The sequence below is a fragment of the Hyperolius riggenbachi genome, chromosome 4, assembly GCF_040937935.1.
Source record: "Hyperolius riggenbachi isolate aHypRig1 chromosome 4, aHypRig1.pri, whole genome shotgun sequence".
Lineage (NCBI taxonomy): Eukaryota > Metazoa > Chordata > Amphibia > Anura > Hyperoliidae > Hyperolius > Hyperolius riggenbachi.
The window spans coordinates 441,547,506-441,835,863 of record NC_090649.1 but is presented as its reverse complement, the minus strand read 5'-3'; the positions used below and the strand labels follow the sequence as shown (position 1 = coordinate 441,835,863).

Genomic DNA, 288,358 nt, shown 5'->3' with positions numbered 1-288,358 from the left:
CATCTCATTGACTTTCCCTAGTCACTATTGTGACTGACATCCAGCTGAGCTATTTTGCAAACTGACATACGTATATCATATTAATATGTATTTTTGTACATTACAAAAGAATAAAAAATAAATGTACAGCTGTAATTGGTTGAAAATAAACAAGGCATTTGAGTGTTAAAGTGAACCCGAGGTGAGAGTGATATGGAGGCTGCCTTATTTATTTCCCTAGTTTAAACAATATTAGTTGCCTGGCAGCCTTGCTGATCTATTTGGCTGCAGCAGTGTCTGAATTAAACCAGAAACAAGCATAACCTTGTCAGATCTGAAAATATTGTCAGAAACACCTGATCTGCTTGATTGTTCAGGGTCTATGGCTAAAAGTATAACTATTATAATTCTGTGAAAGAGGGTGGTGCGAGTCTGTGCCAACGAGTGTATAGAGCAGCCTTTCTCAACCTTTTTACCCTGGAGGGACCCTGCAAATAATTTTGGATCTCAAGAAACCCCTGCAAACATTGTTTTGGTCTGGAAGAACCCCTGCATTTATTTTTCAGGATGCATGGTCTTTAAGGCTGCTTACACACAGGGACGCCGTGCGCCTGTAACGCTCCCCCAACGCACAGCAATGTAACACAAGTGGGCTGTTCACACAGTCCACGTTGCGTTACATGTAACGCTGCATGTTCTCCCGAAAGTGCAGCATGCTACGGCCTTAGAGTGGCTATAGCCGCGTTAGACTGTTTGCACATGCTCAGTGGGGGGCAGAGAGGAGGCGGGGAGAGCCAGCTACAGTAGCCGCGCACATGGCTACTTAATATTCACTGCACTGGCGGCAGCTGATTGGCCGGCGGGACCACGTGATGTGGAGTGTCTCGCTCCGCATCACGTGGTCCCGCCGGCCAATCAGCGCCACTCTGGGAGACCTTATAGGGATAGAGCCGCCTAACGCGGCTCACTCTACCGTCCTATCTTGCAGCACCATACGTTGTGTTAGGTGCACGTTATGCGACCTTAACGTGGCACCTAACGCAACGTCTTGGTGTGCAAGTAGCCTGAAAGTAGATGGGGCTGTTAATTTCACTACCTCCTGTTACACTGCCACTCATTAAACTGTGCTCATTATTCTGACCCCCAATTTAGTGCTTCTTTTTACAGTACCCCCTATTATAATGTGCTCTATTATACTTCCCCCATGATGGGGGAAAATGCCAAGGAACCCCTGCAGAGTACTCAATGAACCCTGGTTGATAGAGCCTGGTATAGAGGCTGTCACAATTTTTTTTTTTTTTTTAATTTGGTCATTTTGTCATCTACTATTGTCTTTAGGTTATCATAGGACATGGCATGGCGTAGGTATATGCAGACATGGTCGAAGCTGAGAATTGGTGATTTCCATGATTTAGCTATAATTTAAAAAAAAGTCCAAGGCAACAGACATAGAAGCTGCAATATTTATTTTCTTTTAAACAATACTAGTTGCTTGGCAGTCCTGTTCATTTTTCTGGCATCAGAAGTGTCTGAATCACTCACCTGAGACAAGCATGCAGCTAATCTAGTCCAGATTTTTGCTGGAAACATCTGATCTGCATATGTTTATTCCGGGTCAATGGCTAAAAGTATTAGACGCAGAGCATCAGCAGGATAGCCAGGCAACTGGTATTGCTTAAAAGGAAATAAACATGGCAGCCTCCACATCACTCTCACCTCGGGTTCCCTTTAAAGGACAACTATCAAAGCAGATGTTGCAGCCAGAATAGCAGTAGTAGAATGGAGCAGCATAGGCAAGCTAAATAGTTGCAGTTCTCTCCCCAATGTACCGAGCACAGATGTGGAATTGGTGTAGAGGAGCAGGAGAATACATCTGTTTGAGGGGACGCTGTTATTTCAATTTCAGCATGGGATGTTGTAAAATGTGCTCCCCACTGTGTGTAAGCTGTTCAGCAGATGGCATCAGGATTGTATGAGAGGTGCGAGAGACAACCACTCTAGCTTCCTCTCTGCTGCACACGCGCATCAGGTGTGTGCACTTGGGATACAGAGCGTCCTCTGTCGCAGCCGGATCAACTCCTGCAGGCTGCCTCTGTGGATTGAGTTTTCCCACATAGATTCTCCTGCTCTTCAATGCCGTCTCCTCATCTATGGGACCTGTACATTATGGGACAGAAAGGGGCATGCATGTAATTTGGGCGCAGGGCAAAGCCAAAAAATGGCTCACCCTGCTCTTGCAAAAGTTCTGGCGGTGTTAATTACTATTTACCCTTTAGGCTGCTGTGGACTGAGGGGTGAGACAAAGCACGCAGTTTTTATAGTAATTTGCGCTGCGTCTTTTGATGGCGCCCAAATTAATGTCATGGCAATAGCCATAATTCAGATTACGGGGGAAGTAGTGATTGGGGAGTAGTGCAGGGCACTGGGTTTTAGAAGTAGTGATAGGTGCTGGTATTGGGGAAATAGTGATAGGCACTGGTATTAGGGAGGTAGTGATAGGTGCTGACATTGCGGTATAGGTGATGGTGTCGAGAAGTGGTCTGGGGTGCTGGTATTGGTGAAAAATGCAATTTTTTTAACTTGTTCATATAGGTTAAAAGTTTTTTTTCTCTTCCCTCAGATTTCCACCATGTTGGTGGGAGAGCGCAGAAATGGCAACCTCTTGGTCCAGCTGGATCCTAAGCTGCAGGCTCAGCCTGTGGAGCTGTTACGGCAGCGATGGAGCCCGGATGGGCACACTGAGTATCTGATTCGTTGGGCGGTGCACAATATGGAGGAGATGGCAGGGGGTAGTGGAAACGCCACACAGGCTGATGCAAAGTCCCCCAATATCCTGATGTGGATGTCTGCTGAAGAGGTGTACACCAATTGTCCAACGCTGCTGGGTAAGCGTAAACCCGAGGGTCCCGGTATTATTGAAGAAAAGGCATCTGGCTCTCCGGATGAAGCGGCGCTGCAGGAGATGACGGAAGATGTTCGGATGTTGGTTCAGAGAGCGGCCAGACAGATGTCCCAGAGCTCAGGTCCTGATTCCTCCATCCTCAACACCATCCATGTTCTCAGCGCCTATGCCAGCATTGGATCATTGGCCGGAGTCTTCAAAGAGACTGGGGCCCTGGATCTCCTGATGAAGATGCTCTGTAACCCCGAGAAGCAAATTCGTAAGAATGCTGGCAAGATGCTGCGTGCGCTGGCATCACATGATGCAGGTGGGACATGTTCCTCAGGTTCTGTCTATTGGGCTGAATGTGAATTTGAGGCTGTAGGTAACACTGCTATGTTTTGCAGGGAGTCGGGCACACGTCTTGTTGTCCCTCAGTCAGCAGGACGGAATTGAACAACATATGGATTTTGAATCTCGTTACACCTTGTTGCAGCTTTTTGCTGAGACTACCAGCTCTGAGGAGCATTGCATCTCTTTTGATGGAATTCACCTCCCTCAGGTGAGTAGTTAGATGGTGTTTAGTGGGCAAGGTCAGGATCGGGAGGTACAGAAGGATCTTTGATATGTTTTCTGTTTTGGGACAGATCCCGGGAAAGCAGCTCTTCTCATTGGTGAAGCGTTACTTATGCGTTACATCCTTGCTGGACCAGCTGAGCAGTGACCGGCCGGATCGCAGTGACACCTCCCGTCTACAGCGCCAGTTTGGTTTCAGCATGGCCATGGGTAGCCTCATCTGTGAGCTGGTGCGGGTGATGGGCTGGGTGAGTGAAGATGCTCCAGAGACTGGATATTATGTGGACACTGAACAATCTTCTCGAATCATCCGTTCCATCTTTCAGCCCAAAGTATCCCCCTGCACCAGCTTCCAGGTGGCTTCTACCACCCCTATACAAGGCACCGCCCCTAAGAAGAAGCCAGCGAAGAGGTTCCAAGAGCCAACCGACTTTGTCGCACGGAACAATTATGTGGATTATATCCAGGAAGCCCTGAAACCAGGAATGACTGTCCGAATGTTGGAGGACTATGATGAGATCAGTGCTGGTGACGAGGGAGTATTCCGCCAGTCTAACAATGGAATGCCACCGGTCCAGGTAAGAATCACAAGAATGTTCATGCTCTTGAATGCTTTTGCTTTGCACTTCTGTAACCTACTCTGTAATCTCCCTGAGCTTCTGCAGAGCTATTGTGCAAACCTGCAACTGTATTGTATGTATGTAGAGTGGGATGGTGTATCATTTTTATTTGATGACACTTGGGTACCAGCAATTCTCAGGAACAGCCATGGACATGTCTGTGGCATGTACTTGTGCCAATCTCTTCCCAGCCGATTGGGAAGAGAAGTACTTACACGATTCACCTCATCCCATCAAATCTCTTCCAGGTACGTGTACAAAGCCTGTACATCTGAGGTCTTTGAGCAGGTCACACTGTTCATGAATGGTAATACTATGGACATGCAATTTAGTGCCTCCATTGATCCTGAAGAGTGTTTTTTCTAGGCCTTAGTTTGTAATCCAGGAAGTAATGCTAGGAACACACCATACAGTTTTGCGTTACATAGATAGTTCGATAGATAAGTTCTGTCATGTCTAATATTATTTCCGATCGTTTTTCTGGTTGATTTCTCATAGAAGTGAATGGAAATTGATAAGAAAAGATGAGAATCGTGCGGAAAAAATGCATCGTGTGTACCCAGCATTAGAAAGCCCACAACTTCACTGCCAAAGTTGCCACCCGAAACATGTGACAACATCTCTGCCTTATGGGCAAATGCAGAGACTTGGCCGTAACAATGGCCTCAATTCACTGATCAGTTTAGACTAGTCTACTGATGGTTTTTAGTCTACTGATGGTTTGGTCATTTGCATCAAATGGGAATTCACTATTACCAAATATTTTAGACCTATTTTTACACCTGGTCTAAACCATTTGGTAATTAGGTGGGTAAAGCAGGGGAAATGATCAAAAGATGCAATTCCCAAACAAGTAGCTATGACTGACGTCCTTCTCCTTTGATGAGCTTTCCTCAGAATCAGAATCGTTTATTTCGCCAAGCATAACCGGGTTATGCCCGGAATTGGATTTGGCACAATACATAGCTCAGGAAGAAGACATACATAATAGGATCACAAGCATGCAAAGGAGATCAAGCAGGGGAACAATAACCGTTAACATTGTTCATACATAGCAGATCATTCTGTGGTTTCCAGGGCTGTGGAGTCGGAGTCGTGGAGTCGGAGTCGTGGAGTCGGGCAATTTTGGGTGCCTGGAGTCGGAGTCGGGAAAAAATGCACCGACTCCGACTCCTAATGAATTTGTAACTGTAATTAAAATAGAAAATATGATAAAATGTTCTATTTCTCAGATAATAGTCATTAAAAATAATGTATATATACAGTAATAGCTGTGCTTTGTCCACAAAAATGCAAATAACCAATCAAAATTAGTTACTTGTGCTGCTTCAATAAAGCAGTCCCGTATTTTTAAGGTCAGATATACATATCTGATTGTGACTGTATATATGATGTGTACACAGGAATCTCTTATATATACTAAATAACATCTATGCTGTAAGAATAAAGCCTGATGTGTAGCTGTGTCACTAATAGAGATGGTCAACGAGATGGAAATAATTCTGCATTGATGCTGATTTATGCAAATGTATGCACTCCCTTTGCTGATGAAATCAAATAATTTGATATGTTATTAAAATTTGGTTTGGTGACTACAAATTAAAGGGTAACTGAGACGGATGAAAAGTAAAGTTTTATACATACCTGGGGCTTCCTCCAGCCCCCTTCAGGCTAATCAGTGCCTCGCTGTCCTCCACCACCCGGATCTTCTGCTATGAGTCCTGGTAATTCAGCCAGTTAGCGCTGTCCGGCCGCATGCCGCTCCCACAGCCAGGAACATTCTGCACCTGCGCAATAGTGCTGCACAGGTGTAGTATGCTCCTGGCGGCGGAGTGTGTGCATGCGCACTACGCCCGACTGGCTCAAGTACCTGGACTCATAGCAGAAGATCCAGGTGGTGGAGGAGGACAACGAGGGACTGATTATCCTGAAGGCGGCTGGAGGAAGCCCCAGGTATGTATAAAACTTTAATTTCATCTGTCTCAGGTTTACTTTGTTACACAGTAGTACTATACTCTACATATGCACTCCCCCCAGAGCTGCAGGGAATCCACTGAGAATGCTGTGCACATTGAACACAGAGGTGTTGTCTGTCACCCATAAACCTTGTTCAGATTGTGCATGAAGAATGTGTAATAGAGGAAGAATCTCCTTATTCCCCTGCAGAGTACCTGCACATCATTCTTACATGTACCCACACTTACATTGCCTAGGGCCTGATATATGTTCTTTGTTCCGGTTTGTACCTTTTTACAAGTACTCTTACCAAGGACTAGTTTTAGTCTAAAGGGAATAAATATAGTAGTCTACATATCCTTCTCACTTCAATTGTCTTGTAAAATTCCTAAGCGTTGGCAGTTAAGAGACGAATTTCATGTTACATACTTTTAATCAACAAAATTGTAATATGCAAATTAGAGGAGTCGTGGAGTCGGAGTCGGTGGAATCCTAAACTTCGGAGTCGGTGGATTTTTGGACCGACTCCACAGCCCTGGTGGTTTCTGTCCCCACACAGATCCAGTCCTACATAGAGTTAGTCAGACTTGTGGGCTGGTCAATTGATCCGCAGTGTCACTGCTCAGACTGGGGACCTTGATGGAGGTGGGAGTGCTGATGGGAGTATTTGGAGGGAGTTAAGAAGGCTGACAGCCGAGGGGAAGAATGAGTTCATGTGTCTAGCAGTCCTTGTTGAGATGGCTCGAAGCCTCCGGTCCAGTGGAAGCAGATTAAAATAGTGGTTGCCTGGGTGGGAAAGGTCGTTTGCGATTCTCAGTGCCCTAGATCGCAGCCTTGTGTTGTGTAGGTGGGCAAGTGGAGGGAGGGGTCTCCCAATGATCCTCTCCGCCATCCTGATGACCCTCTGTAGTTTGTACTTGGCATTGTCGTTTGCACCATTATGCCAGACCAAGATGGAAGAGCACAGAATCGATTCAATGGTGGCGCATACAATTAAACTCCTGCACAATTAATTCAAAAGATTCCATCCTCACATCTAAATTACCTCACAGAAGTACTTTACGGACAAGAAATCAGCTGGTCTAATCTCTGTCAGAAAATGTGGGCGTGGTTACTCCTTGTTTGCCTTTGTGAATTGTGTAATTACTGAATGTTAGACCAGGTCTAAAAACAGGACTAAAACATTACACCAAATTATCAGTAGACTAAAAAACATCTGTAGACTAGTCTAAACTGCTTAGTGAATTGAGGCCAATGTGAGGGGCTCACATTGGATTTTCTTTTCCAAACTATTGTACTCAAAGAGTGGCTCTCAACTAGAGCGTACAATGAGGCCCTGAGTGACAATGCAGTGAAACGAGCAAGGATCACATTAGTTGAAAGGAAAAGGCCTAGAGGCTGGTTCCTGATTGGTGAACTTCTTCCCCTTCACTATTGCCCTCCATGTCAAATTTGATAAAAATTAGCATTATTAACCTGCCTGGCGTTCTATTAAGATCGCCAGGCTGGTGACCGGACGTTTTTTTTTTTTAATTAAAAAAAAACAATTTCATGCAGCCAACTGAAAGTTGGCTGCATGAAAGCCCACTAGAGGGCGCTCCTAATCCGCACTTCTGATCGCCTCCGGCGATCAGAAGTAACAAGAAGGGCCGCGATTAGCGGCCCTTCTTGTTTTGCTTTCCTTGTCGCCATGGCGACAAGCGGAGTGACGTCATGGACGTCAGCCACCTCCGATCCAGCCCTTAGCGCTGGCCGGAACTGTTTGGTCTGGCTGCGCTGGGCTCGGGCGGCTGGGGGGACCCTCTTTCGCCGCCGCACCCGGCGCATCGCCGCGCTGCGGCGGTGATCAGGTAGCACACGCGGCTGGCAAAGTGCCGGGCTGCGTGTGCTCCTTTTTTATTTCGTTTAAATCGGCCCAGCAGGGCCTGAGCGGCACCCTCCGGCGTTTCTGGACGAGCTCAGCTCGTCCAGAACTCTCAGCAGGTTAAACATTGGCCACTTTTATTCTCTGATCCCAGTTTAAAACAAAATATTGGCAAGACACTTTTAGCCTTCAGAACTTATCATCGGTGATTGCCTGGTGCGTTGTGATTTTTATTACCCCCGCAATACTGGTCAGTTTGAAAATTATTTTCCCTAGTTAAATGCAAATGTAAATAATGTAATGCAGTATTGCACCACAGCTTGTCTTCTTTTACTGACACCATCTGCACTATAACTCCATTGCTTGTCTGCCTTTACTGACACATATCTGCACTATAGCATCGCAGCTTGTCTGCCTTTACTGACACCATCTGCACTATAGCATAGCAGCTTGTCTGCCTTTACTGACACCATCTGAACTATAGATTAGCAGCTTGTCTGCCTTAACTGACACCTTCTGCACTATAGCATAGCAGCTTGTCTGCCTTTACTGACACCATCTGCACTATAGCATAGCAGCTTGTCTGCCTTAACTGACACCATCTGCACTATAGCATAGCAGCTTGTCTGCCTTTACTGACACCATCTGCCAGGGCTGTGGAGTCGGGCAATTTTGGGTGCCTGGAGTCGGGGGAAAAATGCTCCGACTCCTAATGAATTTGTAACTGTAATTAAAATAGAAAATATGATAAAATGTTCTATTTCTCAGATAATAGTCATTAAAAATAATGTATATATACAGTAATGGCTGTGCTTAGTCCACAAAAATGAAATAAACCAATCAAAATTAGTTACTTGTGCTGCTTCAATAAAGCAGTCCCTGTATTTTTTAGGTCAGATATACATATCTGATTGTGACTGTATATATGATGTGTACACAGGAATCTCTTATATATACTAAATAACATCTATGCTGTAAGAATAAAGCCTGATGTGTAGCTGTGTCACTAATAGAGATGGTCAATGAGATGGAAATAATTCTGCACTGATGCTGATTTATGCAAATGTATGCACTCCCTTTGCTGATGAAATCAAATCATTTGATATGTTGTTAAAATTTGGTTTGGTGACTACAAATTAAAGGGTACCTGAGACGGATGAAAAGTAAAGTTTTTTTTATACATACCTGGGGCTTCCTCCAGCCCCCTTCAGGCTAATCAGTCCCTCGCTGTCCTCCACCACCCGGATCTTCTGCTATGAGTCCTGGTAATTCAGCCAGTCAGCGCTGTCCGGACGCATGCCGCTCCCACAGCCAGGAACATTCTGCACCTGCGCAATAGTGCTGCACAGGTGTAGTATGCTCCTGGCGGCGGAGTGTGTGCATGCGCACTACGCTCGACTGGCTCAAGTACCTGGACTCATAGCAGAAGATCCAGGTGGTGAAGGAGGACAACGAGGGACTGATTATCCTGAAGGCGGCTGGAGGAAGCCCCAGGTATGTATAAAACTTTAATTTCATCTGTCTCAGGTTTACTTTGTTACACAGTAGTACTATACTCTACATATGCACTCCCCCCAGAGCTGCAGGGAATCCACTAAGAATGCTGTGCACATTGAACACAGAGGTGTTGTCTGTTTACAATCTCCTCATTCCCCTGCAGAGTACCTGCACATCATTCTTACATGTACCCACACTTACATTGCCTAGGGCCTGATAGATGTTCTTTGTTCCGGTTTGTACCTTTTACAAGTACTCTTACCAAGGACTAGTTTTAGTCTAAAGGGAATAAATATAGTAGTCTACATATCCTTCTCACTTCAGTTGTCTTGTAAAATTCCTAAGCGTTGGCAGTTAAGAGACGAATTTCATGTTACATACTTTTAATAAACAAAATTGTAATATGCAAATTAGAGGAGTCTGAGTCGAGGAGTCTGAGTCGGAGTCGGTGGAATCCTAAACTGAGGAGTCGGAGTCGGTGGCTTTTTGGACCGACTCCACAGCCCTGCCATCTGCACTATAGCATTGCAGCTTGTCTGCCTTTACTGACACCATCTGCTCTGTAGCTTTGCAGCTTGTGTGCCTTTACTGACATCATCTGCTCTATAGAACTGCTGCTTGACTCCCCTTAACCATATGGACTATTTTGCATTAAATTGGGCTGTTGGATTTAGTTCCCGGTTTTGTTTGTTTTCTTCTGATTGGCATGTGTAACATGGAGGCAAGCATAGTAACTTCTGGGTTAATACCCACAGGTGCTCTGGAGGTCCACCGGCCGCACCTACTGGGTACACTGGCACATGGTACAAATCATCGGAGAGCCGGCTGAGGAGGAGAATGCAGAGAAAGCTTCATCTGCCACAGAAAATATGAAGGTTTCACCAGGTAAGTGCAGCGGTTGAACTGTTCCTTGTACACTCTGACTACACCTCTCCCTATAAAGAAAATGATTCCATAATTACATCCCAGAGCCTTAGAGGAACTGAACTGAAGCGAGAGGGATATAGAGGCTGCCATATTTATTTCCTTTTAAACAATACCGGTTACCTAGCTGTCTTACTTATCCTCTGCCTCTAATACTTTTAGCCGTAGACCCTAAACAAGCATGCATCAGATCAGGTGTTTTTGGCATTTGTCAGATCTGGCAAGATTAGCTGCATGCTTGTTTCTGTTGTGATTAAGACACTATGGCAGCCAAAGAAATCAGCAGGACGGCCAAGCAACATGTATTGTTTAAAAGGAAATAAATATGACAGCCTCCATATCACACCCACTTCAGATGTCATTTAGTAGAACATTTTCTCTAATTAGCGTTTGGGACCAGTGAAGTATCAGTGGCCAGCTGATTTGTGGAAACACTAATTAAAGAAAGATTAAAAGCTCCCGCCCTTCCCTACATCCTCAGTTCATCAGTGTTTCCGCTGGGGAAATACACTTAGAAGGAGCTCACGCGGAGCTGAAGGGATCCCTCGTTACTTCTTAAGATAGTTTTGCGGCTACCGGCAGGTTTAAACAGCTGGCATACATCCTATTCCGCTTCCGCACGCCGCAAACACTGACAGAGGTGGAGCTTGTGCTTTCCAAGTGTTGGTTCTGGGCTGAAGTACTTCCGGTGTCGGAGTGTGGCTAGAAAGCGGAAGGAGCGGAGAACCGGGAATATAGAGCAGGTGATCCTGGCGTTCTCTGGCGTCTCACTATGGAGGCTTAGTCAGCAGCAGTGGCGGCAACAACTGCAGTAGCAGTGGCCAAGTCTTCGTCCTCCTTGCAGTCGCAAGCATCAGGTTCAGGGGAGGTAAGTCCTCCGGTAGAGGAAAAACATACTGACTTGCATTTTTCTCTTCGGGGTTATTCTGAGGCATGTTTTTTTTGTCTGTTTTCAGGCTAAATCTGACTCTAAATCCATGCACCTACCTATAAGAGGTGCAGATTTTGTAATATCAAAATACCTTTTGATGCTCCCAAGAATGCCTGTCAGCCCTGTACAGATGCGGTCATTGCCACTGAGCCATTGAATATTTTAAAGGGGGTAATGGACACTGAATAAAAAAATGCAGAATACTTTAGATAACAGTTAAGAATCCTTTGTTCCCTCTGAAGTACAAATACCGTTTCTGGGGCCTTCGCATGTTATCCTTTCCCAGTCCTCCACCACCTCAGAGGTCTTAGGGGTTTAGGATGAGGAGGAAGAGGGGGGGAAGAGGGTGAAGACAGATCTGAGGTTCACGCCCCCTTGAGAAAGCCAGAAGCCGGCGAAACATCGGGGGAGCTACACGTCACTGCATGGGACGCAACGCCGTCCCAACTTCTACTCCGGCATCTACTACAGGTCTGTGAAAGGGCTCACAACACCACCACGCATGCTGTCTGGCCACATTGACCGTGACCGCCGCTGCTTGGACCTGTAGTCCGCATCCTCCTCTTCCGGCCATCCTATACTCCCACCGCTGGCAATGGACATCTAGGTGTTACGAGCTGATCTCTGCACCGGATCGTTGCATGTGACGAGAGGCATCATCGCTCTCTACACCTCCCAGAATTGTGGATATGGTGAGACAAGCCTAACATACTGCATCTGCATGAGATGCGCTGCTCTGCGCTTGTATGTTACTTATTGCCTCTAGCTTTCATGCTTGTTCTGGCTATATTATTCGCGTTGCTGCTGTGCTGCAATAGACTGTTGCACTGTTGATGGTGCTTTCTGACTCACTACATTGGTGAACTCTGCTATATGCTACAGCACAAGGGCAGCTTGTGGATTCAGGAACGAGTCTCTTTCTATTTATTGATAGTTGTTTGCAGAGACTTCATTCATTAATATCATGCAATTTTTTTGGGACTCTCTACCTGAAACATGCTAATTGATTTTCACAATTGATGTAGACCAGCGATTTTCCATCTGTACAGTTAGATGCCGGCGGATGTTTGTGTATGTGAGGTTGGGTTGGGTTGGTTGAGTTGTGACGGGGTGGCCATCCCATGTGCTTTTTAACTTTTATCTATAGTAACTATTTCTTAATAAAGTTCATCATTACTTTTTGTAACTAATATGAGGCTATTGAGTATTGTCTGTGATTAATGCGAGTGGGTATCGCATGTCTTGCAGTTGAAATTTTTCCACTGCCAGTTTGTTGATTATTACAGATCTGAGCAAGGCCAGCGTTAGGTTTCACTGCACCCTGAGCGAAACCGAATTTTGGTGCCCCCCCCCCCATCCTCTTTGTGTGCGTACACACATACGCACGCACACACACACGCCTATATATAGCACCAACAATTTGCAAGGCACGTCATAGCTGTGGTGTGTCCCTCCCCAAAAAATGCCCTCAGACTCAGTATAGGTAGGTAGGTAGGTAGCCAGGTATAGGTGCCCTCAGTATAGGATCTCATGTGTAGGTGCCCTCAGTGTAGGTAGCCAAGCATAGGTAGTATAGTAGCCACGGTAAAGGTAACTAGTATAGTAGCCCTCAGTATAGGTAGTATAGTTGCCACAGTAAAGGTAGCTAGTATAGTAGCCCTCAGTATAGGTCGTATAGGTGCCCCAGTAAAGGGTAGCTAGTATTGTTGCCCCCAGTATAGGTAGCATAGTTGCCCCCAGTGTAGGTAGTATAGTTGCCCCATATAGGTAGCATAGCTGCCCCCAGTGTAGGTAGTATAGTTGCCCCAGTGTAGTACAAACAAACAGAACATTTATATCGCGCTTTTCTCCTGGCGGACTCAAAGCGCCAGAGCTGCAGCCACTAGGACGCGCTCTATAGGCAGTAGCAGTGTTAGGGCCCCCCTGTGTAGTAGCATAGCTGCCTCCAGTGTAGGTAGTATGCCCCCAGTGTAGGTAGTATGCCCCCAGTGTAATAGCATAGCTGTCCCCAGGGTAGGTAGTATGCCCCAGTGTAGGTAGTATGCCCCCAGTCAACCCCCCCCCCCCTCTTCTGCGGCAGCGGGCCGGGCAGAGACTGACTCACCTGACTTCTACGCTCCATCGCTGACGTCACTCTTCTCTCCGCTCCATCTGTAGTTAGACCGTAGTTAGATCTGTAGTTAAATGGCCGCCGATTGTCCGCATTTGTGGACATCGCCAACCATGTTCTTGTAGTCCTCCTCTAATTACAGACAGAGGACGCAGGGAGAGACAGCGGGGCGGCAAGGGGCGACGGCGCATGCGCCCTTGAGAGCTGGCGCCCTGAGCGACCACTCCGGTCGCTCATATCAAAAGCCGGCCCTGGATCTGAGGTTATTTCTTTGGAAGAGGGAGAGCAGCCTCAGCCAGAGGAATCGGAGAAAGTTAGGACACCCAGATTTTTGTTTAGTTGAATCTTCTGAGTTACTCAAGGCTGTTTATTCTACAGAGCAAATTAAAGAGACAGACAGTGCCAGAGCCGGATCATTTTTATTCAGGTTTAGCTCATCAACCTGGCAGAGTTTTTTTTTCAATAAATCAATCTTTAAAGGATATTATGTCTCAGTGGCCGGTTCCAGACAAAAACGATTGTTCATATCTAAATCTGCTAAACGAAAGTACCCTTTTGCTCACACTGAAATGGTTAAAATGATTGTGTCCTAAACTGGACACTTCTTTATCCAAATAGTCAAAAGATTGTTATTTGTCTTTTGAGGGTGCTGGGGCCCTTAAAGAAGCTATGGATAAAAGAGTTGATGCTTTACTTAAGAAAGCCGGGAGTAAGTAGCCTTTGGTTTCCTGCCAGGATTTTCAGCCACTTGTATTTCACGTAATCTGATGATTTGGATGGACAATCTAATCAGTCATATTAGTTCAGGTGAGCCTCTTGACTCCTAAGGCTTCTCTGCCGGTGGTTTTGAAGGCTTTTGCATTTTTATCGAACGCAGTTACAGAACTCATCAGAGTTTCTGCTCGTACCGCGGCTCTTATTAATTCGGCTAGACGAGCTGTGTGGCTGAAAACCTGGGAAGGAGACTTTACATCTAAGAATGTTATGTTCAATTCCTTTTGAAGGAAATCTACTGTTTGGTTCTGAATTAGAAAATGTTTTGTCCCTTTCAGCAGAAATTTTTTTCCTAATAAGTGAAAGACTTTCAAGGGCAAAAGGCCTTTTGTTGTGAAGAAACAAGCTAATGAACAATCTAAAGGCCGGGATGTGCAGAGATAGTGGTCCTTTCCGAAAGCGAACCGATCTCCCAAAATGACTCTCCAGGTGGGGGGAGATACAACGGGAAGAATTGAATCCCGATCCTTTTGTATTGCAGATTGTAAGGCAAGGCTACCGCCTTCAATTTTCACTCCTCAACCCCCCCCCCCCCCCCCCCCCTCCCCCCACACACACACACACCAGAAAAAAATTATAAACGAAACTCCAAGAGGCCCAGAAAAAGCCAGAGGCCCGGAGCTGAAAATTGTGAAATTATTGGACAAAACAGTAATTATTCCTGTTCCTCTGAAGCAATAGTTTCAAGGTTATTATTCTCACGTTTTTCTAGTAAAGAAGTCCAGTGGAGACTTCCGGTTCATTCTGAACTTGAAGTCCCTCAAGCCTTTTTTTGGTGTACAAGAAAGGCAGGATGGAAAGCATTTACACGGTAAGAGCTCTAATGAAGGGAAACAAGTTTGTTTTTTGTTTCTTTTAATCTCAATAGATCTCCATTTGGGATAGCCTCAGCTCTTAGCATTTTCACAGAGGTTCTGGCAGAGGTAATGAGTGTTGAGACTTCAGGGAATCTCGATCGTGCCTTATCTGGACAATCTTTTGAGCTTTTCAGAATCAGAGTATCCTCTCAAGATCCACAGGGATCTAGTGTTGAAGACTTTAATTCTGGTCTGTTGGATTATAAATTATCCAAAGTCTGCACTAGTTCCTGTTCAGGAAATAAACTTTTTAGGTTACAAAATAAATTCTCAGGAAGAAAAGATTTTTCTTCCAGAGGAGAAAAGATCAAAGACACAGTCAGAGGTAGGTTGTCTCCGAGGTCTTCAGGAGTGCTCACTACGACAGATTATGAGAGTCCTGGGACTCTTCATTGCATCCATCTCAGCAGTTCCCTGGGCTTAGGCTCAGAGCAGAATGCTACAGGCTCTTCTCCTGTCCAGATGGGACAGATCACAGGAGAGCCTAGATTGTCTTATTCCACTTCCAGAAGCGGTAAAATCCAGTCTTCTCTGGTGGTTACAAATTCAGAATCTCGACAGGGGTCGCTGGTGGAGACAAAACGACCCCATAAAGATTTATACGGATGCAAGCTCATGGGGTTTGGGAGCAACAACTCTGGGAAATCATGAGCAGGGTCATTGGTCTCAGGTTATAAGGGGAAAATCTTCCAATTTCAGGGAACTCCTGGCAGTTCAGAAGGCTCTCCTGGCCTTTCAGCATCTGGTTGTGGAGAAACATGTTGTAGTATTTTCAGACGGTAGCTTACCTGTTAAAACAGGGAGGGACAAGATCGGGGGATTTAATGTCCCTTTGTGTGGAGATATTGGACTGGGAGGAACCTCGGGTTCTATACTTGTCAGCAGTTCACATAAAGGGAGTTCTGAATCTGGAAGTGGATTTTCTAAGCCGCCAAGAGGTAATTCAGTTGGAATGGGAACTTCATCAGGAGGTTTTCAGCTTGGTAACCAAGAAATTCGGAATATCAGACATAGACCTTTTCGCCTCCCCGACGAATGCGAAGGTGGATCAATTATTTTCTCTCCACCGATGCTCAAGGTTACTGGGGCTGGATGCACTAAGTCATCCTTGAAATTTTAACCTTTATGTGTTTCCTCCACTCACCCTGCTGTCCCAGGTACTAATCAAGGCCCAAAGAGAACATGTAGATTTTATTCTAATTGCTCCCCTCTGGCCAAAAAGACCACGGTTTGCAGCTCTACAAAAGGTGGCCAGGGAACCTCCGTTCATGCTTCCAATGCGTCCGGATCTTCTGATCCAGGGACTATTGTATCATCCCAAGCCCCAATTATTCCTGAAAGGGTAATTTTAAGAGACAAGGGTCTGTCTGAGAAAGCCATTGAAACCTTAATGAAATGCAGAAAACCAGTAACTCCGAAAATATATTGTAAAGTTTGGAAGGTGTATTTAACTTGGTGCAGCACTCATGTCAGAGATCATTCTTTAACGGCATCCATCCTAGAATTTTTTTTTCAGGAGGGTTTCGAGATGAAACTGGCTCCTAGTACATTCAAGGTTCAGTGCTCAGCCTTATCTATTTTATTAGATAGGAATTGGACAGAAATTTCTTTAAAGCCATTTAAAGATCCACTCCGGTGAAACCTAAGATCTTTCCTCAATGGGATTTGTCTTTGATTTTAAACAGCCTTATCAAAGGTCCTCTTTTGAACCAATTGAAGAAATTGACATTAAATTTCTTTCCTTTAAGGTTGCATTCTTAGTTGCAATTACGTCAGCTAGACGTTTGAGCGATTTTAAAAGCTTCATCAATTAAGGGTCCATTCTTTGTCCAGGCAGTGTGAGATTTCGACTGGATCCAAATTATCTTCCAAAGGTTTCTTCAGAATTTCACAGGCCACAGGAGATTGTTTTGCCTTCTTTCTGTACCAATCCCTCTTGTGCCACAGAGGCCGATTTCCATTGTTTAGACGTAAGAAGTTCCCTGCTAGTCTATCTCACAAGGTTTAGAGAGTTTCGAAGGTCTAGCCATTTTTTAGTTATTTTCTCTGGAAAGAATAAGGGCCAGCAAGCATCCAAGCAAACTATTTCTAGATGGATCAGGCAGACTATAATTCTTGCATATGAGGGTAGTCAGTGTCCATTGCCGCCCAACATTAAAGCCCACTCTCCAAGATCACTGTCTACTTCCTGGGCTGAGAGGGCTGGCGCTTCTATTCAACAGATCTGTCAAGCGGCAACTTGGTCGAGCACATTTACTGTTATCAAGCATTATAGAGTGGATGTGTTGTCACAACAGGACCAGTCATTTGGCAGAAAAGTGCTCCAGGCTGTAATCCCTCACTACGGGAGTCTTGCACGGACTTCTTGTTTCTCTCTTCACAGGTCCCAGACGCCAATTAGAGGAAACCTCCAGTTAGACTTACTGGTAACGGAGTTTCAAATTGGCGGCTGGGACCACGACCCTTACCCTCTTTAAGCACTATTTTCTGTTCTTCGGCTGGTTGGGACTTTATTAAGGGTCACTTTTTCGTTTTTCCCTACATTTGGCGTTTCTTTAGCGGAATACTTTCTGACACACTGAGGCTGTAGGGAAGGTTTTTTTTTTTTTTATCTTTCTTTAGTTAGTGTTTCCAGAGGCTATCCGGTATAACAATGATTATAATCATGGAAAGAGGGCGGTGGGAGTCTGTATTAACATTTGTATAGAGGCTGCCACAATTTTTTTTTTTTTTTTTAATTTTGTCAACTACTATCACCTTTAGGTTATCATAGAGCTTGGCGTATCTATATACGGACATGTCAAAGCTGAGGATTAGAGATTTTCATGATTTAGCTATAATCATTCTTAAAGAAGTCAGAGGCAACAGACCTATAGATGCCGCAATATTTATTTCCTTTTAAACAATACCAGTTGCCTGGCAGTTCCTGTTCATTTTTCTGGCATCAGAAGTATCTGAATCACACACCTGAAACAAGCATGCAGCTAATCTAGTCAGATTTTTCCCAGAAACATCTGCTCTGCATATGCTTGTTCAGGGTCTAGGGTTCAAAGTAATAGAGGCTGTGCATCGGGAGGACAGCCAGGGAATGTGCATTGTTTAAAAGGAAATAAATATAACCGCCTTCATTTGTTTGTCTCCTTGGGTTCCCTTTAACAGGTTCGAAGATGTGCATAATAAGTTTATAATGGGTTGAAGAGACCTCGTCTGGAATATAATAGAGCTGTCATCGGGGACTTTGGTGCCTACCAGCGATGGTCAATGAGATGCAAATAAGTTTGCCTAAAATTCAAATTTCCTGTAAATTATACATTTAGGTTCATAAATATTTGGACAGACACTTTTTTCGAATTTTGGTTCTGTACATTACCACATGAATTTTAAATGGATCATCTCAGATGGGTGAATGATTGCATAAAAATAAGGCAACTAAAGCATTTTTTTTAACCACTTGCCGACCGCACACTCATACCGTGCGGCGGCAAAGTGGTAGCTGGAGGACCAGCGACGCAGATCTGCTTCGCCAGGGGCCTCCCTAATTAATCAGGAAAGGCCGCTCGCGCGAGCGGCCGTTTCCTGTTAGATCATGGAGCGGGTCTCCGTGAATAGCCTGTGAGCCGCTGATTGCGGCTCGCAGACTAAATGTAAACTTAGGAGACATTTGTCTCCTTTGTTTACATTGTACGGCTCTGCTGCGCAGCAGCGCCATAACACAGATCGGCGATCCCCGGCCAATCAGCGGCCGGGGATCGCCGCCATGTGACAGGGGACAGCCTGTCACTGGCTGCACAGGACGGATAGCGTCCTGTGCAGCCCGGATCACCAGGGGTGAGAGGGAGGGGGGAATTTCGCCACGGAGGGGGGCTTTGAGGTGCCCCCCCCCCGCAACATGCCAGCCAGGAGGAGCGAGCAGACCCCCCCCCTGCACATCATCCCCATAGGGGGGCAATCTGATCGCTCTGCGTGCCAGCTGATCTGTGCTGGGGGCTGCAGAGCCCACCCAGCACAGATCACAAAAAATAGCGCTGGTCCTTAAAGAGGAACTCCAGTGAAAATAATTTAATATAAAAAGGTGCTTAATTTTTACAATAATTATGTATACATGATTTAGTCAGAGTTTGCTCATTGTAAAATATTTCCTCTCCCAGATTCACATTCTGACATGTATTACATGGTGACATTGTTACTGTGGGCAGATTATGTAGCTGTTCTGGCTTTAACAGACAGCTATAAACAGCCATTTCCTGTGTGTGTCATTGTTACATTGTGGCAGTTTGCCCAGAGTACCTTACGGTACCAGAGCCTCTTGTGGGAGGGGTTTCAGCACAAAATCAGTCATACAGCGCCCCCTGATGGTCTGTTTGTGAAAATCATTATATTTTTCATGTAAAAGTGGGTATCAGCTACTGATTGGGATAAAGTTCAATTCTTGGTCGGAGTTTCTCTTTAAGGGGGGGTAAAGGCTGGGTCATCAAGCGGTTAACACAATCCCTTTATTTCAGGGGCTAAAAAAATATGTTGACAATTGACTTAGAGGAACTCTCCATGCAGGTGAAAGAAGCCTTTCATGCTGCAATAAACAAAACAAAAAAACCCATATGAGAAATTGCTACAATATTACGAGCTGCAAAATCTGCAATTTGTTTCATTCTGAGAAAGAAAGCAAGCACTGGTGTACTCTGCAACATAAAAAAAAAAGCCAGTATAGTTCTAGAAAAACATTATTTGGACAGATGAAGCCAAAATCAACCTTTACCAGAATGATGGCAAGAAAAAGTTTGGAGAAGGTGTGGAACAGCTCATTATCCAAAGCATAGCACATCATCTGTAAAACACGGTGGAGGCGCTGTGATGGCTTTGGTATGGAACGCTAGTGTTTATTGCTGTGACACAAGACAGAAGCAGCCGAATGAATTTTGAGGTGTTCAGAGACATAATGTCTGCTCAAATCCAGGTAAATGTAGTGAAATTGATTGGTCGGAGTTTAGTGATACAGATAGACAATGATCCAAAACATACAGCCAAAGCAACCCAGGAGTTTATTAAAGCAATGAAGATGAAAATTCTTGAATGGCCTAGTCAGTCACCTGATCTTAACCCCATTGAGTGTGCATTTCACTTGTTGAAGACTAAACTTTGGACAGAAAGGTTCCCAAACAAACAGTTACTGAAAGCATCTGCAGTAAAGGCCTGGCAGAGCATTAAAAAGGAGGAAACCCAGCATCTGGGGATGTCCATGAAAACCTGTAACATCAAAAAGTTCCCCTGGGGGGTACTCACCTCGGGAGGGGGAAGCCTCAGGGTCCCAATGAGGCTTCCCACGCCGTCCTCCGTCCGGGGGTCTCGCTGCACCAGGGGAACTTTTTGATGTTAAAGTGTCTCTTTAAAGACTTCAGGCTGTCATTGCCAGTAAAGGGTTCTCAATCAAGTATTAGAAATGGACATTTTATTTCCAGTTATTTAAAGGGACTCCGCGCACCTCTCATGGGCATGCCTTTAAGCCAGATGACTTCCAACAAGGTCGTGCTATGACCTCTATGGAAGAGCCTCTTGCAATGGCCATGCGTGTCACTTCCTCTTCCTGCTTTATTCAGTGATGCACTTCTCTAACAGAGAAGACAGGGGTTACCCGGAAGTTATCACATAGCCAAGATGGCAGCCGCTATTTTTAAATTGAAGTCGAACGAAAACCATTTGGGGTAGAACCGCGTTTTAGGCATCAAATGAAAGAGGAGAGCACAAGCTACAGAAAGGTATGCATCTCTAAGTACTTTGCAGTACTGGTCGGGGTCTTAAAGGCATGCCCATGAGAGGTGCTCGGAGTCCCTTTTTATTTTGTCCAATTACTTTTGAGCCCTTGAAAGAAAGGGGTTGTGTTAAAAAACACATTTTTTTGCAATTGTTTTGTTCCCCCCGTTGAATTAACCTCCCTGGCGGTAAGCCCGAGCTGAGCTCGGGCTATGCCGCCGGGAGGCACCGCTCAGGCCCCGCTGGGCCGATTTGCATAATTTTTTTTTTTGTTACACGCAGCTAGCACTTTGCTAGCTGCGTGTAACCTCCGATCGCCGCCGATCCGCCGCTATACCCGTCGCCGCAGCCGCCCCCCCCAGACCCCGTGCGCTGCCTGGCCAATCAGTGCCAGGCAGCGCCGTGGGGTGGATCGGATTCCCCTTTGACGTCACGACGTCGGTGACGTCATCCCGCCCCGTCGCCATGGCGACGGGGGAAGCCCTCCAAGAGATCCCGTTCTTTGAACGGGATCTCTTGATCTCCGTTCGCCGGCGGCGATCGGAGGGGCTGGGGGGATGCCGCTCAGCAGCGGCTATCATGTAGCGAGACATTGTCTCGCTACATGAAAAAAAAAAATAATAATTAAAAAAAAGGTATTTGCTGCCCCCTGGCAGATTTTAACAAACCGCCAGGGAGGTTAAAGCTGAATGTCTGCACTTCAACTGCATCTGAGTTGTTTCATTTACAATGAATTGTGGTAATGGACAGAACCAAAATTAGAAAAAGTATTCTATTTGCAGTTTGAACTTGGACCAATAGAAATTAGCAGGAAGTTTTTCTGATTGGTCCAATTTGAAGCTGCTTATAATTTACATGAAGTTTGATTTTTAGGCAAACGTATTTGTATCTCATTTACCATATCTAGTGTATACTACTGAATATATTATTGCATAGTGCAAAAACGCACATTTAGTGGACGTGTACCAAGGTGCATAAGCTTAGACATAAGCTTATTGCATAGTGCATAAGCTTATGTCTAAGCTTATGCACCTTGGTACACGTCCACTAAATGTGCGTTTTTGCGAGCGTCCTCTAAAGCAGCAGTTTGGATCAAACCTGGCCACTCTTGTCAGGTGTAAGTTACCTGCGAAAATGGACCTTGTAATGCATCTCCACTACATAAGACCATGTTTCTAGGCTGTGGTTGTCAAACCCCTGGAATGATCCTCCAAGTCCACCGCTAGATCTAGATCTGCTCCCCACCTGTGTGTGTATTCTGGGTAAATGTGGGCAGCTGATGAAATAAGGTTTTTGAAGATGATGGAAATCTGACATGGAGAACTGGGATAAGTATGACATCTCTGTTCAAAAAAGGATGTGGGGAATCTGACTTTTAGGTTAGGATTGCTTTCTGTAAGTTTGTAAAACATTAGTGTCCTTAACAAAGTCATATACAAATCATTTGGTACTAAGACCACTTTTGGAACTCGCCAGGGTTTTTGTATCCTGGCAGGATCAATGCGTCTTATAAAGGTTCTTAATAGCCTGTGACTGGATATTACACGGGCTCAGGTTTTGCATGTATCCCACATGACAAGAGGATGCTGCATAATTGGGTTATTGGAAAAAGCTCTGTCCTTCGGATTCAGCCATAATAGATTGGATAAGGCAGTACAGGCTCAGAACCCGACTCACTCTTCTTTCTTCCACAGTCACTCCATCTCTGCAGAATCGGCCATACGGCAGTGTTTATGCCCTCCCATATCTAGGCACTGCACCCATTGAGGAGAAAGGGATCCTGAGGCAGGACGAGTGGTGGGAGGTCCTCTTCTTCATTCGGAGGATGGAACCCCAAGAGCAGCAGGAGGTGCAGGAAATGATAAAACATAGATTAGAGGAAGAGGTGAGTGAAAAGGTTCATGTAGAGCTGGCTCCGCCATGATGGATCTGCCACAGACGAGGTTCGAAAACGGGAATCTGATCATTCTCGGGGAGCACAGTACATAGACTGGAAGAGTAGTATCCTGGCCGTGGGAGGTAGACTGGTTCGTGCGTGGCTGCACTGCGTGTGCCCCGACTGGTTAAAGTTACTGGGAGCCTTTACAAAAGAACCAGGAGGCGGAGGACGGTGCAGAGGGAGCAATCTAGCCGAGGGGGGCTGGAGGAAGCCCCAAGTATGTGTGAATTTTTATTTCATGTCAGGTACACTTTAAAGGGGCCAGATCCATCCAGTCCCGAAAGGGTTAAAAGGCATATTGACAAGTTGAAAAATATCACTGAGGAAAAAATTCTGGAGAAAAAGTTAATTGTATATGAGCCAATATGGCCAAACACTGGTTTGATCCTACAACACCCAGGCTACGTACTGTGCTCCCCAAGAACGATCCGATTTCTGTACTGTACACTGCTATTTTATGTAGATTGAGGTTTTGAAGAGGTGATGATGATGATTGCTTGCTGGATATGAGATGTTTTCAGTATCCATAATTTAAGCACTGACTCCTTCGCTTGTTTCTCTTGTCTCTCTATTTGCAGCTGTGTGGTCCGGATGAGCAGAGCTTCATACTGGCCTCTATCCCAGTTAATCTAGCACAGAGGATTCTGGGATTTCTTGGTGAACATTGTCACGGTTCGGTTTTGAGTGACCTTCAAAGCTCGCGTATTTATGCCAAGTATGTCCTGCGTCCCAGCACAGCAGAGAAACAGATCCCCAGTTCCAGTTCCTCCCTTCAGGGTCCCCCTGCTTCCACAGGCCTCCTCTCTAAGAAGCCAAAGAGTGAAGAGTCGGGAAGAAGTGATAAGGGTGGCAATGCTGGGAATGCAGAGCCAACAGACCTTCAGGTTCTCCGCAATCTTCTCTCTCAGGAAGGAATGAAGGTGTCTGCACCAGCTGAGGAGAAGGGGAAATGTAAGTCTTGGTGTTAGCACAGTGGGGCACAATGTTAGGGATTTGTCTAGGACTTGCACACAATTCGCCTACCAGTCCTGCTGCACATCTACAAGGTGAGGTGAGGCCGTGAGGGAACCATAGCAAAACTTCATGTGTTCTTGTTTGACATTCTCTCAGTGTGTTTTGTTGTCTCTCTTCATAAAGCCCTTGTCAGAGGAGGAAATAATTTCCGTAGTGACTGGTTGCCAGACGTGGGCAGCAGAGGGCAAGAGAAGATTGTGGTGGATAAGCCACTTTGCAGTTTTTTTAATTGAGACACCATTCCCAAGTTGCAGAGCACTCAAATCAAGTCCTTCCAGCCCTCTTACACATGTTCCCTCCCCTCCTCCCTTAAAGTGGACCTAAACTCCTTCACAGGACAGAAGGAAAATGTAGATAAAATATAGTTTAGCATGTCTAATTCCCCCTCATCGGTGTCTAATCACAAGTTATAATTTGATACCTTACCGTGTCAGCTGACTTCCATAGCAGAGAGCTAATTGGTAAACACAGGATGTTAAGGGGACACTTAAGGCTGCAAAAAAAAGAGTTTTACTCACCTGGGGCTTCCACCAGCCCCCTGCAGCTGTCCGGTGCCCACGCTGTCTCCCTCCGATCCTCCTGTCCCCGCCGGCAGCTACTTCTGGTTTCGCCGACAGGCTGGGAACGCGAGTGATTCTTCGCGTTCCTGGCCGCAATAGCAGTAAAGAGGGCGCTATTGCGGCCAGGAACGCGAGGGATCACTCGCGTTCCCAGCCTGTCGGCACCTGTCACCGAAACTGGAAGTGGCTGCCGGCGGGGACAGGAGGATCGGAGGGAGACAACGTGGGCAACGGGCAGCTGCAGGGGGCTGGTGGAAGCCCCAGGTGAGTAAAACATTTTTTTATGCAGCCTTAAGTAACCCTTTAACAAGATGTCTGCTTCCATGAAGGCAGGAAGTAGATATACTGCAAACCTATTGCAGGATTTCTATGAGCTGTAACAAATAAATATTTCTCTTTAAAGCTTATTATGCTGTTGCGTATCTTTTAAAGCAGAGAGGAAGTTCCGAGTTCAGTCCCGCTTTAAGGAACATCTAAACGTATTATTATTTAGTATTTATATAGCGCCGACATCTTCTGCAGCGCTGTACAGAGTATATATAGTCTTGTCACTAACTGTTCCTCAAAGGAGCTCACAATCTAGTCCCTACTATAGTCTTATGTCTATGTATGTATTGTGTAGTGCATGTATATTTTAGTCTAGGACCAATTTTAGGGGGAAGCCAATTAACTTATCTGTATGTATTTGGGATGTGGGAGGAAACCGGAGTACCCGGAGGAAACCCACGCAGACACGGGGAGAACATACAAACGCCTTGCAGATGTCGACCTGGTTGGGATTCGAACCGAGGACCCAGCAATGCAAGGCGAGAGCACTAACCACTACGCCACCATGCTGCCCACATGCCACCGTGCTGCCCACAGTATTAGGCCGAGTACACACAGCCAATTTTCTTTGGCCAATTTTACCACCTCCGTGCAGTCAGTATGAGAGCTTACACACAAAATCTAAATAAAGTACTCAAAATATGTTCGCCCTCATACTACATGGAAGTGACAAAATGTGATGTCTGTGCGCCCCATTTGTTTTGCTTCTGAGGCAATGCTGGATAACTTTGTTCCAACAAGTAGTAGAGCCAAAGATATCCGGCACTGCTGTCAGTTGCCTTGGAAGAAGCACCACCCACTGTCATCGCCTGGACCCCAAATTACACCACCTTCTGTGTTCTGACGACCTGGAGGGCAATAGTATTTAACGCCATTGGGGAGTTTAGCGGCAGCAGGGAGAGGCGTCATTCGGTTTGCCCTGCGACCAACTCACCGACGGCGTACTGATACTTAAGCCTACAGTACCAGTGCTGCCTTGGTTAGTGCTATGGCTACATATACTTTTTTGATACCTTCGTATATTTTGGTTGCTTGAAGATTATTCACATCCATAGACTAAATAATTTAATGTATGTAATGGCACAAAAAGATGGCAGTCCTTTTCCTCCAATGATGTAATGACATTGGCAAGTTAAGACCAGGGAAGTGTAGCTACATATCTACTGCTCACACCTTGTAGGGGAATAGCAAGATTCTTAGGACAGCAGCCACCACTCATCTGAGGGTGGTTCCCTGGACCCTCTGCAGATTTGTGATCTCGGCACTGCTGCCCTGTAGGTGACGTGTAGAGTGGGAGGCAGATGGATGTCTGAGTCTGTACCTTTTGCTTTTTCAGCTATGGGAAGTTCCCTGTGCCTGGAGCTGCTAGCCGAGATGCTGGACAAGGTGAAGCGGAAGGTTTGTGGAGCGGAAGCTCTTGGCTTTGTGGTGCAGATGATGGAGCAGCAACTCTTGGAAGAGATGCACAGTGTGAAGATGGAGTGTCGGCCGGCATGCAGGTACATATTTCTCAACTCCCTACAGCTGCAGCTTATGTTATCCCAGTCACAATCTCACAGCCAGGCTCTTTACTTTCATTCTTATGATTTTTAGAGATCGAATTGTGAAGCTGCTGGTGGAGCTTCCAACTTCTCAGGTGAAAGACAAGTTACTGGTGATCACTTGTTTACAGCTGACCTACCTGGTGATGTCCAAATATGACTGGCGGGTCCTCTTTGCCACAGAGGGAGGGGTGCGAGCCGTGTTGGGATGTATGCAGGAGCATCAGTCCTCAGCTGCTATCCAGCATATAGGCCTTGCGGTAAGTGGAGCATTGTGCCATAAGCCCATGAGATGTGTCCACTGTGTCCAGCATCCTGTAATGTATGATGCCATTGCCCCACGGCAGGTCCTGAAGGTGCTAACCGGTGTGGGCAGCAGTGATGTGCGCGGAGGTTCCAGACGCCTAAATGCAGGGGATTCCCAGGTGATCAAAGAAATCTTCTCCAGTATTGGCTCTGCAGCCAGCGGAAACTCAACCAGTCTACTGAGAGCTATTCCTGGTGCCATCGCCAAGATGTCTGGTGTGGATGGGTGAGTTATGGGCTGTGGATGTGTGATCAGTAATTGGGGTCCCTGGGGTGGTTGAAATGACCCTCTTCCATCTGTACGGCAGGTGTTTCTCCTTTGTGTATAATGGGCTTGTTAGTATGAAATTTGTGGTTGTGTGTTCAGTGATTGGTGACCATGGGATGGTTGGAATGACACTCTTTCTTCTGTACGGCAGGTGTTCCTCCTCTGTGTATAATGGACTGTTGGTTGTCCTGATGCTGACAGAGAACCACAAGGCTTTGTCAGAGCAGCTGTCCAGTGTGGAGCTTTCCTCCGCCTTGCAGAATTTCCCTGAGGAGTCTGGAAATTCCATGTATGGCAGGCTGAACCTCTTCATGCAGAAACAGCTTAGCGACCTTCTGAAGAACAGCAATGAGAAAAGTGACTCGGATAATAAAGGTGAGGAGCTCCAGACGCTTTAAGCTTACATTAGGCATACAAGCCCTGCAGTATTAGGGTTGGGCTACGTCTCCTAACCTTCAGCATCAGGGTGGAGCTACGTCTCCTGACCTTCAATATGAGGACGGAGCTACTTCTGACATTTAGTCATGGGGCGGATTTATGTCTCCTGCTCAGGTTCAGGTGTTTAAACAACTTTTGGGGTTTCAGCAAAACAAAACTTCAGAAACAGCCCAGCTTAGGTAGAAGAACTACCAGCATATTTATAGTCTCGATAGATTGAAAAATCAGTAGAAGTCCACAAAGTCCAGGCATTTAGTCAAATTAAATATGGAGGCTGGAGCAAAATACAGAGATCACCGAAATAAACAGTTCATCAAAGTCCAGCTGACTCTATCCAACGGGCAGCATCATCCACAGGGCTGGGTTACTGTAGCCTTGTTAGGTCACTTCCAGAACATCCAATCTCACTCAGAGGCCACGAAATGGAAGTTCTCACAACTTGGTTACTCCAGGAAGCTTCTTCATTCCGGAGATTACTGGTCCCAAGAGGTTGGAGAACCAGCCCCATGGCTGGGCTGCATTACAGTATAATCCCGTTATAATAAACTCTGATATAGTAAACATTTGGGTATAGTTAACTACCTCTTCAGGTCCCAGCCAATCTCCATTATGTCTATGGGAGCAACTCCTGGTGTACTAAACTCTGATATATTATAACTTATGTTGTAGTAAACATGTTTTTTGGTCCCTACGTGACGCTGGCTCTGGATATAGTAAACAATGGGCGGTGCATGCGTCATAAGTCAAGGTGGCTGCTCTCTTCAGGCTGGTTGCAAGTGAGTTGATGCCTGATATTTATTATTATTTAGTATTTATATAGCACGATGTACAGTATATATATTGTCTTGTCCCTAACTGTCCCACAAAGGAGCTCACAATCTAATCCCTACCATAGTCGTATGTCTGCATTGTGTAGTGTATGTATTGTAGTCTAGGGCCAATTTAGGGGGGAGCCAATTAACTTATCTGTATGTTTTTGGGGTGTGGGAGGAAACCGGAGTGCCCGGAGGAAACCCACGCAGACACGGGGAGAACATACAAACTCCTTGCAGATAGTGCCCTGGCTGGGATTTGAACCCAGGACCCAGTGCTGCAAGGCGAGTGCGCTAACCACTACGCCACCGTGATATCATTTTTAAGCCAAGAATAGCATCGGTGCTGGATATACAGTACTGTACAAATAAGCAGATTGGATGAAATGAGGAATAATGTGAACGTAAGCAAAGGAGATTTCAGTGTTCTCACTTCCACTTTGCAGTTGCCATTAAAAGTATCACAGTCTTCCCACAGGATTGAACGCACTCCCTGGTATCTCTTCCTTTGTTAGCGATGATGCTCCTGGTAGCATGTGAAGCGCAGTACAGGCTACTTTCACTTGTAGTGTAGATCAGAGCAGGCCTGCTCACTGCAAAACTAAGGAGAGTTGAGTGCCAAGTCCCGCCCGCTGAGGTACCAGAGCCACTCGCATTTTGAAAAGAGGCTTCATGATTGGCTCAAGTTTGAGCTGAAGGTTTTGCAGGACATGTGCTACTAGTCTCGCCCATGGAAGTATCGGAGCCACTCACAAGAAGCGAGTAGCTGCCTCTATCCAGTGACAGCTGCAACTTTGAAGCCCTGGATACTGTACAAGCCTGGCTATGCAGCCCTAAGGTTTAAGGTGGCCATACACTGGTCGATGTGCCATTAGATCGACCAGCTGACAGATCCCTATCTGATCGAATCTGATCAGATAGGGATCGTATGGCTGCCTTTACTGCAAACAGATTGTGAATCGATTTCAGCCTGAAACCGATCACAATCTGTTCAGCTGCTCCTGCCGCCTGTCCCCCCCGTATACATTACCTGAGGCTGGCTCCCGGGCGTCTTCTCCGCACTGCACCGCACCGCTGTTCTTGCTCCATCCCGGCGCTTCCTGTGTTACTCCGTGACCAGGAAGTTCAAATAGAGCGCCCTCTATTTCAACTTCCTGGTCACCGGAGTGACACAGGAAGTATAAGCGTACACTGGGACATGCGGAAATGCGGTGCAGCGAGGAGAAGAGGACCCCGGAGCCAGCTTCAGGTAATGTATACATGCTCGGATCGGGCCCGAATCGTACGCCGCAAGCGACGCGCTCCTACCGCCGGGCGATCGAGGGTAATTTCCCGCACGGCGCGATCGACGGTCCGATCCGATTTCGGGAGGGAATCGGATCGGCGGGTGCGTTTAGCGCAAGCGATTGGCAGCAGATCCGATCCCAGGATCGGATCTGCTGTCGAAACGGCCGTGAATCGAGCCAGTGTATGGCCTGCTTTACTTAACCTTGTAGGCCACTAAATGTGCAAGTGCTAGTATTGTACCTCCAGTATGAGGACAGTGTTGCAGCAGAGAATGTACCAGGGAATGCTGGGCGATTATTTATTTTTTTTTAGGACAATTTCTGATATAGTAAATTTCTGATATAGTACACCACTTTCCTGGTCCCTTGGAGTTTACTATAATGAGATTATAATGTAATGGCAAATCTCATGATATAGTTACCACTGCAGTACACCTGGCAAATATCACACCCAGCAGCACATCTGTCTCTTCCCGAGAAACTTCAGCTATATGTATTCCTGACAGAGTATGCCATGTCTGTCTCTTTCAGGGAAGGTTCTCGGCTCTGGCTGTCTCTTTCAGTGAAGTTTCTCAGCTGTGTCTGTCTCTTTCAGGGAAGGTTCTCGGCTCTGGCTGTCTCTTTCAGTGAAGTTTCTCAGCTGTGTCTGTCTCTTTCAGGGAAGGTTCTCAGCTGTGTCTGTCTCTTTCAGTGAAGTTTCTCAGCTGTGTTTGTCTCTTTCAGGGAAGGTTCTCGGCTCTGGCTGTCTCTTTCAGTGAAGCTTCTTGGCTCTGGCTGTCTCTTTTAGGGAAGGTTCTTAGATGTGTGTGTCTCTTTCAGAGAATGCTCCGGTCCCCGCTGTACAGGAGATGGATCTGGTGTCTTTGCTAAGTGCTTTGAAGGACAGTCAGATGTGTCGGGAGATTCTGCCTTCTCTGGAACGATGCATTTGCGATGACGTCTCCTCCCTGCGTTGTGATGTCCCCCAACTCCTTACTGACCCCAACTTTTTCCTGCAGCTTCTCTCCTGTCTGGAGCAGTTGAGGAGTGACAAGCGTCTGCAGCTGTGTGTCTACAGGTGAGAGGCAAGGATGGGGTGTGTACAGCTGAGGGGTGTGTCTGTGATGGATGGTGTGTGAACACATGAGGTGTTTGTGTAACGGCTATTGTGTCCACAAGCGTAGAAATATGTACAGGTATAGGTGTGTTTGTGTGCTGGTAAAGGACTTGAGAAGATATAGCAGGGACACCACGGCTGCAGGAGATATAGTAAGGACATGGTAGCTGCAGGATATGTAGCAGGGACACCATGGCTGCAAGACTTATGGCATGGACACAATGGTCGCAGGATATATATATATATATATATATATATATATATATATATATATATATATATATATATATATATATATATATATCTATATACCTATATATTATATCTATCTATATATTATATCTATCTATATCAAATCTCATTGGCTTTTTGTGGCTCAGCCCCATTTCTGAATTTGAACCCCAGTGACGCAATGACCAACTGTACCAGATTTGAGGCTTCTGCCATTAAAGGGAACCAGAGACGTTGGGGGAAAGTTTTTATACATTCCTGGGGCTTTCTCCAGCCCCATTCACAGGGATCGCTCCCACGCCGCTGTCCTCAGCTGCCTGGATCCGCCGGTACCGGGTCCCGTCATTACCGCCAGTCGGCCGCGGCCAATTCTCCGCATCACAGGGGCTCCCTGCATATACTTACGCGTGCGGCTGCCTACTGCGCAGCCGCATGCGTAAGGGTATGGAGGGAGCCCCTGTGATGCGGACAGTTGGCTGCGTCCGCCGGAAGTGACGGGACCCGGTGCCGGTGATAGAGGAAGCGGAGGATGGCGGCGTGGGAGCGATCCAGGCTTATGGGGCTGGAGGAAGCCCCAGGTATGTATAAAACAGTTTCCTGTTTTTTAGTAAGCTTCCTCTCTGGTTCCCTTTAACTGCAAGAATGGCAGCAATTTTAACCACTTCCACACCATGAAATTTTATGCTGATCTGTGCAGCGTGGGCTCTCCAGCCCACAGCACAGATCAGCTAGCAGCCAGGGCGATCAGACTTCCCCCCCCTTTTTTCCCCACTAGGGGGATGTCCTGCTGGGGGGTCTGATCGCCGCCGGCTGCTTGCGCTTGCGGGGGGGGCTCTTCAAAGCCCCCCTCCGCATCGCTTCCTGGCCTCCTTCCCCTTCCCTCCCTCTCCCTCCCCCTGTGAGCGGCGCAGGACGGAAATCCGTCCTGCGCCTGATGGGATAGGCTTTAGCCTATCAGATGCCGGTGATCCCCGGCCAATCAGAGGCCGGGGATCGCCGATCTCCTCTACGGCGCTGCTGCGCAGCAGCGCCGTATACATGTAAACACCGGGGAAGATCTTCCCCGTGTGTTTACATTTACCCTGCGAGCCGCCGATCGGCTAGCAGGGTGTTCACGGAGACACCCTCCGTGAACTGACATGGAACGGCCGCTCGTATGCGGCCGTTTCCATGGTATACACTTCAGGATTCAGGGGCGTGTATATACGCTCCGAGAATCCGGAAGTGGTTAATATTCCCCTTGAAAATCAACAGGTGAATTTTGATTGGCTTTTTTAAGCTCCACCCACTCCCTGAATATTAATCCCAGTCACCCAGTAACCAACTGTGCAAAGTTTGAGAACCTTGCCATTAGCAGTAAGAGTGGCTGCAGTTTACATTTTCCCAGCGGAATTTGTTTTTGACTCCATCCACTTTTTGTAAGCTTGACACAGTCACTCAATGACCAAGTTTGTGAGCTTTCAGGTTCCTGGCATCAAAATTGTGTGAATGGAAGCCATTTATCCAGCAAAGAAATATGATGGGCTGTTTGTGGCTCCGCCCATTTAGTGAATTTGAACCCCATCACTTAATGACCGACTGTAGCAGGTTTGAGGCCTCTGCCATTAACAGTGTACACCAGAGCGGTTCTGGAGCGTTTTTCAAAACGCTTGCAGGGGGAAAACCACTTGGCTAATGAAAGTGAATGGGATGGTGCACACCAGAGCGGGTTGTTTTTTTCCACAAACTCAAACTTGGGGGCTGTAGCATTTTTTAGATTTCTGAGGCGTTTCTGTCTCAATGTTAAAGTATAGGAAAGTGGAAACTGCTCTGAAAAACGCTAGATCAGAGCGGTTTTCCAGGCGTTTTTGTTACAGAAGCGTTTTAGTAACAGCTTTTACTGTAACATTTGTAATCTGCTACACAAAAACCCTCTTAAAAAGGCTAGGCATGTTTAGAAAACGTCTCTAAACGTGCCTAGAATCGCTATGAAATCTGCTTCAAAAACCTCTAGCGTTTTGAGGATCTGCTAGAGGTTTTTCATGTGCACTGGGCCTACGAATGGCAGTAGTTTCAATATTCCCCTTGAAAATCAATCGATGAATTTTGATTGGTTGTTGTAGGCTCCACCCACTTTTCTGAATATTAATCCCAGTCACCCAGTGACCAACTGTGTCAAGTTTGAGAACACTGCCATTAACAGTGTAAGAATGGCTGCAGTTTATATTTTCCCATGTAAAAAATGTAGTTGTTGGCGCTGTGCAATTTTTCTAACCTTGACATACAGTCACTCAATTACCAAGATTATAAGCTTTGGGATCCATGGTGTCAATAATTTGTATATTCCCATTTAACTTAAACAAATCTGATTGGCTGTTTGTGCTCTGCCCCCTTTCTGAATTTGAACCCCAGTCACCCAGTGATCAACTGTACCAGGTTTGAGGCATCTGCTATTAACAGTGTAAGAATGGCAGCACTTTAAATATTCCCCTTGAAAATCAACAGGTGAATTTTGATTGACCGTTGTAGGCTCCACCCATTTTCATGAATATTCGTCCCAGTCACCCAGTGACCAACTGGGCAAAGTTTGAGAATCCTGCCATTAACAGTTTATGAATGGCTGCAATTTATATTTTCCCAGTGAAATTTGTTTTGGCTCTGCCCACTTTTTGTAACCTTGACACACAGCCACTCAGTGACCAAGTTTGTGAGCTTTAAGGTGCCTGGCATCAAAAATTTGTGAATGGAAGCAGTTTATCCACAAAGGAAATCTGATTGGCTGTTTTTGGCTCCACCCCTTTAGTGAATTTGAACCCCAGTCACCCAGTGATTGACTGTAGCAAGTTTGAAGCATTTGCCATTTAGAGCTAGTCCACACTAGCTCCGGAAACGTATCTGTGGCTGCGTTTTTCAGCCCTGATGAAAAACTGAGTCCCGGCTACTAATGTTAAAAATAGCAGCCATCCTCACCCAAGAAAAAAACGGATCCGTTTGCGTTTGCAGGGACCCGTTTTGAAAACCTGAACGGGAGGTCTGGAATTGCTGCATTTTTAAGGACCACTGATACACGGATGGGTAGTGAAAAGCAATGAGAAAACGCATCTCCAACTCCACAGGCAAAATAGCTCCAAAAACTGATGAGAAAACGGATAGCCTGAACCTTATTATTGGCCCAAAAAATCCTCCCACTACCTTCCTAATGATAGACGGTTTCCGTCCATTTTATGGGGTAAAAAACTGAACGGAAACTAATGCAAAACTGATTCACTTTTTATGAAAACTGATCCGTTTGCGGTCTGATGGTACTTCCCCTGATCTTCCCCTGATCCCGGACTGCAGCGTCCGTCCTGCAACCGTGCCTAGTGTGGACCTAGCCTTACAGTGTAAGAATGGCAGCAGCTTAAATATTCCCCTTGAAAATCAATAGGTGAATTTTGATTGGCTGTTGTAGGCTCCACCCACTTTCCTGAATCTTAATCTCATTCAACCGGTGACCAAGTGTGCCAAGCTTGAAAACCTTGCAATTAACAGTGTAACCAGGGGCGTAGCAATAGGGGGTGCAGAGGTAGCGACCGCATCGGGGCCCTTGGGCCAGAGGGGCCCCGAAGGGCTCTCCCTCAACTACATTATTAGCTCTCTATTGGTCCTGTGCTCATAATAATGACTTCTGTAGATACTTTGAATAGTGGTAATCACTAACGCACTGTTCCCCATCCCCTTCTTGCACCTCTGACACTGTATTTGCCATTGGCAGGTTTTGGTGCGCCGTATCAATTGTTATGTATAGAGTGCTTGGGGGGGCCCCAATGTAAGACTTGCATCGGGGCCCACAGCTCCTTAGCTATGCCACTGAGTGTAACAATGGCTGCAGTTTACATTTTCCATTGAAAATGAATGGCTGAATTTTGATTAGCTGTTTTATGCTCCGCCCACTTCCCCTGGATTTAAACCTTGGTCACCAAGTGACCAACTGTGCCAAGTGTGGGGTCTCTGGCTTGGTTACTGTGAGAATGGCAGTCTTTTAAAAAAAAATTCCATTGACATGAATGGGTGAAATCTGTTTTGCGGTTTGCAGCTCCGCCCAGGTAAGCATGTGATTGTTGACATGTGCTATCCTTTGTCTGCAGAGATTTTTATCTCCTTTTTTTTAAATCAAAAATAGGACACAGGTTCTGTTCCTGAAATGAGTTTCTGTGTATCTTCCCAGGATTCTGAACAAAGTTCTGGACTCTTACCAGGAAGATGTTCTTCCCTGGCATCGGAGCATTGAACCCTGCCTGACTTCTCTAGGGAGCACCAGTAGTGATCAAGAGGTGAGAAGCCTTTCTGCTGAGTTCTTCCCTGTTCAGGAGTTTAGCATATGCGCACTGGTTCAGCTCTTTCATGTTTCAGATTTCTTCAGACTTGTGAGCTTCTCTATTGCTGTACTCTTTCTTAGCGCCTCTAGGCTGGTCATTTGCTATCTTCTTTCTTAATTCTTGCAGACTTCTGGGGTAGACTGTCTTTTTTGGCCTGACAGTTCATGAAGACTGGACTGAGTTTTGTACAGACACCTTCTTTTCCTATGCAGGGGGAGGGGTGCGGAGGGTTGACTGCACAACGCATGGTGGAATAGTTAATAATAGTTAATAAGATCAGTAGACTTGGCTTGCTTTCAGCTGAGATGTTTTTGGTTTCCTGTCGATGCATTGGGGCTATCTTAAACATGCTACATTCTTAGCAGATGCGGCCCTGACTGGCTGCCCTGGCTGAGACCCCTCTAGTATTTGTACGAAGCTTTAGAGATTGTCTGTCTTTCCCTTATTATTGTCTTCTTATGGAGTTCCTATAGGCAGGGGGACTGGACTATCCTTGTACTGTTTTGGAGTTCCTGTACACTAGGGACTGGGCTTTTTTCTTGTCTTTTTATGGAATCTCGTTTTTACTGTCCATCTTGATTTAGGTTCTACAGGAGGTGGTGAGCTTCCTCCATCGTTTGGCCTCATCCAACAAGGACTGTGCGGTGGTCATGTGTCGCTTGGGTGCTAAAGACACATTGAACAAAGTACTGGAGAGGCACAGCAGTCTTGCTCAAGCTTCTGAGCTGAAGGACCTTCTGGCTGACTGTGAGAAGTATTCCAGCCTTTACCAGAAGATGGCTACAAGCATCCTGGCTGGCTGCATCCAGGTAAGAGCATATCAGCTTCTCTGTTACTAAGATGGCAGCATCCTGCTTGCTGTTAATTCTATAGCAACTCCCTGAGGCCTGTTTCTGAGGATAATTCTGTTTTGTCCATCAGATGGTGCTTACTCAGATTGAAGAGCACAGACGCAGCCAGCAGCAAGTCAACATCCCTTTCTTTGATGTTTTTCTGAGGAATCTTTGTCAAGGTGGGTGTGTTTCTGCTCTTTCTCTTTCCTCACGACGCCTTGCTGACTCCTCCACTGTGATAACGTTAGGGAGCCACCATTAGTGTCCATAGATTCCCAGTGACCCATGGAGTGCAGCATGATCTTTCCCTGAAGTGCCTTACCATCACCCATGCTCACCCCTTGTTGTAGACAGTGATAGGACCAGGCTTTCTTTATGTATGTGAGGCTGCTGGGCTTCTGCTCTTCCAACCACAATACCCTTGCTTATCCAGGCTCCAGCGTGGAGGTCAAAGAAGACAAATGTTGGGAGAAGATCGAAGTTTCCTCTAATTCACACAGGGCCAACAAATTGACAGATGGGAACTCCAAATCCTACTGGGAGTCAAGTGGAAGTACAGGATCTCATTACATCAACATTTACATGCAGCGGGGTGTGGTTATCCGGTAAGTGGGATCATGAGGACCTCCTGTAGCTCTTCTTCAGTATTGCTCTATTGTTCTGAGTCTCCCTGTGCCCCCCTGCAGGCAGCTGGTGATGGTTGTGGCCAGTGAAGATTCCAGTTATATGCCAGCTCGGGTGGTCGTGATGGGAGGGGAAAGCCAGTCTAGCATCAACACAGAACTGAATGCGGTAAGTGACTCATCTTCACAGCCAGCCCATTAACCTCCCTGGCGGTAAGCCCGACCTACGTTCCGGCTAGCCGCCGCAGGGAATCACATCGCACATTTTTAATAAAATCTGTTGCTTATTGTTAAGCTAGCACTAGGCTAGCTAACTGTGCGCCAAGTCCCTCCGATCGCCGCCGTAATACGTACTCCCCCAGGGATCCCGCGATGGCGCAGCCTCCCAATCAGCACCCGGCTTCGCTATGGGGAGGTTTGGAACTGTGCATGACGTCATGTCCTATCGTCGCCATAGCGATGAGTGAAGCTAATTGGTGAAGCTGCGGCTCTCGCGGGATAGCAGACTGGTAAATCTAGCTGGCGGGTATCGGGTGGGGGGCATCACAGAGGTGCCGGGGAACTTGGAGTACATAGTTAGCTAGCCAACAAATAAAAAACACAATCCCTCCCGCAGACGCAGCCACTGAAACTGTGTACCGCCAGGGAGGTTAATGATCCTCGATATATATGTATAAGGCAGGTAGAGGCATATACCTAGATCTATTGGTATTGAGATGCAGAGGATTTTCGTTGCTAGAGAGGAGAAGGGAGTCCATATCCCGAAGGCACATATCCTCCACCATAATGTGGAGTACATCACCAAATAGTTTAATGGTCATGGTTTCCTTGCTCTATCGCTAGTATGATGTACCTAAGGACTGTTTTTTTTTTTGACCCAGTACATAGTGTGACTTAGTGAAGGATTTTAATGGGGAAAAGGGGTGCTGCTCTTTTTTTTTTCTCTTTTTCTAAGGACCTTCATATAGGTGACTTGATATGATAGAGCACAGGTTTTGTAATGAAGGCCATTCATTGTGTTTTTAGGTGAACATCGCCAGCACGGCTGGACGTGTTGTGCTTCTGGAGAATGTCACTCGTTTCTGGCCAATCATTCAGATCAAGATTAAGCGGTGTCAGCAGGTGAGATGTGTGGCATATGTTCCTGCTAATGGACAGTATACAAGTGACGGCTTAATAATTCCCATGTTCCTCTGCTGCAGGGTGGTATTGACACACGTGTGCGTGGCCTGGAGATCCTGGGGCCCAAGCCAACCTTCTGGCCAGTGTTTAAGGAGCAGCTATGTAGAAGAACCTTTTTATTCTACACCAGCAGAGCGCATAGCTGGGGGCAGGAGATCTGCGACAAGAAGGAGAATCTATTGCAGCTCTTCAGCCGGTCAGACACCCTTCCTGTTACTTTTCCATAATATTTACGTGTTGTGACTTTCATGTGGTTGTAGAGATGGCTGCCAAGGTGCAAAGTCACTGCTGTCCCACGGGGAGCTGGGACTGTTGTAGTGTTGTGGTGTGACTGTTGTAATATTGTCCTGATTGTTTTCCCGATGCAGTGTAACTGTTGCATTATTATTGTGTCAGTGTCCATGTTGGATTATTGGTAGTATTAATGTCCATGTTGTAGTGTTGGTGTCCAAGGAGCAATGTTGTAGTATTTTATTTTTTATATCTACTGGTATGTTGTTCTATTGTTGGTGTGCATATTGTGGTGTGACTGTTGTATTACTGTACTCTCTCGGTTTCCATGCTGCTATATTGCTTTTGTATTATTGTAGTGTTTGTGTCTATGTTGTGGTGCAACTGTTGTATTATTGTAGTGTTTTTTTTCCCACTATTATTGTACTATTGGTTTCTATGATACAGTGTGTCTGTTGTATTATTATAGTGACCATTTTGTATTGTTGTAGCATTGGTTTCCATGTTGACATTGGTGTCAATGTCTTGATGTGACTGTTAGGCTTTAACATTTCAATAATACAACATGGACTCTAACAGTACGGTAACACAACAGTCACATCAAGACATGCCCACCAACACTACAGTAGCACAACATGTACATCAACCCTACAGTAACTCAATGTGGACATTCACACTATGGTTATACATATTATTGTAGTTTGGCCATGTCTTGTTATGACTGTTATCGTAGTGTTAATGTCCATGTTGTGTTATTGTACAGTTGATTTCCACATTGTGTTATTGTAGAGTTGTGTCCATGAAGGGTTATTGTAGAGTTGATGGCCATTTTTTTTATTTTTTATTGTAGAGTCGATGTCCATGTTGTGTTACTGTAGTGTTGGCGGGCATGTCTTGGTGTGACTGTTGTATTAACTTAGTGTTAGTGTCCATGTTTTGTTATTGTAGTGTTGGTATTTGTGTTGAGATTGTGTTGCATTATTGTAGTGATTGTTGTCATGATTTCCTCTGTTTCAGGTTGAACCGGGCATTGTCACATGAACAGGAGTTTGCAGAACGTTTTCTACCAGATGATGAGGCGGCTCAGGCTTTGGGTCGGACATGTTGGGAAGCGCTGATTTCCCCCCTAGTGCAGAGTATTAGTTCCTCAGGTATGTAAATTCTAGAGATTCATCCAGGGATTGACCTCTCCAGGTATAACACACCAACTTTCTCTTTCCAGAATCCGGAGGAATTAGTCCACTAGGGTGGCTCCTCACACGTTACTTGGAGAACAGTCAGGGCTCTGGACGTCCAAAGTCCCGACCATCAATCTTCAATTCCCGTGTGCGCAGGCTAACTCATCTATTGGTCCATGTGGACACCAATCAACCAGACTCAGCTGTACTGAAGCCTCCAAGCAAAAGTAGTGAGTGTTGACTATTCAGTACTTTATATGTCCTAAAGGAAGCCATGTTGGTCTCCTCTTTATGACCAGAGGTGGGAAGTACAGTAATGGTTAGTGTATTTCAGCAGTTACAGCCTTGTGGGAAGAGCACATGGGTGCCCAACACAGGTGAACCCCCCACCACCACTTAACCGTCATTTTTTTTTTTTTTTTTTTTTGTAGATGGGAAGAAGCGGGATGCCTCCACCATGCCTGTGAGCACAGCCAGCTCGAATGTCAGCAGTATGGCTGGCATTGCTCAGTGCTGGCAGGAAGTGGTGCAGCGGCAGGTGGGTGTGGCTCTTTCATTCAGTAAGACCAGTCTGGGTACAATGACTTGAGTGTAATACCACTTGTGTCCACTAGGTGCTGCGCTTTCTGGAGATGTCGTGGAACGATGTGGATCTTGTGCCGCGGCTCTGCTCTATGTACCTGGCTCTCAGGCAGGCCATGGAAGAGATGTTTGGTCAGCATACTCGCTTTCTACTCGCCTTGCAGCAGGGATTTTGCAAGGGACTTTTACAGCTTTCATTCCTGACTGCCTTACATGTAAGTTTGTGTGTGCCAGAGGGCTGTATCTGTAGTATAATGCCCCCTACTGTCCATTTATTTGTTAATATCCTATATAATTTACTTATTCATGGTACAGATAATCCGTTTGTGGTACAGCTCTCCCTTATGTGTGTTTGGGGTATAGCTCCCCTACCTGTGTGTCTGGAGTACAGTTCCCCTTGTGTATGCCTGGGCTACAGCTCCCCCGTGTGTGTCTGGGGTAACGATTCCCCCATGTGTGTGTTTGGGGTACAGCTCCCGTGTGTGTGTGTGTGTGTGTGTGTGTGTGTGTTATACAGCTCCCCCTTGTGTGTGCCTAGGGTATAGCTCCCCTGCCTGTGTGTCTGGGGTACAGCTCCCTCTTTTATGTGTCTGGGGTACAGCTCCCGTGCGTGTGTGTGTGTGTGTGTGTGTGTGTGTGTGTGTGTTTGGCATACAGCTCCCCCTTGTGTGTGCCTAAGGTATAGCTCCCCTGCCTGTGTGTCTGGGGTACAGCTCCCCACGTGTGTGCCTGGGGCTCAGCTCCCCCACGCAGTACAGATAATCCGTTTTGGTACAGCTCCCCCACGTGTGTCTGGGGTACAGCTCCCCCACGTGTGTCTGGGGTACAGCTTCCCCACGCATGTCGGGTACAGCTCCCCCATTTGTGTGTCTGGGGTACAGCTCCCCCGTGTGTGTCTGGGGCACAGCTCCCCTATTTTTGTCTTTGGTACAGCTCCCCCATTTGTGTGTCTGGGGCACCGCTTCCCATTATGTGTTTCTGGAACACAGCTTCCCATTATGTGTTTCTGGAGCACAGCTTCCCATTATGTGTTTCTGGAGCACAGCTCCTCCTTGTGTCTGTGTGGGGTACAACTCCCCCTTGTGTGTGTCTGGAGTACAGATCCTGCTTGTCTCAGTGTGGGGTACAACTTCCATTTGTGTCACTCTGGGATGCAGCTCGTGTGTGTGTGTGTGTGTGTGTGTGTGTGTGCGTGCGTGCGCGTGCGTGCGTGCGTGCGTGCGCAGCAGCGTATATTAATTGTGAATGTACATTTCAGGTGACGGAGCAGTTTGCACGGTATATCGACCAGCGGATTGTTGCGATTCGCGCAGACTCTACAGACGTCCAATCACTGGAGCAGCTGCAGCAGTTTCTGGAGTTTGTACTTTTCTTGTCAGATCTGGAACTTGCCAATTCCTTTGAGCATTTCTACAGGTGAGAATATGGGCAGCCGTGGTCTGGTATGGAGGATATGTTCTCCCCTTGATCTCTACCATGTGATGTACGTCCCACATTGTCCTGCATTGTGTACCGACAGGTGTCGTCCTCCATACACCTCTCCTTCCAACACAATTCACTTTCTGGCAGGTGTGAATCCATCTTCCAGTCTTTCCTGTTCTGTAGTCCATCAGCGTAAGATTCTCCTGCACTTCTTCTATCCCTGATCTGTGGCCACAGATCTTCTCACTACTGATGTCACTGAAAATGCTGCTACACTTTCCTAGCACACTATTATCCAACTTTCACAGAATTTGATCTGTGTGTGTCTCTCCCGGGCATTAATTTCCGATTATGCTTTGCATTGCAGACATTACCTGGGCGACCGCCTCCTATCGCTTGGACCCTGCTGGTTGGAGAATTCGGTGGTCGATCATATTGGTATTTGTTTTCCAAATCGGTTTCCTCAGCAGATGCTGAAAAACCTGCAGGAGGCAAAAGGTTTTCAGAGAGATCAACACCTGTACCGTCTACAAGAGCTGGACAGCAGCCTCTTAACAGAAGAGGAGGAGGAGGAGATGGTGAGATGGGAATGGGTGGGGTTTGTGGTGGAGGAGAGGATGGTGAGGGGAGATGAGTGAGGTTGGATTATGGTGAAATTGTGGTAGTGGAGGGGAATAGGTTAGATGTGGGTGTGTTGTGATAGATGAGGGGATGTTAATAGAGGTTTGGGAGAGGGATAAGGAGTTGAGGTGGAGGAGAGGATGTGTTAAGTGCTTATATAAAATAGGTCAGCCAACTGTGGAGAATACTAAGCTCAGTGAAGCGCCAGTTCTCCTTGGGTCAGTAAGATGGGCTTTCAGCCACTGTTATACCAACAATATGTATTTGTAGTTTCCCTGATATATTTGGAGTTTTATACCAGAATTATTTTTTTTTTTTTTTTTTTACATAAAAATGTATTCTTGTATTGTATACAAAAAATACAGTTACTGCATACAACACGGTTATGAGAAATATTCAAAATAACATAAAAATATCTAACAGCTTTGGTCATGTGAAGTACATGAAAAATATGACCAATGCACTAAACAGGTGTGTTTAATTCTTCCCCAAGCCTAAAAAAAAAAAATCAAAAAAATTGCTTTGTTTTATACATTAAGAAGTTGACAATCTACCTTACACCATTTAATTTCCACCACTCCTGATCGACTTATATCGAAATTAATTCGTATTATATCGAAAACAAAACGGGAACTCCTATCAGATTTCCAGCTTTAATTTAAGAAAAAAATATTTTTCTGTATAATCGATCGTTTTTTTTTTTATTAAATTGCCATACAATTGTATCATTTTATTGTCTCGTGTGTGGTCACCTTGTGCCATATACGGTATTGGATGCCTCTATATTAGGGGAAGAATTGTGGTTAAGGAGGAGGTGGGGGTTTGTGGTGGAAATGGGGTTGATGAGAGGGGAATGGGCGAGATGGAGTTGTGGTTGAGGAGGGAATTTTGAGATGGGAATGGGTGAGGTTGGGTTGGAGGGAAGGGGGGGGGGGGGGGAGTTGTGGTTGAGGAGGTGGGGTTGTGTCGGAGAAGGGGATAGTGAGAGGGGAATGGATGAGACACTATGAGGGAAGGATAATAGTGGATTGCATGGAGTAGAAGAACCTCTCTTAGACTTGAAGTGATATCTCTTGTCTGGCTGGTTTTGGCCTTCCCATCTTTACAGTAAGACTGGTTTCCTCAGCAGGAGAAGGAAGAAGAATCTGGAGCCCAGAATTTCAGCGTGGACGAAGTTGCGGTTCAGATCTCTGTGCTGTCTCCTCGTTGCTGGTCTGTATCGTCTGTGTGCCACATGGTGGATCCAGCAAGACATTTCCCCACGTCTCTGAGCAGTCATCTGCAGCACTTCACTGACTTCTATACCAAGAGTAAGAACCCTGGCAGACATGTACAGAACAGATCATTTTATTTGTGTGCAATGTGCGCAGTCCTCCTGGGCTGCAGCTGCTCACTTTTTTCTTGCCGAATCGTTGATATATAACCCCAAACATGGGCTTATCATATGCACTTCCAGATACTGTATGTGATGTGTGATGGCCCAATGCCACGTGGTGTAAATTTGCATGAAAACCGTTATGTCCTCAGAGGAGCTCACAATCTAATCCCTACCATAGACCTAGTCAGATGTCCTGCCATGTTATTACGTATTTATATAGCACTGACATCTTTTGCAGAATTTTCTATAGTTTATAGCCATGTTATTGATTGTCCTCGCATGAGCTCAGAAGGTAATCCCTACAATAGACCTAGTCAAATGTCCTACCATGGTATTATGTAGTTATATAGCACTTACATCTTCTGCAGCACTTTAGAGTACACAGTCACGTCGTTGATCGTCCTCAGAGGGGCTCGCACTCTAATCCTACCATAGTCATAGCTGAAGTTTAATTGGCATGGGGGTTGGACATTAAATGCTGTATAACACCTGCCATTTTCCCTTTTTCACTGATACTGAATACGCTGTATTGTGGGCAGCACGGCACATGATCGGATTCCCGAATCCGACTTGTATGTGTGTAGTATCAGTATTGGCAGATAACCTATGTGCTGCGTGTATACATATGTCTGTGTGCAACCATTAATTCCCTCCCCTCTCATGAATGCTGCAGGTCAGCTAGTCCCAAACACTTTGGATATCGCACAGCTACGGCGGCTGCAGTGGACGTGGCTGGGAAATGCTGAAGTCCAGTATGGGGATCTGATCTTCCGAGTCTCCACCCTGCAGATGTTCATATTGCTGCAGTTCAATCAACAAGAGGTGAGCGGCCCACTGGGCTGATCTCTGCTGTCAGTTTATGCTGGGCTGATCTCTGCTGTCAGTTTATGCTGGGCTGATCTCTGCTGTCAGTTCATGCTGGGCTGATCTCTGCTGTCAGTGTGTGCTAGGATAATCTCTGCTGTCAATTTATGCTGGGCTGATCTCTGCTGTCAGTTTATGCTGGGCTGATCTCTGCTGTCAGTTTATGCTGGGCTGATCTCTGCTGTCAGTTTATGCTGGGCTGATCTCTGCTGTCAGTTTATGCTGGGCTGATCTCTGCTGTCAGTGTGTGCTAGGATAATCTCTGCTGTCAGTTTATGCTGGGCTGATCTCTGCTGTCAGTTTATGCTGGGCTGATCTCTGCTGTCAGTGTGTGCTGGGCTGATCTCTGCTGTCAGTTTATGCTAGGCTGAACTCTGCTGTCAGTGTGTGCTAGGATAATCTCTGCTGTCAGTGTGTGCTAGGATAATCTCTGCTGTCAGTTTATGCTGGGCTGATCTCTGCTGTCAGTTTATGCTGGGCTGATCTCTGCTGTCAGTTTATGCTGGGCTGATCTCTGCTGTCAGTTTATGCTGGGCTGATCTCTGCTGTCAGTGTGTGCTAGGCTGATCTCTGCTGTCAGTTTATGCTGGGCTGATCTCTGCTGTCAGTGTGTGCTGGGCTGATCTCTGCTGTCAGTGTGTGCTGGGCTGATCTCTGCTGTCAGTGTGTGCTGGGCTGATCTCTGCTGTCAGTGTGTGCTGGGCTGATCTCTGCTGTCAGTGTGTGCTGGGCTGATCTCTGCTGTCAGTGTGTGCTGGGCTGATCTCTGCTGTCAGTGTGTGCTGGGCTGATCTCTGCTGTCAGTGTGTGCCGGGCTGATCTCTGCTGTCAGTTTATGCCGTGCTGATCTCTGCTGTCAGTTTATGCTGGGCTGATCCCTGCTGTCAGTTTATGCTGGGCTGATCCCTGCTGTCAGTTTATGCTTGGCTGAACTTTTCTGCTGTCAGTTTATGTTGGGTTACTCTTGGGAGAGAATCTGGTTGGGATGGATAGAATGATTTTGCCATGTTATTCTTTTGGGAAGGGCTGTAAGTCGTATTGAAGGAATATGATAGAATAGCAGCACTTGGTATTTTTTCTGTGTAGGAAGTATCAGAAGAAACCATTGTCCAGTCCACAGGACTGCCAGAGGCCCTGGTTAGCCATGCGCTGGCACCCCTGACCGCCAAGGGCAGCATTTTGGTGCACAAGAAAAAGGGTGAGTAACATGCAGTAACACGCTCAGTCTCTCTTCTCCCTTGCTATCTCCCCACTGCCCTGCTTTGTTCAGACTTCTCTCTTCCTCACCTCTCATCATGCTCCACCTCTTGCCTCTATGTTTAACTGACGTTTCTTTCTTACATACATTCAGGACTTTTGGGCCTCAGTGAGGAGATATCAGCTGAGCAGAATTCCAGAAAGGTCCATCAGCTCCTTCCAAGACAGACATATCTGAATGTAGAGGAAGACGAAGGGCGGACAATGGAGAAGAAGAGGAACATCATCCTGTGCTTAATCATGCAGATCATGAAAGAAGAAAAAGAGCTTCACATTGACAATCTGGTATTCCGGGTGAGTCTGACCATCTAGCAGAGGTCTGCTGTGGTGTAACACTGGCCTCCATCTAGCAGAGGTCTGCTGTGGTGTAATACTGGCCTCCATCTAGCAGAGGTCCGCTGTGGTGTAACACTGGCCTCCTTTCTTACTTTTTTTTTTCCACTCTTCTTGTTTCAGGTCATTGAATCTTGCCAAAAGTTAGAGATTGGGAAGAACTTGAAGTTCCTGAGCTTCAGCTGCAGTCACACTGATGTCCTGTCATGCATTATGTATCTCATTAGTCAGGGCTATGCCCGGCGGGGTGAGGAGAGCCCCCATATTCTCGAGTATCTTTCCAAAGACCCCTCTACGCCACACAAGGGCAAGGCTCACATCACCTTCCAGAGCTCCGGCAAGAAGAGGCTGGAGGAAGCCAGTAAGACTACCAGGTAAAGCAGAGAATGCTATATCCCTCCAGTACTGACAGATGCTCTGAATAAGAACTTGGATGACTACTCCTTAAAAAAAAGTTCACATGATTTATTCTCTGCACACACGCTTGAGCACCGGTGCTTCAAAACTAACGAGGAACGATGGGTCAGCCAAGAATAGTTGAATTAAGTGTCCCAACGATGGTAAAAGATGGCAATTATTGGTGCGGATTGGTTCGGGTCATAATCGCTGTTGGTTGTTCGTATTGAACGATAAATAATCACTTAATTGAAACTACTTTCATATGCCTTGTTACTTCCAGGTCTTCATTTTTACAATTACACTAATGTTCCAATCAGCAGTCCGTCATGCCATTGCTGAATTAAAGTGCGCTCTGCCGTCGTTTGTTCAATAACCGCCGGGGATATCTCACTAACTACCCCAGTCAAGTGTGTACAGAGATTCATAGTGTGTAACTTAGTAATAGGACAGCTGATTGAAATGGCTGCATGTGATTTCACAGCTATTATGTTCTGAGCCTCTTCTCCCTTCTATAACGAGTCGCCTGCTGTTCCTGTCAGCATTTTACAAGCTCAGGTCCTGTAATGTGCTAATACTGCCTATCCTGAGAAACGCTGTTGCAAAAGTCAGGCTCGCCTCCAGATGTCAGGCCGTGGGAAATACACACTTGTAGTGGAAAATGACTCACATTAGAGAGATGCAAAGTACCACCTTAAAGTGGATCCGAGATAAACTTTTACATATTTCAGAATTGTGCTCCGTACATATATTTTATAGGGCATTCCTCAAGCCAAATACTTTTTTTTTTTTTTTTAATGCCCTAATTCCCTATAAACTAAACAAGCCATGACCACAGCTCCTCCAGTGCCTAGGCATTCCGAGTCCAATGTAGCAAGTACTCATGGGAGCTCAGTCTGGGGAGGAGCAGGCTTTTCCCAGAGGAGGAGGCGGCATTACCAGTTGGGACCTGCTGAGATTTCAGAGGCAAGTGGGCGGATAGGGGAAGAGATCGGAGGAGAGGGGAATGGAGTTTTCACTGGCTGAGGGGCGGAGGTACAAGAGCAGCTTGGCTGTGTAATGATGGCAAGCAGAATATATGGCTGCTCTCATTTGATCACAGGAAGAAATAATCATATACTGTTGAAGCTGTTTACAGCTAGATTTGCTGTGTAAACCATCTAAACTTTAGGTATGATATATAGAAAAGTTACTTGCTATAGTTAGTTTTTCATCTCAGATCCGCTTTAAAGTGATGCAGAATAATTATATATAGGCACGGGATTCGGGGACTAATCCATATACATATAAATGACTGAAATACTCCTTAAAGGGGTTCTTTCGCGAAAAAAGTAGGCGGTTAAAAAATGTGACAGATGACAGGTTTTGGGCCAGTCCATCTTTTTAAGGGGGATTCTCAGGGCTTTCTTTGTTTTAAACAGCATTTCCTGAACAACAGTTGCAAAATCTAACTGACATAATAGTGTGCAAGTGATTAGGGAGGCCGGCTGGTGTCTTGATATTTTGGCAGTTAAACTGTTGTTCAGGAAATGCTGTTGAAAACAAAGAAAGCCCTGAGAATCCCCCTTAAAAAGATGGACTGGCCCAAAACCTGTCATCTGTCACATTTTTTAACTGCCTCCTTTTTTCGCGAAAGAACCCCTTTAAAGATGAACTGCAACCCAGGATTGAACATCGTCCCGATCAGTAGCTAATATACCCCCTTTTCCACAAGAAATCTTGACCTTTTCTCAAATAGATCATCAGGGGGCTGTATGGCTGATATTGTGGTGAAACCCCTCCCACCGTGTGATGTCATGACCATGGTCCTAACAGTTTCCTGTCTGTGAGCCTTGTTTCATTGTGGGAAATAAGGGCTGTTTACAACTGCCAAGCAAGCAGTATCTCCCCCTGTACATAGAACTCTAGTAACCAAAAATTCCGCAAAGATCACCTGGAAGGACTAAAGATGTCGCCACCTGTGATAAGTTTCAGATTGTAAATCGGAGAGGAAAGATTTTAGTAGGCAAACACAGACTAAATAATTTACAAATTAATATTGTAAAACATAAGCAATTTTATTACATTCTTTTCAGTACAGTTCCTCTTTTAAGGACAACTATTGCTAAAATTTGAGACAAATGTAAAAGTAATGCACATGAATTTTAGAGTAAAATGCGCTATACAGTTCTGTTTTCCTATGTAGCTGTCACAGTAGCTAGTAAAGAAATCTGACATAATTTGGACTAGCCTTTCTCCTCATGGGGAATTCTTAGTAATTTATTTGCTGTTTTCAAAAGCACTTCCTAGAAAGAATCTTTACAGTAGGCGCTGGGCTTGAAAATTGATACAGCCCTTGTGTATCTCCAACACTGACTGCCTGATGAAGCGGGCGCTTGACCCATGAAACGCGTTGCATGCCTGGAGAATCTATAATAAATTATATTGTTTATATATAACGACTCATTGGCTGGTCCTTATATACCTGAGGGGGGTATCCACCAACCCCCCTCATTTTAAACTGATTTTAGATGGTTTTACTCTAATTTGGCACCTCTGTTATCACAAATTTCAATCTGATCTAGTCCACCCTTGGTGGAGGGGTATATCCCCATTTTTTCCTGTCTACAGAGAGTGACTTCTTAACACCTGAGTGGGGTCAGGTTATAATTCTCCCCACCTGTGCATCCAGTGGTTGCCTTTTGTGGTAACCCAGACTTGTGAGTATATTACTTGTTACTGTAACATTGTACTCCATTTGTCGTGACATACTACACCATATTGGGCTCTCGGTTTCAATTCTTTGTATTTTCCCACCAACAGTACATGTTTTGCAGGAAACCACAAACTTGCACAGGTGGGGTAATTAGTGTTTCAGCAGAGCTGATTAACTACCTGTGTGGCTATCCACAAAACATGCACTGTTGGTGGGCCTTGAGGACAGGGTTGGGGAACACTGCAAATAGGATTTATGTGTTTAGGCTTTTGTGTTATTAGAAAAAATGTTTTCCTAAGAGGAGGTGTGCTTGGTTAGAGAATTGGCCTCATTTTCGGTGTGGTGTGATTTGGTTTTTCCTTTGTTTCAGCTCTGGAGGTTTGGTGGAGCAGGCAGTCCTGGAGTCTGTTCTCTTGCCTATGGGTCGTTCTATGAGTCATGATGAAGTGGGGACACTGATGTCTCAGCTGGTTGGTCAGGTGTCGGAAACCCTGAGTGTGACCCCAGATCGTGCCGAACACCTCCTCATCCACTGCAAGTGGAACATGGACCTGCTGCTGCAGAGATACACAGATGACCCGGAAATCCTTCTGATTGCTTCAGGGCTTCAGGTGGAGGCAGTCCACACCGAGACTCCGCAACCAGTGTGCCCCGTGTGTGTGAGCCCTCTGAGTCCGGTAGATGACCCCCCGTCTCTGTGCTGCGGACATAGCTGCTGTAAGGTGAGTTATGAAACTACATACAGGTCAGATTCCACTAGAACAAAAGAATGTATGAGGAAATCCTCACCATTTCTGTGACCTCTACAGAACTGCTGGAATGAATATCTGACTACACGAATAGAGCAGAACCTGGTTCTGAACTGTACATGTCCCACCACAGACTGCATGGCTCAGCCCACCTCCGAGTTCATCCACAAGATCATTTCTTCCAAAGAGGTCATTCAAAAGGTAACGTAGAATCCAGCAAGACCTCTTCTGTATTGTGTAAACTCTCTTTATCACAATTTTATTTATTTTTTTTACTATTCTTCTTGTACTAATGGATTAATGATAGATTTTAGGGATGAATGCACTAATGGATGGAAGGGCACTATGCATAGATGAGTAAATGAGTGGGTGGATGGAAGGAGACTGAAGGGATGCCTTAACCACTTGAGGACCAAAGGCTTACACTCCCCCTAGTGACCAGGCTATTTTTTTCAAATTGGTGCTCTGCAGCTTTAATGGCTTGTGGCAGAGCCATACAAAGGAGCACACCAATGAATCCCCCCACCCCTTTCTGCCCACCAACAGAGCTCTCTGTTGGTGGGCTCTGATCACTACTGCAGCGTGTTTCTTATATTTGTCATTTTATTTAATAATAAATGTCTTTTTTTATTATTTATTTTTGCATTTTGAGTCCGAACCGCCCCCCCCCCCCCCCCCCCCGGGAACCAATCACGGCTATCAGCTCTCATAGACATCATAGTTGATGAATGGATGCATACCTCGCTGGTGGGCGTGTGAAAATTAAACACGCTGGGTAAATCAGAGTATATAACCAAAGAAACCCTTAAATGCAACGATGTCTGAAGTATTAATGGACAAGTAATGCATCTAGCATATTGTACCAAGCTGGTAAAATGACACAAGGGATTGAATTCAACTGATCCATTGAGCTTCATCCATCCCACCCTGTCCACCTACCATTCCAGCTTCATCCATCCCACCCTGTCCACCTACCATTCCAGCTTCATCAATCCCACCTTGTCCACCTACCCATTCAGCTTCAACCATCCCACCCTGTCCACCTACCCATCCAGCTTCATCCATCCCCCATCCACCTACCTATCCCGCTTCATCCATCCCACCCTGTCCACCTACCTTTCCAGCTTCATCCATCCCACCCTGTCCACCTACCATTCCAGCTTCATCAATCCCACCTTGTCCACCTACCCATTCAGCTTCAACCATCCCACCCTGTCCACCTACCCATTCAGCTTCATCCATCCCCCCATCCACCTACCCATCCAGCTTCATCCATCCCCCCATCCACCTACCTATCCAGCTTCATCCATCCCACCCTGTCCACCTACCTATCCAGCTTCATCCATCCCACCCTGTCCATCTACCTATCCAGCTTCATCCATCCCACCGTGTCCACCAACCCATCCAGCTTCATCCATCCCACCCTGTCCACCTACCCATCCAGCTTTTCATCCATCTCAACCTGTCCATCTACCTATCCAGCTTCATCCGTCCCACCCTGTCCACCTACCCATCCAGCTTCATCCGTCCCACCCTGTCCACCTACCCATCCAGATTCATCCATCCCACCCTGTCCACCTACCCATCCAGCTTCATCCATCCCACCCTGTCCACCTACCCATCCAGCTTCATCCATCCCACCCTGTCCACCTACCCATCCAGCTTCATCCATCCCACCCTGTCCACCTACCCATCCAGATTCATCCATCCCACCCTGTCCACCTACCCATCCAGCTTTTCATCCATCTCAACCTGTCCATCTACCTATCCAGCTTCATCCGTCCCACCCTGTCCACCTACCCATCCAGATTCATCCATCCCACCCTGTCCACCTACCCATCCAGCTTCATCCATCCCACCCTGTCCACCAACCCATCCAGCTTCATCCATCCCACCCTGTCCACCAACCCATCCAGCTTTATCCATCCCACCCTGTCCACCAACCCATCCAGCTTTATCCATCCCACCCTGTCCACCTACCCATCCATCTTCATCCATCCCACCTACCCATCTATCTACATATTCTTCCATTCACCATCAAACAGACTTGTCTCCTGCACTCATCTATCCATCCATCCATCTCATTCATTAAAGAGTCCCCATCCGAGCATCTATCCTCCTTCCTTGCACCTCATCCCTTTCATGCAACTTAACCCGCCTCATCAACTTTCTCTATTTATCTGTCATCCCATCCACCTTGCTCATGCATACTCCTAAATGTCTTCATGTCTCAAAATATTTTGCACAAGTGCATCACTGGATGTTTATCTTCACCTTTCAAGGGATAGAGTAGGCTAGGCCATTTGGGGGAAGGGGGGAGAGCAGAGTGGCTAAAGGCACCACAAACTCCTGGGGAGATTTCTGTTGTATTTAAAGTTAAAATCAAGAGCTTCGAAGGTTCAAAACACATATTGAGGTATTAATTTTATTTTCTACCCTCTCTTATATATTTCCAGCTTTTAACTCTTACTTTACTCATGCTTGTATGTACTGAAATGTGAATTCACTCCTTATTCTATATATTGACATACTGTGATTGAGTGAGGGTGGTATATCTTTCCAACTGGGTATACTATGTGGGTGTAGATCACATTTATGAATGATCTGGGTATGGTGGGGGAAAAAAGTTTTTGCCATCTGTAAAGAAAAAGAATCTTTACAGTAAGAGGTTAAAATGTGCAGTATCTTAGCACAGGAAGTAGTTGTGACAAATTCAATATCTGCATTTAAAAAGGACATTAATGGCTGTAATTATAATAATATAATAATAATGGCAGTTTTTGTATAGCGCCTTTCTCCTGTCGGACTCAAAGCGCTTGCGAGGCAGCCACTAGAGCGCACTCAGTAGGCAGTAGCAGTGTTGAGGAGACTTGCCCAAGAAACTCCTTCCTGAAATAGGTGCTGGCTTACTGAACAGGAAGAGCCAGGATTTGAACCCAGGTCTCCTGTGTCAGAGACAGAGCCCTTAACCATTACACCATCCAGCCACTACCATAATTACTATGGTAGGCAATTCCAGGTCGTGTTGATCCAGGGATTTTATCTGACTGCCACCTGGAGTCGGAAGGATTTTTGTTCCTCATTTTAGGGCTAATTGGTCCAAGCCTTGTAAGGGTTTTTTGCCTTCCTCTGGAGTACCGGAGATATCGAGGGTTCAGGCTAGTGTACATTATTTGAATGACTTATGTCTTATTTTTTTTTTTTTTTTTTCAACCAAGTTATGCAACTATGTTATGATTAAGGACGAATTGTAATCCAAGAAGAGGTAACCGTCTCAATTGTTTTTATAATAAAGTGTTTTTTTTATCTTTGGCAGTGGCATCGCAAAAGGGGGTGCAGAGGTTGCGACTGCATCGGAGGCCCTTGGGCCAAAGGGGCCCCCCCTCAACCACAGTATCAGCTCTCTATTGGTCCTGTGCTTGTAATAATCACTTCTATAGATGCGTTGAATGGTACTAATCATCAACAAACTGTACCCCATCCCCTTCTTGCACCTCTGACACTGTAGTTGTCTTTGGCAGGTTTTGGTGCGCCGTATCAACTGTTATGTATAGAGCGCTTGGGGGGCCCCATTTAAAACTTGCACTGGGACCCATATCTCCTTAGCTATGCCACTGATCTTTGGATGATGTTAGGTTACACACCTGGGTGTATGAGTTTTTAAGGAAACTGTGAATGAGGTGAGTGATGAGTGAATGGATCAGGTGGGCGGATGATGTGAGTGGATGGATTAGGTATGTGGGTGAAGTAAATTGGTGGATGAGGTGAGAGGGATGGACATCTGTTTTATGCCATCATCCTTCATGTCTGTTGTGGTGCATCAGGGACAGATTTCTGCCATCTTTTCCTAATTCTTGTCTCTTCAGTACGAGAAAGCTTTGCTTCGTGGATTTGTGGAAAGCTGCTCTAACCTGACATGGTGCACAAACCCTCAAGGTTGTGACCGCATCCTGTGTAAGGAAGGACTGGGGACAGGAGCTGCCTGTGCAAAGTGCTCCTGGATCTCCTGCTTCAACTGCAGCTTCCCTGAGGTGAGACTCCCCAGACAAGACAACCTTCTATGTTCTACTTTTCTTATGTTACATTGTGTTCTAGTCAAACATATGTCTAGTTGCCCCAGCCCACTTCCTGCCCTCTTCCCCTTATGTCTTATTCTGCTCTGTTATAGGCTCATTACCCGGCCAGTTGCAGTCACATGTCTCAGTGGATGGACGATGGCGGATTCTATGAAGGGATGACGGTGGAGGCTCAAAGCAAACACTTGGCTAAGCTGATATCAAAGCACTGTCCCAGCTGCCAGGCTCCAATAGAGAAGAATGAGGGTTGTCTGCAGTTAGTATTGGTGCACTACATGTTTCAGCTACCCCTTTGACATGTCTGTCAGATCTGTGATTTTTTTTTTTTCCTTGCATTTCCAGCATGACTTGTGCCAAATGTAACCACGGCTTCTGCTGGCGTTGTCTGAAGCCATGGAAACCCACCCATAAGGACTACTACAACTGCACGGCCATGGTAAGACCCCCATCTGTCTGCAGCACAGAATAGACCTGTGTAATCATGTTATTATGGAAACCTTTCAGAACCATGAATAATTAACGAAATAAAATCTCACTGAACTGAAAACTGAACAAGGTTAACAGCAGTCATGTTATGTGTATATAAACAATATACTGAAGTCAATTTACGGTATGTTTCATAGCTAGTTATGTTGTCTAAACTGTGCAATAGCTTTTTGCCTCTGAAGTAGCTGGTTTTGGTGTAACGCTGCGCCGATCATGCCAGCGCTACGTGCCTGGTTGGGCAGCCGAAGTTTCAGCCGGGCACAGCACAAATTAGGAAGAAAAAAAGAGTAATTCGGCCAGTGGCAATAACCAGTGCCCAATTACGTGTTTCCCCAAGTTGCTACAACTTGGAGGGGGGATAGTGATCAGCGCATGCCCAGAGTTTGCGCAGGAGCAGGGTGAGACGTTTTTTCGACCCTCCGCCGAGATGGCCTACACTGAGCATTAATAGACTGTTTCCTTATTTATTTTGTTTCTTTCCCTTTTTTTTTTTTTTTTTTTTACTTCTTTGCTTTTTTCTCCTTCTCTCTGCTGAATTCCCTTCTTTGCTTATTTCCTCCCCTCTTTGCTTATTTGCCCTCCTCTCTGCTTTATTTCTTCTCTCTGCTTATTTCATTTCTTTTCTCTACTTATTCCCTCTCCTCTGTCCTTATTACTTCTCTTCTTGTTTCTATTCTTCTTTCATTGTCCCTTCCTTCTCTCTGCTTCTTTCCCCTTCTCTCTGCTTCTTTCCCCTTCTCTCTGCTTCTTTCCCCTTCTCTCTGCTTCTTTCCCCTTCTCTCTGCTTCTTACCCCTTCTCTCTGCTTCTTACCCCTTCTCTCTGCTTCTTACCCCTTCTCTCTGCTTCTTTCCCCTTCTCTCTGCTTCTTTCCCCTTCTCTCTGCTTCTTTCCCCTTCTCTCTGCTTCTTTCCCCTTCTCTCTGCTTCTTTCCCCTTCTCTCTGCTTCTTTCCCCTTCTCTCTGCTTCTTTCCCCTTCTCTCTGCTTCTTTCCCCTTCTCTCTGCTTCTTACCCCTTCTCTCTGCTTCTTTCCCCTTCTCTCTGCTTCTTTCCCCTTCTCTCTGCTTCTTTCCCCTTCTCTCTGCTTCTTTCCCCTTCTCTCTGCTTCTTTCCCCTTCTCTCTGCTTCTTTCCCCTTCTCTCTGCTTCTTACCCCTTCTCTCTGCTTCTTTCCCCTTCTCTCTGCTTCTTTCCCCTTCTCTCTGCTTCTTACCCCTTCTCTCTGCTTTTGCTTTTTCTCTGCTCATTTTCTCTTCTCTCTGCTTATTTCCTCTTTTCTGTTTATTTCCTCTCCTCTCTGTTTATTTCCCGTCCTCTTGGCTTATGTCCCCTTTTTTCTGCTCATTTCCTCTCCTCTCTGATTATTTACTGTCCTCTCTGGGAGTACTTAGTGGTAGAGCCAATCAGATGTGTGACCATTAGACACACAAAGTAGGAAGGACAATTGTGCTAGGCTGCTTATTTCCCCTCTTCTATGCTTTTTTTCCCCTCCTCTATGCTTATTTCCCCTCCTCTATGCTTATTTCCCCTCCTCTATGCTTATTTCCCCTCCTCTATGCTTATTTCCACCCCTCTCTGCTTATTTCCCTATCCTCTCTATTTTCCCCTGCTTATTTCTCCATCCCATCTACTTTGCTTATTCCCCCCCCCCCTCTCTACTTATCCCCCCCCCCCTCTCTACTTATTCCCCCTACTCTCTGGGAGTACAGAGTGGTAGGGGCAATCAGATGTGACCGTGTGACACACAAACATGGACAATGGTGCTAGGCTACAATTCCCAGTATCCCTGCATTATAGGCATTGCTATACAAATAATGTTTTTGAGGAAGTGGGACTTGTTAGTAGTCCACAGAAGACTGGTTGTGGCAATTATATGACCTCTTTCTACTACAACTACTAAGGCCCTAGAAGTTTGAATCTGTATGACTAGGCATAATACTAAAGGCAAGCATAGCTTACACAGTAGACTTCAAAATCTTGGTTCCAAAGGAAATAATTTATAATTTACACCAATGAACATTGCTGTGCCAGTTTGCCCTGTGTGTGTCCAGAGGGATGTTCTCTTGTAGGAGGTCCTGTGACTCAACATATGTTTCTCCACCACAGGTCAGTAAAGCCGCCCGCCAAGATAAACGCTTCCAGGATTATAATGAGCGATGCACATTTCAGCACCAAGCAAAGGTTAGCATTCGAAGCCTGGAAATAGAAGAGGCCAATAGGAGAGCAGAAGAACAGTCATAGGATGTGGGGGAGTGGCTGCTGAATGTAGTGTGTGGGGTGGGGGGGGGGGCAGATATTTGGGGGAACACCCGCGTGTGTGTGGGGGGGGGGGGGTTGGGGGACTGGTATGTGTAATGAATGGGGGGGGAGGCAGATATTTAGGGAGCAGCCTGGGATGGGGGAGGGGCTGCTGGGTGTAATAGGGGGGCAGATATTTGGGGAGAAGCCATAAGATGGGGGGGAGGGACTGCTAAATGAAATGGGGGCAGATATTTTTGGGAGCAGCCATTGGTTGGAATAATAAAGTGATGTTTGACATTTCTCTTTCTGAAGGAGTTTGCCGTATCCTTGCGGAATCGGCTTTGCGTCCTGGACGAGGAACCTCCTCTCCGTACTCTGACCTTCCTCATCAGTGCCTGTAAGGTGTTGGAGTTGAGCCGGAAGGTAAGACTTTCTCCTGTCATCCTGCCGTCACTTCCATCCATACATTTACAAAGATGTCTGTAATCTGAATGTTCCACCTCTTGTCTTCCTGTCTTCAGCACCGACACCTCACTTGTCTCTTTTTCCCCATACACATACTGAAAATCACACTACTCGCTATGCTGTCACAATCTATGGCTCTGAGATATGCTAGTATAGTCTGAAGCTGTGCATACATGCTAGATTATTGGTACAGGAGACTGCTGTTATGTATTTGTATCTGATGTAACTTATTTTTTTTAACCAAGAAAATGTTTTATCAATTAAAGCAAACCTGTAATGAAGAAAACCTCCCCTGGGGGGGGGGTACTCACCTTGGGTGGGGGAAGCCTCCGGATCCTATTGAGGCTTTCCCCTGTCCTCCTCGGTCCCACATCGGCAGAGATGAAGCTCACTGAACAGCGGGAATGTAAATATTTACCTTCCCGGCTCCAGCACAGGCGCAGTATCGGCTCTCCGCCTTGGAGATAGGCGGAAATAGCCGATCGCTGTCGGGCCACTACTGTGCAGGCGCAAGTCTCCTGCACCTGCGCAGTAGAGCGGACCGACGGAGATCAGATTCCGGGACACTTCGGGGGAGATAGCGCTGGACTGACTGCAGCTACAGGGGTAGGGGGAAGCCTCATTGGGACCCTAAAGCTTCCCCCTCCCGAGGTGAGTACCCCCAGGGGAAATTTTTTTTTTTTGTTACAGGTTCTCTTTAAAGGTCACATGTTTATGCAGTAAGTCATTACAACAGAATTAAACATAGACAAGCAATACTGTAGTAATACAAAAGTGCATATAAAGATGTTTTTGCAGTACAAAAAAGGTGTTCGGTTCAAGGAATAGGTTGTACATGGGCATGGTACAAGGATGCATGCATGTAACAAGTATGTATCCATCCATACCATGGGGCAGTTAACAGCGCACAACAGGCTAAATTAGGGGTTTTCTTTCCACCTATCCCATATTAAATGAAATTGTTGTGGACGTTTCCTATGCAGGTACACAAGCTTTTTGTACGCTAGGCCATTGTCTAGGCACTTCTTCCATCCCGAGAGCAGTGGGCGGTTCACGGAGAGGCATTTAAGGGCAATTTCTTGCCTGGCTGTAAATGAGTTTTCACTCAAAGAATTTTGTATTGGGGTTTATACCTTCATCCTGCATTAGCCCAAGAAGGCAAATGCATAGGTCTAAGGAGACTGGGCACCCAAACTCTGATGTAACTTATGATTTAGCACTGGTTCTTTTGCAAACCCAACCATTCGCCATTTGCATTTACCGTGAATTTTCATGTCCAAAAGTTTTGCGTTTGCTTTTAACATTTAAGTCAACGGCCAGCGACTTATTATATTGTGGTTAATAGCAAAGCCCCCCATACATGCTAGAATCACCAAATTTGCAGGGTAAATGTGAAACGAATTAAAGAGGTGTGACTTTAAAATGTCCTGTAACTTTAAAAACGTCCCCTGGGGGGTACTTGCCTTGGGAGGGGGAAGCCTCTCGATCCTATTGAGGTTTCCACCGTCCTCCTCCGTCCCATGGTGACAGCGCTGGATGTCCCCGAACAGCAGCCCTTTAAGTATTTTTCTTCCCCGACTCCAGTGCAGGCGCAATTCCCCTGCGCAGTAGTTGACCCGATCGGGATCGACTATTACCACCTGACCCCGAGCGGAGAGCCGCTACTGCGTCTGCGCTGGGGAAGGTAAATATTGCAGGCACTACTGCACCACAGCCGACTTTCCTTGTTGGCTGTGGTTTCGGGGGCCCAGCACTTCCATCGTGGGACAGAGGAGGACGGGGGAGGAAGCCTCGATAGGATCCAGAAGAGGCTTTCCCCTCCCGAGGTAAGTACCCTCAAGGGACCTTTTTGAAGTTACAGAGTCTCTTTAAATCTGCCTATTGACAGGGAATGCTCTAGATCCTATAGAGCCTTTCCTGTCCTCTTTAGTTCCCCTTGTTCCAGCGCTGTCACCCTTATTTAAAATTGCCACCTCAGGAGGCTATGGGTGGCTCCATATGGGGCAGGGGTGCTCACGCACGCAGGGTTTAGAGCCACCCGTCTTTGGAACCACTCAGGTCTTCCAAGGGTTTACCAACGTGTATTTGACTAGTTGGTTAAATACATACAATGGGTGACAATGCTAGAACCAGGGGAGCAAGAGAGGATGGAAGGCTCTATAGGATCCAGAGCATTCCCCGACCATAGGTAAGTATCTGCCTTTTTTTGGGGGGGGGGGGGGGGGTACTCACTTTAGATTTACTTTAATCAATTGTTGACAAAATCTGTTTTACAGTTAAGATAGGAAATAAAAAAAAATGCATTTAAATAATAGATAATGTATCAACCTATCGGTAAAGTAAATTTACATATATCAAAAGAAAGAGCAGTTAATTTCATACGGGGTTTCCAGGTGGTCAGTACGCAGTGTGAAATGATCACCTGGGAACCCGGTGTAATGTCAAAACCAAGGATCGCTGTACAAATTTAGTTGTTTGGCCATTAAGAAGTTAAATTAAAAAAAATGGTGAGGGGTTCCCTCACTAGACCCTCTTTAACCCCTTGTCACACACGCATGCTGGATTAGCCAGATTGCAGAGCCCGGACTAGTGATGTTAGCTACAAGTAGCTACGAGTACATATCTACTTGTAATCAAAATTTTAATTACTGCTGTCCCGGGGAGGGTGGGGAATAGAATTAACCAGAGGTTTATACCCCCCCTAGTGACCAGGCCATTTTTTTTACAATTTGACATTTCACAACTTTAATGGTTCTCAGTCATACACTGTAGCACCAAAATACATTTTACCCCCTCTTCTTCTCACAAATAGAGAATTTGGGTGGGATTTGATTGCTGCTGCGATTTTTTTTTTTTTTTTTTTTTTCTTCTTATAAATTGTTATTAAAATAGACATTTTTTTTTTTTTCAAAAACTATTTTTTTTACCCCCCTTCCCCAAATTGTCCCTAGAGTAGATTACATATGCTTATTCGCATTATAGCCCCCTGAGATTGGTGACAATAATTTTTGCTGTCTCGAGGATAAACATTGAGGAGAGGGATTCCCTGTTCAAAATGCCCGCCAGGGGCGTTCCTACAGGGTCTCCAGAGCTGCTGTTGGGCAGCTCTCCTTAGCCACGCCTCCTGCCGCTCCCACCGACTCCCTGCACGCTGGTGAGAGAATGAATCTCTTTCCAGCATCGTGACCTAGAGGTCACAAAAGTGAAACTGGGCCATTGCGGCCTACAGGAGCAGCTGTTTTCAAGGCTACTTGATCTTCTCAGGCCCCCGAATCAAGTAGCCTATTTTTTATTTTTATTTTTTTATATGAGCCCACCTCATGCTCTCTTTAAGTTAGTCAATAAATTACATCATCCTGATTTAAAATTGCTACATGATCAGACTCTTACAAGGTATAGCCTTTTCCTCCTCCTTTGTTTGTGCATCTTTATCCCCATGACCACAATAGGGTTTATCCTGTGTGATGGTTGTTTTTTGTTTGTTTTATTAAGGTTTTAGGCTATGTCTGCGTGTACAGCTACTACAATCAGGACTCTGAGCGTCTGGATGTTCTGGAGTCTCAGACAGAGAATTTGGAGTATCATGTGAATGCTCTGCAGATGCTGCTGGGTAAGCAGTGATGCATCTCCTGTCTTGTAATAGTGAATGAGGGATTTGCGACTGTCTTGTGCACTGATGTTCCTCTCATCTTACAGAGTTCAGCCTCCTTCAGAGTGAGGATCTGGCCTGCTCCGTGCGTCTCCTCAGCTCTGATCGCTACAACACTGGCGTGGAGCTGCTCCGCAGAGTGCAGGAGAGGCTGAACGGTATCTTACAGCACTCCACTCAGGTGAGAAGGGTGAATGGGAGTATAAAGGGGGGGGGGGATTACAGTGGCACCGTAATTCCATATTTTGTTTTTTGCAGGATTTCCGTATTGGATTTCTCTGCCAGCCGGATGACAAACCAACAAACACATCTAATAAGCCAGCAGGGACTGATTTTCTTGGAGATGCCGAGTGAGTGTCCTTCCAACCACTGTCCTTTTAGTCTTCACACCAGTTGTCCTTATGGTCCTGCTGTCCTCCTTCTGTCCCCCATGCCCGCTGTCCTTCTGTCCCCCATGCCCGCTGTCCTTCTGTCCCCCATGCCCGCTGTCCTTCTGTCCCCCATGCCCGCTGTCCTTCTGTCCCCCATGCCCGCTGTCCTTCTGTCCCCCATGCCCGCTGTCCTTCTGTCCCCCATGCCCGCTGTCCTTCTGTCCCCCATGCCCGCTGTCCTTCTGTCCCCCATGCCCGCTGTCCTTCTGTCCCCCATGCCCGCTGTCCTTCTGTCCCCCATGCCCGCTGTCCTTCTGTCCCCCATGCCCGCTGCCCTTCTGTCCCCCATGCCCGCTGCCCTTCTGTCCCCCATGCCCGCTGCCCTTCTGTTCCCCCATGCCCGCCCGCTGCCCTTCTGTCCCCCATGCCCGCTGTCCTTCCATACTACCTTTTCCTATTGTCACTCATCACTCTTTTGCCAGCCTTTTATTTACTTCTCTCTCTCTTCTAACCACTTATCCCTCTCTTCTCTTCCTTCTTGTACTCACTCATTCTTCTTCTCTCAACCTCATTCTATGAAGTCATCTTTTTCTCCTAGGCACTCATTTCTGGTCTCTCTTCTATTCACTCATGCCTCTTCTACCTTCTTCTGTTCACTCATCCCTCTTCACTACCTTCTTTTCCAGTGGTCCTCAAACTACGGCCCGTGGGCCGAATGCGGCCCGCCGAAGGCTTTTTCACTGGCCCCCAAACACAAAATGTATAACTTGTAGATGTGGCCCACTGCACATTTAAATATCAGCGGCCCACATATTGAATAGCCGTGCTGACACCAGCCATCCACATACTGTAGAAGCCAGTGAGCAGTCATTCGCTGGCTTCCATACCGATTCTGCATCAGGTGACACTGCTGTCCAACTGAACGGCAGGTTGTCGTCTGGATATGCTTCACTGTCTGGTGAACAAAGACGTTCTTCAGGCGCTGCATGACTGAATGGCTGCTGCTGGGAGTTCTCCTCCAGGCATGGTTAGGGGAAAACAATACCTAGTTTTAATGTAATGTTTTTCAACATTTTATGTATGTTATGTCCTCCCAGCAGTCTGAAGTATGTTGACCCGGCCTTTGACTGGAAAAGTTTGGGGATCCCTGTTCTATTCACTCATGCCTCTTTTTTTTCCTTCTATTCACTAATTCCTCTTCTCTCTAATATTCATTCATGCCTTTTCTCTCTACCTTGTTCTATTCACTCATCCCTCTTCTCTTCACTCATGCATCTTTCCTCTCCTACTCATTTGTTCAGTCGACTCCAACTCTTTGTGGCCATATGTACTACTTCTTCTCTTCTCTCTACCTGCTTCTGTTCACTCATCCCTCTTTACGACTATCTCTTCACTCATCCCTCCTCTCTCTTCACTCATCCCTCCTCTCTCTTCACTCATGCTTCTTCTATCTTCTCCTTGATTAAATCAACTGCGATTCTTGTGACCATATGTACTTCTGCTTCTCTAAACCTTCTTCTATTCACTCATCCCTCTTCACTAGCTTCTTCTATTCACTCGTTCCTTTTCTCTCCTCTTCTGTTCACTCATCCCTCTTTCTTCTTGTATTCACTGATCCCTGTTCTATTCACTCATCCCTCTTCTACCTTCTTACATTCACTCGATATTCTTCTATTTGCTTATCCCTCTTTTCTCTTTCTTGTATTCACTCATCCCACTTATTTCTTCTATTCACTTACCCCTCCTCTTTTACTTGTTTTTTTTCACTCATCCTTTTTCTTACTATACACTCATCTCTCTTCTGTTCGTTCAACCCTCTGCTCTCTTCCTCCTCATATTCAGTCATCCCGCTTCTTTTCCTTCCTGTATTTAGTCATCCCTCTTCTCTCTACCTTATGTTCACTTATGCTCTCTTCTATTCACTCACACCTCAACCTTGTTCTGTTTACTCATCACTCTCCTCTTCCATCTATTCACTCGTCTCTCTACCTTCTTCCATCTCTCTTCTGTCTGTTCATTTTTCTCTTCTATTTGGCAACTCCCTTCTTCCTGCTTCTATTCACACACTGCTCACCTCATCAATCTTCTCTCTTCCATTCACTCATCTTCTCTTCCTTCCTGACCTCTCTTCCTTCTTTTATGCACCCGTCTCTACAGCCGGGTATTTCTGTAATGGGGATCCCTACGGCTGGAAGGAGACAAAAAAAGAAAAAAAAAAAGCGCACACTAACGTAAGTCACATAAACAAGGCATATGCCCTAATTGAAGTCGTCTCACATATTAAGGTGTGCTGGAAAACCTGTACGGCCAGCCAGCAATCACGCTTGTGTCCCACTGCAGCCGGGGACCAGGCTTGCGGCAGCATCCTGAGCCAAGGAGCCATGGGATGAAGAAACTCAGCTGACGGCATGAAAAAGCATGGAAGAGCCACTGTGTATCGCATGGCTGATAAAAGAATTTGTCTCCAGTTAACACCGCATTGCTGCCTCTCTCTCTTTCCACACGCACTGCCGTAGGATATACTCGTACCAGCCGAGAGCAGAAATTCACACATCACTGTGTGCATCACCAGCTACTGTTGAAGCTTTCAGCAGAGTTTCATCTCAAGGTTCCTTGGCCCGGGATACTGCCACAAGCCCGGTCCCCAGCTGAAGTGGGACACAAGTGTGATAGTTGGCAGCCTGTAGTGGTTTTTCTTCTTAACCACTTCAGGACCACAGGCTTACACCCCCCTAGTGACCAGGCACAATACAACTAAGCATACAAATGAATTTTACCTCCGTTTATTGTCCATAATCGGACACTCTTCTGGAGGACTCTGATTGTTTCTCGATGCTTTGTTGTTTTTTTCATTAAAAATACTTTGGGGGGGAGGGCTATTCCCTCCCTCCCCCCCCATTACCGTGCTAAATCGCCATAGGACGGCAATCGGCTTTCTTCCCTGCCTCTCATAGGCACCAGCCTATGAGAGGCCACGCATTACGAGCCGCTCTGAGGAACAGCCGAGTGTTCCCGTACAGCGCTGCAGCAGATAGCAGCGCTGTACAAAGGTAAACAAAGGGATTTTTTTTCCCCTTTCGGCAGAATACAGTCTGCTAGCTGCAACCCTAGTAAACTGCAGCTCCACGACTTGACGCCAATCGGCGTTAGGCGGTACTGGGGCTGGTGACGCGGTCGTTAGGTAGTTAAAAGGCGAGATCGTTCCAAATAGGGCATTAGCCTTGCTTCATATGACTTCTGTTCTTCTTTGTCTACCTCTCGCAGTACTGTTTTACACAGGAAGCAGCACCAGTCTGTCCTACATTTTCTTAGATCGTTATCTAGAAGGCACTACCTAGAGCCACCCCTACAACTGAGCATTTCTGTAACACTGTAGTGATCCTGAGTAAAATTCCATCCATTGAAAGTGTGATGGTTGTAGTGCATTGTGTATATAAGTGTGCTGTGATTGGTGGGCTGTTTCTCATGTAAGATCATGTGATGTTGGAAAGCTTAAAGGACCATTAACGCGAAAATCTTACAAATTTAAATTACGTGTAAACCTATACCAACAAGAAGTACATTTCTTCCAGAGTAAAATGAGCTATAAATTACTTTTTTCCTAGATTGCTGTCACGTACAGTAGTAGAAATCTGACAGAACCGACAGGTTTTGGACTAGCCCATCTCCTCATGGGGGATTCTCAGCATGGCCTTTATTTATAAAGACACTCCCTGAAAAGGATTTAAACAAATATGCTAGCCAGCCTCCCTGGCTGCATACTTTTTGGGCAGTTGGACGGAGCAACTGGCATTCAGCTAAGTGCTTTTTGAAAATAAATAAAACCCTGAGAATCCCCCATGAGGAGAGGAGCTGGTCCAAAATCTGTTGGTTCTGTCAGATTTCTACTACTTACTATAAGTCACAGCAACATAGGAGAAAAGTAATTTATAGCTTATTTTACTCTGGTAGAAATGTACTTCTTATTTGTATATGCTTGCATGTACTTTAAATGTTATGATTTTCGCAATAGTGGTCCTTTAATGTATTGTGCATGTTGTTCTCAGCGATATGGACGGTGCCTCGGATTCTGGAGACAGAAGTGAGCCGGAAGATGAAGACGAGGACGAAGATGAGGACGAGGAGTATGTTCCTGAATGGCACGAGGATTACGATGACGAATTCTCTTTTGATGAAGATGATGAATCGGATAACCTGGAGCCCGACTCATTCATCTTCGAGGATTACGATGGAGACGCCTACGAGTGATGCGCACCTCTACTTCTGCTATCTCTACAGTCATTAGTTACACTTTGACTACGTCCAGCAGGGGGCATCACTCTATCTCATGCCACCCAGCCCCCTTGATGTGCCTCAACCATTTCCTTGAAAGCGCCACACTTGTTGGCTGTTTAATTACTGATAATATACTGGCCCAGCCTTCACGAACGGACAGCAGTTATATATATGTTGATATTTATAATTAAGAGTTATTTTTTATTATGGTTAACCCTGTTAATTTCCAGTCTCTTTGTGACGCCCCAGTGTGTTATTGGCTGGGCGCGGCGCCTTTGGCGGGTAAAATATGGCACGAGGCAGTGCAGCCGGTAATTTCTGCAGCTTCCTCTGGAACCAACTATAAATCTCCTTTATTAAAATCACAGCTAAGCTGTTACTGATGTTTTGTGTTTGTTGTGTGGGGGGGGGGGGGGGGGGACACTGGTGCTGAAACTACAACAAAAGCTGAGCCAAAGTGCTGTGAGCAGCAACAACATGCTACACTCGTATGAGAAAAAGACCTCCATATCGGATAACTACAATGAACATAGCCCAATGCCGAGATATAATTCAAAATAGTATAAACTTTATTGGGGAAAATGCATAAAAACAGTTAAAAGATCAGCGTGTGGGGGTAATAAGTAACAATATATACTGATGTGAAATAATGACAATAAATCTCACAGCAGAACCACATACAGTTGTATCTGCTCTGATAAGCAACAAGAAACAACCAAGATGTGATTGAAAAAGCAATAGCAAAAACTGGTTAGATCTGCTAATGACTGCTCCTTTGCTAAATATATTAGCCAATATGGATATCTTTTTCTCATATGAATGTGGACTGGCATTGGAAATCACTGGTGTGAGAGATAAATCAGTTTTTTCTGTTTGCTGAAACACCACAGCTGCGAAACAGACCTTGTCCAGGTAGCAATGATCTGCTCGTGGACAGAGGCGAGTGTTCCATCCTGACACTGCTTGTTATTTCAGTGTTTAGGGTTTTTTTTATATAGCTCAGGGGTAGGGAACCTATGGCTCGGGAGACAGATGTGGCTCTTTTGATGGCTACATCTGGCTCGCATACAAATCAGTAGGGGTTTATTCACTAAGCTAAACTGCTCAAACAGTGCAGCTTAGTGTGACAGCGCAAGTAAAATTTTCAAAGTAGTGCAATGCTACTGCTGTAGCATGCACTACTAACTTACTGGCGCTACCCCTAAATGAACAGCTGCTCCAATTGTCCCACTCTGGGACCTGTCAGGTCCAGTGATTTTGTAGGACATACTTAGTTCCTTTTAAACAATGCCAGTTGTCTGGCTGGCCTGCTGAGCCTCTGCATCTGCTTTTAACCACAGACTATGAACAAACAGATTTTTGTCAGAAACATCTGATCTGCATAAGATTAGCTACATGCTTTGTTTCTGTAGTGTAATTCAGACACTACTGCAGCCAAAGAGATCAGCAGCACAGCCAGGCAGCTGGTATTGTTTAAAAGGAAATAAATATGGCAGCCTCCATATCACTTCCATTTCAGATTCCCTTTCAGGGCCCATTCACACAGGGGATCGCAAAACGCTAGCGATTATCACCCTGATTTAAAACATTTCAGGCTGTATAGCTGCATTAACAGGCTGCAAGAATACGTGGCACTGATAGTTTAGTTCTCCAATGGTTCTCAACCTTCTTGGGTGGCAGAATACATAGGGGTAGCCTTGGGGCCTTTCCGATCTAACCCTGTACCACTAAAATATGGTTTGCCCCAGGGTTCAATACTTTCCCCTTGTTGTTCACATACACATGCTACCACTTGGAAAAGTAATCAAAAAACAGGGTCCTACCACTGCTATGCTGTAACACCCTGCTACATTTATCATTTAAACCTGGCGTGACAGACTCTTCTTCAAAAATTAACAAATTTGTAGCTGAGCTTCAGGAGTGATAAAATAAATGCTGACAAAACTGGAGTTCTTGGGATCGGAGGTCAGTGTCCAACAGCAAAGCAGCTACAGTCTCAGTCAGCACTGAGGGTAGGAAACTCGAACCTTATTAGCTCTAACTGCACACTGTGAAACATTACTTTTTCACCTTAGGCTGTGGAGTTGGTACAAAAATCATCCAACTCCTCAGTTTATGAAACCACTGACTCCAACTCCAGGTACCCATAAATTACTCGGACTCCTTAGTCTAATACTTACACGGCTGTGGAGATGTTATAAAAATTATCCAGCTTCTCCGTGAATATGAAAGCACCAACTCCAGGTACCCAAAACTTGCTTTAACTTCTTGACTCTGACTTTCATACCCGTTAGAAACTTTAAAACGAAAGGGAACCTGAAGCGAGATGTATATATGGCAGCTGTCATAGTTATTTCCTTTTAAACAAAAGCAATTTTCTGGCATTCCTGCTCATCTGTTTGGCTGCAGTATTATCTGAATCACACCAAAAACAAGCATGCAGCTAATCTTGTCACATTTGACAAAAATGTCAGAAAACACCTGATCCACTGCATGTTTGTTCAGGGTCTATGGCTAAAAGTATTGGAGACCGAGGATCTGCAGGGTAGCCAGGCAACAGTAATAGTAAACTCTACTATATCCAGAGGTTTGCTATATCAAACTCAGTGCTCAGGTCCCAGCAAATGCATCTGTATAAATATACAATGTATGACCAATTTTGATTTAGTAAAGTACTTTTCCTTGTCCCTTGGAGTTTACTATGAAGGGATTTTATTGTGTTGCTTAAAAGGAAATCAATATGGCAGCTCCCATATATCGCTTGCTTTGTTATGTTTAACCTTCCAGGCGGTAAGCCCGAGCTGAGCTCTGGCTATGCCGCGCAGGAGGATATCTCAGCCCCTGGATGGGCGATTCACCCCATTTAAAGTGCTGTGCGTGCAGCTAGCACTTTGCTAGCCGCGCGCACAGCTTGATCGCGATCGCCCGCACGCAGCGGCGGAAGAGGGACCCCCCACCAGAGCCCTGCGCTGCCCGGACCAATGAGTTCCAGGCAGCGCTATGGGCTGGATCGGAGGCGTCTGACGTCCATGAGGTCATTCCAATCGTCGCCGTGGCGACAGGAGAAGCCAAACGGGAACGCGTTATATACGCGTTCCCCTGTTTGCTATTGATGCCGGCGACGATCGCACTAGAGGGACACATGCGCCCTCTAGTGGTGTTTCATGTAGCTACCACTCTGGTAGCTTTACATGAAACAAAAATTTTAAAACGGATTTCTGCCTATTTGGCAGAAAAAAAATCAGCCGCCAGGAGGGTTAAGCAACTCCTGCCTCCAAATAAAGAAGAGCACAGAATGCTGCTGCAAGGCTGCTATCAAACCAACCCCACCATTGCCACATAACCTTGATCCTTCGCTCACTCCATTGGCTACTCATAAAATAGAGAATACTCTGTAAAATTCACCTACTGACCTTTACATTGCTACACAATTTAGGCCCTAAATACTTGTAGGATTTGTTGCAAATTGCATCACACCTTCCACAACTTCAGATCAATAGGATCTAACAATTTGGCACCCCCGAGTCAATCTCAAAACATTTGAAGCCAGAACCTTCTGCCGTGCTGCTCCTAACCTTTGGAATACCATACCACAACCAATCAAGGCAGCTCCATTCCTAGAGGCATTTAAAACTGCAAAGCCACCTGTTTAGTCTGACATTTATGATCGCATAACTTTCCTCCTGTAATACATTCATGTTGGCATAACTTCTCCATAACTAACACCAGACCACACCTCGAGCTCTAGAGAATTGTTACACACAACACATGGTTGGTACAACACAGGAGAAAATGGTATTGCCACTGAGGCCTGGCATACTTCTCCAACACATGTAGGGGTGCCTTTATCCATCACCCTTTTGGTCATCTTTATTAATTTTTTACATGTTGTCTGAAGCAGAGAGGCGGGGATGGAGGCAGGAAACGGCACAACCAAGTAGCTGGCCTCATGTACAAGAACATCTGCATAGACCATGAGCTGAACCTTTTCATAAAGGTCCATCAACTGTAGTGGCTGAATAGTGTACTGGTTAACCTCCTGAGTGTTACGCCGCTCAGGAGGTTTTGCATTATCAATCTTTCTATCTGATTAGTTTAAATGTGTCAGTTGCATACTAGCTAGCACAAGGCTAGCTAGTATTGTCTGCCGGCAACTCTGGGACTCTCCCCCCCCCCCAATTGCCTGCTGGATACATTACCTAGATCCCGCGATAAGTGCAGCCTCCCCGCTCGGCTCCAGTCTATGGGGAGGATAATCCATGATGTCTTGATGTCATGCGCAGTCCCGATCCTCCCCATAGTGAGGACCGGAGTTAAGCGGGAGGCTGCTAGATCGCTGGATCCCCGCATGGTAATGTATTTAGAGGGCGATGGGGGGGATTGCGGCCAATCGTGGGGTGCCGGCAGACAATACTAGCTAGCATAGTGCAAGCTAGTATCTAATGGACACAATTAATTCCGCATCCGATCAGCAGCAAAACCTCTGCAGCGGCATGCCCGACACAGTGTCTGGCATACCGCTAAGGAGGTTAAGGGCTCCGCCTCTGATGCAGGAGACCAGGGTTCGAATCTCTGCTCCTCCTGTTCAGTAAGCCAGCACCTATTCAGTAGACCTTGGGCAAGACTCCCCTAACACTGCTACTGCCTATAGAGTGCATCTTAGTGGCTGCAGCACTGGCGCTCTGAGTCTGCCAGGAGAAAAGCACAATATAAATGTTCTGTTTGTATCAACTGAAACGTCATGTTGTATTGCAGGTTTTGGTATTATTTGCCTTCTTAAAGCAGAAGGTACTTGTGATAATTCAGCTTTAAGTGAACATCTGTGGTTACCCACAATGCACCGCTACTGAATATGCAAATGATCTCTTTATGCCCTTGAGGCTAGGCTTGTATCCAGAACTGCTGGTGTATAGCACGCTTATAGCTTTAAATTTTACAGAGCCATATCAACCCAAGCAGACAACCTGTTTTGGACTGTTGGTCCTCCTTTGTGTATGACGGGTTCATAAGGCTCTATAGGATAGGGGCTTGGACCAGTACAACAGGGTAACAAAGCAACTCATGATGACACAAACCACTAGGAAAGTAGGGGACTAAACATTTGGTCTTCTTTAGTCCCCTTTACTTTCTTGGTGGTTTGGGTCACCCCAAGGTGCTTGGTTATTCTGTTACTTGGTATGTAATGGAATAAAGCAGTATAGCTGCATTGAAATCCAGGTGGGGTCTTGGTTCTACTTCATTGTACGAGTTGAATCTTCCCAAGTATAGATGGTTGACGAGATAAGGAGAATAACTGAGACAAGATACTAATGGATCATTCTGGGTGTTGGCTCCAACACATCCTAGAAGCAACATCAGAAAGCTCTGTCCAGAAGAGGGTAGTGCTGCTCAAGGCCAGATTTATACTTTCTGTACCCCTCCGCCAACTTTTTTTGTGCTTGGGGCTCCCTGTCTATGTTTAACAGCTGCCCAACCATAACATGTGGAGCCCGCTCTTCCATTTTTAACATACATGTAAAGCAGACTTTTTTTATGTATAGATCAGTTAGGTAACAGCTCCCCTCTTCTGTATGTTGTTTCCCATTTGCAGCAACTCGCACACCTCTGGCAGAGGTTGAAAAGACGGACACACAGTGGCGTTACTACCATTGGGCGCAGGGGGGCATGGCGCACCAGGTGATTGACAGCCAGGGGGGTGTGGCCACGACCCCCGTGGTAGGCAAAGCAGGAGGTAAAGAAGCGCTATAAGGAGGGGCAGGGGTGGGGGGGAAATATCCCCCCCTCCCTCACCTGGGTCCCCTTCTTCAGCGCTCTCTACCTCCAAAATGCAGCAAACAGGCAGGCCGGGCGGGCTAGGAGGAGAATAATTCACCTCACTTCCGCATTCCAGCCATTGGAACGCAGTGTTCCAATGGCTGGAACACGGAAGTGAGGTGAATTATTCTCCTCCTAGCCCGGCCTGCCTGTTTGCCGCATTTTGGAGGTAGAAAGAGGCGCGCTGAAGGAGGAGACCCAGGTGAGGGAGGGGGGATATTTCCCCCCTTCCCGCCGCTGCCACTCCTTATATTGCTGCCCACCCCTCCTGGACCACTGTACTGGGGGCCACTATACTACCTACACTGCGGGCAGCTATGCTGGGGTCTGGGGGGCACTATATTACCTACACTGGGGGTAGCTATACTACTTACACTGAGGGCTGCTATACTGGGGGCAACTTTATTACCTATACAGGGGGCACCTATACCTGCCATTACCTGCCGTGGCGCCAGGGGGGTGCTGAAGCACCACCTAAAATTCTCCAAGCACCCCCCAGCATGAACTGACTTTTGGTGTCTAATAGACGGTGTCAGTTCATCGGCAGCCAGCAGCGGCAGAGCAGGGCTACGATAAATAGGCTTCCAAAGCCCTGCACTGGAGACTGAGTCTGCAGTACAGGGCTTCGGGCGCCATTTTCCTGTAGCCCTGCTCTCAGTGTGGGAGTTTGTTGCTGGCTGCAGCGGATCGTGGGAGCTGTCGCCGGACGGAGGTCGAGACAGGAGGTCTGCTGCAGGTGAGTAAATGTTTTTGTTTTTTTAATTTATATTAGCAGGTGTATTTGCTTGTCAGGTCTGCCACATGATTGCACGTATTTTCTGGTCAAATCTGCCACGATTGCATGTATTTTCTGGTCAAAACTGCCACATGATTGAACGTATCTTCCACATGACTGCATGTATTTTCTGGTCAAATCTGCCGACATGATTGCACATATTTTCTGGTCCAATCTGATAAGACAAGACAAATAACATTTATATTGCGCCTCTCTCCTGGCGGACCCAAAGCGCCAGAGCTGCAGCCACTAGGACGCGCTCTATAGGCAGTAGCAGTGTTAGGGAGACTTGCCTAAGGTCTCCTACTGAATAGGTGCTGGCTTACTGAACAGGCAGAGCAGAGATTCGAACCCTGGTCTCCTGTGTCAGAGCCCTTAACCATTAAACCATCCAGCCACCAATCTGCCGACATGATTGCACATATTTTCTGGTCAAATCTGCCGACATGATTGCACATATTTTCTTGTCAAATCTGCCGACATGATTGCACATATTTTCTTGTCAAATCTGCCGACATGATTGCACATATTTTCTTGTCAAATCTGCCGACATGATTGAACGTGTTTTTTGGTCAAATCTGCCAACATGATTGAACGTGTTTTCTGGGCAAATCTGCTCACATTATGGGTATTTTCTGGGGAAAGGGTCACCAAAACTTGGGCCCACTGTCTTTGCATTGCACTTTTAAAGGGAACCCGAGGTGAGAATAATATTGAGGCTGCCATATTTATCTCCTTTTAAGCAATACCAGTTGCCTGGCTGCCGTGCTGGTCCTCTGCCTCTAATTTCAACCATAGACCCTAAACAAGCAGACAGAACGTCAGCGGTTTCTGACAATATTGTCAGAATTGACAAGATTAGCTGCATGCTTGTTTCTGGTGTAATTCAGTTCACCACTGCAGCCAAAAAGATCAGCAGGGATGCCAGGCAACTAGTATTGTTTAAAAGGAAATAAACATGGCAGCCTCCATATTACTCTCACCTCGGGTTCACTTCAAATTACAGCTCCGCCCTCATCCGGTCATGGCCTTCGGCTTCGCGTGCCGCAGGTTATGGCCACCCCCTTTTTTTTTGGGGGGGGGGTCTTATAATACAGAGCATCGGGTGTCAGATGCCCTAGGTACGCCACTGCAGACACACATTAGAGTAGGTTCACACGTGTTCTAAAAACGTATCCATGGCTCTGGTTTTTAGCCTGGATCAAAACCAGAGCCACGGATACCAATGTTAAAAATAGCAGCCGCCTTCACCTAAAAAAAACAAAAAACAAATCCGTCTGCATTCAGGGGGATCCGTTTTGAAAACCTAAATGAACGGTCCGTATTTGCAACATTTTCACAGACCCCGGATACAGGGAGGGGTAGTGGAAAGTAATAGCAAAAAGGATCCCCCTTTACACAAGCATCTTTTGACACAGAAACGGATGTGTTTTCTGTGTCCCAGGGGAAAGAGGGGCTGCCGTGCTGGAGTGGGTAGCTGGCAGAAAGGGGGGAGGGGAGTGCCCCCCTTCCCCCACCAGCTAGTTTCATTAATAATGCCCCCCCCTTCCCCCACCAGCTAGTTTCATTAATAAGATCATTAAAGTATTCAAATGTAAGCCAAGCGGCGAGTGGGGAACTTACTTCCTTGTGTTCCACCGCTCGCCGTCACTTCCTGCAATGCTACCCGATGAACTACAGATGGCGGCATTGCAGGAAGTGATGGCGAGTGGTGGAACGCAAGGAAGTAAGTTCCCCTATCGCCGCTTGGCTTACATTTGAATACTTTAATGATTTTATCAATGAAACTGGCTGGAGGGGAAGGGGGGGACCCAGGTGAGGAGGAAGGGGGGTACTGCTACCCACCTTCCTGCCTGCTAGTCCCTCCAGCATGGCGGACCCCCACCCACCCACTGCCAGGGCTGAGAACGTTTCCACGGACTGGATCCGATCTGCAGCAGACAAGTGTGGACCTAGCGTTAGTCACTGAGAGGAGGGAGCCACAATTCCTGACTAGGAGTCACCATGCTCCAACCACTACTGGGAGCACTGTGTCCTTCATTTTCCACATCCTTTGTGGTTTTTACTTCAGACCCTGATACATCTCCAGCTTTTCTAACCTTCTGGATGTTCCTCCCTAGTAGGGATGTGCTCACGAGTAATTACGAGTAGCTAGCTACTGGAATTCATGATTCTAATGAGGCTTAATTGAATCAGGAGCAGCTGGGGGAGAGGGGGTTAATTACCCAGCTGCCCACCCCTTCTATGCATATCACAGCCTCGCACGCGCCCAATGGGACGCGTTACACGACTCAGTACCACGCACTTCCTCCTTCGGCCGGAAGGAGGAAGTGCGCAGTACTGAGTTGTGTCCAGTCCAAAATGATTCATACACTTCTTATTAATCAATAGAAAAGCCTTTATTGGCTATTACAGCAATCAAACACTTCCTATAATTGTAGACCAGCTTTTTGCATATTTCAGCATGTACAGGTATTTTTGCCCATTCATCTTTAGCAATGATCTTCCAATCTTTCAGGTTGGAGGGTCTTCTTGCCATAACCCTGATATTTACCTTCCTCCTCAGATTCTAAATTGGATTTAAAGTGACCCTGAACAGTAGCTAGAATGCGCATACGAGGTTTAGAGTTAGAAAGCTGCATGCGCAAACCTGTCACGCTGGCCGCCGTGATGATGACGAGCATGAAGATCCAGGAAGAGTTGCCTGACACCCGGCCCAGGTATCGCTGGTAACGGTAGCCGCTGGAGGGACATGGACAGGAGCAGGAGGCCCAAGGTAAGCAGCGCCAGGTGTTACCCGGACCGAATATTGTTGTGTGCTGCTACATTAAATTGCCTGGTGAAGCAGGTCTACGCCTGTGAAACGTGTTGCAACCACTTTGGAGTATACCAATAAATATTTTTTTTACTTGAATAGACAGTTCTTTGTGTCTGCTTGCAGGGTAATTAGGATGCTTTAGAACAGCTTGGACTATTTAAAAATGGTATAGAACTTTGGATTTTCCCACAGATTGTGAAAGGTATGAATAATTTTGGGCTGGACAATTTTTGCTCAAATGTAAGTAAAAGCGAAGAATTTTTTTCCCTCACAATAATGCCTCTTGTGCATTGTCTTATCTTTTGGGGGACACCTACAGTGATGTGAAAAACTATTTGCCCCCTTCCTGATTTCTTATTCTTTTGCATGTTTGTCACACTTAAATGTTTCTGCTCATTAAAAACCGTTAACTATTAGTCAAAGATAACATAATTGAACAAAAATGCAGTTTTAAATGATGGTTTTTATTATTTAGTGAGGAAAAAAAAAACTCAAAACCTACATGGCCCTGTGTGAAAAATAAATTGCCCCCTGAACCTAACTGGTTGGGCCACCCTTAGCAGCAATAACTGCAATCAAGCATTTGCGATAACTTGCAACGAGTCTTTTACAGCGCTCTGGAGGAATTTTGGCCCACTCATCTTTGCAGAATTGTTGTAATTCAGCCTTATTTGAGGGTTTTCTAGCATGAACCGTCTTTTTAAGGTCATGCCACAACATCTCAATAGGATTCAGGTCAGGACTTTGACTAGGCCTCTCCACAGTCTTCATTTTGTTTTTCTTCCGCAATTCAGAGGTGTATTTGCTGGTGTGTTTTGGGTCATTGTCCTGCTGCAGCATCCAAGATCGCTTCAGCTTGAGTTGACGAACAGATGGCCGGACATTCTCCTTCAGGATTTTTTGGTAGACAGTAGAATTCATGGTTCCATCTATCACAGCAAGCCTTCCAGGTCCTGAAGCAGCAAAACAACCCCAGACCATCACACTACCACCACCATATTTTACTGTTGGTATGATGTTCTTTTGCTGAAATGCTGTGTTACTTCTACGCCAGATGTAACGGGACACGCACCTTCCAAAAAGTTCAACTTTTGTCTCTTCGGTCCACAAGGTATTTTCCCAAAAGTCTTGGCAATCCTTGAGATGTTTTTTAGCAAAATTGAGACGAGCCTTAATGTTCTTTTTGCTTAAAAGTGGTTTGCACCTTGGATATCTGCCATGCAGAACGTTTTTGCCTAGTCTCTTTCTTATGGTGGAGTCGTGAACACTGACCTTAATTGAGACAAGTGAGGCCTGCAATTCTTTAGATGTTGTCCTGGGGTCTTTTGTGGCCTCTCGGATGAGTTTTCTCTGTGCCCTTGGGGTAATTTTGGTCGGCCGGCCACTCCTGGGAGGTTCATCACTGTTCCATGTTTTTACCATTTGTGGATAATGGCTCTCACTGTGGTTCGCTGGAGTCCCAAAGCTTTAGAAATGGCTTTATAACCCTTACCAGACTGATAGATCTCAATTACTTTTGTTCTCATTTGTTCCTAAATTTCTTTGGATCTTGGCATGATGTCTAGCTTTTGAGGTGCTTTTGGTCTACTTCTCTGTGTCAAATAGCTATTTAAAGAGAATCTGTATTGTTAAAATCACACAAAAGTAAACATACCAGTGCGTTAGGGGACATCTCCTATTACCCTCTGTCACAATTTAGCCGCTCCTCGCCGCATTAAAAGTGGTTAAAAACAGTTTTAAAAAGTTTGTTTATAAACAAACAAAATGGCCACCAAAACAGGAAGTAGGTTGATGTACAGTATGTCCACACATAGAAAATACATCCATACACAAGCAGGCTGTATACACCCTTCCTTTTGAATCTCAAGAGATCATTTGTGTGTTTCTTTCCCCCTGCAGCTATCTTCCACTGAAGTTTCAGGCTGCTCTTTTCTTCCTGCAAACAGCTTTGCCCTTGTCTGTAATTCTTCAGTATGTGAAAGCCCAGCCAGCTCAGAGGAGGATTTATCCAGCTTGTAAAAGATAAGAGAGAAGAGAGAAGCTGCTCTAATCTAAATAACACACAGGCAGTGTGCCGAGAGGGGCCTGGAAGGGGGAGTTCATAGCAGAACCACAACACTGAAGAACTTGGCAGCCTTCCAGACACAGGCTGACAAGTCTGACAAGAGAGAGATAAGTTGATTTATTACAGAGACTGTGATCGTAGAACGTGCTGCAGTAAGCTAGAACACATTAGAATAGCTTTTGGAACTTGTAGGATGATAAAAAACAGGATGCAATTTTTGTTACGGAGTCTCTTTAAGTGATTTCTTGATTGAAACAGGCGTGGCAGTAATCAGGCCTGGAGGTGACTACAGAAATTGAACTTAGGTGTGATAAATCACAATTAAAGCGGAATATAACCCTGCATTTCAACTTTGCTCTAAAACATTATTTACAGTATATTATATGCAACCAGCAATTTTTTTTAATAGACCAGCATTGGAAGGGTTACACAGGGCTTTAAAGTTCCTGGAGATTTCTGCAGACGCATCCGAAGCTCAGATAGTTACATTTTGTTTACATAAATGTATCTAAGTGTTGAATGTTACACACTTTGGCTGTCCTCCAGCTCAGAGAGAGTGAGTCACATTCAACACTTAGATACATTTATGTAAACAAAATGTAACTATCTGAGCTTCGGATGCGTCTGCAGAAATCTCCAGGAACTTTAAAGCCCTGTGTAACCCTTCCAATGCTGGTCTAGTAAAAAAAAATGCTGGTTGCATATAATATACTGTAAATAATGTTTTAGAGCAAAGTTGAAATGCAGGGTTATATTCCGCTTTAAGTTATTTTTTAACAAGGGGAGCAATCACTTTTTCACACAGGGCCATGTAGATTTGGAGTTTTCTTTTCTCACTAAAACATAAAAAACCATTATTTAAAACTGCATTTTGTGTTAAATTATGTTATCTTTGACTAATAGTTTTTGATGAGCAGAAACATTTAATTGTGACAAACATGCAAAAGAATAAGAAATCAGGAAGGGGCAAATAGTTTCACATCACTGTATGTCATTTCCGGTCAAAAAAATCTTACTTGCTGGCTGAACAAAGGTAACTTCAAGTCAAAATTTGCCAAGGATATGAATAATTACGGGCAGCACTTTATATCACCAGTGCAGTGTTCTGCTGCCACAAGGTCTTGCTGATTGGCCAGTACCTGCCTGTCTTCATCCGGAAGTCTTGCAAAGTATTAGTTCTGTTATGCACAATGACGGTAATGGAAAACCCTATTTGGGCTGGGCAGATGTGCGTATCCATGGCTGTACAATTTGCTGTGTGCTCTGTCGACATCTGAACACAAGTGAGTTACTGAAACAAACCATACATGGAAGAGACAAAGCTGTGTACAGAGCTAGAGAATAACTTCCTGCGATGAGAATACCCTCATTCTGTACTGCAGGTTCCTATGACACATGGTGGTCCTACACAGATTACTGCTATTGTCCTGTGCAGGTTCAGGTGCAGAGCAGCACAAGTCGAGCAGTTGGAAGCATAAGTGATGGATTTGGGCTACAAAAATGTGAAGAGTGAACCAGGCCTGACAAAAACAACAAAGAGGAACTATGCTTGTATGGCTTTACTATTTCATTTTATTGGGCTTTTATAACAGAGGATGGGGCTGAGGTTTCTTCATAGCACCATATAGTCCATCAGGCCAATAGCTCGGCAGTATGTGGTCACAGGGATGGCAATGTGACTGTGAAGTAATGTGAGAGGATTCCCTCCAACTCTTCAGGTTCATAGTCCTTCACCTGCACCAACTGTCCATCCTGGGCACCACGAATCATTGCAGACAGCACTGAAAGAAAATATCACACTGTTAGTCCAATCTCAGAGGAGGGGTAGGTTCCAAATCTCGCCCTCCTCACAAAATGTTGCCGAGTATTATTTGTAATGCCAGGGCCCAGGATACAGCTTCACCCATTGCCTGGCCCTGCCCTCCTCACTGAATGTGTCGAGTGTCTTCTGTAGTGACCTCACGGTTTATGGAAGTACAGGTACGTTGAGGAGTATCGCTGCTCAGTATAAACTCAGTTTGGTTAAAGAAAGACAAAGAGGGCACTGCTCCATTAAAAGCCCTTTATTGTGATATGGGTAAGGCTCGGTTCACAATTGTTTTAAAAACCTATCCGTGGCTCCGTTTTTGGGCCTGGACCAAAACCGGAGCCACAGATACCAAGGTTTAAAATAGCTGCCGTCTTCACTCACTTCAAAAACTGACCCGTGGGCGATCTGGGTTGAAAAACTGAACGGAGAGTCCGGATTTGCAGGTTTTTCATGGACCCCCGGATACACGGAGGGGTAGTGAAAACCAATGCAAATACGGATCTCCCTTTACACTGACAGCTTTGGGCACAGAAACCAATCTTTTTCCAGAGTCCCAGCCCTGTCTGTAGGCCGGGAGGGGGTAGCAGACAGGAAGGGGGGCAGCAGGCACAGCAGTGGGGGAGAGCCTTCCCCGCTCCCCCTCCAGTTAGCTTCTTTTAAAATCAATTCAGCAGTGAGACTTACTCACTTCTTTGCGTTCCACCGCACCCGGCATCACTTTCTGAAATGCCACCCTCTGTACTTCAGTGGGTGGCATTGCAGGAAGTGACGTGACAAAACAAGGAAGCGAGTTAGTTCCCCACTCGCCATTTGATTGATTTAAAAATTATAACTATCTGGAGGGGGAGCGCGGAAGGGGGCACCCAGGTGGGGGGTCTGACCCCCCTCCCCGCCGCTGTCCCCTTTCCTGGCTGCTACCCACTCCAGCATTGCAGCCACCTTCCCAAACACAGATCTATGGGGCACAGATCTGTTTTGCAAAACGTAAACGGACTGAGTAACGTAAACGTGCTGTAAAATGGCAGCACAGATCCGTTTTCCATCCGTTTACGTTCCGGTTTAGAAAACCGGAGCCCGGACCGAGCCTTATACACGTATGGTGGTGGCAGTGGGCGTAAAAGCCTGTCAACTGTTTCTCAACCTTGTTGCTTCTTCAGAGGCACTGCTTTTACAAGGCAGGAAACTGTATCGGATTCTGACAGGTGTGATCCCTGCCTAACCCCATCAGTGGCAGACACAGCCAACAGTGGCCCCCTGTTCAAAAGACATGAAGGGGCCCCATGCACATAAGTAGCAGGCAGTAAATGGTAGGTACATGATGAAGGGAGGGGACTCTGTCTCCTTCCCTGTAATGCATGTCTACTCCTCTGCACTCTGTGTCCCTGTGCGCCACCCTTAATTTCCCCACTATACCCAAGTACACACATCCAATCTTGATTGGACAAATTTTAGTGATAGTCATGTCTAGGAGAACTCATGGAGAAGCATGTGATTTGTTTGATAGATTTACAAGTTTTTCATAATTTGGAAGTCAACAGGAAGCAGAAATACATCACAAATGAAAAAAATGCATACAAAACAATACATTGCGTTCCCATTGACTTTCATTATGTGCGTTTTTGAATATTATGCAACAAAACCAGCGTTTATAAAAACGCACACATATGCGTTTTTTCATGCGGCCCAGATACTTCCATTAGCGGCAAAAATGCAGCGTTTTCCACAATGCTTGCGTTTCTGCTAAGTGTGTACCTAGCCTCAGGCTAACATTTAGGTCTACCCTTATGGACCCTCCCTTTAACCACTACAGCCTTTGGGGTTGTTGTCACCTTATACATCCAAGCAATTTTTTCTATTTCAGCGCGCCTACCATTAATTTGCCAATAACTTTATCACTACTTATCATGCCTACATTATATCTTGGCGGTTCTTTTCAGGACAAATAATACTTTTTTAGGGGGTTATTTATTTTTGCAATTATTCCCTAAACACCCATTTCTCCATTGCCAAACACTATAGTTTTCAAATTAACAATACTATCATAGATAAAACCCACACATTTTATTATGTCCATTTGTCCTGTTTATGCCAGCATTTAAACTATGTCCCTAGTGCAATGTATAGGGATAGTATATTATTTGGAAATAAATGTGTATTTTTTCTATGTTGTGTTTTTAGTTTTCTCATTTTAAAAATCTGAGTCCCTAAGGCCACAACTGTACTGTATTTATATATTCTATTTTAAATTCTGTCCCTGTGTTTTCTTATTACAAGCTTTTCATTTTTGTACAGCATATATGAAAATAAAAATGTTTATTTTATTCTCTGCGATATCCGCCCCCAGGACTTCACGCCAATTGGCATTGAGCGGTCCTGGGGGAGCTGCCGCGTTCGGCAAGTAGTCAAGGTCCATACTCACAAAGCGATTTTTACAGCGACTTTTTTGTGACGGCTGACTTTTTTCATGACAAACTATTTCTGGGACCTAAGGTACATTTCTGCAAGACATTTGTGTTTAGCGACGCGCAGCGATCACGACAGTCATGTCAGATCACTGAATGAGCAATCATTCAGATTCCCATAGACTACTGCCCAAATTACTGTAATCCTTTACAATCTTGTTCGTGTCTATTGTTTGTTCCCAAAGTATGTAAATGCAGAAGATGGATTAGGGATTGTTCTTTTGTTGCAGTTCCGCTGATCCATCTTCCGGTGAGTACGTAGCTTTATGCTGGGAATACACCATACAATTTTCTGTTAGATTTTTCAGTTAGATTTACTGTAATTAGATTATTTTCTGTAGAGACTGGTCATTATCTTTGGTGCATTGTCTTCTGGTTATCTCCTGCGGAGTAGAACAATGCCTAATTGCTAGGCAGATGGTAAGATAGATAAATTTCCAACATGTTGGACTTTATCTATCTGGCAGGTAAATTTAACAGAAAGCTGTATGGTGTATTCCCAGCATTATGCTTGGCATACACGGCACTAGAAGTCCTTATCAATCGAGCCGCTGATGGCTCGATCGATAATATCCGACAGGTCCGATGACCTGCCGGATAGACTCCCCGCTCGATCCCCGCCGGCGGACAATAACGGGGAATCGAGCGGCTGATAAGGAGCGCTGGCGGGGACAAGCGGCAATCGATCCGCGGGGGCCGATCCGTTGACCGATTAGCCGCCGGATCGACCAGTGTATGCCCAGCATTAGGCACACTGATTGGTTCAGGGACCCCATGATACCTTGCACCAATCATTGCTGCCTTGGGGTAATCAATAACTGTTGTAACAGTTATCATTGAGGGGCTAGGAGAATACTGATTGGTCAAGGGATCACATAATCCTTTGGACCAATCACTGCAGCCACAGCGGGTCCCTTGCACAGATCAGTGCTGCAGTGTGCATGCACCATTCAAAACTGGGACATAGCTCCGATGACCAGGCGGCTTGAGTGGACGGTTTTCTGGACGTAGGAGCTACGTCCGGTTTTTGTTCCTATTTGGCCAGCTCTCATTTCTCCAACAGTACCCCTCTCTCTCTCTAGTTTGTATCACCAATATGGCCAACCCCTTACCCTATCCTCGTAGTGGTTCCCCGTCCCCTGTATTTAGCACCACCGCTGTGTAACATCCCTATTGTGACCCCCTCCCCTGTATTGTGTCTCCATTGTGGCCCCGTCCCCTTTAGTTAGACTCAGTTCCCAATCATTAAAAGAATGTACTCGTTAGTATGTTTTTTAAAGCTCCGCTCAGCGCAAGAAGCGAATCCTAATGTTAAAACATTCACCTGTTAGAAAAAAAAAAAAAAAAGGATCCATTTACCACGTTGCGGTAAATGGAACACAGAACGAGAACTTGCTCCATTTTTCTGGAACGAGCAAAAACAAAACAAAAAAAAAAGAAAAGAAAAAAAAGGTACACAGTGAAAGCCTATTAGAACGGACAGTGTTTCTGCGTCTGCTTCGATTGCCACAGTTACGCAAATACATGGTCCCCACTTTCACTGCTGCTGACTTCTCCACTCGATCTTTGGAAACAGGTCAATGCCAGACAGAAGCATGGCGATCTCTATGGAGTTGACCAAAAAACCAATGGGAATTCTCAGAAACAGGAGGTTCATTCATGGTGGACCAACAAACATTCTCACTGTTGCTAGGTAGAACTGATCTCTTGTTATCCTATGAAGAGTTTCATGTTTCTGCTTACCTCTGGTCTGTTTATCAGCTTTGGAAAGATTGGGAGGCTGAGTCAGCAGCAGCGGGACCTGCAGACACTAGAGTATTGTCGATTGTGATCAAATCAAATGCACAGTGGATGGTTTTACATCTCCTGCAAGTGTTAACCAAGCTGACACCACTCCTGCAACCTTCTGTTTCAGCATACTCAAATCTCCCAGACTACATCTCCCAGAATGCATCATGGACGTGACTCCCGTCGTGAATTTCAAATTCCCACACAAGGTGACGGCCAGGAGAAAAAGGTGATGCATGTCGTGCCAGAGGAGCAGCACTCTGTAGGTAATTAATATAAGTAACGGTGCACGCCAGTGGCACACACCATTATGAATCTCTCGTGTGTTCGTTTTTAAATTTCTAAAACATTGTTCAGATCCCTTTAAAGTTTTGGAAAGCTTTCAATAAACTATGTACAGTTGGAAACTAACGGTACTACCTGAATCAACATCTGCTGGTTTGATGTCAGCATATCTGCAAAGAATTCTGTGTTGATGCAAGATTATACTAATTATATATGCAAATATATGTAGCTTGAAAATGGACCAACCATTCTACCTTGGTATTCTTGGCATGTCACGTCCCTAGCCATAGTGCTCCTGGCTCATATTAGTACTCACCACGACCACTAGATGGTCTGAAGAGGCACAGGATCTTCTTCTTCATAGCAACAGCTTGGCCCAGCTCATAGCCAACCCCCAGTGATGGTTGTGTCACTTCTGCCACCACAACATCCGACTGCTGTAACCAATCCAGATCTCTGTCATGGATGAACTTGTCACCTTTCTCATTAGCATCTTCACCTGTAAACAAATGTTCTGTCATTTCCAAATTCCAACCCGCCTCCTTCCCAGAGGTTGACCAGTCATAGAACTAGGAAGAGCTCTATCTATGTTTGTGTGTGACCTCAGAGCAGCCATGCAAGATATATATCCATCTGTAAGATGAGGTTAACAGAGGGGTGTGGTACCGACATACGACCCAAAGCTAGTCTGGTACCAACATATGACCAAGAGTGGGTGTGGTATTAACATACGACCTGGAGCAGGTGTGGTACCCACATACAACCCAAAAGCAGGTGTGATCCCGAAATATGGCTCGGAGTGGGTCCGTTATAGGCATATGACCTGGAGCGGGTCTGGTATGACATGAGACCCAGAGTGGGTTTGCTATAGATATATGACCCAAAGCAGGTGTAGTACCAACATACGAACTGAGCGGTTGTGGTACCGACATGTTAGCCGAGGCGGGTGTGTTACAGACATGTGACCCGCAGCAGGTATGGTACAGACATACAGTATCTCACACAAGTTTTTTCATATAGTTTCATGGGACAACACTGAAGATATGACACTTTTATACAATGTAAAGTAATCAGTGTCAAGCTTGTAAATGTACAGCAGTGTAAATATGCTGTTGCATAAAAATAACTCAACACAGCCAGTAATGTCTGGCAACAAAAGTGAATATACCCCTAAGAAAAGAATCTCAAAATTCTGCCCAATTAGGCATTTTCCCTCCCCAAGGACCATGTTATTCATTTGGTCTCAGATGTGAATGGGGAGCATGTGGTAAATTTGGTGCCATCGCTCTCACACCCACATACTGGTCACTGCAAGTACAATATGGCACCTCATGGCAGAGGACTCTCTGAGGATCTTAAAAAATAAATAAATAAAAATTGTTGCTCTACATAAAGATGGCCTAGGCCAGTGATGGCTAACCTTGGCACTCCATCTGTGGTGGAACTACAAGTCCCATGAGGCTTTGCATTACTTGAATACATGAATGTCAACATGTACTGTGACACAATGAAGCAGATAATGATCCTCTCCCTTCAGAAACTGGGCCTCAGGGCAGTATTCAAATTTAATGACCCCAAACACACCTCCAAGATGATCACTGCCTTACTAAAGAAACAGAGGGTAAAGGTGCTGGACTGGCCAAGCATGTCTCCAGACCTAAGCACTATTAAGCTGTGGGGCATCCTCAAACAAAAGGTGGAGGAGTGGGAGGTTTCTAACATCTGCCCCGCTTTGTCATGGAGGAGTGGAAGAGGATACCAATGGAAACCTGAACTTCATGCCCAAGAAAGGTTTTTTTTTTTTTTTTAAATAACATTTTATTAAAGGTTTCATAATTCAAATGAACAAATAGAATATGAAATGTACAAGAGAAGAGTGATACACAATAACACAAAGGAAGTATTCAAAGCATATGCTGCATAAGGCCTCTTTTACATTAGACAACGCATGCAGGAGCAGTTTCCTGCACGCATTGAATAGCCTGCGGCCTGTCGTCGGGAATCTGCGGTGAGACGCAATCAGCGGCGGTAGTAATTAACCCGACAGGAAAACGCTGGTTCCCGACAATAAAAAGCTCCCTGTGCGTCGTACCACAACACATCGAAACGCAGAGTCGGGTGTGAAAGGTAAAATGAAAGTCATTTTACCTTGGTTAACGCAACTTATCAACTTTGCTTTGAAACGCAGAAAAGGGGCTCTAGTGTGAAACATTAGGATCATAATATCCAGTGGTGATTAAAGAAAGAGGAGGAAAGAAATGTACATACTTCAAATTAAAATCAGATATTCAAGTTACACAAACAAGTCAACTCGTCACATGAGCAGAGTACCATCAAGAGGATTGCTAAAGTAACTGCATATAAACCATAAATTAGGCAAAAGCCAAATATCCGTAAAGGTCTAAGCTATACTGTGTAATGGGGCCATAGTCCTCTATTGTCTTCCAAATATCCCATGGGCGCCAAATATCGTCAAATCTTGTGGCCAAGAGAGTTAAATCCAACATGTCCGATCAGGATTCGATTCAATTCAATTCGATTTGCCAATGCAAAACAATGGCGAATCGAATTCCAATCGGACATGGCAGATTTCATCAGATCGTAACTAGAATCGTAATCGAATCGTACAAAGAATCGTATCGTGTAGATGGGGCTTTAAGGCAGTGCTGGAAGATAATCTGGGCACACAAAATATTGACACTTTGGGCACAATTCTGACATTCTTCCAGGGCTGTGGAGTCGGTACAAAAATCCTCCGACTCCTTAGTTTGTAAAACCACTGACTCCAACTCCAGGTACCCAAATGGCTCCGACTCCTCGACTCCAACATCTTATACTTACTAAGGCTGTGGATTTGGTACAAAAATCATCCGACTCAGACTCCTCAGTTTATGAAACCATCGGCCGACTCAGACTCAAACTCCGACTCCAGGTACCCAAAATTGCTCCAACTCCGACTCCACAGCCCTGCATTCTTCACAAAGGGATGGGGTGTATTGAGTTTTGTTGTCAGTGGTTTAAACATTAACAGCTGTGTGTTGTTGAGTTATTTTGATGGGACTACAAATTTACACTGTTCTACTAGTTGTACACTGAATATTTTACATTGTATTAAAGTGTCATATCTTCAATATTTTCCCATGAAAAGGTATGATAATATATTCACAGAAATGGGAGCAGTATAGTCATTTGTGTGTGAGATAGTATATGACCCAGAGCGGGTGAGTAGCGATGCTCATTATGAGTAGCTATGTCCTCGTAATCGAAATGAGTTTGGGCTGCCTGCGGCTGAGGGGGATTAACTTACCCAGGCGCCAATGCGCTCCATTTGCGTCCCACATTACGTTCCATGTCACTCCCATGCTACCTTCTTCCGAGTTTAAGTAAGAAGCATAGGAGAGACATGGGATGCGCATGGAGCACATCGGCGCCTTGGTAAGTTAACCTACTCTCAGCCGCGGGTAGCCCGAACTCATTTCAATTTCGTCCTCGTAATGAGCATCGCTATGGATGATGCTTTTCATCCCCATACAGGGGTACGCCCTGCGCCTCCTCCTCATACAGGGATACACCCCACCCCCTCATAAAGAGGTACACACTGCTACCTCCTCATAGAGTGGTAAACCCCACCCCTCCTCAGATACACCCCGCTCCCTCCTACTCATGCAGGGGCATGCTCTGCCCCAGGCAGTGTACACGCCCCTCTCCTCCTCATGCAGGGGTACGCCATGCCCTTTTCATACAGGGGTGTTCCCCGCCACCTCTTCCAAGTGCACCCCCCTGCCACCTCCTCATACAGGAATACCTCCCCACCATCCTCCTTATACATGGTTACATCCAAAACCCCTGCTCCTCATATAGGGGTACACCCCTCCTCCTTGTACAGGAGTATGCTCTGCCAAAAACAGGGGCACACCCTACTCCTCCCCATACTGGGTATACCCCACCCCTCCTCCAGGTGTACACCCCGCCACCTCCTCATACAGGAATACGCCTGCCCTCCTCTTCATACAGGGATACTCTCTGACCCCCTGCTCATACGTACACCTTGCCACCACCTCCTCCTAGAGGGGTACACCCCTTCTCATACAGGAGTACTCCCAGACCCCTCTTCATACAGGCGTACCCCCCCCCACCTTCTAGAGGGGTACATCCCTCCTCATACAGGGGTAAGCTCTGCCCCATATAGGGGAGCACCCCACCTCCTCATACAGGAGTATGCTCTGCCGCATTCAGGGGCACACCTCACTCCTCCCCATACAGAACACCCAGACCCCTCTTCATACAGGGGTACATCCCACCACAAGCTCTTTCTGGAAGGGTACACCCCTTCTCCTCATACAGGAGTATGCTCTGGCACACCCCACTCCTCCTCATCCAGGGGCACGGCACACCCCATTCCTCAGACAGGGGTACACCCTGCCCTGTTCCTCCTCTTCATTCAGGATTACACCCACCCAGGCCAGACCCCCTCCTCATACACGGGTACACTCCTCTCATACACGGTACACTCCTCTCATACACGGGTACACTCCTCTCATACACGGGTACCACCTCCCTCCTCCTCCTCATAGTACTGTACATCCAGTCTAGGATATACTCCGCCCCCTGTAAACCACTCCCCGGGGGCGGAGGTTAGTGCATGCTCACCCTTCTCAGTGATATCCGGTCGAGCGATATGCTCGGTCAGGACGGAACCATAGCGTTGCAACTGCTGGATAATGCTCTCATAGAGTTCTCGATCCGCCCGACCGCCCCGGATACTTCCACAGAAATACAGCGCGCGTGTTGCCATGTTGCCAATACCAGCCAGGAGGGGAGGCGGGTCTAAACCTGCGGCGAGAAAAGGCGGGAGTGTGAAAAGCGTGTAGGGGGCGGGGTCTTGCTTTGAAGCGTATGTAAAAGGGATTGGACTGTAGGGGCGGGTCAGCCTGTAAGGAAAAAGGGGTGGGCAGGTGTGTCTGCTAGGAGCATGTGAGGGCAGGTTTTAAAGTGAGGAGACTGCACTGGGCGGGTCTGTCATTGAGGAGCATGTGGGGGGCGGGGTTTGACTGAGTAGAGTAGACTGGATCAGATCTGTATGGGAGCAGGGGCAAACGCAGGATTTTTAAGGGGGGGGTTCCTGAAAGGTCCAGAAGCACGTATGTCCCGAGTGCTTCCGAATACAGGTGGCTCCCTACTGCCCATGCACAAAAGTGCGCTGGCGTATTACGGAGCTGCCTATCTTTGGAAGTACTCAAGGACACAAGTGTTTCTGAGGGCTTCTGGTAGCAGCAAATGTGAACGGGGGACAGCGCTGGAACAACTCCCCAAGAGAGGAACAGGAGATAGACTTAGTTTGGACAATTCAGTGGAATATGCTACATAGTTTCACATAGCGCAAGCGATACCCATATGATCAGAGCCGGGACAAGGTCCTCCAGCACCCAAGGCTGAGACACCAAAGTGCGCCCCTCCATCCCTGCCACCCGAGTCATCAAACACTGATTGCTTTTAGACTAAGAGGCGCCACAGGGCCCACAACCTCCCCAACACCTTAATATCTAGTTATCTGGCTTGCAGTCACTGCCATGTATCCCCTTTTCTTATTTCTTTCTGCTTCAAACACAATTATCAATGACAGCTGAATGAATTCTGCGCCCCCTCCTACACTGCGCCCTGAGGCTGGAGCCTCTCCAGCCTATGCCTCGGCCCGGCCCTGCATATGATGCAGGGATATATGCATCTGCGGAAGATGTCGGCGCTACATAAATACTAAATAATATTATTTTGCCTCACCAGGATTGCACTTTTATTTAGCTTTCCTGTAAGACAAGAACACACAGTCAGCCAGCCAGCACTAGGGGAAGAGGGAAACAAAGGTGAATGAGGGAGGGCTGGTGCACACCACTGTTGATTTGAAAAACGCTCAGAAGCACTCTTGATTTGAAAAGCGCTTGGCTAATGTTACCCTATGTGGGTGTTCCCACAGCAGCGTTGTGATTTTTTCAAAATCGCAGGTATACTGCATGTAGCATGTTTTTGAGCAATTCATTCAAAAATCGCTCTGAAAATTACTTCACAAAATCACACTCACAAATTGCTAGCGATTGCTATTGTCATTTTGGCGTGCACTAGCCCAGAGAGAGGAGTGGAGAAATTGAGAATAGCCCCGGAGATGGAGCAGAGAACTTATCTGTATTGAAGTCCCACATCACACAGGCTACTTGCCTGTAATCGGACTCCTGTCCCTGTCAGTCTCTCACACAAGTCAGAAAGAAGCCCTCCTGGAGTCTAGGGACTGTCAAAAACTTTTCAGCTTGTTATCCACACCTTATCCACACATGCAGTCATTATAACAATGGGGAGAGACCAGACAGATGTTTGCCCACAGACCCTGAGTCCAGGCAAGCTCTGCATCATGCTGTGCATATTTACCAGCTTGCCTGCACTCTAATTTCATCATGTCTGACACTTCTGTGCTGTGGAGAGTCCAGGACTCCATAATCAACATTCTCTCACTGTAGGCTGCATCTTCTTGTGAGGGTTGTGAGGGAAGCTCGGCTGCCTCTCTCATTCTATTAGCTGGAGGGAAGCACCAGAAGTAAGAAGGGAGGGAGAATGAGGCTGTTTATATTATGCAGGCTTCCCTGGCTGAATACACAGCTCAGTGCAGGGGGGAGGTTCCAGACACCCGGAACAGCCCCCTGAGTTCGCCAGTGGGGAGGATGACAGAGGTTTGATTGTGAGGAGAGTGCAAGGGGCAGATCTATCTGGGAGGAGTCCTTAGGTAGAGTGACCAGATTTTTGTAGGCTCAACCTGGGACTGGGGGGGGGGGGGGGGGTTGAGCGCGCCGCGGCGAAAAACAGGGGGTGCGAAAAATGTGGTGTCTGCAGCGCGCGCGAAAAATGGGCGTGGCCATGACATTCTATGGGCGGAGCTAACGTAATGATGCAACAGCGAGGCATAAGAAAGCAGTGTTTACGCCGTGATGTGGTCAAACGTGGATTCACATCATAGGTGTGCAGAAACTGTGTGATGCTATTTAATAGTATGCCATAACCCCAAAGCAGCAAACACAGCCAACTATGACCATTAAATAATAAATGCAGCAACAGTTACCCCAGACACCACAAAATAAACGCAATGGGCAACATTTCAGCACAAAATAAACGCATTGCGGGCAACATTTCAGCACAAAATAAACGCATTGCGGGCAACATGTCAGCATAAAATAAACGCAATGGGGGCAAACATGTCAGTACAAAATAAACGCAATGGGGGCAAACATGTCAGTACAAGATAAACGCACTGCGGGCAAACATGTCAGTACAAGATAAACGCACTGCGGGCATACATGTCAGTACAAGATAAACGCACTGCGGGCAAACATGTCAGTACAAGATAAACGCACTGCGGGCAAACATGTCAGTACAAGATAAATGCACTGCGGGCAAACATGTCAGTACAAGATAAATGCACTGCGGGCAAACATGTCAGTACAAAATGAACACAATTTGGGCAAACATGTCCGTACAAAATAAACGCACGGCGGGCAACATGTCAATACAAAATGAACGCACGGCGGGCAAGCATGTCAGTACAAGATAAACGCACTGCGGGCAAACATGTCAGTACAAGATAAACGCACTGCGGGCAAACATGGCAGTACAAAATGAACACAATTTGGGCAAACATGTCAGTACAAGATAAACGCACTGCGGGCAAACATGGCAGTACAAGATAAACGCACTGCGGGCAAACATGGCAGTACAAAATGAACACAATTTGGGCAAACATGTCAGTACAAGATAAACGCACTGCGGGCAAACATGTCAGTACAAGATAAACGCACTGCGGGCAAACATGTCAGTACAAGATAAACGCACTGCGTGCAAACATGTCAGTACAAGATAAACGCACTGCGGGCAAACATGTCAGTACAAGATAAACGCACTGCGGGCAAACATGTCAGTACAAGATAAACGCACTGCGGGCAAACATGTCAGTACAAGATAAACGCACTGCGGGCAAACATGTCAGTACAAGATAAACGCACTGCGGGCAAACATGTCAGTACAAGATAAACGCACTGCGGGCAAACATGTCAGTACAAGATAAACGCACTGCGGGCAAACATGTCAGTACAAGATAAACGCACTGCGGGCATACATGTCAGTACAAGATAAACGCACTGCGGGCAAACATGTCAGTACAAGATAAACGCACTGCGGGCAAACATGTCAGTACAAGATAAACGCACTGCGGGCAAACATGTCAGTACAAGATAAATGCACTGCGGGCAAACATGTCAGTACAAAATGAACACAATTTGGGCAAACATGTCCGTACAAAATAAACGCACGGCGGGCAACATGTCAATACAAAATGAACGCACGGCGGGCAAGCATGTCAGTACAAGATAAACGCACTGCGGGCAAACATGTCAGTACAAGATAAACGCACTGCGGGCAAACATGTCAGTACAAGATAAACGCACTGCAGGCAAACATGGCAGTACAAAATGAACACAATTTGGGCAAACATGTCAGTACAAGATAAACGCACTGCGGGCAAACATGTCAGTACAAGATAAACGCACTGCGGGCAAACATGGCAGTACAAAATGAACACAATTTGGGCAAACATGTCAGTACAAGATAAACGCACTGCGGGCAAACATGGCAGTACAAGATAAACGCACTGCAGGCAAACATGGCAGTACAAAATGAACACAATTTGGGCAAACATGTCAGTACAAGATAAACGCACTGCGGGCAAACATGTCAGTACAAGATAAACGCACTGCGGGCAAACATGTCAGTACAAGATAAACGCACTGCGGGCAAACATGTCAGTACAAGATAAACGCACTGCGGGCAAACATGTCAGTACAAGATAAACGCACTGCGGGCAAACATGTCAGTACAAGATAAACGCACTGCGGGCAAACATGGCAGTACAAGATAAACGCACTGCGGGCAAACATGTCAGTACAAGATAAACGCACTGCGGGCAAACATGTCAGTACAAGATAAACGCACTGCGGGCAAACATGTCAGTACAAGATAAACGCACTGCGGGCAAACATGTCAGTACAAGATAAACGCACTGCGGGCAAACATGTCAGTACAAGATAAACGCACTGCGGGCATACATGTCAGTACAAGATAAACGCACTGCGGGCAAACATGTCAGTACAAGATAAACGCACTGCGGGCAAACATGTCAGTACAAGATAAACGCACTGCGGGCATACATGTCAGTACAAGATAAACGCACTGCGGGCAAACATGTCAGTACAAGATAAACGCACTGCGGGCAAACATGTCAGTACAAGATAAATGCACTGCGGGCAAACATGTCAGTACAAGATAAATGCACTGCGGGCAAACATGTCAGTACAAAATGAACACAATTTGGGCAAATATGTCCGTACAAAATAAACGCACGGCGGGCAACATGTCAATACAAAATGAACGCACGGCGGGCAAGCATGTCAGTACAAGATAAACGCACTGCGGGCAAACATGTCAGTACAAGATAAACGCACTGCGGGCAAACATGTCAGTACAAGATAAACGCACTGCGGGCAAACATGGCAGTACAAAATGAACACAATTTGGACAAACATGTCAGTACAAGATAACTGCACTGCAGGCAAACATGGCAGTACAAAATGAACACAATTTGGGCAAACATGTCAGTACAAGATAAACGCACTGCGGGCAAACATGTCAGTACAAGATAAACGCACTGCGGGCAAACATGTCAGTACAAAATGAACACAATTTGGGCAAACATGTCAGTACAAGATAAACGCACTGCGGGCAAACATGGCAGTACAAGATAAACGCACTGCAGGCAAACATGGCAGTACAAAATGAACACAATTTGGGCAAACATGTCAGTACAAGATAAACGCACTGCGGGCAAACATGTCAGTACAAGATAAACGCACTGCGGGCAAACATGTCAGTACAAGATAAACGCACTGCGGGCAAACATGTCAGTACAAGATAAACGCACTGCGGGCAAACATGTCAGTACAAGATAAACGCACTGCGGGCAAACATGTCAGTACAAGATAAACGCACTGCGGGCAAACATGGCAGTACAAGATAAACGCACTGCGGGCAAACATGTCAGTACAAGATAAACGCACTGCGGGCAAACATGTCAGTACAAGATAAACGCACTGCGGGCAAACATGTCAGTACAAGATAAACGCACTGCGGGCAAACATGTCAGTACAAGATAAACGCACTGCGGGCAAACATGTCAGTACAAGATAAACGCACTGCGGGCATACATGTCAGTACAAGATAAACGCACTGCGGGCAAACATGTCAGTACAAGATAAACGCACTGCGGGCAAACATGTCAGTACAAGATAAACGCACTGCGGGCATACATGTCAGTACAAGATAAACGCACTGCGGGCAAACATGTCAGTACAAGATAAACGCACTGCGGGCAAACATGTCAGTACAAGATAAATGCACTGCGGGCAAACATGTCAGTACAAGATAAATGCACTGCGGGCAAACATGTCAGTACAAAATGAACACAATTTGGGCAAACATGTCCGTACAAAATAAACGCACGGCGGGCAACATGTCAATACAAAATGAACGCACGGCGGGCAAGCATGTCAGTACAAGATAAACGCACTGCGGGCAAACATGTCAGTACAAGATAAACGCACTGCGGGCAAACATGTCAGTACAAGATAAACGCACTGCGGGCAAACATGGCAGTACAAAATGAACACAATTTGGGCAAACATGTCAGTACAAGATAAACGCACTGCGGGCAAACATGTCAGTACAAGATAAACGCACTGCGGGCAAACATGGCCGTACAAAATGAACACAATTTGGGCAAACATGTCAGTACAAGATAACCGCACTGCGGGCAAACATGTCAGTACAAGATAAACGCACTGTGGGCGTACATGTCAGTACAAGATAAACGCACTGCGGGCAAACATGTCAGTACAAGATAAACGCACTGCGGGCATACATGTCAGTACAAGATAAACGCACTGCGGGCAAACATGTCAGTACAAGATAAACGCACTGCGGGCAATCATGTCAGTACAAGATAAACGCACTGCGGGCAAACATGTCAGTACAAGATAACCGCACTGCGGGCAAACATGTCAGTACAAGATAACTGCACTGCGGGCAAACATGTCAGTACAAGATAAACGCACTGCGGGCAAACATGTCAGTACAAGATAAACGCACTGCGGGCATACATGTCAGTACAAGATAAACGCAATGCGGGCAAACATGTCAGTACAAAATGAACACAATTTGGGCAAATATGTCAGTACAAAATGTGGGCAAACACTTCACCTGCAAGAAAAAGCATTTACTCACCTGGCAGAAGACGTCCCCTCACGCAGCCGGCCTCTGGTGCCTCTTGTGCAACTCCCCCTGGCCTGGACGATCTTCAATCTCCCGCTCAGCCTCTCACAGGCAGAGCAGGGCTACGGCAAGATGGCGTCCAGAGGCGGAGCCCTGTACTGGAGACAAATATTCTCCAATACAGGGCTCCGCCTCCGGACGCCATCTTGCCGTAGCCCTGCTCTGCCTGTGCCTGCCGGAGGAGAACATTGCAGGCTGGAGCGGCGCTGCGGGGAATGAACTAGCGCAGCGTCTAGTAGACGCTGCGGCTAGTTCACTGTACGGTAGCCAGAGTCCCGAGGCCGGGACATCCCGCTGCTAAAAGCGGGACGTTTCCTGGGACCTCATGCAGCCTGGGACAGCGCCCTCCAAAGGCGGGACGCGTCCCGGGTAAAGCCGGACGTATGGTCACCGTAGCTTAGGAGTGGGATCTGTTTATGAGGAAAAGGCTGGGAGTGGGACTGCAGGAATCAAGATCTGAGAGGAGAAGGAAGGGAGCGGAATCTGTATGTGAGGAGAAGGCAGGGCTGGATTTGTACTCTTTACCGCCCAAGGCTGTTGTCACCAGCCGCCCCCCTCCAGTATAGGTAGCCAGATGACCCCTTCCCTCTAGTATAGGTAACCTGATGACTCCCTTAATCCCTCGTTTTCCCCCTTTGCCAGTATAGGCAGCTATCTCGCCTTCACACTGCAGCAGCCATCAGTGTCTTTCGTTTCTCAGCTTATCTCCAGTGTAGAAGGTTCCCTTTCCCATCTGTCTCCAATGCTGCCCAAGTCCATAGCCACCAGCCACAATGCAAACGTGTACAGAGAGCAAGGTGGCTAGCAGCAGAGTACCGCGGTCAGGTGCTCACCTGATCTCCTTGCATTGCAGCATTTGCAAGTTTGCAAATGCTGCATAAGTTCAGCCTGCTGATTTGGTGCCCTTGCTCCTGTGGTGCCCTAGTCCATGGCCTAGGTGGCCTTATCCTAAATTCGGCCCTGGGCAGGGGACGGGGTCTGTCTGTGTGGAGAAGGCAGGGAGCTGGATCTGTCTGTTAGGAGAGTGCAGGGGTGGGTTTTGAGCAGAAAGTAAGAGAAGCAAGGGGCAGAGTCTCTGTAAAGGTGGCCACACACCATATCTGTTCAATTTAAGAATTGCAATACAGTTTTCTGACTGATTGTAACATTTCAAAAATATGACCAATGTACCACACACCTATGTTCAATTTTTCCCCAATTATGATAAAAATGATTGGAAACTGACAAAATTGCTAGGTTATGTATATTAATAAATTGACAATCCAACACACACCATACAATCTTTAGAAAGATTGAAGAAAAATATCTGGCATTCCGGATCGATTAAAATCGAAGAAAATGGGAAATCCGATCGGATTTTTCAGTCGAATGGAAAAAAGCTTTCGTTTTTTTCGGGAGATCCGATCGTTTTTATCGAATTAAAGTAAAATCGGATCATTTTATTGTATCGTGTGTGGCCACCTTAAGTATAATGCAGGCCAGGTGTGTGTGTGTGTGTGAGGAGAATGCCAGTCAGTCTGAAGAAAATATGGTATGGATCTTTCCGTGAAAGACATGGGAGGCAGGATCTGTCTTCTCATAGAGGGGTACATCCTGTCTCCTCCTCCTACAGAGGTACATACAGTGGCGTAGCAATAGGAGGTACAGAAGTAGCAATCACAACGGGGCCAGAGGGGCTCTCCCTTAACCACAGTATTCACTCTTTATTGGTCCTGTGCTGATAATATTCACTTCTATAGATGCTTTGAATAGTAGTGATCATTAATATACTGTTTCCCATCCCCTTCTTGCACCTCTGACACTGTGGTTGACCTTGATTGGTTTTGGTATGCCGTGTCAATTGCTACGTATATAGTGCTTGAGTGGCCCCAATGTAAAACCCTGCACTGGGGCCCACAGCTTCATAGCTACGCTACTGGGTACATACTTGGCCCCTCCTCATACAGGGCAACCCCCCCTCCTCCTCATGTACCCTGTGGTACACCTCTTCTCATACAGGGGTACACATCCTGCCCTTTCTCCTCATACAGGAGTACACCCCACCCTTTCTCCTCATGCAGGGGTACACCCAAGCCCCCTTCCCTCACACAGTAGTATACCCCACCTCCTCATACAGGGTAACACCCCGCCAGTGGCGTAGCTAGAGATCATGGGGCCCCATAGCTAAACTTTCATGGGGCCCTCAGATGTAGGCACTGTAGCTATGCCACCTGCCCCTACCCTATGGATATGAGCTAATTGGCAATTTACATTCATGCAATCACCACTGCATATATTCCATGGGCACTGAGACAAAGTCAGAGGGTGGAGAAACACAAGAAAGTTAACCACCCTGGCGTTCTGATAAGATCGCCAGGGAGGCTGCGGGAGGGTTTTTTTTTAATAAAAAAAAAACTATTTCATGCAGCCAACTGAAAGTTGGCTGCATGAATGCCCACTAGATGGCGCTCCGGAGGCGTTCTTCCGATCGCCTCCGGCGCCCAGAATAAACAAGGAAGGCCGCAATGAGCGGCCTTCCTTGTTTTGCTTAGATCGTCGCCATAGCGACGAGCGGAGTGACGTCATCGACGTCAGCCGACGTCCTGACGTCTGCCGCCTCCGATCCAGCCCTTAGCGCTGGCCGGAACTATTTGTTCCGGCTGCGCAGGGCTCGGGCGGCTGGGGGGACCCTCTTTCGCCGCTGCTCGCGGCGAATCGCCGCAGAGCGGCGGCGATCGGGCAGCACACGCGGCTGGCAAAGTGCCGGCTGCGTGTGCTGCACTTTATTTCATGCAAATCGGCCCAGCAGGGCCTGAGCGGCAGCCTCCGGCGGTGATGGACGAGCTGAGCTCGTCCATACCGCCAGGCTGGTTAATGGTGAATACATTAACTACCTCCTGGGCCCTCTATGCTCCAGGACCCCATAGCAGCTGCTATGGCTATTGCTACGCCCCTGCACCCCACCCTTTCTCCTCATACAGTTGTACACCCCACGCCTCCTGCTCAAACAGGGGTACACCCCGCCCCTCATCTTCATACAGGGGTATTTTGCTTATTTGTCCGAAGATCAAGAAATGACCAGTCTATAATTGTTATGGTAGGTTTATTATAGCTGTGAAAAACAGAATAACATAATAACCCTTATGACCCCAGTTCCCCAGTCAGAGCTTGATATGCGTTGTAATGAGTGAAATAAGCATTTGGTCCACTATCAACCAGCTCGATTTCAGGCTCCTAGGTGTCTTCATTTTGTGTAGGTAACGAGCTGAGATTAGGAGTACCCTCTGTAAAACCTGGGGGTTACTCTGGATTTTAGAATTGTGGAAGTCATGCGATTCCCAGAGTGATCGAGATTCCATTGTCTTGTATATTGATCACTTTGGGCCAATCGCAAAATTGCATCAAGCAGCGCTTTTGCTATCGCAACGCTGCTGTGGAACCATCTCCATAGGGTTCCATTGTTGCAGTGTTTGCCAATCACCTGCAAACTGATTGTAAAGCTACTGTTGTCCCTGTGCTAGCAGTCACCTGCAATGCTTCCAGGAACCTGGGCTCGGGGCAGCCAGAAGGGTGGGGTCTCAGACTCTTCTGACAGCTCTGAACACGGGTATTCAGCAGTTACAGCGGACCTCCATAGTAAAAATAGGTACTTACATATTATGCCATCCAGGCAGTTAGGCCTCGTTCACATCTATGTAATGCAGATGGCCGTGCGATCAGAATGCAATGCGTACGATCGCACACCATCTGCGCCGCTACCCTCTGCGTTGCTGATCCCATTCATTAGTGAATGGGTCAGCTCTGCGCTTGCAGGCAGAACACATACAGCAGTACGCAAGCGCATCATAGCGCATTGTACTGCTGCGCAGTGCCTTTGATGTGAACGGCAGAAGGGCTATCTATGCTCTTCTACTGTTCTTGCGTGTCGCACATCATACGTGCGACACGCAAGAATTTCTGATTATTGGTGATCTGCAGTATCACCAATAATACAGATGCTATACCTGATTATGTGGTGATCTGCAGAATCACCAATAATACTAGTATAGCTAGACACAGGACACCCAATGTGATATAGTGTTTTGTGCAACAGTAATTGGAGAGATTATCTCCCGAGAAGCTGGAGATACAAACACTTCTGCAGCCTGGGATTCCCTGAGGGGCAGGGAATCAGGCTGTACTGCAACCAGCTGATACCTGAGGAGCAGGGATCACTGTCTGGAGTAATATTGATGATGATTGGTCTGCAGCTAGGGATTCCCTGAGGAGCAGGGAATCAGACTGTACTGCAGCCAAGGATTCTCTGAGAGGCAGGGAATCAGACTGTACTGCAGCCAGTGGACCTTGGATAGGTAGAGACCCACTGACTGTGCTGCACGATGGTCTCCAGTGGAGCTGGTGACCATAGGCCTGATATAGCAGCCAATGACCACCTGAAGAGCAGGCGTCACAGGTATACAGTAAGGCTGATCACCCAGGGGCTAGGTGACAGCCAGAAAGGTCAGACAAGCCAGGTCGGCAACAAACGGACAGACAAAGTACAGAAGCGGAAGACTGATTAGGTATCCAGGTACAGGCAATGTTGGCAACAGGTAATCAGATGGGCGGAAGTACCGAATCAGAGGACAGGAGAGTAGTCAGGAAAGCCAAAGGTCATAACAGGTAACAGAAATCTCTCTCAATCCTAGTCTTAGGTGTGAGGTCCTTGGTCTCAACACCTGGGATCTAGTCTAACAGATGATAGTAACAATATAGCAATCTCCTAGTCTTAGGTGTGAGGTCCTTGGTCTCAACAACTGGGAACTAGTCTAACAGATGATAGTAACAATATAGCAATCTCCTAGTCTTAGGTGTGAGGTCCTTGGTCTCAACACCTGGGAACTAATCTAACAGATAATAGTAACAATATAACAATCTCCTAGTCTTAGGTGTGAGGTTCTTGGTCTCAACACCTGGGAACTAGTCTAACACATAAACAGTAGCAAGCAATAGTACTTTAAAGCTATCGATGGAATCTGACTCATTCCCAGCTCCGGCTGGTTCTAACACACTGGGATCTGACTCAGGTCTGAGCACTCACACGTAGATGTTCGCAACAGCAGACAACTTGCAAGTGACAAGCGAGACCTATATATACTAATAGCGCTCCACAGTGCCGCCACAGTCACTCAGCCAATCCGGAGCATAGCTGGAGTCAGCTGATCGGCATGATCAGCTGACTCCCCTTCCAGCAGCATAAAGGTCCAGTCGCCTGGCGCGCGCGTAGTTCTCCATCTGTGTGCACTAGAAGGACCAGGCCAGGCAGCATCACGCTGCTGCGCAGCAGCAGCCGCCGGCTGGGACGCGGAGATAGCCGCCATGTCGCTCTCCCATGCGGCGGCATCTCCGCTATTCATTACAGTACCTCCGCCCCCTGAGGAGTGGACCCCGGACACTTCCTACCCGGTTTCTCAGGGTGTAAGTCATGAAACTCTTTTTTCAATTCCTCAGCATGCATGCGACAATCCAGCACCCAAGTTCTCTCCTCCAGACCATACCCCTTCCAGTGGACCAGATACTGCACAGAATTTTGCACCAATCGAGAATCCAAAATCTTCTCGATCTCATACTCGGGTTGGTCGTTAACCATCACGGGGGGGGGAGGGGGGGGGGAGGAGGAATTCATGTGCACTGCAGGCTTCAACAGAGACACATGGAATGATCTCACACCTTTCATGCTAGCTGGGAGATCAATCGCATACGTGACGTCATTAATCCTTCTGGGCACCGGGTATGGTCCTACAAATCTGGGTCCCAATTTAGGTGATGGTTGCTTTAAAGCCAAATGCCGAGTGGATACCCACACCATGTCCCCTGGGGAAAACTTCCACTCTACAGACCGTCTCTTATCCGCCTGTTTCTTCTGAGCCTGGAAGGCTTTCCCCAGATTCCTCTTAACCATTCCCCAAATCTCCCTCAATGCCCTTTGCCAATCCTCCAGGGCCGGAAATGGGGTAGATGACAGGTAATGGGGCAAACTTGGGAGATCTTCCTGAGACTAACTGAAACGGGGAGAATCCTGAAGAGGAACTCTTCAGATTGTTATGTGCAAATTCTGCAAACGGCAAAAACTTTACCCAGTCAGACTGCATCTGCCACATAACATCTGAGAAACTGCTCAAGGGACTGGTTTATTCTCTCGGTCTGGCCATTGGTCTGTGGGTGGTAGCCTGATGAAAATGAAAGGTCCATCTCCAGCTGATGGCAAAAGGCCCTCCAAAATTTTGACACGAACTGGACTCCCCGATCTGACACTACATTCTCCGGAATGCCATGCAGCCGGAAAATGTGCTGGATGAAGAGATCAGCCAACTTCTGGGCCGAGGGGAGTCCTTTCAGAGGGACAATATGAGCCATCTTACTGAATCTATCTACTACCACCCAAATGACCGTCTTGCCCTCAGACTTGGGGAGTTCTCCCACAAAGTCCATCGACAGATGGGTCCAGGGTTCACTGGGCACTGGTAGGGGTTGTAGTGTACCACTGGTGCCTGAGGAGAGGGCTTACTCCTGGCACAAACTGAGCACTCTCTTACAACTCCTTACAATCAGTTGCTAGCGTAGGCCACCAAGCGCATCTGGCCAGCAAATCCTGAGTTCTGGCAGCCCCAGGATGCCCCGCATTTTTATGGGAGTGGAACAATTGCAGGAGTTGTAGGCGGAAGGGTAGTGGTACAAACATGACTCCCTCAGGCTTCCCTTCTGGAACATCCTGCTGATAGGGGCCCAGAGTAGCCGACCAATCCTTCCAGGTCTCAGTAGCTGCCAAGACTACTTTCTGAGGTAGGATGGTTTCTGGGGTTGAGGGCTGCACTGTCTCGGGCTCGAAACACCTAGATAGGGCGTCAGCTTTGACGTTCTTACTCCCTGGGGTGTACGTTATGACAAATCTGAATCTTGAAAAGAACAAAGACCAATGGGCCTGTCTAGGACTGAGTCTTTTGGCCCCTTCTATGTACTCCAAGTTTTTATGATCCATATAGACTGTGATAGTATGCTCTGCCCCTTCTAGCCAATGTCGCCATTCTTCGAAGGCTAATTTAATGGCCAAAAGTTCTCGATTTCCAATATCGTAGTTATTCTCAGCAGGAGAGAACCTACGGGAAAAGTAAGCACAGGGATGAAGTTTGCCCTGCAGACCAGAGCGTTGAGACAGTACAGCCCCAACCCCGACCTCTGAGGCATCGACCTCTACAATGAAGGGGAAGGTGACATCCACATGTCTCAAAATGGGAGCAGAACAGAACAGTTTTTTCAATGTGGAGAAGGCAGAATGTGCCTCTGCTGACCAGTGGTATGTGTCAGCCCCTTTCTTGGTAAGACTGGTGAGGGGTGACACTACCGAAGAGAAACCCTTGATGAATCTCCTGTAGTAATTGGCAAAGCCCAAAAATCTTTGGAGTGCCTTCAAACCCACAGGTTGTGGCCACTCCAAAACAGCCGAGACTTTTTCTGGATCCATGGAGAGACCAGATGTGGAGATAATATAACCCAGAAAAGGAACAGAAGTGACCTCGAAGAGGCACTTCTCTAACTTGGCATACAGTGAATTCTGTCTTAATTTCCTCAAAACGTACTTGACATGTTTACGATGTTCTGTCAGATTTGGAGAAAAAATCAGTATGTCGTCTAGATACACTAGCACGAATTTCCCCAGTACCTCCCTGAAAACCTCATTGATCAACTCCTGGAAGACGGCAGGGGGCGTTACACAACCCGAAGGGCATCACCAGATACTCGTAGTGCCCGTCGGGTGTGTTGAACGCCGTCTTCCATTCGTCACCATCCCTAATGCGTACCAGGCTGTATGCACCTCATAAATCCAGTTTGGAAAAAATACTGGCATTGGTCACCTGAGCTAATAAATCGTCAATCAAAGGCAAAGAGTAACGATTTTTTACTGTAATCTTATTTAAACCTCGATAGTCAATGCAGGGTCAGAGGCCTTCCTCCTTTTTCTGTACGAAAAAGAATCCTGCCCTAGCTGGTGAGCGAGAAGGGCGGATGAAGCCTTTAGCCAAATTCTCTTTGATGTAATCCTGCATTGCCACCTTCTCAGGTCCTGATAGATTATAAAGGTGACTCCTAGGAGGCATACAACCAGATCTTAAATCGATGGGACAATCGAAGCTACGGTGAGGAGGGAGTTTGTCTGCAGACTTGGGACAGAACACATCAGCGAATTCCGCATACTGTACTGGCACACCTTTAACCTGAATCTTGGTAGCGCAAACAGCAACTTTCTCTAAACAATGATGATGACAATGGGCTGACCAGCTCTTTAGCTGACCTGAAGCCCAGTCAATCTGAGGAGAGTGAAGTTGTAATCAAGGTATACCAAGTATAATGGTACAGGTTGCCATCTGCAGGACCAAGAACTGTAAAATCTCTTTATGTAACACCCCTACATTACACACCAACAATGGGGTCTGAGAAAGAGGTTGTCTACTCTGTAATGGAGAGTCATCAACTGCAGTAACCAGAATCTGTCGGTCTAATGGAAGTAAAGGAATTCCCAATTTCTTAGCAAAGTCATAATCTATGAAATTAGCTGCAGAGCCGGAGTCTACAAAGGCTTCTGTGGAGACAGTCTGACCCTCCCACGTGATGGAACAGGGAAGGAGTAGACGATTATTGTTTAGAGGTAGAGACTGCTCGCCTAGGGTATTACCTCTGACTACACCTAGGCGGCAGCGTTTCCCGACTTCTTAGGACTATTCTGAACCCTGTGGCCCTCCTCAGCACAGTATAATCAGAGTTTTTCCGATTTACTGCGATTCTTTTTCACCTGTGTCAATCTAGAGTGTCCGATTTGCATCGGCTCTGGCGGGGGTGATGAGGGTGGAGAGGAGGCGTAGGAGACATATCTTACAGCATTTCTACCCCGGGACTGTCTTTGATAGTGTAAGCTGCGATCTACCCGTACAGCTAAAGCGATTGCCTCGTCAATGGATTTAGGCTCAGGATGTCCCAACATCAATTCGGAAACTGCATCAGATAAACCTGACAAAAAACAGTCTTATAGTGCATATGTTCCCCACCTAGCTGATACAACCCACTTCCTGAACTCTGCCGCATAAACCTCTACCGGATCTCGACCCTGACGCAGGGTCTTTAGCTTCCGTCCAGCAGTGGAAGCAATATCCGGATCAGTCTTAGGTGTGAGGTCCTTGGTCTCAACACCTGGGAACTAGTCTAACACATAAACAGTAGCAAGCAATAGTACTTTAAAGCTATCAATGGAATCTGACTCAGTGTGAATTCCCAGCTCCGGCTGGTTCTAACACACTGTGGGATCTGACTCAGGTCTGAGCGCTCACACGTAGATGTTCGCAACAGCAGACAACTTGCAAGTGACAAGCGAGACCTATATATACTAAAAGCGCTCCACAGCGCCGCCCCAGTCACTCAGCCAATCCGGAGCATAGCTGGAGTCAGCTGATCGGCATGATCAGCTGACTCTCCTTCCAGCAGCATAAGGTCCTGTCGCCTGGCGCACGCGTAGTTCTCCATCTGTGTGCACTAGACGTACCAGGCAAGGCAGCATCACGCTGCTGCGCGGCAGCAGCCGCCGGCTGGGACGCGGAGATAGCCGCCATGCCGCTCTCCCATGCGGCGGCATCTCCGCTATTCATTACAGCACGGAAGCACATATGATGTGAACAAGCCCTCGCACACTCAGGAAAAGTGTTCATTCTGCACAGCCACAGCACCTCCATTAAAAGAGATTCCAGGCAGGCTGTAATATGAGATGCTGAAGGGATTGAAACATTGTATAGACTTGCGCTGAAAGGAATGAAACACTGTATGCACTTTTACTGAGTGTGCAACTGCTTGGACAGCATATAATACGTAAGTACCAAAAAATCAAAATCCTGCAGCATCCCTGTAAAATAAATAAGATAAACAGGGCTGCGCTGCCTACTTGTTCAATGCCTATATACAAACTTCGCAGAAAAAGTCTCTTAGATTGAAAACAAACTCCAGGTGTCACTAGGACATCCAGTCCAATGTCAATCAGACCTTACCGCAGTTAGTTTCACAAAGATTAATTGTGGGATCGCTGTTTCAAAGTTCCAGATATACACATGTATCAAGTAGTTGAACTGTGCTCTCCACTTTCCTATAAATCAAACAGACAGGTAGCACATAGCGTAACTCCGTATAGCAAATAATGTAGTCAATCCACTCAAACACCCTTGTGAACAATGTGCTCGTGCTAGACTCGTGAATCCACTCCCATTACAGGTTGCGCTCACCAAATTGTAGCCACCTCAAAGCCAGGTGGATCTAACTCATAAAATCATAAAACATAACGCCCGGGCGCGTGGGAGAGAGGACCTAGGCGGACGGATAGCAGGAGAGATACGGGACGCCGTTACTCCATGCCCGGAGGCCAGGACAGACCCCGCTGCAACCACATATGATGTGCCTGATAACAAGCAGATATACGTGAGTGCGCATATAGTGCGTAGGCTATTACTCATTTTAAGCGGTGTACACTATGATGTGTTTATGTTTTATGATCCCTGTAAAATAAGTTATAATTAACTGAACAGCCTTGTCCCGCGAAGCCGTCCCGAAGAGCCTGCATCACTTGACCTCCGGCGCCTGACACTGCCTCCCCTCTCTCCTCAGAGAAAATTGCCAAGCCATTTACTGCAGTAGTTCACTGAGCAGCTAGCTGAGATTTACAGTTCCACATTTGTACAGGTATTGTAGAATGATCCAAGTCTGGAGTTGATTAGAGGCCAAGCTTCTAAGTCTCGTCAGAGGGGGCAAAGTTCAGAGTGTATTGGGATAGCAGAAGATTATATAGTGAGCCTGTACCAACTGTAGACAGTACGAAAGGTGTGAATAACAGATGGCTCCTGGTACTGAGTGGATTCTGGAGGCATGTGCTCAAGGCTGCACATTACATTCTCCTGACAGAACACCTGGGTATATGAAAAACATTTAATCATATTCAAAAGCATTTCTATTCGCTTAAAATGAGAGTTGATGTGACTATTGCCGATCACAAAGGCGGGGGCTACCCGCAAGATTCCCTTATGTCCATTGTCATGGCAGAACTGTGAGATTGTAACTGTACACCGATTGTCAATTGCAACCCAATCTGAGATTGTATTGTGTAAGGACAGAACACTTTGGGTTTGCGTTAGGCCAGGGAGATTCTATTTCATTCACCCCAAAAGGGCAGATGCTCTTAGAAATGTTTTTGCATGTCACTGGACTGCTGGAAGCAGGGGCGTAGCAATAGGGGTTGCAGAGGTAGCGACCACATCGGAACCCTTGGGCCAGAGGGGCCTCAAAGGGCCCTCCCTCAACCACAGTATTCGCTTTCTATTGGTCCTGTGCTCATAATAATCACTTCTATAGATACTTTGAATAGTGGTAATAATTAACAAACTGTTCCCCATTCCCTTCTTGCACCTCTGACACTGTAGTTGTCTTTGGCAGGTTTTGGTGCGCCGTATCAATTGTTATGTATAGAGTGCTTGGGGGGCCCCATTGTAAAACTTGCATCGGGCCCACAGCTTCTTAGCTACGCCACTGGCTGGAAGCATATGTCCCTATAAGGTACTGAGATAGTTCATACCTGGCCTTAGCATCAAAGTGTCAAACAAAAGCCCAAGCAGAGAAAGGAAGCCTCCAGCTATGGGGGCCATATTTCTGTCTCAAAAGCCATTGGAGGTACTTATGGAAATAAAGTGAAGTCATTTCATATGTTCTCTCTTCCTAGCTAAACCAAAACTCTCATCTCTATAAAAATATATCACTGAATTATGGGCATCTTAGACATCCCGCGTATAATCAGCGCTGCATAATATGTTGGCGCTTTAAAAATACAATAAATAAAATAATAATAAAAGACTAGAACACAAAATTGTTGAAATGATTACATTTATGAATAAACTTAAAACATACTGAAACTGTACAAATAAGGCACAAGACTATACAGTATGTACATATATACGTGTGTGTGTATATATATATATATATATATATATATATATATATATATATATATATATATATATATATACCTCCCGTGTGTGGTGTATTTTGAAACAGTTAATGGCACAGAGGGCGACATCACAATTGGGGCAGTAGAAGTGTCATTCCTTTTGGAATTTTTTTCCCTTTGTTATCAGTTTAAAGCTGGCCACTAACGATCCAGTTTCTAGCGAAAAATCGTTCGAGCGATCAGAAATTCGGATCGGAAGTGTAATATTGTAATGCATTGTTCACTACACCATCAACGAACCAATCTTTGCTTCCTATCTATCACAACCAACAAGAAAATCCAAATTTTGGTTCGACGAAAATTCATTCGGACGACATTTTTTTCACTCGTTCATAATCGATTGTGTCCACCAATGGAGATTATTTACAACCAATCCGATCAGAATTTCTGATCGCTCGAACGATTTTTCGCTATAAATTGGACCATTAGTGGCCATAGGCGGTAGGCAGAGAATAGTCAAACTCCAGGCAGAGGTTACATACTGTAGTTACATAGTTACATAGTTATTTTGGTTGAAAAAAGACATACGTCCATCGAGTTCAACAAGTACAAGTACAACTCCAGCCTGCTCCCTCACTTATCCCTGTTGATCCAGAGGAAGGCGAGAAAACCCTTACAAGGCATGGTCCAATTAGCCCCAAAAGGGAAAAATTCCTTCCCGACTCCAGATGGCAATCAGATAAAATCCCTGGATCAACATCATTAGGCATTACCTAGTAATTGTAGCCATGGATGTCTTTCAACGCAAGGAAAGCATCTAAGCCCCCTTTAAATGCAGGTATAGAGTTTGCCATAACGACTTCCTGTGGCAATGCATTCCACATCTTAATCACTCTTACTGTAAAGAACCCTTTCCTAAATAAATGGCTAAAACGTTTTTCCTCCATGCGCAGATCATGTCCTCTAGTCCTTTGAGAAGGCCTATGGACAAAAAGCTCATCCTCCAAGCTATTATATTGCCCTCTGATGTATTTATACATGTTAATTACATCTCCTCTAAGGCGTCTTTTCTCTAGACTAAATAAACCCAGTTTATCTAACCTTTCTTGGTAAGAGAGACCTTCCATCCCACGTATCAATTTTGTTGCTTGTCTCTGCACCTGCTCTAAAACTGCAATATCTTTTTTGTAATGTGGTGCCCAGAACTGAATTCCATATTCCAGATGTGGCCTTACTAGAGAGTTAAACAGGGGCAAAATTATGCTAGCATCTCGAGTTTTTATTTCCCTTTTAATGCATCCCAAAATTTTGTTAGCTTTAGCTGCAGCAGCTTGGCATTGAGTACGATTATTTAACTTGTTGTCGATGAGTACTCCTAAGTCCTTCTCCAAGTTTGATGTCCCCAACTGTATCCCATTTATTTTGTATGGTGCTAGACCATTGTTACGACCAAAATGCATGACTTTACATTTTTCAACATTGAATTTCATCTGCCATGTATGTGCTCATATAGCCATCCTATCCAGATCCTGTTGCAATATGACACTATTTTCCTGAGAGTTGATGATTCTGCACAATTTTGTATCATCTGCAAAAATAGCAACATTGCTCACTACTGCATCTACTAGGTCATTAATAAATTGAAGAGCACTGGACCCAGTACAGACCCATGTGAGACCCCACTGCTAACAGTCTCCCATTTTGAGTACGATCCATTGACCACAACTCTTTGTTTTCTGTCCATTAGCCAGGTCCCTATGATGCACACAGACTCTTCCCCAGTCCTTGCATCCTCAACTTTTGCACCAGACTTTTGTGGGGAACAGTGGCGAAGGCCTTTGCAAAGTCCAAGTATATCACATCTACAGCATTCCCAATATCCATATTAGCATTCACTACCTCATAAAAGCTGAGCATGTTAGTCAAACAGGACCTGTCTTTAGTAAACCCATGTTGATGCTGAGAAATAAGATTATTTTCTACTATGAAGTCATGTATAGCATCTCTTAGTTACCCCTCAAATAGTTTGCATACAACTGATGTTAAGCTTACGGGTCTATAATTTCCCGGATCTGATTTTTTGCCCTTTTTAAATAATGGGAAAACAAGGGCTGTACGCCAATCCACTGGGACTCTGCCAGTTGCAAGAGAGTCACAAAAGATAAGATAAAGGGGTTTATCTATAACTGAACTTAATTCCCTTAGGACCCAAGGATGCATGCCATCCGGGCCAGGTGCCTTGTCTATTTTTAATTTATTTAGTCTTGCCTTCACTTCTTCCTGCGTTAAGTATTTAATATTACAGTTAGAAGATTGAGACTCTTCTGCCTCTGTAATTTGCAACAGTGCTGTTTCCTTTGTGAAGACAGAAGCAAAGAAAGCATTTAATAACTCTGCCTTACCTTGGTCATCCACCATTGAGTTCCCACCCTCATCCTTTAGGAGTCCTATACAGTCAACCTTTCTTTTTTTTAGAGCTGATGTACTTGTAAAACTTTTTTGGGTTAGATTTGATATCCCTAGCGATTTGATTTTCAGCTTCGATCTTTGCCAGCCTAATTTCTTTTTTACAATTTTTATTGCACTCCTTATAATTGCTTAGTGCAGCCTCGGTCCCCTCCTGTTTTAGGACCTTATAGGCATTCCTTTTCCTCCTTATTTTATCCCTAACCTTTCTATTCATCCATAGAGGCCTTTTTTTATTCCTAGACATTTTGTTTCCATATGGGATATACATACTACAATATTGATTGAGAATAAGTTTAAAAGCTTGCCATTTCCCTTCAGTGTCCTCCCCTTGTAGTACATTATCCCAGTTCACCAAACTTAGTGCCTGCCTAATTTTATTGAACTTTGCTTTTCTAAAATTCATAGTTTTAGTGGTCCCGCTGCCCCGTGGCCTATCAGTCACCAGATCAAACGTTATCATGTTGTGATCACTATTTCCCAAATGTTCTTGAACCTGCACATTTGATACATTATCTGGTCTATTAGAAATGATCAGATCCAGTAACGCATTCCCCCTAGTTGGTTCCGTTACCATTTGAGTCAAGTAATTGTCCTGTAGTGCTGCCAGAAATCTGCTGCTTTTACCAGAATGGGTAGCCTCAATACCCCAGTCAATGTCTGGAAAGTTGAAGTCGCCCATAACTATGACCTCATTTTTACTTGCAGCTTTTTCAATCTGCTGTAGTAATCGCAGTTCTGCAGCTTCATTAATATGAGGTGGTCTGTAGCATACCCCAATAAGCAAATGGCAACTTTTATTTCCACCATGAATATTTACCCAAACGGACTCCACATCTTCGCAATCTTCTTCCATCTCATCGTTGAGGACAGCTGTAAAAGAATTCTTAACAAAGAGACAAATCCCTCCACCTTTTTTCCCTGTTCTATCCTTCCCAAACACATTGTATCCTTTTAAATTAGCTATCCAGTCATGGCTTTCATCCATCCATGTCTCGGTTATTCCCACAATGTCATAGCCTTTGTCATTCAGAATGAATTCTAGTTCGTCTATTTTATTTGCAAGGCTCCGAGCATTGGTTACCATGCACTTTAAATTTTTACCACCACATTTACCAATTTTGTTTACATGAAATGGGCTACTTGAAGTTTTACCAACCTCCTTAATCTTTATACTGTCCCCCCCCCCCTCCATCCCCCCCCCCCCCCCATAATGTTAGGCTCCCACTGTCTTTTTACCTTATCTTGTCTACATATTGAGACTTTATCCTCTCACCTCCCCCCAGATCCTAGTTTAAAATCTCCTCCAACCGTTTAGCCATCTTCTCCCCCAATGCAGCTGCACCCTCCCCATTAAGGTGCAGCCCATCCCTGCTGTAGAACCTGTAGCCGACTGCAAAGTCTGCCCAGTTCTCCAGGAACCCAAACCCTTCCTTCCTACACCAATTTCTCAGCCACTTATTTAACTCCCTAAGCTCCCTCTGTCTCTCAGATGTAGCACGTGGCACTGGCAGTATTTCAGAGAACACCACCTTGGAGGTCCTTGCTTTAAGTTTATCTCCAAGTACCTGAAAATCATTTTTGAGGACCTTCCATCTCCCACTAACTTTGTCATTGGTGCCAATGTGTACCATGACAGCTGGGTCTTCCCCAGCCCCACCCAATAATCTGTCAATTATTTCCGCTACATGACGAACCCGAGCACCCGGGTTGGTGCAGGCGGCAGGCAGAGAGTAGTAAAAATCCAGGGGGAAGCAGAGAGTAGTCAAAACTCAGGCAGAGGTCGGTACAGGCGGCAGGCAGAGAGTAGTCAAAATCCAGTCAAAAATCGGTAAAGGCAGATCAGCAGAGCACTTAGCTCAGAAGCAGTTTGGAACCAAATGGCTGTATTGACATCATGTGCTTTCAAATGAGCTCATCTGCCATCTTTGCCGTGGCAGTCATGACACAGGTAGAGATCAAATTCCAACGTGTGATTAGAGACAAATGAGGAATTAGATAGGCTAAAGTCTCTACATACAGGCAGCATTTCTCTGTTTACCTTCTGAGCTGTGCAAGAGTTCAGGTCCAGATGGGGGATTAGGTAGGCTAAACTCTCTACAAACATACAGGCAGCATTTCTCTCTGTTTACCTTCTGCCCTGTGCCAGAGATCGGGTCCGGATGGGGGGGATTAGGCAGGCTAAACGCTCTACATGAATCCCGACAGGCGGCAGCATTTCTCTGTTTTCCTTCTGTCCCATGCAAAAGTTCAGGTTCACTTGAATTTCATGCGCCAGTCTCCGATACCTCTGTACACGTACCGCTGCTCTGCCGATCTGATTGGCCGGGGAGAGAAGGCTGGAGTCCCGCTGCTCAGCGCTAATCGTGCGTGGGACTCCAAACAGCAAAAAAAATTACAGATATTTACCTACCCCGAGCTGAGCTCGGGATTACCGCTCTAGACTATTTTTTCCTGCCCCAAGCTCAGCTCGGGGTTACCGCCAGGGAGGTTAACATGTCATGCGAGAAAAAGGATGTTTGGTATCAAAATGTTACAGATTTTTCATGAGTCATGAATATGCTGTTATTGTATATGGGCGATGACCAAAATGTGGATGAATGACCAAATTTGGCCCCAGAGTGTAGGGGAGGGTCAGTCCAGAGCAGGAGGGCAGGCCTCCCATTTCCACCTCCTAGGCAGATTCTTCAAAAAGGAAAAGGCAGCCAATCTTTAATTTAATTTCCATTATGCAATTTCTAAAAGGGGCCCGTGGAGATCGCTTGCTAAGATGGGACTTCTACACACATGGACTTTGCATTTTCACAAATTGGACTCAGACTTTTTTCAAAACCTAAGAATTTGTTTCCCCCATTTTCTCCTTTTTCTTTTCCTTTTTTATTCATAATAATGTTTCTTTAGATATCAATTATATGACATTTGTTAAATAAAACAACAAAAAGTAATTTTACGGCTATCTACCTGGTATCAGTACCGCAGAACTAACCTTGCTTGTCTGGAGAAACGATACCGAGGGAAACCATATTGTTTTATAAGATTAGGTTGTGTTAACCCTTTCTTTCTTAGCTCAGATTAGATAGCGGGTTCCTCTTTCCCAAATAAAAGAGGTGGTGGCAGCCTTTTTACCGTAAAACTGTGTGTAGAAAATTGGTGTTTCACGGGTTCTCTCCTGGCCTGTCTGTTTCCAGATACTCCAGCACATCGATTGGATCCACGCCATTGGATGGTTTGTGGGCTGAAGCAGATTGGAAGGCACTAAGCAGTCCGGCTATATTGCCGATCATTGATGAGCCCTTCCAGAGGGTGGCTGTCAACATAATCGGCCCACTGTTTATTGTCAGCAGTCCTAGAAAAAAAATGTGGTGGTAGATTATGCCAAACGGTACACGGAGGCAGTAGAGCTCTGCTCTATTAGGTCAGACAAAGTTGTGGTTGCACTGCATGGATGTGGATGATGTACATGGGTGGGATTCCCTGCAGAGATGCTCTCTGAACAAGGCCTGTAGCTCATGTCTGACTTCACCAATATACATAGTGTAGTGTGTATTTATAGTGCGCATATATATTGTGGTGTAGCGGTAAAAAAAAGAAAGTGGCAAAGTTTGCACAGTACTCAATTTTTTCATATTGCGCATACGCAGGACGCTCCCGATGATGGGAGTGTGATTGAGGACTCAGTGGCCATTGCCTGGCTGAGTCGTCAAAAACAAACTGAAGAGAGAGTCTCTGCTTGGGACCAGAGGATCGGTTTGTCCCGGCACGGCGGCTGAAGGGGGCCGATAGTAGCACTAGGTAAGTTACTTTTTTTTTCCTGGATTGCTTTAAGTTTCCTTTAACATCAAATAAACTAAAGTTCTGTCATCTGGTCCAATTAATCATCTGCAGATTGATTGGGGAAAAGTATAAGTTGTAACAGATTTCATCTTCCTGGGTTAGAAGATCTCTGCTGTTACGACTTCTCTTCAGTCCCTGTTGACCCTCCCACGAAGGAAGAGACGTTACCCAGTAGTGGAGTCTAGGTGACCACGGGTCTTCACCCACACTCCCTTGAGGGGGGTGCAGGACCACACCCCCAGGAGGGGGATGTGGAACTTCGCTGCCTAGTGCCCTACCAGGTCACTACTGGGATAGTCTCAGCGAGTGGTCAGGAGAACAGGTGACACTATTTATGGAGTAGACGGAGTCCGAGGGAAGCAGAAGATCCAAAGGCAGGCGGCAATCAAGCAAGGTCGGGGTCACAATCCAAGGTCGGGGGCAGGCGGCAGACAGCAGTAGTACACAAGACAGATCCGAGGGTCGAGGCAGGCGGCAATCAAGCGGAAGTCGGGGTCACAGGCAGAGGTCACAACAGGAGATCAATCAACAAGGCACAGCAGGAACAATGGTTCACCGGAACGGCTCACTGAGCTGATCAGAACGAGCAGCACTGCCGTCCAGGGCAGTGCTGCTTATATAGTGATTATTGGCGCCAAAATTACCGCCCTGCGCATGCGCGCGCACTTCTCTGCACACGCGCACGGGTGCGGGCGCGCGCATGCGCTGTGTACCAGGCACCGCGCGCGTCACGTTCTGCGCGCGTGCGCATTCAGCCACAAACAAACGTCGAGCAGGGAGAGAACACAGGAAGCCTAGCGAACCCCCGCGCGTGCGCACAGCAGGACGCGCACGGGGACGCCGAGACGGACGACTATGGTGAGTGTGACATTGCCCCCTCCCTATGGGCAACCTCCGGGTGCCCTTAGGTCCTGGTTTTTCGGGATACCTCTGGTGAAAGCGTCTAATCAGTAAGGGCGCATGGACATTACCAGCAGGCTCCCAGGAATTATCTTCAACCCCGAAACCCTTCCACTTAATCAGGTATTGAAGGGAGTTCCTTAATCTTCTGCTGTCAAGAATTCTCTCCACCTCAAATTCTTCAGAGCCTTCTACAATGACTGGTTGAGGGTGATTAGAGGTGCGGCCTGGGAATACATTCTCCACTACCTTCTTTAGACAAGAGATGTGGAAGACAGGGTGCACTTGAAGAGAGGAAGGGAGAGATAATTTGTATGCCAAAGGGTTAATTTGATGCAACACAAGGAAGGGTCCAACAAACCTGGGTGCGAGTTTCTTTGAAGAGCAACGAAGCTTGAGATTGGTTGTGGACAACCAGACAAGGTCTCCTGGGGATAACAACGGAGCCTCTCTCCTGAGTCTGTCTGCAGACCTCTTCCCTCTTTCTTGTGTTTGTTCCAGAACCCGGTGCACGGTATTAAAGTTCTCTTTAATGGCCGAGATCCTTTCCTGCACCCTGGGACATGCTGAGGAGGAATCTAAGTCGGGCAGAAATGCGGGGTGAAGGCCATAATTGATGAAAAAGGGAGATTGACGGGTGGAAGAATGGACGGAATTGTTGAAAGCAAACTCGGCTGTGGCCAACAGAAAATACCAGTCGTCTTGGGCAGCGGCAGTGAAGCACCTGATGTACTGCTCCAGGGTCTGGTTTGTTCTTTCGGTTTGGCCGTTAGACTGCGGGTGATATCCTGATGATAGTGAAAGCTTGATTCCCAACTTCTTACAGAGTTCTTGCCAAAAACGAGAAGTAAACTGTGTTCCACGATCTGAGACTATGTCGGATGGTACCCCATGGAGCCGAACGATCTCTTGGATAAATACTTGGGCGGTCTCCGCAGCAGATGGAACTTGTTTGAGAGGTAAGAAGTGAGCCATCTTAGAGAACCTGTCTACCACAACTAGGATAGTGGTAAACCCTTCAGAGGGAGGTAGATCGACCACAAAGTCCATTGCAATATTGCTCCATGGTTGGGTTGGCACCGGTAGAGGATTTAACAGTCCCCAAGGTTTAGAACGAGTGTTCTTGGACCGTGCACAAACTTCACAGGAAGAGACATAGGAGCAACAGTCTTTGGCTAACTCAGGCCACCAGAATTTCCTCCGGATAAGCTCTTGTGTGCGGGTGACACCAAAGTGTCCTGCCAGTTTGCTGTCATGACAAGCTTGGAGTACTTGTAAACGTGCTTCAGAGGGGACAAAGATCTTGTCCTCAAAGTAGTATAGACCATCCCTCATGGGTGTGAGAATCCGCTCAGCTGCCTGCGCAGGCAGGCAGCCTTTTGACCATTGTTTAGGTTTGCTTGCTGCAGGATCTGGAAAGGAGACCTTCTGTCAGTTGTGCAGCTTGTGTTGCTGAGGGATTTGCATACATTAGTCATGCAAATCCCTTACCTGCCTTCTTTTGATTACTGGCACTATAAAAGCATTCTGCTCCCAGAATGCTTTGCTGGACATTTCCCTTCCATGGTCTGTTCCTGATGGACACTGCTGGAGTGTCAGCCATTGCTATCTAGTATAGTTAATTCCTGGGGGTTGCTTTAGGCTCCCCTTCTAGCCCAGTCAGGTTGTATTATCTGTTTTGCCTGTTCCGTCTGTCTTGTGTTTGGATCGCACAAGCCCTAGCGTTAGCGGCTGTGGATCCTTCTGATTGAGTCTGGAGTGTAGGTTGGAACAGCGGTTGTTTCTGCCTACCTCATCTGTTCTGTCTGCCGTGTGTTTGGATCGCACTCGCCCTAGCGCTAGTGCTGGGGATCCTTCTGTTCTGTCTTCTGGGATCGCGCTAGCCACTTTTCGCTAGCGCTGGGTATCCTTCTGTCGCTTGTCCCTGTTTTCGTGTGTCTGTCTTGTCTGCTGCGCTTGCTGGAGGCTCGGTGAGGTAACCGTTAAGCAAGCGCTCGCGTCCTCTGTTTCATGTTTGTCTGTTAATGGTTAGTTAGGCGTGCTTGTCTCTATTGTGCTTATCACGTGGAGACCGCGCATAACCGTGTGCACTGTTGCGAATGAGTGCGGTGTTCGCGGTTAGCTAGCGTTTGTTATTTTCCGTATTTCCTTATTGTATTATTTGCTGTGCCTTTGCTACTCTCGTGCTCCGCCTTGCTGTACCTTGTGTCACGTCTGGCGATCGCACCTCTCGCGATCGCGTTCCTGCTTCTTATCTGCTGTGGTGTGTGCACAGTCGCGGGTTGGCGACTAATTTTATGCACACACACACACACAATCTGTCTCTGTGCTCACTCTCAATCGCTTCTCTTGCGATTGCGTTTCTTCCCTTCGTACAATTCCTGTCTGGCGTGTGTGGTAGGGCAGAGGAGCTGTTCCTCTGCACTCCACAGCTCCACCTGCCGACAGGAATTTCCCTCTGCAGGTGCATAGCACCTAGCCTGGGTGTCCTCAATTATACGCTTGTGGAGGAAATCCGCCGCGTCAGCGCACGTCTGGTGCGCTGACCACGGAGACGATTCCGCAATCGTTACAGAATGTCCAGCCCAACCAAAATTCCCAGGGCAGAGGGAACCTTCGATTTGTTTCAGATGTCATTGCCTGAGGCAAAGGCATATGTGGATCCTATTATAGGCAGGATCGCACACTACATTAAAGCAGTTAAAAAGTCTGTCCTCGTTCCTGACCCCAACCCATATGGAGATTACCTAGATACTGGGTTGTTTGAACCGCCATTTGCCTCATGGGAGATTGGGGCCTTGTTGGAAGAGTTTGATTTCGATTGGAAAGCCTTTTGCGATTTTTATATCGCAAAGAGCGCAGATGACCTGAATGATTGTCTTGACTCTATGTACCTTTTGATCGATTCTGATGAATGTGATGAGTGTGATGTGGATCTGGTGATTTATGTGTGGCAGACTATTTTGGACGAATTGCACACACACCAACCAATTATTTCCAATAAAGAGACACCATTGTCACATGATTATTCCTGTCTTTCTGGGGTAAAGCAAGTGAGTTTGGACACTGTGCGACCTGAAATGAATGGGTGTGCCTCGACTGTGGACACCTGCGTGAATTCTGATGGAGTTTCTCCCGTTTGTTTAGAGGTTAAATCTGTGCGATCTGATGCCGGTTTCTCAGATGTTCCTGTCGATTGTGATCGGCGTGAGTGTGTCAGTTTTGTCAATGATTTGTGTGATCCCTTGTCATGTAAAAACAGATCTTCTTCTCTCAGTACTACTTTAAGATTCTCCGTCTATGATCTTGCTATGGGGAAAATTCCCAAACTATGCAGTTTCAAGAGTAAAATTAATATGATTCCTCACGTTGTTGTCACAACTTCCCCTAACATGGTTCAGTATGAATGCTCAGACCTAGTCAGGTGTGAATGGGAGCCCCCGTTCCAGAAAAAACAGCTCGAAGCGTTGGCGTATGAATTGGAGAACGATTCAGAGTCGTTTTGTGAGTACTACATTGCCAGAAGTGAATCTGTCTTGAGAGCATGTATAAGTTATGCTTCCGCCTTAAGAGAAAAAAAGGGGTATGAATTTGACTTTGTGAGTCCGCTGATTTGTATGTGGAAAATGATTCTGAATGAACTACGTGTACGTCATTCAGGTGACGTTTGTAAAGGTACATTGTCAGCTGGCGTTTCTGAGATCCAGCAATCCAGCTTGGAGACCTCAGAATCCCTGTCTTTGGAGTGTTCGGTTTCGCAACCTAAAGCGATTGTGGATTCGCAAATTTTGCGTTCTGTCTCCTCGGATTCGACATCGTTGGCCGAGTTTAGGAGTGAGACAGCACTTTGGTTTTGTGAACCTGATACTGAAGCACCTTTGCTCTGTCCAGAGAAGATGTCTCTGAGCCTGCCCTGTATCATGAATAAAGACATTATGTCCACTCGCATTGACATTTGCGAGTCTGATTCTGAAGTAAGTACTGACTCTCCACCCAGTAATCTGGATGAGTCAATATTACCTTGTTTAAAATCTCCTGCAGTGTCCCTAGAGGCTCGTCTAGGTATTGCAACCATTGTTACCTGTTTCTCTGCTATTTTGGAATTGCAGTCTGGTTTGACTGCTATGGAGGAATTTCCCTGCAGTGAAACGAAACTCAGAAAGCCAGAGTTAGTTTCACTAGATATTTCTGTGTATCCCTGTCCTGATGATGAAATGCAGTCTCAGTTTATGGTGGAACCTTCCCTGGGACATCTGCCCGGTTCACAAAATAAAGTTCAAGCCTTGCCCTGTAACATGGATAGTTCAGAATCCTTCTTAGGAAACTTGAAAAAGGATGTTCCTGAGGTCCTGTCTGACCTCCTGGAGATCTCCGAGTTCCTCCCAAAGGGTGCAGAACTTGTAGGAGACGTCTCCTGCCCCCCAAGTCCTTCTGAGGTGTTGCCCACTTCAGTAGGCATTGCTGCCTTGCTGGCTACCTTTTCAGCTCTGATGGAGCTTCACGCCTGTGTAGTCAATGATGATATTATTGTCACAGAAATTTCTGAATTTGTATACGAGTCTTCTTTTGAAAGTCCAGTGCCTGTGACCTTCACTCATGATGATTCTCTGCCCAGTACTAGTTTTGGTCTTGACGTGCCGGACTCTGAGGTTGGCAGTTCCTCGACATGTCCTGAGGTTTCTCCTGTGCTGGTGTACCCCAGTGTGCTCTGTGACCCAGAAAGCCCAAGTGTGCCTCGATTACCAGCGTACTCAGATGCTTCCTCGGTGGAGACATGCTCTGATATGGCCTGCCTGCTTGCATGCCCAGAAGTGGTCCCTGAAAGTCTTGATCTTGATGGGTGTCCTCGTAATTCTGAATCCGGAATTGTCATTGGTTCCATGGGGGTTCTTGGTAATTCTCCATGTGAGCCTGGTGATTGTTCTACCCTCTTGGGATCTCTGTGGAGCTTCAAAAGGTTCTAGGAGATTCCGGGAGAGATTTTGCTTGGTACCCTGGATAAGATCAACGGTGGCTTTTGTGTTGTAAGGGACACTTCGAACAGGTATTGTGGCAGGTTTGGTATTTTTGGACGCTCCTTGGAAGGTGGTGGGTATTGTCTGGAGGGTGTCGATGGCTTCTTCTCTGGCATTCACAGTCCTGATGGGTGTTACGCTGAGACTTGTAGTGCTGACGGGCATGTTTCGATGGCTTCTGTTTCCGATGAGGTCGGTTTCGGGTGGACTGACTCTGGAATTGGACCTTGTCGGGCTGGCCCGACCTTCATGAGTCTTCTGTTAAAGTGGTTTGGAGATATCAGTTTTGAGGGTCGTCTGGAATTCGACCGTAGGAGGGGGGGTACTGTGAGAATCCGCTCAGCTGCCTGCGCAGGCAGGCAGCCTTTTGACCATTGTTTAGGTTTGCTTGCTGCAGGACTCTGGAAAGAAGACCTTCTGTCAGTTGTGCAGCTTGTGTTGCTGAGGGATTTGCATACATTAGTCATGCAAATCCCTTACCTGCCTTCTTTTGATTACTGGCACTATAAAAGCATTCTGCTCCCAGAATGCTTGGCTGGACATTTCCCTTCCATGGTCTGTTCCTGATGGACACTGCTGGAGTGTCAGCCATTGCTATCTAGTATAGTTAATTCCTGGGGGTTGCTTTAGGCTCCCCTTCTAGCCCAGTCAGGTTGTATTATCTGTTTTGCCTGTTCCGTCTGTCTTGTGTTTGGATCGCACAAGCCCTAGCGTTAGCGGCTGTGGATCCTTCTGATTGAGTCTGGAGTGTAGGTTGGAACAGCGGTTGTTTCTGCCTACCTCATCTGTTCTGTCTGCCGTGTGTTTGGATCGCACTCGCCCTAGGGCTAGTGCTGGGGATCCTTCTGTTCTGTCTCCTGGGATCGCGCTAGCCACTTTTCGCTAGCGCTGGGGATCCTTCTGTTCTGTTACTCTGTCTCCTGGGATCACGCTAGCTACTTTTTGCTAGCGCTGGGCATCCTTCTGTTCTGTCTTCTGGGATCGCGCTAGCCACTTTTCGCTAGCGCTGGGGATCCTTCTGTCGCTTGTCCCTGTTTTCGTGTGTCTGTCTTGTCTGCTGCGCTTGCTGGAGGCTCGGTGAGGTAACCGTTAAGCAAGCGCTCGCGTCCTCTGTTTCATGTTTGTCTGTTAATGGTTAGTTAGGCGTGCTGGTACCTCTATTGTGCTTATCACGTGGAGACCGCGCATAACCGCGTGCACTGTTGCGAATGAGTGCGGTGTTCGCGGTTAGCTAGCGTTTGTTATTTTCCGTATTTCCTTATTGTATTATTTGCTGTGCCTTTGCTACTCTCGTGCTCCGCCTTGCTGTACCTTGTGTCACGTCTGGCGATCGCACCTCTCGCGATCGCGTTCCTGCTTCTTATCTGCTGTGGTGTGTGCACAGTCGCGGGTTGGCGACTAATTTTATGCACACACACACAATCTGTCTCTGTGCTCACTCTCAATCGCTTCTCTTGCGATTGCGTTTCTTCCCTTCGTACAATTCCTGTCTGGCGTGTGTGGTAGGGCAGAGGAGCTGTTCCTCTGCACTCCACAGCTCCACCTGCCGACAGGAATTTCCCTCTGCAGGTGCATAGCACCTAGCCTGGGCGTCCTCAATTATACGCTTGTGGAGGAAATCCGCCGCGTCAGCGCACGTCTGGTGCGCTGACCACGGAGACGATTCCGCAATCGTTACAATGGGGAGTTCAGGAGGTCTACTGCTGGGGGAAGAGGAAGTCTGTTTAATGAAGTCCAATAAACTGGATTGCAGGAGTAAGAAATGTTGTGGAGACAGGATGTTCTCAGGTACAGGGTCAGGAGCCGATTCTGGGTGATACATGCGGCATAAGGCATCGGGTTTTACATTCTTAGATCCAGGGCGATAGGTTAGATGGAAATTGAACCTCGAGAAGAAGAGGGACCACCGAGCCTGACGTGGTCTCAGTCTTTTGGCAGTTCGGAGATATTCCAAGTTCTTATGATCTGTAAGAATTAGAATTGGTTGTTCTGCGCCCTCCAGAAGGTAGCGCCATTCCTCAAGAGCGGCCTTGATCGACAACAGTTCGCGGTCAGCCACGTCATAATTTCTTTCCGCAGTACTGAGTTTCCTGGAAAAGAAGGCCACTGGGTCAAGGATGGCTTTTGGCCCGAACCTCTGGAAAAGGATAGCCCCAATAGCAACTTCGGAAGCATCCACCTCCAGGACAAAGACTCTTGCAGGATCCGGGTGTTTCAAGATGGGTGCTGAGGTGAAACAAGACTTGAGTTTCTCAAAGGCAAACTGAGCCTCGGGTGTCCAGTGGAAAGACCTGCTAGTACTGGTAAGGAGAGTAATAGGAGCTACAATCTGCGAGAAGTTTTTGATAAATTTTCTATAGAAGTTGGCGAAGCCAATGAAACGTTGTACAGACTTACGGTCCACTGGGACTGGCCACTCCAGAATAGCTGACACCTTTTGGGGGTCCATTTCCACTCCTCCTGGAGAAATCTTCAGACCCAAGAATTGTATGTTCACCTTGTCAAATTCGCACTTCTCAGGCTTGGCGTATAACCCATGGGTGCGAAGGCGGGCCAGAACTTTTCTTACGTGCATCCGGTGTTCCTCTTGGGAGGAGGAGAAGATAAGGATGTCATCCAAGTATACAACCATGAAGTGATCAATGTAGTCTCTAAAGATGTCATTGACAAAGTGCTGAAAAGTAGCTGGAGCATTGCACAGGCCAAAGGGCATTACAAGGTACTCGAAATGTCCAAAGCGGGAGCGGAAAGCCGTCTTCCACTCGTCTCCTTCTCGGATTCTAACTAAATTGTAGGCTCCTCGCAAATCCAACTTAGAGAAGATACAAGCAGAACCGAGTCGTAGAAAGAGATCAGGCATCAGGGGAAGTGGGTAGCGGTTCTTGACCGTGATTTTATTCAGCTCCCGGTAGTCTATGCAGGGTCGCAGGGAACCATCCTTTTTTTCGACAAAAAATATGCCAGCTCCGGCAGGAGACGTGGACGGGCGAATAAACCCCTTGTTGAGGTTCTCCTCGATATATTCCTTCAGGATCAAAGTCTCAGGCTCAGAGAGAGGGTACGTTCTCCCGAACGGGATAGGAGCTCCAGGTTGCAGATCAATGGGGCAGTCATAAGGACGATGAGGAGGAAGAGTATCTGCCTTAGCCTTGTCAAACACGTCGAGGAAATCGTGATAGGCCACCAGAATAATATCTTTCTGAGGTGAGTCCAGGCAGAACAAGGTTCCTGCTCGAGGGAAGCAGGAACGTAGGCAATAGTCAGACTGGAAAATCACCTCATGAGAGACCCAATTGACTGCAGGATTATGAGTTCTCAGCCAGGATCACGGGAAACAGCGGAGAGGATATCAAGTCGAAGCTCAAGTATTCCTGATGCTCCCCTTGAATGGTGACCAGAAGCGGTAGGGTTTCCGTGGTGATGGGACCCGAACTGATGGCAGATCCATCTGCCAGTTGGATGACCAGGGGTTGGCGTTTTTGATGCATGGGGAGTCGAAGTTGTTGCGCCAACTGAAGATCTAGGAAACATGAGCAAGCTCCCGAGTCCACGATAGCTTTAATTGGGACGGTCCTTCCTTGTGGCCCCTGTAACAAGAGAGTGAGCGGTACGTGAGATGAGGTAAACGGAGGAGAAAGAGTACCACTAGTACACACCACAAACTCAGGCTCACCCGAAGGTCTGACCGGGCAGTTGATACGGAAGTGACCCGGGGCCCCGCAATACAGACACAGGTTAGAAGATCTTCTGCGCAATCTTTCCTCTGGTGAGATGGCCGGTCGAGCCAGGCCTATTTGCATAGGCTCGGATTCATCCTCCACCTGAGGAACAGATGGAACTGGAGCAGGAATGGGTCTGGGATTAGGTACACCCCATGCTGGTCTAACAGAACCGGACCTCTCTGAACGTCTCTCTCTCAGCCGTCTGTCAATTTGAATGGACAGATGGATCAAGTCGTTCAAAGAGTCAGGAACTCCTACCCTGGCCAGCTCATCCTTGAGAGTATCCGAAAGCCCCTGACGGAACTGGAACCTCAAGGCAGAATCATTCCAGGTGACATCTGCCTCCCACCGGCGGAACTCCATCACATAGTCCTCTACCGGTCTTCTTCCTTGCCTGAGAGATTGGAGAGCACTCTCGGCAGACGCCGCCCTCCCTGGGTCGTCATAGATCTCTGATATGGTTTCAAAGAAAGTATTGAGGCTCCCTAAAGCCGGATGTTGTTGCTCCACTAGACGAAGGGCCCAGGCCTGAGGTTCCCCTTGAAGCAAAGAAATAACTGCCCCGACTTTAATCTCCTCACTGGCATACGTCCGGGATAACAAGGAGAAGTGGAGACGGCAGGCACTCTGGAACCAACGGAATTTAGAACGATCCCCCGAGAATCGTTCAGGTAGTGGCAGTCTTGGCTCAGGAGGGAGAGAAGCAGCACCTTCCACGGGAACTACTCTATCCCCCGCCGGGGGAGGAGTCACGGGAGCAGAGACAGCGGCAGGAGCAGAGGGAGGAACGGCCACGGCCTCAGAGACGGGAATAGCCACCCGGAGCTGATCGCGGATTTCTTGATAGCCTCTCTGGACCTCATCCACCGAGACACGGAGTTGAGTCACTAATTCATATAGGATCTCCACCGGGGTACGAGCTCCATTAGCGTCCATCCTGGCTGCTCGTTACTGTTACGACTTCTCTTCAGTCCCTGTTGACCCTCCCACGAAGGAAGAGACGTTACCCAGTAGTGGAGTCTAGGTGACCACGGGTCTTCACCCACACTCCCTTGAGGGGGGTGCAGGACCACACCCCCAGGAGGGGGATGTGGAACTTCGCTGCCTAGTGCCCTACCAGGTCACTACTGGGATAGTCTCAGCGAGTGGTCAGGAGAACAGGTGACACTATTTATGGAGTAGGCGGAGTCCGAGGGAAGCAGAAGATCCGGAGGCAGGCGGCAATCAAGCAAGGTCGGGGTCACAATCCAAGGTCGGGGGCAGGCGGCAGACAGCAGTAGTACACAAGACAGATCCAAGGGTCGAGGCAGGCGGCAATCAAGCGGAAGTCGGGGTCACAGGCAGAGGTCACAACAGGAGATCAATCAACAAGGCACAGCAGGAACAATGGTTCACCGGAACGGCTCACTAAGCTGATAAGAACGAGCAGCACTGCCGTCCAGGGCAGTGCTGCTTATATAGTGATTATTGGCGCCAAAATTACCGCCCTGCGCATGCGCAGGACGTGCGCAATCCTTTTGCGCATGCGCGCGCACTTCTCTGCACACGCGCGCGGGTGCGGCCGTGCGCATGCGCTGTGTAGCAGGCACCGCGCGCGTCACGTTCTGCGCCCGTGCGCATTCAGCCACAAACAAACGTCGAGCAGGGAGAGAACACAGGAAGCCCAGCGAACCCCTGCGCGTGCGCACAGCAGGACGCGCACGGGGACGCCGAGACGGACGACTATGGTGAGTGTGACATCTGCAGATGGCAACCGCAGCTATGAGATATAGCCGGCTGTTGCTTGGGAGGAAAGCTATAGCAAATTTGCAAAAGATACTAAAGGATAGATATGTCACTTTACCAACAAAGATCAGGTTAGTTAAAGCTATGATCTTCCCAGTAGTAACATGTGAAAGTTGGACTATAAATATGGTAATGCGTAGAAAAACTGATGCTTTTCAATTATGGGGATGGAGAAAGTTATTGAGCGTTCCCTGGACTACCAGAAGATCTAACCAATCAGTAGTTAAAAACAACTATCAAATAAACTGTTCTTCTGTAAACCCCACATACCTATAGAGCTTTTAGCCAGCAACACTAGAAAGCTTTTCAGAGGTCTCTCAGCACAACCTGTGTGGGGAAAATGCCTTGTTTACCAGCTGTTTGTACTGCGAAGAGAAGACCGGATACTTTGAAAAAATCTTTGATGCTTGGAAAATTTAAGGGCAAAAGAAGAAGAGGACGGCAGAGGCTAAGATGGACAGACAGCATGGGACCTACGCAATTAGCAAACTCATAAGCGATGGCGAGTTCTTAAATTAGGTGTCGGGAGCATCGCCTAATGCAATTGAATTCAAACACCCCCACCCCCCGGGCAGTAAAACTCGCTTGGGTGATATAATCGCCCAGTGAGTTCTTTGCCCCCTTTCAATTGCCCCCCCCCTTAACGCTTCCCGTCAAACATAGGTGTAAACTTTTCACCTGCTTTGAGCAGGTGAAAAGTCCCATCGCCTATGTACGTGGGCTGCTTTTGGCATCTGGGAACCTCTTTTACTATGGTGACCCCAGATCCCAGAGATTTAAATAGGAGTCAGTTCTGGCTGCTTACCTATTTAAAATAAAAAACATACCTCCATCGGTCTCGTCTCGCCGCAAGTCCTACACCGCTCCCTCGCTCCTTCTTTTGCCGTCTCCATTAATACAGGAGCAGAGTAGCGGCGTGGGATGTGTGGCGAGATGGGACACTTCAATCAAGATGAAAAGAAGAAGAAAGAAGTGACAGAAGGTGGTCCTTATGTGGTTAAAGGACAACTGTAGTGAGAAGAATATGGAGGCTGCCATATTTATTTCCTTTTAAACAATACCAGTTGCCTGGCATCCTGCTGATCTATTTGGCTGCAGTAGTTTTTTAATCGCACCAGAAACAAGCATGCAGTTAATCTTGTCAGATCTGACAATATTGTTAGAAACACCTGATCTGCTGCATGCATGTTCAGGGTCTGTGGCTAAAAATATTGGAGGCAGAGGATCCAGCAGTATTGCCTGGCAACTAGTACTGCTTAAAGGGACCCTGAGCAGTACCCTACAATCAAAAATTTCACTTACCTGGGGCTTCCTCCAGCCCACCATAGGCTGAGAGGTCCCCCGGCATCCTCCTAACTCCTATCCGTGTCCTGCCGGCAGCTCCCGTTACCGGCAACACCCGGGCCGGGTGTCAGGCCAACTCGTCCTGGATCTTGACGCTCAGCGTCATCACGCCGGCCACTACGCGTCATCACGCCGGCCGGCGTGACAGTCCTGCGCAATGCACATGCGTGGTTTTCTAACTGTAAACCGCGCATACTAAATAATAATAATAATCTGTTCCATTGTTAGATAATTTTGACAATATTTTTTAAAATCATTTTTTTGCATAATTGAATTATAAAATAAATGGTTAATTCTGTCTTGTCTTGTTCTGAATTACCCAATCCTGCCTTCTGAAGAGACGTTACCAGATGGTTATATTGTGTGATATTGGTATTTCTTGTTAGGTTGCTTTTCTCTTACAGGAATAGTAAGGTTTAAGGCATTGTTCACATAAAAAATTGCAATCGCAGACGCCAGCGGTTTGCGATTTTGTGTGCATTTTTTTTAGTGCCTCCCGGCACTTACCTATCCGGGTATCTCCTGATTCCGGATTTGAGCAGCTCTAACTATGACTATGGTAGAATTAGATTGTGAGCTCCTATGAGGGACAGTGACATGACTATGTACTCTGTAAAGTGCTGCAGAAGATGTCAATGATATATAAGGGAAACCCAGGCAGCATGGTGGTGTAGTGGTTAGCACTCTTGCCTTGCAGCGCTGGGTCCTGGTTTGAGTCGCAGCCAGAGCACTATCTGCAGGGAGTTTGTATGTTCTCCCTGTGTGGGTTTCCTCTGGGCACTCAGGTTTCCTCCAACATCCCCTAAACATACAGATAAGTTAATTGGCTTCCCCCTAAAATCTGGCCCTAGACTACGATATATATACGGAGTGACGTCATCGAAGTCGTGACGTCACAGGGAGTCCCGATCCACCCCATAGTGCAGCCTGGCGGCGATTGGCCAGGCTGCGCAAGGAGTATGCGGGGGCAGGTATCCGCGGCGGGTAGTGGCGCATCGGCGGCGGCGATCAGACCAAACACGCAGCTAGCAAAGTGCTAGCTGCGTGTTTGAAAAAAAATTATGTAAATCGGCCCAGCAGGGCCTGAGCGGCACCCTCCGGCGGCTTACCCCGTGTCACACACGGGGTTACCGCTAAGGAGGTTAAAGTCTGAAACACCTGATCTGTTGCATGCTTGTTCGGGGGCTATGGCTATGACCGAGTCGCGCTCCTCCGCCGTGCACCTGTCCCTGGGAGCAATCTGCGCCTGCAAAAAAAAGTACTGCTTGCCTTCATGTCTCTGGTACACTTTAAGTGACCAGACAATATACTCTGTACTGCACCATGGAAGATGTCAGCACTATATAAATACTAAATAATATTATAAATTTATAAAAAATATAATGGTAGGACATTATATTAGGACTATGGTAGGATTAGTGTGAGAGCTCCTCTGAGACAGTCAGTGACATGATTATATTATGCACTCTGTACAGCGCTGCAGAAGATGTCAGTGCTATATAAATACATAATAATATATAGTGTACTGAGTATAGTAGATATAGAACAGAAAACTGTGTGTATGTAAAGTGAATATAGACTGTATTGGCTTTATTTATAACAAATAGAATGCATTATTTCTTAATATTTATATAAGGTAATATTAATGAAGTATACAGCAGATAATATAGTATATGTAAGTATGTATGCACGGTGTCTATACAGTATAGTGCGTATATATAATATATTTGATAATGTATAGTGCATGCATACATATACATAAAAATGTATATAATATACATCTATACAGTATATAGCAGATGGATGTGGAGCAGGGGAGGGGCGGTGACATTGGGCAGTAGCAGCGCTGGTGGGTGTGTCCGCCGGAAGTGACGTCAGTGCAGTGGTCGCAGTGCATTGTGGGAGGATCCGGCTCCTCTGCAGCACAGGAGACACCGGGGGGACCCGGGACGTCATCCGGACACCGCCCGGCAGGTGAGAGAGGGGGAGGGGAGCCCGATCACCTTGTGCCCTCTATACCATGTCTGACACCCTGCTGCTGGGAATATCACAGGCTGGTGATGGGGGATGGCACAGACTGGTGATGGGGGATGGTACAGGCTGGTGATGGGAGATGGCAAAGGCTGGTGATAGGAATATCACAGGCTGGAGATGGGAAATGGCACAAGCTGGTGTTGGAAGATGGCACGGGCTGGTGATGGGGGATGGCATAAGCTGGTGATGGGAATATCACAGGCTAATGATGGGGAATGGCACAGGCTGGTGATTGGAGATGGCACAGGCTGGTGATTGGAGATGGCACAGGCTCGTAATGGGAATATCACAGGCTGATGATGGGAATATTACAGGCTGGTGATGGAGGGTGGCACTGTTTGGTAGTTTGTGTGGTGGTGGTACTGTTTGGATAATGGTCTGGGGGTGGTGGCACTTTTTTGTAATTGGTCTGGTGGTGGCGGGATTGTTTGGTGAGTGGTTCAGTGGTGACAGCACTGTTTGGTTATTGGGCTGCTGACAGTTGCACTGTTCGGTGGCAATGGCACTGTTTGTTGAGTTGTCCGGTGGCAGCAGCACTGTTTGGTGAGTGGTCTGGTGGACACGGCACTGCTTGGGTGGTCTGGTGGCGGTGTGGCAGTTGCACTGTTTGGCGAGTGCAGCTAGTGGGGGGTCACTGTTTGATAATTGGTCTGGTGGGGGTGGCACTGTTTGGTATGTGGTCTGGTGGGGGTGGCACTGTTTGGTATGTGGTCTGGTAGAGCAGGCTCTTATTTGGTGAGTGGTCTGGTGGGGGTTGCACGGTTTGGTGAGTGGTCTGGTGGGGGTTGCACGGTTTGGTGAGTGGTCTGGGGGTGGCACGGTTTGGTGAGTGGTCTGGGGGGGGGGGGGGGTGGCACGGTTTGGTGAGTGGGGGGGGGGGGGGGGTGGCACGGTTTGGTGAGTGGGGGGGGGGGGGGGGTGGCACGGTTTGGTGAGTGGGGGGGGGGGGGGGGGTGGCACGGTTTGGTGAGTGGTCTGGGGGGGGGGGGGGGTGGCACGGTTTGGTGAGTGGTCTGGTGGGGGTGGCGGCACGGTTTGGTGAGTGGTCTGGTGGGGGTGGCACGGTTTGGTGAGTGGTCCGGTGGGGGTGGCACGGTTTGGTGAGTGGTCCGGTGGGGGTGGCACGGTTTGGTGAGTGGTCCGGTGGGGGTGGCACGGTTTGGTGAGTGGTCTGGTAGAGCAGGCTCTTGTTTGTTGAGGGGAATGTTAGAGGTCACACTTTTATTTGGTTTGGAAGGAGTGGCACACTATGTTGAGTAGTCCGGTGGGACGACACTGGTAAGTGGTCCGGTGGCGGCGGCACTGTTTAGTAAATTGGTTTGATGGTGTGGCACTGTATGTTGAGTAGTCTAGTGGTAGCGGGACTGTTTGGTAATTGGTCTGGTGGAGCAGCACTGTCTGGTAGGGCGACACTTTTTGGTGAGTGGTCCGGTGCTCCAACACTGTTTGGTGAGTGGTCTGACACTGTTTGGTGAGTATAGTTCATTGGGCTAACACTGTTTGAGTGTTCTGGTGGGGTGACACTGTTTGCTAATTGGTTTGGTTGCAGCTGCACTTTTGGTTTAGTGGTCTGGTGAGGTTGGTACTCTTTGGTAAGTGGTCTGGTTGGGCGGCAGTGTTTGGTAATTAGTCCGGTGAAGTGCAGCACTGTGTGGTGAGTGGTCTGGTGGTGATAGCACTGTTTGGTGATTGGTCTGGTTTTGGTGGCACTGTTTGGAGAATGGTCTGGTGGAGGTGGCATTGTTTATGGGAGAGCTGGCAGGCACTCGGGCAACAAGCTGATATAGCTGGCAAAAACACCCAGTAAGCTATGTGCTCAAGACTTGCAAAGAACAAAGTCCATACGTGACAACAAGGCAAGGAGAAAAGTCTGGCACTATAGTTTAATGTGCAGCAAGGGTGACACAAAAAAGCAAGTAATGATATACATTGCAAGGATGTGATAAACTTGATAAACATCAAAAACATATGTCATACCAAAGGTGTCCTTGGTAATGCCTGGGTGTAGGTGGGAGGCAGCGGGTGTGCGTGCTAATGGGTGCACGACCTAACGACTGTTTCGCATGGCAGACGCCAAGCTTCTTCCGAGGTAATGCACGTTTACCTCCTTGCCTTGTTGTCACGAGGTGGCATTGTTTGATGAGTGGTCTGGTGTTTGGGGCACTGTGCGGTTCTTGGTCTAGTGGTGGTGGCACTGTGTGGTAATTGATTACTTCGGGTGGCACTGTCTGGTGGTGATGATGGTGGTACTGTTTGATAATTGGTCTGGTGGATGACAGTGGCACTGTTTGGTGAGTGTTCTGGTGGTGGCGGGACTGTTGGGTAATTTGTACTGTGACAGCATTGTTGATTGGTCTGGTGGTGGCGGCGGCGGCATTGTTTTGAGTGGTCTGATGGTGACAGCACTGTTTGGCAATTGGCCGTGTGGTGGTGGTGGGCAGGGCTGTGGAGTTGGTACAAAAATCATCTGACTCTTCTGTTTATGAAATCTACGACTCTAGGTTCTCAAAATTGCTCCGACTTCTTGACGCCTACTCCCCTGCCCTTGTAGTGGCACTATATGGTGAGTTGTCCAGTTGGAGCGGTATTGGTGAGTGGTCTGGTGGTGGCTGCACTGTTTGGTGCAGGGGTGTGGAGTTGGAGCAATTTTGGGTACCCAGAGTTGGAGTCGGTGGTTTCATGAAGTAAGGAGTCGGATGATTATTGTACAAAATCCACAGCCCTGGTAAGTATTATACTAAGGAGTCGAGGAGTCAGAGCCATTTTGGGTACCTGGAGTTGGAGTCAGAGTCGGTGGTTTCATAAACTGAGTAGTCACCCTTGGAGCCGGATGATTTTTGTACCGACTCCACAGCCCTGGTTTGGTGAGTAGTCTGGTGGTGGTGGCATCACTGTTTAGTGAGTGGTCTGGTGGTGGCAGCACTGTTTGGTGAGTAGTCTGGTGGTGGGGGGGCAATTTTGGGTAATTGATTCGGTATGGGTGGTGCTGTTTTGTGAGTGGTCACAGTATGTCGAATGATCCGGCGGCTGCACTGTTTGATGAATGGTTTGGTAATGGCGGCACAGTATGTTGCGTGGTCTGGTGGTACAGCTCTGTTTAGTAATTGGTCTGCTGGTGGCAGCATTGTTTGGTGATCAGTCTGGTGGTGGCAGCACTTTTCAGTATGTGGTCAGGTTGTGGCAACACAGGTTGATAATTGATCTAGTGTAGGTGGCCCTGTTTGATTATTGGTCTGGTGCGGGTGGCATTATTTGGTAATGCTCTGATGATGGTGGCAGTCTGGTGGTGGTGGCACTGTTTGGTGAATGGTCTGGTGGTGGCAGCACTGGTGAGTGAACTGGTTGTGGCAGCAGTATTTGGTGAGTGGGGTGGCACAGTATGCTGTCATTCTGGTGGTGGGGGCACTTTTTGGTAAGTGGTTTGGTGGAGCCAGCACTTTTTAGGTGAGTGGTTCCGTGGTTGCAGCACTTTTTTCTTTTTCTCTGTGTGTCTATCATTCGTGATGTGGAATGATAAGAGGAAGGCATTTCAATGGCATAAGATGGGAATTTCAGTGTGAGAAGTGATCACTGCTCATGTAAGTTGTGCAAACATACGCTCCTCAGGAGCGCAGTAGATGAACAGGAAATCTCTTACTACTCTCTGAAGGAAGGTAGATAGCAGTGAGATTGAGGAAGTGGGAAAGCTATCTTGCAGTCTTCTGGTAAAAAGGTCTTTTGTTGAGTTGGAAACCTTTTTAAGATATGGAGCCTAGCCTTCAGCATTGCTCTTCTGGCTTCCAGGAGAAAAATAAGATCATCGATCCGAACCGATTTTTTTTTTTTTTTTTTTTTTTTTTTTTTTTTTAATGTAATTTGGAGTTTGATTTTTAAACTGTTGAAACAATGTGGCATGCAGAACGTTACATTTTATACTGAGGGCACTATAGCTCAATTTTGCAGTTGGATACCCTACTTTTGGCATACCGTTGACTGCATAGCATTGTTTTGTCTACTATAGTGCAGGGAACCTGGAGTTGATGGTTTCATAAACTGAGTTAGGAGTCGGATGATTTTTGTATGGACTCCAAAGCCCTGCTGCAGTGTCTTCTCTTATGATTAGAATATATCCTGGGAGCCTCACTTGGGTACGGAGCAGGGGTATTAAACTCCATCACTGAAGGAGCCGAAATCTAAAACATGGTCTAAGTTGCAGGCCAAATTCTTTAGTAAGATTTTTATTTATTGAACAGTCTCAAACGGACAATGCTTCAATCAGGAGCATGAATTAGAACAGAGTACAAGAACCTGTTTCCACTAGTGCCGCGCGCGGCTGCACTTCATGGTCTATGGGAACGCTGATGAATCCCGCACGGAAATTGAGGACAGTGTCGGCCGAATCGCTAAGGTAAGCGATTCGGCCAGCGACCCCATTGTTTCCTATGGCGGAGTTTCCCCGCGCGATTTGCCTGCAGGAAACTCTGCGGATTTGGGCCCATTTTCCGCGCTAGTGGAAACGGGCCCTTAAGCAAATCTGGAGCGAAAATAAACTTATGAAGGAATGAATTGTATGTGTAGTATGGATAATAAATAGAACATAGGTAGAAAAGAAAAGGGTCCTTAACCCGATTGAGATGCTGTGGCATGACCTCAAGAAAGTGATTTACACCTGACATCTGAAGACTACTGCTGAACTAATGTATAAAAATTAAATGCTTGAGATATTGCACTAATCTGTCACCACAACATGACATGCTTATAGCTCACTGGGCTGGATAGTGTAATGGTCAAGTTCAACTTTTTTTTTTTTTTTTATTTTCAAAGTTTTATTGAAGTTTTAAGGTTTTAAACAATTCGAACAGTGTATAACATATCAGCACAGAGGGAACAAAAGGAATATCTTGAACAGGTATGCTCATCATATAAACATTACATAACGGGGGGATGGGGGTAATGATCAGTAGTACAGCTAGATAGTCATTTGTATCATTAAAATCTAAACACTACCATCAGGAAACTTCAAATAGCCCTCAGAGGACGTAGTCCAGCTATCTGGGGCTTGCTAAAGAGAATCGAAGGGATGGGGAGGGCCCAAACAAGTAGCGGGCCATTCAATTACAATCCTGGGTGCCCGTCGTCCTGCGATCGACAAGCAGGCCAAGAAAGGTTATATCAATTAGCTTCATTTGGGGGTCATCTGGGTAAGAAGGGGGAGAGAGAAAGAGAAGAAGAGGAAAGAGGAAGAGAGAAGGAAGAGAAGACAAGGGGAAAGGTCCACCTCACAGCCTTGTGATGAAAGAAGATTCCAGACTTGAATGTTCTAGACGGATCCAGGGATCCCAAATTCTCTCAAACTTCTTGTGGGTATCTCTGAGGATACTGGTTAGCTTCTCGCTGACCATAATTGAGTTAATTCTAGATTTTACTTCGGTAATGGAGACCGAGGGCTTTTTCCAATTTCGTGCAATTGTCATGGTAGCTGCAGAGAGTACTACTGAGGCTAATTTATTTTGCGCTGAGGTAAGGGATCCTATTTTCCCATGTAATAAAGCTTGCCAGGGGTCTCTAGCTAAAGGCTGACGAAAGAGGGAGGAAAGTAACTTATATACTTGGCACCAGAAACGTGTGAGTCGTGGACAGGTCCACCAAGTGTGTAACATGTCACCGGGTACTCTACAGCGGTCAAGTTCAACTTTTAAGGCAACAACCAATGTTTGTGTGGGATCCAAGCAGCAATAAGATTCCAGCTAATGACAGCATGAGATGTCTCTCAGACTCCACTGTTGTGCCATATAAAAGGGGTCAATCTCACCCAATTTGTTATCGCGCTGATCGCTCAGTCTTTCCACGGGATCCTGTCTCACGTCAGTCCTGTAACAGTTTGTCCGTAGATGCAGACACAGCAGTGAATTACCCGGAGTTGAGGCAATCGATTGAGCAGCACAGCTAATGCAGACGCCGCTGAGCACACGGCTGGCGGAATCTCCGCCCACCTATGCGTTTCGAACCGCCCACTGGTTCTTCGTCAGGGTGTGGCTTGCTACAGCCTAGCCAGTCCTATTTGACCTCCTATTGCGGCTCCAGCTCCACCTCTTACATCATTCAGTCCCGCCCACAGAGAAGAGCACAAAGCACTAATAGGTCACAATGCATACACTGGCCACAAGAGGGAGATTGCTGAACTAAAACAGGTCTGTAAAGAGGAATGGTCAAAAATTACTCCTGACCCTTGTGCACGTCTGATGTGCAACTACAGGAAACGTTTAGTTGAAGTTATTGCTGCCAAAGGAGGTTCAACCGGGTGCATATTGTTTCAGCACCACTCAGTTCGGCGCAGTGAGAGCCGACTGACTGCTCTCACCATTGCCGCTAAACTCTGAGGCAGTGGTAAAAACGATTCCCCCTCCAAGTCGTCGCAACTCAGAGGGAGATGTAATTCGGGGTCTTGCAGCCGCCAGAGCTCTGAATTACTGCTACGCAGCACAGCATTGCTGCTATGGGGTGAGAGCCGCGCGCCGAAATAACCTGATCCGGGTTGAACCAGTTATTAAATTAAAGGGTTCACATACCTTTTCCACCTGCACTGTGAATGTTTACATGGTGTGTTTAATAAAAAAGACACACAAGGCTTTGCAGCACACCAGCTTTTTTTATTCAGAGCAAATGAAAAAGGATTACAAGCAGCAAGCTTTTGGACAGTCCCTGTCCTTTGTCAAGTTTCCATAAAAACATGGACATTTTATGGACATTTAATTATTTGTGTGGTATTACTTTAAGCAGGCTGTGATTGTCTATTGTTGTGACGTAGATGAAGATCCGATCACATTTCATGACCAATTTGTGCACAAATCCATATCATTCCAAAGGGTTCACATACTTTTTATTGCTACTGTATCTTCCAGGAGTGTGTGGGCTGTTGAGAGTGAGTGCAGAAGCGTTGGGACGGCGCAGAGTGTGCACAGGGAGCCCAGCCAGTAGCAGATCCAAGGCTCACGCTGAGAACACACGATGCAATTTTCCGTCTGATCGACGGGTATTCCGAAAGGGAAGTTGTGTAGTGTGTACACATCCAAACAGTTTCCAATCGATAAAGGGATTGATAGTCTGATAACGTTGCAAAATCGATCCCTTTATCTATTTTAAACAGGACAAGTCAGAAATAATCGTCAGATTCTCGTCATTCGGAAGTTGCGTCATGTGTTTCCAGCATAAAACAACCAGAGCTAATGACCCTTTAAATGTTCTTGCAATAAAACCTTTTCTCAAGTAGTCTCACGGTTTCTTTGCTGTTTATTCTCTTCAGAAAACAGGACTGATTTGACCAAGTTAAGGTGCATACACACCTTTGACGGATATCACCTGTCCGGGATCAGGACTGGATTCCGTTGCTGGGCCGCACACGCGTTTCAGCTCTCTAGCTGATGACGCACTGTGTTGCTATGTGGGGGGGGGGGGGTGAAGGAGATGAGGGTCGTCGGCTACTGTACACATGCCTGATTGGCCGATACACGACCACCTCAGCAGACTTAAATCAGACCTGTGTATGAGGCTTTAGTTCAACAGCTCAGATAAGTTCTTTTGCACAGATAACCACTCAAGCTTCTGATTCTTCCAGTAATGTAAAACAATATGGGACTTTTTTCTTTGCTACTATTGTTCTATTTATTAGCCATACTACACATTCATGTCATTATCTCATACTGTAAGTTTATTTACGCTTTGGATTTGCTTTAACAAACTGTATGAAAGAAAAAAAAAAAATCAGTGTACGGTGTGCATTCAATCCCGCATGCATACCATCTGATGAGTTGCTAGTTAGTGATGAAATATCAATCAATCTCAAGATTCACAACAAGCACCTTATCCAGACATTGTTTCAGTTGCGCATAGTCAGTATTCATATAAAGCGTATGTTTTAATTGTATCACGGTAGTGTTGTTCTAACGCAGCCTGGTGTGCATTTTGCAACTTTGATGGTCACTTCTTCAAAGGCTATCATTACATGTATAGAACTCTGTAGAATCACATAAACAAGTCATTTTCCTATGAATTTACAGGATCAGGTACAACAATCACGTGAGACTGTTTCCTAGAGAGACTGTCCCATCAAATCAGCACTGTTTGGGCTGCACCTAGCTTGTAAGGGCGTCTGTTCACTATATCCGCCTTCACCAAGGTGCAGGATGACTGTATGCAGTCAGCGTGGCTTTACGCCATGTAAATAAATAGGAAAAGCACTTGTTTATATGATTGTATTTGTATTCATGGAGAATTAACAGACGCTTACCATGCGCCTATGGGGGAAAGCCTGTTACAAAGTTCCATGCCTGGGAATACCCGTTTTTATGTGAGTGTCATTTTTAATAAAGTTTCATTATTTTACTGAATTACCGGTACGCTGTTTTTTCTATGAGGTATATCTGAAATAGCACACCTAAAGAGGAGGAGGAATCGGGAGCAATATTGAATCTGCCACTGGCCCGTGGTTGCCTAATAAGATCCCACATGTTTGGCTTCACCTGCCTAAAGGTCCGTACACACGCCTGATATTTCTAAACGACTTGTCATTTGAACGATAGTTTGGCGTGTGTATGAACAATCTTTAGACTGATAGCAGCCGTTTTGACTGATCCGCTTGGCGGATCCGGGGACTAACTGTCGTTCAAACAACAGTTATGTCCGTACATGTGTACAAACGACTTGTTGTTAGAAAGTCTATTAGTTTGACACTAATAGACTGTCAAACAAGTTGTTTGAACAGTCATTTGATCTAGTCCATTTTTCTATCAAGTCCATTGACCAGTCAAACGACGTGTAAATTAGATGTAATTACCATTTCAAATGTTTTGATGTCTGTGTGTACAAGGAGTCTGAACGACTTTTTGTTTGAATGACAACGTCCGATTTGAACAACAATCGGACATAAAATCAGACATGTGTATGCACCTTTATGGAGGTCTAACCTAAAGGAGGAGTTTGTTTCCCTTCGAGGTGTTATCTTTGGTGGTGGAGATACAAATCACGCTTAAGGTGGCCACACACCATACAATTTTTTAAATATGTTTAATTTAAGAATTGCAATCAATTTTTCTGACTGATTGTAACATTTCAAAAATATGACCAATGTACCACGCACCTATATTCAATTTTTCCCCAATTATGATAAAAATGATTGGAAACTCTGAGAAATCGCTAGGGTGTGTATATTAATACATTGACAATCTAACACACACCATACAATCTTTAGAGAAATTGCAGAAAAATATCTGGCATTCCGGATAGATAAAAATCGAAAACTGGAAATCCGATCGGATTTTACAGTCAAATGATAAAAAAGCTTTCTCTTTTTTTCGAGAGATCCGATCGTTTTTATCGAATTGCTGTAAAATCAGATCACTTTATTGTATCGTGTGTGGCCACCTTTACAGCGGTGAAGTGTGCAGAGGATCTGAATGAACAAGAATGCTGAGCTGATCCAAGCTCACAGGTACACAGAAAGTACTTTCATCAACTGACTTGAAGAAACAAAGCATGTTCAACTGCTGTTTGAAGTATATATATAATGCAGGGAGGGGTTGGGTGTGGTTGTGACTGCAGGAAAGAGTTTGGTTCTGGCTGCAGGTAAGAATGTGGTTGTGACTGCAGAAAGGTGGTGTGTTTTTACTGGCAGGGAAAGACGTTGGGCTGGCTGTAGGTTGCAGGAAGGGGTGGGGTTCTGGCTACAGGAATTGCCTCACTTTGTGTGTGGGTGGGGGGGGGGGGGGAGAGGGTTGGATCCAGTTGCAGGAAAGGGTGAGGTTCTTGCTGTGTGTGGGGTTGGGCATGCAGCCATTTGCAGGAATGGGTGTGGCTCTGGATGCAAGAAGGGGCGTAGTTCTTGGTGTGTGGTCGTGGATTTAGTAGCAGGGAGGGGCCTTGTTCTCGCTGCAGGGAAGGACGTTGTTATGGCTGTGTGTGAGTGGGGTGTGGATCCAGTTGCAGGAAGGGTGTGGTTCTGGCTGTAGGAATTGGCGTAGTTCGTTGGGGGTGGTGGATCCAGTTGCAGGAAAGGGCGTCGTTCTAGCGGTGTATGGGGTTGGCCATGGATCCAGTTGCAGGAAGGGGTGTGGTTCTGGCTGCGTGGATTTAGTAGCAGGGAGGGGCGTTGTTCTGGCTGTGTGTCTGTGATCGGGATGTGGATCCAGTTGCAGGAAGGGGTGAGGTATTGCCTGCAGGGAGGGACATTGTTTCGGTTGACAGGCTCGGGGGAATGTGCCCTTTTGGTGAAATCAGTGTGACAGTTGCATTCATGCGACCATGCTGCAAATCCCAAATGTAAAATGGGGTGAAAGTCCATATTAACTGAAACAAATAAAATAAAACATCAAGTAAAAAAAATATTTAGCTTCCCTATCCTGTTGTTTTTAGTGTTCACTGACAGATTTAAGAAAAATGTGATATTGAAAAAATATTTCTGCTGGTTTCCATCGTTACTGTTTTTCTTTGATGCCAAAGTTGACAAGACTTCTGCCACTTTTTTTTTTTTTTTTTTTTTTTTTACCCAGCTCATTGTTAATTTGCTGCGTATTTTGGATTACTGTCCCTCCAATAGCAAACATCACTTAGATTGTACAGGCTTACATCACTTTGTAAACTCTTCAAAGGGAGGGGGGTGGGGGTTACCTTCCTCAATTACCTTCTGGTCTTAAAGGGAACCTAAACTGAGAGGTATATGGATGTTTCCTTTTAAACCAAACCAGTTGCCTGGCAGTCCTGCTGATATCTTTCACTGCAGTAGTGGTTGAATCACAGACCTGAAACAAGCATGCAGCTAATCCAGTCTGACTTCAGTCAGAGCACCTGATCTGCATGCTTGTTCAAGGGCTGTGGCTAAAAATATTAGAGACACAGGATAAGCAGGAGAGTCAGGCAACTGGTATTATTTTAAAAGGAAAAATCCACATCCTTCTCAGTTTAGGTTCCCTTTAAGGCTCGTACACACGTACAACTTTTCCGCCCAACTATCGTCCACACTTGGTCTGTTGGACAAAAGTTGGGTGTGTGAACGTGTAACAAACGACTAGACAAGCGACTGATAACAGGCTGTTTGCCCAATCCAACAGGTAGTTTGACTCGCACGACTGTTGGTCTGATAACGTTCAGTTGGCCACAAGTGTACAAGTCATTTGAACGACTTGTACTTATTTTGAATGCAGCTGTATCGTGCAGTCGTTTTCTTGCATGCGCAGTATGCAAATGATTTGGTTGTTCAGTTGGTTGGTGTGTGGAAAAGACAAGTTGTGCAGTCGGTCATGGGTCGGGTTGAGCGATAAAACAAAAAGGCCAGGTAAAAAAAACATTAGGGAACATATAGGGACTTACTTTAGAAAAAATAGCCACTTGCATACAACCAGTAAATACGGTAAATCATAGGGGATAAATCCTATTCCCTATATAATCCATTTGGATACAGAGTATCCAATCGCCTTATCCACCAGGCTTCAGCTTTTAGCAATAGTTTGAGATAACTGTATGCCCCCGGCCCTCAGGGGTGGGAAGTATCTGTACTTGTTGTCTGCAGCAACAAATCAGATAATGGAAAGCAGCATTACCTGTGAGAGAGAACAGTATGTCCCCATCCTCAGGAGTGGGAAGTATCTTTACTTGTCCGCAGCAACCAACCAGATGATGGAGAGTAGCATTTCCTGTGAAAGATAGCAGTATGTCCCTGCTGTCGGGGTTGGGAAATTTCTGTGCTTGTTGTTCACAACAACCAATCGGATAACTAAGAGCAGCATTTCCTGTAAGAGAGAACTATATGTCCCCATCCTCCAGGGTGGAAATACCTGTGCTTGTTCGCAGCAACCAATCAGATAATGGAGTATTTCCTGTACGAGAGAATATGTTCCCCTCCCTCGGGGGTGGGAAGTATCTGTGTTTGTTGTCCACAGCAACCAATCAGATAACTGAGAGAAGCATTTCCTGTTTGAGTTGGCAGTATGCCCCATCTCTCGGGGGTGGGAAGTATCTGTGTTCGTTATCCACAACAACTAATTAGATAACTGAGAACAGCATTTCTTGTGAGAGAACGGTATGCCCCGGCCCTTGGGGGTGGGAAATGTATGTGCTTCTAGTTCGCAACAATCCGATAAGAGAACAGCGGTTCCTGTGAGAGATATCAGTATGTCCAGGCCCATGGGGGTTGGGAAGTATATGTTCTTCTTGTCCGCAACAACCAATCAGATAACAGAGAACAGTATTTCCTGTGCGAGAGAACTGTATATCCCGGTCCTCAGGGGTGGGGAAGTATCTGTGCTTGTTGTCCGCAACAACCAGATAAAGGAGAACAGCATTTCCTGTGAGAGATAACAGTATGTCCCGTCTCTCGGGCTTGGGAAGTATCTGTTTGATGTCCATAACAACCAGATGATGAAGAGTAGCTGTGTTTCCTGTATGAGATATCCATATGCCCCGACTCTTGGGGGTGGAAAGATCATGGGCTTGTTGTCCAACAACTAACCAGATAATGAAGAACAGCATTTCCTGTGAGAGATTACAGTATGCCCTGGTCCTTGGGTGTGGGAAGTATATGTGCTTGTTGTCCACTAAAACTATTCGGACAACGGAGAGTAGCATTTCCTGTGAGATATACCCCTGAGGGCCGGGCATACAGCTGAGGAGTATATGTGTTTGTTGTCCAAAACAACCAATCAATTAACAGAGAACAGCATTTCTTGTGTAACTGTATGTGTCAGCCTCACGGTTGTGAAGTACCTGTGTTTGTTGTCCACAGCAACCAATCAAATTTTGAAGAACAGCATTTCCTTCTGAGAGATAATAGTTTGTCCCAGCCCTTGGGGGTGGAAGTATCTGTGTTTGTTGTCTACAGTAACCAGATAAAGGGGGAGCAGCATTTCCTTTTAAAGATAGCAGTATGTCCCGTCTCTTGGGGGTAGATAGTATCTGTGTTTGTTATCCGCAATGACCAATCGGAGAACAGCATTTCCTGTGAGAGATAACGGCATGTCACGTTCCTCGGGGTTGGGAAGTATCTGTGTTTGATGTCCGCAGCAACCAATCAGATGACAGATAGTAGCATTTCCTGTGAGAGATCTAATCGTATGCGCCCTGACTCTTGGGGGTGGAAAGAAAATATGCTTGTTGTCCGCAACATCCAACAACCGTTTCGGTGTGGTGAGAAATAGTTTCCACCTGGCGTGTAGCTGGTGCCGATATCGTGACAGCGCTGTCCACCTCCCTGTTCATTGACATGAATTCCGGCTGGCTAAGGACTGCATTAAAGAGAACCCGAGGTGTGTTTAAAGAATGTTATCTGCATACAAAGGCTGGATCTGCCTATACAGCCCAGCTTCTGTTGCTGTTTCAAATCCCACTAAGGTCCCCCTGCACTCTGCAATCCCTCATAAATCACAGCCGTGCTGTGAGGCTGTGTTTACATCTGTAGTGTCAGTCTCAGCTGCTCCCCCGCCTCCTGCATAGCTCCAGTCCCTGCCCCTGTCCCTTCCCTCCAATCAGCAGGGAGGGAAGGGATGCAGGCGGGGACTGGAGTTCTGCAGGAGGCGGGGAGAGCAGCAGACTGACACTATAGAGATAAACACAGCCAGCTCTGACAAGCTGTTTGTCAGCAGCGTGGCTGTGATTTATGAGGGATTGCAGAGTGCAGGGGGACCTTAAGGGGGTTTGGGATAGCAACAGAGGCTGGGCTGTATAGGCAGATCCAGCCTCTGTATGCAGATAACATTCTTCAAACCCACCTCAGGTTCTCTTTAAGGCTTATTTCACCTCTGTGTAGTTCCAACAGTTCAGCTCTTCAGCACCTGAGCTTCGAGGTATATTTCTGCAGTTGAGGATTACCACCTCGAAACCTGTTTACAGAATTTCCAATACACAGTCATTATCACATAAACGCACAAATGTATGTGATATTATACAAGCTGTTGTGACAACTCCCCCAGTCATGTTCCCTTTGTGTACAGCTACAGTTCTGTCCCCAGCCACTGGGAGTCCCAGAATGCCTTCCCCACTGTGCACAGTGTAACAATTTAGATTGGATGGAGTGTACCTACACAAGAATTTCGATTGTATTACTAACCAATATAATCTGCAATCTTATCACAAGATATTGTTGTAAGTGCCACCACTTCTTCAAAGAGAAGGAAGACTCTTGAACCTACCTGGCTGGATAGTGTAATGGTTAAAGGTTCTGCCTCTGACGCAGGAGACCTGGGTTCAAATCTCGGCTCTGCCTGTTCAGTAAGCCAGCACCTATTCAGTAGGAGACTTTGGGCAAGTCTCCCTAACACTGCTACTGCCTATAGAGCGCGTCCTAGTGGCTGCAGCTCTGGCGCTTTGAGTCCGCCAGGAGTAAAGTGCGATGTAAATGTTCTTTGTCTGCCTATTTCTGTAATAAAAAGAACACAACTTAAATAGAAATATCACAATACATTAATCTGGTAATGGCGTCAATTCACCAGAGGTTACCAACCTATTTATCTCTTGGGAGGTAATTTACCTCCTGTGATATCTCCAAATAGCAATTCTCCAGAAGTATAGGGGAAAATATCGACAGAGAGAAATGCAAGAGATAAATGTGAGATAAGTATGAGATAAATAAGTGATAGTTAGTAGTTAGTTTTTCTCCAAATCACAATTCACCAGGGAAGAAAGGGTGTGTGGCCATTCGTTATTTTTTTCATCTCTTTATCCCCTGAATGAACCTGGAGATATCGTGGTTTTCACACAGCAGCTGCTGCTGTGGAAGATGGAGCCTTTTGAGCTTACTCTGTTAGGCCTGGTGCACACCAAAAACCGCTAGCAGATCCGCAAAATGCTAGCAGATTTTGAAACGCTTTTTATTATTTTTCTGTAGCGTTTCAGCTAGCATTTTGCGGTTTTGTGAAGCGTTTTTGGTGTAGTAGATTTCATGTATTGTTACAGTAAAGCTGTTACTGAACAGCTACTGTAACAAAAACCGCCTGGCAAACCGCTCTGAAGTGCCGTTTTTCAGAGCGGTTTGCGTTTTCCCTATACTTAACATTGAGGCAGAAACGCCTCCGCAATCCAAAATTTGCAGCAGCCCGGGAGTATGCGTTTCTGCAAAACGCCTCCTGCTCTAGTGTGCACCAGCCCATTGAAATACATTACCCAAGCGTATCCGCAGCCGCAAATGGATCGCAAAACGCAGCCGAACCGCTCTGGTGTGCACTAGGCCTTAGAGCTTGCTTCTATTATAAGGAGACGAAGGCGCAGGAGGAGGGTCTGTTTAATCGCCCCTCGTATTTTTCGTGAGAGAACAGTTCTTTATAATTTTACTGAGACAGAGGTGGTGAAGAAGTTCAGACTCACTCGTGATATGATCTGGCAGTAAAAGGCGGGAATACTCTGGTCACGTAGTGGTAAAACTCCGCCTCCTACCCACAATGCTTCACTTTCAAGATTACAGAGAGGAAAAGAATCCCATGTAAATCATTAATACCGATTACCTAACTCTCTGCTTTCTCACACTTTCCTCATGCATATCTCTCCATTATCCCCTGCTATCAAACACTTTTCTCTCTGTCCTCTCACACTGGTGAATTGACTCCAGAGTGTTAAAATACCTCATGAGATAAACTACCTACCTTTTTTCTCTTAGTAAATCCTCTCTGGTGAATTGACGCCAATATCTCTTCAGGAAGCAGGATTCTTTACTGGGTTATTCAGAACAAGGCCAAGAACGAAATGGATTAACCATTTATTTCATGATGAAATTGTGCATAATAATGATTACAGAAAATTGACAAAAACATCTAACAATGGAACAGAGACTCGATAGCAAATTAAAGGGGGGGAGGGGGACAAAAATAACTGACGTTGTGACTGTAAAATTATTGTGCATTTTCCAAAGTTGTAAAGTCAGGCGTTCAGGCAAATCTTTATCAAAGCATCCAGCAATATTTAGAAAAGTCCAACCAGAGGTCAGTTCTGGTTTCAGCCAGTGTTTGATGGTATTGATTAGCCCGGCAAAGGGCAATTGTGGGTCTGCAGCGCAGACATTTAAAGAGACACTGAAGCGGAAAAAAAATTATGATATTATGATTTGTATGTGTAGTACAGCTAAGAAATAAAACATTAAGATCAGGTACATCAGTCTAATTGTTTCCAGTACAGAAAGAGTTAAGAAACTCCAGTTGTTATCTCTATGCAAAAAAGCCATTAAGCTGTAGGAGAAAGTGGTGGAGAGGGCTGTCTTCTGACTTTTATTATCTCAAGTGTTTTCTTTTGCTCTGCCAGAGGAGAGGTCATTAGTTCACAGACTGCTCTGAAAGAATCATTTTGAATGCTGAATGTTGTGTAATCTGCACATGTTATAGAATGATGCAATGTAAGAAAAAACACTACCTGAAAAGAAAAATATGAGAATATTTTCTTTGCTGCTAATCTTCTAGTAATTATTCATAGTACACAACCAATTCATTATATCATATTTTTTTTTTTTTTGCTTCAGTGTCTCTTTAACCCCTGCACTCCTCCAGGCAGTGCAAAATGAAAGATTTGAGAGAGAGATTTTGCAATCTGATTCAGATACACCCCTCTCAATAGAAAAATAAATTAGTATGAATTATATGTAAATGCCATTTCTCACTGGCAACATATAGGACAATGAATCAGAGATCAGTTTTGGTTTCAGCATGACCCCTCAAATTCATACATTTTAAGCACTGGGGGTTTATTCATTTCAAATCTCAGAAAACATTAACGCTGCTTTGGAACTGACATACTGTAATTCAAATTTACGTTTCTTAAATAATTCCTTTATTTGTATAGCGATTTTCTCCTATCGGACTCAAAGCTCTTGCAAGGCAGCCATTAGAGCGCACTCAGTAGCAGTGTTAGGGAGTCTCGGCCAAAGAACTACCTAATATATGTCGGCTTACTGAATAGGAAGAGCTGAGATTTGAACCCAGGTCTCCTATGAAAGAGGCAGAGCTCTTAACTATTACACTGTCCAGCCAATAGGGATTGTCGGCCACAAAATCAAATTCCATTTTACCACTGCTTTGTGTTTATTATTCATCCTGCAGCCTTATCCTGCATTGCAAGCACTCCAATCTATTCAGAAATGTTTCTGCTGTAATAAATGTTCTCTCAGTCAGCCTGGCTCTATTTTTGTCATTGCCGACAAGAGAGAAGCTTGTCATCGCCCCTCCCACATTCCTGCTCCTCACTGATTGGCTGAGGGCAGTTCGGGGAGCTGCTGATCTATGCTGTGCTCACATGTTTACAAAGCAACCTAGCTATGACAGTGCAAGTTCTAGGAGGAAAAAAAGTAAGGGAGGAAATGATTTTTGCACCAAATCCACAGCCCTGGTGAGTATTTGACTAAGAAGTCGGAGTTGAGGAGTTGGAGCCATTTAGGGTACCTGGAGTTGGAGTCGGTGGTTTCATAAACTGAGGAGTTGGATGATTTTTCTACCGACTCCACAGCCCTGAAAATGTAACTAAGGATCGATTTTAAAATATGTATGCGGTGATCTTAAACCCCCCCCTCTGAACTTCTTCCTTACCATCAGGGAAAATAATTGTCACTGGCCCTGCTCTGCTTTTTACTTTCTTATCCGCTCATTGATGTATCTAGGAATGTGCTTGCTTCTAGAGAGTCAGGATTTGAGCACTCTTTGGGCTTAATGGCACCTCTAACAACCAGGCCTTGTGGAGGAATTTATGGCCCTTTGCTTCCTCTACTCATCTTCACAAGGGGATCTGCAATGTTCTAAAAGAAGCTCTTTCTTTTTTTTTTTTTTTTTTTTTCTTTTAAAGCAGACCACCTTAAAGGGAAATTCTCCTGTCCCTAGCGCAGATTTTGTGCTGATTTCGGATGAATAGTAGCCACAGCTGTCTTTTTACTCATGGGATGTTCATTCAATTTACTCTTTCTCCTAAGTTTTCTCCCAGGACATTTTTTTTATCTTATCTTTAAAATACTCAGTACTCTGCAATTGAAAAAGTACCAAAAAGTAGGTGAAAAAGAACTGTCAAATTTTATTCTGAGTATTTTCTTGTTCACTGGTGGCTTAAGAGGCAATTTATCAATAAAGTTTGAAAATACCACCTAGGAGATAAAGTGAATTGAATGTTGCGGTTGTCTGGGTTGATTTTCTTGTGGATCAGTAACACACGCAGGAAGGGGAGGGGGGTGGGGGTTGGCTGTAGGCAGGGCCGATTCTAGACTTTTTGCTGCCTGAGGCAAATTTATCCCACAGTATAGGTAGGTAGGTAGCCAGGTATAGGTGCCCCCTATATAGAGTAGCCAGCTATAGTTGACCCTAGTATTGTAGCCCCAGTATAGGTTGCCAGTATAGTTGCCCCCAGTATTAGGTAGCTAGTATAGTTGCCCCCAGTATTAGGTAGCCAGTATAGTTGCCCCCAGTATAGGTAGCATAGTTGCTCCAGTATAGGTAGCATAGTTGCTCCAGTATAGGTAGCATAGTTGCTCCAGTATAGGTAGCATAGTTGCTCCAGTGTAGGTAGCATAGTTGCTCCAGTGTAGGTAGCATAGTTGCTCCAGTGTAGGTAGCATAGTTGCTCCAGTGTAGGTAGCATAGTTGCTCCAGTGTAGGTAGCATAGTTGCTCCAGTGTAGGTAGCATAGTTGCTCCAGTGTAGGTAGCATAGTTGCTCCAGTGTAGGTAGCATAGTTGCTCCAGTGTAGGTAGCATAGTTGCCCCAGTGTAGGTAGCATAGTTGCCCCAGTGTAGGTAGCATAGTTGCCCCAGTGTAGGTAGCATAGTTGCCCCAGTGTAGGTAGCATAGTTGCCCCAGTGTAGGTAGCATAGTTGCCCCAGTGTAGGTAGCATAGTTGCCCCAGTGTAGGTAGCATAGTTGCCCCAGTGTAGGTAGCATAGTTGCCCCAGTGTAGGTAGCATAGTTGCCCCAGTGTAGGTAGCATAGTTGCCCCAGTGTAGGTAGCATAGTTGCCCCAGTGTAGGTAGCATAGTTGCCCCAGTGTAGGTAGCATAGTTGCCCCAGTGTAGGTAGCATAGTTGCCCCAGTGTAGGTAGCATAGTTGCCCCAGTGTAGGTAGCATAGTTGCCCCAGTGTAGGTAGCATAGTTGCCCCAGTGTAGGTAGCATAGTTGCCCCAGTGTAGGTAGCATAGTTGCCCCAGTGTAGGTAGCATAGTTGCCCCAGTGTAGGTAGCATAGTTGCCCCAGTGTAGGTAGCATAGTTGCCCCAGTGTAGGTAGCATAGTTGCCCCAGTGTAGGTAGCATAGTTGCCCCAGTGTAGGTAGCATAGTTGCCCCAGTGTAGGTAGCATAGTTGCCCCAGTGTAGGTAGTATAGTTGCCCCAGTGTAGGTAGTATAGTTGCCCCTAGTATAGGTAACCAGTATTGTAGCCCCAGTATTAGGTTGCCAGTATAGTTGCCCCCAGTATAGGTAGTATAGTTACCCCAGTTTAGGTAGTATAGTTACCCCAGTTTAGGTAGTATAGCTGCCTCAGTTTAGGTAGTATAGCTGCCTCAGTTTAGGTAGTATAGCTGCCCCAGTATAGGTAGTATCGTTGCCCCAGTATAGGTAGTATCGTTGCTCCAGTATAGGTAGGTAGCTAGTATAATTGACCCAGTGTATAGTAAAGTTGCCCCCAGTGTAGGTAGTATAGTTGTCCCTGTATAGGTAGCTAGTATAGTTGCCCCAGTATAGATAGTATAGTTGCCACAGTATAGGTAGTATAGTTGCCCCCAGTGCCTACTCCCCCTGCAGCTGCTGTGAAGAGGAAGGAAGCAGGACAGCAGTTCCCCTGGTAATGGCTATATACATCACAGCTACAAGGAGCTGCTGTCCTGCTTCTTGCCTCTTCGCAGCAGCCGCAGGTTGCGCTGCTGTGAGAGTTATGACAGCACTTGCGGAGGAGGAGGGGTCGGCAGGGACTCTGGAGGAAGCTGGCGTGGGGGGAGAGGGGGTAGGTGGAATGCTGCCCAAGGGCCTATGCCGCCTGGCGCAAATGCGTCGCTTGGCCTCATGGGCCAACCACCCCTAGCTGTAGGAGTGTTAGGTCTGGTTGTGAATTAGAAGCAAGCACTGGGGGGGGGGGGGTGTTGGCTGCAGCAGTGCTGGGTCTTGTGGATCAGTAGCACAAGCAGGAGGAGGGGGGGGGGGGAGGTTTGGCTGCCACAGTGCTGGGTCTGGTTGTGGATCAGTAGCACACGCAGGAAGAGGGGAGTTTTGGCTGCAGCAGTGCTGGGTTGGATTGGGGATCAGTAGGAGACACAGGAGGGGGGGGTTTGGCTGCAGCAGCGTCAGGTCTGGTTGTGGATCAGCAGCACAAACAAGGTGTGTGTGTGTGGGGGGGGGGGGTTGGGCTTGACTGCATCAGTGCTGGGTCGGATTGTGGATCCAGTAGCACGCAGGAAGGGGGGAGATTTGGCTTCAGCAGTGTTAGGTCTGGTTGTGGTTGGGGATCAGTAGCACACATAGGAAGGGGGAGGTTTGGCTGCAGCAGTATTAGGTCTGGTTGTGGGTCAGCAGCACACACAGGAAGGGGAGGGGAGGTTTGGCTGCAGCAGTGTCAGGTCTGGTTGTGGCTCAGTAGCACATGCAGGAAAAGGGGGGGGGAGGGTTGGCTGCAGCAGTGTCAGGTCTGGTTGTGGATCAGTAGCACATGCAGGGGGGGGGGGGGTTTGTTGGCTGCAGCAGTGCTGGGTCTGGTTGTGGATCAGTAGCATACACAGGAAGGGGGGAGGTTTGGCTGCAGCAATGTTGGGCCTGGTTGGTGATCAGTAGCACAAGCAAGGGGGGGGGGGGGGGGGGGGAAGGGGTTGGTTACATCAGTGTTAGGTCTTGTTGTGGATCAGTAGCATACACAGGAGGGGGGGTGGGGGGTTGGCTGCAGCAGTGTTAGGTCTGGTTGTGGTTCAGTAGCACATGCAGGAAGGGGGGAGGTTTGGCTGCAGCAGTACTAGGTCTGTTGTGCAGTTATTTTCCCTTTCCTCGCTCCTGCGTGTCTCGTGCTGCATCATCGTTATGCTGCGAGCTCACAGATAAAATGCTTTCATAGCAGTGCTGTTCTCCATTTAGCATGTCACATCACAATTTCACTGCTGGATAAGCTTAGAGCCTACCTTCCTGACATGGCGTAAGATTAGATAAGCATGGGTATATCTAAGATTTATTTTATCTAAAAGATATTAATATATCTAAAAGTTATGATATGCACGGCTTGGATGCAGTGCTGCACGTGCATATTACAACAGTCGCCTACTGCGCTCGAGGCGAGAGAGGGGAGGGAAAGCACACATGGCAGTGGCTCTGTGGTGGGCACATGAGGGGGGTATGGTGGATTTTTTTTTCAGAATCAGAGAAGTTCTAGTTGTACCTGAACTGACGTGTGACATGATGAGATAAAGATGGGTACATATAGTACTTGACACGTGACATGAGATAAACATGGGTATATATAGTACCTGAACTGACACGTGACATGAGATAAAAACGGGTATATATATAGTACTGAACTGACATGTAACAGAGGTCTGATGCATGAACAAGGGGGCAGCACACAGCACTTTTACCAGTGCTGACGCCAGCAGAGTACTGCACTTTGTGCAAATAGCGCCGTCATGGTATATGGGCAATGTGAGCATTGCTATGGCAATATGAGTTATGCACTCCTGGTTGGTGCACACCTGCTCCACAGACTTTAGGCATGCATTGGTTTTGAAAAATCCTGGAAGCTTGTGTGTGTTTTTTCAGCCACAATAAAGCTCTCTTTCACTGCTGCATTTTTTTTGGGTAGGCTGCAGCTTTATATACATCTTCTACTGCCTTTTCATTCTTGGATAGTTTTATGGTTTTCTCAAAGGTAATATTTAGCTAACTGTACTTGGCTCCATGTTTGGTGTGAATGTGCTGATGTATACAGTTGAGGCCTAGACATCTGCCAAAACGATTGTTGCTGACCTTGCCTCTTCTGGACTTGAGGATTCAAGGAACACAGTTTTTAGGGTTCTTCATCGTGGTGGGCTTCAGGGCGATCGTCGCAGAAGACTCTCTTTGCGGCATATCACAGCCTGACTAAGGTTTGCCAGTGAACATTTAAAATGTGAATATGAGTTTTGTAAGTCTGTGCTTTGATCAGATAAGACTAAACCAAATCTGTTTGGGCACATGGATGTTGTTTATGTTTGGCGAAGAAAGGGAGAAGCCTTCAACCCTAGAAAGACAGTTCCCACAGTTAAACACGGTGTTGGACTGGGGGGTGGGAAAGCTGAGGAAATCCACCTGCTGGCCAAGCAGCAGAAACCCTGTGTCACCACTCCCAATAGAAACCTGTAGCAAGTCTGCACTGTGAGCAGCAACACATGATTACTGCAGTTTGGCCATCAAGTGGATTTCCTCAGCTTTCTCTCCTCCCAGCCCGACACTGGTTAAACATAGTGGTGGGAGCATCATGCTATGGTGCTATTTTGCAGCCTCAAGCATAGGGAGCCTTGTTCGGGTGCATGACATGAAAAAGGAAAATTATGTCGAAATTTTGAGGGAGAATATGCAAAAGTTCGTAGTCTAGGCTTAGGTCATCGCTAGGTCTTCCAACAAGACAGTGACCCAAAGAATACATCGAAATTAGTCCCAACAGTTCCTGAAGGATATCAAAACCAAGATCCTGGAGTGGCCCGCACATAGCCCAGACCTCAATCCTATTTGAGAATCAGATAGGATGCTCAAAGTGAATGTCAATACACGGAAACCAGAAATGATACACTATTGGATGTTATTGGCCCGGAGGCTAATAATATTGGATGTCTCAATTCTTGTTTCAACTCGGTGTATCAATAAAATATCCTAAATAAACTTTGTGAGCATTATTTTTTATGGTGTATTTGTTTCCTTAACCTCCTTGGCGGTAATGACGAGCTCAGCTCGTCCATGACCGTCGGAGGGCGCCGCTCAGGCCCCGCTGGGCAGATTTTGATAATTTAAAAAAAACAAAAAAACACACACTTTGCTTGCTGCGTGTTGGGGACAATCACCGCTGCTCGCCGCCAATCCCCCCCCCCCCCCGACTCCTGCGCAGCCTGGCCAATCAGTGCCAGGCAACGCTGAGAGGTTGAACGGGATTCCCTCTTGACGTCGATGACGTCATTCCGTTCATCGCCATGGCGACGGGTGAAGCCCTACAGGAAATCCCGTTCAGAACGGGATTTCCTTATGGGCAAGCGCGCCGGCGGTGATCGGAGGGGTGGGAGGGATGCGGCAGGGAGGGGGGAATCGTGTAGCTAGTGCTAGGCTAGCTACATGATTTAAAAAAAAATCCAAAAATACTGCTACACAGCCACCCTGGCGAAATCAATAGAACACCAGGGTGGTTAATAACAAACACATGTTAATGGTCACTTTCATGAAGATATCAAGAGTGTTGTCTAATTTCAAAAGGGGGTTATTAATTTTGTCCCTAACTGTATTGAACACCTTCACCACTGACATTGCCTCATAGCACAAAATACAAGCCGGGTTGTCTTCTTGAAGCTGGAACATGTATTTGCTTTCCCATTAAATTTTCTCCCTTTGGTGTTAATTTTTCCTTTTTTTTACATATTGGAATTGATTGTTGTTTATTTCCAATCTGCGCTCATTGAAAACCAGCTATTAAACACTGAAGAAACTCACACAAGGAGAAACTCTGCACTCAGAGAGCTATCTCTTCATGGGTCTTGAAATTGAAGTGCATTGTGGGATATCTAGTTTATGGGCAATATGTGCTTTAAATTAGCAGACCTTACTTGAGAGAATCCTGCCCACACAGGCCACTTAAAATGGCGGGATGGGCTGGATGCAGCCTTGAGGCCGAGTGTTCTAGTTTGAGAACTACACACACCTAAAGGATTATTAGGAACACCTGTTAAATTTCTCATTAATGCAATTATCTAATCAACCAATCACATGGCGGTTGCTTCAATGCATTTAGGGGTGTGGTCCTGGTCAAGACAATCTCCTGAGCTCCAACTGAATGTCAGAATGGGAAAGGTGATTTTGAGCGTGGCATATTTGTTGTTGCCAGACGGGCCGGTCTGAGTATTTCCCAATCTGCTCAGTTACTTGGATTTTCACGCAAACCATTTCTAGGGTTTACAAAGAATGGTGTGAAAAGGGAAACACATCTAGTATGCGGCAGTCCTGTGGACGAAAATGCCTTGTTGATACTAGAGGTCAGAGGAGAATGGGCCGACTGATTCAAGCTGATAGATCACTGTTGACTAAAATAACCACCCGTTACAACCGAGGTATGCAGCAAAGCATTTGGAAAGCCACAATATGCACAACCTTGAGGCGGATGGGCTACAACAGCAGAAGACCCCACCGGGTACCACTCATCTCCACTACAAATAGGAAAAAGAGGCTACAATTTGCACAAGCTCACCAAAATTGGACAGTTGAAGACTGGAAAAATGTTGCCTGGTCTGATAAATCTCTATACAGTTAGAATTTGGCGTAAACAGAATGAAAACATGGATCCATCATGCCTTGGTGGGGGTGTAATGGTGTGGGGGATGTTTTTCTTGGCACACTTTAGGCCCCTTAGTGCCAATTGGGCATCGTTTAAATGCCACGGCTACCTGAGCATTGTTTCTGACCATGTCCATCCCTTCATGACCACCATGTACCCATCCTCTGATGGCGACTTCCAGCAGGATAATGCACCATGTTGAAAAGCTCGAAACATTTCAAACTGGTTTCTTGAACATGACAATGGGTTTACTATACTAAAATGGTCCCCACAGTCACCAGATCTCAACCCAATAGAGCATCTTTGGGATGTGAGGGAACAGGAGCTTCGTGCCCTGGATGTGCATCCTACAAATCTCCATCAACTGCAAGATGCTATCCTATCAATATGACACTAATATAACCTTTCTAAAGAATGCTTTCAGCACCTTGTTGATTCAATGCCACATAGAATTAAGGCAGTTCTGCAGGTCGAAAGGAGGTCAAACACCATATTAGTATGGTGTTCCTAATAATCCTTTAGGTGAGTGTATTATACACCTCTAGATCAGTGTTTCTCAACATTTTAGTGGTATGTACCCCTTTTAAAACCCTGCACCCATCAAATACCCCCAAACATAGTAAACACTATCACAAGTGCCCCTTGACAAATATATATTTAATTGTAGTACAAGATAAACAATTGTTCCAAACAATTTCCAAGCATTTACTATTGCTTCCAATTAGCTAAAAAACTAATTTGATGTTGTTTAAATAAGAATTATCATTTTCTAAAACTAAAATTTGTTATTCTTGGTTAAGTATATCAAGCCGGAGTACCCCCTGGAACCATCAGAAGTACCCCCTGGGGTACATGTACCACACGTTGAGAACCTAGGCTCTAGAGTCTAGATCGACCATCAGATAGATCCCTCTCTGATCCGATTTGATAGAAGAGGGACTGGTTGGCTCCCTACGCACTGCACACAGATTTTTAATTGATTTCAACATGATTCAGATTCCAATTAAAGGGAACCCAAGGTGAGAAGGATCTGGAGGCTGCCTTATTTATTTCCTTGTAAACAATACCAGTGGCCTGGTGCCCTGGCATAAGTAGTGTCTGAGTGAAAACCCTGGAACAAGCATATGGTTAATCCAGTAAAAGTCAGAGTACCTGATCTACTGCATGCTTGTTCAGGGTCTGTGGCTAAATGTGTTTGAGACAAGATCAGGAGGATAGAACAGGGAACTGGTATTGCTTATAAGGAAATAAATATGACACCCTCCATATTCCTCTCACATTGGGTTCCCTTTAACACAATAGAATAGCTGGACCCTCAGTTATGCAGCCAAAAGAAAAATCAGGTAATCAGTAAAGAGAATATAATTGTTATATCCCCCAAAATTACCTAGCGCAGGCAGAGCCATCTCTCAGCTTCTCCCTACGCCCAAATTAGCTCTTGCTCTTTCCATAGGTATGGCTACTGCGGTGCACACAGACTTATATAAATGTCCTATTTGCACTAAAGGTGCACATACAGGACACTTATAAGCGTTCATATGCCAGGTAATCATTTACAGCAGGGGTCCCCAACCACTGGGCCTGGCCTCTTTCCCCTCGTTTCCGCCGCTCCTGTTCCCTTATGAGTAGGCGGCCTCTTCCTCTCTTAGATTCCCCCGTAGCCCCTCTCCTCCATGACCTATCTTCTATTACAGCCACGTATCCCACGGCCGCTGTAAGGAGGGAAGAAAGCAGGACAGCGGTTCCCATGGTAACGGCGATGTATATCGCTGCTACAGGAAGACGTTGTCCTGCTTCCTTCCCTCCTTAAAACAGCCGTGGGACCCTCTGCTGTAATAGATCGTGTATGGAGGAGAGGGGCTACGGGTGAATCTTAGAGGAAAAGACTGCCAGCTCATAAGGGAACAGGAGCGGCGGAAGCAGGGGGAAGGGTGCACTCAGGGCAACTATACTAGCTACACTGGGGGCACCTATCTAGATATACTGGGCTAACTATACTAGCTATACTGGGGCAACTATACTACCTATACTGGGGTAGCTATACTGGGGAGACTAGCTATACAGGTGTAGCTATACTGGGGCAACTATACTACCCATACTGGGGTAACTATACTGGGGAGACTAGCTATACAGGGGTAACTATACTAGCTGGCTACCTACCTATATACACTCCAAATGGTGTGGGGGTGGGGCGTTGACAACTCCTTCCCAGCCACCCCATCCCAGTGAAATGTTTGGTCTAGATAGTGGTCCCCAGGCTGAAAAAGGTTGGGGACCCCTGATTTACAGTACCCATTTTTATACTTGCATATAAGCCGACTCGCGTAGAAGCCGAGGTACCCACTTTTCCCTCAGAAACCAGGAAAAGGTGATTGACTCGCGTATAAGCCCCCTTCCCAGTAGGCAGATGTGCCCCCAGTACAAGTCAGCCTCCATCCCCATAGCCAGATGTGCCCTGAGGGTGATACAGCTGTGTCTCAAGGCCCTACTAGATGGCGTCATAGATGTGAGACACAGTGATTGCCACACAAGAATCCCCGATCATTGCACTGTTGACACATTGTTTGTATGCTCTGCTCCACAAGCCAGAGGACATAGGTAGTCCTGAGCAGTGCACTTTTCACACCATGTTGCAGGGGATGGGGGCACAGACACAGCAGGGAGCCAGTAACAAAACCTGCTCCACCATCTGCTCTGCTCCACTGACTTGCATATAAGCCGAGGGGGGTAACTTTTCAGCGCATTTTTTGTGCTGAAAAAATAGGCTTATAAGCGAGTGTATACAGTCTTTTAATGCGCCCTTTGGAATAGGAGGGTGGTTCCTTCTGACTGCCCTGACCGTCTGTGCTTTAGTGTCTGTCCCTAGCTTGATACTGGTCTACACTGTTCTTGCCTGGGTGCAAGTATTTTAAGTATTTGCCAGGGTGCTTTCCTTTGGCCTTTACTGTAGCTGGCATAGAGCCTGAGTATTAGGACTCGACTGCCAGGAGAATATAAATATTTGATTCATGCCTTCTGGTTCTGGTCGTCTCCCTGTTACAAACAGCAAAGGTCTTGAAATCAGCGTGCGGAAACAGATTGTGCCCAATGACTGCACACTTCTGATGTATCGGCAAATCCCTACAGAGACGATTCACCTCCTGCTACGTTCTTGTTTTCAGCTCTGTTTTGTGTCATCAGCAGTAAGGGAAGTCCAAAGTCCACTTCAAGGTCATTGTTAATTCATTCTCTACAGCTAGCTCACCAAAACTACCTTTCTGCACCGCTTCCTGTTACTGTTCCTGAACATAAATGAGACGCTGAAGAAACTGGATGGGGCATTGATGGCATATCTTATGTTGAAATCGGAGTGTACATGTGTATACGGGTGAATAGCTCCTATTTATGAATAAGAAACCTACTAAGTGCCTAAATAGAAAAAGATAATTAAATCAAATTATTATTTGGTGCAGCCACTGACCAAATCTTCCGCTCCACTCACAGTTTTTATTTTAAGGGGTTTTGTAGGCAGGGCAGTACGGTGGCGTAGGGAGGGCTGGCATCCATGGCTTTTTAATACTACAATTGCGGGGGCTCACAGAGCTACCTAATAATGCTGCTTGGGAGGCTGGGCATCACATCTACCTACCTGACGCTGATATGGGAGGGCACTTAGCTACTTAAAGTGCATTTTTTTCCCCTGATGCTGTTCAAAGCATGATGGGATTTCTGATGTTGTTGCTTTCGTTCTGCTTTTTTGGCACAAATTTGTTTTTTTTTTCATTTTGAATTTGAAATGTGAAGCCCAGCGCGCGGAGCTGGGAGGGGTGATCAGGACACAGGACAGTTGGAACTGTGTCTCATGCTCCCTGTCACCTCTTTTCAACCAAAAAGATGGCTACCCCCATGAAATCACAAACATTTGCCTGGTGGGTAAGAGATTATATTACCCATTTTAATTAAAATAACTAATGTAACTTAATGACAGTATATTAGTTTAGGCTGAAGTTCCTCTTTTAGAGGTTGATTCACAAAGTTACTTATTTTTCACCTTAACTGTAAGGAGTGCTAATGCATGAGATGAACAAATAAGGAGAGATAATTCATGAGTTATGTCAAATAAGGAGAGCTAAACCATGAGTTAAGTTAGATAAGGAGAGCTAAATCATGAGTTGGGTCATTTAAGGAGAGATAAATGGTGAGTTAATAAATAAGGTGAGATTGAGATTTATCAGAAAAGCTTTGTGAATCAGGCCCTGAGTCTTTTATCTTGAGGCACAAGATTGCTTAATACCTTTATCTGGAGACACAAAGCTACTAAATGATTTTAACTAGGGACTGTTGTATCTGGAGGCCCGTGGCTTCTGAATTAGTCACGCCACTGCCAGCACATGAGAGGTTTTTTTTAGGGTGTTAAATTGGATGGTGTCCACGTGGAGTGTGAATGAGGAACAAGAGTGCGGAGACAGTGGCAGACAGATAAAATATTAATGCATGGGCACCTGGGGGGAACATGTACATTTGGAGGGATGTGGCCATCAGCTTCCGTCGTGTTCGTCATTCGCGATTATCGCACGCCATTATTGCAGCACAACCATTTGAGCATGTTGGCCCGATATTTTCCAGCATGTCCAATGGATACATAGGTAATAATTATCAAATCTGATGGTCGATTGGTCGCCAAGTCTGCAGATGTATGGCCACCTTTAGGCTACAGAAGTTCCTGGATAAACTCATACAAACACAGCATACAGTTTCTAAAACATAAAAAAAACTAAAGCTGTGGTTCTAGCACTTTTTTTTACAACTGTATTTAATAGAATCCTGGATTGAATCACCCAGTGATCTACATTATATTTATACTGCAAGTTGTAAGACATAAATAAAAACATAAGCCATTTTACAAATTAAGAAGTGTGAAGTTGCGTCTTGGTTTATCAGTGAAAAATCTAATTGTCCATCCCTGGCTACCCTTAGGGCCCGTTTCCACTTGTGCGTTGCGGAATCGCTGCGGATCCCCAGCTGACTAAATCGCATTGCGATTTTAACCCCGATTTCGCATGCTATTTCGCATAGGTTAGTGTATATGCGATTTTAACCATGTCAGTGCCTGTGTGATTTTTACATCGTTTTCATGCGAAATCGCGGTAAAAATCGCATGTCAAAACCGCACGCCTTTTTCCTATTAAATACATTGTAAGCGATTCGGCATAGCAGTGTGCGGTATGCGAATTCTGAGGGCTCTGCCGTGCATATTTTTTCTGCACAGAAAAACGCTCAAATTCTGACAAGTGGAAACAGTCCCATCCACTTGTATTGGCTATGTGAATCTGCATGCAGGAAACGCATGCAGATTTGCTCTAGTGGAAACGGGCCTTAGTGATTACCTGTAAGAATATTGTTTAGGACTTAAGGCTGATGTTTCAGGTTAGTGCCTATTTTAGGTGTTAGTCCAGGGCTAGTTTTTAGGGTTAGGTGAGGGTAAATAAAGTTGGCTGCTGGACTGACAGGAATGCTGTACTTCCTCCCTGGTGGGGAGCAGGGCTATGCATATGAGCCTGTTGCTGCACTGTTGTGCAGGGCCATATTAAGCCTGATTTATGCTGTGCGATGCGGTGCTTGCATCGCTTCTGGTAGGTGTGCAACCGGCCTAAAGGTATTGACTTGGTTTAGTGGTTAGGTTAGGCTGAATGTTTCAGTTGAGGTCTGGAAATTACTGGTGGTTAAGGTGGCCGTATATATCTAGCAATTTTGCTGCCGATCGACCATCCAATTAGGTAATTATTACCAAATTGGATCAAAATTGGTCTAATGTAAATTTGGTCTAATGTATCAATCAAGGAAGCTGAAAAATCTTGGGCTGACGTGGTTGATCGGGTGTGCAGCGGTGACGGCGTGCAATTTCAGGATAAGCCACACGGGATGTGAATGAGGAAGAAGGAGCAGCTGAATTTGCGGTGGCCAGACAGTTGAGAGATTTTAATGCACCGAGGGGCACATAACACTTGGGTGACAGCAACGGAGGTGACGTCACAAGGCCGAGTCCCAAGAGATCTCAAGCTGAATCGGCCTGCGGTGTAAGGGCAGCCAACAGATCTCTCTCTAATCAGATTTGATCAGAAAGAGAACGGTCTCCTGGTCGATCTGCCCATACATCGCAAGAGGTATGGGCATGTTTAAACTCTTGGATTAGTGGTTAGATTACTGGGGAGGTCACTAGAATACTATTTGATGCAAGAATTTCATGTCCCTAAAACATTTCTGATGATATCCACACACTAGAAATCCTCAATAGTTTTCAGAAGAGATATAATGATCTACAACAACGCACAAGAAATATTTTGGGGGTTGCGAGCACAATATAGACGTTCCGATTGTCTTTGGTTCACAGTTTACATCCCTTGATTGACTTGGGATTTGGGGAAAGCTGGGGTTGTCTGCGGGATCTTCTGGCCATACTGGAGTTGGGTACAGACATAAGATAAGTCTTTGAAAAATGAAAGATCGATCTGCATATAAACTTTGTAATAATGTTTTTACATAGAGCTCAAAGGAAAGAGATGAAAGATATTTGTTGAGCTTTCAAATCCAACCCAGCGGATCAGATCTGCAGATGATTGTTCATTAAATGATAAGATCTGCAGGTCTGTATGATAAAAAAATTGTGCATGTTGCATGCGTGAAAAAGAAGGAAGTAAATGGATTACAAAAGCATTTCTCTGGTCTTTTGCATGAACTGATCTCTTACACGTGTGCAGCATCTTTAGAACGATCAGTCTTTTAAAACTTCATGACAAACCTATATGGCAGATTGATTCCTGATCTGCCAAAGATTTTTATCTGATGTCCTTACCCAACTTCAGAGAACCAGTGGGGATGTCTGTTGTGTGCATTGTGAAATGGGAGTATCCATGTGTTATTCTACAAGGTGACAAGAGAATGGGCATTTCTTCTGGGTCTTTGCTCAGCATATCTACAGCTTCTCCACTTCTGTGATTAACTATAAATGTTCTTGTTTTGTTTCATTATTGTCAGTGGCTCGGGGAGGACTGCAGTGTCAGCACAGTAAGGCATTTCAGACTATGGTGACATCTTCACTTTTTTGCTTGACCACATCCATGGCTTATTAACTCTTGCATTAACAGTTGCAGCATGGGAAGGAGAAAGCTCCCAAATGGAAGTTTTGGTTGCTAACCGTAATCCGTTGTAATGCTAAACTGCTGATACGGAGCTGGTGTGACCATGCACCATTTGCCGTGACCTGATGGCAGTTGTGTTTTATATTGTCCACACCTCCATCCTCTGTCGGTCATCTGACCATCCCGGTCAGACATGTAATAATAGGGCCTGTGGTTGACCGCGGTGTGCTCTAATCTTGCTTGTAAGGCACTGTTTTGGTGTTTCTTTCCCTCAGTTTTTCAGCAGCATAAGAACAATCGATTAGGACTCCTTTTTCTCTATTACGGTTTATTTATGCTGCTACAGCCCAAACATAAACCCCACACCAGTTTGAGCACCACCTATAGTCTGGTGACTCAACTCATGAGTTGGTCTCTTCCCACTAAAGAAGGATGAATCCAGGGAAGCATAAGGCTTTAAGTGGTCTCACTGCTTCTTCTGGACTATTATTGTGCCCCCTTTTATTTTGTTTTTTTCCCATGGAAATGCCAACTTGTTCTACTTCACAGGCTCCAAGCTGAATGAGCCACAAGTAGGTGAGCGTCTGACGACTGTGGAGTCACTAACAAGATGGTGAGAGACGTGGTTAATTCCTGGCATGTTTCCTGATTGTCATCACTACCGCTGCCAGCTCCTGATCTCCTGAAGATACATCTGATGTATCGGAAATTAAGGGTCCCGCACACTGTCGGTGCATGGTGAGCTTTGTTGCCCTAACTCCTTGACTGCCGGATGGGTGGTGGGATTATATGGAAGTCAATAGCAGTGGAAGGAGTTAGTGGATGCATGAAGCTGACTCTAAGTGGTAGAAATTTGTTTTTTGGTTTTTTTTGAGAAATCAGAGACTCCTGGTCAACTTGCTGGAAATTTAATGAAGAAGCAAAGAGCTGTACTCAATGGAAAGCTCTGTACACACGCTCAACTGCCATAGCTCGAAACAAACGAGGAATGTCAGGTCCTCTGAGAATTGATAAACAACAAGTGCCCCAAGGATGGTAAAAGACAGTGATTATCATCCATGTAGACCAATAATTGATTTGGACGATAATCATTATTAGTTGTTCGTATCGAATGATACCAAACAATCACTCCATTTAAAGTACTCAGGTGTGGCTAGTTATGCACTTTGGGGCCTTATTTTAGCACTTTCGATAATGATCAGATTGCCAGACCATTGTTATGTTGTTGCTGAATTAAAATGTGCTCCGCCGTTGTTGCTCATTTTATATCATCGGTTGAGCGTGTGTATGGAGCTTAAGTGGAAGAGTGAATTATAAGAGAAAGCTGCATATAATTGGGGGATGAGTTATATTGACTAAAGGGGGAAGTTACATAGGCTGCAGAGGAGTTAGAAATTCTAGGAGAGGAGTAACAAAGGCAATGGGAGGAGTTATAAGGCTAGGAGAGGCATTATATAGGCTAGAGGAAGGGTTAAACTAGGTAAGTAAATTGGAGGGATATACCGTCAGTAAAACAGAGTTATAACAAGCTCTAGGAGGTGGTTTGGGAGGACTTCAGCCTGCAAGCATCAATGTGAGCGTCTATGGTGATGAACATGTGAGGAGGGTAATAGAAGAGGCCACAGACGTATACGGAGTGATAGAGGGCAATCACTCAGAATAAATGAACCACATAACGTTAGAGGCTACAGTACAGTATCTCAGTATGTACTTGAGCAACTCCAGGCTGGTGGAGCTGGAATTCGTATATTGAGCTTACAGAAGGAAATCTGCTAACCCTTTGTGAACTCCTTTTGTATATTGCTGCAGTTTAAACCGTGTGTGATTTATAGTTTGCTCATATTGCAATGCATGGCTTTAGAGGACTGGACATGCTTCTATGTGTACCTCCTCTTCACACCCTGAGCCACCATCTGAAGCCATGGCTATTGGAGACCTCGGGTGTTGTGTGTCTATAGAAGCTCCAGCTGGCGGACTGGCTTTACTGATGCATGTTTATACTTCAGCTCCCGCAAAGCCTGACAAGCTGGTCATGGAGGCACATGGACTTCCTCTGCATGCATAGAATGTTATTCTGTTATGTCCTAGTTGAACAATGTAGAGGAGATTTTACTCACAAAGACTCACTACCAGGACTGCATGTAGTAGAGAACATCGTCACATTCGCCTTCATTCACTCTTTTACTATTTTCAGGACAATTCAATGCCACAATGAGTTTTGTAGAAGCAGTGAACTCTGCCATGCAATGTCACATTTTAGCATTTTATGTGTTTTAAATATTTTTAAAATTGTTGCATAGCAAGACCCATAATACATTGTAGTATCTCACTTGATGTCTGAAGCACAATATCCTATTATAAGTACAAAATATGTCTGTAACCATGTCACAGTGTACCATCTCAGAAGACATCTGTAGGACTATGGCCTCAATTCACTAAGATCATGCTAGAGATAATAAGGCAAGAGAAAACTTGCCTCCACATAAGAGAGAGTTATCTTACCTCTTCATTCCTTAAGTTACCTCTCCTGTAGTTAATTTACCTCCTCTGTAGTTATTTTCACATGCAGCTAATTAACAGCCTGTCTTTAACCCTGGAGTTATTTGACAGAAGAGTTAACTTTAGGCTTGCCTGAGGTAAAATGTTTCCTGAATACTACATGCCTTATCACCATGGTAACAACTCTAGAAGAGTTATTAAAGACAGGAGATAAGCTTAGTGAATTGAGGCCATTGTCATAGCGTACCATCTCAGAAGACATCTGTAGGGCCAATGCACAGTGTACCATGTCAAAAGACATCTGTAGGACCATGTCACAGTGCACCATCTCAGAAGACTTCTATAGGGCCATGTCATAAGCCTCATCTACACGGTACAATTTTCCATCAGATAGACGGATCTATTAGATTGATCTAATAAGAAATCGCATAGATTCGTGTGTAGACGTCCACATTGTTCCAGATCAATTTTGCGATAGAGTTTGCTTTGATAAGTACCCAAAATCTATTGCAAAATCTAACGCAATCCGATTGGACCGGTTGGAAAATTATCTAATAGATCCAATCTGACGGAAAATTGTACCATGTAGATAAGACTATAGTGTACCATTTCAGAAGGCATCTGTAGGACTATGTTACAGTGTACTATTTCATGAGACATTAGGAGAACTGTGTCACATGGTGTTATCTCATAAGGCATCAATAGGGCAATGTCGCACCGTATAAACACGTGCGGCATTGTAGGATTTTATGTAATGTCTGTAGGTCCATATCACACATTGTAGTGCCTCTGTAGGATGATCGCACTTTGTAGGATCTACCGAGATGTCCATAGGGATTATTTCACATTGTACGATTACATAAGAAGAACTCATTCAGTGAAAGTTGATAAGGCTGCAATTTCATGTGACTAAATGTATACCTAAAATGAATTTAAATGAATTACATACGGCAGACTCTGTATCCCTTTTAGGTGTCCTTTAAGTCTCCAGCATTCCAGTGCTAGTTACGCGTTCCACTAATCCTTGACATATTTTACACTGAAAACTTTATATTTTCTTGCAAAAGTTGAATATGCTATTTTAGAGCTTCTTATAAAGAACAGATCAGAATTTGTGTGAGATGACCCCTCATCAGGCTTTCATACATGTTGTGACTAGATGTGACAAACTGTAGAGAAAGAAGAATAAATGAAACAAGCTCAGTTTGTGATGAGCTCCAACAACCTTACCACACCAGAAGGTCTCTTCCATAAATTACATACCCTACCAGATGGTCTCTTCCATAGATTACATACCCTACCGGATGGTCTCATCCATAGATTACATACCCTACCGGATGGTCTTTTACATAGAGATTACATACCCCACTAGATGACCTCTTCCATAGATTACACTTGGCTTTAGGACACAGGGAAGTACCACCACAGCATCCTATTCCCCAACTTCTTGAGAAGTTCCTCTGCTATACCGCTGATAGAGTTTAGGTACCATTCTTGAGGAGAAGCTATATTGTAGTGTGACTTCTGGAAGGTGGACACTGTCCTCCTCAAAGTTGCTGATGAGTTTTGTGCAGGAACAGGTTGAATGAAGCGCATGAGAAGCCAGTTGGTATTAAACTGAGGATTGTGAGAAGCTAGAGCACATTATTCATGAAGGCTTCTGCTATGGCCCGCTTGTGTTTTTATGTCCAGTACCTTGGGGGTGCTGAGACGTTCTTCATTTTGCACTTTGCATGTATATGTGTGTCTCCCTTTCTCTGCCTCATCTGTCTGTCTTGTCTTCCCCTCCCCTCACTCCTTCTGTTTCCCCGGACGTCCGCTCATTCCAGTCCAGCCACGGCAAGAAGAGCACAGTAAGGAATGGGCTTCTTTCTTCTGCTTCTGTGGGGGTGACTTTCTCTACTTTATCCATTACTATTATTTTTATGCATATAGCGCCATCATCTTCCGTATCGCTGTATTCTGTCCAAAAACATACAATAATGGAGAGCATAGATACATGAGTAGTTCAAAATACTATACAATCAGGACAACCGGTGACACAAGTACCGATACATACAACTGATGTGTAATTTGAAAAACATCACCAATACTGATAGATGTTCATTTGATAAAATACACAGAAACCGGAAACACAAAGAAGAGGCCACTGCCCTTGTGAGCTTCCAATGTAGATGATAGTGGGGTGAACACACTGGGGCGCAGCAAGGGGTTAACAGATGAAACAGTGAGATTTAAATAGTAGAAATAGCAAATTATAAGCTTGTTTGAACCGGTGTATCTTGAGGGTACGTTTGCACATTCCCAGGCTTGGAGTAAGACTGACAGGTTGTGGATGAGAGTTCCAAATGAGGGATGACAATCCTGAGATGTCTTGGATGCGAGAGTGAGAGGAGGTGGCCAAGCTGGATGACAAGAGAGTCTCTTGGAAGGAGCGAAGGTTCCGGGAGGGATGATATCTGAAGATTAATAAGGAAATGTATGGAGGGGATAGCCTATGTAGAGCTTTGTATGATAGTGTTAGGAGTCTGAACTGGATACTTTGGGTGATTGTCAGCCAATGGAGAGATTGGGAAAGAGGGGTGACGTCAGACGAGAGGTGGATGAGACAAGCAACAGAGTTCAGTAGGGACTGGAAAGGTGCCAGTCTGTTTTTTGGTAGGCCACAGAGCAGGGTTTTACAGTATTCAAGATGGGATATTATTAGACCATGTACAATCGGTTTAGTAGTTTCTTGTGTAAGGTATGGACGAATTCTGGAGATATTTTTGATATGAAAGTAGCAGGAGGTTTCAATTTGTTAATATGTTGTTTAAATGAGAGCTAAGAGTCCAGAGTTACCCCCAGACAGCAAGCTTTAGGAGTTGAGGTTCTTGGGAAATTTTCTACATTAATGGCACCTATAGATAAGGGAACAGAAAGAGATGGAAGAAATCTCACAATCTCTGTTTTCTTTATGTTAAGTTTGTGGAAACGGGATGACATGAATGCAGAAACAGCAGACGTGACACTCGGGGACTTGAGATAATAGTGTAGAGAGATCAGGAACTGAGAGCTAGTTTTGAGCGTAATCAGCATGGAGGTGATACTGGAAACCAACAAACATATTAATTGTTCCAGGCCTTGAGAATAGATGGAGAAGAGGTCCTAGAACGGAGCCTTGTGGTACACTAGCAGATAGCGGTTGCAGAGAGGAGTTAGTGAGACAGTAAATGAGCATCCAGACAGGTAGGAGCTAATCCAAGAATGTGCCCTTGACTCCCAGTGACAAGTGTCTGCAGAAGCAGAGAGTGATCAACAGTGTCTGAGGCAGAGGAAAGGTCAAGGAATATTCGTATTGAAAATTGGAAACAGAGGCCCATATGCAATTCCACTTTTCCCCTGTGTTTTCTCCTTGGAGACAATTTTTCATCTTCTATTTAAAATAACTTTCCAGCACTTTTCAACTGAAAAAGTACTGAGAAGTAAGTACAAAAATACTATCAAAATTATTTTGAGTATTTTCTTGCTTGCTGCTGGCTTAACATGCATTTTATTGCCAAATTTAAAAATATCTCCTTGGAGAAAACTCAGGTGAAAAAGTGAATTGCATATGGCCCAGGAAGTCAGACAGTTCTGATTAGATGTGTTGTTCCAGCAGTTTGGAAGCAAAGGGAAGAAGTGAGACTGGATTATAGAGAGGGCTGTAGGGTCCAAAGAAGGTTTTTTTGATTAGTGGCGTTGTGGTTGCTTGTTTGAATGAAGATGGGAAAATGGCAGTTGAGATGGAGAGGATGAAAATAGAGGTTAGAGCAGAGATGAAGGAAGAGGAGTGCTGGGGGATAAGATAAGAGGGAAAAGGGTTCAGACCAAAGGTAGTGAGATGAGCTTAATGCTGGGAATACACGGTTCGTTTTTGAGGTGATTAGATGGTTCGATAGATAGTTTCCGACATGTCCGATCTCCCTTTTGATCTTTTCGCCGCTCAATTTCTGAAAGAAGTGAATGGAAAAAGATAAGAAAAACGAGCGAAAGATAAGAGAATCGACTGCGGAATCGAGCAGCAAAAACGATCGAGAGAAGAATCTAGTGTCAGAAACAAACCGTGTATTCCCAGCATTAGAGCTCAGTGAAATAAGGCACTGTTTGGCTAAAACTGTGAAAGCCGATAGAGAGGGTGAGGTCAGAGTGAGTGAGTGGCCAGGTAGAGATGGGGAGGGGGGTAGTTTCTAGTGGGTGAGCAAACAGGCAGAGGTAGGTGTGGCAGATGGTTGGACTGGTGAAAGAGGTTGCATTTTAAAGCTACTCCATATTGTATCAATTTTGCTAATAAAGAATGATGCAAAATCTTGAGCTAATAAACATGGTGTGTGGGGAGGGGAGGAGTAGGGAGCTGTTTAGGTTATGGGATTGTGAAAAGATGAGTGAGGTGAAGTATGAATGCTTTGCAAGGGAAAGGGCTGCTGCAGAATTGTTATTTATTTATTTATTTTTTAATGCTTAAAGTCTTCTGCAGTAGAACTTTTCCTCCACATCCTCTGTGCCACAGTGAGGTTTTTTTCAGTCGTTTTAGGGCACTTTAACACTGAGGCATTGCAGCATGTTTGCCTCAACCTGCCGCAGGGTAATGAAAGTCTATGGGGTAGTTCATACTACCCACGGTGCTCTGCACTGGAAGTACCCCTGTTTAATGCAAGCACATACCTACGTTACCGTGCAGCTCCTGCGGCGACTCGGAAGTCATGTAAATCTATGGTGACGCATGTGTGTTAAAATGCCCGCTGCAAGTTTTACACGTCGCACATGGGCAGAAGCGTATTTTAGCAGTATGTTTCCACGCTCGTTGCTTCAGCCACAGGAAGTGAGTTTCACTTCCTGCTTGGCCGGCTGCCAGACAGGGATTACCGCATACTCACGCAGCAATCCCCGAAAGCATACTGCCAATCCGCAGTCTGAAACCGGCCTAAAGGGTTGTCAACCTGACAACAGTCAATATTAAATTATTTGCTTTTCTGTTCAGTAAATATTTTACTCACCCTATGGCAAAAGTGGACAAATTCACAAAACCAAGTCGCCAGTTCATCTAGGGATAAACACTTATCTTCCCTAGGTTTGCGGGTACTTTGATTGCTGTAAATATAAGCGTTCTTCAGTGCCTCCTAGTCTGCGTACTACTTCTCTCTTTGCTAGAAAGGAGGATTTCTCTGCTCGCTGGGAACTGTAGTGTCACAGGAGGCGTGAATGCCCTCCAATTCTCTTATCTCTTACAGTGGCGAGCTCAACCGTAGAAATGTGGTGATGAAGGAGCTACATGGTTTGCCAACATTAGAGTGGACAGTATTGCAGTGAAAGGACACTCTGTACATGAATGACATATGCCATTTTTATTGTCATTTAGAAGTGACACCTGTGTGGCTGATCTGATTGGATTGTGCAGTGTGTCATGCATGGAATATGCCGTCACCTGATCTTCATCCTATGTTTGGGTCACTGACGCACAGGCTTTTAGGATGATGTATCAGTGTGTGTGTGTGTTTACACTTTGTGTGTGTGTATGTACATGAGTTACCGGTAAGTGTGTTGATGTGGGTGTGTGTGTGTGTATTTGTGTACAGTTGTCTTTCTGTGTGTCTGTTTACACCCAATTTGTGGACAGTGTGTGTCTGTGTTTTTACAATAATTCTTCTCTGGCATGACCCGACCACCAGGCATGACCATAATACAATTCCCTTACACACTGCACACAGAACACTGCACTCCAACATGACCTGATCACCAGACATGACCATAATAAAGCAGGGCTGTGGAGTCGAGGAGTCGGAGCAATTTTGGTACCTGGAATTGGAGTCGGTGGTTTTAATAAAGTGAGGAGTCGGAGTCTGATGATTTTTGAACCAAATCCATAGCCTTTGTAAAAATTAGATTAAGGAGTTGGAGTCGAGGAGTTAAAGCAATTTTGGGTACCTGAAGTTGGAGTCGGTGGTTTCATAAACTGAGGAGTCGAATGATTGTTGTACCGATTCCACAGCCCTGTAATACAGTACTGTACAATTCTCTTACACACTGCATACAGACCACTACACCCTAACATGACTCGAACAACGGACATTACCGTAATACAGTTCTCTTACACATTGCACACAGAACACTACACCACTCCTCTTATATGAAGCCTGTTCAATATATGATACAAGGTGTATATGTGACATTCTTTCCTCTTATATGAAGCTTGGTCTGGCAGTATTGACGACCAGGCTGATTTTTCATCTAAAAATGAAATTTGGATGAGGTTTGGCGATGTGCTGATCCTGTTCTCTTTTCTTTCAGGTCAATGTCTCTATTAGGTCTGGGGCAGGGAGGATCCTGTCCGGGTGGCCAATGCAGTGTTTAGCGGCTGTTATTAGGGACGACGGAAACATGAGTGGGGGAGCAGAGCAAGTGGACATCCTACCAGTCAGCTATGTGGTGAAGGACCGCTGGAAAGTGGTGAGTAGACGTCTACGTTTTACTGTTGTTTCACTGTGAAGGACCTGATCTTCCTTCCTATATTTAGAACTCCTATTCTACTATTGTGCCATGGTGTGACCCCAACTGTGCCAGTATTGAATCTTTCGCTATACCATGGATTGACCCCAACCATTTCAGTACTGTATTTAGCAACCTTCCATGGTATGACCCCAACCGTGCAAGAACTGGACCTTCCACTGTGCCATAGTGTGACCCCAACCATGCCAATACTGATCATTCCACTATACCATGGATTGACTCCAACCATGCCAGTACTAAACCTTCTACTCTTTCATGGTGAACATCCAAACTGTGCCAGTACTGAATCTTTCACTATACCATAGTGTGACTTCAACCATGCCCATACTGAGCCTTCAACTGTGCCATGGTGTGACCCCCTACCATGCCAGTACTGAACCTTCCAGTCTACTATAGTGTGACTCCAACCATGCCAGTGCTAAACCTTCCAATATGCCATGGTGTGATTTCATCCATGCCAGTTCGGAGCTTTCCACTGTGCCATGGTGTGACCCCCAACCATGCCATTACTGAGCCTTCCACTGTGTCATGGTTTGACCCCAATCATGCCAGTCCTGAACCTTCCACTCTGCTATGGTGTGACTCCAATCATGCTAGTTCCAAGTTTTTGACTGTCATATTATGACCCCAATTCTACCAGTACAGAGCCACTACTAAGCTATGTGTGACCTCCTCTTATACAAGTACTGGACCCTCTACTGTGTTATGCTTATGACGTCTAAATGTTCCAGTGCTGAGCCTCCAGCTATGTCATGGTAAATTCCCTATGTCTTCCATATGCACAAACCCACATATGACCTCTGCAGACACAGGCTGCATTGGATTTTAAAGTCATAGTCCAGCTGTTGAGTTGTTAACTCCATGTGTGAGTTTTGGGTGAGGACTTAGCATATGACCCCTCTTTAGTATTACCATATCTATGTTTTCTGCTGCTGACAAACATTGGTGGTGAGGACTTGAGCAGCACTGATGTAACTCTGTGGCACATTGTAGCAAAAGTGTGCTAATGGTCAACCTGATGATTGTTTGGCATATGCATTATTTCATTTGCATGTTGATTTGTGAGTGTTGAACGACGACTTGCCATGTTCTCCTCTCTCTGGTATCAACACATCTGTCTTCTGCAGCTGAAGAAGATTGGTGATGGAGGGTTTGGAGAGATCTGTGAGGCCATGGCCTTGTGTATTATTTGATTTACATGTCCATATGTGAGAGTTGAGTAAGGATCTGCCATATTCTCCTCTCTCTGGTATTAACATGTCTTTGTCTCTTGCAGCTGAAGAAGATTGGTGGTGGAGGGTTTGGAGAGATCTATGAGGCCATGGACCTGCTGACTCGGGAGAATGTTGCTCTGAAGGTAGAATCAGCACAGCAACCAAAGCAAGTCCTGAAGATGGAGGTTGCTGTACTGAAGAAGCTACAGGGTAAGATGAAGATTTGTTATGTGCTTCTCTCTATTGAATATAAGCCGCTGTGTACACCAGAATTGTAATTACCAAGTCGCTAAAGCGGAAATTGGACTGAGAAACCTAATATATTTTCTGTAGGAGAAGATTCACTGCTGGTATGTCACACACCGATTATTCCATCATTCCACACTGCCCTCCTCCAAGCTTTATACACATAATGCGAGTACATTTGAATTCGGCGCTGGTAGACTTGGGCGCTGGATCCAGCTGTTATATGACTGGTCCTGCTTCTGCACAAGTCCGGGCCGAATTAATTACTATTCCCCCTCCAGGCCGCCATGGATAGTGGGGGAATGAAATAATTCGGCTTCCAGCGTTTGCTGGAAGCCGAATTTATTATGATTTTTAAGCAACCTCGGCTCCGTCTTCTGACGGCGCCAACGTTACTCACTGAGCGCCGCTATAGACTGAATCCCTTTATAGTCCATGGCGGTGCTGGCTGCGCCAAAATCTAGCAGCGCTGAAAAGCACTGCTCCGCATAATGCTGTTCTTCCTGCCTCCATTACACTGATTCAAAGCGCCCCTCCATATTCGCATACATATCGCACCCTTTCCACGTCAGACGAGGACATGAGGGTGACCTCTTCTTCACATGAAGGTGAACATGGTTTTATTGAGAATTAGGGATGATCAATGAAATGCAAATTGTTCCTGAAATGATACAATTTTTTATGCAAATGTATGCAGTTTGAAAATGGTTTAAATTGATTGGTCCATTTTCAAGCTGCATAAGAATTTGCCTAAATGTGCATCAACTTGGAACAATTTGCATATCTGTGTGATCATTCCTATTAAGAATATCTAGAATTGTGGAGTGGCCAAGTATAGCGGAACGTGAAATAACAATATAACCCCTGTTATGCATTTATATACAATTCAGCGTGAGGCCCACCTGTCCCACATCTTATGGAATTTTGATAACGTTTTCCTATGTTTATGGACCAACTTTTTTTTTTTATTATAAAGAAGTGCTTTATCAATTTCTTTTCCAATTGGAGAGCTTAGGAGAAGAATCAGAAAGTCATTTCGGAGCCATCTTCTACCTGGCACAAAAGAGCGTTTCAGTTAAAAATGCCTCCGTGTATTTTTTCATAGATTCATCAGTGAGTATGCCCAATACAACGCTTTTGGCATCCAGCTCAGTTGGGCAGCCCATCTTATCATGCAGGAACTTAAAGAGAACCAGAGACGAAGCACCCTCATGTATTTTATTACATTTATCAGTGGGAACATGACAGTAAACACCTACCCTGCTTTTAGTTTTATTCTTCTCAGTCTAATCTATCTGTTATCAGCTGTGATAAGAATCCACGGACTGATTCAGTCTATGTTTGACCTGGAATCATTATAGCTGAGTCACTCTTCTGTGGAGTCTTTTCAAGCCCAAGCCTGCCCCCTCCTGGCCCCCTACTCAGAGCTGTTGACATGGGAGGGGCTGCTGCTGCCAGAAAGAAGCTCTGACACACACAAGTGTATCTGTGTGCAGTGTGCAGCCAGTCATTATCTACTGTATGCAGTTTCATTTCTATGAGAGACACTTCCTACAGGCAGCCACACAGCATACCAGAATAATAAAGTTAAAAAGCAGACAGATGAAAGGCTGCAGCAGCCCTGCTTGTCTATAGTCTCATAGAGGCTAGACAGCACATCCAGAACAGTTTATAATCTGGAAACAGAAGAGATATGAGCCGGCGGCCATATTGGATATTTCCTGGAGCAATAATGATTAAAAAACACTCAAAAAGGCACACCAGAGTGGCGAAATTATCAGGTAGAGCATTTATTCTTTACAAGCTATCAACTGATATGTTTATTTTGTGTGAATCGTTCATCTCTGGTTCCCTTTAACGTTCTGTGACCAAAACAGTGCTATAGGAGTACATTTCCACAGAAGATGCCATACTGTGGGTTTGGAAATGTTGCATTTAGGACAGTTGGGAGAGGCGCCTCTCTTAAAAAGTCTAGATTCTCCTGGGAGTCAAATACGCCTGATGTAGTATTTACAATTGTGTAAGGCATTCTTTCAAACAGGAAGCACTTTGTGACTACTTGTAAAGCATCATTCCTTTCTTCCTCATCTAGGTCAAGAGCACATTTTGCCCATATTTCCCTTGATGGTATAGTATAAGACTTGAATTTAGTAGTAACAACCATAGAGTACAAGTTGCAGCTAACATGTTGGGAAAGTCTCTCACAAACCAGCTGCAAAAGTGGTGATTTATCTACTACTATATTCACACCATGAAATCATACTGTGATAGCGTGCTGCATTTGTCGATACCTAAAATATGAAGGCCAGGAATAAGTAAGCTTAGGCAGAAGGGAGTCATAGGCTATTAGTTTATTTTCCTCTCTCTGCCCCCAAAACATGACATCGTTATTTTTTCAATACTTGACTCTCCCGGAATGAGTCAAGTATTGAAAAAATAACGATGTCATGTTTTGGGGGCAGAGAGAGGAAAATAAACTAATAGCCTATGACTCCCTTCTGCCTAAGCTTACTTATTCCTGGCCTTCATATTTTAGGAAGGATTGTGCCACAATTGGATAAATCCATTCAATGAAAAGAACCGTACAGCTAGAGTAGAGTGGTTGCTGGTGTGGGGACCCCATATCAATGCAATACAGTAAATTGAAAGAGGGATCCGCACACAGACTTGTCTGGAACAATGTTAGCTTGGACGGTCAGATGTCATTTATGTGTGCATTGGAACAATAAAAGCTACATTGTTCCAGACAAGTCTGTGTGCAGATCCCTTTTTCGATTTAAGAGTTGGATGTAAAACTCATGTTTATTTGCATCCATATAACTTAATATCCACCATTTCACTCCCTGGCTTCTTGTTTTAGTATGGTATTGCATGACATCTCTCTTGGAACAACACCTTTCAGACAGTCTAGTGTAAGCTCAACTGCTTTAGAATGCTCAATGCAGCCCATTAGTTTAGGATTACTCAACTTCTTTGCTCATTACTGTTTGTCTGGCTGGTTAGATCTCGCCTCCTGTACGGCCTCACCTCAACTGTGTCTCTGTTTTTTAATGTCTCAACAGGGAAGGATCATGTCTGCAGATTTATTGGCTGTGGGAGAAATGAGAAATTTAACTATGTGGTGATGCAGCTTCAGGTACAGTATAGATTTCCAGAGACTGAACCATGTTGTTATATTTGATATGTGGTATAATTGCCTCCCATGAGGATAGTCATTGTAAAGAATTAGACCAGAGGAAACCGCCAATCAAATGTTAAATTGATGGTTGTTTTCTCTAAGAATACCAAATGGAAGTTTATTTAGGCTGCATTGCTGTGGTGGCATTGGTCTTCAAGTTGGTCATTGTCTGGACCAAAGCTTGAGGATGCCTTTAGTCCGCATTGTCCAGATAAGGTGGAGACTTTTATGTCTTTTGATCTACATTGGGTTGTGGGAGGTTGGGAGTTTGTCCTTGAATCCATGTGGTCCAGCTAGGGGTAGATGAGGCCAGATGAGTTGGAGAGCTTCAAGCCAGGGGTGTTGGTTTAATTGGAAGCCACATGATACAGGAGGAAGTTGGGAGTATTTGGAACCTGGTCCAGATTTACGAAGGCCTTGAAGTTGCATGATCCTGATAGAATGGATATTACACTGTGACAGGAGTGAGGCCATAAGGCTTCAACGTCGCTGCTGGTGGTAGCTGTGAAGGTCCATACTTCAGAGGAGTCTGGTGATGATGGCTGTGGAGTTCAGTGAGTCAAGTAATGTTTGAGGGAGTGATGTACTGTGAAGATACATCACCAAATCACGAGAGGCCACATTGTCCAATGGAGAGGATAGAAACTGCATTTTTGAAAAATGGTGGTGGAAGCAGCAGTTGAGCTGCAACTGGTTCATGATTTTTTTATATGGTGTGGTCAGATTATTTGCAGGTGTCCATTTGAAGAGATTTAGCCTTCAAAAAAGCAAATCCTGGCTGGGCTGGGTGTGACCCTTGCTGTCTGAGTTCAGGGTGCGATTACATGGACATTTTGTAATGACAAATTGCCATGGTCACAGACGAATGATTAAATCCAACTTGCTAAAAAGTGGTTGAAGTCAGAGGTCCTGGACTGGAGAGAGGGGTGGTACCCGAGATCCCTACCAGTAGCCCACAAGAATGGGTGAGTCACTCAGACCCAACAACTGTAGATTAAGTGATGGAGCTGATTGAAAGGTTCCAGGTTGTGAATGATTTGGTCCCCATGAGTACACCAAGCAGGATTGACCCACCATGAGCTTCCCACTTACTGATGAGTCTGAGCAAAGTAGTATCCCTTACAGGACGGTTCAAGCTTCAGCCTGAAAATTGCTGTGGATTGTGCTACATGGTATCATGACACTTTATCCAAAATAATTGCTTCTTTAAATTATTTATGTGTTCAGCAAAGCTGAGATTCTAAAATAGATTCTCACTGAGCAGGGACCCCCATTTGTGTAACAAAGGACTTGTGTAAATATATCAAGGTGTCAAATTTGAGAAGCTCTGTCCACCACACATGGATGGGTTAACAGAGAGGTTCAACAAAACTCTTAAAGCAGTAGGATTAACCATACTATGCCAGGAAAAAAAACCCACATATATAAGTAGATAAATACTTGATCTACTTACATAACACATGTATTTTACTGTCCACGTTTTGATTTCAGTGAATTTTATATAGTAAATGAAGAGAATTCTGTTCCTGGTGGGAACCATGTCTTTTGCCCACAGTTTGAGGCTAAATACTGATGTAATTTATGCCCTTAACTTTTTTTCTTTTCTCCTTCAATCGCTGAGTCACCTCAGCCTTGCTTGTAAACACAAGAGAGCAGAGGATCGTGTTTCAGATAGGCAGCTAGGCAGGGAAATAAATGGAAGAAGAGCAATATAAAAAGAACCCCCAGCATGCAACTGTTTGGCACTGACTATTAAAGGACCAGTGCTCCTAAACTGTGTGATAAGTCCAAACCATAACAGCAGAAAAAGTTTTGAATGCAGGATTAGCATCTTTATCACTTAATACACTCAGACCAGTTGCTGTTGAAATTTGATTTCAATGCGACAATCTCGCTTTAAACATATGCTGAAATCGTATTTGATAAAAGTGAGAATTATTAGTACTGCTCATTCCCTTATTTTACATTTGTAGTAAGAAAAGTGCGCAATCTAGGGAATACTCTTCCTTTGAATAATAGTTTAAGGAACAAGAATGATCCCATCGAGTAAAGAAGTCAAAGGAAAGACTGGTTTTGTCCCTCTAGCAGGGATGTCAAACTCCAATCCTTGAGGACCGAGGTTGTCACACCTTTTTGGCTTTGTGGTGAATCAAGTCAAACATTTCTTCATTTCTCAGTCCACCCTAAACACTGGTGTGAATATGGCCCTCGAGGACTGGAGTTTGACACCTGTGCTAGAGGGTTTCTTCCATAAGAAGGTCATCTCTTTTGGTTTCCAGAACGCTAATGCTGCTTTTCACAGACCTGTGTTTAGGATCTTGAGACTTTATCAAACTTTAGATGATGTTAGTGGGGGGATATTAATGGGGGATTAGCCAGGAGTGTAGGGCAATGTTTTTGTTATATGAAGAGGATCTTGTGACATCTTGGAAGATGAATCATCTGAGTAAGTGTTCATTCAATTTCTCCTTCCCCTCACAGGGCAGGAACCTGGCAGATCTGCGTAGAAGTCAACCTCGTGGCACGTTCACCATGAGCACCACGTTACGTCTCGGCAAACAGATTCTTGAGTCCATAGATTCCATCCACTCTGTAGGCTTCCTGCACCGTGACATTAAGCCGGTGAGAGCCAGGTCCACCTGTAGCAGTCACAGTGACAAAGTGTTCCATGTGCCTGATATATCTGGCTGGGAAGTCTTCAATGCTAAAACAAAACGACCTCTTCAGCAGAATTCTTATTAGGGTGACCTGGTGTGTGAGGAAAGTGATGTGTTAGTGTGACCTGGTGTGTGCTGACACTGATGTGTGATGGGGTCTTGGCGGTGATGTGTGAACATCCAAAATATGTTGTCTAATCTTCATGCTTCTAATACAATATTATTGCTTAAGTATGCGTTTTCCTTTTTCTGCAGTGATGGAATATTGGCAGTGATATGTGATGGGATATTGGCAGTGATCTCTTAGCAGTATTCTCCCCAGAAATTTTTTCCTGCCGGGTGGCATGAAAAAGTTGACGGGTGGGGCAAAATGAGAGAATGCAGGGCTGGTGCGTCTCTGCACAAGTCTGCTTATAGCAGAGAAGGAGGTGAGGCGATGACATCCGGGTGCTCACCAAAACTAGCCGCGTGGAGTACCCAGCTAAAAGAGCCTGGGGAGAACACTGCTTAGTGTGGTGTGGTATTGGCAGTGATGGGTTATTGGCAGTGATCTCTTAGTGTGGTGGGGTATTGGCAGTGATGTGTGGTGGGGTATTGGCAGTGATCTCTTAGTGAGGTGGGGAGTTGGCAGTGATGTGTGATGGGGTATTGGCAGTGATGTGTGGTGGGGTATTGGCAGTGATCTCTTAGTGTGATGGGGTATTGGCAGTGATGTGTGATGGGGTATTGGCAGTGATGTGTGATGGGGTATTGGCAGTGATGTGTGATGGGGTATTGGCAGTGATGTGTGATGGGTTATTGGCAGTGATGTGTGATGGGTTATTGGCAGTGATGTGTGATGGGTTATTGGCAGTGATGTGTGATGGGGTATTGGCAGTGATATGTGATGGGGTATTGGCAGTGATCTTAGTGAGGTGGGGTATTGGCAGTGATGTGTGATGGGGCATTGGCAGTGATCTCTTAGTGAGGTGGGGTATTGACAGTGATGTGTGATGGGGTATTGGCAGTGATCTCTTAGTGAGGTGGGGTATTGGCAGTGATGTGTGATGGGGTATTGGCAGTGATCTCTTAGTGAGGTGGGGTATTGGCAGTGATGTGTGATGGGCTATTGGCAGTGATCTCTTAGTGTGGTGGGGTATTGGCAGTGATGTGTGATGGGTTATTGGGAGTGATGTGTGATGGGTATTGGCAGTGATATGTGATGGGGTATTGGCAGTGATGTGTGATGGGTTTTTGGCAGTGATCCCTTAGTGTGGTGGGGTATTGGCAGTGATCTGAGATGGGGTATTGGCAGTGATCTCTTAGGGCTTGATTCACTAAACCGTGATAACTCAAATATCACACCTTATCAAAGATATCACACCTTATTAAATTTAACACGCCTTATCAGAGTAGCATAGCGAGCGCTACAATCCCACAGGGGTTCAAGGCAGGACGAGTGCCATTGCCAATTAGCAGGCATAAGTTTGTAGTGCTCGCTATGCTACTCTGATAAGGTGTGTTAGCTTTGATAAGATGTGATATTTGAGTTATCATGGTTTAGTGAATCAAGCCCTAGTGTGATAGATTTTTGGCAGTGATGTGTGATGCGATATTGGCATGTGTTAGTGTGATGGATTATTTGCAGTGATGTGTTAGTGTGATGAGGCATTGGCAGTGATGTGTGATGGGGTATTGGCAGTGATGTGTGATGGGGTATTGGCAATGATGTGTGATGGGGTATTGGCAGTGATGTATGATGAGGTATTGGCAGTGATGTGTGATGGGGTATTGGCAGTGATGTGTGATGGGGTATTGGCAGTGATGTGTGATGGGGTATTGGCAATGATGTGTGATGGGGTATTGGCAGTGATGTATGATGAGGTATTGGCAGTGATGTGTGATGGGGTATTGGCAGTGATGTGTGATGGGGTATTGGCAGTGATGTGTGATGGGGTATTGGCAATGATGTGTGATGGGGTATTGGCAGTGATGTGTGATGGGGTATTGGCAATGATGTGTGATGGGGTATTGGCAGTGATGTGTGATGGGGTATTGGCAGTGATGTATGATGAGGTATTGGCAGTGATGTGTGATGGGGTATTGGCAGTGATGTGTGATGGGGTATTGGCAGTGATGGGATCTCAACCACTGTCATACCAACAATATGTATTTGTAGTTTCACAGATATCCCCAATGAAATAACTGAAGTCTTACAAGTCTTAGAACAGAATCCTTTTATATAAGTGTATTCTTGTATTTATATACTGTACAAAGAATATACAAAAAAAAATACGTAGAACAGGGTTATAACAAGTACTAATTAAAATATAAAAATATCTCACAGCTTTGGTCATCTAAAGTACATGAAATGAAAGTCATACCTTACCACTCCCTTGTTACTGGGGCTCAAACTCACGACCCTGAGATTAAGAGTCATTATCTGAGCCATGCGATATAAGATATCTCTGTATGTGTGTGTCCTGAGTTTTCTGAGCCAATGTTTATATACAGGTTTTTAGCTGGTACACAAGATATATGTAGGTCTCACGTTCAAGTTGGGAAAACATGCTTTCCAGCTGCAGAGCCAACATTGGCTTGGCACCAGCACTGAGTACCTGGTCCTGAGCTACAAGATGTACTATGTCTAGAGTAGACTATATGTGCAGACATTCTATGCATGACCTCTAGGTTACCTCTTTTGTGTGAACATTTTGTATGTGAACTCCAAGATGTACCCTGTGAGTTCAATAAAGTGTATTAATGAGTCTCATTGTTATTATTTATAAAGTGCCAACATATTCTGTGGCGCTGTACAAAGTAAGAAACAAACATTGGGTACATAATAATAAAGACAATAGTATGCTTCAATATACAAAATACAGAATTTGTAAAAATACAGAATTGGTAATTACAGACACACAAGTAAAATGATGAATACAATGTATAAGAAATGCCCAGACTCAAAAGGGTGAGAGAGCCCTGCCTTTGCAAGCTTACAAACTAAAGAAAATGGGGGGGGGGGGGGGGATCTAGTATACAATATTTATACCTAGAGGCAGTTACCTAGTAGGAGTACAACTTAGTCAGAGGTCAAAGGGAGAATGGCCTCAGGTAGAGTGCATGCTTGTTGGAAAGGTGAGTTTTGTTTTTAGAGAGCGTTTAAAGATACGCTATAAAAGGTTGAAGAGTAGCGGATGTGTTGTGGAAGGGCATTCCAGAGTAGAGGTGAAGCATGTTCAAAATCTTATATATGTCAATGGGAGGAGGTAAATCTATAGAACAGAAGAAGGTCATGTGCAAATCTGAGATTGCGATTGGGTCGGTATCTGGAAACTAGTGAGAAGATGTACACAGGAGAGAGATTGTGGAGAGCTTTGTAGGTTAGGGTTAAAGTGAACCCAAGGTAAGAGGGATATGGAGGCTCCCATACCTATTTTATTTTCAGCAATACCAGTTCCCTGGCTGTCCTACTGATTCTCTGCCTCAAATGCTTTCAGCCATAGACCCTGAACAAGCATGCAGCAGATCAGGTGTTTCTGACAATATTGTCAGATCTGACAAGATTAGCTGCATGCTTGTTTCTGGTGTGATTCAGACTACTGCATCCAAATAGACCAGCTAGGGCTGCTAGGCATCTGGTATTGTTTAAAAGAGAATACATATGTCAGCCTCCATATCAGCTTGGGTTCACTTTAATGCTGGGCATACACGGTACATTTTGTACCACTGAATAGAGCCGCTAGCTTGATTCCGGCGCGTCCCCGCGAGTGCTTCTTATCTTCTGTTCGTTTTCTTCTATTGTTCTGCCCGCGGTATCGAGCGTGGAATCGATCCGGCACGTCGGATTTTATCAATCGAGCCATCAGCGGCTCGATTGAGCGATGCAAAAACGTACCGTGTATGCCCAGCATTTGAGTTTGAACTGGATCCTCTGGTTAATTGGTAGACAATGAAGAGCTTGACAGAGAAGAGCAGCAGAGGAAGAGCGAGAAGAAAGAAGAGTCGAGCAGCCGCATTCAGTAGAGGTTGGAGGTGTGCCACTCTGTTAGTTGATAGTCCACAAAGTATTGTGTTACAATAATCCAGACCAGATATTATAAGACATGTTTGTTTGTGCCCTGAGTGAGAAAAGGTTAGATGCGTTTTTGAGTTGGAGATGACAGGAGCTAGTTAGGGAGTGAATGTGAGCGAGAGAGCAATCAAATATTACCACAGGGCAACATGCTTTAAGAACTGAAGTTATGGGGGTGTTATTAAAATGTATTATTGTTATATCAGGCAGAAAGGTGGACAGAGACGGTGGAAAAATTATTTCTGTTTTACTTATATTAAATTTTAAAGTGTATCCATGCTGAAGATTACTCAAAGTTTTAAACATTCCTGGGGCTTCCTCCAGCCCCATCTGCTTGGATCGTTCCCACCCCACCGTCCTCAGCCTTTTCTGTTGCCGGGTCCCGTAACTTCTGTCAGTCACGGCCAGTCTGACGTAAGAGAAGTGCGCTCTTTACGTATCTCTCCAACAGCTACCGGAGACATACCTAGAGGGCGCACTTCTTTTGCGCAGGCTGGCCGCAACTGACAGAAGTTACAGGACCCGATACCAGCAATAGAGAAGGCTGAGGACGCGGTGTGGGAGCGATCCGTGTGGATGGGGCTGGAGGAAGCCCCAGGTATGTAGAAAACTTTGAGTAATCTTCAGCTCTGGTTTCCTTTAAGAAGCCAGATGTCATGAAAGAGAATACAGCAGACAAGCAGTCAGGAACATGTGTGAGGAGGGAGTTAAGGTCTGGAGCTGAGAAGTACAGTTGTGTATCATCGGCATGTAAGTGGTATTGAAACCCAAATGAGTTGATTAAGTTTCCTAGACCGTGAATGTAGATGGAAAAGTGGAGGGAGCCAAGGTCAGAGCCTTGCCATACCCCCATAGACAAAGGATGTGGAGAAGAGAGATGATCTGAATTAAGAGACTCTGAAAGTATCCAAGAGAGATCAAGGCCCTTTATGTCTTCAGATGAAAGTATCTGTGGGAATAAGGTGTGGTTGACAGTATCAAATGCTGTTGACAGATCAAGAAGGACGAGTATAGAATACCTTTGGATTTAGCTGTAAGAATATCATTGGCCACTTTAGTATGAGCTGTTTCTGGGGAGCTGGAACTGATCAAGCAGAGAGTTATCAGATAAATAATGGCTAATTCAGCATGTACAGGGGTTGGACAAAATAATGGAAACACCTTAAATTTTGGCATCATAATCTTTGAACATGTTTTAAGCAATCAAAACTTGACATATTTTTTTTGTTTTATTTTTGTTATTTGATATGTTTAACCACCCTGGCGTTGTATTAAGATCGCCAGGGAGGCTGCGGGAGGTTTTTTTTTTTAATAAAAAAAAAACTATTTCATGCAGCCAACTGAAAGTTGGCTGCATGAAAGCCCACTAGAGGGCGCTCCGGAGGCGATCTTCCGATCGCCTCCGGCGCCCAGAATAAACAAGGAAGGCCGCAATGAGCAGCCTTCCTTGTTTCGCTTACCTCGTCGCCATGGCGACGAGCGGAGTGACGTCATGGACGTCAGCCGACGTCCTGACGTCAGCCGCCTCCGATCCAGCCCTTAGCGCTGGCCGGAACTTTTTGTTCCGGCTACGCTGGGCTCAGGCGGCTGGGGGGACCCTCTTTCGCCGCTGCATGCGGCGGATCGCCGCACTGTAGCGGCGATCAGGCAGCACACGCGGCTGGCAAAGTGCCGGCTGCGTGTGCTGCTTTTTATTTGAGCCAAATCGGCCCAGCAGGGCCTGAGCGGCAGGCTCCGGTGGTACTGGACGAGCTGAGCTCGTCCAGACCGCTCAGCTGGTTAATTAAAATAATTGTATTTTACAGATATTTAAACAAAAGTTGATTTATAATTTATAAAAGGCGGTCTGTAACCTGTTGCTATTTGTCTACCGTGCTTGAATAAACTACCTCTGTATTGGAGTGCCGGTTTCCGATTTTCTTCATTTCCTATAATTTATAAAAATGGCAGATCTCTGAGACATTCAAAGAGGTCAAATTGTTGGTGCTCGTATGGCAGGTGCTACTGTAACAGAAACTGCCTGAATTCTTAGCATTTCAAGAGGTACTGTCTCAAAAGTAACGACTGCCTTTGAAAGAGAAGGAAAAACGTCCTCAGCAAAGCACAGTTGTGGCCAAAAAGTCGAAGTCTGAGAGAGACCATCGGACTCTAAATCGAAATGTTAGAAAAGCTCGCAAGACCACGGCTCCTAAAATCACTGCATAGCTGAATGAACACCTACAGAACCCAGTTTCCACAAAAACTGTTCCGACGCGAGCTGCACAAATCTGGATTCCACGGAAGAACTGCAATTAGAAAACCTCTGTTCTCAAAGACAGTTGTTTCAAAGCATTTAGAGTGGTGTAGAAACCACCAGAATTGGTCCCTTAAGCAGTGTAAAAATGTGATTTTCTCTGACGAATCATAACTTACCTTATTTCCGACCTCCGGCCGAGTGTACGTTTGGAGACAGCCGAAAGAAGCATTTCATCCAGACTGCCTTCTCCCAACCGTAAAACATGGCGGGTGTTCTGTGATGATCTGGGGTGCTATTTCTTGAAAATCCGCCGGGCCAATGATTTCCCTTCATGGAAGAATTAACAGCTGAGACTATTTAGGAATTTTGGGCGGCCCAGTTCATCCTATGGTTCAAGAACTGTTTCCGGAGGGGAATGCCATCTTTCAAGATGATAATGCCCCAATCCATACAGCTACAATTGTTAAAGAATGGCACGAGGAACATTCTAATGAAGTTGAGCATCTCATCTGGCCACCACAATCCCCAGACCTCAACATTGAGCATTTATGGTCGTTATTAGAGATTCAAGTAAGAAGTCGATTTCCGCCGCCATCGTCTCTAAAAGAACTGGAGGGTGTTTTAACTGAAGAATGGGCTAAAATTCCTTTGGAAACAATTCACAATTTGTATGAATCAATACCTCGGAGAATTGAGGCTGTAATTGCCGCAAAAGGTGGACCTACACCATATTAAAATATATTTTGTTGATTTTCAGGGTGTTTCCATTATTTTGTCCAACCCCTGTATATATCGTACAAATAATTTGGATGCGATTAGGAGAAGTGACAGAAAAATGCCAGTGGAGAGGGATAGGTTAAATAGTGATGTTAGTACAGGCATGATGGACAGCTGTGGAATGAGATGGGAGGGAATAGGATTCAAAGAACAGGTGGTTAGATGGGATTTTGAGATTAGTAATGAGAAAGAATGTTCAGAGAGTGGTGATAAGGTACATAGAGAGCAATTGATGAGAGAGGTGTAGATGGAATTTGAGGGCTGCATGGAAAAACTACTTAGGATTTTGTCAATTTCATAAGTGTTGTATGGGATGGAGAAAGGAGTTAAGTGCTGAACAAGCGCTTTGGATTGTGGAAGTGAGAGGATATTAGGGAAGAAAAATAGGACTGTTTTGCAGAAGAATGAGCATATCTAAAGTTGTTAAGGCTTTTTTTTGTATGAAATTAAGTCCTCGCTTGTGTTGCTTTTTCTCCAATGCTTTTCAGCTACTCTAGAGCACCTTTTCAACTGTTTAGTAGCTTTGGTCAGCCAGGGTTGGCGATTAATCTTCTCCAAAGGAATCCAGAACAGCTCTTTTATAAATTTATTTTATTAAAGCCTTAAAGGTACAAAAATAAAAGCTGCATAGTGGCTACGGTGGATTATAGCAGATGGCTCTGTTTCAATCTCCCGCCGCGGGAGACTTTGGCAATCTCCGGAAGCATTCGGACTTTCCGAAGACCGAAGGCTCTTTACTGCGTACGTGCAGTGCGCAAGAGAGGGCGCTCACGCTTGTGTAGTACAGAGCAGCCAGTCTTCAGAAGCCCGAGTGCTTCCGAAGGCTGCCGAAGTCTCCCCAACCCGGAAGAGAGCTCCACGACCAATTTGGTTGTGGACTGCTAACGGGGGAGCCTCGAGGGAACGCGGACACCGGGAGGAGTACGGGAAGGTTCTATAGGACCGAGAGCCTTCCCTCTCCTTAGGTAAGTATCTGTTTTTTATTTTAAAATACACTTCAGACTCCCTTTAAATAAAGTACATTTGTAAAAGAGCTGTGCTGGATTCCTTTGGAGAAGATTGGACGTACGCCCCGCTGGTACACGGGTGCATTTACCGCTCGCTCGGATACCCCCTACCGTTTTAAGCGCTGTCCCATACTACTTTTTAGTTTGCTGTGTTGGCGATTGACACAATGGGGGCCGACACTGGTAAGAGGGGAGAAGACATGCATGACTTTTGTGTTTGAGCTGTGGTAGGATGTAGCTGCCAAGTCTTAATGAATACAAATGGTTACATGTATTATATACCACATAACTACTGAATACACACTAGAAATCATATAAGAATGCAGACTGTTATAGGAATTATAAACCACATTGAAATATATATATATTTTTTCCCCACAGTTTTAATACTTTTGACTACTTGAGATTACCTTAAAAGAATGAAAACTTGATCATATAGATATAATATTTCTGACATTGGTGTGAACTGGTGTTGGCATTGATGTATTGGTGTGGTTTGGTGTTGTGAGTCATGGGTTGATGTGATTGGATATCAGTTGTGATTAGTGATGGCCAGGTCTAGGAGAACTTACGGAGAAGCATGTGATTTGTTTTAACATCTGATAGAATTACAAAGCTCTGATTTGCTGTGATTACATCCTGCTTTAGCACATGACCATGACCAGCAAATCAGAGACTTGCATATCTATCACTTGACCAAACTGATCACATGCTTCTCCATGAGTTCTCCCAGACATGACCATCAGTGGTAGTGATGTATGTGTGCTATCTGCCATTGATAGTTGGGCTCCTTGGTTGTTGGTAGGGATGTGTTAGTGTGGATTGTTGGTTATTGGCAGTCCTAGGTTGGTATTGAAGAGTATTGATGTTGCATTGGTGTGTTTGTGCCTCTTATGCTTTAGTTAATCTGACTTTCTCGGCTTGTTTTCTTCAGTCTAACTTTGCGATGGGACGCCTACCATCCACCTACCGGAAGTGCTACATGTTGGACTTTGGCCTGGCACGGCAGTACACCAACACTACAGGAGAGGTGCGGCCGGTGAGTGGCACATGCTAGGACTTGGGACAGGTATTTGTCAGATTCAGCCTGATCACATGATTCCCGTTCCTTGCCTTCATGTTTATGGAAGTTCTTCTGGTTTGTTTTATGGTCATTTTAAGTTGATGAGTTGTTTTATTTCCATCATTTAATTCTTTTTGTTTTTCAGTTTATTTTTCAAGCCATTGTGCAGCCGTTTAATTTTGGCGACGGGGATATGCAGTGTGAGTCTCGCCTCTTCATCATTTCATTTTGTTTTATGTTTGTTTCTTCTGGTTTTGTCTGGTGGAGGACAGGGTGGGTGGGCTGCAGTGGACGGCTGAGTGGTCTCCATTACATCAGACATATATGTTTCTTAGATGACAATTCTGAGAATTGCATGGGCAACTGATGACACAGTCAGGTCTGCAGGTGCAGGAGGACATGGAGAGCCCAACAGGTAAAGAGTGACATAAGCAAGGGTATGAGATAAGGACAGTGTACGGGTGAAGAGTGATACAGACAATTGTATGGGAGAAGGAAGATAAGGACAGTGTATAGGTGAAGAGTGACACAGACAAGTGTATGGAAGAAGGAAGATAAGGACAGCGTACGGGTGAAGAGTGACACAGACAAGTGTATGGGAGAAGGAAGACACGCACAGCCCTTCAGTTGAAAAGAGAGACAGACAATTGTATGGGAGAAGTGAGACAAGGGCAGCTTATAGGTGAAGAGTGACACAGACAGGTGTACTGTAGAAGACAGACACAGGCAGCGTATAATTAAAGAGTGACACAGACAGATGTAATGGAGAAGGAAAACATGGACAGCCTTCAGGTGCAGAGTGACACAGGCAAGCATATGGGAGAAAGGAGACAAGGGCAGCGTACAGGTGAAGAGTGACACATACAGGTGTATTGTAGAAAGGAGACAGCGGCAGCATATAGGTGAAGAGGGACAATGACAGGTGTATGGGAGAAGGAAGACATGGACAGCGTATAGGTTCAGAGTGACACAGACCAAGGGTATGAGAGAAGGGAGACATGGACAACCCTACAGGTGAAAAGTGATACAGACACTCACAGTAATTGGGACTTCTGTGGACATCGGTATGTTTGGAGTGCACACAGGTTCTCTTCACTGCATTTCTCCTTTAGTACAACACCCTTTGCTAAAGGAAAGAATGAGAAGGGCAGAACCTGACAACATCTCTCTGCATTCCTCCACAGCCCCGCAATGTCGCTGGATTCAGAGGGACTGTCCGCTATGCATCTGTCAACGCACACAAAAACAGGGTAAGTCCAACTGCATTGTGTGATTAGATGGAATGCTTTGATGTCTTGCCCATGCACCTCCTCTGCACATCTCCATCCTGCACTTCTTCTGCACACTTCCTTCCTGCACTTCCTCTGCACACCTCCTCTGCACACCTTCTTCCTGCACTTCCTTTGCACATCTCCTTCCTGCACTTCCTCTGCACGCCTCCTTCTTGCACCTCCTCTGCACGCCTTCTTCCTGCACCTCCTCTGCACGCCTTTTTCCTGCACTTCCTCTGCACACCTCCTTCCTGCATCTCCTCTGAACACCTCCTTCCTGCACCTTCTCTGCACGCCTCCTTCTTGTACCTCCTCTGCACACCTCCCTCCTTCCTGCACCTCCTCTGCACACCTCCTTCCTGCAATTCCTCTGCGCACCTCCTTCATACACCTCCTCTGTATTCCTTCTTCCTGCACCTCCTCTACACACCACCTTCCTGCACCGCCTCTACACACCTCCTTCCTACGCCTTCTCTGCACGTCTTCTTCGTGCACCACTTTTTCACTATCCTTCGAGCACCATCTCTTCACTACTCCCTGCACCTCCTCTGCATGCCTTCTTCCTGCACTTCCTCTGCATGTCTCCTTCCTGTACCTCCTCTGCACGTCTCCTTCCTGTACCTCCTCTGCACACCTCCCTCCTTCCTGCACTTCTTCTGCGCATCTCCTTCCTGCACCTCCTCTACATTCCTCCTTCTTGCACCTCCACTGCACGTCTCCTTACTGCACCTCCTCTGCACACCACATTCCTGCACCTCCTATTTACACCTTACTGCACCTCCTATGCACATCTCATTCCTGCCCCTCCTCTGTGCACCTTCTCTGCACGCCTCCTTCGCACACCTCCTCTTCATTACTCCCTGCACCTCCTCTGCATGCCTTCTTCCTGCCCCTCCGCTGCACACCTCCTTTCTGCACCTCCTCTGCACACCTCCTCCCTGCACCTCTTCTACAGTACAGACCAAAAGTTTGGACACACCTTCTCATTCAAAGAGTTTTCTTTATTTTCATGACTATGAACATTGTAGATTCACACTGAAGGCATCCAAACTACAAATTAACACATGTGGAAGTATAGTACATAACCAAAAAGTGTGAAACAACTGAAAATATGTCATATTCTAGGATCTTCAAAGTAGCCACCTTTTGCTTTGATTACTACTTTGCACACTCTTGGCATTCTCTTGATGAGCTTCAAGAGGTAGTCACCTGAAATAGTCTTCCAACAGTCTTGAAGGAGTTCCCAGAGATGCTTAGCACTTGTTGGCCCTTTTGCCTTCACTCTGCGGTCCAGCTCACCCCAAACCATCTCGATTGGGTTCAGGTCTGGTGACTGTTGAGGCCAGGTCATCTGGCGCAGCACCCCATCACTCTCCTTCCTGGTCAAATAGCCCTTACACAGCCTGGAGGTGTGTTTGGGGTCATTGTCCTGTTGAAAAATAAATGATGGTCCATCTAAACGCAAACCAGATGGAATAGCATGCCGCTGCAAGATGCTGTGATAGCTGTCAAGAACCAGCCCCACGGCAAGCCTGCAGAGACAGTTCCCGACTGGGGATTTGACTAGATCGAGAAGGGAACCAGCCTTATTTAAGCTAACACAAGGCTATCACCCCTCAAGAACACTTCTCACTGCCACCACTAGCTCCTTCTAGACACTTCAACGATTCCCACTCTGCTGCCGAGTGGCCTTCACTCAGTCTCACGTTTTCGTATTTGGGTCAGCTGCGCGCTTAGGCCTAAATATGGGAATGCCACACACACAATACAATCACACAGTAGCAAGGCACAATCCCAGCAGTACAATCAGGCACTGAACTTGTAACGGAAATTACACTGCAGTCTCTAAGCTATGAGCTGTTAGTACATCAGAAGTCAGGCTTATTAAATAAATATTTAATATTCCAAAAAAGTGGAACAGTGCAGAAAGGAATATACTGTATACAAAAGATTTATAAAAAAACAAAGTAAAAATTACAAAGACACACAACAAGACAGTTTGCTCCAAAATAAAAATGGGAATAAAACGTTACCAGCATACAGATCGGAGCGTGGTTTGCGAGGAGCCCACGCTTCTGACCAGTAGCCAGGACACTTCTAGCGTGTTGCTAGCTTCTGGGGAAGTACAACTCTAAATCTTCCTAGCAGATTTTTTATGGGAAGATGGCTAGCCTGGGGCTACTCAATGTTCACATCCAGAAATCATCTAATTTCCTTAGATGATGACACCATGGTTTTTAAAGACCTCTGTAACGCTTGCTGTGATATGCACATTCCAGAGGTTTCCTGTTCTGCCAGACTCTGAGTCCTGATTGTCTATAGAGAACAACAGGTAGCTGTTTACATGTATACAGAGTTCAAAGTGATGCACACTCCTTCAGCCCAACTGGTGGGGTAATTGTCTAATTAAGAGTTTCCTTGCTAGAGGCTAGGTAGATATTTGCTAATTAAATGTCCAGGTTTCCTTGGGCTATTCAACGTAGCTGGTCTATGCAAATCAGATTTACATTCCTTTTTGAGAGGCGCAAACTTCCAATTTCCAGGTGGCCATTCTTCCAACCTTAGCAGCCAGGCTGTCTCTAACAGACCTACACATATGACATAGTACACAGCAGACAAAATGAAAAATATATGACTTCCACGAGATACACATTCAAATGGCTGTTATATTACACACAACATGACAGTAGCCATGCTGGTTCAGTATGCCTTCAATTTTTGAATAAATCCCCAACAGTGTCACCAGCAAAGCACCCCCACACCATCACACCTCCTCCTACATGCTTCACAGTGGGAACCAGACATGTAGAGAGCACCGTTCACCTTTTCTGCGTCGCAAAAAGACATGGTGATTGGAACCAAAAATCTCAAATTTGGACTCATCAGACCAAAGCACAGATTTACACTGGTCTAATGTCCATTCCTTGTGTTCTTTAGCCCAAACAAGTCTCTTCTGCTTGTTGCCTGTCCTTAGCAGTGGTTTTCTTAGCAGATATTCTACCATGAAGGCCTAATCCAGTCTCCTCTTAACAGTTGTTCTAGAGATGTGTCTGCCGCTAGAACTCTGTGTGGCATTGACCTGGTCTCTAATCTGAGCTGCTGTTAACCTGCGATTTCTGAGGCTGGTGACTCGGATAAACTTATCCCCTGCAGCAGAGGTGACTCTTGGTCTTCCTTTCCTGGGGCGGTCTGCATGTGAGACAGTTTCTTCTTTGTAGCATTTGATGGTTTTCGAGACTGCTCTTGGGGACACTTTCAAAGTTTTTCAAATATTTCGGACTAACTGACCTTCATTTCTAAAAGTAATGATGGCCACAGTAGGACTATCAGCTGTGTATCCACCTGACTTCTGCACAACACAACTTATGGTCCCAACCCCATTTATAAGGCAAGAAATCCCACTTATTAAACCTGACAAGGGCACACCTGTGAAGTGAAAACCATTTCAGGTGACTACCTCTTGAAGCTCATCAAGTGAATGCCAAGAGTGTGCAAAGCAGTAATCAAAGCAAAAGGTGGCTACTTTGAAGAACCTAGAATATGACATATTTTCAGTTGTTTCACACTTTTTGGTTATATACTATACTTCCACATGTGTTAATTCATAGTTTGGATGCCTTCAGTGTGAATCTACAATGTTCATAGTCATGAAAATAAAGAAAACTCTTTGAATGAGAAGGTGTGTCCAAACTTTTGGTCTGTACTGTACATTATTATTATTATTATTATTATTATTATTTAGTATTTATATAGCGCCGACATATTACGCAGCTCTGTACAGTGTATATATATATCTTGTCACTATCTGTCCCTCAAAGGAGCTCACAATCTAATCCCTACCATTGCCATATGTCTATTATGTAGTGTAAGTACTGTAGTCTAGGGCCAATTTTTAGGGGGAGCCAATTAACGTATCTGTATGTTTTTGGAATGTGGGAGGAAACCGGAGTGCCCGGAGGAAACCCACGCAGACACGGAGAGAACATACAAACTCTTTGCAGATAGTGCCCTGGCTGGGATTCGAACCAGGGACCCAGCGCTGCAAGGCGAGAGAGCTAACCACTACGCCACTGTGCATGCTTCCTCCCTGCACCTCCTCTGCACTACTACCTGCATCTCCACTGCATACCTCCTTACTGTATCTCCTCTGCACACCTCCTCCTTGCACCTTCTCTGCACTCCCCTCATCTTCTCGGCATTCCTGTCCTCACCTCTTCTGCATGTCTCCTTCCTGTACCTCCTCTCCATGCCTCCTTAGCCCTCTTCCTTCCTGCGCCTCCTCTGCACATGTTCTCCCTGCTCCTCCTCTTTATGCCTCCTTCCTGCACCTCTTCTCCATGCCTCCTTCCTGTACCTTCTCTGCATTCCTCCTTTCTGTACCTCCTCTGCACACCTTCTCCCTGCACCCAACTATGCATGCCACCTCCCTGCACCTCCTCTGCAAGCATTCTTCCTACACCTTCGCTGCAATACTCCCTGCACCTCATCTGCAGGACTCCTTCCTGTACCTCCTGCACTTCACCTTGCTGCCTATCCTCTATTCTTCTCTTACCTGGTCTTTACTGCTCATTCTAGCAGTTCTGTATATTCTTATTCCTTTCTCTTCCTTTTTGGTGGTGGACAGATCTTCAGGACTGTGTACCCCAAGTATAATGTACCATTATTCCAATGCCTTCAGAAGAACACCTGACCCTAGGCTGTCCCCTCCTATTACCCCCTCTTTCCCACCCCTTTCACTCCCCTTAGGAGGAGGAAATAGGAGGGAACATTGTAGCAAGCCTTCCTCTTCCTGTCTTAAAATTTGACTCTAGCCCAAAAGTCAAGTTTTTCAAGAAGTGATAACAGACCAGGGGGGAATGAGGGGAGTTACGCACAATGCGCAGACGTATGGGAATCCAGCATGAACATACCTCTGTGCTTAGCTTGGGTAGCTTTGCCTCAGGTCAGGTGTGCATTAAAGTCATTGGGAACCATTTAAAACAAAAACAAAAAAGCCAGATACTTACATAAGGGGAGTAAAGGCTCTGGTTCCTATAATGCCATCCCGCTACTCTCCCGGTCCCTGTTACAGCGCAAGATACCCCCTTTAGCAGTATTCAACCAATTTGGTCAAATACTGCATTGTCCACCACCAAAGGGAGGCTTCGGAAGTCCTTGGGAGCCCTAGTGCTCCCAAAGATGAGCCGCTCCACACTGCGTACGCGCGAGCGCACTCTCTCATGTACTCGCGCGTGCACAGTATGGAGATGCTCGGCTTCCGAAGCCTTCTGAAGTCCCCTGCGGCGGGGGATTTAAATGGAGGAGCTGCCGCTGCACAGAGGAGACTAAGAGAGGAGCGGGAAGGCTCTATAGGCCTTCCCTCTTTTTAGGTAAGTATCTGGCTTTTTAAGCATTTCCCAGCTATCCAGTACCTACTATAGCATGCCCCATGCTGTGAAGTATAAGTACCAGTAGAATTGCTGTACGCTGCCTATGCACAGCAATCTTACTGATGTTTGTGAATTTTGCCCCACTTCCCCTACAATATGCCTGTGACATCTAAGTTTTAATTAAGTGCCAGTCATTTTGGTGCTAGTACTCTTTGGCAGTGGATGTTTGGCTACTTCTACCTGAATCTCCCGCTCCCCAGCAAACTCTATACCCAGTGTCTAATCCTATCTTTCTCCCTTAACAGTTATTTTGTTTTACTAAGTCCCCACCCCCCATCCCCCAGTCTAAACTAACCACCTTAAAGGGACACTGTAGGGGGGTCGGAGGAAAATGAGTTGAACTTACCCAGGGCTTCTAACGGTCCCCCGCAGACATCCTGTGCCCGCGCAGCCACTCACCGATGGCCCCGCCTCCGGTTCACTTCTGGAATTTCAGACTTTAAAGTCTGAAAACCACTGCGCCTGCGTTGCCGTGTCCTCGATCCTGCTGATGTCACCAGGAGCGTACTGCGCAGACACAGACCATACTGGGCCTGCGCCGTACGCTCCTGGCGACATCAGCAGGATCGAAGACATGGCAACGCAGGCGCAGTGGTTTTCAGACTTTAAAGTCTGAAATTCCAGAAGTGAACTGGAGGCGAGGCCGGAGCATCGGTGAGTGGCTGCGCGGGCACAGGGTGTCTGCGGGGGACCATTGGAAGCCCCGGGTAAGTTCAACTTATTTTCCCCCGACCCCCTACAGTGTCCCTTTAAAGGAGTTATCAGGCAAAACTTACAAAATGAGGTTTACTCACCTGGGGCTTTCTCCAGCCCCTTGCAGCCGACTGTCCCACGCCGACCAATCCGCTCTCCACAGCCGTCCCGGGCTCCCCGCACGGTGTAGAGGCCGACTGCGGGGTCAGCCTTACTGCACCTGCGCGAACTACTACTGCGCCTGGGCAGTTCGCCGCGGACCACATGGCGGTGATTGACAGCGGCATTTGGCGCAATAAAGCCGACCCCGTAGTCGGCCTCTGCACCGTGCGGGGAGCCCGGGACGGCGGCGGAGAGCAGAGTGGTCGGCGTGTGACAGTCGGCTGCAAGGGGCTGGAGAAAGCCCCAGGTGAGTAAACCCCATTTTGAAAGTTTTGCCTGATAACTCCTTTAAAGGACCACTGTCGCGAAAATCTTAAAATGTAAAATATATGTAAACATATACAGATCAGAAGTGCATTTCTCCCAGAGTAAAATGAGCCATACATTACTTTTCTCCTATGTTGTTGTCACTTAGAGTAAGTAGTAGACATTTGACAGAACAGACAGGTTTTGGACTAGCCCATCTCCTCATGGGGAGTTCACAGGGATTTCTTTATTTTCAAAAGCACTTAGTGAATGGCAGTTGCTCTGACCAACTGCCAGAAAAGTGTGCAGTGAGCATGGAGGCTGGCCAGCATTTTTTTTTAATACATTTTTTCAAAGAATGTCTTTATAAAGAGTAAAGGCCATGCTGAGAATCCCCTTTGGAGAGATGGACTACTAGCCGAAAACCTGTTGGTAATGTCAGATATCTACTACTTACTGTATGATACAGCAACATATGAGAAAAGTAATTTATGGCTCATTTTACTTTGTAAGAAACTTACTTCTTATTTGTATGTGTATATATATTCTACCTCCCCTTTGATTCTTCTCCTCAGTATTTCCCCTGTACCCCTACTCCTCATTCCTCCACCTCTTATTTGCTTCTTTTCCTCCCTGGACATATTTTCTGTTCTTTTTAACCATTTTAAATATTTTCTCTTAAAATCCAGGAGATGGGCAGACATGACGACTTGTGGTCTTTATTTTATATGTTGGTGGAGTTTGCAGTAGGTCAGCTGCCGTGGAGAAAGATCAAGGACAAAGTAAGAGCTAATTGGTGTTTTCTTGATCTGCAACCTGTATGTTTATGTTGTCATGCTGACTTTGTGTTAACCGTTGTGTTTCTTTGAACTTTAGGAACAGGTGGGGATGATTAAGGAGAAGTACGACCACCGAATGCTGCTAAAACACATGCCTTCTGAGTTCCACCTATTCCTGGAACATATTTCTACTCTAGACTACTTCACAAAGCCTGACTATCAGGTAACTGCTGCATTTCACCCCTGGGTGTCACACTGCACAGCAAGTATCAAGTTAAAATGGAGTTATACTGGGTGAAGCTTGCCGCAGGGTTCCAGTATTCCTCCTAGGTCCCCAGTCCGAGGTGCTCCAGCATATTTCCTGTCAAGCCTTGAGCTTAGGTGGTTTCATCAGATCTCCAACTTGATCCTGAACTGAGGCGTTTTCACATATCTTCCCCCAATCTTTGAGTTGGGGTGATTCCATGATATCACCGACCAGATCCTAAGCTCAGTGGGTGCAAGCATATTCCCTACAAGATCCTGAGCTTTAGGGTTTCCAAAATGTCTTTTATCAGATTCTGAGGTCAGGGGGCCCTGAAATATCTCCTCTCAAGCCCTGAGCATAGGTGGTTCTGTCATTTCTTCTACCAGATCCTGAGCTTAGAGGATTCTATCATATCTCTTACCATAATATGAGGTCAGGGGACTCCAGCTTATCTGCTCTGAAGGCCTAAGCTTAAAGGAAATGTCCGAGCGCCTAAAAAAATGACATCTACTTACCCGGGGCTTCCTCCAGCCCCTGGCAGCCGATATGTCCACATATTCTGGAGTGTACAATCCAGACCACGTGAACATGATGTGGAGCAGCTCTCATGCGGAGGAGACCCTGGGCCACCAGCTGGAAATGGAGCTGCGACAAGGGACATATCGGCTGCTGGGGGCTGGAGGAAGCCCAAAGTAAGTAGAACTCATTTTTTAGGGGAGCTTGGACATTTCCTTTAAGTGATTCCATCATACGGTATGTCCTACTTGATCCCGAGCTCGCAACATGTCTCCTATCAGTTCCTGAGCTCGGGTGGCTCCAGCTTATTGCCCTGAAGGCCGGAGCTCAAGTGATTCCATCATATGTCCTATCAGATCCTAAACTCAGAGGGTTCCAACATATCTGTTATCAGATTCTGAGTTTGGGTTCTAGCATATCTCCTACCTGATCCTGAGCTTGGGGTTTCAACCTTTCTCCTACTACATTCTTAATTCAGGGGTCCAGCATATCTCCTTCCAAGTTTTGACCTAAGATGGTTGCATTATATCCCCTACCAGATACTTTTTTCCAGATCCTGACTTCATATGGTTCCAGCACGTCTCCTATCAGATCCTAAGGTCAGAGATTTTCAACATATCTGCCACCAGATCTAGAGCTCAGGGGATTCCATTTTAATTCCTTCCAAGCCTTGAGCGTAGAAGCTTTCATCATATCGCATACCAGACACCAAGCTCAGTTTTTTTCATCATATTTAACAGATGCTTAGCTCAGGGGGTTCCATCATAATTATATTGCTTACAGGCCTTTATCTTAGGTGGTTCCAGCATATCTCCTAGGAGATCCTGAGCTCTGTGTATCCAGCATATCTCCTAGGAGATCCTGAGTTCAGTGCATCCAGCATATCTCCTATCAGATCCTGAGCTCAGTGTGTCCAGCATATCTCCTACCAGATTTTGAGATCAGTGTGTCCAGCATATCTCCTTTGAGATCCTGAGCTCAGTGCATCCAGCATATCTCCTGCCAGATCCTGAGCTCAGTATGTCCAGCATGTCTCCTACCAGATCCTGTGCTCAAGGTCTCCAGCATATCTCCTACCAGATCCTGAGCTCAGGGTCTTCAGCGTATCTCCAACTAGATCATGTTCTCAGGGTCCCCAGCATCACTTCTACCAGATCCTGAGCTCAGGGTCTTCAGCGTATCTCCAACTAGATCATGTTCTCAGGGTCTCCAGCATCACTTCTACCAGATCCTGAGCTCAGGGTCTTCAGAAAATCTTCTACCAGATCCTGAGCTCAGTGTGTTCAGCATATCTCCTGTCATGTGCTATGCTCAAGTTGCTCCTACACATGCACTACTGGTCCTGCATATCAAGATTCAGGTATGATACAAGCACGCACTGCAGTAATGCTCAATAGTTACATAGGTCCTTTTGTCACTGATGGTTCGCTGCCTCTATACAAACAGAAGATATCACAACCAGGGAAGCGCCACACATTCAGTTTTAACCAGAATATCACATATAGGGCCTGATGCACAAAAGCGCTCTAATATTGGCATGCATAGACATTGCACTACCAGAACTGCGTACTGTGAGTTACAATATTAGCATCACCAGTGGTATTTGACTAGTAGCTATGGTAATACCTATTAGTAGCACATTACCTTAGCAACAGTCACGCTAGTCGAGTGCCGCTGGTCACGCTTATAGTGTAACTTGCGGTACACTGTGCCGGTAATATTGCTGTGCGCTGTCTGTGTATGGCAATTATAATGTGCTTTTGTGCATCGTGTCCTAGGAGAGCTAACTAATGAGTTAAAGTGAACCAGAGACGAAGCACCCTCATGTATTTTACCATATATATCAGTGGAAACATTAGAGAAAACACCTTCCCTGCTCTCTCTTTCATCCTCACTGCTAAAAGTGTCTGTTATCAGCTGTGATAAGAATCCCCGACTGAGCATTCAGTCTAGCTTTGCCGGGAATGATTATTGCTGAGTCATTATTGCAGAGCCACAAGGGGGCAGGCTTGGGCTTGAAAAGACACCAGAGAAGACAGACTCAGCTATAATCATTCCGTAGCAAAGCCAGACTGAATGCTCAGTCAGGGATTCTTATCAGAGGTGATAACAGTCAGATTAAACAGAGAACAATGAAACAAAGAGCAGATTAGGTGTTTACTGTCATGTTCCCACTGATTTATAAGGTAAAATCCATGAGGGTGTTCTCTTTAAGTAATTTAAGTAGAAATTGTGAATTAATAAGTAAGTTCAGGCACTATATGTACCTGTGTTTAGCTTATGTCACATGTCGGTGCAGGGACATAATGTACCCATCTTTATCTTATTTCATCACATGTCCGTGCAGGTACTACATGTACTTGTGTTTATCTCATCATGTCACAAATCAGGTCAGGCGTGCTGCAAGCAGAGTATTAGTAGAGCAGATTTGAGGATGTAAGATGGAATTCTCACGTTGGACTTTGTCCTTCCTCCTCAGATGATTATGACTGTGTTTGAGAACAGCATGAAGGAACGTGGAATCACAGAGAATGAGGCCTTTGACTGGGAGAAAGGTGGGACGGACATCTTGCTGTCTACCAGCACCTCCACCCCTCCACAGCAGAACACACGACAAACGGCCGCCATGTTTGGGTGCGTTAAAGAACGATACATCTTCTCTCTAAATATGAATAAATAAATCCATAGAATTATCGGCATGATTTTTGTGGTATCAGCGCCTTCTGTATGACTGTAGATTCAGGATTTCAGATGTGATCAGCGCCTATGGTTTCCAGAAAAAATTGGTGGAGTGCTATGACCATCCGGCCTCCAGTACCTCTGGGACGGCAGCAAGCGATTCCAAAAAAGTGGTCAGCACCTCCACAATAGCTCTTTTACTTTACATAGCTCTTTATTCAAAAATGCTTAAAAGCCATAAAAATAGATGGACAAAGGTATGGGGCTGGATTTCAGCGACAGCCCGCTGTTTCGGACCTCTCAGCCTTTCTTCAGGCTGGACAGTCCCACACTCTGTTATTCCACTGCTGCTCAGTCCATCCATATTCAGCCTGCAGGAGCATGAGGCTTTCTATAGGCTGCATTAGGCAACAGGGAGAATTTTCATTAGTCCGCCATGAACCAATGAGAATTTTCCCTGTTGCTCGGATTCCCATTGGTCTTTTGCAGCCTAGCGGAGATTCCCATGCTTCTGCCGACCATCAGACTGTGTAGGAGGGACCAAGCGGCAGCAATCGGTGGCAATGGGACACATAAGTTTTACGCCACGGCAGCGATTCAAACGCGTGAAGGGGATGCGGCAACTAGCCTAGTGAGATCGGACAGTGTCATTCTCATAGGCTTTTATTGCATACATTTTCCCGTCTGGACCGGAAAAATGTGCCAAGTTCGGACCCAGCGTTCTGCTTAACATTCCGCTTGCATTGCATAGCAAGGGGATCCAGTTTTTTTAACAAGTGGAGGCAGATCCTATTTGTAACATTAGGATCCGCTTCCTGCACTAAGCAGAGCTTAACAAAAAGTCCCAATGGGTAAATTTTTTTATGCAAGTGTAAACTGGCCCTTATTCCAAGATTTCAGATGCAGCATCCAACAGAGATCTCCCCACAGGCTTACAACCAATCACAGCTCTCACTGACCACCCCAAAGTAGACAGAAGCTCAAGCCTTTACAGACAGCGAGTCTAATCACATCCTATGTAATGATGAGCCCCCACTATACCACATACATAAAGATACACATAAAAGTCCAAAAAGTCGGCACCACGGTTACCAAAAGTATATCTTTTTTTAACAAATAGTGGCATACAAGTCAGTTGTATAGGCAACAGCCTGCCATTTCAGGCTAGCGGACCTTCGTCAAGCCAAAAAGTCACACATTAGCTTTTTGGCTTGAAGAAGGGCTGCTAGCCTGAAACGGCAGGCTTTTGCCTTTAGAGCTGACTTGTATGCCACTACTGGTAACCCATACTTTCTTTCGGTAACAGTGGTTCTGACCTTTTATGCTCTGCAGCCCAGGAGATGATTGGGCTGCAGGTTTTGGGCACACAAAGCTTCCCCTCCAATCTTGTGAGTGAGAGTGCTCCTCCACCCACTTTACAAGATGATGATACACACAGACCACATGAGCTGGCTTCACCAGGGATCCCACATGTATAAATAAGTCAGTGGAAATGCATGTAATAAGATTCCTCAGAATATCTCATCCAGTTATAGGAAAATATTGTGCTTAAGTTGTATCGGGAGCAGAGAGACGGGAGTCCCACCCTTGTTTGCACTGATAGAGGAACACTGCAGTATGTGGAGTACTGAGTACTCCCTCTATAGACATGTTGCTCCTGACTTGCAGGGTGGTGAATGTCACTCCAGTACCCGGAGATATGCTGAGGGAGAACACTGAAGATGTCCTGCAAGGGGAGCACCTCAGTGACCAGGAGAATGCCCCCCCTGTTCTACCTGGACGGCCAGCAGACCTCACTGGGCAGGTCCCCAATACTGGCTTCAATGACACAGAAGTGTGGGAAGAGACCGATGTGAACAGGAACAAGCTGCGGATCAGTATCAGCAAGGTATGGACTCCACATTCCCCGATAAAGGTGACATGGGACCCAGTGCATGGCATGTAGTGTGTCTGTGGCTGAACAGGAATGGTAAGGGCAGAAATGCCAGGCATCACGAGACGCTTCTATGGCTATGTGATGAGGTTATATGATTACAGCCCCAAAAGGCTGCTGGGAGAGAACAGACAATGGGATGAGTTCCTAGTGATAGGTGGGGCAGATTGTGCTACAATCTTAGGGCTCGTTTCCACTATCGCGAATCTGCATGCGTCCAACGCATGCAGATCCGCACATGTAATACAAGTGGATGGGCCTGTTTCCACTGTAGCGTTGTTGAGGTGCGTTTTTTTCAGCGTGAAAAAAACGCACAAAAGAGCCAACGATTTCGCCTGCGTCGGGAATCCGTGCGAATCGCCGCTAATGTATTTAATAGTAAAAACGCATGCGTTTGTTACATGCGTTTTTACCCGCGATTTCGCGTGCGATTTCGCACCTTTTTCAATTTTATTTAGCCCTGGCAGTGTCATGGTTAATTTCGCATGGCACCCTGCCATGCGAAATCGCGGGTAAAAACGCATGTGGAAACGCATCCGCATGCGTTTTTACAAGCGTCGGAATGCGGCCGAAATCGCGTCGCAACAGTGGAAACGAGCCCTTAGTTTAATGATGTATGGTGGTAGGTGGGGTAACATTTGCTATGGTGTGGATGTGGGAGGTAGGTGAGGGAGTCGCTGCTCTTTGTATCAGTGCCCGTGCTGTGATCTCAGTGTAAGGATGTTTGAGGGTAGGTGGGGTATTGTCCCCACTAAAGGAAACCTTACTTTGTTGCATTAGTGGCTTGTGTGAACCAAGTATGCTGGGGGAAGCCTAGCTACTGGGACGTTCTCCCTAGCCGAACAGGGCAAAGGGGATGTTCCAGACTAAATAGGATACACTGGTCCTCCAAGTCTGAGGGTTGGACAATAGGCTAACAATCTATTCCCGTAAAAAATTGTTAAACGTGCAGTGAAGCCTCGGAAATCAAGAAATGGATGGGCAGTAAACTAAAGGAGGCCAAGGCTCAAATCGGGCTGTAGTGCCGTAGGAGGAGGAGGGGGCATTAGTGTCTGTGCTGTGGTAGTCATTGTAATGAGTGCATTTTCTTTGCTCTGCAGACACAGTGCCTGATGGAGGATGAACACAGCCGCCACGGATGCCCCAGCTCACCTGTGCGTGCGCCTCCAGAATCTCCCACTACTCAGGCGCGCTCTCTCCATTTCCGGCGTGTCAACAGCCCTGAATCTGACCGGCTGTCCACTGCTGATAGAGCTGATCTTCCCGAGAGGAGGTGAGAGCTGGGTAACCTCTGTAGAGGCCGCAATGCTTAATGGAGAAGTTAGTTCTTTGTTTACGAAAGTACCTGACCTGTGGCATGTTAGTGTCTAAAAAAGAATAAAAAAAAGGTCAATAATCCATAGATTGTAGCTCTGGCATACTTCAATGAAGGTGTCATTGAGCAGAGACAATGAAACAGTAAAAACTTAAAGGGACTCCGAGCAGTGCAGAAACTATGGAAAGATGCATACCATTTTGAAGCTCTCTTTCTCCTCTTTCCAACGATATATAAACCGCTACCCTACGCCTTTTAGTTTTCGCTATTTTCACGATCGAAGTCGTGGCAAATGCGATTTCGATCGCAAAAATAATGAAAACTAAAAGGCGTAGGGCGGCGGTTTAGGTTTCGTTGGAAAGAGGAGAAAGAGAGCTTCAAAATGGTATGCATCTTTCCATAGTTACTACACAGGTCGACACTTTCCCCAGTGTCAGCAGCTCCATTCAGCTGCCGACTTTGGGGAAAAGTTGTCCTGTGTAATACAAGTAACTATGGAAAGATGCATACCATTTTGAAGCTCTCTTTCTCCTCTTTCCAACGTGATCGAAATTGCGTTTGCCGCGAATTCGATCGCGAAAATAGCGAAAACTAAAAGGCGTAGGGCGGCGGTTTATATATCGTTGGAAAGAGGAGAAAGAGAGCTTCAAAATGGTATGCATCTTTCCATAGTTTCTGCACTGCTCGAAGTCCCTTTAAATATAAAATAAAACTGTGGGATATCTAAAAAGTGATTTTTAGGAGGAGGAGGATAGATATACCCTCTTGACATACATATTAACCCTCCTGGCGGTTTATTGAAATCCGCCAAGGGGCAGCAAAGCAGTTTTTTGTTTTTTTTTCATGTAGCGAGACAAGGTCTTGCTACATGATACCCGCCGCTCAGCGGCATCCCCCCAGCCCCCCCCGATCGCCTTCGGAGATCAGGAGATCCCGTTCGAAGAACAGGATCTCCTGGAGGGCTTCCCCCGTCGCCATGGCGATGGGCGGGATGACGTCATCGACGATCCACTCCACAGCGCTGCCTGGCACTGATCGGCCAGGCAGCGCACGGGGGGGGGGCGGCGACCGGATTGCATACGCAGCTAGCAAAGTGCTAGCTGCGTGTAGCAAAAAAAAAATTATGCAAATCGGCCCAGCGGGGCCTGAGCAGTGCCTTCCGGTGGCATAGCCCGAGCTCAGCTGTCATTTTATATGGGGACTTAGATCAATGAATGGGAACGGTGTTGGGGGGGGGGGGGGGGAAGCAGTAACGCGTGGCGGGGAGGGACGTGATAGCTATGCCCCTGCAAGAAGTTATGGGAACTTGCAGGGACATAGTTACTCGTCCCGGGGGAGGGGAAGTGGTTACATTTTACCATTTTTCGTGATAGTGGTCCTTTAAAGCAGTGTTCCCCCACCCTGTCCTCAAGGCCCACCAACAGTGCATGTTTTGTGGAAATCCACACAGGTAATCCGTTCTGCTGAGATACTAATTACTAAATCACCTGTGTATGTTTGTGGTTTTCTGCAAAACTTGTACTGTTGGTGGGCCTTGAGGACAGGGTTGGGGAACCCTTTAACTGCTTTAAAGGAAACCTGAGATCTGGAGTATGGCTGTATATATACTTACCTGGGGCTTCCTCCAGTCCCATGAGATCCGTGGGCTCCCAGTAATCTGGCTGGCCGCACTCTTCTGCACATGCGCGCACAACTGGCCATATTATCGGGGGCAACTAGAAGAGAATGGCACGGCCGGAGAGGACAGCAAGGGAGTCCATGGACCTCATGGGGCTGAAGGAAGTCTCAGGTAAGTATAAATACAGCCATACTCCAGATCACAGGTATATTTTAATCTTCAAGTCCTCATTTCATGTGCGTCAGATGACCAAAGCTGTTATTTTTCTTATGTTATTTGAATATTTGCTATAATCCTTTTCTATGTAATTTTCCACAGTTGGTTCACCTATTTTATACAGTAGCAATAGAGTATTGTACTGTGTTAGCTATCAGTGAAAGCATCCTGATTCAAAACTTCTTGCTATTTTATATAGGCAAAATGCTCTCAAAAACGTAGCTTTTTTTTAGAGCGATTTTGCCACTGAAAACATGCGAAAACTGTTTTGGACCCTTTTTTCCCTTATGAAATCGCTCCCAAAATGCTGCATGCAGAGCAGTTGTGATTTTTGCAAATCGAAGTTGCTCCTGTGGGATCATGACCATTCACTTTCAGCAGTGAATTGCTTTTGGAATTGCTGCTGAAAATGTTCTGGTGTTTCCCAGCTCTAAGTGTCCAGAAATGTTGCTCACCAGTGAAGATAGCAGCTTTATGAACCCTTTTTCCTCTGCTTTGTGCCTTTCAGATCTCACATGGATCTCCCTGGCTCTCCATCCCGCCAGGTGTGCTCCTCTCAGCCGGCTCAGATGTTGTCCATCGATACGGGTCAGGTTGACCGGCAAGCTAGTGGTCGTATGGAGGTGTCTGCATCTGTGGAGCATGAAGCTCTGAGTAATGCTTTCCGTTCAGTGCCTCTTGCTGAGGAGGAGGACTTTGACAGCAAGGAGTGGGTTATCATTGACAAAGAGACTGAGTTGAAGGACTTCCACCCTGGGGCAGAGCCCACTACCTCGGGAACAACTGATGAAGAGCCTGAGGAGCTCCGACCTTTAGATGATGGTGAGGAGAGGCGGAAGGCTTCAGGAGGAGATACTGCAGTGAGGCCTAAAGTCCATGAAGTTCGGCCCAGAGCCATGCAGACTGTAGCCGAAGAAGAGACCTCCCGAAATGAAGGTGCTGATGGCAGGCTAGACGGCCCGCCTGCAAGTCCATCACACTCCCATTCTACATCAGGTTCTCGGCAACGGAGGAGGGAATCTGACCCTACAGGACCTCAGAGACAGGTAAGAGGATCACCATTTGGGAAGAGATCCTTTACAAATTGAACACATTTCTTAAAGGGAAGGTTCAGGCAAAATAAAAAAACCAAATCCACTTACCTGGGGCTTCCTCCAGCCCGTGGCAGGCAGGAGGGGCCCTCGCCGCCGCTCCGCAAGCTCCCGGTCTTCTCCGGTGGCCGACCCGATCTGGCCAGGACGGCTGCCAGGTCGGGCTCTTCTGTGCTTCAATAACAGTTCCTTCGGTGCTCTGTCATCGGACGTCCTCCGGGCTGTACTGCGCGGGCGCAGTAGTTCAGCGCCTGCGCAGTACAGCCCGGATGACGTCAGCGCACCCGCGTGGAGCGCAGAAGAGACGCCATTGAAGTTGAAGCGCAGAAGAGGCCCGATCAGGAAGCCGGCCGGGCCAGGTCGGGTTGGCCACCGGAGGAGACCGGGAGCCTGCAGAGCGGCGGCGAGGGCACCGGGAACCTGCCATGGGCTGGCAGAAGCCCCGGGTAAGTGGATTTGGATTTTTTATTTTGGCCCCATAGTCCCTGGATATTTCCTTTAAGACGGCTCATGGGTCTTCTGTATGATTACAAGCCGTGTGTTGAACTTTACAAGAGACTTTTATAGTAAAGTTGCATAGAGGAAACCACACAAAGGTCTCTGAATGCAGATGCTGTCTTCCTAAGTCAAATATTGCAGCTTTGTGCTGCTTCCTGTCACTTGGTCTTATCCAGCCTATTGATTTTAATGAGAGGTTCCCCAACACAAAAACAGCAGAATGAGCGAGCGGAGGAAACTGCAGGAGGAATTTATGTACATTAGGGGTTAGTTTATTTACTATTATTGGTGGGTTCTTGTGGTCTCCAAACACCTCAAAAATTTTAGGGAAAGGGAACAAAGCCAGGAACTACTCAGGGCCCGTTTCCACTATCGCGAATCTGCATGCAGATTCGCATATCCAATACAAGTGGATGACCCTGTTTTCACTAGTCAGTAGAGATGGACCGAACCTCCGATTTTAGGTTCGCGAACCTGCCGCGAAAGTTCGGTTCGCGCGAACTTTCGCGAACCGCAATAGACTTCAATGGAGAGGCGAACTTGAAAAATTAGAAGAAATTATGCTGGCCAGAAAAGTGATGGAAAAGATGTTTCAAGGGATCCAACACCAGGATGGAGACATAGTGCCCCTTTAAGTAATCTCTATACAATTACATAACTCTCTGCTAGTAGGAATGATTATACATACAAATGAGTAAAACAGTGACAATAATCTTTAACATAATTACGGAACTTACTTGATGTATAACAGCCATCAGGATTCATTACTGGTGGAGACAAGGAAACATGATCTAGAACAATCCTGGAGATTGCTATGGGTAGATACCAGTCATAATAAATATACGGAAAGTTAGCCTGCCGTTTTATTGAGGCATATGTAGTACCACACTGCCATGATCCATGTTTCTCTAGCCAATTATTATAATTTTGGGATACATATTAGACTTAATCCACTGTGGTAATGCCCGTGTTGTACATCAGCCAGTGTTTGTGTGACTTAGATGTGCTGTGATAACCCAGATTGAAGTGTAGTAAGATTGTGGATTCAGATGACTCAGTTGGAGTCTGTTACTCCTATGTCACTAATCTCCTCTGAGAATGATTAGTTGGGGGTGAGGATGGTTGTAAATGTCATCCGGTGTATGTGTGGCTTATGTGTGCCAACACAATAAATTAGCAAAGGTCTGCACACCTGATGCATCAATATGCATAAAGAGGAGGGAGTAGCATGAGTGGGTGCTGGGTCTGTAAATTGGACCACAGTCCTACTTAACCTCCCTAGCGTTCTGGACGAGCTGAGCTGGAGGGCACCGCTCAGGCCCTGCTGGGCCGATTTGAATAATAATTTATTTTTTTTTTAAACACGCAGCTAGCACTTTGCTAGCTTCGTGTTTCTCTGATTGCCGCCGCTACCCGCCGCGTAATAGGCCCCATGTAGCTAGCGCTAGGCTAGCTACATGATTAAAAAAAAAATTAGGTTGAAAAAAACCACGTGCGGCTGCGCAGAATCAGAACGCCAGGGAGGTTAAACACACAATAAGGATTGACCCGCACACCAAGTGTAAATTGCAAATGATTCAAATTGTATTGTATACACTGAAAACCAAAGTTACATTATTATTTATGAGTTAAAGAGACACTGAAGCGAGAAAAAAAAATATATGATATAATGATTTGTATGTGTAGTACAGCTAAGAAATAGAACATTAGGAGCAGAGACATAAGTCTAATATTGTTTCCAGTACAGGAAGGGTTAAAGGAATACTGTAGGGGGGTCGGGGGAAAATGAGTTGAGCTTACCTGGGGCTTCTAATGGTTCCCCGCAGACATCCTGTGCCCGCGCAGCCACTCACCGATGCTCCGACCCCACCTCCGGTTCACTTCTGGAATTTCAGACTTTAAAGTCTGAAAACCACTGTGCCTGTGTTGCCGTGTCCTCGCTCCCGCTGGTGTCACCTTGTGCATACTGCGCAGGCCCAGTATGGTGCACCTGCGCAGTACGCTCCTGGTGACATCAGCGGGAGCGTGGACACAGCAATGCAGGTGCAGTGGTTTTCAGACTTTAAAGTATGAAATTCCAAAAGTGAACCGGAGGCAGGGGCCAGAGCATCGGTGAGTGGCTGCATGGGCACAGGATGTCTGCGGGGAACCAATAGAAGCCCTGGGTAAGTTCAACTAATTTTCCCCACCCCTACAGTATTCCTCTAAGAAACTCCAGTTGTTATCTATGCAAATAAGCCATTGAGCTCCACCACTTTCAAAGTCTCAGAGAGCTCTGTCTTCTGAAGGTTGTTATCTCAACCGTCTGTCACTGTATTGTTTATTCTTCTGCACAGGACAGGTCAAAAGTTCACAGCCTGCTCTGTAAAAATAATTTAGTATGCTGAGTGTAGTGTACTGCAAATATTAGAGAATGATGCATTGTTATAAAAAAACACTATATAACTGAAAATAAAAATATGAGAATATTTTCTTTGCTTCTAATATTCTAGTAATTATCCGTACTACACAACCAATTCATTATATCATAATTTTTTTTTCGCTTCAGTATCTCTTTAAGAAACACAAGCATAAGGCTGTGCAGTCAATTGTCTTCATTAACTGTATAGTTGAACACAGAAAGAAAATACACAGTATATAGCATTTGCAACAGGTTCACAAACCAGAATGGAGCTATCATAGATCAGTAGCAAATGCAGTCCATGAATCTGACCCATAAAGCCAGCAAGAGCATAGAGGGTACTGGATAGCAACAAAAGTCCATATGAGACCAAGTGAACCTTAAGTTGGCAGAACCAGAGTCCCTGACATCGCTGAACCTGTTGCTAATGCTATATACTGTGTATTTTCCTTCTGTGTTCAACTATACAGTTAATGAAGACAGCCTTATGCTTGTGTTCCTTAACCACTTAACGACCGCCTAACGCCCATAGGCGTCGGCGGGGCGTTAGTGGTATAGCATGGAAACGGCCGCTCGATCGAGCGGCCTTTCCATGCTAGTTCACGGAGACTGCCTCCGTGAACAGTGTGCGAGCCGCCGATCGCGGCTCGCACGCATAATGTAAACATGCGGGGAAGAATTCCCCGCTGTTTACATCACACGGCGCTGCTGCGCAGCAGCGCCGTGACGTAGATCGGCGATCCCTGGCCTCTGATTGGCCGTGGATCGCCGCATTCTGATTCGCCGGCATCGACTCTAGGCGGCGCAGGGCGGATCTCCGTCCTGCGCTGCCCATAGGAGGAAGGGGAGGGACGGAAGGGGACATAAGGAGGAAATTCGCTGCGGAGGGGGGCTTTGAGGAGCTCCCCCCCCCCCCCCCCCCCGCCGAACGAACAGAGCCGGCGGCGATCAGACCCCCCCAGCAGGACATCCCCCTAATGGGGAAAAAAGGGGGTAAGTCTGATCGCCCAGCCTCCTTGCTGATCTGTGCTGTGGGCTGTAGAGCCCACGCTGCACAGATCAGCGAAATCACCCCTGGTCCTTAAGTGGTTAACTCATGAATAATCTTGTAACTTTGGTTTTCAGTGTATACAATACAATTTGAATAATTTGCAATTTACACTTGGTGTGCGAGTCATTCCTAATTGTGTGGCTTATATGTGCCTTCATAATAGAGATCGGACTGTAGCTAGATGGTGGATTCACATAGCCCAGTGGTGTTTCCGTACTTCTCCCAGGATGAGGGTGGATGTATGTGTCGAACGCTGTAAAAACAGCACAGGAGATTTTGGCGCAGCTGGCACCACCATAAGCCTTGATAGGAATTACGGCTATAGCGTCACAATGAGTAATTTGGGCGCCGTGAAAAGACGGAGCACAGATGACTAAAAAAAACACTGTAATTCGGCCACCAGAAGCTGGCAGCCAAATTACATCTTTCTCCCACTATCCATGGCGGCCTGGAGGGGGAATAGTAATTAATGCCGCCAGGGCTTGTGCAGGAGCAGGGTAAGCAGTTTATCGGCTTTGCCCTGCACCCAAATCTCCCGGCGGCTGAATAACAGGTACGCGTATGTGTAGCCTATATGTGCCTTGAAAATTCGATTTTTTTTTTTTTTTTGATAACTAGATTAGAGTGTAATAAGATAGAGGAGTAAAGCACACACCGTGTCACACTACTTTTCTCTGAAATTATTAATAGAGGTTTCATAATTAACTCCAATTCTTCTGCTGACACCATAGTATGGTGAATGTATCCATGGTAGAAAGTTAAAGAGAGACCACATTTCCATATTATCTCTGAAGGCATTTCACCACTTCAAGTGTATTTTCCTGTTCAGAGAAAGGCCAGAAAGTTTCCTACGTTTCCTTATAAGGAACACAATAAATATAATGTCATAAAAGTCATGGAGATATTCATTGGATGAAAGCCATTTGACTTGTTTAATCAGAAATGATTGTCAAACAAGTGGACATCCTTACCCCAATAGCCTCATACTTCCAACTAAGCTCCCCCTAGTGACCTTCATTCCATGAACATCTCTGCCAGTGGCTTTCATGATGTGTTGGTGGTTTCATCCTCTGTAAGTGTTAGGAAATGTCCACTTAGTAGAGAAGCTGTTTAGATGAGTGGTGAAATGTGTTCCTGAGTCCTGATACTTTTGCCTTGTTACTTCTGATATCTAATGACCTGTACTGAGGCCTACATGACGATGAGTGAGATTTCCAGCATCATGGTTACCGGTGATGATTGTGTGTCAAGAGACTTCTCCTTGCCGCTACCGGTCGCTCCACCTCAATCAACTAACATAACAGTTTTATAGTGGCTGCAGCAACAATTGCTCCTCAGATCCTTCCCAGTCCCACCTAAAGAGATGTGTTGGCTCTGTAAGGGAGATCCATTGGGGAGGGGCAGGTGGTGCGGGCCCATGGTATGGGGGGGGTGCTCCCCGAAGACGTCACAGCATGCACTAATGCTACACGTAGCAAGTCTCATCATTGCCTGACTCCTTTCCCTCCGCTCTTCTTGATGTTTTTCAGCTGGAGGAGGACAGGCATTCCCAGCACCACCCCCTGCCGAGGTACAGCCCCCTCCGTAGACTGGCGTCTTCCGTCTTCTCATCCTCTACACTGGAGACAGAACATTATCCTCATCCTGCAGGCACCTTCATCCAGCGCAGCCGCTCTGCTGAGAGTAGTCCTGTACGCCTGCCTCATCGCCGCCACCCACCTCTGCCAGCTGGCAACCACAGACTGATGCCCTCTGTGCTGCGCATCTCTCGCTCCCAGCTCCAACAGGTGTGGGCACGCTTCACGCACAAAACATAGCCGTGATGGGTCATCCATGGAGAGGTGAAGGGCCAGAGGAGGAACAGCTGTGATCTGCTAGATGAGAGCCTTGAATATAATGCAATACAATCATAAGAAGACATCTGTGAGCTTCCCACCATGGTACCGAGAAAAGTTCCGGTCCTTCTTCCATCCCAAAATAGTCCTTTGTCATTCCTTCCTTGATGAGGACATAAACTCTTCATGAATCTGGCTCCACCGTGTGTGGCCAGTTTATGGAAACGGCTGTGTCCTACGCTCCCTTTCATGTGCCACCTGGACTCATCCTCCTGCCACCCTTCACCAGCACCGAGCCCTGCAATTGGGCATTTCTGCACCACAGCCCAAAGCATATCTTGTGGGAGTGACACTCCAGGCTATGGGACAACATTGACTGGCTGCTCCGTGTGTGTCACCGTGGTTGCTATGGTAATGAGTGGATATAAGCCAGCCGCCACACACAGTAGGAAAGACTATGGGCCGTCTTCATTCAGTTTCTGGTCTCTGCGAGACTATTTGCACTGCAGAAGGAAGACATGGTGGAGCACAGGAGCTGCATGCCCCGCACCCCAAGCCTGCACCACCTGCCTGCCCCATTATAGCAACCCTGCTGTGCCTACCTGCTATACCCTAAGATGCAATGCTGGCCCTGACTGTAACTAAGGGCTTCATACAGAGGTGTCTTCTGGGAAGGGACCTGAGAGCAGCATATAGCAATGCTCCACCTACCTCTATCTACTACAGCACCCAGCATGCCCTGGTCGCATACTGGGACTTGTAGTCTTTCCCCCACTGTTGTGACGTGTGTGTTAGACTTTTCGCTTCCTGTATTCTGGTCCTGTGAGACGGCTTCCTGGCAGAGGAAATAAGCCAAATTCATGTAATCAGTATTTGTTAGAAGTTCCTCTTGGGTGGCTCCTCACAACCTCGGGGGAAGTCCCTACAGGGAAATTGTAGCTACATGGAAAGGTGACCATTGCATCTTCTTCATGTACAAGGAAAATTGTTTTAGTGTCCCCAAAGGTCCTGCCTGGGATTGGAAAGGCTTTGTGAGATGCATCTAGTGGGGGGAGAACATAGTAAATTTATAATCTAGGGCTGTGAAGGATGGCTCACTCTGTCTGCCGGTTTCATGGTGGGACCAACACAGAATAGCTACCTTCAAAGGATACTATTCTGCTGTGTGCTCCACCTGCTGACAGTAAGTGCTAAGTGGAAGTGTCTGCCTGCTGTAAGCACTCTCAGCAGGAGAAGAGCCCGAACCAGCTCTGAACTTGTACACCTTGTTATCACTTCAGTGCACCTAACTATAAACACTTTATCTTGTAGCAAAATTTCTTCTGAATGGTCACATCAGAACCTTCACGAGCCTGTACAGACTTAGGGAAAGTTGTAATATGGCCTGTAAATACTCACTTATCAGATGGGTGGAGCTAATCTTTCTTGTTATCTTTAAGCCCTCCCCTCGATATAACTCCTCCTACTCCAGTAAACAATCAGATTCTTTCCCCTGCCTAAACCTTGAGTGACTGGGTAGGCTGGGCAGTGACGCCTGCTATTGCATATATGGAGGAGAATAGTGCTGCTTTCCACACCTCACACCACCAGGGGAGGACTGCCTTGGTTACCCCTTATCTCAAACCCCCCGCTCCCCCACCCAAGCTTTCCCTTTAACTTACTGCTGCTGCTGAGAGGTGTCATGGCTGCCACGTGGTGAATAGTGGTGATGATCTGTGGACAGCCATAACCCTGTAAATGTGGCCCTGACCTGATAACTTGAATCTCCTGGGAATTACACTCTACTGGAAGGTGAAAAATTGTGCACTTGAGATTAAACTGTGAGCTAGTATCCCGCACCACATGAATGGAACGTTCCAAAGTGGCGACATTCTAAGCCAATCAGAGTGACTGTAGCTGAGAGTATTGTGCATGCAGCGTTCCCATAGGAAGAGCCTCATGATGCGCTGTCCCTGAGGGTGGGGCCTGGATTCCGATTGGCTGCCCATCTCTGGTGCTTGATTCTTATTGCACAGGCAGTGAAGTCTCACCCCTCGGGCTGCAGCCTCATGTGTCGGGGACTTACACCTGCGCATTTTATTTTTAATTTGTAAATTATTTAGTAGACTTTTTACAATATCCAAAGTTTTAAGCAAGTAGCTGGCGAGGAATTGGAGGAGGAGTTTACTGAGCTGGAAGATGTCTGCTTGTTGACAGACTGGAAAAGGGAAATGTATTGTATGCAATAATAAAAGACTTCAAAACATTCAGTGTCCCAAATTACTATGCAATGCCATGTGACTGCTGAGGGACCTCCCTGTAGTATCACATCATGTGACTGCTGAGGGGCCTCCCTGTAGTATCACATCATGTGACTGCTGAGGGGCCTCCCTGTAGTATCACATCATGTGACTGCTGAGGGGCCTCCCTGTAGTATCACATCATGTGACTGCTGAGGGAACTGCCTGTAGTATCACATCATGTGACTGCTGAGGGGCCTCTCTGTAGTATCACATCATGTGACTGCTGAGGGACCTCCCTGTAGTATCACATCATGTGACTGCTGAGGGGCCTCCCTGTAGTATCACATCATGTGACTGCTGAGGGGCCTCCCTGTAGTATCACATCATGTGACTGCTGAGGGGCCTCCCTGTAGTATCACATCTTGTGACTGCTGAGGGGCCTCCCTGTAGTATCACATCTTGTGACTGCTGAGTGGCCTCCCTGTAGTATCACATCATGTGACTGCTGAGGGGCCTCCCTGTAGTATCACATCATGTGACTGCTGAGGGGCCTCCCTGTAGTATCACATCATGTGACTGCTGAGGGGCCTCCCTGTAGTATCACATCATGTGACTGCTGAGGGGCCTCCCTGTAGTATCACATCATGTGACTGCTGAGGGGCCTCCCTGTAGTATCACGTCATGTGACTGCTGAGGGGCCTCCCTGTAGTATCACATCATGTGACTGCTGAGGGGCCTCCCTGTAGTATCACATCATGTGACTGCTGAGGGGCCTCCCTGTAGTATCACATCATGTGACTGCTGAGGGGCCTTCCTGTAGTATCACATCATGTGACTGCTGAGGGGCCTTCCTGTAGTATCCCATCATGTGACTGCTGAGGGAACTCCCTGTAGTATCACATCATGTGACTGCTGAGGGGCCTCCCTGTAGTATCACATCATGTGACTGCTGAGGGGCCTCCCTGTAGTATCACATCTTGTGACTGCTGAGGGGCCTCCCTGTAGTATCACATCATGTGACTGCTGAGGAGCCTCCCTGTAGTATCACATCATGTGACTGCTGAGGGGCCTCCCTGTAGTATCACATCATGTGACTGCTGAGGGAACTGCCTGTAGTATCACATCATGTGACTGCTGAGGGGCCTCCCTGTAGTATCACATCTTGTGACTGCTGAGGGGCCTCCCTGTAGTATCACATCATGTGACTGCTGAGGGGCCTCCCTATAGTATCACATCATGTGACTGCTGAGGGGCCTCCCTGTAGTATCACATCATGTGACTGCTGAGGGGCCTCCCTGTAGTATCACATCATGTGACTGCTGAGGGGCCTCCCTGTAGTATCACATCATGTGACTGCTGAGGTGCCCCCTTGTAGTATCACATCATGTGACTGCTGAGGTGCCCCCTTGTAGTATCACATCATGTGACTGCTGAGGGGCCCCCTTGTAGTATCACATTATGTGGCTGCTGAGGGGCCTTCCTGTAGTATCACATCATGTGACTGCTGAGGGACCTCCCTGTAGTATCACATCATGTGACTGCTGAGGGGCCCCCCTGTAGTATCAAATCATGTGACTGCTGAGGGGCCTCCCTGTAGTATCACATCATGTGACTGCTGAGGGACCTCCCTATAGTATCACATCATGTGACTGATGAGGTGTCCCCTTCTAGTATCACATCATGTGACTGATGAGGTGTCCACTTCTAGTATCACATCATGTGACTGCTGAGGGACCTCCCTATAATATCACATCATGTGACTGATGAGGTTTCCCCTTCTAGTATCACATCATGTGACTGCTGAGGGACCTCACTGTAGTATCACATCATGTGACCACTTTGGGGCCTTGTGTGAATGATTTGGGGCGGGTGGGAGGGATCAGATGTAATCACTACATCAACATTCTAAATTGTTTTTGATAATTTAAGAAAACATGCAGTTCCCCTTTAGTATTCTGTACTGTATCCACTAGAACCAGATCTGATGGAAAGGTATTCCACATGCATGAAGTAGTCACACTGAAGAACCCCTTATCACAGCTTCAGATTAAGCCTTTTTTCCTCCTACCACAAGGCGTGCTCTTGAGTTTTTTTAATTGTGACCGTAAAAGACACCTAAAGTGAGAGCGATTTGGAGGATGCCATATTTATTTCCTTTTTTAAAAAATACCAGTTGCCTGGCTGTACTACAGATCTTTTGCCTCTAATACTTTTAGCCATATAGCACCTGAACAAGCAGATCAGGTGCTCTGTCTGAAGTCTGACTGGATTAGCTGCATGCTTTTTTTCAGGTGTGTCTTTCAGATATTACCACAACCAAAGGGATCAGCAGGAAAGTCATGAAACTGGTGTTGTTTAATAGGAAATACATGTGGCAGCCTCCATATCCCTCTTGCTTCAGGTTTCCTTTAAAGGGACTCTGAGCACCTCTCATGGGCATGTCTTTAACACTCCGACTAGTACTTAAAGGGACGGTTCAGGGACACCTTGAAAAAAATAAAAATCGATATCCACTTACCTGGGGCTTCCTCCAGCCCGTGGCAGGCAGGAGGTGCCCTCGCCGCCGCTCCAGAGGCTTCCGGTCGTCTTCGGTGGCCGACCCGACCTGGCCAGGCCGGCTGCCAGGTCGGGCTCTTCTGCGCTCCAAGGACGGGCTCTTCTGCGTCCCACGCGGTCGCGCTGACGTCCGCCGGGCTGTACTGCGCAGGCTCAGAACTACTGTGCCTGCGCAGTACAGCCCGGCGGACGTCCGATGACGTCAGCGCGCCGGCGTGGGACGCAGAAGTGCTGGGCCTTGGAGCGCAGAAGAGCCTGGCCTGGCCAGGTCGGGTCGGCCACCGAAGACGACCGGAAGCCTCTGGAGCGGCGGCGAGGGCACCTCCTGCCTGCCACGGGCTGGAGGAAGCCCCAGGTAAGTGGATATCGATTTTTATTTTTTTCAAGGTGTCCCTGAACCTTCCCTTTAACCACTTGAGGACCCACCGTTTACCCCCCCTTAAGGACCAGCGCTGTTTTAGCTGATCTGTGCTGGGTGGGCTCTGCAGCCCCCAGCACAGATCAGCGTGCAGGCAGAGCGACCAGATCGCCCCCCTTTTTTCCCCACTAGGGGGATGATGTGCTGGGGGGGTCTGATCGCTCCTGCCTGCCAGGTGTTGCGGGGGGGGGCACCTCAAAGCCCCCCTCCGCGGCGAAATCCTCCCCCTCCCTCTCCTACCTGGCCCCCCCTGGAGATCCGGGCTGCACAGGACGCTATCCGTCCTGTGCAGCCAGTGACAGGCTGTCTCCTGTCACATGGCGGCGATCCCCGGCCGCTGATTGGCCGGGGATCGCCGATCTGCCTTACGGCGCTGCTGCGCAGCAGCGCCGTACAATGTAAACAAAGCGGATTATTTCCGCTTGTGTTTACATTTAGCCTGCGAGCCGCCATCGGCGGCCCGCAGGCTATTCACGGAGCCCCCCGCCGTGAATTGACAGGAAGCAGCCGCTCGCACGAGCGGCTGCTTCCTGATTAATCAGCCTGCAGCTGGCGACACAATACTGCGTCGCTGGTCCTGCAGCTGCCACTTTGCCGACGCACGGTATAAGCGTGCGGTCGGCAAGTGGTTAAAGATGCATACCTTTCTGTAGCTTGTGATTTCCTCTTTCATTTGATGCCTGAATCACCATTCTACACCAAATAGTTTTCGTTCGATTTCAATTTAAAAATCACATCTGCCATCTTGGCTATGTTATAACTTCCGGGTCACCCCTTAGAGAAGCATCACTGAATGAAGCAGGAAGAGGAAGGAACACGCATGGCCATTGCAAGAGGCTCCTCCAGAGGGGTCATAGCACGACTTTGTTGGAAGTCGTCTGTCTTCAGGGCATGCCCATGAGAGGTGCTCGGAGCCCCTTTAAACATACCTCCCAACTTTTTGTGATGAGAAAGAGGGACACTTAAGCCACACCCCTGCCACATCCCTAATCACATCCATAGTTATGGACACCATAAAGACTTCATAAGAAAAATAAGTTGTTTTATAATTCAACAGACACTGGTCCTTTCTATCCTGGTTCATTTCATTCATATTAACATTTTAAAATTAGTAATATATCAATTTAAAGGATGGGAATAAAGTTTAGAGTCAATCAAACACATTTTTTTAGTAGAGAAATATATATATTTACATAGAAAGAGGGACAAAGTCCTGAAAGAGGGACAAATGAGGAGGAAAGAGGGACAGAGCTGCCAAAGAGAGACTGTCCCTCCAAAAGAGGGACAGTTGGGAGCTATGCCTTTAAAGCAGGGGTGCCCATTAGGAAGATTGCAATCTACCGGTAGATCGCAAAGGTACATCTTAACTGCACTACATTTTCCATTCCCTATATACAATTGTGCTCCTGAAATTGTACATGGGTAGATCATTTTGACTTGACAATTTTGCTCACAATCCGAAATAGTGTGGGCACCTCTGCTTTAAAGTAACCAACTTCACCCCAATGTCCTGGATGGGCCATTGTACTCAGGTGTACAAAGACTGAGTTCAGCTACTGAGATTATTATTGTGCTTGTTCATGATAGTGCTTTCCCTATTTCCTTCGGGACGTTTTGGACACCTGATGAAGTATGCCAGTTTAGTTGGTCCACAGGAAAAGGTGCCTTTTTCTTCATACTGAGGTAAGGCTGGTATTGTATCCTGTTGGTGGAATGGATGTGTCATATTTGCCCTAAAAAAAATTGCTTTCTCTGGAGCAAACTGTGATCCCACCACTCCCATCCTCGGTAAATACAGATAATTGTGTGTAAGAATGAATTTCACCAGTCTAGCCGGCACGTCCAGCCCATGACGATCTTTTAGAGGTCATGTGACATAGGGGCAGTAATTGTGGCATCTAGCAATGAAGAAAAGAACGAATGGGAAATACAGGTGTGAAACTTGAGCTATGTTCACATTATAAATCAACAGCGCTATCGCAAGCGCTGAACGATTTATTGAGAGTTTTTTAAAACGCTTTTTTTTTTTTCTAAGTGCTTTTGCATAGCGAGTTCTTGGTTTTTTTTTTCACTTCCTGACTAGAGATGTGGCGAACGGTTCCCGAACCGTTCGCCGGCGAACATCTCCAAATCCCTGGGGCTCTTACTACTTCCGGGTCGCACTGACCCGGAGTAGTATGCCTGCGCTGCCCGGCGGAGCGCGTCCTAGATCGCGCTCCTGTTGCCGGGCACTTTCTGCGCGTGTGTGTGACGTCATGAACGACGTCACGCTCATGCGCAGAGAGTGCTCGGCTACAGGAACGCGATCGAGGACGCGCAGCGCAGGCGTACTACTAGGGGTCAGTGCGACCCGGAAGTAGTATGAGCTCCAGAGATGTTCGCCAGGCGAACAGTTCGCCGCATCTCTATTCCTGACATCAGTCAGGAAGTGAACTCTTTCACCCGGAAATTAATAAATACAATGTATTTATTCATAGAAGTGCTCAGGAAATCGCTATTCAAAGCGCTTTTTCAAACGTTTTGCGATTTCCCTATACCTTCCATTGAGCCTAAGCGCTCAGAAAATGGTACATGTAACGTGTTTGCGAGTTCAAGGAATTCGAAGCGCTTACATGTGAACACTCTCATAGGGAATCATTGCTCAAGTGCTTTTGGAGCGATTTCTAAGATCGCCAGCGCTTAAAAAAATCCCGCAAACTCTCATAGTGTGAACGAGCCCTAAGAGTCCCAGGCAAGCGGGTGGCAAAGGTGGCTGAAGCTGGGTAGCTGACAACTGCGTTGCGTGATCTTATACTTGTCCTCAGCTAATACGGAAGGTCATCCCTGTTTGTTGGAAGAAGACATTAAAAGCAGTTGTCTGCAGGTTACTGCAGCTCTTCATTGCTGGATCTAATCCCTTTCTTTCACCTACGCTACACAGTTTTCACAACCTGATACGGTCATCTCAGGGAATACTTCCAATCTAAGTTACAGTGTCATCACTTAGGGTATTGCCAAAATACAAAAGCAACTTTATTGTTATGAAAAGACAGCAATTGCAAAAACAACCAATTAAAATCACCTCCCTCGGAGCTCTCCCACATGCATCTCAGATACACGCACGCTTTATCACTCACTCTGGTACTGGGATCACCTATTTCCAGGATCTTCATAGGGGGGAGACATGTATGAAAATGCTAGGATGCGGCCAAGGAAGTGTCTGCTAAAGCATAAGGAAATATTGCATAGAACAGTCTCGCCAGTGACTTGGAGGCTCTTGCAGATTGCTACAGTTCCTGTATAGTGTCTGTCACCCACCAGGCTACTGGATCATCAGCTGTGCCCACTTGGTCTACTCATCTGCTCTTCCTGGGCAGACCACGCTGAAGGCAGAGGTGCAGCTGACAAGCCAGTCACTGTTACAGTAACTTCCAAGGCGGCAGCCAATTTGAATACTTACAAGCAGATACGGAACTTGACCCCGCCATCTACACGTTCCGTCCCCTTGTGAGCTTCGTCAGGGTCTGTTTACAGGGGATAACCACTATCAACATATTCTCCCAGATTATTCATATCAGAGGTGCTGAGTGCATGCTTCCCTCTTCACCGCTTCAAATAATTGGCATATTTAGTTTTCCATCTCCCGTGTCCATATTGTCAGATATAAGGGAAGTCTTGTATTCCTCCAGCATTTTCCTCACCTTTCTGAGCCTCCCCAGAATTTTTCAGAATTAGTCACTGCAGCAGGTGACTGTAATGATCTGCGCGTGCAGATTGTTAACGTGACTGAACAAGAACAGATCACTTGCAAGGAAATACTGAGGTCTGCACAATGGATTTGAGGCCCTATTCACAGTGGTCAATTATGTTGCAGAATAATTTTGCATGTTAACTCACTGCAAATAAAATTCTATGGGGCTGTTCATAGTAACGGATCATGTTATTCTAACTCTCTGCATGCAGGCTTTGTATTAACCTCCTTTTGCGGTCTGATTCTTTCCAGCTTTTAGACCCTAAAGCCTGGAAAAAAATCACACTGCAGAGAGATCTGCAGCAGCCCCAGCACTCACTCACCTCCCTGGGATCTAGCGCTGCAGTTCTCCCTCCGTCCTCCGGGTAACCCTATAGTGACATTGCCGGCTGTCGTCATGACGACAGATGGCGATCTCACCAGGGGGAGAGGAAGAAGAATGGCAGCCGACGTCAAGATCCCCCGGGAGGTGAGTAAACCATCCCACTGTGTGCATTGCTATGCACAGACCTCCCGGCGGCTACCACGAGTTCAGCTCGGTATAACCGCTCCAAGCTTGTTTTTTTTCACCCCGAGCTGGACTCGTGATAACCTCTAAGGAGGTGAAAGTCTATGTCCAGACTCTATTGCAGTTCAGTCATTATAACGCTTGAGTTATGCAACTGACTGCTGTGAACCTAGCCTCAAACTGAATACATGTGTTTATTTACAGGAGTGCAAAAAAAATGTATATATACATGCATCAATATGCATGGAACAAAAAAGAATATATACATACAATCAGAAATGTACTGTGCACCACAGATCCCAGAAGACCAACCCTAACTGCAACAGATATATACAAGGCAATATACAGGTGCACAATTCATGTAATATACAGTGGCTTGCAAAAGTATTCAACCCCCTCGAAGTTTTCCACATTTTGTCATATTACTGCCACAAACATGAATCAATTTTATTGGAATTCCACGTGAAAGACCAATACAAAGTGGTGTACACATGAGAAGTGGAACGAAAATCAAACAGGATTCCAAACATTTTTTACAAATGAATAACTGCAAAGTGGGGTGTGCATAATTATTCAGCCCCTTTTGGTCTGAGTGCAGTTGCCCATAGACATTGCCTGATGAGTACTAATGACTAAATAGAGTGCACCTGTGTGTAATCTAATGTCAGTACAAATACAGCTGCTCTGTGACGGCCTCAGGTTGTCTAAGAGAATATTACCATGAAGTCCAAAGAACACACCAGACAGGTCAGGGATAAAGTTATTGAGAAATTTAAAGCAGGCTTAGGCTACAAAAAGATTTCCAAAGCCTTGAACATCCCACGGAGCACTGTTCAAGTGATCATGCAGAAATGGAAGGAGTATGGCACAACTGTAAACCTACCAAGACAAGGCCGTCCACCTAAACTCACAGGCCGAACAAGGAGACCGCTGATCAAAAATGCAGTCAAGAGGCCCATGGTGACTCTGGACGAGCTGCAGAGATCTACAGCTCAGGTGGGGGAATCTGTCCATAGGACAACTATTAGTCGTGCACTGCACAAATTTGGCCTTTATGGAAGAGTGGCAAGAAGAAAGACATTGTTAACAGAAAAGCATAAGAAGTCCCGTTTGCAGTTTGCCACAAGCCATGTGGGGGACACAGTAAACATGTGGAAGAAGTCGCTCTGGTCAGATGAGACCAAAATGGAACTTTTTGGCCAAAATGCAAAATCTATTTGTGGCGGAAAACTAACACTGCACATCACTCTGAACACACCATCCCCACTGTCAAATACGGTGGTGGCAGCATCATGCTCTGGGGGTGCTTATTTTCAGCAGGGACCGGGAAGCTGGTCGGAGTTGATGGGAAGATGGATGGAGCCAAATACAGGGCAATCTTGGAAGAAAACCTCTTGGAGTCTGCAAAAAACTTGAGACTGGGGTGGAGGTTCACCTTCCAGCAGGACAACGACCCTAAACATAAAGCCAGGGCAACAATGGAATGGTTTAAAACAAAACATATCCATGTGTTAGAATGGCCCAGGCAAAGTCCAGATCTAAATCCAATCGAGAATCTGTGGCAAGATCTGAAAACTATAAAAATTATGGATGGTATTTCCTGGTTGTGCGCTCCTCAGCTCAAATCACAGTAGTACAAGTGAACAATAATATGTAAAATATACGAAAAATATCTCAATTAATATCACAATAGATGGATCGCCTTCTGTTATATCCTGTGTGTGCCTCACAGTCCAGTAATCATATGTATAAAAAGACAAGATGGCGCTCAACACCCTTTCCACATATAACTGTCCTCAGATTAAGTTCAGTTTTCCCAAAGTTCTGCAGAATTCACTTGGTCTTCATGTAATAAAACATTAAACGCTCACCAAAACTCGTGGCCGATCAATCACAATCAGCTTGTCACACTTTTGGCCCAGCCAGTGTATCTCAGATTCTTCACTCTGCCTCAGTTCCTCCACACATGTAAAGAGAAGTAGGATACAGACAAATAGCGTAATACTGCTTCAAACATATACACGCTTATCCACCAGTGCGTCCCCCACTAGTAGTCCAGCATCACCCGGTGTGTCCTCCACCAAATAATAATGCAAGCCTCTCACCGGATTGCCTGTGCTGACCAGCAGGGACCAGCAACAACAGCATGTGGCATCAGCCAAAGTTTTATCGATGTTTAAATCACTTGTCCTAAGACTCAGAAAGATCTCAACATAGCATAATTCCGTTGTATTTAAAAGAAGTTAAAAAGTAGTGCACTTACAATCTCCAAACATCAATGCGCATTTAAAACAACGTGTAGCGTCTTCCGTGCTCCGTAAGCCACGCCCTACTAGTTTCGTCACTTGACTCATCAGGAGCCCCTGATGAGTCTAGTGACAAAACTAGTAGGGCGTGGCTTACGGAGCACGGAAGACGCTACACGTTGTTTTAAATGCGCATTGATGTTTGGAGATTGTAAGTGCACTACTTTTTAACTTCTTTTAAATACAACGGAATTATGCTATGTTGAGATCTTTCTGAGTCTTAGGACAAGTGATTTAAACATCGATAAAACTTTGGCTGATGCCACATGCTGTTGTTGCTGGTCCCTGCTGGTCAGCACAGGCAATCCGGTGAGAGGCTTGCATTATTATTTGGTGGAGGACACACCGGGTGATGCTGGACTACTAGTGGGGGACGCACTGGTGGATAAGCGTGTATATGTTTGAAGCAGTATTACGCTATTTGTCTGTATCCTACTTCTCTTTACATGTGTGGAGGAACTGAGGCAGAGTGAAGAATCTGAGATACACTGGCTGGGCCAAAAGTGTGACAAGCTGATTGTGATTGATCGGCCACGAGTTTTGGTGAGCGTTTAATGTTTTATTACATGAAGACCAAGTGAATTCTGCAGAACTTTGGGAAAACTGAACTTAATCTGAGGACAGTTATATGTGGAAAGGGTGTTGAGCGCCATCTTGTCTTTTTATACATAAGATCTGAAAACTGCTGTTCACAAACGCTGTCCATCTAACCTGACTGAGCTGGAGCTGTTTTGCAAAGAAGAATGGGCAAGGATTTCAGTCTCTAGATGTGCAAAGCTGGTAGAGACAAAAACTAAAAGACTGGCAGCTGTAATTGCAGCAAAAGGTAGTTCTACAAAGTATTGACTCAGGGAGCTGAATAATTATACACACCCCACTTTATGCACACCCCACTTTGCAGTTATTTATTTGTAAAAAAAATGCTTGGAATCATGTATGATTTTCGTTCCACTTCTCACGTGTACACCACTTTGTATTGGTCTTTCACATGGAATTCCAATAAAATTGATTCCTGTTTGTGGAAGTTATGTGACAAAATGTGGAAAACTTCAAGGGGGACGAATACTTTTGCAAGCCACTGTATTTACAAGAGTGGTTTAACATAAACACCAAACAAACAGTCATGTATAGGGGGGGGGGGGGGGTAAAAACCAGTTGATCAAATACTGTATACACTAGAGTAGTCAAACAGGAGGTTTATACCAGGAATTAAATAACAGTAGCATGGAGCAAGATGTAAGAGACAAAGAACAAGGATTTGATGACCAGAAGCACAAGGGATAGTAGCACAATGATCTAGCAGTTCATGAATGCAGAAGCAGCCTTATACAGTAGTTCACAGAGTTCCATCTGCAGGTGAACCAAAGAACTACAGAGTTCCCAATATTAAAAGAGGCATCTCCTCCTTTTTTTTTTTTTTTTTTTAACTAAGATCAAGTATAGTATCTGTTCTTATCAGTTTAATATCCAATACGTCCCCTATCTGAGGACCATATATTAAATGGATTTTTAGAACTGGGAGATGGAAGAAAAAAAAATTGTAGCGTTAAAGCGGGATTGTCACCATAAAAATCAAATTTCAACAGCAACTGGTCTGAGTGTATTAAGTGATATTAATAGCCATTGCCATTCAGTTGCATGCTGGGTGTTCTTTTTATCTATAATATAGTCCTCCTCTTCCCTTTATTTCCCTGCCTAGCTGAAACATGATTGTCTGCTCACTTGTCTTTACAAGCAAGGCTGAGGTGACTCAGCGATTGGAGGAGAAAAGAAAAAAAAAGTTAAGGGAAGAAATTACATCAGTATTTAGCCTCAAACTGTGGGCAAAAGACATGGTTCCTACCAGGAACATAATTCTCTTCATTTACTATATAAATTCACTGAAATCAAAGCGTGGACAGTACAATACATGTTATGTAAGTAGATCAAGTATGTATCTACTTATATACAGTTTGTGTTTTTTTTCCCTGGCATAGTATGGCTAATCTTCCTACTTTAAAGGACACGAAGTATGATGTAGATATAGCAGCCATATTTATTTTATTTTAAGCAATACCAGTTGCCTGGCAGTTCTGCTGATCTTTCTAGTCATGGCCTATTGGCTAAGAGTATTGGAGGCAGATGATCAGCAAGACAGCCAGGCAATGTGCATTGTTTAAAGGACAACTGTAGAGTGAAGAATATGGAGGCTGCCATATTTATTTCCTTTTAAACACTACCAGTTGCCTGGCAGTCCTGCTGATCTATTTGGCTGCAGTGGTGTCTGAATCAGACCAGAAACAAGCATGCAGCTAATCTTGTCAGATTTGACAATAATGTCAGAAACACCTGATCTGCTGCATGCTTGTTCAGGGTCTATGTTTAAAAGTATAGGAGGCAGATGATCAGCAGGTTAATCAGGCAACTGGTATTGCTTAAAGGAAATAAATATGGCAGCCTCCATATCTTTCTCGTTACAGTTGTCCTTTAAAGTGGACCTGAAGTCTACCAAGAACTCCTTTGCTCTAAAAGAGACACAGCATAATAACCTTTAAAAAAAACATTTCTTTGTTACAGCTGATGCAAATCCTAAAATAAATCTGCACAGTTTCTACTTCCTGATTCATGGAAGCAGACATATTGTTTACAGCCTGTACTTTCAAATAAGCTTATCTGCCATAGGCAGTCATGTGACACAGGGGAGATCAAATTACAACTAGTGATTGGACACAAATGAGGGGGAATTACACAGGCTAAACTCTTTAAATACATACAGAGTGCATTTACGTTATGTTTTCCTTGTGTCCTGTGCAAGAGTTCAGGTCCACTTTAAGAGGAGATAAATATGGCAGCCTCAGTATCCCTCTAACTTTAGGTGTCCTTTAGTACAACTACCACTTGAACTGTCTACATGAAAATGACCTGCAATGTAAGGCAGCATCAGCCCTGCGGACTCCTTTGTGGTGTTTTTTTTTTTTCCCCTCTTAACTTCGGCAGGTCCCTCAGTTAGAAGGGTGTGACAAAGTTCTGGAGATCATAACCTTGTTCTGTCATGACCCTTGTATTGCTGCAGAGTCTGGTGGACGGCATCAGATGTGGGAGGTGATGATGGACCTTGTGGAGGTCACAGAGTACTAGTTTTGGCAAGCTAAGGCTACACCCGCTAACATCCTTTTTGTTTTCACAATTCTCATGCAAATAGACTGCCTTTTAATCCATCTATGTATTGCATTGGTTTGCTATTACCTTGAGTAAATGTGATAGGCCGTGATAGGTTGAGGAGTGTGATCCAGGCCAGCATCTGGGATCCCACAATATCATTGCTTTGGTTCTTGGTTGTGTATATTTTAGATTAGAGCAAATTTCTCAAGTCACTAAGTGGTTGCCTCAGATGTTGTTGATACGTGAACTGAACTTCAGGATTATCTTATAAGTATTAGACTAAAGAGAAACCCTGGCACTCCATAGATGGACTATAAAGAGAGGAAAAACTGCTCAAGGTAAAATCATCAGCATCCTAACTCCATGCATGTGTAGTTAATAGTTCTGGGGGCAATACATACAGTATAGTTGGTAAAATCCCTGTTTGCCCCTCACCCAATGACCTCTGAGCATCCTCAGAGCCAGCTGAGGATAGCATATTTTTTCATAATACCATATCTTAAAGGACAGGTTCAAGGTAAAAAAAAAACAAACACAAAATCTACTCACCTGGGCCTGCGCAAAACGCTCCCTGTGACAGGAGTGCGACACAGAAGACATCTGCAATGGAGGGGACCACGGGACACCGGCTTGAAGCTGAGCTGTGTCTAGGGGCAGATAGGCTGCCAGGGGCTGGAGGAAGCCCCTGGTAAGCAGGTCTTGTTTTTTTGTTTTTGTTTTTTCGTTTTTTTTTTTACCTTGGATGTGTCCTTTAAGTTGACTGGTGGTTCCCAAAGAGGTAGACACCTCTCAAGATATGTCACCTCCACACCTCTCCCTACCTATGGTTCTTGCTGGTGCACTCAGCCCACTGCACCAGAGGCAGCACTTATTACCCCCACCCCTAGCCTGATGCAAACCAGATGTCTGTCTATCCTAGGACGGACAGTACAGAGAAAGAGGAATAAATAGCTCAAACATAAAACAAGAAGCCATGAAACATTGTACTTCAAAGATGATTGCCTATCGTACCCAAGTAGAGGAAGCTAGGCTTATTGAACTTACAAGAGCGAAGGTGCCTTTGGGATTTAATGATAAGGATGTACTCGGTAGCCTCCCGGGAACCCTGACTCCTACTTAGGGGTTGTGCGGATATTGTAAGTTGTACCACCTCTTGGGTTACATTTGGTAGAATTTTTAACCTTGTGCAAATTTTTGTGTAAGATAGTTTGATAAAAGAATTGGTATGTTTGATGTATTTCCTGGGGATGATTTTACCTGGTGTACAGCACTATTTTTCTTCTCCAAGTAGTATCAGAATTACGTCCTTCCTGGTAGAGTAACCAATATCAATAGGAACATAAAGTAAAATACAGGTGTGACTCATCAGAGTGATTGGATGTGTCTATTTTCTGTGAATTGTGTTTTGCTTTCCTCACTATCAGTAGGGTTGCCATCACTTTGCAAAGGGGACTGATACTTTATATGGTAGCATAGTGATGTTCTCTACAGGCATGGACTGTTTTAACATTTTCTTATTCTCTTTTTTTCCCGCCACAGGTCTTCAGCTTGAAGCACTTTGATATTACTGGAATGCCCAAGGTGGTGCCTTTAAGCTTGTCTTACCAAGACATCAAGAAGGATATCTCTGATAGTAAGGAAATGCTGCGGGTTCCTCACCGAATAAAGAGGGTGGACTTCTCCAGTGTGGTCTTGCCAGCCATGCATCCCCCTGAACCTCACATCATTATTAATGGCAAGTTCCCACGGGAGGAGGAGCCTGAAGTGGAGTCTGAGGAGGAGGAGGAAGAGGAAGCTGAATTCCTCTGTGAGGACATAGACCTTCACAGTGGATCCAGTAGTGAAGTCAGTCAGAAGAGCACAGAACGCAGTCAAGAAGGTGCTCCCTCAACGTTACTGGCAGATGACCAGAAGGATTCAAAAGGCAGAGCTTCCACAGCAGAGAATGATCTGGAACTTGAAGAAGGATCAAAGACCTTAGTGCTGTTTTCTCCTGGTGATATGAAGAAATCGCCAGTCACCAATGAACTGATGCCTGATGTTGACTTGGGAACTTTTAATGCCTTGACTCCACAAGGAGAGCGGCCCCAGCCTACAGGTAGTCAGCTGGATGTGTCTGAACCTGGAACTTTATCTTCTATTCTTAAATCAGAACCAAAACCCCTGAGCACAACTGCGGTGGCAAGCACCTCCTCCCCTTTTACCAAAGTTGAGCGCACATTTGTTCATATTGCTGAAAAGACGCACTTAAATGTTATGTCTTCCACGGGACAATTGATGAGACTGGAGGAAAATTCCATCCCAGGGCAGTTTGATGAACCCATTATTGAAGAGGAAATTGGAGAGTTTGTTTTACAAAAAGACAATCACATGCTTAGTTCTGCTGTAGAAACAATAGAAGCTGCCAGCTGTGCAGTATTTTCAAGTCATGTTGAAGTTGGAGCCCAGTTTCAGGCCAACCAACTTGCTGCTAATGGTGTCAGTGAGTCTGAGGCACAGCTGGAGAGCAATGCGGTAGACCATACCTTCATAAAAGAAAAGGAGCAGGAAAATATTGTGCTGTCCACCGACTGCCTTAACGACACTGATGTTGGCACCAGCAAGGGTTTGGCTCATGCTGCAGGGCTTCGCTTTAGGAGTCGTATTCCTGTTTTTCTATCAGAGGAAGATACAGGATCAGATAAGTCCATGTCAAACTCTGCCAAGGAGAGATTTCACAAGAGGACAAAACAGATAGACCTGGCACGCCTTGTGATGGAGAAGAGGCAGATCCGGCTGCAAAGGTTGGCGTCAGCAGGATCATCGTCGGCTTCTTCCAGTGATGACAAAAGGAGGACATCTGAGACGCTGTCTACCACAGGATCGGAGGAAGACACTCATGAGTCTGATGACTCCATCCCAAAGAAAGTCAAAGAGAAAGCAATCTCGATCACAAAGGAAGAGGTGACTTGTGGTGCTAAAAGTAGAATCCCTCGTCCCATCACCCCCATGAAGGATATTCGCACTCTGCTCCCAAGTGTCAGCAGATTGAAGGAACCTGGGGTGACTCCGAGGTAAGGAAACTTCTGGACGTTATTGTCTATGATAATGTCCTGTTACCCTAGCATTCTTCACAATCTGTGAAATCATGGTAGGATATTAGCAGTAAGGTGGAAAACATTAGAATGCATACAGTACACATCCGCTCCACAAACCTCGCCTCTACTCAGTCATCTTTGTTGGTAATTCATTAGTGACCTTCTAGAAGTGCTCCTCGTCTATCTGTAATTATTACTGAATCCCTCACACTTAGGAAGTATGTAGGAAGCAAGTGTCACGTGATCAGCATAGTCGCTCAAGGTAAATGAGCCAGCATTACGGCCAGAGATTCAGTATGACAGCAAGGGAACCAGCATTTCACAATGAGGTTAGCAATGGCGGCTTTTATAGTTCTGTTGTGACTGGTGTATTTTGCTGATGTGATAAATATGATGTCATATCTAATCGGAGGAAAACTGTTCTGACTTCCCCATTTTGAGACTTTTTATTTAAAGTGAACCCGAGGTGAAAGAGATATGGAGACAGCCATATTTATTACCTTTTAAGCAATACCAGTGGCCTGGCTGCCCTGCCGATCCTCTGGCCTCCAGCCATAGACCCTGGACAAGCATGCAGTAGATCAGGTGTTTCTGACAATATTGACAGAACTGACAAGATTAGCTGCATGTTGTTTCTGGTGTTATTCAGACACTACTGCAGCCAAATAGACCAGTACAGCAGCCAGGCAACTGGTATTGTTTAAAAGGAAAAAAAATATGTCAGCCTCCATGTCACTCTTACCCCGGGTTTACTTTAACCACTTAACGACCGCCTAACGCCGATAGGCGTCGGCGGGTCGTTAGTGGTATAGCATGGAAATGGCCGTTTGAACGAGCGGCCTTTCCATGCCAGTTCACGGATCGTGGCTCGCACACGTAATGTAAACACGCGGCGAAGAAATACCCGCTGTTTACGTCATACGGCGCTGCCGTAAGGCAGATCGGCGATCCCCGGCCTCTGATTGGCCGGGGATCGCCGGTATATGATAGGCTGAAGCCTATCCTACAATGCGCAGGACGGATATGCAGCCCATGGAGGGAGAGGTAGGGAGGGAGTGCAGAAAGCGCTGCGGAGGGGCTCTTTGAAGAGCACACCCCGCAAAGCGCAGCAAGCCGGCGGCGATCAGACCCCCCCAGCAGGACATCCCCCTAGTGGGGAAAAAAGGGGGGGGAAGTCTGATCGCCCTGGCTAAACCCTGATCGGTGCTGCGGGCTGGAGAACCCACGCAGCACCGATATCAGGAAAATCCCCTGGTCCTTAAGTGGTTAAAGTCTAATTAAAGGTTACAGATCAGTTTTATGGGGCTTATAAAATTTCAGGAGTAAATTTATGCAACATGGAAGAGATATGATTTTGTATAACAAATATTTGTAGTTTATGAAATGTGGGCTATTGCTCTCTGTCCTGACCTTCAACTTTCTTTATTCATTTTAGATATCAGCTTTCACGCGCGGCTACATGTGCTGCTATTGGCCTCTCCCCTGACCACAAACCCAAAGCTCTCCATATGCGGTTACCCCCACTTTCCAGTCCCACACCTGCAAGAACCAATGTCAGGAGGGTCAGTCGTGGGCCACCAAAAAGTCCAGTTGTCCCATCCCGAACACTCAGCAATTCTCCTCGAAGCCAATCCCTTTCCCGAACTGAAAGCCCATCTCCATCCCATCAAAGAAGACCTGCTGCCTCAACTTCTCGAGTAGCCCCCACTCCCAAACCTCAGCCTCGAGCACAGGTCCCAGGAGAGTGTCCAGCAACCCCTGCTGTCACAAGGAAAGGACAAAGACTGAAGGTCCAAGTGCCAAACCTGGCAACCAAAGCAAAGCAAGGCACCAATGTTGCCAGAGGAGATGGTAGATAATGCGTGCCAACACACGATACGGTATAGAGACAACTGTGCCGTTGCTTTGGCTCAGTCAGGGAACATTGTGCTTCACTGAACCTGTAAAATGCAATATACACCTGCTTAGCGAGGGATCCCACAACAAGGAGAGCATTACTGACCCAGGTCTTCTCATGTGACAAAGCTGGATGTCTACAACACTTTTCTGAATGAATACCTTTTAGCTCTGTGAAATACCAGCCCTAATTCACTGTGTGAAACCGCTGATATGGGCGGCTTCTGCAGATCTCCAGCTAGAGGGCGCTGACACACACATTCTGCTTCCACCTCTGACACAGTGCTGCCTCTCACAAAGACTTCTAAGAAGGGGGGTGGGTAAATTGCACATCCTGGCCCCTCTATCCAGGGGCTCTATTAGCGCCAAGTAACTGCAGTCTAAACCTATACCTTATGTACAATGGTATACTATAACTATATAGTATTTGTTAATGCTATGCATATGTACATCAAAGAGACAGAACAGGGCTTTAATGTATCCAGTCACATGATCCAGGGAGAATCCTGCATTTCTACACAATGCAATGTTCACTCGTAATCGTGCTATTGGTCAGTTTGCCCTAGATATTTTGTAATGATATTTTTGGGGACGATATTACAAAGACTTTTGAGTCCAATGGCATAGACAGAAAGCCTCTCCTGTGTAAGGGTGACCAGAACTCACAGCTGTGACCATCTCACATGCATTGCACACTGTTTATTATTATTAAGCACCACAGTATACCATAGCGCAGCACAATGTGACTGTAACTTCAGGTTTGTGAGTATGCACGTTTTCCGGTTTTAGGAAGAGGACATCTTGGACACAGCAGAGATGAAGGGGTCTGAGGACTCAACCAATCTGTTTACACACTGCAACCAGAATGTAAAACCGCCATACCTGTGTCTGGCCAACCCCACCGGCATGTCATGGTGGGAGCATCACAGGCCAATGAAGGACTGGAGGTATCTTCACCTACTACAGCCCCAAAGATTGTGGGGGAGAACAGAATTCTGTAACGGTTCTTATTACATGGAATCATCTCATTATGTCATCAAATAAAGCCTGCTATATACAAGACAGACTCCTATTTCTGCTCCAAGATGGATGCAATGAGTGCTGAAGGATGGGGTATAAAAAGTACAGTGAGGGCCCTTTTCCACTAGCAATCGCTAGCGTTCACGCTGAACGCTAGCGATTGCTGAATCGCAATTACCGGCGATTCCCCGACGTTCGCGGCCGCGATTTTGCTATGCTATGCACTGCATAGCAAAATCGCGGCAATTATCGCTCCGCCGCGCGTTCGCGTTCCTGGCAAAAACGAATCGCGGTAGTGGAAATGACCTACCGCGATTCCCATGTTAAAAAGCAAACCGTAGCGATTGTAAAATCGCTAGCGGTTTGCGTTTTTGCGATTCAGCCAGCGCAAACGCGCTGGTGGAAAAGGGCCCTGAGTGACATCTGCTGAGCAAGAAAGATGGATGAGACAAGATAATAGGACTGGAGAATGATGGGTTCTGACTGAGACTAGTCAATCACGAGCTTTGGTTGGTGAAAGGGAATGATGGATGTTGGGCAAGACTGGAGAATGATGGGTGTTGGGTGAGACTGGAGAACGATGGGCACCGGGTGAGACTGGAGAATGATGGATGTTGAGTGACACTGGAGAATGATGGATGTTGAGTGACACTGGAGAATGATGGGTATTGGGTGAGACTGGAGAATGATGGGCACCGGGTGAGACTGGAGAATGATGGGCACCGGGTGAGACTGGAGAATGATGGGCACCGGGTGAGACTGGAGAATGATGGGCACCGGGTGAGACTGGAGAATGATGGGCACCGGGTGAGACTGGAGAATGATGGGTGTTGGGTGAGACTGGAGAATGATGGGTGTTGGGTGAGACTGGAGAATGATGGGTGTTGGGCGAGACTGGAGAATGATGGGTGTTGGATGAGACTGGAGAATGATGGATGTTGGGTGATACTGGAGAATGATGGATGTTGGGTGATACTGGAGAATGATGGGTGTTGGGTGATACTGGAGAATGATGGGTGTTGGGCGATACTGGAGAATGATGGGTGTTAGATGAGACTGGAGAATGATGGATGTTGGGTGATACTGGAGAATGATGGATGTTGGGTGATACTGGAGAATGATGGATGTTGGGTGATACTGGAGAATGATGGATGTTGGGTGAGACTGGAGAATAATGGATGTCGGGTGAGACTGGAGAATGATGGATGTCGGGTGAGACTGGAGAATGATGGATGTTGGGTGAGACTGGAGAATGATGGATGTTGGGTGATACTGGAGAATGATGGATTTTGGGTGAGATTGGAGTATGATGGGCACCGGGTGAGACTGGAGAATGATGGGTGTTGGGTGAGACTGGAGAATGATGGATGTTGGGTGAGACTGGAGAGTGATGGGTGTCGGGTGAGACTAGAGAATGATGGGTGTTGGGCGAGACTGGAGAATGATGGGTGTTGGATGAGACTGGAGAATAATGGATGTCGGGTGAGACTGGAGAATAATGGATGTCAGGTGAGACTGGAGAATGATGGATGTTGGGTGAGACTGGAGAGTGATGGGTGTCGGGTGAGACTGGAGAATGATGGATGTTGGGTGAGACTGGAGAGTGATGGGTGTCGGGTGAGACTGGAGAATGATGGATGTTGAGTGATACTGACATGTGGATATACAGACACTGATGACAAAGAGATAGAAATGGCAACATAGGGGTGACACAGAGACACTAATAGTGACGTGGGGGGTGACACAGAAACACTAATAGTGATGTGGGGTGACACAGAGCCACTAATAGTGATCTGGGGTTGATACAGACCTTCTGCTAGTGACACATGTGGGGGGTACATACGCCTTGATGGTGAAACAGTATATGTGGTAAATTTGTGTCTATTGTGGTGCCCAAACTTCAGCGGCTCAGCTACTACGGGGGGGGGGGGGGGGGGGGAGGGGGTACAGACACTAAGTCACTGATAAGCACTGGTAGTTTTTCCCAGGCTTGTGAATTGATTGTTGTGAATTAATTGAATCTTGTTCTGCTGCTGATGTTGTCCAGTAGGGTTATTAGGAACGGGTGATGGTGCTTGGAGAGTGGAGGTTTTTCAGCATCATAAAAATGCAGCCGGAGACTGAGACAAAGCTACCTCTTTCCTGCAACAGTCTTATCACATTAGTGTGACTCTAATTGTCCTCAGTACAGAGTCCTGATTGACCATTGGTGACGTCTTCATGTCACAGAGGTCCACCATGAGCTAATTAAGTTACAATCATAGGATCTGAGCCTTCGCTGTCCCATCACCCCTCACAATTATACTGAGCTAATGGGAAGCGAGTGAATCCATTCCTCAGAACTGTGTAATAAGTCAGATGACAGACAGAGATCCCACACAGCTCATGGTGACCCACAGGGGCTCAAAGGGACCAAAAAGCCCTTCTTACAACAGATGGTGCCATATTTGTAATAATGTATTCTTATGTGAGCAATAAAGATGTCCCATGATGCAAAACTTTACACAGATCATCTCTTTATGCCTCTAAAACCCGGATATACATCTAGAACCGCCAATGTACACTGCGCATATAGCTCATACATATTACAGCGCCACCGGGGCACAGTGAGCCGATAGCTTATTCACATTTACAGAGCCATACCAATCCATCCTGCATACAGCTAGGCACCTTGTTAGGGGCAGAGATTTGGGGACAGGCTGCAGGTGATTATCCATTCACAGGTGCCCACTACTGACGTCAGGGGTTTGTAGCGCACAGTGAGCGTGATCCAATTCACTTTTTCTCCTAAGTTTTCTTCTAGGATACAATATTCATCTTCTGTTTAACATAACTTTTCAGCACTCTGCAATTAAAAAAGTTCCAAAAAGTTGGTGAAAATTAGAATTATATTATGAGTACCGTATTTTTCGGACTATAAGACGCTCCGGACCATAAGACGCACCTAGGTTTAGAGGACAAAAACCAAGGAAAAAAAGAATATACTAAGCCTGGTGCGTCCATGGTGCAGGGGCATCTTATAGACTTTTCCCCCACAATTATTATGTCTCCCTTGTGCCTTCCTTGTTTCCCTGTGTTCTCCTCTGTCCCTCTGCTGCCTTTGTGTCCCCCTTGTGTCCAGTGTCTCCCTGTGCCCTCTGGTATCTTCCTGTGTCCTCTTTCCCCCTTCCTCTGACCCCATGTCATCTGTCCCCCTTCCTCTGTCTCCAATGTCCTGTTTCCTCCATATCCAGTGTCTTCTAAACCTGTTAGCCCAGTGTCTGCTATCCCTGTCCTCTGTGTTCCAGTGTCTGCATGTCCCCCTGTGTCTGTTGTTCTCCGCCTCCAGTCTGTCCTAAGGTCTGCGTGTCCCCCTGTATTAAATATATTCACGCAGCTGTCCTCAGGCTGTCCTGTCTTAAATACATTTTGTCTGCAATGCCCCCAGGTACTACCGTCTACAGCAACTGGAAGTCCGCACAACATACCGTACATGCTGCTAGCCTCAGGCTGTCCCCGGTTATACCTCCGCGCTGTCCCCGCTTTTATCTCCGAGCACATTCAAGTCCGTGACGTCCCCGGAATTACCGATGCGTTCTTAATCAGGAAGTGTCCCGCTCAGCGTTGTGGATAAATGGACCAATCAGACGGGGGACGCTGGCCCCAACCGCCGATCACGCCGTACACTGCTCCTAGCACTTCCGTTAATAGGATGAGATGGGCTAGAGGGCGGGACAGCCTCTCCGTCATTGGGACCAATCACGGAGAGTGCACAGTGATTCAGTGATTCAGACACAGCACAGTCTGATTGGTCCATTTATCCACAACGCTGAGCGGGACACTTCCTGATTAAGAACGCATCGGTAATTCCGGGGACGTCACGGACTTGAATGTGCTCGGAGATAAAAGCGGGGACAGCGTGGAGGTATAACCGGGGACAGCCTGAGGCTAGCAGCATGTACGGTATGTTGTGCGGACTTCCAGTTGCTGTAGACGGTAGTACCTGGGGGCATTGCAGACAAGATGTATTTAAGACCTGAAGCTGCAGCTGCGTGAATATATTTAATACACGGGGACACGCAGACATTAGGACGGGAAGGAGGCGCAGGTCCCAAAATTTAGTATTCGGACTATAAGACGCACTGACTTTTCCCCCCTACTTTTGGGGGAGAAAAAGTGCGTCTTATAGTCCGAAAAATACGGTATTTTCTTGCTTGCTGGTGGCTTAAAGGGCATTTTATTGTTAATGTGTGAAAATATCACCTAGGAGAAAACTTAGTAGCTAGAGGGCCTGATGCGGGAAACTGCAGTAATATTGGCATGCGTACCGCGCGATACGCTATTTCTGCGACTGTTACTATTGTAAAACACATTACTTAATGAGTGTTACCATTAGCAGCGCATTACCCTAGCAACGATAACTGGTTGAGTACCGCGGTTCGCACTGATAGCGTAACTCACGGTACACAGTGCCGTTTGTAAGGGTAATATTGCCATACGCTGTCTGTGCACAGCAATATTACCACCCTTATTTTATTCACTCCTTAGGTATGGATTCAATAACTAACGAGCACACACAGTGTGGGTTGATTAACCACTTGACGCCTACAGTGCTAAACACCCCCTGAAGACCAGGCCATTTTATGCAGTACTGGGCTGTGCAGGCTTTTCAGCCTCCTGCACAGCCCAGCTAAGGAGCCCAGCTATCGGACTCGCCTCCTTTTTTTTGTCCCTAATGGCCCATACTCACGGGCTACATAAGTGGCCTGTCACCAGCACGCGTGTGCGCGACAGGCCGGCGTCAGCTCGTCGCCAGGTCCCTCCGCGTACACACGCGGAAGAGGGATCAGCTGTGCGACGGAAGCTGTCTCCGTCGTTCCTCCCCCTCGCCGGAAGTGCCGTCTATTTTTAATTATGTTGCTGTCGCTAGACCGCATACTCACGCGGACTAGTGACAGTTGCGGCGGCAACTGTCGCCAGGCGATTGACCGCGGCAATCGCCTGGCGACATTAGCGATGAGCGACGGTTTGGGGTGCGCGCCCGTGCAACGCCTCATACTCACGGGCGACCTGTCGCTGCAACACGCGCGCGCCACGTGTTGCAGCGACAATTGTAGCCCGTGAGTATGGGCCATAAGGGGACATGCCGCTGGAGGGGTCCGATTGCTGCGGCCGTTTTGTTTCTTTTTTTTTTCCCCAGCCTCTATGAGGCTCTCCCTCCCTCCCCTCCTCCCCTCCGTGAACAGAATTTGAACAGGACGGCGATCCGTCCTGTTACGCCTCTCATAGGCATCAGCCTATGAGAGGACGGCAATCCCCGGCCAATCAGAGGGCCCCGGCAGCGCTGTACGCTTGTAAACAAAGGGGATTTCTTTCCCCTTTCGTTTACAAACACTGATCAGCGGCTAGCAGGCTATTCACGGAACTCCGTTCCGTGAAGTGGCAGGGAACGATCGCACATGTGCACGGCCATTCCCTGGGAAACTGCAGCCCCAGGACTTGACGCCAATTGGCGTTAGGCGGTCCTGGGGCTGCCGCCGCGGTCACGCCATTGGCGTGAGGCGGTCTTTAAGTAGTTAAGCGTGCACGCTACATGCGGTCCTGTCAGCGTAGTGTGGGCTCTTAAATTATGCGTGATGCTTCTAACTGTTGCGCAATGTGCTTGTAGTGCGACTGCGGTAATTCTCATTGCATGTAACTTAAGAGCGCATGCTATGCTGACAGGACTGTGCGTAGCGTGCGCATGCTAAAATTGACCCTTTCTCCTAGGTGATTTTTTTCCACACCCTCTCAATAGAATGCCTTTTGAGCCACCAGCAAGCAAGAAAACACTCAGAATAATTTTGAAAGTTCTTTTTCAATTGCTGAATAGTTATTTTTAACAGAAAATTAAATATTATGTCCTGGGAGAAAACTTAGGAGCAAAAAATTAATTGAATAAGGGCCAATTGAATTGGATCGGGCCCTGCGTCTTTAGGGGGGAATCTGCCTAGATATTTTTTTATGGGTGGGGGGGGGGGGGGGGTCGGACTCTGCCTAATTAAGCTTGGGTAGGGGGTTATCAGCAAGGTGTATGGTTTGGGCTCCAGCACCATGTTTAGTGCTAACACCCAGGTAAGTTATCAGCTAGGAGTGGCTGAAAACACAGTTAAGGTGCCCATACGTTACTGGATTTTGATTTTCCACCAGACTATTAAGCGATTTACTTTATTGGGCGATTATCAACAGTGTGGTCGATTTAAAGTTGATCGACTAGTGGCCCACATACTGCACGTGACATTCTATGCTATTCTTCTTCACCCGATTGAAGTGATCAAACTGCATGGTCGCTTGAGCAGGAAAATCTAATGCATGGGCACAATTAGCATTGAGGCTCCTTAGATACAGCACCAGGGAATAGGATAACTAAAGGCACCTGTTGGTTAGGATTAGTAGTTGCAGTTTGCCTTCCCATAGGAGGGTAAATATAAGACAGTAGGGTAGGAGGAGGTTAGGTCTAGACGTTAGGCCTAGAAAGTTAGGTATCAGGACGGGATTTACGTCATGAAGGGAAGTTGTGATAAGGTGTTAGGATGGGTTGGAGAGAGTTAGGGATAAGCAAAGGAGAAGTTCAGGCAGCGGAGGGGGGGAGTAGGACTGTCTTGAGCGCAAAGATTCTTCTCCACGCCCTGGCCTGGATCTCCTCATACCTCTCCAATTGTCTTTTCACAACCTCTTTCAATGGATGTTCTTTAACCCCCATCACCCTCTCGGTCGGGGTCACCCAGGGCTCTGTTCTCAATTTACACCTCTTCCGTCTGCTAAGTCATATCCTCCCTGGGCTTCAAATACCACCTATATGCCAATGACACCCAGATCTATCTCCATACCCGCGATGTCTCCTTCTCCACCATGGACAAGGTCTCCTACTGCCTCTTCACTTTATCCTGGATGTCACACAAGTTCTTGAAGCTTAAAGAAAATCAGTAGCGAAAAGAAACCCTCTGGGGGATACTTACCTCGGGAGGGGGAAGCCTCTGGATCCTAACAAGGCTTCCCCGGTCCTCCTCCATCCCTCTGTTCAATTGCCGAGACCCCTGAAGAGCGGCGATGTAAATATTTACCTACCGCTATCCTGCGCAGGTGCACTAGCAGCTCTCTATTTGGGTTAAGGTGGAAATAGCCAAACACGATCGGATCCGCTCTACTGCGCAGGCGTTAGTCCTTTGCGCCTTCGCAGTAGAGCGAATACGATTGGGTTCGCCTATTTCCACCTCACCCGAACAAAGAGCCGCTAGTGCACCTGCGCAGGATCGCAGAGAGGTAAATATATCATCCCTTGTCAAGCTTGTTGGGGGAAGTTTCGGGAGAACCAGCGCTGGATTCCTCTAAGCTTCATAGGTCAGAGAAGCCTCATTGGGACCCTGAGGCTTCCCCCTCCTGAGGTAAGTATTCCCCAGAGGGTTTTGTTTTTTTTTTGTTACAGGTTTTCTTTAACGTGAATAAAACTGAGCTCATTATTTTCCCAACATCAGTTTCAAGATTTTGTTCCTGGCCTACAAATCTGTGCACAAAACCTGCCAAACCTACATCTCTGAGCTCGTCCGTAGACATACAGTATACCTGCATGCCCCCTCCGGTTCTCCAATGACCTTCACCTGACCGCCCTGCGCATTTCTCACGTCCACACGTGCCGGCAGGACTTATCACCCTATGGAACTCCCTCCCACCCCCCCTCAGACTCGCCCTTAATTCAACACCTTCAAGCAGGCCCTCAAAACCCACCTCTTTAAGATAGCCTATCCCTCCCACCCACCACACCTTAACTCAATCAGCCGAGCACCTATTCCACAGCCTTATCTAGTTTGTAGACTGTAATGGCCCATATGCGGCGTTGCACGGGCGCGCACCCCGAACTGTCGCCCGTCGCTATTGTCGCCAGGCGATTGAACCGCTCAATCGCCTGGCGACAGTCGCCGCCGCAACTGCCGCTAGTCCACGTCAGTACGCGGACTAGCGACAGCAACATACATAAAGGAATACGGAGCTTCCGGCGGTGGGAGGAGGAACGTCGGCGACAGCTTCCGTCGCACCGCTGGTCCCTCTTCTGCGTGTGTACGTGGAGGGACCTGGCGAGGAGCTGTCGCCGGGCCTGTCGCGCACACGCTCACGTGTGCTGGCGACAGGCCAAAAAGTTGCCATTAGCCTTTGGCAGTGTCTCCCATTCAACATAAAACACTCCCAATTCCCCCACATCCAGTGTGTCCTTCTTGATCTTGCGACCGACCCCACCAATGACACCCAATTGCTGGGTCTTTGTAAAATCGCATAATCATGTATCTTATACCCTGTTTGCGTGTAAAACCTTGTGCTACGTTGTATAACCGTGTGCTGCCCCCTCTGTCTGACACCTCTTGTTAACATTGTATGTATCTGTATTTATAGTTCAACGTTGTGTAATAGCTGGAAGCTTTATAAATACAATAAATAATCCCACTGGTGGCAGATTCAAGTCGCCCAGCCAAGAGCGATTATCTATGCTTCCATCATGTTTGCGTTATTCGTTCCACTCCTCACTTGTTTTCTATGGTCTGTTGGTTTGTCATTTGCTATAAAATAAAAATATTTTTTTAATCATATGTGGCCATTTAGAAATCTACAGAGACATGGATGCATGAATGGCTGTAACTGAAAGCTAATAGCATTAGTAACTTGCTGTGTGTCACATGCTTATGGCAGGAATAGATTTCACAGAAATAAACATTTGAAGTTTGCGGTGATGACGGTTTTCCACACTAGTTAGAGCTGAACAAAGGCCACATTTGCTTTCTTTATTGTACACCAAACATCTTCTGCTCCTCATGTCTCCGTTACCAAAGACCAAACAAGGTGAAGCAGTTTCCGCTCTGTAGATAATTCCCCTCTGCTTTGAGTCTGGTATCTATATTTACATTTATTCTTGTCTGCTTTGTCTTTCTGTCATTAATGTTTAATCCCATAACAGAGAATTCTTCATATAATGTTTACAATCCCTGCTATAGATCTTCAAAGTGTTGTGCTAAGTCATTTCAAGATCAGTCAGTCTCTTTAAAGAGAAACTCCAACCAAGAATTGAACTTTATCCCAATCAGTAGCTGATACCCCCTTTTACATGAGAAATGCAATGATTTTCACAAACAGACCATCAGGGGGCGCTGTGTGACTAATTTTGTGCTGAAACCCCTCCCACAAGAGGCTCTGAATACCGCGGTACTCTGGGCAAACTGCCACAATGTAACAATGTTCACAGACAGGAAATGGCTGTTTAAAGCTGTCTGTAACAGCCAGAGCAGCTAGAAACAGCTACATAACTTGCCCACAGTAACAATGTCACCATGTAATACATGTCAGAATGTGAATCTGGGAGAGGAAAGATTTTACAATGAGCAAACACTGACTAAATCATTTATACATAATTATTGTAAAAATGAAGCATTTTTTTTATTAAATTATTTTCACTGGAGTTCCTCTTTAACCACCCTGGCGTTCTGATTAAATCGCCAGGGTGGCTGCGGGAGGGGTTTTTTTACATAAAAAAAAAACTATTTCATGCAGCCAACTGAAAGTTGGCTGCATGAAAGCCCACTAGAGGGCGCTCCGGAGGCGTTCTTCCGATCGCCTCCGGCGCCCAGAATAAACAAGGAAGGCCGCAATGAGCGGCCTTCCTTGTTTTGCTTACATCGTCGCCATAGCGACGAGCGGAGTGACGTCATGGACGTCAGCCGACGTCCTGACGTCTGCCGCCTCCGATCCAGCCCTTAGCGCTGGCCGGAACTGTTTGTTCCGGCTACGCTGGGCTCGGGCGGCTGGGGGGACCCTCTTTCGCCGCTGCACGCGGCGGATCGCCGCGCTGCAGCGGCGATCAGGCAGCACACGCGGCTGGCAAAGTGCCGGCTGCGTGTGCTGCTTTTTATTTCATTGAAATCGGCCCAGCAGGGCCTGCGCGGCAGCCTCTGGCGGTGTTGGACGAGCTGAGCTCGTCCAGACCGCTCAGCAGGTTAAGGTAGCCATACATCAAGCGATGGATTGACCAAGAGACATATCTCTGTCTAGTCGAATCTGAATAGAAAAAGATCTGTCAGCTGTCCATACACTGCAGGCCGATTCCCGATCTACAGTGGTGTGAAAAACTATTTGCCCCCTTCCTGATTTCTTATTCTTTTGCATGTTTGTCACACTTAAATGTTTTTGCTCATCAAAAACCGTTAACCGTTAGTTAAAGATAACATAATTGAACACAAAATGCAGTTTTAAATGATGGTTTTTATTATTTAGTGAGAAAAAAAAACTCAAAACCTACATGGCCCTGTGTGAAAAAGAAATTGCCCCCTGAACCTAATAACTGGTTGGGCCACCCTTAGCAGCAATAACTGCAATCAAGTGTTTGCGATAACTTGCAACGAGTCTTTTACAGCGCACTGGAGGAATTTTGGCCCACTCATCTTTGCAGAATTGTTGTAATTCAGCTTTATTTGAGGGTTTTCTAGCATGAACTGCCTTTTTAAGGTCATGCCACAACATCTTAATAAGATTCAGGTCAGGGCTTTGACTAGGCCATTCCAAAGTCTTCATTTTGTTTTTCTTCAGCCATTCAGAGGTGGATTTGCTGGTGTCTTTTGGGTCATTGTCCTGCTGCAGCACCCAAAATGGCTTCAGCTTGAGTTGACGAACAGATGGCCGGACATTCTCCTTCAGGATTTTTTGGTAGACAGTAGAATTCATGGTTCCATCTATCACAGCAAGCCTTCCAGGTCCTGAAGCAGCAAAACAACCCCAGACCATCACACTACCACCACCATATTTTACTGTTGGTATGATGTTCTTTTGCTGAAATGCTGTGTTACTTCTACGGCAGATTTAACAGGACACGCACCTTTCACAAAGTTCAACTTTTGTCTCGGCGGTCCACAAGGTATTTTCCCACAAGTCTTAGCAATCATTGAGATTTTTTTTAGCAAAATTGAGACGAGCCTTAATGTTCTTTTTGCTTAAAAGTGGTTTGCGCCTTGATATCTGCCATGCAGGCCGTTTTTGCCCAGTCTCTTTCTAATGGTGGAGTTGTGAACACTGACCTTAATTGAGGCAAGTGAGGCCTGCAGTTCTTTAGATGTTGTCCTGGGGTCTTTTGTGGCCTCTCGGATGAGTTTTCTCTGCGCTCTTGGGGTAATTTTGGTCGGCCAGCCACTTCTTGGGAAGGGTCATCACTTTTCCATGTTTTTGCCATTTGTGGATAATGGCTCTCATTGTGGTTCGCTGGAGTCCCAAAGCTTTAGAAATGGCTTTATAACCTTTACCAGACGGATAGATCTCAATTACAGTACTTTTGTTCTCATTTGTTCCTGAATTTCTTTGGATCTTGGCATGATGTCTAGCTTTTGAGGTGCTTTTGGTCTACTTCTCTGTGTCAGATAGCTCCTATTTAAGTGATTTCTTGATTGAATCAGGTGTGGCAGTCATCAGGCCTGGGGGTGACTACAGAAATTGAACTCAGGTGTGATAAACCACAGTTAAGTTATTTTTTAACAAGGGGGGCAATCACTTTTTCACACAGGGCCATGTAGGTTTTGAGTTTTTTTTCCTCACTAAATAATAAAAACCATCATTTAAAACTGCATTTTGTGTTCAATTATGTTATCTTTGACTAATAGTTAACGGTTTTTGATGAGCAGAAACATTTAAGTGTGACAAACATGCAAAAGAATAAGAAATCAGGAAGGGGGCAAATAGTTTTTCACACCACTGTATTTCATGCTGTCCTATAAATGTCAAATGTGCTTCCCCCCAGTGATCTATACCTTACCTGTCCTTTTCTGCCACTGGCTCCGGGCTCCGTCCATACATATGCCCCAATGTGGTCGCTGAAGTAGCGTGACATCACACATGTGCCCACATATGTGCTGGCAGCCACATGGGGGGCGTGTATGGACAGAGGACGAAGCCAGCAGCAGACACGGACAGGTAAGGTATAGTGCACGGGGGATGGGGTAACATTTGATATAGGGGGGGGGACAGCGCTAACATCTCTTGCAGCGTTTTACAGCGTATGCAAAGTCATGTCACTAACTGTCCCTCTGAGGAGCTCACAATCTAATCCCTACTATAGTGATAAGTCCAGTATATATAGAATGGGATGCGAAAGTTTGTAAATCGTCATGATTTTCCTGTTTAAATTGTTGGTTGTTGCGATAAAAAAATGTCAGTTAAATTTATCATATTGGAGACACACACAGTGATATTTGAGAAGTGAAATTAAGTTTATTGGATTTACAGAAAGTGTGCAATAATTGTTTAAACAAAATTAGGCAGGTGCATAAATTTGGGCACCACAAAAAACAAATGAAATTGATATTTAGTACATCATCCTTTTACAGAAATTACAGCCTCTAAATGCTTCCTGTAGGTTCCAATGAGAGTCTGGATTCTGGTTGAAGGTATTTCGGATCATTCCTCTATACAAAACATCTCTAGTTCATTCAGGTTTGATGGCTTATGAGAATGGACAGCTCTCTTTAACTCACACTACATATTTTCAATTATATTCAGGTCTGGGGTCTGAGATGGCCATTCCAGAACATTGTACTTGTTCTTTTGCATGAATGCCTTAGTGGTTTTTGAGCAGTGTTTAGGGTTGTTGTCTTGTTGAAAGATACAGCCCCGGCACAGCTTCAGCTTTGTCACTGATTCCTGGACATTGGTCTCCAGAATCTGCTGATACTGAGTGGAATCCAAGGATCCATCAACTTGGACAAGATTCCCAGTCCCTGCACTGGCCACACAGCATGATGGAACCACCACCATATTTTACTGTAGGTAGCATGTGTCTTTCTTGGAATGCTGTGTTCTTTTTCCTCCATGCATAACGCCCCTTGTTATGCCCAAATAACTCAATTTTAGTTTAATCAGTCCACAGCACCTTATTCCAAAATTAAGGTGGCTTGTCCAAATATGCTTTAGCATATCTCAAGTGACTCCGTTTGTGCTGTGGGCGGAGAAAAGGCTTCCTCTGCATCACTCTCGCATACAGCATCTCCTTGTGTAAAGTGCGCCAAATAGTTTAACGATGCACACTGACTCCATCTGCAGCAAGATGATGTTGTAGGTCTTTGGTGCTGGTCTGTGGGTTGACTGACTGTTTTAACCATTCGTCGCTTCTGTTTATCCAAGATTTTTCTTGGTCTGCCACCTCGAGCCTTAACTTGAACTGAGCCTGTGGTCTTTCATTTCCTCAATTTGTTCCTAAACAGTGTGGAAACAGCTGAAATCTCTGAGACCGCTTTCTGTATCCTTCCCCTAAACCATGATGGTGAACAATCTTTGTCTTCAGTACATTTGAGATTTATTTTGAGACCCCCATGTTGCTACTCTTCTGAGAAAATTAAAAGATGAGGGAAACTTACAATTGACCCCCTTAAATACTTTCTCATTGGATTCACCTGTGTAATGAGGTCAGGGGTCACTGAGCTTACCAAGCCAATTTGAGTTCCAATAATTCGTTTTAGAGGTTTTGGATTTAAATTTATGCCAGTGGCGTCTCTATAATTGGGCACAGGAGGGCGGGGCGCACCGGGTGACGTCGAGAAGAGGGTGTCATAAAGGCCAGCACATATTCATCTAGAATATACCTGGCTGGACCTTCTGGTGGAACGCACGGAAGTCCGCGCTGCTATTTCAGCCTCTGCTCTGCCTCGGCGCCTCCTCCTCCTCCTGCATAATTGCCAAAGTTGCCTGGCCCCGCCTTCGCACGTCATGTGACGTCGGGTCCAACACATCATTGGCAACTTCTGTTAAAATTTCAGCTTGCGGCTTCCTCCTTTGTAGCATGTTAGGAGGAGCCGCTGTGCCGGAAGCAGTGGAGTTGGGGACATTGGGGGACCACAGCCCGGCCTGAGATGGAGCAATGGTGGAATGAGGAGGGTAAAATAGCGGCAGCAGGGAGCGTGGTACTCGGCGGCCATGCGGCGGTAACTTAGTCATACTGCGCCACTTACACTATCAAGTTCTGGCCTACCCGACGGCCAGCCACGTGTGGTGGACACACAATGGACTCTGCTGCCTTCTGCATGACAGTGACGAGCTGCGCCGCCGCCAAGTACCACGCTTTCGCTATCCGTCGCTTCCCTTTTCCTCAACTATTAAACTGGCAGATTGGGCTGGCGGGCGAGTGGCAAAACACTTGTGTGGCACACTGGCACTGTCTGTCAGGAAAGCCTACCCTGGATCTGGCTGGAGAAAGACACTACTATTTGTACTTGGAGCAGAGGGCAGCGAGTGACAGGCTGTAAAATACTGAGTGTCTGTCTCCTGCTCTAAAGCTGCTTATATCTGATCCTATCCTCTCTCAGTGCAGTTCTCACCCTCCTACAGCCATAATAAGCACAATACTTTGTGCCCAGCAGCCATAAATATGTCTTACAGCAATCCACTCTCTGTTCCAGCACCTCACTCACTATCTTTCTTTTGCATACAAGTACAGCATTGTGCAATGGGAAGTTGATTTGCAAGAAGTACTGCATGTGTCTCTGGCTCTCTCCCCCTTCTCTCTGCCTCTCTTCTCTCTCCCCCATCATTCAGCCTCTCCTCTCTTCCTGTCTCTCCTCTGCCCCCCCCCCCGTAGTTCAGCCTCTCTTCTCTATCCCCTCTCTTTCTGCCTCTCTTCTCTCATGTCATTGTGCCTCTCTCCCTGCCTCTCTTCTTTATCCTGTCTTTATGCCTCTCTTCTCTCTCCACTGTCTTTCGGCCTCTCCTCTCTCTCCCTGCATCTCTTCCCTCTCCCCTGTCTTTCTGCCTCTCTTTACTCCCTGCCTCTCTTCTCTATCCCGTCTGACTGCCTCTCTTCTCTCCCTGCCTTTCTTGTCTTCTCCCCTTCACTGTGCCTCTCTCTCTCTCTCTGCCTCTCTTCTCTATTCTGTCTGTATACCTTTCTTTTCTCTCCACTGTCTTTCTGCCTCTCCCCTCTCTCCCTGCCTCTTCTCTATCCCCTGTCTTTCTGCCTGTCTTCTCTCTCTCTTGTCCTCCTGGCTCTTTTCCCTCCCTTATGTCTACTAGTTTGTAAGGGGGAAGGCTGTTAATATTTGGGCACCAGGCTGTGGATGGGGCTGGTAATACTGAGGCACACCTCGCTACTTAAACTGGGGGAGGGGCTAATACAGTGGCACACCGGGTTACCTGTACTTGGATACCCGAACTGGGGGCCAAACTAAGTTTAGGGACATATATGGCTTGGGGGGGGGGGGGGAATAGTTGCCCCCTACCTATACTGGGGGCGATTATTTCAGGCTACCTATACTGGGTGCAACTATACCTGGCATTACCTGGTGTGGTTTACATAGGACACCAAACTCCATTCCTATGTGTGTGTGTGTGGGGGGGGGGGGGGGAGCAGGGGGCTGTCATTCAATACCCAGCACCGGGTGTCAAAAACCCTAGGTACGCCACTGATTTATGCACCGGCCTAATTTTATTAAAACAATTATTGCGCACTTTCTGTAAATCCAATAAACCTAATTTCACTTCTCAGCTATCACTGTGTGTGTCTCCTATATAATATATTTAACTGACATTTTTTTATCGTAACAACCAACGATTTATACAGGAAAATCATGACGAGTAACAAGGTTGTCCAAACTTTCGCATCCCACTGTATCTATCATAGTCTAGAGCCAGTTTTAAGTAGAAACTAATTAACTTATCTGTATATCAGAGAAGCAGGTAGTATAAATCATCCTCGGCCAGGACTCACACCTGTTTTGGTTGCCGACATTGCTGCTTTGCATTCCCCGTTGACACAAGAGCTTACTGTGGTGCATTCACCATTTCTCGCACTGAATATTTCATACCTCATTTACAGCATTACAGCAGCCAGGGCTGGCAAATGGTTTACTTTCCAGTTATCCCAGGCAGAACACAGAGTTAATTAGCACTTAAGCTTCGTACACACCTGACAATAATTGCAGCGATGTTACTGACGTCGGGCACCATCGTTTAAAGAGACACTGAAGCGAAAAAAAAATGATGATATTATGATTTGTATGTGTAGTACAGCTAAGAAATAAAACATTAAGATCAGATATATCAGTCTAATTGTTTCCAGTACAGGAAGAGTTAGGAAACTCTAGTTGTTATCTCTATGCAAAAAAGCCATTAATCTCTACGACTTTCAAAGTCGTGGAGAGGGCTGTTATCTGACTTTTATTATCTCAACTGTAAGTGAACTAATTACTTTTCCTCTGGCAGAGGAGAGTTCATTAGTTCACAGACTGCTCTGAAAGAATCATTTTGAATGCTGAGTGTTGTGTAATCTGCACATATTAGAGAATGATGCAATGTTAGAAAAAACACTGTATACCTGAAAATAAAAATATGAGGATATTTTCTTTGCTGCTAATCTTCTAGTAATTATTCATAGTACACAACCAATTCACTATATCATATATTTTTTTTCGCTTCAGTGTCTCTTTAACATAAGCATGTTAAACGAACTTGCCCCTGCGGCGATCGCGCATCGTGAAGTGGCGGACACGTTGGATCGAATCTTAAGATCCCAGACAATTCCATGCTAAAGTACTGCGATCGCTTACTTCCCGTTTGCGCGCGTCGTGTAGTCACGTGACCTTGCAAGCAGGAAGAAGCGTTGCTTACCAGCCGTCGTCAAGGGGACATCGCTGGACCCCTCGGGTGGTGAGTAAGTAGCCTCAGTAGCATCATCAAAAAGCCTTTCTTGAGTGCAATTAACATTTGTCCAAGCCCCCTGCTGACTAGCAAACCATCCATCCAGATTTGGCCTTGATAGAAGTTGTAAACTGGACTTCATCCTAATTAGTCTTCAAACCTTTGTAGTATTCTCACCTCTGCAGGTTGTAAACTTCTTGCCAGACCATCAAAGGATAGCACTCTGATGCTATCTGTGCTTCCCCCACACAGCTGCTTCTACAAGCATGACAGCTGAACTCAGTCACCCAGAAATCCATATTTTGCATAATGCATGTATTTCTGGGCACTGCGAACATGCTAACCGAACCATTTTGTCATAAACTAGTACTGTTAAAGTGAACCTAAAGGCAACAAAAAAAAAAGGGGATTAACTCACCTGGGGCTTCCCTCAGCCCCCTGCAGACGATCGGTGCCCTCGCAGCTCCGGTCCGATGCTTCTGGACGACTTCGGGTTTCGCCGTCACCGGCCGACAGGCATGGGAACGCGAGTGATTGTTCGTGTTCCCAGCCTGTATATCGCCCCCAATGCCGCTATTGCGGCCAGGAGGCCACTCGCGTTCCCATGCCTGTCGGCCGGTGACGGCCAAACCGGAAGTGTTCGCCGGCGGGTCCTGGGCCATCGGAGCGGAGCTGCGAGGGCACCGATCATCTGCAGGGGGCTGAGGGAAGCCCCAGGTGAGTTAATCTCATTTTTTTTTGACTTTAGGTTATCTTTAAGGTGGCCATACACATAGATTTTCAGCAGAATCGACCATCAGATTTCTGTCAGATGCCTGTCAGGTCGACTCTGTTTGATGTGTGCGACACTCTAGAAACAGATTTCCAAAAGATTTCATAATTAAATCTATTGAAAATCGATCCAAATGCATTATTGCACCAGTCAATCCAATGCAACTCTATGGGTCATCGATCTGCTCAGCCGATGGACCTAGATTTTCCATCCGGACCGATCAAGCAAATCGATCGAAATCGGTCGGAAATCGGCCGATTGATCATGCTTCCTGTTGCATTGGTTGCGTCGATTGATGGCAGAAAGCAACCAGTGTATGGGCCCCTTTAGTGTGGCACACACTCTAAGAGGTTTTCAGGCAAATTGCACATACCAGCCACTGCGAAATAAAAATTCTCAGTAATGCTTTACAGTTTAATACACGTTTCATATATGTGAATTCACAACACCCTTCTGAATGCAAATGTGCAATCCATTTATTGAAAGCACGTGTATGGAGAAATCGGCCTAACAGATATTCTGCCAGATTTCTTCCTGGACAAAATGTGTCTGGAGTTTTCTTGCAGGGAGGGCATCACCTATCATGTCAACCCCTCCCATCAGGATGAGCCCTTTAAGAGATCTGATAAAATAGAGCTTCGCCCATCATCTGTTTATCAAATTCCATCTACCGACACACCAGCAAGACACTTGCCAAAACACAATACTTTGGATTATTCAGAACAATGACTTTACCGCTCATTGGATTCAGCCAAATACGGTATGTTGAGCTGCAAAATGTATCATTTCTACAGAATATATCATGTTTGGGCACAGCATCCAATCCCTTACATTTACTTTGCTCACAGTGTGTGTGCTTGGGGTCTTTGTCTTGCACTTCATTTTGGGCGCTAGATCCAGCAGGAAACCTTATAGGGAAATTCCACTGAGACTGGGTGGACTGCCCCCTCTCAAACTGCTAGGTTTCAGACAGGTTGTAGTAATCTATGTCCACATTATTCAGCCAATCACAACGCTTCGTGCTGTAGAGGGTGTTGTGATTGGAGAACTGTTCACTATAAGGTTTCCTGCTGAGCCCCCTATACTAGACTAGGGCCACATTTTGTGTTGCCATAATTTTTTATAAGTATGTTAACCATTTATGCCACCTGGACCTGATTGTCACGTCTAGGCAGCTGCTCTAAAGCCCGCGCGCGCCCATTTCCCTTTCATTGATCTAAGTTCCCGGCAGAAAAACCGACGGCTTCTCATCAGAGGCCACTGTCTTTCTGACATAAAAAAGTTTCCCGTCCTCTATATGCTTCCTGGAAGCGATCAGTACACTTCCAGGGCTAAAAAAAAAAATTAAAAAAATCTCACTGTGGCCATCTTGTGGCCAAATAGTAAAACTACATCTACATACATTTTTTTTTTATAAAATAAACCCACATTATTACATTTAAAATTAACTGTTTACCTCCCACACCAAAAATTACACAAATAAATTTTTTAATGAAAAAAAAATTACAATTAAAAAAACAAAACAAAAACATAAATAGTTACCTTAGGCCCGGTTCACATTAGCGTTCCAGGTCCGGCTTCCCCGGACCCGGAACGCTCCGTACACAGCGGATGGTGAATGGATACATTGTTAATCAATGTATCCATTCACACTCGTGCGACCGTCCGGATCCGATCCGGGAACGCAGCTCCGGGACGACCCGGCTTTTTTCCAACTTGCTCCATTTTTGCCGTACGTCCCCGTGCGGCTGCGGACCCAGGCCGGATCATGACCCGAACATGCGGCCATGTTGTGCAATGAGAAACGGATGTTTCTCATCACACTGGCAATAGGACCGGATGCTTCCAGCACCGGTCCTATGCCACTTGGGGGGCCCGGACTACACGCCGGTATCCCCCATGCTTGCGGTGCCTTTCTGACACTGCAATGTATCTAGTTCCGGCTACTTTTTTGTAGCCGGAACTGATACATTCCGGATCCGCAACTTGTGGCAACCGCAGAGACCCGTACGGTCTCTTTGCGGCCCCCGGACACTTGCGGACTCGAACCGCAAGTGTGAACGGGGCCTAAGGGTCTGAACTTTTTTAATATGCATGTGAAGAGGGTATATTACGAACATTTTCTAAATGATAAGTTTGTAAATAGTGATGGACGCAAAACTAAAAAAATGCACCTTTATTTCCAAATAAAATATTGGCGCCATACATTGTGATAGGGACATAATTTAAATGGTGTAATAACCGGGACAGATGGGCAAATAAATACATAGGTTTTAACTAAGGTAGCATGTATTATTTTAAAGCTATAATGGCTGAAAACTGAGAAATAATGAATTTTTTCAATTTTTTTCTTAATATTCCTGTTAAAATGCATTAAATGTACCCCCAAAGAAAGCCTAATTGGTGTCGGGGAAAAAACAAGATATAGATCAATTACTCGTGATAATTATTGAAAAAGTTATTGGCGAATGAATGGGAGGTGAAAATTGCTCTGATGCATAAAGTGAAAAATACCCGTGGGCTGAAATGGTTAATGTCTGATCATGCTCACTGTCATATCATTATAATTAGCTTTGTATTCCTCATTACTACACTTCATTTGGAACTAATTGGGCCGGTCACTTCTGGCTAGTTTGTAGTCTCCTTACAAATATGCTTTACTTTTGTATTCAGTTTCGGATTTGACTCTGCTTTATAATTCAAGGGCCATTCACAATTATTAGAATTTACATGCGTCATGCAGAATTGAGATTTTTGCCCTTCATATTTCAATGGCATCACATTTGATCCACGTCTTTCTTATTTTTTGTTTTGTGTTTTTGCAACATGTAATGTTAAAAGAAAGCATAAAAAAAAAAAATCAAATTTGTTACTAGAAAATCTTATCCTGTTTGGAAATGAATTCTTTACGCCATTGGTAAGCACAGAAAAATCGCAATCCAGAAAATCGCCCAAAAATGTGCACAAAAATCGCAGATGGAAAAAAAAGGCAAGGGCAAAAAATTGCAAAATCGGACCTACGCAAAATCATATGTGGAATCCACATGAATAAGTGGGAACTCCGCCTTAAGCCTCACACATATGCTAGATGAAACTCAGCCAGGGTGGACGATAATGACCGACTCTGACGTCAATCTAGCATGTGTACAGCAGCCCCCGAGGCTAAGGATGGTTGGAAATGCCGATCTCAGCTTGCAGCTCAAGTCTGCATTCCGAGAAGTGGATTTCCACGCAAATCTGTTTTTGTCAATAAAGTTTTTGTTTTTTTTAATTGCTTTTTGTGTAATCCGCAATATTTTGCCATACGCTTTTATGCATAATCCAATTGGCACCGGCGGTACACTTTGGAATTCTCTGATTGGCCTAATAATTCCAAGTCTTGTGATTGGCCTAAAAAATTTGAGTCCTGGTACTTTGTATTCCTGCGAAATGTTAATTTCCACGGTACAATACTGATTCTCTGATTGGGCCAATACTTCCAAATCTTGTGATTGGCCTAAAAATTCCAAGTGGCAGTAATGCCATATTACGCTTTATTCTGATTTCCAGTACTCCGATTTCTGATCTGAGATTGGAATTCCGCAGAATTCGGGAGCTCATCCCTGCTCGACGCCTCAGCCAGCGTTCAGCTGTGAGCATTGTCCTTGCTGCTAACCCTGCAAGACGTCAGTAGTACACTGTATTCTACAGCATATCCTATACAATAAAACCTAACTGTCCCTGCATTATCCACTTTGTCTGTTCGTCCGTGGCTTTTTTGTACTGCGCATGTGCGCAGTACAGACAGCCGTTGGGACGGGAGGTCAGGCCAGGGAGCAGGGCGGGGGCGCGCGAGGCGGCATGGTCATATGACTACCTAGAGCCCGTTTTTAAATGGGCTTAGGCAGACTAGTATGTAATATAAGACACTATGCTCCCCTACAAGTATAAATGGGGTAATGGTGCGGGGAGGGAGCGCACAGCAGTTTTACCGTTACTTGCACTGACGACGTAACATGCGTTGCTAGATTCTCGCCTTGCTCTCTATAGGCCAAGTTTAATCTATTATGAATATGCAGACATCCCATTGTAAAGATGGCGTTTATTCTTATGTACGAAAAATGCAACGTATGAGTTTCATTGTGAAAATACTTAGAAGGACCACTTCAGCGAAAAAATAAGCCGTTAAAATCTGACAGAACCGACAGGTTCTCATGGGGGATTCTCAGGATTTTCTTTGTTTTCAAACGCATTTCCTGAATGGCAGTTTAACTGCCAAAATAGCAAGATACCAGCCAGTCTCCCTACTCACTTGTACACTATTTTGTCAGTTAGACTTAGCAACTGGCGTTCAAGAAATGCTTTTAAAAAGAGAGAAAACCCTGAGAATCCCGCATGAGGAGATTGACTAGTTCAAACCCCGTCTGTTCTGACTGATTTTAACTGCCTATTTTTTCTCTGGAGTGATCCTTTAATATAATATGTTCTGTTTGTATGAGCAATTGTATGTGAGGGTATCTTAGTAAATCAGGTCAGTGAGTCCATGGTATGATGTCTGCATCACTAAAGAAGAGATATGAGGATAGTTCTCCAAGCTACAGCATAGCTGGGACCAGGAACATATTCCCAACCCCGGGAGACTGGTTTTGCGATGTTACATAATATTACAGCAGAATTTCCCACTCTCTGGAGGTCCACTGATCTGTGACAGTGAACAGGAGGGAATGCTACCTTCTGAATTGTGTAAATTGAGGTAAAGGAGAAGATTTCTTCTTGAAGACTGATTTAATGCTCATCTGTTGTGAAATGTTCCTGAGATGAAGTGGATAATCAGAGGGAATTATGGCAATTATGCTGTCGTGTGCCATGGCCTTGTACATCTAGGCACTGAACAATGGACTGCTGTGTAACTAGATGGAAATCTCATGACCCATGGGCAGGATTTCTCCTATGTAATCAGAGCTTATTAATCCACTGTGGGGAGAAGTTCCTGAACACATAGCCAGACCTGCTTCTCTTCAGATGTGGTGCTTATCATTGTAATCCTCCTGGTACCAGGTTCAAGAAGCTATTCATTTTCTCCACCCTGCCATCTTCTGCATCATGAGGTTTGAGGATGTCCTGGCAGAAGTTGGTGTATTTGGAAAGTTCCAAATTGTGTCTCTCCTGATTCTCTGCCTTCCACGTGTCATACTTCCTCTTCATTTCTTACTACACATCTTCATCTCAGCTGTGCCACCTCACCACTGTGCCATCTCCAGCCAGAGGAATCCTGGGAACCTAAGCCAAGAGGACCTCCTTTTCATCAACATCCCCCAACAGCATGATGGTAGCTTCAGGTCCTGTAAGATGTTTTCCCAGCCACAAACTCACCTGGTCCTAAACAGATCCCAGGAGATCACCACCAATGGATCCACAGTGCAGAGCTGTGACCAGGGCTGGGAGTATGACCTCTCCACCTTCTCCTCCACCACTGTCACTCAGGTAGCACCTCACTTATCCTAAAATTCTCTTACCTGCAAGGTTTCATATTGTGTTTGTTCCTCTGCTGTTCCATAGTATCAGAATTATTGGTTCTCCTGGTTGTGTAATTATCAGTTTGGATTGGGTGTTCTTTGGTTGTTAGTGTCAGATATAAATTAATGAAAGAGGAGTAAAGCCAAATAAAGACTCTTAAAGGTGGCCATACATCAGGTGACTTGGCGGTCAATCGACTGTCCGATTCAATTATTGTTATTGAATCAGATGAAAATTGGTGCCGCCAAGTGCATGCCGATCATGCCGATCGACGATGCGACCAATTTTGAGCCGAAAATGGTCGCATTAATAGGTCGGACATGCTGCAAGATATCGGTTGTGTGTGTGGCAGTAACGGTGATCAGTAACGGCAGTAACGAGCAACGAACATGACAAAACCTCTGATGCTTTCCCCCTAATGGTCAATGTGCTCCCCCGGTGTCCTGTGCACTTTACGTTACCTGTCCGCAGCTGCTACTGGCTCAGGGTGCTGTCCACTGTCCATACCCATGGCCACACATGTGCTCCACGTTACTCCGGCAACTACGTGGGGCGTGTGTATGGACGGAGGAGCCCGGAGCTAGCGGCAGACAGGTAATGTATAGTGCACTAGGCACCAGGGGAGGGGGGGACACATTGATCATTAGGGCTAACAACCGTGAGGTAGCGGATTCGGCGTGACAAGACCGATTCTTGTTTAATCAGAGAGAGATCTGTCTCTTGGTCGATCTGCCCATACATCGTCTGATATATGGCCATTTTAAAGGGAACCTTAACTGAGAGGGATATGGATGCTTCCTTTTAAACAATACCAGTTGTTTGGCAGTCCTGCTGAGCTCTTAGGCTGCAGTACTGGCTCAATCACATACCTGAAACAAGCATGCAGATAATCCAGTCTGACTTCAGTCAGAGCACCTGATCTGCATGCTTGTTGAGGGGCTGTGGCTAAAAGTATTAGAGACACAGGATCAGCAAGAAAGCGAGGCAACTGGTATTATTTTAGTTATCAGTATAATTTCAGCGCTACACAGTCCTTATTTGTTCAACCAGATTCACTTTGTATTTCACAAGCTTGGATAATATCACCGCCACCACACCCTAGTGGGAAACGACTCACCCTCTATATAGACCACTATAATGGTCACTTGCGCCTTGGGGTTATTCCCTGGTCACCCCCGACCAACTCGATCTGGCTGCGTCTTTGCCGTATTTAGGGTCACCACTGTATCCCCCGACACTTCCTTCCTTTATATGCTTAAATGGGTACCTCCAAAAGAGAGGCTAGACATAGCGTAATACTGTTGCTAAAAGTTTTATTCTATAAAAATATTGCACTTACAATTGTAGACGTTAAAAACCGCATGAGTTTATTAGACGGGCTCTCCCCCGTTTGTGATGGCCGCTGGAGGGCTTTCACTGGTCTGCTTGAGGCTGGTTAGGCTGCCGAGCGCACAGCCTTCCGCTCCTCCTCTACGAGCGCCCGGTTCTCCGCACTCCGCTGCCACTTCCGCAGGGCGGTACCCGGAAGTGGCGGCGGAGTGCGGAGAACCCCGCCCCAGTCTCAAGTCTTTTGCAGACTCCAAGAGGTTTATTTGACAGTGGGGATGGTGTGTTCTTAGTGATGTGCAGTGTTAGTTTTCTGCCACACATAGCGTTTTGCATTTTGGCCAAAAAGTTCAATTTTGGTCTCATCCGACCAGAGCACCTTCTTCCACGTGTTTGCTGTGTCCCCCACATGGCTTGTGGCAAACTGCAAACGGGACTTCTTATGCTTTTCTGTTAACAATGGCTTTCTTCTTGTCACTCTTCCATAAGAGCCAACTTTGTGCAGTGCACATTTACTGCACAACTAATAGTTGTCCTATGGACAGATTCCCCCACCTGAGCTGTAGATCTCTGCAGCTTGTCCAGAGTCACCATGGGCCTCTTGACTGCATTTCTGATCAGCGCTCTCCTTGTTCGGCCTGTGAGTTTAGGTCCATGGCCTTGTCTTGGTAGGTTTACAGTTGTGCCATACTCCTTTCATTTCTGAATGATTGCTTGAACAGTGCTCCGTGGGATGTTCAAGGCTTTGGAAATCTTTTTGTAGCCTAAGCCTACTTTAAATTTCTCAATAACTTTATCCCTGACCTGTCTGGTGTGTTCTTTGGACTTCATGGTGTTGTTGCTCCCAAGATTCTCTTAGACAACCTCTGAGGCCATCACAGAGCAGCTGTATTTGTACTGACATTAGATTAAACACACTCTTTAGGCAATGTCTATGGGCAACTGACTGCACTCAGACCAAGGGGGCTGAATATTTACGCACACCCCACTTTGCAGTTATTGATTTGTAAAAAATGTTTTGGAACTGGGAGGCTGATGGCGGAGCTGAGCTCCGACATTGAAGCGAGGATGCGTGCACATCTGCGATCCCCTGCAAACTCCGCCCAATGGACTTTACGCCGATTGGCGTTATGCGGTCCAGGGGCTGGCGCCTTGTTCATGTCCATCGGCATGATGGTTAAAAGGAAAAATCCATATCTTTCTCAGGTTAGGTTCCCTTTAAGTGTCATCCTAAATAGTTGTATGTGGTCATTCCAGGTGACAGCTTTAGGACTGATTGCTATACAGCCAGGATATGGTAGCAAAAGTAGAGAGAACCCAACTACTGGAAAATAGAGAAATTATACCCCCAAAAAATAGGGAATTTGATATTTTACTAGATTACAACATGCAACTCAAGGAGATTGAATCCATTATCAGGAAACATTGGAATATACTACAACTTGATGGCACTCTTAGAAATACAGTCCCAAAGAGACCCGGATTTATATATATATATATATATATATATATATATATATATATATATATATATATATATAATTTTTTTTTATTAACTATATTAACCACTTTGCATCCAGACCTTGTTTTCCCCTTATTGACCAGAGCAGTTTTGACACTTTAGCGGTGTCCCTTTTTAATCAGCAATAACTTCATCTGTACTCGTGCCACTTAAATTATCTATATATCGTTTTTTTCAAGACAAACTAAGCTTTCATTGGGGGTATTTGGTACAAAGTAAAATGTTCCTCTCTATGCATTTTAATGTGAAAAAGTGGGAAAATTTTTTAAAAATGCATTGTTTCTCAATTTTGACCAAGTCCTGTTTGGAAATAAAAAGTGCGATTGACATAAAAACTGTGCCGCCAGTTAAAGTTGCCCCAGTATAGATATCCAGATGTGTCCCCAGTATCACCGCCTCCCCCAGTATAGTCAGATGTGTCCCCAATATCAGCCCCCCTAGCATAGCCACATGTGTCCCCTGCGTTTGACAGCCCCAGAATAGATTGACAGACGCACCCCCAGGAATAGTGCCCCTCTTTATAGCCATATGTGTCCCCGGATCAGGATTAACCCCATTATGGCCAGATGTACCCCCAGGATTAGTGCAGCCCCCCCTCCCATTATAGCCAAATGTGCCCCCAGTATATGATTACTACCCCCCCAGTTGCCCAGATGCACCAAATTAGTAACCCCCCCTCCCCTTAGTCAATTAGATGCCCCCCAACAAATATCCAACCCCCCCCCTTTTATTTATGCTACCCCCACCCCCCAGGAAAGATAGCCAGATGCCCCCCCCCCCCATGAGGCAGCCCCCTCCGTGCAGAAATCCTAAAAAAAAATCATCCAGCAAGCAGCCTCACTCACCTACCTCGGTCCTGCGACTGTCCTGAAGCCCGATCCTCTGTTCTCCGCTCTGCAGTCAGCTGCATATTGCCGGTAATCAAGCCGGGACCCGGGTTTCCGGCAATATGCGGCTGAATGCAGAGCGGTGATCGGAGGATCAGGCTTCAGGATTGTCGCAGGAACGAGGTAGGTGAGTGAGGCTCCTTGCTGGATGATTTTTTTAACTCTTTGTGCGCCGAGGGGGACAGATGAAGAATCGCTGCAGTTCACTACTGCAGCGATCATTCATGGGAGGGGGGTTGTCACGGAACAGCCGTGAGAAACGCGGGCAAATTGGAAGGACCATTACAGGAATCACAAATGACATCCCTGGGGTTTTTTTTTTATTTTTTTTTATTTTTTCTCTCTTTCCCTCCTTCCACCAAAAGGGCCCTAGCCATCTGCAGAGAGTCCCTGGCTTCAAGCTGTGCTGATGGCCCATCCATCAGGTATAGGTGACAAGCACTATGACAGAAGCAATCTAGAGTGGAAAAACTCAGACACTCGGGCTCCTTCCCCAGCAGGGGAGCCGACATGTGGATTGCTGCTGCCAGCTTCAAAAAGAACCTCACCTAGGGACGACCTGCTGTCAATCCCAGATGCAGATCATATTCCATAAACTGCTATATGTGTCATATTTTCTGTGTTGCCAGGCTGGCAGACCCTCCAAACTAACAGAGCATGTAGGGCCCTGTCTGGCGCTGGTTCTGAGAACATTTCAGAACATTCTGAGGTAAAGACTGTCAGTTAGGCAGTTCGAAAGTGCCCTGATGATACCACAGGGGTCCCACCCCTCATGTTTGGTATCAGGCTTCTGGGTAAATCGAGACAGACCTGAAAATATTAGTAAATCTGCCCTGACCTGTACGGTTCTGTGAGATAGAGCCCATATATGGTTAAGACAGGATTTCTGGTCCCCAGGACAAGGGGAGGACTCGTCTCATGTTCTAAGGGGGTGTGTGGCCCTGCCCTCACTCCCTCCTACTGGATCAGGGGCATAAGAATGGCAGAGGAGACAAACTCAGTGTCCTCCACCCTGAAACTTCTTGAACTCATCTGTGCCAGCTTGAGGATATGCTGGCATCCACCTGGTCTGAACTCTGAACTTTGATTGAAACCAAGAAATTTATGATTCTTCCCACAAAAAGGACATCTTTCCAGGAACTAAGTATTTTTTCTCCCTTCTTTTATTTTTCATACTGGCTATTACTGTTTTAATAATTGTTGATTTTAATAATTGTCTGTATATATTAATTATTTATATTGCTTTCAATAAACCGACGCTATCGTCAGTTGTTGTCAGTTGTTGTTCTAGCTACCCCTACTATTCAGCACGCACACAACGGAACCAGACCTCTGAAGCGCACCCGACCGTGCACAGCAGGGCTGCAGCCAGGTCAGTATATCTACGTCGCTGTGGCTTGGAGGATGCCACAGCTGACGTAGATATACTGTAGTGGTGGGGAAAGTGGTAAAAAAAAAAAAAAAAAAAAAAAAAAAAAAGCACCAAATTTAAAATCAAGGCTAGTCACCAGTTTTATAAATCCCCCACAAACAAAACCTGGAATTTTGTTGGGTCAGAGAGGTTTTTTCCCATGCAGAAAATGCAGGGGATGTAAGGAGGCTCAACCCTTAAGGGGTGGAAATTTCATATCAGCGAATAGTGGGCAAAAGTTCACGTTAAGACAGTGCATCACCTGCAACACTAAAGGAGTTATTTATTTGATTAGATGCCCTTGCAATTTAGAGTATGTGGGACGGACCACTAGAAAGTTACATGAACGGATTAGAGAACATGTGGCGAATATTATCAAAGGCCTAGCCACCCACAATGTATCCAATCACTTCTGGCTGTTTCATAACAGTGATCCTAGTGGGATGAAATTCATGGGCATAGAGGCACATGTAAAAAGATGGCGTGGGTCAAGTCTCGTCAGGGACATCTCGCAGGCAGAAGGGAGATGGATATTTAATCTTAAGACTCAGGTCCCAAGAGGGCTTAATGTCGAATTTGATTTAAATTGTTACATCACTAATGATTTGTGAATTGAGGGATAGAGCCATAGAATGGGGTGATTTAAGTTTGAGAGAGGGAAGGGGTTAATGCAATAAGATATGAGAGAATAGGCACCGGGTCACTAATTTGTAATGGTGAATTAAAAAAGATTGGATTTTGGGATGAACACAAGGAATGTTATGCTGGGATTCTTCGGGCCATTTTAGATCAAAAGGACAACCCCCCCCCCCCCCTTCCCTTGCCCTCCCACATTTTGTAGAGAAGAGGGACACATAGGGGAATTAATGCTATAAGGGAGGACAGGGCAAACAATAATAACATTGGGCCACCAAGAATCCCCCTCTGTAGTTTGTAAACAGAGGCCAATAATGGGGCATATTGTATTGTGAATATGGAGAATAAATTAATTAATGGTGTCGAGGATTCTGTGATTCAAATAGACTTTTGGGCACCAAGGGAGTTAGAACATTAGATCCCGAGGGTTAATAAGATTTGAGGTTGAGGACCAATAGGGGTAGGGAAAATCAAACCTATAAATGGATGCACAGAATTCTCCCCCCATAACTGTGTGGACAGAAATGATGTAAATGGGGGCCTAGATGGGACACTTAAGATAATTTTGGTATTGGAATATCACTGGAAGAAAATTTAAGAAATAAAGGAGATGTATTCCCCATCTATTACAAAAGAGTGGACGGTTAATGCTGGATCTAAATTACAGCAGGATTAAGGGTAAAGATGTCACAAGATTACAGAAAGCCATAATGAGGAATAGAAAGAAAATACAAGTCAATATTAATAACATCAGATTTCTCACAAAATGTCAATCATATCTATAATTTTAATTTACAGACAGTTCTTGGAATGATTTTGTGTAGTTAATAAGTTCCCCAGTAGATGGCGGTAGATCAAGGATTAACCATCTTCGGTATATCAATGGGCAAGCTGTACGCTTTACATGGCATAGAGAACTGTGTGGGGCAAAATAATTTAGTACGCATGCCCGAGGAATAGCCGTTACGTGATGCAGAAGTATGCACGCAAGTGACGCGGAAGTGCGCGCGCTTGGATACGCTTAGTAAGACGCAAACAATTACGTGAGTCACAAACTCGAGTATGCATGCCCGAGAAATAGGTGATCATGTGACGCGGATATCGCGTCACGGGAGCCGCAGGAGACATGCGCGGTCAGATGCAGAAGCTAAAGGGTATAAAAGACATCGGTCGCTCCTGTGACGTCAGCCTCTGATGAGTTCTAAGGGGCGAAACGTGTAAAGCGGAGCTGGGAGCGTCTGACGTCACAGGGAGCAGGGAACTCCATCGCCCGGGATTTACAAAAGAAACTGTTTTAATATTGCGGAGACGGGACGCCGCGACCGCAGAGGGAGGATACATCTCTGGGCCAGGAGCCTGATATGCGCAAAATTACTCGTGGATGACGTGAGTGCGCATCTAGCGCAGGGCATTTGTGAATTTAAAAAAGGTTTTATGCTATGTTTTGTATATATTTTTATTTAGGAATCCGGATTAAAAGCTATTGACATTTGAATATAGAAGATCGTTGTGGCTTCATTCATACGCTAGATCCACCTGGCTGTGAGGTGGTATATATCTGGTGAGCTTGCATTTCTCTTGGAGTTTGGTGGCGAGATTGCACTAGAAGTGGAGCACAGATAAGAGCACAAACGTGGCACTTTGGGGTGTATTTTAAATTATGTTGGAAAGCCAACAGTAATGCACTATGGGGAGCTGTTTTTGATTTTACAGGTTACAAAGATTTAGAAGAGGAGCGCTGTCATACAAATATATATACAGCCATGAAACTCCGCTTTATAAACCTTGGGGAATGGGACAAGTGCCCTCAGGGGAAAATTATAGCCCTCATTCATTTATTGATCTGTCATAAGCAACAATGTTGTAATGATTGTAGACCTTTGCATGAGTCGATCATGAATGATCATCTGTAACAATGCTCTGGTGAGGAACATTCTGTGTGAGGCATTCTGCACATGGAATACCAAACAGAAGGACTGCACTGCTAACTAGTGAGCACCAGATTCCTAAGGGCCCTTTACACTGGCACGGTGAGTCACGGGCAATTTACCGCACTGCTACCGCAGGGCAATGAAAGTCTATGGGACCTTTCATATTACCTGCGGTGCGCCGGAAGTGCTCAATCTAACGCACTTCCAAAACGTTGTTAGCGCGCGTATCTGTGTCGGCGTGGCTGCAAGTGCGCGTCACTTCCTGTTTGGCCAGATGCCAGAAGGGGAATACCACATAGCAATGCCTTATTCCCTGAAGGCCTGTTTGTGGCAGTGCAACGCTGACGTCAATATTCAGTGTGAAGCAAGCCTGAAGCATCAGGAAACATGAACACAAATAAAAGAATAATAATAGAATTGAACAAAGAATGTATCTGGACCACAGCACTAAGTAGAAATATATCCAATATAATCTTTATCACACTTCCAGAGAATGAATAGCAGTGAAGCTGTCAAATGTGAAGGCAATTGTCTCATTTTTATCAAACTCACATGTGATCTGGTATGGATGTGAGCTGTGCAGCCCACAAATCTACTGCAATAAACACAACACTAGTGTCATGTCGCTCACAAGGGAAGCCTTTGGACTCAGTAACACAGCGCCCCCAACAGTCAGCTGATAGTGTCCGTCACATGTACAAAGCAGCCATAGCCTGTTTATAAATAAGTCAGTGAACACTCTGTGTATAATCCTGGGTGGGGTTTGTTGTCTTTATCATCTCCAGAAGACCTCAACACAACAAAAGTGAATAAATGCTTAGAAATGTAAAGGGTGGGTCACAGACATTGCATTACCTGCCAGGAAAATGCCGCACTACCAGCTGGGCTCCACCGAGCCACATATCACCCACAGCCTATCACATCCAGCCAGCTATCACCACAGTTATGTACATTATGCAGTGGTGTAGGGATTACCATAGCAGCCATATTGCAGCCATATTGGCCATAGCAGCCCATAGTCATGGGCAGCCGAGAGTCAGTGGATGTTAAAGGGGTCCGTGGTGGGCCCCCTGACGTGCAGAGTAGTGGCAGCAGAGCAGAGAGATGACCCACCTCTCCAGGTTCCACAGACGATTTATAGTCCCCAGTCATACCCATCTCCATGACTACAGTACCCTCTCTCGTCACATGATGAGAGAACGCACTGCATCTCGCTACATGTACGGGGGGGGGGGGGTGGCTCATATGGCTACCTGTACTGGAGGGAGGACTACATCTGACCATAATGCCATCTCCTCTGTCATGTCATCCTGACTTCCATAATGTCCACTTTTTCTTCATGCCCTCTCCTCCATCATATCCCCAGACTGTAATAATGTCCTCTCCTCCTTCATATCCTCCTGGCTGCCATAATGTCCTCTCCTCTCCTATGTTCTCCTGACTGCCATAATGTCCTCTCCTTTTTCATGGCCTCCTGACTGCCATAATGTCATCACCTCTTTCAAGCCCTTCTAACTGCCATAACCCAGGGCCGGATTTCTGGGAAGGCCACAAAGGCCATGGTCTAGGGTGAAAAAATCAGCAGGGCGCAGGACTTGGAGAGATAAGAGGTCACAAGTCAAAGTAAATTAACTCTCCTGCTTTGCTCTGGTCTGCCTGAATTCCAGAGATCCCTGCATCTCTCTCACTTGTGCACAGGGCTGTGGAGTCGGTACAAAAATCTTCCGACTCAGACTCCTCAGTTTATGAAACCACGACTCCGACTCCGGGTACCCAAAATGGCTCTGACTCCGACTCCTTAGTCTAATACTTAACAGGGCTGTAGATTTTGTACAAAAATCATCTAACTCCGACTCCTCAGTTTATATCAACGATTCCGACTCCAACTCCGACTCCAGGTGCCCAAAATTGCCCCGACTCCGACTCCAACTCCGACTCCACAGCCCTGCTTGTGCAGAGTGTGTGTGATGACAGTCAGCATCTGCTGTCACCTGATGATCCTGTCCTCTGTATGATGATTGGGGACAAACAAGCTGCTGTGAGAAGAACAAATATGGTCTCAAGTAGCAGAACTTTTGAGTTTGGATTGGTTTCTTCATGCACGCATTCACGGACAGGAATTAACTCTCCTCTTCCCCTGACTGCTGTTTATTAGTGGTCAGAGCTGTTAAAGACCTCAGACCTGTTTAATTTATGGTTTGTTTTTTTTCCTAGGGAATGACAGCAACATTCTTTGTGCTACAGTTTAACTCTTTCCTGACTTTTTTTTTTAGCAGCAAAGCATTGTACTGTTTTAGCCATCAGTGAAAGCAGGATGTTTTGAAACAGAATAACTGTATTACATTTATTTATATTTACAAAACAATCTATGCATCTCCTTCTGACTGTATATATAGCTATGTGGCCTAACATCTTGTATACAGAAACAAAGTCTGAATATGGCTTATTAGCCAAAGGCTCACTGTTTTTCTTTTGGTTAGCCAATAAATAGTATCATTGTGTTAAAAAACTTCAAAACTTCCTGCCTTAACTTGCCCTAAGTTCTAAATTGTCACTGTGTAAAGTACACCTAAGCTTATGCTAGGTACACACAATGCAATTTTCTGACAGATTTACTGTCAGATCGACTATTGCCAACATGTCCGATCTGCTTTTCGAAGCTTTTTCTGAATGATTTTTACATAGAAGTGAACGGAAAATCGATTGAAAAATTGATCAGAAATCAGATCAGACATGTTGGAAATAATCGATCTGACAGTAAATCTGTCAGAAAATGGCATCATGTGTACCTAGCATTACACTATATCTATGCCAACGTGTGTAGTTTGGGATCCTTCTACTTACCTGTTCTCTGTTTTGGATGGGCTTCTCTCCATTGTGCTGCCCTGTCACCTGTTTTTGGTCCTGACTGCAGCTAGTCACACAGAGGACAAAGAAGCAGCGCTGTCCACTCGGGCTCCTTGTAATTTCGCACTCCTGTACGGATGTACTAGGAGTGTTATGGGTTATGCATACTTGAGAGGTGCTGCTCATACATGAGCATCATTTCTGAAGTATGCAAGCACTGGGGCCCTGGAAAGTACAAATCCAGCCCTGCCATAACGTTGTCTCCTCTTTCATGTCCTCCTGACTGCCATAATGTCATCTTCTTCTTCATGTCCTCCTGACTGCCATAATGTCCTCTCCTCTCTTATGTCCTCCTAACTGCCTTAACGTCCTCTCCTCTTTCATGTCCTCCTGCCACAATGTCATCTCCATCATGTTCTCCTGACTGCCATAATGTCCTCTCCTCTTTCATGTCCTCCGGACTGCCATAATGTCCTCTCCTCTTTCATGTCCTCCTGACTGCCATAATGTCCTCTCCTCTTTCATGTCCTCCTTCCATAATGTCATCTCCTTCTTCATGTCCTCCTGACTGCCATAATGTCATCTCCTCTTTCATGTCCTCCTGACTGCCATAATGTCCTCTCCTCTTTCATGTCCTCCTTCCATAATGTCATCTCCTTCTTCATGTCCTCCTGACTGCCAAAATGTCATCTCCTTCTTCACGTTCTCCTGACTGCCATAATGTCATCTCCTTCTTCATGTCCTCCTGACTGCCAAAATGTCATCTCCTTCTTCACGTTCTCCTGACTGCCATAATGTCATCTCCTTCTTCGTGTTCTCCTGACTGCCATAATGCATAGCTCCCAACTGGGGTGCAGCTAAGGTTTTTGTGGCCCCAAGCGGACTGTAGGAAGTGGCCCTATCCTGCGCCGCAGCGAAAAATGGGTGTGGCTATCCCGCATAAGTAGGCGTGGCCATGACATGTGGGTGGGGCTGGAGGGCGGATTGGGGCCGGGCTGTTTGCGGGGAAAATGGATGTGGGGGTGATTGAGGCGCGCGCAGCGCGCCGCACCGAATCATGGATTTGGCCATGACATTGTATGGGCGGAGCTTAACCGTAGCACAGCAAATATAGCCAACTATGACCATTAACCACTTAAGCCCAACTGGACGAAAATTTTCGTCCAGTTGGGCTGCGCGCACTCCCGCGGGTTGCGCGCACTCCCGCGGGCCCCCCCGTGCGCGCCCCCGCTGCTGGCCGCTAGCCCACCGATCAGTGAAAGGGATTATAAATCCCTTTCGCTGATCGGACCCCCCCCGGAGAAAAGCTGACAGCATCTCTTCAGACGCTGCGGCTTTTCTGAGCTCTGGTCTTCTTTCTTCTGCCTGAGAGCGAGATCGATCGCTCCCAGGACTTTTTGATTCTGGCCATCTTGTGGCCAAATAGCAAATTACACCCAAAACACACTTGGTATTAAATAAATATATTTAAATACATTAAAAAACCCCTGTTTACCTCCCACACCAAAAAATACCCACATACAAGTTTAAATTAAAAAAAAAAAAAATTACAATAATAAAAAATAAAAAAAAAAACATAAATAGTTACCTAAGGGTCTGAACTTTTTAAATATGCATGTCAAAGGAGTATATCAATATGATTTAATAAATTATGGGCTTCTAAATAGTGATGGACGCAAAACGGAAAAAATGCACCTTTATTTCCAAATAAAATATTGTCGCCATACATTGTGATAGGGACATAATTTTAAAGGTGTAATACCCGGGGCATATGGGCAAATACAATACGTGAGTTTTAATTATGGAGGCATGTATTATTTTAAAACTATAATGGCTGAAAACTGAGAAATAATGAATTTTTTCAGTTTTTTTCTTATTCTTCCTGTTAAAATGCATTTACAGTAAAGTGCCTCTTAGCAAAATGTACCACCCACAGAAAGCCTAATTGGTGGCGGAAAAAACAAGATATAGATCAATTCATTGTGATGAGTAGTGATAAAGTTATTGGCAAATGAATAGGAGGTGAAAGTTGCCCGGATGTAAAAAAATTTCAACCCTTCGGGCTTAAGTGGTTATATAATAAATGCAGCAACAGTTACCCCAGACACCAGAAAATAAAAACGCAATTTGTGCAACATTTCAACAGAAAACAAACAGAATTTGGGCCACATTTCAGCAGAAATCAAACGCAATTTGACCCACATTTCAGCAGAAATCAAACGCAATTTGGGCACATTTTCAGCAGAAATCAAACGCAATTTGGGCCACATTACAGCAGAAATCAAACGCAATTAGGGCCACATTTCAGCAGAAATCAAACGCAATTAGGGCCACATTTCAGCAGAAATCAAACGCAATTTGGGCCACATTTCAGCAGAAATCAAACGCAATTTGGGCACATTTTCAGCAGAAATCAAACGCAATTTGGGCCTCATTTCAGCAGAAATCAAACGCAATTTGGGCACATTTTCAGCAGAAATCAAACGCAATTATGGCACATTTTCAGCAGAAATCAAACGCAATTAGGGCCACATTTCAGCAGAAATCAAACGCAATTAGGGCACATTTTCAGCAGAAATCAAACGCAATTTGGGCCACATTTCAGCAGAAATCAAACGCAATGTGGGCACATTTTCAGCAGAAATCAATCGCAATTTGGGCCACATTTCAGCAGAAATCAAACGCAATTTGGGCACATTTTCAGCAGAAATCAAACGCAATTATGGCACATTTTCAGCAGAAATCAAACGCAATTAGGACCACATTTCAGCGGAAATCAAACGCAATTTGGGCACATTTTCAGCAGAAATCAAACGCAATTAGGGCACATTTTCAGCAGAAATCAAATGCAATTAGGGCACAGTTCAGCAGAAATCAAACGCAATTAGGGCACATTTTCAGCAGATATCAAACGCAATTAGGGCACATTTTCAGCAGAAATCAAACACAATTAGGGAACAGTTCAGCAGAAATCAAACGCAATTAGGGCACAGTTCAGCAGAAATCAAACACAATTAGGGCACAGTTCAGCAGAAATCAAACACAATTAGGGCACAGTTTAGCAGAAATCAAACACAATTAGGGCACAGTTCAGCAGAAATCAAACACAATTAGGGAACAGTTCAGCAGATATCAAACGCAATTAGGGCACATTTTCAGAGCTGCAAAAAGAAAAGAATTTACTCACCTGGCACTGGCAGAAGTCTTCTCTCCCCGTCTCCTCTACTGGCCGGCTCCTCAGGCGCGCAGTTCCCACGGAGCTCCCTCCCTCCTCCAATCTCCCGCGCTGATTGAATCAGGGCTACGGGAAGATGGCCACCCGAAGCCCTGTACTGGAGGCATAAATAGTCTCCAGAGCAGGGCTTCGGCGGCGGCCATCTTCCCGTAGCCCTGCCCTACTCTGCTCTGCCAGCCCCGCGGGGCTGCGGGAAAACAGTGACATCACGCCGACGTCACTGAGCCGCCGAGGCCCCTACGATCTTGAGGCCCCAAGCGACCGCTTGGTTCGCTTTATGCCTCGCGGCGCCCCTGCTCTTTGGGAGCCCTGTCCCTCTTTCCTCCTCATTTGTCCCTTTTTCAGGACTTTGTCCCTCTTTCTATGTAAATATATATGTTTCTCTACTAAAAAATGTGTTTGATTGACTCTAGACTTTATTCCCATCCTTTAAATTGATATATTACTAATTTTAAAATGTTAATATGAAGGAAAATGAACAAGGATAGAAAGGACTAGTGTGGTTTGAATTATAAAACATCTTTTTCTTATGAAATCTTTATGGTATGTGTGACCAGGGGTGTGATGGGGCATGGTTAGGGGTGTGGCAGGGGCGTGGCTTAAGTTTCCCTTTTTTTCCATCTCAAAAAGTTAGGTATGATAATTCCATCTCTTCAATTTCCTGATCCTGATATTCTTTTTCTTGCAGTGGGATCTGGTATGTGACAGGAAGTGGATGAATCAAGCTGCTGCCACTTTTTTCTTCATTGGCTTGACCACAGGATCCCTGATCTGCGGATTCCTGTCTGACAGGTGAGGTGACATTACATAGCTCCCAACTGTCCCTCTTTCGGAGGGACAGTCCCTTTTTGGGAGCCCTGTCCCTCTTTCCCCCTCATGTGTCTCTTTTCTGGACTTTGTCCCTCTTTCTATATAAATATATATATTTCTATACTAAAAATGTGTTTGATTGACTCTAAACTTTATTCCCATCCTTTAAATTGATATATTACTAATTTTAAAATGTTACTATGAAGGAAAATTAACCAGGATAGAAAGGACCAGTGTGATTTAAATTATAAAACAACATATTTTTCTTATGAAATCTTTGTGGTATGCGTGACTAGAGGTGTGGTGGGGTGTGGCCAGGGGTGTGGCATGGGCGTGGTTTAAGTGTCCCTTTTTCTCCTCTCAAAAAGTTGAGAGGTATGCATTATTCATCTTGTGTTGTCATGATAAAGGCAGAGCCAGTAATAAGGAAGTGAGTCCTTCACAGCAGATGTATTGACCAGTCTCTCCTTAAAGAAGAGTCATCTCAGGTTTAAAAGGGAACTCCAACAATGCTGAGAAAAAGTCAGCTCTGTGCAGTGCAGGGATTCCTGGCATGCAATATTTCAGTTTAGTAAGCACGTAAAACACAGTTATTCCACTGGGTTCCTAAAACAGACTGTAATATAGGAGTGTCAAAGTTTTCTGCCAGTTCATGGATTAGTCCCGGTATGGGAAATGAGCAACATTGATTCCTGCTGTGTGCAGCAGGAAGATGGGGGTTTCTGGGCTGTCTGTGCCCTACACTGAGAGCACAGATTCCAGGCTGCTGGGGAGATTCATTTCAGCTTCAGTTATTTGTGGAAATTCATATCTGGCTGAAAATTGAAAAATATATATATATATATTTAAAAATATCTGAGTAGTAGGAATAAAAAAATCTAGACAACGAACCTCCCTCTAATGGAGATTCACAAATCGTGTTTTTTTTTTTTGGGGGGGGGGGGGGGTGGGAAGGGGGCATTTAATTATCTTTGGCGGCCTGCTTTCTAGCCCCACCATGCTATGCTGTTCTCCATATTGTGGGTCTCTGCCAAAGCTAATACAGTTTCATGACCCTGCTGTGAAATCACATGACCTCTCCACCACAATGCATGCTGGGAAATGTAGTCTACTAATTTTTTGTCATATCCTAATGCCAGGATGTAGTGTATGAGAGTATGGCTAGAGTTGTAATGGTGAGTATTGGTGGAGGTTTGGTGGGAGAGTGTGGGTGGAGGTTTGGTGGAAGAGTGTGGCAGGAGGTGTGGTGGAGAGTATGGCTGGAGATGTGATGGATAGTGTGGCTGGAGGTGTGTTGGACAGCATGGCTGGAGCTGTGATGGATAGTGTGGCTGAATGTGTGCTGTAGAGTATGGCTGGAGATGTGATGGAGAGTGTGGCTGGAGGTGTGGTGGAGAGTATGACTGGAGGTGTGGTGAAGAGTATGGCTGGATGTGTGTTGGACAGCATGGCTGGAGCTGTGATGGATAGTGTGGCTGAATGTGTGCTGTAGAGTATGGCTGGAGATGTGATGGAGAGTGTGGCTGGAGGTGTGGTGGAGAGTATGACTGGATGTGTGTTGGACAGCATGGCTGGAGATGTGCTGTAGAGTATGGCTGGAGATGTGATGGATAGTGTAGCTGAATGTGTGGTGGAGAGTATGGCTGGAGGTGTGGTGGAGAGTATGACTGGAGGTGTGGTGGACAGCATGGCTGGAGCTGTGATGGATAGTGTGGCTCAATGTGTGCTGGAGATTATGCCTGGAGGTGTGGTGGAGAGTATGGCTGGAGATGTGATAGAGAGTATGGCTGGAGATGTGATGGAGAGTATGGCTGGAGATGTGATGGAGAGTATGGCTGGAGGTGTGGTGGAGAGTATGACTGGAGGTATGATGGAGAGTGTGACTGGAAGCATGATAGAGAATATGGCTTAAGGTGTGGTGGAGAGCATGGCTGGAGATGTGATGGAGACGATGGCTGGAGATGTGATGGAGACTATGGCTGGAGGCGTGGTGGAGAGTATGGCTGGAGATGTGATGGAGAGTATGGCTAGAGGTGTGGTGGGAGAGTGTGGCTGGAGGTGTGGTGGAGAGTATTGCTGGAGAAGTGTGGAGTGTGGCTTGAGGTTTGGTGGGAGAGTGTGGTTTGAGGTTTGGAGGAGAGCTTTGCTCCCTCTCTATGTATGATGTCACCAGTGACTCTCCTCTCATCTCCCCCGCAGGTTTGGGCGCAGGAAAATTTTGCTGGTCTCCTTATTGATCAGCAGCGTGTTTGGGGTGATGTCTGCTTTCTCCTCATCATACATCATGTTCTCAGCGTGCAGACTACTTAGCGGAGTGGGCCTGATGGGAATGACGCTGATCTCAATCACACTAGGTACACGGAGGGTCCAGGAAGGGTTCAGTTTGTTGGGGGACTGACATTGTACACTTGTTCTGCCCCTTAGATGTTCTCTGTAGATTTGATGAGGGAGGTGGAGAGAAGAAAATAGCTTGTTTGGTTAATGATCGTGTTTTCTGTAAAAAACAAAGCATGACAGAGCCCTGCCTGGAGGAACCTTTTCCTTATTTCAGTGTGAGGCAGTGGTATAACTACAATTCATGGGGCCCCCAGCAAAACTTTGATGGTGCCCTCCAATGTTCAGACCCCTTCCATTGCCTCCCCTTGGTGCCCATCATGGCCCTTGAGCCCACCTCACAAGGGTCATAAAACAATTGTGGCCATCATGATCTTCACAGCCACTACAAGTGTAACCACAAAAACACTTGATCTGAAGTATAGTCCCCTGTATCGGAGGAAGGGAAGTTTAGTATTTGGGGCCCCCTACAGCTGCTCCCCGCTAGTTACGCCCCTGGTGTGAGGTTTTACACAGATCTGTACTGAGCTTTATTATAACGCAGACTATAAACCTGGGGTAACAGAGGGGCGCTATGGTTGTGGGGACATTGGGATTAGTAGAATATTGGTAATTTTACTGATACTCTACTATCACCTATGTCAACTTATTCTCACAGTAGCCCTCCCTGCATCTATTCTTAACACTAACACCCCTGCCTACACCCAATTCTAACATTGCTGCCATTATAGAGTGGACACAATAACTGCTATGTTGTTACATTAGGGTTGCCAAACTCAAATACAAAGTGGGACGAAATTGAACACTGGCACCAAATCGCAGGCCAACCTCAATGTCTAGTGGCCACCTTCCCCCATTATAAAGTTCCCTGGTGTATAATGCCCCCTCTTCTATACAGTTCCCTATATTCTAGTGGTCTTTCCTCCCTCCCCTATACAGTATCCTGGTGTGTAGGTTCCCCCTCCCTCCCCTATGCAGTTCCTGGGTATCTAGTGGCCCCACTCCCTCCCTTATACAGTTATCTTGTGTTTAGTTGTTTCCCTTCCACTTCCTTTTTTCAATTCCCTGGTGCTGGTGTCTACTGTTCTCATTTTGCACCCCTAAACAGTTCCCTGTTGTCTAGTGGACTATCCCCCCCCCCCTCTTCCCTTATCCAGTTCCCTGGTGTCTCATGCCCTCCATCCCCCTCCAACATAACTTCCCTGTTGATCTAGGACTTCAAGTGAGTAAACCACTTGCAGTCCAAATTTGATGGCTCTGCGGGCCAGGTTTGATATGTATGCGTTACATGGTAGCAGAACTCTTTAGTGCTTATAATAGTCTATAATAGCTACAGCGTAATGGAGCTGTTCCATTGCTATCTTTTTAGTCACCCCCCCTGCACCCAAATTTGAACTTGTAGACTCTAATTCAATGGGTGTCTGTGGTGGTACTTATTTTTTGCAGCTGTGATAAAACAGAACTTCCTTGCCAAGATTCAGGAAGACGTTCTTCTCACTGTTTCCTCCTTGTCCCCTTACTAGAGCTGTCATCATGCTATGTAGAGTTCAGGGCTTGTGTGGAGGAGTCTTTGTACAGTAACCTTTCTTGGTCTCTCCCTGGTCAGTGCTGGAATGGACTGATGTGACACATCGCACATTTTGTGGCACCATCAGCAGTATGGGCTGGACTGTGGGATACATGATTCTGGCACTGCTTGGATACCTGATAAGAGACTGGCGCTGGCTGCTATTGGCCACTACTGCTCCCTGCCTTATTGCCATCGTCACCTGGTGGTGAGTATGTGGATGCAGCTCCTGACATTGACCTGAAACTGCCTTTATCTCTACACCCTGAGCCTAAAGATATAATAGATAGTAAACCAGCGCAAAGATAATGATCTGCAGCCATAACATTTCCCTGAAGCTGAGACTCCAGAAACACTTCCACAAAGTTCAGTCAGTGTACACAATATGGCAATGGCACCCACACAAGACAATAATATCCCAGAGACAGCGCTCTGTCTATCAAGCAGTTTCGCCCAAGTTCAAAAGTATGATTCTCCACTAGAGACTATGCAACCCTGAAGTTGAACCTAGTTTAGAAGCTAGGTTGGGAGTTTGCAATATCCGTCTGGAGACCTTTTGGAGTGGAAAATTTGGAGCATCCAGGAGAGCCCAGGTAGTGGAGGATAAGACTCTTCTGTCATTATTACTTTGAGCACCGGAATAAACTTTCCATACAACCGTTCTGCATGCCAGGCTGGTAAGATCCTATATTGTGAGAGCTGATATACCTGAGGGGTGCATAGACAAAGGTGAATCATGCTTTGAACTTGGAGGAAACGGCTTGATAGTCAGAGCCCTATCTCTTGGATATTACTGTGTTGTGTGGGCCCCATTCCTATATTGTATATACTGAGTCCAAAGGTGCGTATACATGCATAATGGTTGTTGCCCCAAGCTATCAGGACACAATCTCTTGTGAGACTGTTTATGGGCTGAGTGCTTTACAGATGCCTCACTCTGCTTTAGCTTATTGCTATGGGGAGGTCAGGAGGGATGATGGCTTGGCGTACAATGGGACAGCTTCTGGCAGGAGGGGTAATGAGGGAAACCATGCCTATGGACGCTGCTGTCACTTTTAAGATCTATCATTTAAATGAGGTTGGGTGACAGCTGTCCTGTACTCATGCTTGATTATTGGCCAAGACGGCCATGAACAGCAGTGTCATCCACGTTTAGTATAGTAAGTGTACGCACCTTAAGGGCTGGTCCTTATGGTCAAAGCCCATACAATCTTGTGGCTGACTAGCCTTCCAGTCAATCTCCTGATCAGTAATTGTTCAGATGGGAACCATTAGATTTGAGCTTTCTTTAGACTGGAAGTGAACACCAGATCTTTCTCTATTCCTGATCTCAAACCATAACTGTGACTTTTAATTAAGTGTAGCACTTAATTAAAAGCACTTACTACTTACTATTAAAAGCACTTAGCACTTACTACTGAATGAGATACACAGGAAATGGGCCTGAATGTTAGGAGGTTACACATGATGTTGGTGGTTCTCAGATTTGTCGATTAGATTCACAGTAATACAAGCCTGAATATCAGGAGGTCACACATAATGTTGGTGGTTCTCCTCAGGCTTGTAGATAAGATTCACAGTAATACAGGTCTGAATGTCAGGAGGTCACACATGCTGTTGGTGGTTCTCAGATTTGTGGATTTGATTTGCAGTAAATACAGCCCTGAATGTCAGGAGGTCACACATAATGTTGGTGGTTCCCCTCAGGCTTGTAGATAAGATTCACAGTAATACAGGCCTGAATGTCAGGAGGTCACACCGGATGTTGGTGGTTCCCCTCACAGGTGGGTTCCAGAATCGGCTCGTTGGCTTCTCACCAGACAAGATGCCACCAGAGCTCATCAATATCTATCCCGGTGTGCAGACATGAATGGGAGACCGGGTTTCAGGAAGAAGTTCACCCCAGAGGTAAATCCTCCACATTGAGGCTGGTTCTGCAGTACTCAGCACCGGGTTCAGCAAAATAGAAAAATGAGGTTTTTCTGATACTGCAGAACCCTGCACAGGGTTCTTGCAATACAACAGCACAGAATGCAACATTCAGCTAGACTTCAGAGACTACAATATACTGTAGCACTGGACAAGATTCAACAGATAATGCAGCACACTGCACAGGGGTTAGGTGATACTGCAGCACACTGCAAGGTGTTAGGTGATATTGTAGCACACTGCACAGGGTCATGTGATACTACAGCACACTGCACTGGGTCCTCTGATACTGCAGCACACTGCCCGGGGTCAGATTATACTGTAGCACACTACACGGGGTCAGGCGATACTGTAATATATTGCACAGGGTCAGATGATCCTGCAGCACGCTGCGCAGGGTTAGGTGATACTGTAGCTTTCTGCAAGGGGTCAGATGATACTGCAGCACACTGCACGGGGTCAGGCGATACTGTAGTATATTGCACGGGGTCAGATGATACTGCAGCACACTGCTCAGGGTCAGGCGATACTGTAGCATATTGCACGGGGCCAGATGATACTGCAGCATACTGCGCAGGGTCAGGTGATACTGTAGCTTACTGCACGGGTTCAGATGATACTGCAGCACACTGCACGGAGTCAGGCGATACTGTAGCATATTGCATGGGGCCAGATGATACTGCAGCACACTGCGCAGGGTCAGGTCATACTGTAGCTTACTGCACGGGGTCAGATGATACTGCAGCACACTGCAAGGGGTCAGGCAATACTGTAGCATATTGTACAGTGTCTAGGTGATACTGCAGCACACTGTCCGGGTTTCCATGTAAGTAAACACCACTATTGCTTAACCTTTGGAAACATCGTAGCGTCAGGTAATTTCTAGAGTACATTTGAAATCGGCGCCGGTAGACTTGGACGCAGGATACAGCGCTATAAGGCTGATCCTGCTTCTGCACGAGTCCGGGCCGATTTAATTACTATTCCCCCTCCAGGCCGACATGGATAGTGGGGGAATGAAATAATTCGGCTTCCAGCGATTGCTGGAGGCCGAATTATTCTGTTTTTAAGCAACTTAACGTTACTCACTGAGCGCCGCTATAGACTGATTCCCATTACAGTCTATGGCGGCGCTGGCTGCGCCCAAATCTAGCAGTGCTGAAAAGCACTGCTCCGTAATTTCTACCCCTGCAGCTTCTCCAACCACTGGTTCAGATCACCCACGCATGCTCCTTTTCCTGCAGATCCTCCAGAAGACGATGGTGGTGAAGAGTCAGAAATATACTTTCTGGGATTTGGTGAAAACACGACAACTTCGGAGGAACACAATATGTCTGGCCATCATGTGGTAGGTGGCCCCCTTCCTTTGTCTGATGTTATTATTACTGTATGGAAACCTGTGCTGAATAAAAAATGGGGGCTCTATAGCAACTATAGGGACAGGAGGCTCTAATGCCAGGAGGTATCTGGTGTGGTGGCAGAGGAGGAGCAGGAGGCATCCCCAACAGCAGCTTGTATGGGCAGAACCAATAACACTATAACAAATTATATTGACATGATCTACAGTATGTTGCAGGTGCAAGCACTGGTAATCAAATTATTATACCAAACAAAAAATACAAAACCCAGAATATACAGCACAAAAAACTGCAAATATTTATTGATAGTTATAAAGATCAATTAATTACATTGATGTGGGTTTCTAAAATTAAAAGCGCCACAACTGGGTACATTTAGGCCTCGTTCACATCATACGCACTTCCGTGCGCATTTGGAAGCACGTATGATGTGCTGAAACGCAGGAACGGCAGAAGGGCATAGACAGCCCTTCTACCGTTCACATCTACTGCGCTGCGCAGCAGTACAATGCGCTAGGAAGCACTTGCGTACTGCTGCCTGCATTTTGCCTGGACGTGCAGAGCTGATCCCATCACTGTCAATGGATGGGATCAGCAGGGCAGCGGCACAGATGGCGTGCGATCGTATGCGCTGCGTTCAGATCGCACGTCCATCTGCGCTTGGTAGATGTGAACGAAGCCTTAGTATTAGTAATTGACTGGGGTCGTTCTATTCACTTTGACCACAAGATATCCCTATCACACGTCCTCCTAGTGGCCAGACTGCTTAATGCCTCCCAAACTGTTCCAATGCACGGATAATCAAATAACGTGGATTCAATCGATGCACGGAAACTTCTGGAATTGGACAAACAGACAGGCCAGGAGGGAGCATGTGAGCCAGGGGCGTAGCAATAGGGGGTGCAGAGGTAGCGACCGCATCGGGGCCCTTGGGCCAGAGGGGCCCCGAAGGGCCCTCCCTCAACTACAGTATTAGCTTTCTGTTGGTCTTGTGCTCATAATAATCACTTCTATAGATGCTATGAATAGTGGTAATCATTAACACACTGTTCCCTATCTCCTTCTTGCACCTCTGACACTGTAGTTGCCATTGGCAGGTTTTGGTGTGCCGCATCAATTGTTATGTATAGAGTGCTTGGGGGGCCCCATTGTAAAACTTGCATCGGGGCCCACAGCTCCTTAGCTACGCCACTGATGTGAGCAACACAAACTTTGATACACAATATTTCAGGTACAAGGCTGCCACCACCTCTGTAGAAGGACACAGAGGACCTGCTCTGACTATTCTTAACCTGCAAATTAAATTGTTAAAACACTCTGGTCTGACTAAAAACAAAATAATACTTCAGGTAGCAAATCTTCAGAAAAGCTAGGATTCTTTTTGCGGTGCTTAAACCAGGTATGTAGCCACAAAAAAAAATGACCTTAAGTCTTTTATTGTAAATGCAATATTAATAATTAATATAAAATAAATAATATATGCATAATATATATAATATAATTATTAAGTAACAATTATAGTGACGGTAGCTACAGATAAAAGTAAAAGGTCAAAAAAAGAAAAGGAATACTTAGAGATTTTAGGAGAAAGATGTCCTTTGTGTGGAAATCCAAGCAAAACAGAGGGTTACATTGTTTCAAAAGTTCAGTCAAAATGGAGGCCAGCCGTACTGTCCCCTTGCTGGCTCTAGACTTCTGTGATGTTAAAAAAAAGGGGAGGACTGTTATTAGATTTCAGTCCTTTGCTTATATAGGACACAGCTCTTGAAGGCGGAACTCAGAGTCAGCCCCTTGGCTGGGGCTGGGGCTGGGGCGTTTCTTTATTTTGGAGGGAACCCTGAATCCCAAATGTGTTAAATTTTTTATATAGCAAACCATGTTCATTGCACACAAATAATAGTAAAAAACTCACAATCCCCAAAGAATGTGGATCACATTAATACCAGACATGAGTAGTGTGTGACAACCCCTTCCTAAGAAGTTCAATAACTGGGTTTCTGGTTATGTCAACTTCATAAATGAAATCTGAGAATGCTCGGCCAGACGTTAGCAGTAAAATTATATACTGTTCATATAGATTACAAGTACGGTATCTTGAAAAAAAGGCAAAATAATAAAGTACAACTATGAAATATTGCCAAGACTCTTTCTTCCGCTCTGTCTGCCCTTATGCTAAGCTGAAAGCTTGCTGGTTGCAGTGTACTACCATATGTCTGGTGTTCACACCTGTGTGTGAGGTGTCTGCAATCGCGATTTTACTGTAAGTCAATGGGAGCGGTTTTTTTAAAGCTTTAACAAGCTTTCCGAAAGCGCTGATGGCTAAAAAGCACTCAGAAAAGTGCTTATAGTGTGTCTGAGCTCTTGTTGATGATGGCCAGACACACAGGGCTGGATTTATGGCAAGGACACATAGGCCATGGCTTAGGGTGCCAGGTTTAAAAGCTAAATAAGCAATGATTCTATGCTCAATTTCAAGGGGAACTTGAGGCGGTATACCACATACGGGCTCAAGCAGGTATACCTGCCTCTGACCATAATGTTTCACCTGTGGATGGATGAAAGATGCTATTACCTTTAATGATAGCACTGCAACAAGTACAGCTCAAACATGGTACAATACCCCTTCTGTGTTTAGGCATATTCACTTTAGGTTAATTCAGGACATCAGACTTACACACTCACACACTCACTTACACACTTATCACACTCCCTGTAATGGCCCTCCTGATTAAGCTGCTGCATGGCCTCCTGAACATGCTGAGACCTGTCTTGGACCACAATGGCCCCTCCCTTGTCCGCCTTTGTAATAATAATTGCTTCATTATTTCAAAACTTTTAAGTGCTTCTCTTTCCAAAACAGACAATGATTTTTTTCTTTTTGCGGTTATGCTGTTCCCAAAGAGCTCGTAGTTCATGAAAAACGTCCCCCTCAAACAAATCAACAGAGGCATTCATTATATCAGGTACCCAGTCACTTTTCTGGAAGAAAGTTCTCCCTTCCATACTGGATTTGTCAGCAGAAGTCATCCTCACTTTAATGGATCGAAATTTTTTTATAAAAAACTACCTCCCAAGAGAATAAGCCACCTCCTGTTGTGGGAACAAAACCCAATCTTTTTCCCAATGCACTTAAAGCGAAATATAACCCAAAATTTCTTCTTTGCTCTAAAAGATTATTTACAGCATATAATATACTAACACAATGTTTTTTTCTAGTAAAACAGCATTCAAAGGGTTACATCACAGGGCTAACTCTTTCTTCTGCAGGGAGAACCCACATGGAACTGCTTATAATCGTATCTTGTGTACACATTCTTTACTTGATACATTTATGTAAACATTCTCTGGCTGTGCAGGACTTCAGCTGATGAGTGTTGAAGTGAAAAACAGATGAGAAATAACTGCTGGCAGCATTTACAAAAGAATGACAACAGTTATAAATAAAATGCACCAGCAGCTTTCAAAGTAAATTAACTGAACGTGTATTCGATCATTGTACAGGATTTGTGTGGCCAGTATGATGAGCGGTGTGTTATGTCATGGTGCAGGTTTGGTGTGGCTGGTATGATGAGTGGTGTATTAGATCATCGTACAGGATTTGTGTGGCCAGTATGATGAGCGGTGTGTTATGTCATGGTGCAGGTTTGGTGTGGCCGGTATGATGGGCAGTGTATTCTATCATTGTGCAGAATTGGTGTGGCCAGTATGATGAGCGGTGTGTTATGTCATGGTGCAGGTTTGGTGTGGCCAGTATGATGGGTGGTGTATTCTATCATTGTGCAGGTTTGGTGTTGCCCGTATGATAGGTGGTGTATTCTTTCATTGTGCAGGATTGGTGTGGCCAGTATGATGAGCAGTGTGTTATGTCATGGTGCAGGTTTGGTGTGGCTGGTATGATGAGCGGTGTATTAGATCATTGTACAGGATTTGTGTTGCCGGTATGATGAGCGGTGTGTTATGTCATGGTGCAGGTTTGGTGTGGCCAGTATGATGGGTGGTGTATTCTATCATTGTGTAGGTTTGGTGTTGCCTGTATGATAGGTGGTGTATTCTTTCATTGTGCAGGATTGGTGTGGCCAGTATGATGAGCAGTGTGTTATGTCCTGGTGTAGGTTTGGTGTGGCCGGTATGATGGGCGGTGTATTCTATCATTGTGGCCAGTATGATGAGCGGTGTGTTATGTCATGGTATAGGTTTGGTGTGGCCGGTATGATAGGCGGTGTCTTCTTTTATTGTGCAGGATTGGTGTGGCCAGTATGATGAGCAGTGTGTTATGTCATGGTGTAGGTTTGGTGTGGCCGGTATGATAGGTGGTTTATTCTATCATTTTACAGGATGTGGACAGCATGATGAGCGGTGTATTCTATCATTGTGAGGGTTTGGTGTTGCCGGTTTGATGGGTGGTGTATTCTATCATCGTGCAGGATTGGTGTGGCCAGTATGATGAGCAGTGTATTCTATCATTGTGCAGGATTGGTGTGGCCAGTATGATGAGTGGTGTGTTATGTCATGGTGTAGGTTTGGTGTGGCCAGTATGATAGGTGGTTTATTCTATCATTTTACAGGATGTGGACAGTATGATGAGCGGTGTATTCTATCATTGTGCAGGTTTGGTGTGGCCTTCAGCTATTATGGGATCAGTTTCCACGTCACTGGATTCGGGCTCAGCCCCTATCTCACACATTTCATATTTGGCATCATTGAAATCCCAGCCAAGGTTGGTGTGTATCTTCTGCTTGATCGAATTGGGCGTAAGATGTGCCAGGGAGGATCCCTCATTATCACTGCAATCTGCATCGCCCTGACGTGTCTCATCCCCCAAGGTAACCTTATTATTGTACTTTATTATTCCTTACTCCACCCTCCTCTTTATTATCTTTGATTCTATCCTACTCATTATAATCCATGACTCCTCCCTACTTATTATTATTATTATGCCTGACTCCTTCATTATAATCCCTGACTCCACCCTTCATTGTAATACCTGGCTTGGCTGAATCCGCTGTACAATCCCAGACAAGCCCCATAATATGTGATATAATATATTTTTCAGATGTGCACAATGGCTCAAATATAAAACGGGAAGAAATATAAAAATGTCTCTTTGGTTGTGTAAACCATTTGGGACATCAACTGTATTGGTGGGCGTTGTCCAGATTAGTAGGGAGACATTTGAGAGATTACAGAAACTGATGAGGCATAGCTAAAAAACATGGGGCCCCAACAAAAAATAAAGGCTCTTTTGTTGCGCCCACCCAAATTTTAGGTAGGTAGAGCCCCCCCCTCCAATTGTATAGGTAGGCAGAATTATCCTCCCCCCCCCCCCCCCCGTTTAGATAACCAGATTTATCCTCCCCTTCCCCCCCGTATAGGCAGCCAGAAGGACCCCCAGTATACATAGCCAGGTGTAGCCCCCCCAGTATAGGTAGGTATAGGTAGCCAGGAGTAACCCCCTGTATTGGTATAACCAGTGGTTTTTCTTTTCCCCCCTTTCCTCAGTAGAGGCAGTCAGAATGACCCCCAGCATACGTAGCCAGGTGTAGCGCCCCCCCCCCCTCTATAGGTAGGCAGAAGGACCCCTTGTGTAGAGATAGATGGACCCCGAGTATACATAGCCAAGTGTAATAACCCCCCACCTAACCACCAGTATAAGTATCCAGAAGGGACGTGACAAGAGAGGGTGCTGTAGTCATGTAGCCAGGGAAGACTTGAGACCCTAGATTGCCAGTAGAGCCTGGAGAGGCGAGTCAGTTCTCTTATGCTCTGTTGCTGCTACTCTACACCTCAAGGGGCCTGCTGTGGACCCCCATAGTGGCCACTAACTCTGGGTCCCCCATGGCTACGGGGCCCATAGGATCCGCTATGGTGATCCCCACACCACTGGAAGCTGGTGAAGAAGTGCGAATACATACATTCTTCCTGTCAATATGCCAGGAGGGGGAGGGGAATATCTCACTCAGTCTGTCATCCTTGTGTAAAGTGGGATGAAGTTATTTTGCTATCTTTCTTAACATTTCCAGGTGTGGGTTGATGGTGACAACCAGTGGGACATGGCCCTCTTCCTGGTTTAAGTTGGGTCTTAGCCATTAGAGGTTTGTATCTTTGTTTATTTTTAAAGCAAACCTGTGAGGTTTAATGTGGGCTGTTTTGGCTACTTAACTTGAGATGGAGAAGCCTCTGGTTCTTGCTGAGGAACCCCTTCCTTTCCCCTTCCCCCTCCATTGATCCAGCGCTGAGACCCTTGAAGAAGGGCCACACTGCAGATGGCTCACATTCATCTTTTTTCAACAGAGCCCAAGCAGGAACCTACTAGTGTGCATGCATGAGCTGACAACATGTGGTTTTTTGGAGGATCCAGCGTTGGAACTAGTGGAGGAGGACTGGGGGAAGCCTCTTTAGGCCCTTTTTTTTATCCCTACAGGTACACTTTAAGGTAACCCAGGTGTTTGTCTCTGTCTACCCTCCTCCTTTGGATGTTCAAATAAGTGGTGTGCTCTAAAATTATGTCACCACTGGTTGTTTTTGGCTACACCCACAGTTTTGAATCTCAAAATGTGACATTTTTGAAGTTGACCCTATTTATTTGTGACCAAACTTTGTTAAAGGACGACTGTAGGGGGATTGGGGGAAAATGAGTTGAACTTACCCGGGGCTTCTAATGGTCCCCCGCAGACGTCCTGTGCCCGCGCAGCCACTCACCGGTGCTCCGGGCCCCGCCTCCGGTTCACATCTGGAATTTCCGACATTAAAGTCAGAAAACCACTGTGTCTGCACGGCTGTGTCCTCGTTCCCACTGACGTCACCAGGAGACCCATACTGGGCCTGCACAATACACTCCTGGTGACGTCAGCGGGAGGGAGGGCACGGCTGTTCAGGCGCAGTGGTTTTCCGACTTTAACCTCCTTAGCGGCATGCCCGACACTGTCGGGCATACCGCTCTGTGGCCCCCAGAGTCCCCCATTAATAAATAAATGTTCCTAATGGTTGTAAATCCTTTAGCTAGCACTAGGCTAGCTAGTAAGCACCTCCGTCACCCCTGGATCCCCGCCGATCCCCCCGTTTATACATTACCCCCCCCCCCCCCCACCCTGGATCCAGCAATCGTGCAGCCTCCCGGCACAGCTCCGGTCTCTCTATGGGGAGGATCGTATTTGCGTATGACGTCGGCGACCTCATTACGTCATGTGCGATCCTACCCAAAGAGAAGACCGGAGCTGTCCCTGGAGGCTGCGCCGATCGCTGGATCCAGGCTGGGTAATGTATAAACGGGGGAGCGGCGGCGATCAAAGGGTGTCGGAGACTTCTAGCTAGCCTAGTGCTAGCTAGAGGATTTACAGCCAGTGGCGTAGCTAGAAACCTCTGGGCCCCGATGCGGAATCTGGATGTGGGCCCCCCCCCAACAGCCCCCCCCCCAGCGACAACAGCCCCCCCCCCTCCCCCGGCAACACCCGACGCACACACATATTCGAATCCCTATAGCCAGCTACAGGTCACCCCAGTATAGGTAGCCAGGCATAGGTAAGCCGGTATAGTTGCCCCCGGTATAGGTTAGCCAGGTAGGTGCCTCCAGCATAGGTAGCCAGTATAGTTGCCCCCAGTATAGGTTAGATAGGCAGGCGCCGCCAGCATAGGTTAGATAGGTAGGTGCCCCCAGTATAGGTTAGTTAGGTAGGTGCCTCCAATATAGGTAGCCAGTATAGTTGCCACCTGTATAGGCTAGCTAGGTGCCCCCAATACAGGTTAGATAAGTAAGTGCCCCCAGTATAGGTTAGATAGGTAGGTGCCCCCCAGTATAGGTTATATTAGGTAGCTGCCCCCCAGTATAGGTTAGATGAGGTAGGTGCCCCCCAGTATAAGGTTAGATGAGGTAGGTGCCCCCCAGTATAGGTTAGATTAGGTAGCTGCCCCCCAGTATAGGTTAGATTAGGTAGCTACCCCCCAGTATAGGTTAGATAGGTAAGTGTCCCCCAGTATAGGTTAGATTAGGTAGGTGCCCCCCAGTATAGGTTAGATTAGGTAGGTGCCCCCCGTTATAGGTTAGATTAGGTAGGTGCCCCCCAGTATAGGTTAGATTAGGTAGCTGCCCCCAGTATAGGTTAGATTAGGTAGCTGCCCCCCAGGATAGATTAGGTAGCTGCCCCCAGGATAGATTAGGTAGCTGCCCCCCAGGATAGATTAGGTAGCTGCCCCCCATGATAGATTAGGTAGCTGCCAACCCCAGGATAGATTAGGTAGCTGCCCCCCCCAGGATAGATTAGGTAGCTGCCCCCCCAGGATAGATTAGGTAGGTAGCTGCCCCCCCAGAATAGATTAGGTAGGTAGCTGCCCCCCCAGGATAGATTAGGTAGGTGGCTGCCCCCCCAGGATAGATTAGGTAGGTAGCTGCCCCCCCCAGGATAGATTAGGTAGGTAGCTGCCCCCCCCCCAGAATAGATTAGGTAGGTAGCTGCCCCCCCCAGGATAGATTAGGTAGGTAGCTGCCCCCCCTGGATAGATTAGGTAGGTGGCTGTCCCCCCCAGGATAGATTAGGTAGGTGGCTGCCCCCCCAGGATAGATTAGGTAGGTAGCTGCCCCCCCAGGATAGATTAGGTAGGTAGCTGCCCCCCCCAGAATAGATTAGGTAGGTAGCTGCCCCCCCCCCCAGGATAGATTAGGTAGGTGGCTGCCCCCCCAGGATAGATTAGGTAGGTAGCTGCCCCCCTCCCAGAATAGATTAGGTAGGTAGCTGCCCCCCCAGAATAGATTAGGTAGGTAGCTGCCCCCCAGAATAGATTAGGTAGGTAGCTGCCCCCCCCAGGATAGATTAGGTAGGTAGCTTTCCCCCCCAGGATAGATTAGGTAGGTAGCTGCCCCCCCAGGATAGATTAGGTAGGTGGCTGCCCCCCCAGGATAGATTAGGTAGGTGGCTGCCCCCCAGGATAGATTAGGTAGGTAGCTGCCCCCCCAGGATAGATTAGGTAGGTAGCTGCCCCCCCCAGAATAGATTAGGTAGGTAGCTGCCCCCCCCCAGGATAGATTAGGTAGGTGGCTGCCCCCCCAGGATAGATTAGGTAGGTAGCTGCCCCCCAGGATAGATTAGGTAGGTAGCTGCCCCCCAGGATAGATTAGGTAGGTAGCTGCCCCCCCAGAATAGATTAGGTAGGTAGCTGCCCCCCCAGAATAGATTAGGTAGGTAGCTGCCCTCCCCCCCCAGAATAGATTAGGTAGGTAGCTGCCCCCACATAATGGAGGGGGGGGGGGAGCCGGAGCCGCGGGGAGGGCAGCCCGACCTCTCCCTCCCTTCCTCTCCCCGCCCCCCCCCCCTCAGATGCAGAGTGACGCGCACGGAAGCGCTGTAGGCGGAACTCACCTCCGTCCCTGGTTCCAATCGCCGCTGGTCTCCTCCCGCTCTGCATAGATGCTGCTACACACGCAGCTTCCTGTTTAGCCGGAAGCTGCGTGTGTAACAGCATCTATGCAGAGAGGAGACCAATTGGAACGCAGGGAGGTGAGTTCTGCCTTCAGCGCTTCCGTGCGCGTCACTCTGCATCTGAGGGGGGGGGGGGCGGGGAGAGGAAGGGAGGGAGCGGTCGGGCTGCCCTCCCCGCGGCTGCGGCCCCTCCCCTCCATTACAGGCCCCCCCCTTCCCAATAGCGCACGAACATGGGCCCCCCGGGCCCCCCCCCCGCCTCTTTAGGAGCCGGGCCCGGTCGCCAAGGCGACCGTTGCGACCCCGGTCCCTACGCCACTGTTTACAGCCATTAGGAACATTTATTTACTAATCGGGCAAAAAGTGACAAAACCTCCTGAGCGGCGTAACGCTCAGGAGGTTAAATTCAGAAATTCCAGAAGTAAACCGGAGGCGGGGCCCGGAGCATCGGTGATTGGCTGCGCGGACACAGGATGTCTGCGAGGGACCATTAGAAGCCCCGGGTAAGTCCAACTCATTTTCCCCCAACCCCCCTACAGTATTCCTTTAAATTTAGCTTGATAGCTGTTTGAGTGGCGATTGTTTTAAATTTTCCAATAAAAGTGGGGTCTGTGGGTGACTACCCCAGGGGCACAGAGGGTGGGATTGCTTAACAAAGCACAAGCAACCTACACCGCTATGGCCTGAAGAAGTGTTATAGTCTGGATGGCACAGCCAATTATGGCCCGTAACATCAGGGCAGGAGGGCAGAAAGACACAGCCAACTTGGAAATTATTATTACAGTAAAATCTCGATATAGTAAACCCAGTCCTCAGGTCCCAGCAACTGTGTCTGTATAGATATACAATGTATAGTAGAATCCCTTTAAAGTAGACGCCAAGGAACCAGGAAAAGTAGTTTACTGTATCAGAATTGGTCATACATTGTATTTTTATACAGACGCATTTGCTGGAACCTGAGGACTGAGTTTACTATATCCAGAGGTTTACTATATCACGGTTTACTAAAACGAGATTCTACTTTATGACCAATTCTGATATAGTAAACGTCTGATATAGTAAACTACTTTTCCTGGTCCCTTGGAGTTTACTATAAAGGGATTGTACTGTAATAGCAGGTTGGTGACCGTTGGGCACGGTGAGATTCAGAGGACAACAAAATTTACTGGTAAACGTTACCTGCACGGAGAGTGCACATAAACTTTGCTGGTCGTTATACAAACTATGCAATGTACGTTATATAGCTTGGGTAAGTCCGAGTAGAACTGACATGTTCTCTCTGCACACATAGATTTTAGCAGCCACCATTAGTGAATAGACCCCACGGTGTCTGAACGCTGATCAGAGAATTTGTGGCTTGTCTGCACTGTGTAACGTGCTCTATGGTCTGAATTAGGTCACTATCGAGCCATCGTGGCTATGCTGGGAAAGGGGTTCTCAGAAGCAGCATTTACTACAGCGTTTCTCTTCACTGCCGAACTCTACCCGACTGTCATCAGGTAAGTGTCACGCCGATATCTTCCATGTGACATCATACAGCACAGAAGGGGCTGATTACATACACCCAGATAGATTTCACAAACTACTTATACATAGGGTTGACTCTTCTTACCATGGCTCAACACAAAATAGCCATGTGCTTCCTGTACACAGCAATTTTACAGCTGCTTAGTGGATATCAGGGCTGTTGAGTCGAAGTCGCGGAGTCAGAGTCAAAGCAATTTGTGGGTAGCTGAAGTCAGTGGTTTCATAAACTGAGGAGTTGGAGTCGGATAATTTTTGTACCAACTCCAGAGCCCTGTGCAGCCGTTTCTCTTTCATCAAATGAGAATCACAAACATAATCAGGGCTTTGGAGTTGAGGAGTCAGAGCAATTTTTGGGTACCTGGCATCAGTGGTTTTATAAACTAGGAGTTGGAGTCAGATGATTTTTGTACCCACTTTATAGCCCTGCAAGGGCTGTGGAGTCAGAATCATGGAGTCTGAGTTGGAGCAATTTTGTGCATGGTGACGGTGGTTTCATAAACTGAGGGGTCAGGTGATTTTTGTAACAACTCCACAGACCTGGTGGACATAGCCCTACGGTTTAACTTACACATGAAAAATTATGATCATTAGCACCTGTTTGGAATAATTTAGTTAATTGATCACATGACTATAACACTACGAAATCCGTGACTTTGTGCAAGTCTGCCTATAACGATATGCCACGATTGAAGGAAAAGGCTCGTTGCCCTAAATATTCATTAGTTTCCGATTTTTCTTCTGTTTTGCATTCTGTAAATTGTCAAAGATAAATAATTAGAATTCATGTACTGTATGTAGCGGCATTCTTACTTTACATAAACGATTTGCACAGTTCTGTATGTGTGTATATGTTGTGTTTTTGTGTGTAAATGTCTATTCTTTAGCACGGCCTCATAATTTATATTTAGTCTGAATACGGAAGGTTATTTCAGAAATCGATGGCAGTTATTTTAGTGTATTCTAATTGAAATATAAATGTGATAAATACTGACAGAATGGTTACATGATAAATTTTATTGATGCTATATTTTAATCTTTTGAGTTCTGTGCATTCAGGAAATATATAGTTTAGGGGGCCTTAGACATCTACAATGTGTTTTGTTGCAGCACATGAAAAATGCTATACCTGGCTTGGCCACCAGAGGCGCCATTTTGGTTGGGGAAAAGAAGTGACAAGGTGTGTTTTCTCCTTCACAGGCAGACTGGCATGGGTTTCTGTTCCTTCATGACACGTATGGGCAGCTCCATTGCTCCTCTTGTCATTCTCCTGGACGACGTGTGGCTATTTTTACCCCAGATGGTGTTCAGTAGCATGTCGCTGGCCTCAGGGGTCGCTGCTTTCCTCCTAAATGAGACCTGCAATGTCCAACTACCAGAGACTATCCAGGAAGTGGAGTGTGACAGGTATGCTGAAGGCCAGGGCCGGCGCTACCATTAAGGCAAAGGAGGCAGCTGCCCCAGGGCCCCAGAGCTTGTAGGGGCCCCCAGTGGCTACAAGAGGAAAAAAATTTCAAATCGGCCTTATAGTTTTTGAGAAAATCGATTTTAAAGTTTCAAAGGAAAAAAAAATACATATTTAAAAACCTGCCGACTTTAATGGTTAATAGCAAATCCACCTTAAATGCTAGAAACCCTAAATTTACAGGACATGTTAAGGAGATCATTAGGAATAAGTGGGAAAAAACAATTTTTCAAAAAGACCTTATAGATTTTGAGAAAATCGATTTTAAAGTTTCGAAGGAAAAAAGTATACTTTTAAATGCGGTAAATGTCACTTTTAGTAGCAAACCTAACGGTAGTGTAATTTTACATGCATCAAACGAAAGCGCAATAAATTTCCTGACGGGATTTCCAGGGGGTCTATACGCAGCTGCAGCGCTTTGGCCAGGGATCGCTATACAGCCGCAATATGGCTGTATGAAGATCCCTGGCATTTTTTCCTATTTTCCTAAATTTTTTTTTATGTTTTGAGTGTGGGAATTTAAAAAAAAAAAATTATGTGGTGTCCCCCCTCCTGAAAATTTTTAACCCCTTGTCCCCCATGCACGCTGGGATAGCCAGAATGTGGAGCTCCGACCGATTGGGACTTCACACCCTGTTATACCAGCTGCAAAAAAGGTCCCCTAATGCCGATTTTTGTTCCGGGGTATATGTTGGGGGGGCCCCCCAGGTTTATTTTGCCCTGGGGCCCCATTGTTGCTTAAACCGGCCCTGCTGAAGGCAAGCTACATGGCACATATAAATAGTTCCTCAGAGGCGTGGCTCCTTGTGTTTCTCCATCCTCTACACATGCTTACTATCTCGTAACATCTATAATATGAATTCATTGTTCTATTCACATCTGTCTTTACGAATAGCTCCTTGCCTTCCTTGGGCTCCTTGCCTTTCTTTATTTTCTAGAAATGCTTGCTGTCTCCTAGCTAAAATTTTTATTTTGTATTTATTGTTCCATTCACATCTGTATTTATAAATAGCTCCTCAGTGGTGGGACTTCATGTGTTCTGTTGCCTGATGGCTAATAGTTATATTATGTATTTATTGTTCCATTCCAATCTGTCGTTCACTGTTTCATTTCATTGCACTGGGTTTTTTGGGGGGGTTAAAGTTCACCCGAGCCGAAGCTTGGGTTCAAAATCAGACCTTACCCTGAAGAGAGGGAAGCCTCAGGATCCTATTAAGACTTCCCTCAGTGGTCTGAATCCCCCCTGATGCTGAGCACAGCCTCCCTCCACATCAGGGCCTCGCAGCTCGTTTTCCTGTATCATGGCCACACAGTAGCCCGCCCGTGCAAGCGCAGTAGCATAGAGCCTGCGGCTTCAGCTTACTGCGCATGCACGGAAGGGCTTGCACGGCTACGATAAAGGAAGAAGAGCTGTGCTGCACCGGTAGTATGATTAGCGTCAGTGCCGTATCGCTAATCTTCGGGGGGGGGGGGGGGGGTCTTATTGACAAGGGAAATCAGACCAGCGAGGGAAGCCTAAATAGGATCCTGAGGTTTTAGGTAAGTATCTGTTTATCCGAGCTTCGGCTTGGGTACACTTTAAATTAGGACTCCTCAGGACTGTTTTCTAACCTCTGCAGGAACCAGAATGTCACCAGGAGGGACTCGCTGACCGTGGGGAATGGGCTGCATTTAGGGCCGATGCTGGAAGATCCAGCAGATGCAGAAGCCCCATCCAGGAACCATCAAGAGGAGAGATCTTCTCCAGATGATGCAGATTTCTCTCCATCCTCCAGGTCACCCACTGAAAGCAGCCAATCACGCACTCTGCAGACGTGAGAATTGATTGTTTCACCCACTTATAATTGTGTAATTTTCTCCATCTTAATAAAGACAATATTTGTGAATGAGATTCTGAAGAGAATGGTCATACCACTCCCCTGCCCTTCCCATCACACCTGACCACAAATTGCTGAGGAGAGGATTGTGATTGGTTGCTCATTATTGTGTTAGCAGTGTGTGTGTGTGTGTGTGTGTGCGTGCGTGCGTGCGTGCGTGCGTGCGTGCGTGCGTGCGTCGATCACTCAAAAACAGCTTGACCGATTTGAACGAAAATTGGTATACAGATCCCTTACTACCTGGGATGATAGGTTCTGGGAGTCTCGTGGCCCCCCTGCACACCTGGGCGGAGCTACAAGCACCAAATCAGATTTCACCCATTCATGTCAATGGAAAAAATGTAAAAGGCTGCCATTCTCACAGTAATCAAGCC

At 46.0% G+C, this 288,358-nt stretch overlaps 4 protein-coding genes and 1 pseudogene across 5 annotated transcripts in view; 4 read left to right on the top strand and 1 right to left on the bottom strand.

Annotated features, from left to right (window-relative positions):
- The window catches only part of CUL9 (cullin 9), a 67,335-nt gene extending 2,178 nt beyond the window's left edge, over positions 1-65,157 (top strand). The window contains exons 2-41 of one of the 2 annotated variants that reach the window (XM_068232601.1): positions 2,600-3,188; positions 3,268-3,422; positions 3,508-4,014; positions 10,129-10,258; positions 22,412-22,602; positions 23,235-23,607; positions 25,894-26,056; positions 26,151-26,358; positions 26,446-26,630; positions 26,824-27,047; positions 30,028-30,265; positions 34,722-34,827; positions 35,457-35,681; positions 35,794-35,884; positions 36,139-36,310; positions 36,392-36,497; positions 37,355-37,450; positions 37,531-37,706; positions 38,759-38,892; positions 38,964-39,149; positions 39,351-39,457; positions 39,534-39,716; positions 40,760-40,917; positions 41,291-41,501; positions 42,674-42,854; positions 43,596-43,744; positions 44,873-44,984; positions 45,138-45,337; positions 45,500-45,750; positions 48,838-49,189; positions 49,277-49,417; positions 53,083-53,247; positions 53,385-53,548; positions 53,635-53,728; positions 55,884-55,958; positions 56,331-56,441; positions 59,976-60,093; positions 60,180-60,313; positions 60,391-60,482; positions 64,550-65,157. In XM_068232601.1, the coding sequence (XP_068088702.1) occupies positions 2,609-3,188; positions 3,268-3,422; positions 3,508-4,014; positions 10,129-10,258; positions 22,412-22,602; positions 23,235-23,607; positions 25,894-26,056; positions 26,151-26,358; positions 26,446-26,630; positions 26,824-27,047; positions 30,028-30,265; positions 34,722-34,827; positions 35,457-35,681; positions 35,794-35,884; positions 36,139-36,310; positions 36,392-36,497; positions 37,355-37,450; positions 37,531-37,706; positions 38,759-38,892; positions 38,964-39,149; positions 39,351-39,457; positions 39,534-39,716; positions 40,760-40,917; positions 41,291-41,501; positions 42,674-42,854; positions 43,596-43,744; positions 44,873-44,984; positions 45,138-45,337; positions 45,500-45,750; positions 48,838-49,189; positions 49,277-49,417; positions 53,083-53,247; positions 53,385-53,548; positions 53,635-53,728; positions 55,884-55,958; positions 56,331-56,441; positions 59,976-60,093; positions 60,180-60,313; positions 60,391-60,482; positions 64,550-64,751 (7,446 nt within the window). In that variant the 5' untranslated portion in view covers positions 2,600-2,608 and the 3' untranslated portion in view covers positions 64,752-65,157. Of the gene's footprint in view, positions 1-2,599; positions 3,189-3,267; positions 3,423-3,507; positions 4,015-10,128; positions 10,259-22,411; positions 22,603-23,234; positions 23,608-25,893; positions 26,057-26,150; positions 26,359-26,445; positions 26,631-26,823; positions 27,048-30,027; positions 30,266-34,721; positions 34,828-35,456; positions 35,682-35,793; positions 35,885-36,138; positions 36,311-36,391; positions 36,498-37,354; positions 37,451-37,530; positions 37,707-38,758; positions 38,893-38,963; positions 39,150-39,350; positions 39,458-39,533; positions 39,717-40,759; positions 40,918-41,290; positions 41,502-42,670; positions 42,855-43,595; positions 43,745-44,872; positions 44,985-45,137; positions 45,338-45,499; positions 45,751-48,837; positions 49,190-49,276; positions 49,418-53,082; positions 53,248-53,384; positions 53,549-53,634; positions 53,729-55,883; positions 55,959-56,330; positions 56,442-59,975; positions 60,094-60,179; positions 60,314-60,390; positions 60,483-64,549 lie in introns of both variants that reach the window. The other variant, XM_068232599.1, reaches the window with a different exon arrangement.
- A 12,642-nt stretch (positions 65,158-77,799) lies between these two features.
- DNPH1 (2'-deoxynucleoside 5'-phosphate N-hydrolase 1) lies at positions 77,800-87,496 on the bottom strand. Its single transcript, XM_068279639.1, has 3 exons — positions 87,246-87,496; positions 82,912-83,094; positions 77,800-78,031 (listed from the first exon to the last, which is right to left on the bottom strand). Exons 1-3 carry the CDS (start codon positions 87,388-87,390, stop codon positions 77,910-77,912), a joined length of 450 nt encoding a protein of 149 aa, XP_068135740.1. The 5' UTR covers positions 87,391-87,496; the 3' UTR covers positions 77,800-77,909.
- A 39,459-nt stretch (positions 87,497-126,955) lies between these two features.
- Positions 126,956-229,022, top strand: TTBK1 (tau tubulin kinase 1). Its single transcript, XM_068232593.1, has 15 exons — positions 126,956-127,036; positions 167,478-167,636; positions 168,973-169,120; positions 172,219-172,292; positions 174,816-174,956; positions 184,000-184,104; positions 185,313-185,378; positions 192,619-192,711; positions 192,806-192,931; positions 195,951-196,105; positions 197,819-198,038; positions 199,184-199,356; positions 201,741-202,278; positions 224,529-226,042; positions 227,502-229,022. Exons 2-15 carry the CDS (start codon positions 167,529-167,531, stop codon positions 227,923-227,925), a joined length of 3,885 nt encoding a protein of 1,294 aa, XP_068088694.1. The 5' UTR covers positions 126,956-127,036; positions 167,478-167,528; the 3' UTR covers positions 227,926-229,022.
- On the top strand, positions 221,256-221,381 carry LOC137505783 (U2 spliceosomal RNA; annotated as a pseudogene).
- A 22,367-nt stretch (positions 229,023-251,389) lies between the features above and the next one.
- On the top strand, positions 251,390-287,976 carry LOC137570949 (solute carrier family 22 member 7-like). The gene is made up of 10 exons (XM_068279638.1): positions 251,390-251,882; positions 266,399-266,502; positions 268,720-268,874; positions 270,461-270,629; positions 272,206-272,329; positions 273,595-273,698; positions 278,317-278,531; positions 284,515-284,617; positions 285,843-286,049; positions 287,727-287,976. Exons 1-10 carry the CDS (start codon positions 251,502-251,504, stop codon positions 287,923-287,925), a joined length of 1,761 nt encoding a protein of 586 aa, XP_068135739.1. The 5' UTR covers positions 251,390-251,501; the 3' UTR covers positions 287,926-287,976.
- The last annotated feature ends 382 nt before the right edge of the window (positions 287,977-288,358 follow it).

Excerpts from the sequence above, each read along its gene's own strand:
- DNPH1 (XM_068279639.1), bottom strand. The coding sequence starts at position 87,390 with ATGGCAACACGCGCGCTGTATTTCTGTGGAAGTATCCGGGGCGGTCGG. Across the intron at positions 83,095-87,245 it reads ACCGGATATCACTGAGAAGG|GTGAAGATGCTAATGAGAAA; the intron begins GTGAGCATGCAC and ends ATTTGTTTACAG. Across the intron at positions 78,032-82,911 it reads CAGACCATCTAGTGGTCGTG|TGCTGTCTGCAATGATTCGT; the intron begins GTGAGTACTAAT and ends ATTTTCTTTCAG.
- TTBK1 (XM_068232593.1), top strand. The coding sequence starts at position 167,529 with ATGCAGTGTTTAGCGGCTGTTATTAGGGACGACGGAAACATGAGTGGG. Across the intron at positions 167,637-168,972 it reads TGAAGGACCGCTGGAAAGTG|CTGAAGAAGATTGGTGGTGG; the intron begins GTGAGTAGACGT and ends TGTCTCTTGCAG. Across the intron at positions 172,293-174,815 it reads ATGTGGTGATGCAGCTTCAG|GGCAGGAACCTGGCAGATCT; the intron begins GTACAGTATAGA and ends TTCCCCTCACAG.
- LOC137570949 (XM_068279638.1), top strand. The coding sequence starts at position 251,502 with ATGAGGTTTGAGGATGTCCTGGCAGAAGTTGGTGTATTTGGAAAGTTC. Across the intron at positions 278,532-284,514 it reads GACGTGTCTCATCCCCCAAG|GTCACTATCGAGCCATCGTG; the intron begins GTAACCTTATTA and ends GGTCTGAATTAG. Across the intron at positions 286,050-287,726 it reads CAGGAAGTGGAGTGTGACAG|GAACCAGAATGTCACCAGGA; the intron begins GTATGCTGAAGG and ends TAACCTCTGCAG.